We start from the raw sequence: 288,358 nt of genomic DNA, 5'->3' as shown, positions 1-288,358 counted from the left end.
ATGTTTACACTTCAGGCCACTGTCCAGTAATATCTTTTTCCCTCCAGGACAATTCTTAATGCTCATTTTATTCATCCTATTTTTACCTACAGAGACTATTCCTGGGAGAAAGTGGGATGCACAACTTGGAATTAATCCTATGGCCTAAACTGCCAAGGATGATCTTGTCTCCAGCTTGCAGTTCACAAGGCAAAAAATAGCAATGTTCAGTTTTCAAAAGAGGGAAGTCTATTTTTCTAATTAAAATTCATATGCCTGAGCAACAGCTAGCACATAGATTGCCCCGTTTGTTTGTTTCCCCACCAGGCATAACTCACTCTAGTGTGTAGAAAGTAAGAATCATATAAAGTAGCTTTTCCCTTTTTTTCTCTAAAACAAATTTGACAAGAGGTTCATGCATGATAATGAAGTGAATGGGGATACAATTCAGTAACTGTAAAATATAATTTTTTTCTTAGTAAGAGAGTCAATTTTAATTGCATAAGATTGTTTTCCCTTAGGATAGAGGAGTCCTGTTTTACATTTTCAAAACCCATGCTAACTTATGAATTTCATAAGAAACTATATTACTAAATATATGTCTTTAAGAATATTTGTACACAAAATAAGGAAATAAAAGAATCTTTGTACCATCACCAACGATATAATGTGAGCAAATCCCAGAAAGAATAGCATCCAGCATTGACTCTGTTAATATTTCAGCAGCAAAGAGGCAGTGTCAAGGCATCTGCAAGGTTCCTATCTTTCAAACTCTTCTTAGAAACTTAGTTTATTAAGGATGATGAGTCAAGATAGAGAAATGCAAGGCATGGAAAGTAAAATTCCTCTTCTTGAAGATTCATAATGGGAAAGTCTGTAGTTTCAGAGAAAGAGGAGACCACGGAGGTAGGCAACATCAGTTTCAGCTGCTTTGCAAGGAGTGGAGAGGTGGCTTAGCTTTGCTCTGTTCATTTTCTATTAAAACAGCAACAGATGGCTTCTGAATCTGTTGTGGGCCATGAACTGTGCTAACATCATCTCTTGTGCTGTCTCCCCTTCTCGGACAAACCTGAGAGAATAGAAATTATTGACCTATTTGTGTCAGGAGGGAAGAGAGGCCGAGCCTGATTAGATACAATATTTTTTTTCTGTCTCTTGATGCCCAAGTCTGCTGTAAGATATTACTTGATAAGATATGGAGATAAGGTGTACCCAAAGGAAAGTAAGTCAACTCAATGGAAAATAATATATTCTGAATGATAGAGTTAAAAACAAAGAATGATAAGAAATTGAATGCTGGAAATAGACTTGATAGCTTAAAAATACATGATCCAGCAATGTGCTTGTGTCCTTTTTTGTGTTGTTTTGGTTTTTTGTTTGCTTGTTTGTTTTGTTTGTTTGTTTGTTTGTTTTTCTCTGTGTAGTCCTGGCTGTCCTGGATCTCACTATGTAGACCAGGGTGGTCTTGAACTCAGGGATTCACCTGCCTCTGCCTCTGGAAAGCTGGAATGAAGGCATATACTACCACCACCTGCCTTTGTTGTATCCTCCATAGCAGACAGAAATTCCTGTGGTAGACTAACTTCATATCCCATTCCTTTTGCATCCAATTTATTTCATCAGTGAACACTGTTTTCACAAGTCTTCTGTGCCCAGCACGTCCTCTTGGAACTCAACAGATCCCCTGAGCAGAGAGTGATAGGCAAATCCCATGGCAAGAAAAGCACAATCCTGCTAGACTTCCTACCTCTTCAAAGGCACACCTTGTCAAACAATTTTCCAAATTATCTTTCCACTTGCTCTTGATTACAAATAACAAAAGACATTCCCATGTTAAATATTTAACTTCCAATAGTTATGAATGAATAGACATGATTTTGGAATTTGGCAAAAATATGGTGTTTACTTTTTTTTTTTTTTTACAAAAATGCTTCTTTTACTTTTTAATTTTTATCTTTTTGAGACAGTGTCTCATGTGTCCCAGGATAACTTCAGACACATGATATAGCCAAAGCTTGCCTTGATGTTGTTCCTCCTCCCATCAGACCCTAACTGATGGAATTGCAGGAGTGTGCCAATGTGCATGGCATCACAAAAGGTCTTCGGATGCCTGCTTTGAAATAAAAAAAAGATAAATTTTAGATTGGATATCTCTTTTGAAAATATTAAATATCCATAACAAAGATAACTAATTTGGAAAGCATTTCTTTCCAGTATCCCCAGGTAATGGGACAAAGACAGAATGAGCTCACGTCTGGTACCCATTTTCCACGGTAGAATTTCATGAAATGTCTTGGCTGGCATTGCAGACAGAATATGAAGCAACTTGCCAGTGGGAGCGAGTGCTGAGGAAGTTTTAAAATTCTTAACTCTTATCTTTGTGTTCCAAACATGAGATCACCCAATAACGTTCTTCTTTGCGGCAGCGGACTAGCGGCCAACCTGCCTGTGTTCTCCCTCAGACAAACAACAAAGACTGCCTTGTTTCCTCCATGATTCGCAAGGGCCACATCACCAGAAGATCTTCCGGAGCCTTGGGCTGAGATGCCTAACACTCCAAACCTAAACGCAGCATCAGACACGTGTGAACAAGCTTCAAAGGCAACTTCCAACTTCGCTGTCCTTGGAGGATTACAGCTCAGGGAGCCTCGGGGGACACTGTGACTGTTCTTGAGAAGATCTGGGCCGCTCTCTAAATGTGAGTGATGTACCGAGGAGACACTTAAGAAGACAGATGTTTGAGGTTGCAACTGAGCTTGTCCGTGACCGGTTCAGACCGTTCCCGGTAAAACCCATCTTGTTTAATGCTGTCGGTGGGTCATGATGAAAAGTCGTGTGTTGGAGTGACAACGACATTATTTATTTCCTGCTACTCGTGCACGTTGTATGATGCGGGAGAATTGTCTGTATTCTGTCAATCCTATTTTAATAAAATGCTGATTGGCCAGGCAGGCAGTATAGGCGGGAAAACCAGACAGGAAGTAGAGGTGATGCAATGAGAACAGGAGAATTCTGGGAAGCAGGGAGCTTCCTCAGCCACTCCTGCGCAGACCACCAGAGAGGAAACATGTAAGCTGCCCAGCTGGAAAAGGTACTGAGCCGTGTGGCTAACATAGATGATGATAATGGATTAATATAAGTTACAAGGACTAATAATAAGCCTGACCTATTGGGCCAATCAGTTTATAATCTTATGGAGTCTTGTGTGTGACTTTCTTTGGGGTTTGCCGGCTGTGGAGTACTGGGCGGGACAGATACTCCAACAAGCCGGCCCTCATGTTACAGTTGTGAAACACCAGCAGAGTTTTGTCAATAGGATATTCGGACACCAAGAGTGAGTGGACATGCTGTAAACAGCAGGACAGGTCGGGACCGTGGTCACACCCACTGGGCTCTTAACTACCCAGACTTAAGCTTGTCCTGCCATTTTCTCACCACAATGGAAAGGACTCTTAGCTGCTTAAAGGTTCAGTGCCCTTGCCGGGATCAGGGATGATTTTATTTGTAGTTATCCGGGGGACAAATGTGATACGGATAATATGCGCGTTTGGATACCTACGTGTAATTAATATGCTAATATAACTTGTATGCATTAGTACTCCACTCTATGTTCATGTTCTAAAGCACATAGTATGGAGAACAGTGGTCTGACTTTTCCCGAGGATGCATGAACAAATATCTAGTTACCTAGAAAGAACACTGAAGAGTGATGAAAGAAACGAGTCTGTGCAAGCCACACTTGGTGAACCAGTGAGTGTCTTGGGTTTGTATACAGGAGTCTGTGTATACAGGTTTTTTTTTTTTTTGGGCCACCAGGCACCTCCCAAATCATGACACAGATACGAGTTTTGAATGCTCAGCCTTGGTTAGGTTCATTTCTGGCTAGCTCTTTTAACTTAAATTAACCTGTTTCTCTTTATCAACCTTTTGCCTCCGGGCTTTTTACTTTGTTTTGTGTATTTTACTTTCACAGCTTCTCCTGTCTAGATGGCTGGTGTCTGCCTGGCTTCTGGTCTGAGCATCTCCCTTGTTCTCTTCTTTTTTCTTCTCTTTTTTTCTTCTCTCTTTCTTTCTTTCTTTTCCTATTTATTCTCTCTCATTGCCAGCCCTCCCTATCCCCTCTGTGCCTGTCTATTGATTATTCAGCTCTTTGTTAGACCAATCAAATGCCTTCGGCAGGCAAGGTGAAACAAAAGCAACACATCTTTGCATAATTAAACACACATCTTTATGTCATTAAGCAAATGCAGCATAAACAAAAACAACACACTTTTACATAGTTCAAGTAATATTCTGCAGCATAAACAAATGTAACACATCTTTGCCCAGTGAAGATAATAGTACACAACAGGAACATGGGTGAGGGGTTACTTCCAAAACACTAGTGAATCAAAGGAAACTCTGTCACCAAAATCCCCACACCAGCCTGTGTGATGAAGTGTGGAGCTCCCTGTATCACTTATAGGCAGCATGGGCCAGTGTAGAGTCCCCAGTCACCCACCAGTATTACTGTTTATATAACATTGGGAAAGGGCTTAGTGAATCCTGTAAGTTTCAAGATCTTGAGACTTGTGTGTTGTTTATATTTGGAGCCTCGCTACTGTTGTTTTCTGAAGAAACCTTCATCTAGAATGGAAGGTTTTGTTTGGAAGAAATCACTATGTCACAATAGTCATCTGGGAATACTTTTCTCTTAGAAAGGCCAAGAAAACATACACACATACACACACACACACACATAGACACATAGACACAAGGTGGTCGTGGTGTGGAGAACTGTATTGTATATCATGGAAGCATGATCTTGGCATAACTTACTAAGAAAGAAATGGAACTTTGAGTGTAACAACATTGCCATGCACATCTCTGACACATTATTCTTCATCAGAAAAACTCAGAAGGTGAAACTAAATGCTCCTTTAGGACCATGTCAAAATCAAACTGATATTTAGGTCTGGAAAGTTTTATGAGACTATTTCCCTAATCCTCTGTTAGGTTCATCACATTTCTTTTATTTTCAGAGATGATACTCAGTACACTTGGATGAGGCTAGAGAAGAAGATTTTTTTTACTCATCAATGTAAATAAATATGAGATTTTTGGAAGCATAAGCCAAATGATGAAGTCCTTCCATTTGGTTATCTATTATGGGGAATTTCTATCATTCCCCATGATAACTAGCCAGAGGTACTACCTGAAATGGAACTTTGCAGAGACAGGCCCTCTTGCAAGGAAGGTAGGTCACTGAGGGTGTGGCCTTGCAAGGGATAGTGAGCCTCTGTTCCTACCTTTATCTCATTTACTTCCTGCCCGCTACAATGTGAGCGATTCCCCCACCACATGCTCCATGCCATGGTGAACAGACTCAAAAGCAATGAGACGTTTAAACCAGGCACTGAAACCTCTAAAATCGGAGCCAAGCAACCCTTTCCTGTTTTAAAGGTAATGATGCTTTATTACAGTGGCGAAAAGTTGCCTCATGCTGAAAACTATTCCTGATATCATACTCTATGAGGGAGATCCAAGCGAGCACACCTCACGGCAGGACTCTGATTAAGCCAGCTCCTTTTCTGTACTCTATTTTTTCCCCACCCTCCTTTCCTATGTGTTTCTTCTTATTAATTCTTTCTCCATCTGGGGAAGAAAGTCATGGGAAAGCATCCACTGGCTTCAAGACTGCGAATGGAAATCAAAGGCACCAATATCAAATGCTGTTAACAATGAATTACATTTAGCTTAATTATGTCAGCATGAAGCGTGAAAGATAATGAGGGTTATTTTACAAAGTACAATGGTTTGTCTGATCTGGTTCTGTCTTCTTGTGACTGTTTCCCTTTACAGACCTGAAATGATATCTCTGTTCTCCTGTAAGTATTTGGCTCTCTCTCGCTCCATCTTATTTCCTACTGTAAGCTATCATTATGAGCCCTGTACCGGTGAAACAGATCCTCTTGCTGTGGGCATATAATCTCTACTCCAGGAGATAATTATCAGATCTCACAGGAATTTTTGCTTTTAAATTCAACTCAAAACAATGGCTCTTTTCTCTGAAGATGCTTCATCACATTTAACAGAATGCAATCACAAACCGTAGTGTAATTCAGAGTCATTTAAAATCTAACTCCTATGAGAAAAAAAAATAAGGGGAGTTTATTATATCTAATGATCCTTGATCTCCCTAGAGGATGGCCCTTCCCAGTTGACAGCAAATAGTGGTTATAGATGCGAGGGGATCTGATGAAAAGACTAAGTGTTTTACAGAAACTGAGTGGACACTTGGTTGATCATTCCGAGCTGCCGTCTCAGTGAGAAGCATGGAGAATTACATTGCCTTGAATCTGGCAAGCAGAGTAGGGGGGTCAAAAGCTCACACCATAAAATAAATGAGGAAAAAAAATCCTTTAGAATTTCAAATCGTGTAGCACACTGCATATAAACCTTTCTTATTTGATCATGAAAACTCTCCTGAAGGTTTTACATACTGGCAAATATAGCAAAATACTAGATGTATTTTATTCGTACTAGATGTAAAGCATAATCGTAAATCTCTCATGGAGAAGCAGCCTGCATATGGTACCAAGTTGTGCTCAGGGGATTTTGTCTTGCTAAGTATCAGAGTACTGACAACCTTTCCTAAGACAGCTTTTCTCTTTGTTTCTGAAAAGAAAAGGTGAATTGGGCCTAGATCGTAGTGGTTATTTTGGCTTCTGCTGAGATGGACTGGGCTGTGCAGCTATTTCCTCTGAACAGAAAAATTCCCTCTTAGAGGGAAGAATAAGCATCGTACGCCTCAGTAAGCTGATGAAACTTACATGACTAAAGGAATCCAGAAAGCTTCAAGACCCATGGAGCTCCCCTAAGAGATTATTTAGGGGGATACAGTATTGTGAGCGCTCATCCCTGCTGGGTTGGGCTTTGTGGTGATCTATGCTCTTCTAAATGCCCCTCGTCTTTTGTCCACAACAATTCAGCAAACTTGCAAGTTGAACAGTCTATGGTTGAATGGAAGCATATCTTCATATTGGTTCTGAATGTTTCACCTATGGTGAATAGAGGTTATTCTTCTCCTCCCAGGAAAAGACGTCTAACAGACTGCATTATTTCCAGTACAGCAGCCCTTCTTACACTATGGATATGGTGCACATCAGTCAGCCACAATGAGGAGAAATGCTGGAGTGAGCTGACAAAGAGAAGTGCATTATCTCTGGAACCTAGATCTCATTTGAACATGCCTGTCTACTGAACAAACATCCACAGTGTATTCATTTGCTATCTATCGGACGTACTGTCACACAATGTGGGAAGTAAAGGATGAATTTGACATGGTTTAATTACTAGGGAGAAATAAACAAGCTAATTACTTTCACACCAAAAGGCAATCAGCCCTAGCATAACTATATATGCATAGTGCTTGGGAAGAAGGATACAGAGCGTTTACTTCATGAAGAAAGCTTTACTCGAATCCAAGTAGACAGTAGTTTGATAATTCAAATGGCATGTGGAGGTGAGGTCTGCATAATTCACTGGGCGGGGGTGGGCGGCTCAGAGTATAAGAGACTGTCTGCGGTAGGAATTGAAACTGTTGAAAGTACTCGGTATGCGTTTAGACAAATAGAGTTTTCTCAATTCGTGAGGAGACCTTGGTGCCTGTCAAAAGACTGCATTTTGTAAAGGTGTCTTTTAGAACCAGTGAAGGAAATTAAAATAGAAGGTTGATATAGCCAAATATGTGCTTTAAATAGAGTCCTGGCTGCTCAATGGAAGAAACAGGACAGAATTGGATGAAATACATGTTCCTCAAAGCAAAACTAACAAGAAAACATAAAACAGGAAAGGATTGCAACATGCATAATAATCACTGGTGTTTCTCGAAAACACCCATCACAGATTAACAGTGTCAGTCATGTGCTAAGTATTTTTAAAATACGATTCCATTTAACCCTGTTGAGTAGGTGTATGAACTCATTTAGAAGATAAAGGAACTGAAGATTCTGAAATTTCCCTTATTTTAATTAAGACTTTGAAGGTGTTGTTAAACCAGACTGTAGATTAAGTATAGATTAAAGTCAGAATCATGTACCAGCCACCACCTGGCACTTTTCCACGGTCATTGGGAAGCAGCCTCAACTGCCTATAGATACTTGCATACAGAGACTGAGTTTGGGAGAAAGGGCAATGAGATCTATTTTTTATCAATGCCAAATCGGAGCTGCCGAAAAAATTCAATAATATATCTGAAGGAATGGAGTCCAAGTTGTTAGATCAAAACCTATAACATAATTCAAAGGAAAGCACACGTATGGATTCGATCACATGATGTCAGAAGCCTCACAACTCACAACATTCAGTCAAAACTAGAACTTTACATTCTCAAAAACTATAGTACTATCAGAAAACCTTTTGTTGTAAGAAGTATTTTTAAATACATCAACAGACAATAATCCCCACCTGTAGCAATTCATGGGGTTATTTTTCATGGATGTGAACACACAGACCCAGGGTGAAAACTTCATGGGCTCTTATTTTTGGTTTATTATTGTTGTTATTATTATTATTTATTATAATTGGTTTTATATGCTTTTGTCAAAACTCTTTTTTGTTATTTTTATTTAGTTTCAAAGCAGAATATTATTTATGTTTAACCTTATTTCAAAGGGAATTTTGAGAGTTTAAAGAAAATACATAAAAGAAATGAATTAAAGAATAAATATGATTGAGTGGTGAAGAAACGGCTCAGAGGATAAGAGCACTGACTGTTCTCCCAAAGGACCCAGTTTCAATTTCCAGCACCCACATGGCATCTAACAACTATCTGTAACAACAGTTCCAAGGGACCCAACACTCTTACACAGGTAAAACACCAATGCACAATAAATAATATTTTTTTTTAAAAAAGTCAGGCATTGGTAGCACACACCTTTAATACCAGCACTTGTGAGGTAGAGGCAGGCAGATATTTGTGAGTTCGAGGCCAGTCTGGTCTACAAATTGAGTTCCAGGACAGCTAGAATGCTTCACAGAGAAACCCTGTCTTGAAAAAAAAAATAGAACAAATATGGCTTAATATTTTGAGGAGACATTGCACATCCTGGGAAATGTGACATTCTTCCTGTTTCTCTTCTTGACAGGTGTCACTGAGTGCTGAAAAGTTTGGCCCGACTTGATTAGGTCAGTAGTGTTATACTCACGGTGGTAAAGAGAGTAAGTTTCAATAAATGCAGAAGGAAATGTCATGCTTTTCACTGAATGCTCATAGTGGTATACGGAAAGATGAAGTGGAGTGAGGGCCACAGTGAGCTCTCTGTAGGCAGTAAAGAGAAAAGGTTCATGGTGGACACAAATGTTAGTACAAAGAACCATCCACCACAAAGACACCAGCCAAGGTCTGAGACTAGTGGTAACACTGGAGGGGCTAGTGACAGCAAATGAGCCAGTTGACCTTAACAACTATGAATCCAAGACAGAAAGGGAGGTTTCATCATGCCACCCACTCCTCCTTAAAATGCAAAGGCTCTGCAAGCAGCAAAGTACCAACGAATGATCACACATTATCATCCTGTAGCTGGAGCACAGACAACTGCTAATCATCATTAAGAGGAATACAGGAATAGGGGAGATGCTTGGCAGTGACTCAGCTGATAACTGGCGTGGTTGTCCCAGTTAAACACTGCTCTGGCCAGCTCTTTCGGGTCTGCTTATTGCACAGTTCTACGTTGATATAACCATCTCTCTTATAATCTGTGCAATTTCCTTACAATAAATTCACAGACTTCATTTCATCATTCCATAAGCCCAATATACTCTAAGCAGATAGTTAAGTACATTAAAGGATTTTGTGGTGAAAAATGAGACTCAGTTATTAAAATGATATGTGGACCCTGGAACAAGGCCACATGGAGAAAGTTGTTTACTACTAATGCTCTTAAGTTACATCCCCCCCAACACACACTTGGCCTTCAAAAGACGGGATAATCTGATGTCTGTCTCCCTTGTTTACTAACAAGATATCTGAAAACAAAAGTGTGGAAATATCCATATATGTGTATCAGAAGCAGGAACTATGTTCCTACTGAGTTCGCCAAAAAAAAAAAAAAGCATCTCTTTATGAGTGGTCTTCACTTTTATGCAAGGTGCTTAGATTGTATAAAAGCTGGCTTCCAACTTATTAAAGTCTAAGCTAAAAGAGAAGTTGGAGAGTTAGTGGAGAAATTGAAACCTAGTAGGAATGTCCTTACAAATGGATTAATATATTTAGATATTAAAACAGTCTTTAAATGAGTATTTGAGGTAGGAACTTCTTACATTTCTACTCCCCCCACACACCTTGTGGTGCTAAGGAGCATATATACGGAGTCTAGCATGCTAAACAAGGACTCCGCGACTAGTGGTAGGGCAGTCAAACAAAGCAAAGAATAGCACTTTTATTGGGATGAAGACGATTCATGCTCAACTACATTGGATTAGCTTTCCTCGGCTATTTTTCCTCATACATAAAATAACCATAGTCATGCCAACCTCGCTGTAGTTTGGAGAACAGTAAAATCCTTAAAACTCCAATTCATTCTAATTCTCATCAATGATGAGGAGCTATTTAACAATGACTGACCCATTCATTGTTAAATAGCTGTGCTCAGATAGAGAGAGCTCACAAATCACACAACTAGCAAACATAAGGGGCATGTTTCAGCTCCTTTTTGTATATGCAGAGTTGTGCCAACATCGTTAATAATTTTAGAACATTGTTTTTTACTCCCAGTTAAAACCCTTATACATCACTCCTTAAAGTCTATTCCCTTGCTTCCTTTATAGTTTTTTAGTTCATTTCTTTCTATCAAGTTTTCCTGTTTTGGACGCAATATAGACTAAACAATAGAATAGTAACACTTGTGAATTTTTATATAAAGAATGATCTCAAGATTTAATGATGCTCTAACATTTACAAGTGCTTTTCTCCTTTTTATTGATAAATAATATTCCATAGATGCAGTTACTTCATTTTTTTTTTTACAAAAATGAGTCAAATGAATATTTGAGTCATCTCTTTTGGTTTACAAATGAAAAGTCAGGCTACCAAGAATATTTGTGTTGATTTTTGTTGAATATATACTAATGAGTAAAAGGAACTACCAGACAATAATTAGATAATTTAATTTCTTGCTTGAAATAGTGTGTTTTAAAAGATGTAGAAAGGATTTTTAATATGATTACCATAAAGAAGTGATAAATTTGAAGAGACAGACATGATCAATCAGATTTAAACATAAACAATATGCATGTGTATCAAAACTGCATATGCCATCTTTTAATATGTGCATATTGATATCTCATGTGTTTATTTCAATGAATTTTTAAAATTAGATAACTGAGCTCAGTTTATGGACCTATGCAAAGATCATTGTGTTTTCCACTAGGTGATATAGCTATTATTTTGTTTTCCTAAAAACATACATATTTTTATCTGTATGTGGTTTCCATTTATTATTTTATTAAGAATCACTAATAAGCTTTGATCGTTCTCCATTAAAGAAGGAGTACTAGATACCCCAATTAAGAAAACTGCTGCCTCTAGTAGGAAAAAAATGATGACATTTACACTGGAACAGAATAATTTAGAAGCTACATAAAAGAAAGACACACTATAAAACATTTGTTAAAGATTTTCAATTTTGTATTTAGAATGAGATGAGAATCACTAAAGCACACTTTGAAAATATCATGGTATCTAGCACTTTAATATGCTAATTTAAAGTATAAGCTGAAAAATTATTAGAAATGTGGATCTTCATTGCTAATATTTGTTGGAAAAGAACAGATTATCTCCAATATATGGCAATGGCTACATAATGTTAAATAAATACAAGGTGGCCAGCAACAAATGCCAGAGAGGTTACAGAGAAACTTAAAGCACCTTGTAGAGGAAATCTTTACAACTTAGTGCTCTCACAGAAAACTGGGTTCTACTCCCAGTACCCACATGGTGGCTTCAAACCATCTATAATTCCAGAGAATTGGAGAACCTCTTCTGGCGTCTGTGGTCACCAATGACACACATGATGCACACACATATTACGAACAGAACACTTGTGTATGTAAAATAAAATAAAACTTCAAAAATGGCATTTAATCAAGGAGATAACAAATTTCAATACAATTGACACTTTGAGAGAGACTGAAGGGCTGAGTAGTAAATTTGTTTTCAGTTGTACAACCTATATACATATACCCTAGGTCTTGAGGGATTTGCTGAAAATCTTGTTTTTAAATCATTAAAAGTGAAAACTTCTTGGAACACACAAGCACACACACACATGCCTAATTTTTTTTTCTTCAAAGAGCCACAGATGAGATGTGAGGTGACTGAAACAGGAATTTCATCAACAAACTTAGGGATGTTTCACCTGGCTTCTGGAAGTATAAAATTTTGCCTGGACAAATGTTCTAAGAATGGATTTCTGAATTAAAAAAAAAAACCCTCTGTTCCAATTGCATCAAGTGCAAAACTGTTTTAAATCAGGTCTTATCTCTTGACTTCTGGAGAAGAGACAGAAGACATGATTAGAGTGACAGGTTAGAAATAAACCTGAAAAGAGACAGACTAAGACTCTCATCAATAATGTTAGGGAGTTGTTCCTCAGTGTTGTGAATGTCATCATTTCACTAAAGTCCAAATGCATAATTAACAGCTAGGATGCTGACTTCATAAGTTCTTGAGTAAGAAAAAAATGAAACCTAAATTCACAAGAGCTGAATGGAGAAGATAAAAGTTGTCTCCTGTAGACTCAGTGTTTCATTTGGGTCCTACTTACATACCTACCTATTCCCTAACACTGCTTGGAGAAAGGATGTCAGCAGAACTGGCCTCTCTATCATGACACTGCTGTCCTAGCATGTTCTCTTACCTGTATGATGTTGCGACACTGACTGCTTTCTCAGACCCTGACTTTCTTCCTACGCATGATGACAACTGCTCCGTCACAGGATAGTTGTGTGGCTCTATTGCAGCAGTTCTCAACCTGTGTGTCGCAATCGCTTGGGGACATCAAACGATCCCTTTACAGGATTTACATATCAGACATCCTGCACAGCAGATATTTACATTGCGATTCATAACAGTAGCAAAATTACAGTTATAAAATAGCAACAAACTAATTTTATGCTTGAGGGTCACTGCAACATGAGGAACCGTATTAAAGGGTCACAGCATTAGGAAGGTTAAGAACCACTGCTCTATTGGAATAATAAATATATGTGCCACTATTCATGAGCAGTCTTCTCGTTGCCTCTGATATATAATAGACATTAAAATAATAGTGATTTGAGTACTTCAGCTCTGCCAAGTGCTTTTAAAAAGTCTTATGTCTATTGACTCAGAGGCCCTGATGTTGTCTAGGAGTGCAGGAACTGGTCCATTTTCTCTGCCAATCAAAGAATTAAAAGACAAAAAAGAAGTCTTACCAGAAATCCCAGGGAATTCCAACAGAGCCATCAAAAGATATCACCAATTGGGGGTCCCCTCTTCTGAATTTTACGGTTCATTAATTAATAAAGTCAAGAATGGACACAAACAGAAACTTCCAGACGATTTATTAGAATTTTAAAACAAAGTCCCAGACAGGAGAGCTGTAAATTTCAAAACTGACTAGATGGGATGGAGAGAATGGAAAAGAAACAAAACAAAAACAAAAACATGTTTCTTGCCATAAGGAGGCATGGAGGTCAGTCACCAGGCTTCAGGCAGCCACATGGTGGGAGGAGTGCTTCAGGGAGAAAAAGTTAAGAAGCTTGAATAATTACTTAGGGAGTTTAAAGAAACACAGGCTCTGGACAGCATCTGAAAGAAAACGAAGAAACATAGGTACTCGTTTGTGAGTTAAACCTCAGAAAGGCAGGCAGACCCCGCTGACCTTCTTGTTACTTAGGCTCCCAGGAATTTCACTTAGAGGTAGGAATTCTGAAAGAATAAGTAAGCTATCTTAAAGGGAAACCCTACTTCCTAAATGTCCCCTTGTCAGGTCTCTGACCTATCCCACTGATGAAACCTTAAGGGAGCAGACAAAGACATGTCTCCACCTAGAGGTAGACTCCATTCTTTACAGGTCATTTGCTAAATGTCACAAACTTTACATTAGTGAGGAGCCTCGGGTACAAAGATAGGCATTAGTTTTGAACACTGTATCATTGCTACTCAAATATTTTCCAGTAAAAAATAGGGCTTAGAGTCATAACATAAAACCTAGTGGATTTTTTTAATATTTGTTCAGCGTTATATATTTTTTAAAGCAAGTGTTTTGTAATTAACAGCAAATCATAGACACAGACTTTAAATGTGCAAGAATTTGTGGACGTCCCATGGAAACTTACCCATGGATGAAAGAATGGATGAAAGGTGGATTGTAGGGGAGGTGGGGGGCAGTAGGAGGGGTGGGGGAGAACTGTAGATGGAATGTAAAAAAAACTTAAAAAAATTAAAAAAATCTAGTTTATTCCATGAGTTTTTGTAAGCATCTAGAAATAACAATGTAGGGGACATAACTTGCCTTCCACATCTCTATTATTCTCATAGGTCCCATCACAAAATCTGCATAGTGTTTGATGTTGTCATGGGAATTATTGAGGTCTAACTGTCCGCTATTGCAAAGACCAGTAACTTCATGACTCACAACAAAAGGCAAGGAGAGTCAAGATCCATTTATACTATGACTGAGTCCTCGATGGATCACTAGACCTCTCATTTCTCCTCAAATGTGTTAGCCACCATGTCACCACAACTCAGTCTCTGAAATGGGGGTCTTCTGAGGGACTCCACATCATAGGGACTCAGTCTCTGAAATGGGGGTCTTCTGAGGGACTCCACATCATAGGGACTCTGGAGTGCTTCAGAGAGTTTGAGGGCGGATGAAGTGAGGTAGCCTGGAATGAGAACTCGTGGACACAGTCAGGTCTGCTACAGTTCCTCCCTGGAGACCCTCAATTCACATCTATTATACTACCTAAGTCAGAACTTGGTACTCCTTTGGGTACTCTGGGGGCAAAGTTGCTACTCTTATGGTGTAGTTAGTCTCAAGAGTAATTTTCAGTGTTTCTTTCTACTGTTTATTCTAAATTGCCACCTCCCTCAGTTATCACCTTTGAGGTTTTTTTTTTTTTTTTTTTTTGTCAGTTCAGACTCTTTGGGCCCATATGAGCCCTTGTTTATTTTATTTTTTTTAAAAGTAAATTTTATTAAATTATAAAAGTTTCCATTTCCGCCCCTCTTCCCAACACCCTCCCACTCCCCCCACTCCCTCTCCTCCTCCCTCTTCGTCCCTTAGGGCAGTCAGGGTTTCCTGCCCTGTGGGAAGTTCAAGTTTTTCCCCCCTCCCTCCAGGTCCAGGAAGGTGAGTGTCCAAACAGACTGGATCCCCAAAATCCAGTATATGCAGAGGAAACAGGTCCCAGTATCATAGTCAATGGCTTTTCAGAAAGACTTCGGGCCAGCCACATTCAGAGAATCCGGCCAAATTCCGAGAATCTGGTTAGATCACGTCCTCGTTCAGTCACAGTCCAACTGGCCTTGGTAAACTCTCATTAGATCCGTTCCCTTGTATCAGTGGGTGATAGCATCCCTCAAAGTACTGATTTCGTTTTTCATGTTCTTCCTCCTTCTGTTCCTCATTTGGACCTCAGGGGGCTCAGTCCAGTGCTCCAATGTGGGTCTCCGACTGTATCGCCATCCTTCGCCAGATGAAGGATCTATGGTGATAAGCAAAATATACATCAGTATGGTTATGGGCCACGGCCGATTCAGGCACCCTCTCCTCTGTCCAGAGAACAATCTGGGGGATCTCTCCTTGGACCTGGGATCTCATATATAATCAAGTCTCCTGTAAACCCTAAAATGACTCCCTTAGTTGAAATATATTCTTCCCTAATCCCATATTCATCCTTCCTCCCTCCCCCCCCCATCCCAGGCCACCGAGCTTTCCCCATTCCTCCCCTACTCCCTTCTCTCTAACCCTCTCCCCTTCCATCAACCCTCCCACCCCCCCATGCACCCGAGGTTACCTGGGACTCTTGTCTATTTCCTACCTCCTGGCGGATAGCTAAATAATCTTCATCAGGTTCATCTTCTTATTTAGCTTCTCTAGGATCACGAATAATAGGCTCAAAGACCTTTAATTATGGTTAGAATCCACTTATGAGTGAATACATACCGTGTTCCTCTTTTTGGGTCTGGCTTACCTCACTCAGTAAAGCGTTTTCTATTTCCATCCATTTGCATGCAAAATTCAAGATGGCATTGTTTTTTACCGCTGAGTAAAACTCTAATGTGTATATGTTCCACACCTTTTTTAACCATTCTTCTATTGAGGGGCACCTAGGCTGTTTCCAGGTTCTGGCTATTACAAATAGTGCTGCTATGAACATAGTAGAACAAATGCTTTTGTAGTATGTTAAGGAATCTTTAGGGTATATTCCCAAGAGTGGAATTGCTGGGTCCTGAGGGAGGTTGACTCCCAGTTTCCTGAGAAACCGCCACACTGATTTCCACAGTGGCTGCACGAGTTTGCATTCCCACCAACAATGGATGAGTGTTCCCCTCACCCCACATCCTCTCCAGCATAGGCTATCATTGGTGTTTTTGACTTTAGCTATTCTGACAGGTGTAAGATGGTATCTCAAAGTGGTTTTGATTTGCATTTCCCTGATCGCTAAGGAGGTTGAGCATGACCTTAAGTGTCTTCTGGCCATTCGAAGTTCATCTGTTGTGAATTCTCTGTTAAGTTCAGTACCCCATTTTTTAATTGGGATAATTAGAGTTTTAGTGCCTAGTTTCTTGAGTTCTTTGTATATTTTGGAGATCAGACCTTTGTCTGATGAAGGGTTGGTGAAGATCTTCTCCCAGTCAGAAGGCAGCCTTTTTGTCCTACTGACAGTGTCCTTTGCTTTACAGAAGCTTCTCAGTTTCAGTAGATCCCATTTATTCATTGTTTCTCTTATTGTCTGTGCTACTGGGGTCCTACTTAGAAAGAGGCCTCCTGTGCCTATATCTTGTAGACTACTTCCCACTTTCTCTTCTATCAGGTTCAAAGTGGACGGAGTAATGTTGATGTCTTTAATCCATTTGGACTTGATTTTTGTGCATGGTGATAGATATGGATCTACTTTCATTTTTTTACAGGTTGACATCCAGTTCTGCCAGCACCATTTGTTAAAGATGCTTTCCTTCTTCCATTGTATACCTTTAGCTCCCTTGTCGAAAATTAGGTGTTCATAAGTTTGTGGGTTAATATCTGGGTCTTCTATTCCATATCATAGGTCGACTTCTCTGTTCTTATGCCAATACCAAGCTGTTTTCAATACTGTAGCTCTATAATAGAGTTTGAAGTCAGGGATGGTAATGCCTCCAGAAGTTCTTTTATTGTATAAGATTGTTTTGGCTATCCTGGGTTTTTTGTTTTGCCATATAAACTTGATTATTGTTCTCTCAAGGTCTGTGAAGAAGTTTGATGGGATTTTGATGGGGATTGCATTGAATCTATAGATTGCTTTTGGTAGAATTGCTATTTTTACTATGTTGTTTCTCCCAATCCAAGAGCAGGGGAGGTCTTTCCATTTTCTGGTATCCTCCTCAATTTCTTTCTTCAAAGACTTAAAGTTTTTGTCAAATAGGTCTTTCACTTCCTTGGTTAGAGTTACCCCAAGATATTTTATGCTATTTGTGGTTATCATGAAAGGTGATGTTTCTCTGATTTCCCTCTCTGCTTCTTTATCCTTTGTGTATAGGAGGGCCACTGATTTTTTGGAGTTGATCTTGTATCCTGCCATGTTACTAGAGGTGTTTATCAGCTCTAGGAGTTCTTTGGTAGAGTTTTTGGGGTCACTTATGTAAACTATCATATCGTCAGCAAATAACAAAAGTTTAACTTCATCCTTTCTAATACGAATCCCCTTGATCTCCTTATGTTGTCTTATTGCTATTGCTAGAACTTCAAGCACTATATTGAAGAGGTATGAAGAGAGTGGACAGCCTTGTCGTGTTCCTGATTTTAGTGGAAAGGCTTTGAGTTTCTCTCCATTCAGTTTGATGTTAGCTGTCGGCTTGCTGTATATTGCTTTTATTATATTTAGGTATGATCCTTGTATCCCCAGTCTCTCCAACACCTTTATCATAAATGGGTGTTGAATTTTGTCAAATGCTTTTTCAGCATCTCGTGAGATGATCATATGGTTTTTTCTTTCTGTTTATTTATATGATGGATTACATTGATAGATTTGCGTATGTTGAACCAGCCCTGCATCTCTGGGATGAAGCCTACTTGATCATAATGGATAATTTTTCTAATGTGCTCTTGGATTCGGTTTGCCAGTATTTTATTGAGAATTTTCGCGTCGATGTTCATGAGTGAGATTGGCCTGTAATTCTCTTTCTTGGTTGTGTCTTTGTGTGGTTTTGGTATTAGGGTAACTGTAGCTTCATAAAAGGAGTTAGGCAATGACTCTTCTGTTTCTATATTGTGGAATACATTAAGGAGTATAGGTATTAGCTCTTCCTGGAAGTTCTGGTAGAATTCTGCATTGAAACCATCTGGTCCTGGGCTTTTTTTGGTAGGCAGATTTTTGATAACAGCTTCTAATTCTTTGCGACTAACAGGTCTATTTAGATTGTTCACCTGTTCTTGGTTAAACTTTGGTATATGGTACTTATCTAAAAAAAATGTCAATTTCTTTTACATTTTTCAACTTTGTTGCATATAAACTTTCATAGTAAGATCTAATGATTCTCTGAATTTCCTCTGTGTCTGTGGTTATGTCCCCCTTTTCATTTCTGATCTTATTAATTTGCATGTTCTCTCTCTGCCGTTTGATTAATTTGGATAGGGGTTTGTCAATCTTGTTGATTTTCTCCAAGAATCAGCTTTTTGATTCATTGATTCTTTGGATTGTTTTCTGTGTTTCTATTTTGTTGATTTCAGCCCTCAGTTTGATTATTTCCAGTCTTCTAGACCTCCTGGGTGAATCAGCTTCTTTTTTTTCTAGATCTTTCAAGTGTGCTGTTAAGTCTCCAATGTGTGCTTTCTCTGCTTTCTTTAATTGGGCACTTAGTGCTATGAACTTTCCTCTTAGCACTGCTTTCATAGTGTCCCATAGGTTTGAGTATGTTGTGTCTTTGTTTTCATTAAATTCAAGGAAGAGTTTAATTTCTTTCTTTATTTCTTCCTTGACCCAGGGGTGATTTAGTAGTTGACTGTTCAGTTTCCATGAGTTTGTTGGCTTCCTGGGGGGAGCATTGTTGTTGAATTCTAATTTTAGTCCATGGTGATCTGACAAGACACAGGTAGTTACTAATATTTTTTTGTATCTGTGGAAGTTTGCTTTGTTACCCAGTATGTGGTCAATTTTCGAGAAGGTTCCATGAGCTGCAGAGAAGAAGGTATATTCTTTCCTATTTGGGTGGAGTGTTCTATAGATGTCTGTTAAGTCCATTTGATTCAATACCTCCAATAGATCTCTCAATTCTCTGTTTGGTTTCTGTCTGATTGACCTGTCCATTGGTGAGAGAGGAGTGTTGAAGTCTCCTACTATTAGTGTGTGTGGTTTGATGACAGCCTTGAGTTCTAGAAGAGTTTCTTTTACATATGTGGGTGCCTTTATATTAGGAGCATAGATATTCAGGATTGAGACTTCCTCCTGATGAATTGTTCCAGTTATGAGTATGAAATGTCCATCTCCATTTCTTCTGATTGATTTTAGTTTGAAGTCGATTTTGTTAGATATTAGAATGGCCATGCCCGCTTGTTTCTTAGGTCCATTTGCTTGGAAAACCTTTTCCCAACCCTTTACTCTGAGTAGGTGTCTGTCTTTGTGGTTGAGGTGTGTTTCTTGTAAACAGCAGAATGTTGGATCCTGTTTTCGTATCCAATCTCTAAGTATGTGCCTCTTTATAGGTGAATTGAGTCCATTGATATTAAGTGATATTAATGACCAGTGGTTGTTGACTCCGGTCATTTTTTTTTTAGGTAGTAGAGTGTATGTGCTTTTCTTCTTTGAGTTGTGCTTGTGAATGGTCGCCTGATGTTCGAGTTATTGTAGGCCGTGTTGGGAATGTTGGATTCCTTCGGTAGTGATTTTCCTTCTAATATTCTCTGCAAGGCTGGATTAGTAGCTACGTATTGTTTAAATTTGTTTTTATCCTGGAATATTTTGTTTTCTCCGTTGATAGTGAACAATAGCTTGGATGGGTATAGTAGTCTGGGTTTGCATCCATGGTCTCTTAGTTTCTGCAGTACCTCTATCCAGGATCTTCTGGCTTTCATGCTTTCCATAGAGAAATCCGGTGTAAGCCTGATAGGTTTACCTTTATAAGTTACTTGACCTTTTTCCTTTGTAGCTCTTAAAATTTTTTCTTCAATATTTATGTTTTGTGTTTTGATTATTATATGGCGAGGGGATGTTTTTTTCTGATCCAGTCTATTCGGTGTTCTGTATGCTTCTTGAACCTTCATAGGAATATCGTTCTTTAGGTTGGGAAAGTTTTCTTCTATAATTTTGTTGAATATATTTTCTGGGCCTTTGATCTGCAATTCTTCTCCTTCTTCAATCCCTATTATTCTTAGATTTGGTTTTTTTATTGTGTCCCAGATTTCCTGAATGTTTTGGGAAGAGAATTTGTTGGATTTGCCGTTTTCTTTGACCAGAGCATTTATTTTCTCTATGGTATCTTCAGATTCTGAGATTCGTTCTTCTATCTCTTGTATTCTATTGGTTATGCTTGATTCTGTAGTCTCCGTTCGTTTACCTAGGTTTTCCATATCCAGCCGGTTCTCCGTTTGTGTTTTCTTCATTGCCTCCATTTCAGTTTTCAATTCTTGCACTGTTTCCTTTACTTGTTTGATTGTTTTTTCTTGGTTTCTCAGGGTCTCATTCACGGATTTACTTATTTCTTCAAACTTTTTGTTATATTTCTCATCTATTTCTATACTCATTTCTTCAAACTTTTTGTTATATTTCTCATCCAATTCTTTAAGGGAGTTATTCATATCCTGTTTAAGGGACTCTATTGCTTTCATAATGGCACTTTTTTCCACTTCTTCTGGGTTAAGGTGTTCAAGCCCTTCTGTTGTAGGGTCCTTGGGATCTGGTGTTTTCATGTTGTTTTTCAGATTGTTGGATGAGGTCTTGCCTTGGCGTCTGCCCATCTCTTACTTCAAATATTCTCTATTGGAACTTCTGTTACCGGGTCAGGTTCCCTTCTTGGGCAGGGACTTCATTGACAGAATGCCCACCTTTCCTCAGGCAGGCTATTGAAGCACAGGCACTCCCTCTTTCCTGGATGCGCTTACAATGCAGGCTCAGCTTGCAAGGCAGCTGAGCTGGGGAAAATTTTATGGCCCCAGGGGGAAGGGAGAAATATAGGAATTCGTACCTGGATGGGAGCTGGGATGGCAGGCGGGAGGGGGTAGCCAGCACTGCAGGGCGACCTGGTCGTCTATGGGGTCAGGGAACACCCAAGCTCCTCCTCACCGGGACCCTGCCATGGCCCGAAGCAAACTCACCCCACCGATGGTCCTCTGCTAGAAGTCAGGGCCCCTGCTGGATGGGAGCCGGGATGTCAGGCGGGAGGGGGTAGCCAGCACTGCAGGGCGACCTGGGCGTCTATGGGGTCGGGGAACGCCCAAGCTCCTCCTCGCCGGGACCCTGCCATGGCCCGAAGCAAGCTCACCCCACAGAAGGCCCTCTGCTAGAAGTCAGGGCCCCTGCTGGTCAGGAATGTGGCTGAGCTGGCACCTGGACCACCTGTCCTCAGGGAGACCTTTAGGACCCAGGAACTGCCTCGAGCTGAGCTGCGCCTACAGCCAAGGCCCAGCTTGCAAGGCAGCTGAGCTGGGGAAATTTTATGGCCCCAGGGGGAAGGGAGAAATATAGGAATTCGTACCTGGATGGGAGCTAGGATGGCAGGCGGGAGGGGGTAGCCAGTACTGCAGGGCGACCTGGGCGTCTATGGGATCGGGGAACACCCAAGCTCCTCCTCACCGGGACCCTGCCACGGCCGGAAGCAAACTCACCCCACTGATGGTCCTCTGCTAGAAGTCAGGGCCCCTGCTGGATGGGAGCCGGGATGTCAGGCGGGAGGGGGTAGCCAGCACTGCAGGGCGACCTGGGCGTCTATGGGGTAGGGGAACGCCCAAGCTCCTCCTCGCCGGGACCCTGCCACGGCCCGAAGCAAGCTCACCCCACAGAAGGCCCTCTGCTCTCACCTTTGAGCTTTTGTAGGTCATTTAGTGGTGTGAAATTGTAGGCAACTTTCTCAGGCTGTGGCAGCTGCACATACCCATTTACTAATAAAAATGGTCAGTGATGTTTCAGAAGTAGATTGCATGAGGGATGTCTCTTCCCAGTGGTAGCTCCTAAAGTAGAGGATCAAGGACCATCTGGGCCCACAAACTCTGTCAAAATACGAATTCTTTTTCCTTTGCTATGGGTCCCCTGCAACAAGAAATTTGGTGACCAGATAGCTACCATCACTGAACATTCAATGGGACTGGTGAGGTGCACACAGCAGTGTTCTTCCTTTGGGAACAAGAATCTTTAAACTCCCAGTTTGAGAGTTGCAGGAGCAAGAATAATATGTCTGTGTGAGTCACTTGGAACTCTGATGCAGGCCTCTCTTGCTTCTGAGTTTCCCATTAGTGCCATCTATTTCCTGGTATCCCAGAGCTGGTGATGTCGCTGAAGGAGTGCTCTGGTGTGTCCAGAAGAGCACCACTGTACTCTTGCAGGAAGCACATCTGAATTTCGGCCTCTACTCTCTCTTCACCAACTGTTGCTTCACTCTGCCAGATTAACATGATCTGAACAGCTGGAATACAGTCACCCCTGTGAATATCATGGCCATGTTGCTGCAGTGTCCTCCCTTGATCTAGCATAGGGATAAGTAAAAAAAAAAAATCCAAATATGTTTGCAAATGGTACTCAGAAAGTTGTGTTGACTGAGTCCATGTGGCCATGAAATGCAAAGCCATTTTAAAAATAAATGACTCTTACTCTCAGAAGAAATCATTATCCGTTCCAAGATGGAAGGAGTGTACTATTGTCCACTTGCCACCAAGCCCCTGGTCTCTGTGGAGGCGCAGTTGCTGTCGTGTTTTCACTGGGGCTGCCAGCGCCTAGAGCTACACAGTTTTGATGAGTGGGAGCACATGCTCCTGAACCTTCACCCGGAAGTTCAAAGCTCCCTAATTCACGTGTTCACTGTGTTGTCAGCCAGTGAATGGCTAATGACAGACGCTGGCTCCCATCAACTAGCTCAACCATTCTGTCTACTTGGTTGTCAAGACCTCCTTTCCAATAGATGCTTCCAATGTGAAAGCACATTTTAATGTCTCCCCACAGTGTGCTTACTTCCACACTTCTATCTATACGCCATCACCCCAGATGACCCCGTCAATGATCATGCAGTATCTTTTCTTCTGGGTTTCCGTCTGTCCCAGCTATTAGTGATCACAGCTGTGTGCAAGTACATGCGAATGTATTCTTTCTACACATAAATAAGATGACCAATTGCACCACTGTATGCTCTGCGCATTGAGATGTTCTTTCTTGGTTATCTTTGACAGCCTTGGCTGAGTGAGATAATCAGCCAGATTACATCATCTGTGATTGGAAGAGGGGCGCCTATAGGATAACATTAAGACACAGGCAAGAGATGATATCTTTACGTACCAAGGTTTATTATGGCTGAGGACAGACAGAGGGCCTCCTTGAGCAGCTCAGGAAATGTGTGGTTCTATATTGAAGGCAGACTTGGACTGGTGCAGCAACCAGTATGGAAAAATAATTTAAGTATGGGAATTGCACAATACTTCCATATTAAAAGCTCAAGAAATAGGTGAATCGACGGCCTCTACTGTGATGGGAAACGGGGAAGCTGGAGAACACAGTATATGGTGAGTTGGAACCACCTCTTCTCATTTTCTCATCATTTTTACTTAATGACATTTGAGTATATTTTTGTCTTCTCTGAATGTGTCAGACAGAGGTGATTGCTTGGCACCAAAATCTACAAAGAAGCTAAAAGAAATGTGCTTGAGAACAGAAGGAAGTGACACAGAATTGCAGACAAGGGACACTGTGGTATACTTGGGGCCTGCATCCTTGATGGAATCAAGGATGATACAGTCTCTAGACATTGTATCACATGTTCTGCTTTATCTATGCTGTGACTGCCTATAGATTTACGACATGTCTCTTTCTCCTGAGTTGCCATTACCTAATGCTGCCTTAGGAGAATTCAGTGTCCTTCCATCAGCCTGAAGACATTACGGCCACTACAGAAAACTTTCTGCTCTTTATACCATGTGTGATCTGTCTCACATCTCTAAAAAGACCTCTGTAATGGATCCTTATTTGTTGCCTGACTTCTATGGGTACACCAGTTTAAACACATGTACCTAATGATTCAAAAATAATATCTACATATGAATGAAAACATACAATCTTTGAATTAAATATTTATGTACTTTGACATTGTGTGTGTGGCAGGCCCCCACATATGTGTATATTTTACGTTAGTATAGAATACCATCCAAAAGCTGAAAATACTCAAAAAGCAAATTTTATCTATACTGAATATGAGTGTACTGTTTCTATTATTCCCAAGCAAAACAAACCTCTATCTAGTTCTCATTTAGTACCTTGGATGGAGATCATTCTCTACCCTCCACCTCATACAGTGCTTTTGTCTTTGGTAATGATTTATCTAGTCTAAATTTCTGCAAAATCAACTTGTTTTACATGTGAATGGGGTGATGGGTTTCCTTTCCTTACTCAAGTCACTTAACACAATGAGAATGCTTTCATATTACAGGTGGCAAAATTTCACTTTTTTGTGCCTGAATAGTATTGAGAGAAAGAGAGAGACAGAGAAAGAGAGAGAGAGAGAGAGAGAGAGAGAGAGAGAGAGAATATGATCTATTTTTTGGCTCTATTGAAGAGTACTACAATAGTGTTGAATTTCCTAGATTTACTCATGATGGTTTCATAGTTTTAAATACTAAATTTGTCTTAAATATATTTTGAGTTGTCTTTTATGTGTATTAAGGAATAGATACATGTTTTTCAATTCTGAGTGCATATTTAGTTTTACTATCACCATTTATAAGAGAGACTGAGTCTGGACATAAGATGCTTATGAGCTCTACAATGAAGCACTTGGACAGATAAATAAACCTTTAGTTTTGAAAACAGAGGTGAGTGTAAACATAGATTGATATGCTGGAACTAAATAAGAATCAATAAAGTATATAGTTACTCAGATAGAAATTTTAATAATTAAAGTTTAGATTTCTATAAAATACAATTGAGCTGGAATATTGGTGTAGAAAATATGGAGATGTAATTATCAAATAAATAAAAAATAAAACAATGCAAAATTGAAAAATCCAGATAAGCTAAGTCAAGGAGGAATCTTGCTAAAATCATTTAATAGAATGCAAACAAAACTGCTATAAAACTTTTTTTAACTAGTGCATGATCCATTGAATTACTAATATCCAAGATAAAACTGCTCTTAAATTGTTAACCCCAACTAACTCATTCAGATATAAGAGAACAATGAAAATAACAGCAACTCATGAAACATTTGTGATTTTTGAATTTAAAATACAATTCTCCAAAGGAGAAGAGACAGCTAGTGAGAGGCAGCTAATTCATATCAAGTCATTCATATACACAGGCCAGTTCCATGAGGGTGAAGATGATTTGAATCAAAAGCAGTTAAAAAAAACCCATAAAACAAAATTAGGCCACAAATAGTAAATCAACTTGGCATATGGCAACTCTTAATTTAAGGGAGGAATCATTGTCTATTTGTATTAATACAGCAATGTTACTACTCTGTAATTCTGTGTCACAGGAAAGCGCTAGATGGATTTTATCCTGATGCTAGAATGTTCAGTCAAGTGCTCAGGATCATTTGCTGAGAATATAAATCAAATGACTGGGAACAAATTCACTTGTAAGCAGGACTCTCTGGGAAGAGTCTGACCCTTCGCTACTAGACTAGTTGCAGGCACAAAGTCTCTAGTTGGCTGCATCTGGTTGCATTCTCTGTACCACTCTCACTCCAAGTTTGGGTAGAATTAGTTGATTCCTCTTTTTATTAATATTCCTGATTCTCTTGCTTTAGGAAATGCTAAAGCAAGATGGCTTCAATTCAAATGCTGAAGCAGTGATGGCTGACAATTGCAAATTATCCTAGTCTGATATTTTTACTCTCTGTGAACAATGCTGTTGAAATATTATATATACTTGCCTTGGAAAAAAATCAGTGATATGGATGTCTATAGTGCTTTAATTTGGTCTGATGAATATGCTTACCATATAATTGGTACATGCACAAAACATAAAGAAAAATAAGTAAAAGATTACTAAAAGATTTTCTTCTTCTCTACCTATTGGCCAAGAGTTATAGACATCAAAGATCATTCAGCTAAATTTCGTACCAAATTTTCCTACACTACTTATCTTTAAAGAATCATTAATTGACTGCTTCATCTAATATTCACCAAATTCCTTGTCTATTTCAAAGTTGACTTGAAAGAATCTAATTTCCAGTGTTCCTTAGCACCAAAAGACCCCATGACACTTATTCACATATTTTATAGTCTGCTATATGTTATTGTTTTTATTATGCATTTTTCTGCTTTCTTTTTGAGAGGCTGTATTGTTTGGTTTTTATCATTGCTGTGACTGAGTGCCCAACAGAAACACCTTATGGAAGATTTATTTGCTCATGGCCTTAATCCATCATGTCAGAGAAGTTGTGGTGGAAAAGCTCCTATTATGGTGGACAGTAGTTGAGTAGAGCAGAAATACAAAGTGACAAAGGGAAGATAAAATTCCCAATAACACACCTCCGGTGATCTACGTCCTCTCACAGGGCCCAAACTTCCATAGTGATGTTACCTCCCAAGTGCCTACTAAAATCTCGCGTTCATAAGTGTATTAAACCATTGATTGTTTCATACTCTAATTGACGCTTGAAATATATCACAGAGATAACAATAAATGTGTTTACCTATTTCTTAGGCATCTTTCAATGCAATTAAGTTGGTAATAAGGATTAATTAACTTAGAAGTCATCGTTTTTTTGCATCATATATTTCAAATAAGTAAGTAAATTATCAATTCACTGTCAGGTATGTACTTTGAGCACACATATGTGTTTCACTTTACGTAGGGTTACATTTTGATAAATTCAGTTCAAGTCTAGAATATCTTGTATAAAACTGTGTTAGTAAAGTTGACATCCTAAACATTCTAACTTAGTCTTCTGTTTTAATTGCTATATAAAATGTGATGGCCAAAAGCAAGTTATGGAGAAAGAGCTTCATTTGGCATGTGGTTCTAGACAGAAAATTTATATTGATAGTGGACATATGGTAGCAGGTGGCCTGAGCAAGAAACTGGCTGGTCACATTTCTATAAGCATGCAGGAAGCAGAGCTAGGAAGGTGGAAGTGGGGCAATCTATATATTCTCACAGTCCTTACCCAGTGATATACTTGTTCCAGTAAGGTTCATGACTCAAAAATTCTATGAACCAGTCTAAACAATGCTACCAACTGGAGACATAGTGTTCAGATTCCAAAGCTTATGGGGGGCATTTCTCATTTAAACTACCATAACTAAGAAAAGCTAAACAAATACCACATTCAAACAACCATCCAGGAATAAAAAATTACCATGACCACACTTTCAAAAACCACCAGGACACTCTCGAGAGGCCAAATGTCTCAGTTTAATCTTTATTGCTATAGTGAAACACCATGACCAAAAGCAACTTGGTGAAAAAGAGTGCATTTCATCTTATAACTCTTAAGATCATACTCCACTTCATCATTGAGGGAAGGCAGGGCAGGAACTTACGGCCAGAATCAGAGCCCAAGAAGTGAGGCAGAAGTGATGGAATAATAGTGCTTACTGAACTGTTCCCCATGCCTTTTCCTGTCTGCTTTCTTCTACAATATAAGACCACTTTCCCAAGATTGTTACCTGCCACAGTGAACTGAGCCATCCTATATCAATCATTAATCAGAAAAAGCCCCACAGACATGTCTAAAAGGGGTCTGATGAATGCATTTTTCTCAACTGAGAGTTCTCTTTTCAGAGATGTCTGGGTTTATGTCAAGTTGACAGAAACACCTACCAGGAAAATAGGTCTCTTGTCCACTTGACACGTGAATGCAACATATTAAGCAATAACCTTTCCTTCCTTGCATAGTCTGAGGATTTCATACTAATGCCAATATCACAAAATAAAATATTCAAACTTTTAGAGCTCTAAGTCTTTAAATTTTCAAACATTGAAAAAATTCAATCTGTTTAAAAATTCAAAGTCTCTCAACTCTGGGCTTCTGAAAATCAAAACAAACTATGTGCTATTTTGCTCCAAAGGAAGAGTAACAGTGCAGCTACATTCAAATCTATGCAAAACCTAAGTCAAATAGTGTAAAGCTCACTGCAGAGGTCTGAGACCCATGATCCTTCAGGCTCCATGGGGTTTGTTCAGCTCCACCTCTATGACTCTGCCATCTAGGGTACACATTGTACCCTAGACTGTCTGACCTGAGTGGTCATCCCATGGTACTAGTACCTTTAAAATGCTATGGTATCTGCTGAAACTGGGCTGAACCTTCTACAAAAGGCCCTCCTGGACTCTCTTAAGGAACACTGGCCCTGCTACATGGTGCCAAGCCTCAGTTTCTCTTCCTTATCGCCTTAAACCTGGGGCTTCTACTGCAATTGAGGCTGCCCCTGCACCAGCAGACTCTCCTGTCCTCTTAAATTTCAGTTTAAGTTCTCTATGATCACGTCACGCTTTCAAAACAAGTACCACCTCAGAAAGTCTTAATAGCATCAAGATCAGGCACCAGCAAAAGGCATAGCCTTGGTCTCTCTGGATCACAGCTTCTTTGTACTTACCCTGAGGAAACATTTCCCAGGAGGTTTTACCTCAGAGATGCTGGTCTCTTATCACAGTTGGGTCTTCAGCTCCAGCTAACCAGAAGTGGTTATCCCAGGAAAGCAACAGTCGCTCTTTAGTGGTTCTGATCTCTTGAAAATCACTGTGGAATATTCCGTCACAGGTGACCAGGATCACAGAGTCTCAATTCAAAATATTAAAGAAGTCAAAGAGAAAGTTTAAGGAACTCTCAAACACCCCTCGGAAACTTCATAGCACAGGCCTCCACATCTGTATTACTTACTCTCAAATCTCTTCTTTTTTTTTTTGGCAATATAATTTTTTTTACTTATTTATTTATTTTTAAAAATTTCCTCTTTCTCCCCTCCTCCCAATACCCTCCCATTCCACCCCCCTCCCTCTCCTCCTCCCTCTCCAGTCCTAAGAGCAGTCAGGATTTCCTTGAACTGCCCTGTGGGAAGTTCAAGTTCCTCCCCCCTCCCTCCAGGTCTAGGAAGGTGAGCATCCAAATAGACTAGGATCCCAAAAAGCCAGTACATGCAGACAAAACAAGACCCAGTGCCATTGCCAATGGCTTCTTAGTCAGCCCCCATGTCAGCCACATTCAGAGAATCCGGTTTGATCACATGCTCGTTCAGTCCCAGTCCAGCTGGCCTTGGTGAACTCTCATTCGATCAGGCCCCTTGTATCAGTGGGTGAACACACTCCTCGCGGTCCTGACATCCTTTTTCATGTTTTTCCTGCTTCTGCTCCTCATTTGGAACTTGGGGGCTCAGTCCAGTGCTCCAATGTGGGTCTCCGTCTCTATCTCCATCCATCGTCGAATGAAGGTTCCCTCTGATCCTGCCTTCCTTGCTCACGTTCTCCCTCCATCTGCTTCTCATTTGGACCTAGGGAGTTAAGTCCAGTGTTCCAATGTGTGTCTCTGTCTCTATCTCCATCCATCGCCAGATGAAGGTTCTATGGTGATATGCAAAATAATCATCATTATCGTTATGGACCAAGGCCAGTTCAGGCACCCTCTCCTCTGCTGCCCGGGGAACAATCTGGGGACCTCTCCTTGGGTCTGGGAACCCCTCCAAAATCAAGTCTCATGCAAACCGTAAAATGGCTCCCTTAGTTAAGATATATACCTCCCTGCTCCCATAACCATCCTTCCTCCCTCCCTCCCCCCCCCCCCCGCATTCCATTCCCCCAAGCTATCCACAATCCTCCCCCTCTCCCTTCTCTGTAGCCCTCTCCCCTTAATTCCACCCCCCCCCCCAAGTGCACCCAAGTTTGCCTGGCAATCTTGTCTACTTCCAATATCCAGGAGGATAACTATGCTGCAAAGAGTGTCACTCAAGTTGGTTTAATAAAATGACGATTGGCCAGTAGCTCGGCAGTATAGGCGGGTTGACCAAACTAAGGATGATGGGAAGAAGAAGAACATAGTCAGGAGTTGCCTGCCAATGCAGAGCAAGCAGGAGATGAATGTGCCATGCTAATAAAGGTATGGCCACATGGCAGAGGTAAATAAGGAATATGGATTATCTTAAAAATGTAAGAGTTTGCTAGCAACAAGTCGGAGCTATCTGCTGAGCATTTATAAGTAATATTAAGTCTCTGAGTCAATATCTGGGAAGTGGCTGCTGGCTATTTGTGAGCATGTGGATGGGCTAGAAACATTCCATTACAGTCAACCACTTTCTTTGTATCTTACTATCTTTCTGCTGACTTTTCTGCAATTGTCTCTGACCTTTAGGACCAGTAGATGGGATATTCAGATCTGAAATTGTTCCAATTTTTTTTAAAGTAATTTTATTAAATTATAAAAGTTTCCATTTACGCCCCTCTTCCCAACACCCTGCCACTCCCCCCAATCCCTCTCTTCCTCCCTCTTTGTCCCTAAGGACAGTCAGGGTTTCCTGACCTGTGGGAAGTTCAAGTTCCTCCCCCCTCCCTCCAGGTCCAGGAAGGTGAGTATCCAAACAGACTGGATCCCCAAAATCCAGTATATGCAGAGGAAACAAGTCCCAGTGTCATTGTCAATGGCTTTTCAGAAAGACTCCGGGCCAGCCACATTCAGAGAATCCGGCCACATTCAGAGAATCTGGTTGGATCACTTCCTCCTTCAGTCGCAGTCCAACTGGCCTTGGTAAACTCTCATTAGATCCGTCCCCTTGTATCAGTGGGTGATAGCATCCCTCGCAGTCCTTCATCATTTTCTTCGTCCTTCTGCTCCTCATTTGGACCTTGGGGGGCTCAGTCCTGTGCTCCAATGTGGGTCTCCCCACATTGCCAGATGAAGGATCTATGGTGATAAGCAAAATATTCATCAGTATGGTTATGGGCCAAGGCCGGTTCAGGCACCCTCTCCTCTGTCCAGAGAACAATCTGGGGATCTCTCCTTGGACCTGGGATCCCATATATAATCAAGTCTCCTGTAAACCCTAAAATGACTCCCTTAGTTGAAATATATTCTTCCCTGATCCCATATTCATCCTTCCTCCATCCCCCCCATCCCGGTAAACCAAGCTTTCCCCATTCCTCCCCTGCTCCCTTCTCTCTAACCCTCTCCCCTTCCAACAACTCTCCCACCCCCCCCCCCCATGCACCTGAGGTTACCTGGGACTCCTGACTATTTCCTACCTCCTGGCGGATAGCTAAATAATCTTCATCAGGTTCATCTTCTTATTTAGCTTCTCTAGGATCACGAATAATAGGCTCAAAGACCTTTAATTATGGTTAGAATCCACTTATGAGTGAATACATACCGTGTTCCTCTTTTTGGGTCTGGTTTACCTCACTCAGTAAAGCGTTTTCTATGTCCATCCATTTGCATGCAAAATTCAAGATGTCATTGTTTTTTACCGCTGAGTAAAACTCTAATGTGTATATGTTCCACACCTTTTTTAACCATTCTTCTATTGAGGGGCACCTAGGCTGTTTCCAGGTTCTGGCTATTACAAATAGTGCTGCCATGAACATAGTTGAACAAATGCTTTTGTAGTATGTTAGGGAATCTCTAGGGTATATTCCCAAGAGTGGAATTGCTGGGTCCTGAGGGAGGTTGACTCCCAGTTTCCTGAGAAACCGCCACACTGATTTCCACAGTGGCTGTACAAGTTTGCAGTCCCACCAACAATGGATAAGTGTTCCCCTCACCCCACATCCTCTCCAGCATAGGCTATCGTTGGTGTTTTTGACTTTAGCTATTCTGACAGGTGAAAGATGGTATCTCAAAGTGGTTTTGATTTGCATTTCCCTGATCGCTAAGGAAGTTGAGCAGGACCTTAAGTGTCATCTGGCCATTCGAAGTTCATCTGTTGTGAATTCTCTGTTCAGATCAGTACCCCCATTTTTTAATTGGGTTAATTAGAGTTTTAGTGTCTAGTTTCTTGAGTTCTTTGTATATTTTGGAGATCAGACCTTTGTCTGATGAGGGGTTGGTGAAGATCTTTTCCCAGTCAGAAGGCAGCCTTTTTGTCTTACTGACAGTGTCCTTTGCTTTACAGAAGCTTCTCAGTTTCAGTAGATCCCATTTATTCATTGTTTCTCTTATTGTCTGTGCTACTGGGGTCCTACTTAGGAAGAGGCCTCCTGTGCCTATGTCTTGTAGATTACTTCCCACTTTCTCTTCTGCCAGGTTCAAAGTGGATGGATTAATGTTGATGTCCTTAATCCATTTGGACCTGAGTTTTGTACATGGTGATAGATATGGATCTACTTTCATCCTTCTACAGGTTGACATCCAGTTATGCCAGCACCATTTGTTAAAGATGCTTTCCTTCTTCCATTGTGTACCTTTAGATCCCTTGTCAAAAATTAGGTGCTCATAGGTTTGTGGGTTAATATCTGGGTCTTCTATTCGATTCCAAAGGTCGATTTCTCTGTTGTTATGCCAATACCAAGCTGTTTTCAATACTGTAGCTCTGTAATAGAGTTTGAAGTCGGGGATGGTAATGCCTCCTGAAGTTCCTTTATTGTATAAGATTGTTTTGGCTATCCAGGGTTTTTTGTTTGCCATATAAACTTGATTATTGTTCTCTCAAGGTCTGTGAAGAAGTTTGATGGGATTTTGATGGGGATTGCATTGAATCTATAGATTGCTTTTGGTAGAATTGCCATTTTTACTATGTTGATTCTCCCAATCCAAGTGCAGGGGAGGTCTTTCCATTTTCTGGTATCCTCCTCAATTTCTTTCTTCAAAGACTTAAAGTTCTTGTCAAATAGGTCTTTCACTTCCTTGGTTAGAGTAACCCCAAGATATTTTATGCTATTTGTGGCTATCGTGAAAGGTGATGTTTCTCTGATTTCCCTCTCTGCTTCTTTATCCTTTGTGTATAGGAGGGCCACTGATTTTTTGGAGTTGATCTTGTATCCTGCCACGTTACTAAAGGTGTTTATCAGCTGTAGGAGTTCTTTGGTAGAGTTTTTGGGGTCACTTATGTACACTATCATATCGTCAGCAAATAACGAAAGTTTAACTTCATCCTTTCCAATTCGAATCCCCTTGATCTCCTTATGTTGTCTTATTGCTATTGCTAGAACATCAAGCACTATATTGAAGAGGTATGGAGAGAGTGGACAGCCTTGTCGTGTTCCTGATTTTAGTGGAAAGGCTTTGAGTTCCTCTCCATTCAATTTGATGTTAGCTGTCAGCTTGCTGTATATTGCTTTTATTATATTTAGGTATGATCCTTGTATCCCCAGTCTCTCCAACACCTTTATCATAAATGGGTGTTGAATCTTGTCAAATGCTTTTTCAGCATCCAATGAAATGATCATATGGTTTTTTTCTTTCAGTTTATTTATATGATGGATTACATTGATTTGCGTATGTTGAACCAGCCCTGCATCTCTGGGATGAAGCCTACTTGATCATAATGGATAATTTTTCTAATGTGTTCCTGGATTCGGTTTGCCAGGATTTTATTGAGAATTTTCGCGTCAATGTTCATGAGTGAGATTGGCCTGTAATTCTCTTTCTTGGTTTTGTCTTTGTGTGGTTTTGGTATTAAGGTAACTGTAGCTTCATAAAAAGAGTTAGGCAATGACTCCTCTGTTTCTATATTGTGGAATACATTAAGGAGTATAGGTATTAGCTCTTCCTGGAAGTTCTGGTAGAATTCTGCATTGAAACCATCTGGTCCTGGGCTTTTTTTGATAGGAGATTTCTGATAACAGCTTCTAATTCTTCACGGACTAACAGGTCTATTTAGATTGTTCACCTGTTCTTGGTTAAACTTTGGTATATGGTACTTATCTAAAAAAATTTCCATTTCTTTTACATTTTCCAACTTTGTGGCATATAAACTTTCGTAGTAAGATCTAATGATTCTCTGAATTTCCTCTGTGTCTGTGGTTATGTCCCCCTTTTCATTTCTGATCCTATTAATTTGCATGTTCTCTCTCTGCCATTTGATTAGTTTGGATAGGGGATTGTCAATCTTGTTGATTTTCTCCAAGAACCAGCTTTTTGATTCATTGATTCTTTGGATTGTTTTCTGTGTTTTTATTTTGTTGATTTCAGCCCTCAGTTTGATTATTTCCAGTCTTCTACTCCTCCTGGGTGAATCAGCTTCTTTTTTTTCTAGAGCTTTCAAGTGTGCTGTTAAGTCTCCCATGTGTGCTTTCTCCGTTTTCTTTATTTGGGCATCTATTGCTATGAACTTTCCTCTTAGCACTGCTTTCATAGTGTCCCATAGGTTTGAGTATGTTGTGTCTTTGTTTTCATTAAATTCAAGGAAGAGTTTAATTTCTTTCTTTATTTCTTCCTTGACCCAGGGGTGATTTAGTAGTTGACTGTTCAACTTCCATGAGTTTGTTGACTTCCTGGGGTTAGCACTGTTGTTGAATTCTAATTTTAATCCATGGTGATCTGACAAGACACAGGTGGTAACTAAAATTTTTTTGTATCTGTGGAAGTTTGCTTTGTTACCAAGTATGTGGTCAATCTTCGAGAAGGTTCCATGAACTACAGAGAAGAAGGTATATTCTTTCCTATTTGGGTGGAGTGTTCTATAGTTGTCTGTTAAGTCCATTTGATTCAATACCTCCAATAAATCTCTTAATTCTCTGTTTGGTTTCTGTCTGATTGACCTGTCCATTGGTGAGAGAGGAGTGTTGAAGTCTCCTACTATTAGCGTGTGTGGTTTGATGACTGTCTTGAGTTCTAGAAGAGTTTCTTTTACATATGTGAGTGCCTTTATATTAGGGGCATAGATATTCACGATTGAGACTTCTTCCTGATGGATTGTTCCTGTTATGAGTATAAAATGTCCATCTCCATCTCTTCTGATTGATTTTAGTTTGAAGTCGATTTTGTTAGATATTAGAATGGCCACACCCACTTGTTTCTTAGGTCCATTTGCTTGGAAAACCTTTTCCCAACCCTTTCCTCTGAGTAGGTGTCTGTCTTTGTGGTTGAGGTATGTTTCTTGTAAACAGCAGAATGTTGGATCCTGTTTTCGTATCCAATCTCTAAGTCTGTGCCTCTTTATAGGTGAATTGAGTCCATTGATATTAAGAGATATTAATGACCAGTGGTTGTTGACTCCGGTCATTTTTTTTTTTTGGGTAGTAGAGTGTATGTGTTTTCCTTCTTTGGGTTGTGTTAGTGAAGAGTCGCTAGATGTTTGAGTTATTGTAGGCAGTGTTGGGAATGTTGGATTCCTTGGGATGTAATTTTCCTTCTAATATTCTCTGTAAGGCTGGATTAGTAGTTATGTATTGTTTAAATTTGTTTTTATCCTGGAATATTTTGTTTCCTCCGTTGATAGTGAATGAAAGCTTGGCTGGGTATAGTAGTCGGGGCTTGCATCCATGGTCTCTTAGTTTCTGCAATACCTCTATCCAGGACCTTCTGGCTTTCATGGTTTCCATAGAGAAGTCTGGTGTAAGTCTGATAGGTTTACCATTATAGGTTACTTGACCTTTTTCCTTTGCAGCTCTTAATATCCTTTCTTTAATCTGAATGCTTTGTGTTTTGATTATTATATGGCAAGGGGATGCTTTTTTCTGATCCAGTCTATTCGGTGTTCTGTATGCTTCTTGCACCTTCATAGGAATATCACTCTTTAGGATGGGAAAGTTTTCTTCTATAATTTTGTTGAATATATTTTCTGGGCCTTTGATCTGCAATTCTTCTCCTTCTTCTACTCCTATTATTCTTAGATTTGGTTTTTTTATTATGTCCCAGATTTCCTGAATGTTTTGTGAAGAGAATTTGTTGGATTTGCCGTTTTCTTTGACCAGAGCATTTATTTTCTCTATGGTATCTTCAGATTCTGAGATTCGTTCTTCTATCTCTTGTATTCTATTGGTTATGCTTGATTCTGTAGTCTCCGTTCGTTTACCTAGGTTTTCCATATCCAGCCGGTTCTCCGTTTGTGTTTTCTTCATTGCCTCCATTTCAGTTTTCAATTCTTGCACTGTTTCCTTTACTTGTTTGATTGTTTTTTCTTGGTTTCTCAGGGTCTCATTCACGGATTTACTTATTTCTTCAAACTTTTTGTTATATTTCTCATCTATTTCTATACTCATTTCTTCAAACTTTTTGTTATATTTCTCTTCTATTTCTTTAAGTGAGTTATTCATACCCTGTTTAAGGGACTCTATTGCTTTCATAATGACACTGTTTTCCACTTCTTCCGGAATAGGGTGTTCAAGTCCTTCTGTCATAAGATTGCTGGGATCTGGTGTTTTCATGTTGTTTTTCAGATTATTGGAGGAATTCTTGCCTTGGAGCCTGCCCATCTCTTCCTTCAGATGCTCTCCAATGGCTCTTCCCTATACTGGGTCTTCTTCTACTGGATTAGTGCCCCTTGCTATCCAGGAATCACTTTGCCTGCAGCCTTAGCTTGCTGCAGGCAGGCTATTAGAACAAAGGGACTCCCGTCCCTTCCAACTCACCACCTGTCCGGCCTGCGGTGCCCACCCCGGCTGAGATGGAGGAATTTAAGCCCCGAAAAAGGGAGAGGGGAAGGGTAGAGGTTCCAGGCAGAAAGCTGGGATGGCATAGCAGGAGAGAGGGTTTAGCTGGGGGAAGCTGCCCCTTTGGAGTAGCCAGGGAGATAAGGATGGCGGGAATATTGTGTGTTCCCTATCCGGACTTGTGTGGCGGTCAGGAACAACACACTTACCCCTCCATTGTATCTTCTGGTACAGGATCAGAGCCCCTCGCTGGTCAGAAGTCTCCCTGCCTGCAGTCTTAGCTTGCTGCAGGCCAGCTATTAGAACAAAGGGACTCCCGTCCCTTTGCACTCACCGCCTGTCCCAGCCCGTGGCGCCCACCCCGGCTGAGATGGAGGAATTTAAGCCCCGAAAAAGGGAGAGGGGAAGGGTAGAGGTTCCAGGCAGAAAGCTGGGATGGCATAGCAGGAGAGAGGATTTAGCTGGGGGAAGCTGCCCCTTTGGAGTAGCCAGGGAGATAAGGATGGCGGGAATATTGTGTGTTCCCTAACCGGACTTGTGTGGTGGTCAGGAACAACACACTTACCCCTCCATTGTATTTTCTGGTACAGGATCAGAGCCACTCGCTGGTCAGAAGTCTACCTGCCCGCAGTCTTAGCTTGCTGCAGGCCAGCTATTAGAACAAAGGGACTCCCGTCCCTTTGCACTCACCACCTGTCCCCTCTTGTTCCTATTTTTAAAAGCAAAATTCAACCAAAAAAATTATGTAAGAAATAGACTAAAATACTTGCCCCAAATAAAATCATCATTCAATCCAAAACCTTAGCAGTGAGTTTCTTGTGGTATTAGGAAAGCAATTTAACTCATGTGTATAGAAGAAAAACTCAAAAATTGGGAAATGCAGTACTGCCTAAAATATCTGGGACGTATACCTGTCCCAGAATATATATGAATATATATGTATATTTATATATAACATATACATATATTAACATATATGTATATGTTTATATATATTCAAAATGATCTAACAAAAATGTTTCATCAGTCCTATAGATGTTAACACTGTATTTTCCAATTGACTACATATGGTCCAGTAATTAAAGAGAATTTATCATGAGACCTATAAAAGTTTCTTGTTTACCACAAGAGTCATTCATGTAATATGGCTTTGAATGTCATATAAACCATCCTTAGTATGAATTTAATAATATATCCCATGATGTCATAGCCCTTGCCATATAAATATCAGAACCAATAATATCATGTCATTAGGTAACTAAAATGTTAAGGTTTAAATAACAAACACTTTTCTAGAGAGAAAAAAATTATGCTTAGAACTATTTTGTCATGGAGTCAGAAGATGGTGTCTATTACCATGTTGGCTCTGAGGAATTTCTGAGTATTGATGCTTTTTAATAGTTTCAAAAGTCATTGCTATATTTATACCTCTGAAGCTATTAATGCCTGTCAATCAAAGCTTTGTCATTAATACTTTATTATTCCAAGTTTCATCTTGTACATTTAAAATTTCATATTTCTATGTTTAATAATTCAAGTACAAAGTCTATTTATTTCATATAAATTAATTTTTAAATGTAACTTTGTATTGATATTTGTTAAAGGTTTAGTCATTTGAAAACATAAAAATTATTGGTAGGGAATTTTATTAAATTGCATTTTATTAAATATTACCTTAAAAAATAGACCATAAAAGTAATTACTAATGAAATTTAAGCAAAATGCTTTGGAAATCAAAGTAATGAATAGTCATATTTCATAGTAAAGAAATTTAACCAGAAAATTAGAAATTTATACAAAATAGAAGAACTTCCATACCCAGAAGATATCTGTTGTGGTTAGTTTTGTTTTTTCACCAGCTTGACACAAACTGGTTATCTGGGAAGAGGAAATCTCATCTGAGAAAATGCCTCCATCAGATTGGTCTAGTTGCAAATCTGTGAAGCTTTTCCTTGATTAATCCTTTATATGGGAGGGTCACAGCCCACTATGGGCCATGCCACTTCCCAGCAGGTAGTTTCAGGGGCACGTAAGAAAGCAGTCTAAGTAAGCCAAGAGGAGTTAAGTCAGTAAGAAGCCTTCCTCCATGGCCTCTGCTTCAGTTCCTGCTTCAAATTTTTGCCCTGACTGAAAGGTTTCTGCATTCAGATATTAAGTCTCTCTGCTGATGCAATAAATCAGATCAAGCCAAATTAATACTCCAGGTTTTAATCTGAGCAATGTATTTCTGGGTGGTCCCAAGGAAGAGGAGGAATCATGATGGAGAACTACCCAGGGAATTCTGTGGGCCACACCTTAAATATCCTCCAGGGCTGGAGCTGCTATTTGGAGGGCTTCCTTTGTACATGATCTGAAGGGAGCTGCTCCAGGGGAGGGGCTGCCTCTTAGAGTACTGTGAGCACAGTCTGACGGGACAGCTTCAGGGGAGACCCCCAACACTAACTTCTTTTCACAATGCACTATAAGTTGTAAGTTGAAATAGCATCTCCCCAACCCGGGTTGCTTTTGGTCACAATGTTCTATCAAGACATGTTAGCACAGTGTCTGAGTCTAAATTTCACTGGGTTTCACTGGTACCAAGAAACAAGTTAAGAACTTATCCAATGTCATAGAGGATTCAAGTTTGAGAATTTTTTGTGGGGGCAGAAGTAGACATGTTTAAATTATGTGCTTGTGTAAAAAAGCACCAATATAAATCTAAAGCTGACTTGAGTTCATTTACAATCTTTAAGTTAAAATTATTTCAAACTATAAAATGAAGATTACTTTTCTAGAATATTAATTAGGTACTGAGATATGCAAAGTTAGGAGTGTTCAAGCATCCCAGACATCAAAAATCTTTAGATTTATAGAAAGAAATCAAAGTTCTAGGATTCCAATAAACTTGTCTCAAGTGGTTTTCTAGTTCCAAGGGAGAAATGAAAGAAAATTGCCCATTGCAACTTTTTTTCTTATTCCACATGTATCGAGAAACTAAAGATCAGAGGAGTTTTAGATTTCATCCCTTCAGTGACTGTAGCCACACACTCTTCCTTGAATACTCAATGAGAAAGAAGCTGTAGATGTCAACCTTTCCCTAGTATTCCCCTCCAGAAACACTCACCCACTAGATACAACTGTGCTTCTACAAACATTTAGGTGACTTTAAGTGAGAATCTACTTCCACCGCTCTGTCTGAGTTGGCATTTGCTGTCAGAATTAGATTAAATATACTTACTTCTGCAGCCCGGAATATTCAAATGATAGTTTAGAAAATAGCATCAGTTGGAGCTTTAAGGCAAAAACCACAGCTTCTCAGTGTCTCTTTTCAGTACCATTCTTATTTTTGCTTTGTTAGTTCTCTCTACTCAGGACAGAGAGACACCCAGTATAATGTTCTTCCTACAAGCTAAGGTGCCAACACTGGCAGGACAAGGGTCTGAAGGCAATTATCTGAGCTGACTGAAGGAGGGGGCACAGCTGTCCAGAGTGATGGTGACTGTATTTAACAAGAGCAATGTGCTGGCTGAAGAGTAGGGCTCATGATCAGGTTTGTTTCTCAGTCTTTGAGTCTTATCTCCGTCAGGCAAGTTGCTTAATGTGACAGAGGGTGAGCAATCTGTGATTCATAGCCCTGCAGACAAGAGAGGATGTAATTTTCTGGTCTTCATTACTGAGATCAATAAGCAAATTATATAGGAGGCCATGCGTGTCTAAAATAATGAAGCCAAGTTGCCAGAACCTGCTTTGTCTGTTCCTCTTCCTTCCTTCACAAAGGGCACAGAGAAAGCTGGAATCTGAAAATAAATAAAAACAAGTCAGCCCCTGCTAGTTATTTATCTTACTGAAGGGTGCTACATTCTGCTTCACTCGTGTGAAAGAAAAGTGCAGAATAGGGAACCACTGATTTGAAAGGGTGGGAAGCAATGAATAATGAAAGGAGAGATGGTGTGTGAGAGATGCGGGGGCTGGGGGGGTCAATGCTGGGATGGCAGTAGGCAAAGAAAAGATACATATTTTGCTCAAATACAGCATCAGCTAAAGGCTAGACTATTAAACCTAAACCTTCTCTTCCAAATCAAGTTTCCTTATGTGGACTGTATTCCACACTTTGTCTCATAAATTATGCAATAAAATACTTTGTACATAAATCATATTTTGCTGTACTCAACTCTGAGTGGGTTAGGCAGTATATTTGAAGTCCATTCTCAAGTTTTGTTTATTTGTTTTTGGTCATTTCCTCCCTCAGTATGGATTTTTCTCTTACTACAATCTGTTCCTTCCTGTTTTAATTTTATTGTGTCATTTCTAGTTTCCTAAAGTTTTCATGAAATAATTCTTGTAGAAACAGAAATTATTCTGTATTTAATGTGTATTAAACAACCAGTATTCAAAGAAGAGAACATCTTGAAAGTAGATGATATTTCTTTCAAACAATGTGTTTATGTGGAGGGAGTGGATATAGATTTTTTTAAAGTGATTATCACTGCCACTCATTTTAATCACAGTTTTAGTCTAACTTTACAGTATTTGTGAACAAAATGAAATGTGACTTTAATGCTTCTGTGCTGGGTCTGGGTTTACTTCTAGTACAACAATGTAGAAGCAAGTGGCTGATAAGCTTGCAGCTGTTTTCAATGTTGTTTGTTTGTGCATTGTCTTGATTTCAAAAGAAAGAAAACCACAGAGGCTAAAAAGCAGGAGGAGACTTCTAAAATTTTCTTTAATTTGGAAAATATTTAGTCATAAGCACAAGATAGACATGTTGCAAACCCAGCCCTGTATGCCATACCTACATTTGAAACTCAATAAGATGGTTGTCCTGACAGCCTGGACACACTTTGTAATGTTCAGAAACAGAGATCTAGAAGGACAGTTGACTCTGGTTCCCAGGGTTGCTCTAAAGCCCAGGCTTCCTACATGACTCCTGTTTATGGAAATGGAAGAGCATTAGGAAGCAAACACAGCTGGATGTGGCTGCTGCAGGTGTCACATGAGACAGCATCATCTTAGCCTGTCTACCTCCACCAGTGATAAAACAGCTCCAGGAGAGAAGACACTTTGGTTCAGGTTTAATGTGAGGGTGAGAGATGAGCTAACAATGCCCTGCAGGGAAGTGGGAGACAGGCTGGGTTTAAGATGAAAGCTTCATTAGGGGAAAAAATATTCCCTGACTATCAGTCTGACATTTTTTCTTAGCGATTTGTTTAAACTACTAAGGGTGGCCATTATGGGTCTCTCTTTACAGACAGGCACAATGGATAAATTAAAGGACATTTACTTTTTAATGCTTGAGACACTGACTTAGCTTAACCTACTTTCATCTGAGGACACCCAGCAAGACAGGGGATGGAGTTAGGAATAGGGAAAGGAATACCTGTTTGGGAAGAAAACAAAACAAAACCCAAACAAACAAAAAATGAACGCTTGTTTGTGGATATGTGTTAAAGCACAAACTTCTACCTGGGAGAACTTTTGACAAAAGAGAAGTAACCATTGGGGGCAGGGGGAGCAATTTCATAATTGCCCAAATTATCTCTCTAGACCCGTAGGGCATTTAGAAACAATTTACTTAGTGAAAGAAATTCTGTCAAAGTCATCAGGCTAGCACTAGAAAAACTAGCTGATTCTAACGCCTTTTGAATTTGTTTAAAAAATTTCTTATGTGCTTTAGAGTTTTGTCTTCATGTATGTATGTGCATCACATGCTGACAGTGCCCATGGAGACCAGAGAACAAAGTCTGATCCCCTGGAACTGAAGTGATAGGCAATAAGGAGCCACCATGTGTGATTCTGTGTGTTGAACTGGACCCAGGTCCTCTGCAAGAACAACAAGTAATTGTAACTGCTGAGCCTTCTCTTCAGCATACCTCTTTAGTTTTAAAATTTATATTACTATTAATTTCTTAATTTTATTTAAAGCAGTGCCATTTTCCTCAATCTTGCATTGTATATTGTAATAAAAGCCTTCATAAATAGCAATAAAATATTACAAATGACAATCAAAGTTAATTCACGTACTTGATGATATTATGTACAAAATTATCACAGCTTTGTCTTCTCAGCCATTAGGTAAAATGTGTTTGCTTTGCTTTTATTCAGATGCCATTCATTTAAAAACATCTATTAATTCTTCCTTGTGTTTCACCAGTGGATCTAATTTAGCTCATTTCAAACTTGCCTGCAACTCTGAAAGTGTTATGATTATCTAGCTCTAATTCTTAAAAATCTTAAAATTGTGAAATAGGAATGATATTGCATACTTGTGAGGACAAAATTTGGGATGAGGCAGAAGAATCATGAGTTTGAGACCAACCACAGTTATATAACAAGATCCTTGATTACTTAATTAAATTTAAAAATGGCTTATTCCAAATTAAAGTTATTATATTACTCAATATGACTAAACTAACTATAATAAAGAACATTTTTGGTCTAGCAAGATGACTTAAGAGCTAAAGGTAAATGCTACCAAACCTGAAGCGCTGAGTTCAATCTCTGGAACTCACTTGGTAGAAGAGAATTAACTACATACAACAAGTTGTTTCTGAGTACCATTTCTTTACCAGGGCATGCATGCATGTGATCAGGAATCTGGTGCAGATGTCACCGAATGAAAACTCTATGTCAGTGCACTGTGGCCCTTTCCAGAGGCTCTTGAAGACAGCCTAACTCAGATGTTCAGAGATGGAGTGCGTGTAAGTTCTCATTGGCATCAGCAGAGGCCGTTGGCAGCTTGTAGACAGCACATTGTGTGACTTCTGGATCCTTTTGCCATTTTGAACGATGGAAATAGAATATTAAATTCTAAGGTTGAAACTTCCAGATCTACCTTTCTGTCTTTGCCTTCTATTTGGGGGGGGGTGTTCATTTAATAAAATAAGATGCACCAAGACAAACTGGGGGAGACTCATCATGCAATGTCTGTATTCTTAACCACATTTGCAAACATCTTTTGCAGATATTTCATGAGGTTTAGTGAATGGCCTCGCTCATGTCTTAGGAAGAGTGGTTAACATGCCTATAGCTCATTATGAGTATAGCTCATGTACTGTAAGTATATAAACTTGTTCACACATCAATCAAAAAATTTTAGAATATATTTTACAACCTCTCAAAATTTGCATTGTGCTATTTTATAGTACAGCTTCCTTATTTTTTTTTTTAATTTTGGGGTCTTACTATGTAGCTCTGGCTGTCCTGGAACTCACTATATAGACAAGACTGGACTCAATCACGTAGCTATCTACCTGCCTCTACCTCCTGAGAGATAGGGTTAAAGGTGTGTCCTTTCTTGTAAGTAACTTCTTGATATCTAGTCATCCATTGATTTGTTTTTGATATTTATAGATTTTCTTTGTCAGGAAACGTAGTACTAATAGAAATCATATAGTCTTTTGCATTTTGATATTAATTTAGCATAATGATTTTGGAGCTCATCTATGTTTGGTATAACATGAATTACCAGTTTTTTTTTCTGCTGCCATTCTTCCTGTCTTTCATTTCTTCTTTTCTTTCTTTCCACTGGTTTTTTTTTCCATTGCCTCCTTCTTCCTTTCCTTCTGTCTTTATCTTATTTGAGAACTGTAATCCTGATTGGCCTGGAATTCACTATGTAGACCACCTTAGCCTAATACTGTAGTGATCCCTCTTTTTCTGCCTCCTTGTAGACAGACACTGCACTTTGTTTCCAGGTCACCTAGACTTAAATAATCACACAAATACTATATTAATTACAGCACTATTTTGCCAATGGCTCAGGCATATTCCTTGCTAGCTTTTATATTTTAAACTAACCTATTTCTATTAATCTGTGTATCACCACAATGCTATGGTTTACTGCTAAGTTTCTGGGATCTTTCTCCGTCAGCAGCTACATGGCACCCCCCTGACTCCACCTTCTTGCTCCCTGCATTAAGTTTGTTCTTACCCACTTACCTATGTTCTGCCCTGCCATAGGCCAAATTAGTTTCTTTATTAATTAAAGATTATAAAACATATTAAAGCACACAGAAGGAAATCCCACATTATCTCCTGAACTCTGAATCTGGGTCACGTGCCCACTTTTTACCACTATATTTCTGTCCACCAGTCAACAGATAGATACATGTGTGTGCAGTATTGCAAGCAGCGAAGGGGAAGGAAGACTGAGGAAAGAAGAGATGAGAAATCAACACTCCACTTGGCCCATAAAACACGAACATATCCTTCCCACAAAGAATTCCCAATTGACCTTTGACCTTCTGAAGACTGCCAAGGATACCACAGGGTCTGGATCATATACCCATTGCTCCAAATGTGCAAAAGCACCTTCAGCCACAGCAGAAACTCTGCTACATAACAATTTACCCCAATATGTGAGATATGATTAAAACTGAAGTCATAATGACCTCGATTTTAACTCTTCCTAGAAATTCTTACATTGAAAAAAAATGCTTTTTGAGTTTTTCTAAAGTCTGGGTCAATTTTAAGAGCACTGTAACAAATGATTTTGTCCATTTTTCCTAATTGGTGCTTTTTAAGTGTTCTGCTCTCTCTTAGTAATATCCAAATACCTCAACTCCATTTTTAACTTTTTAAAAAAGTAAATGAAATATAATACTACAAGGGGCTTTAAAATAAAACTCTAATTAATCATGACAATACCTACTTCACTAAATACGTCTAAGCCATTAGATGTGTTTGACACATAGAAATTTGGGGATTAAAGAACTGACAAGGCACAGATGTTGCAACTTCATTAATTTTCGGGATCTATAATAATAGATGTTCATGAGGTTGCTGGGGTGTCAGGTGGCTGCCAGGGGCAGAAGCACATTCTACAAGTTTGGACAGATTATTCGACTGATAAATAGAAATCAAAGAATAAGCAATTGGTGGCAAAACTTTGAAGAGATCATGTTTCTTATAAATGTGAAACTTGCAGTCAAGGCATCTTTTCTGGTAGGGAATAAATAAGTGCGCCAGGAATTCTGAATTTTTTAGCGTTACAGTTGCAAAGATGAATACAGCCCTGGTATGGTTCATTATCTATGCTGTAGCCACAACTGAATTTCCTCAGTTAATATGACTGCCGCTCTCTTCTGACAACTGCCATAGGAGCGGCAAACAGGAGAGCTATGGCTTCTTCAAGCCTGCAAAGTGTGGGCGTGATCTCCACAGTTCATCTTCCATCACCATATTTTTTCTTGCCTCATTTTGTAAACTACTTGTAAATTAGCAGTGCTACACTAACCTGCCCGTACATTTCTTCTGAAAAGGGAATGGCATTATCTTCTTATCGTGGCCTCTCCTATTTGAACAAAGCAGTCTTCTCTGTTGATTGTCCTAATCCAATAGTCTTTAAATCATCCCAAGTGGCTCCTATCCTTCAAATCTAAAATACTGATATTCTTCTCTGCAGGAATAAACTGAACCCATCAATAGAGTTCAGGTGCTTTGTAGAGCTATCAAGAGGCTGGTTCTTTGCAATGCCCCAGGTTTCCTTAAGAGAATGTAAACAAGGGGTCTGGTAGAGTATTTCCTTCTAATCTACTTGCTTTCATTTCCTGTTATTAATAAAATCTGTATATATTTGACATGTTTGGTATCAAAGACAAAGCTTGATTATTTGTGCATGTCTGGTTTTGTAATATTCTTTCTTCATGAATTTCTTTAAGAAAACTTGCAGGGAAAATGACTCCCTCCAGGATCCAATCAAATTTTCATGTCAATTAAGAAAACTTCGACAGCAGTTTTAATAGATTTCCCACTTGTGAATGCAAGAACTTTGTTAGAACAACTCCTTCCTGCTTCCTCCAGGCCTTTAAAATGTCTTCCCGTGGGAAACAGTGAATAGAAACACAACCGGCAGTTCAGTGCTTCAGACTTTATGCCATACGATGCTTCTTTTTAATTAAAACAAAATCTTTTTGAAAGAAGAGCTCAATTATGTACTTCATGCTGGACTCAAACTGGCTATTTAGTCAAGGCTCATCTTAAGCTCCTGATAACAATGCCTCCACCTCCTAGATGTTAGTATTTAGTACACTCCTACTCACAGTTTATGTAATTCTGGGGCACTTACCTAACTTAGGGCCTCTACCAACTGAGAGCTATCCTAACCTCACTACAGATTTTTAAATTTAAAAGTAAAGCTATAAACTTTGTAAGAAATAGCCAATCTTCCATCCAAAACAACAAAAATAATCAAAGGAAGCTTTTTGCATAAGATACAAGGAAGACGTAAGATTTATATAGGATGCAAAAGGAAAGTTTTCTTTGCAAGTGATGTCAATATAGTGATTAGTAAATTTCTACTTGTTGCAGTAGAAATTAATTAATTAGTAATTAATTAATAATCTCCCCTATAAGCTACAATAAATATATTTTCCCCTCACCAGATGTAACTTTTTTTTTTAATGAAGGCATGAGATAAAGTCAGGGGGTAAATTGTTACAACTTTAAATTGTATAATTTTATTATGTGTTTGCAGTAAATGTAAAGTATATAGTGGTGTAGGAGGTCCTTCTGTCTATGTGTTGCTTTTATAGGTTAATGAATAAAGAAACTGCCTTAGCCTGTAATAGGGCAGAGTAGAGCTAGGCGAGGAAAACTAAACTGAATGCTTGGAGAAAGAAGGTGGAATCAAGGAGAAGCCATGTAACCCCACCATAGACAGATGCCTGATGCTGGGCAGAACTTTCCCCGGTAAGCCATAGCCTTGTGGCAATACACAGATTAATAGAAATGGGTTAACTGAAGATATAATCTAATGTACATGGGAAGTAGAAAACGACAAGATCACCTGCATAAATTGAGAGCATGGGGACCATGGGAGATGGTTGAAGGGGAGGAGAGGGAAAGGGGGAGGACAGAAAAAAAATATAGCTCAATAAAATCAATAAAAAATAACAACAGCAACAAAAGAGCTAGCTAGCAATACATATAAGTGATGGCCAAGCCATGATGAAAATAATATAGTTTCTTAGTGTTTATTTCGTGGTCTGGGCAGCCGGGAACAAACAAGCCGGCTCCTACTACAATGCAGTGGTCAGTTTTTCATGTTTTTATATTTTGTTAGCTTTAAAGCTTAGTTCAAATTATTAAAAACACAAGATTTAGCAGTGGTATACTTGATAAATGAGAACTGAAACCTGAGGCAGATGATTCACATTTCAAGTGTTTGAATAAAGCATGACATTTTTGGTAAAATAAATTTCTAACAGAAGATTACTTCTTTAATGAGTAGTTGAGTTTTGTTAGAGGAAAAAAATTTAAGTCCAAATTAAGATTCGTATTTTTAGAATCGTATTTAAATCCACACATTACTTTCCCAAAGCAACTTTCTTTCCCTTCTCATTTGCCAGATAAACAGTATCACCTAATTATTTGACTTCTTTACTCCCTCCCCCGATGCAAATTGTAAGCATTTGTTATGACTGCTCTTCTAGCCAAGAGGGAAGGCGAGCAGCTGCTTTTGTGGAAGATCTTAATGTCACAGCCAACGAGAACGTTAAAACCCAAAGCAAAAGCCATTCTTCCACTCCACCACCTGTCATTCCCACTTTCTTCCATAACTGGTACGTCTTGCCACCTGCCCTGGTAAAAATACAGCCAAATTCTAACTTCCTTAATCACGTTCTGCCTTTGGCTGTCTTGGGTCTTCACCTCATTTACAATAACTAAGAGCCAACTGCTAAGAGAACATGCTCCTTTCACTGAATCCAGATTGAATCATTATAAATATTCATTGACTTTCAAGAATTTCAAGGTGTGCACATAATTTTAGATTTTCACTTTCTTTTTTCCACTTCAAGCTGTTAGACTAGAAGTCTTGAAACATTGGATGAGTCTACCCAGAAATTGTAGCTTAGATTATCGTAATGCAGAAACATAGTTTTTCTAGTAATGTATAAGCCTTTGCAAAAGGACTCACCAGATGTCCTTGGACAAACTGCTTAAACGTTCTTGCATGATTCCCCAAATGAAGAATAGAAATGGCATAGCATATATGAAAACATAGAGTGATCAGGGGCCTCATTAGCATCACCCCTCATACATAAACAAATGAGAAAGGAAACTTGTCATTGCAAGAAAAGCTTTCTTGCTGGGCGGTGGTGGTGCACGCCTTTAATTCCAGCACCTGACCTAATAGCGTATATATTTAAATGATTACTTATCCTGCACAATTTGACCATATAATGCCATTGAGATGACTGGTTGTTGAGAGACAAGAGTGGCAGGCTCTAGTCTGAAGAGGAAAGAGCCAACTAGAGGAACTTAAAACCAATTGTTTTTCTGTCTATTGTTGATATCACAGCAGAGTTGACAGAGAAAGAAGGACCATTGGAAAAGAGAAGGGCAATCCTTGATCCTCCCCGTTGAGATATTAAACCTAAATTTTCCTTGCCAATAACCAGTCTCTCTCCAGCAAGGAGAGCACAATTTAGTGGTAGTGGAAGAAGCAGCTGGACATGCAGATCTGTGTTATCAGGTGCAGCAGCTTGACATGGTCTTTTCAGAGATCTTTACTCAAGTGAAGTTGGCGTTCCGGGATGTACTATAGAAATATATTTTGGGATGAACCAGCATGGTGCAGAGGTGCAATTTATTGGGTTGAGATTTTGACATACATTTAGACATGAGATTAACAGAAATAGAGGTGCTCAGGAAAAGGGTGCAACATGTCCAACCAATGGTGTGAACGTCTCAGGAAAGTGGTGTCTATAGAGTATTCATATATATGAACTGGGTGCCTTCTGAAATAACATCTTGCAGAAGAGTTCCTTTCTTTTAAAAAATGAGAATATGGGGGATTCTTGAGATACTTTGAATCATGTACAGGTAAAAAGGCAATACTATAGCCACACGGGTTACCCAAGAGAGATCAAGTATATTCTTACTGTAAATGTACTTCATAGTCTTATCTGTGTGATGTGGGATTCCCCTTTGTGTACTGTGAATGTATTTTGTTACCATTGGTCAATAAAGACGCTGTTTGGGCCTATGACAGTGCAGAATTGAGCAAGGCAGGAATTCCAAGCGGAGATAGAGGAGAAAAGAAGGCAGGGTCAGGGAGATGCCATGCAGCTACTGAAGGAGAAAGAGAACACGTAACTGCAGAAGTTTTATGTCTGCAATGATAGTACAAGAGCCCACGCCCAAGTGGGATGGTATTTTAAAGGCTATTGGCTTAAGGAGTTCCCACAGCATTTTTGAAATTTCCAGAAAATGGAAGTTGATAGATGGAAAAGGAGGAAGGCCATCTGTGCTGAGGCTTTAAGCATGGTTCACTGCTATTTTAAGATTCTTCCTTGAAATATGTCTGTGTGGAAGAAAAACTGTCTTCCCTGTGTGAAGAACTATGAGCTGTAAGGTAAAAGGAAACCTTTTCTACCCAAGTCATTTTTTGGTAGAGTTCTTTAACATAGTGTCTTAGGGGTTTTATTGCTGTGCGGAGATACCACAACCACAGCAACTCTTATAAATGAAAGCGTTTAATTGAGGGGATAGTTTACAGTTTGGAGGTTCAATCCATTATCATCATGGTGGGGAGCATGGTGGCCTACAGGAATGCATGGTGCTGGAGTAGTAGCTGAGAGACCTACATTTTGAGGCAACAAACAGGAAATCAACTGACACTGAACAGAATTCTGATGATAGGAAACCCCAGAGCCCATTTCTATAGTGACACCCTTCCTTCAACAAGGCCCTATTCACTCCAGCAGGGTCACACTTCCTAATAGTACCACTCTCTATCAGACTATGGTGCCCAATTGCATTCAGACTACCACAAATAGTAACAGAAACTCTAAAGAAGGCAATGAGAGACCCCAACTAGAATTTAGAATAAGAACCCATTGTTTCTATGCCCTCTTCATTCCCATCTTTCTATCATTTCCAAAATTTATTATAATTTTAAGATGTTAGTACCAAACTTCTGTCATTAGTGATAATGCGAGGATGTAACACAGCATCTCAGCAAGTTTTAAACCCGAGACTGTAGTAGAAGGGCAGTATACATAAAGTTTAAGAGACCAGTTAAAACTTACAATCTGAGAGTAGGACACAAAATACACTCTCTCAGCAAATGTTATTTTTCTTTTAACATTGTCCTTTGACGTTATCAAGTATACTTTTCTTCAGTCATTTTGAATTGATTGACGTTTTTCTTTTCTGCTCACAGAAATCACTCTTGGCTAGGTGTGTTCCTGGGTCCTCAGGGGCGTATTGCCAAAGGAACCTTTTTTTGCTGAATAGGTCCTCCAGGTGGGTAGCACTACCTCCTACTGACATTCATATCAAATTACAGTTTCCTCATCATTAGCTAGGGATTTAAAAGAGCAGGTTGAGTGTACCAGAGTGAGAATTTGGACTGATTTGTAGAGAGATACAATAGATGGCACCTGACTCATAATCAACAGCTCACAAAAGAATAATGGGAATAACAGAGCTCTACTTACTTTTCAGAAAAATAGCACCTGAACTCTAGCTCTGATCTCAGGAGGAGACACGAGAGTCTGAACTACTCAGACAGTCCTTTAATGGCTAACTATCTAACCCTGGTCCCCGAACCCTTACACCTCACAAAATGAACACGAGCAGGAGACATATTGTAACATTGTCCTGTCCACAAGAGTCAATAGGCCTGTCAATCACCTGTATAGGAAGAGTCCTGAGAAAATCTTTCTGCTCCAGAGCGTAGAAAGGCCACCTAACTAACAAATGGCACAATGGTCTCTTCAACAACTGTCCCCTTTTGCCCTTTAACTCTGAAACAATCTCTGCTGATATATATTTATCCAAATTCTGGTTTTGGAAACTGTAAGAACCAAAGAGTTTCAGGGAGTCCAGAGATAGATTCCTAGTGACAAAATTCTTGGTTTAGTCTTCTGATTTTATTGCCTGTAAATAAAATAAGTAAATAAAAGAAGGAATGCTGTATTGGTGAGACACACAATGCATATTTTCAAAAATAACCAAAGATGAATAGTTATTATGGAAACAACTGATTTGAACGGGTACTTGACTGTTGCAAGGGTCCAAAGATCCAAGGCGAACTGAATTCAACTGACTTTTTACAAAGATGAGTGGGATTTTAAATGGACCAAATATATGAGAAAGACTCAAAAGGACTAAGAGAATAAAAATTTCAAAAAAAAAATACCAAGAAAAAGATGATGATGGTCCACTTGAGACTATCTGGGGACTGCTAACCGGTACTTGTTGAAGGACAACCCTACTTCCCATAGGGGTTGGGTGATAGGAGCTGGCTAAAATGAAAACAGAGCAGCATTTACAAACAGAAATTTCTTGTGGTCGCCTTGAGGTTTCTCAGGTAGGCCTTTGCAGAGGAACAGCATTGAGTTGAGCTGCTAACACTATGATTGCTGTTGTGTTAGTCTCTGTAGACAAAATGTGGAGCCTGGTAGGGAAAGAGCTCATAAGAGACAGACTAAATTTTCCTAAGGAGAAAGTCTTTGTAAACACTTATTAAATTAGATGTGTACATCTTACATTCTGGGAAATGAACTGTATGCTTTATACAATCGTTTAAAAGTGTTTTGATCTGGCCTATAGTAATCTGTAATTGTGGAAAACAAACTTCACAGGAAGATATGTTGGTGTACTGACACCTACATTAATTCTAAAAGCATGAATTTCTTCAAAAGGTTTACTGAAGCATCTGAATTTCAGCTCAGGTAAAGACTACAATGGAGATGAACAACTGCATCTGGCAGCAGTAGGCAGGAAGTTTGGCAGTTGCATTCACAAGTTGAACAGAGATAGGATGGCTAGTACAGTCATAGAAAAGGAAAAAGAGTGAATGGAATAGTTTAGACTATATTCATCAGAAGAAATACAAAAAGTGGCAGAAATTAAAAGTGGCAGAAATGCTTGTTTTAGTAGTGATGATGAGTTCCACAGTGTGGTTATCATATTAGAAAAGTCGGTGTGTGTGTGTGTGTGTGTGTGTGTGTGTGTGTGTGTCCAGGAACCAACCCCACTGTTGAACTACATTAAGTCTGTCATGTGTTAAGATCATAGTGTGAATCTTGTGCACACTGCTGAAAAAATATTCATTTTTATTTTTGTTTTGAAAAATATCTCAGAGGAAAATATAAAAAATTTATACTTTAGATAACTAAATTGACCTTAATCATGAAGAACTTTATGGGAAATTATAATGAAAGTTTATCCTATCAAAGTGGAACATAAATTACTCGAGTAGATCAAGAGAGTGGCCTTAAAAATATCCACAAAATCACATAAATGGCCAGGGCAGATGTGTGCAAAGTGAATGGAGCAGTATAAAAGAGTCAGAAAAAAAAAGATAAGAAAACATTTATGGATGGTGTCAATGAGCAAAGGGGACTACTAAGTCAAACCTGGTAATTTCTCTGCTTCTGAAAGAGCAGTCCCAAAGTCTTTGCTGTCATTATTATACACTAAAGGGTAGTAACTTAAGAATATATAAGGTACCATTAAATGGGCTTTATTCCTTCATAAGAATTATAATCCACAAGGCATCATGATGAATATCTTCAGATTTGATGATTTGATACAGAGGCAACATTCTGTTTTATGTGTGAAACAGCCAGCTTGTAAGAAGGGAGGCCATCACCTGCCAACAAGGACAAGGCAAGGCAACAAGAAAAGCTAAGAAATAACAGTTTCAGGCTTTGGAGATGCCATTCCAGACAATCACTATCTCAAGAAGTAAAACAATATCTAAATATCACAGATTTTGTTGGAAGTAAAGGAATGACATTACCACAATTACAACAGCATCACCATATAAAATTTATTAAGTTAAAAATCATCACACATTCTGGAGAGATTTCTCAGTGGTTAGAGACATGTACCTCTCTTAAACAGAGCCTGAGTTCAGTTTTCAGCACCCATGTCTGGTGGCTCTCAGCCACCTGTAACTCCCGTTCCAGAGGATCGTATTTGTCTGGCCTCTTCAGGCATGCATGTGCACACACACATACACACACACACACACACACACACACACACACACACACACACACAAATAAATTCTTCTAAAAATTAACAAAAACCATTGTATTTGCAATAATGATTATCTTTACTTTTTTCAATAATCCAAGCAGTCTGGTGGTTGTTATTCTGTTTCATTCCTTTCGAGAGTAGCAGATCATCAAAAGTACAGACGTCCTTAACCCACAGTCATAAATTGTACACTACACAGTTCTACAAGGGAGAATGCATTATACATAATGAAACCCAAATTCACGCAGAAGCTTTTAAACAACACAGTATTTTGCTTAAAGATGATGCAGGTCAGAAAATTTCTAATTACAGAAAACAGTGTACAAAACTAGCAGGTGCATTGTGGTACCCAGCATTTGGGTTCAGGGCCATGTGCATTCTAGCTAGGAAAGTTCTACCACTGAGCTACAAACCCAGGAAGAGCAGGAGCAGCAGTCTGAATTGCTTTGTACTGTTTCATATGTCACGTTTGATGCCGTTGCTATTGGTCACTAAAATCATTTCCCGGGAGATAGTTTACATATGCCCTAAGACATACTTCGATCCTCAATTATAATTTTTCTTTGTTGTCCAAACGATAAACTACAAAATTTTTGATGTTTTGTGCTTTCTTTTAAACTTCCAAATTGAACTTTATGGTACGCAAAAGACTGAACATCTAGCAACCCAAAATAATGCACTTGCTCTTAAAATTTTTAGTATGCCTGCGTATGAGACCTGAGTTTATCCCAGGTCACATCAAAGGCGCTCATTTTCAAACTAGCAAGTTGTCATTAAGGTTATATTCGACTCCTCGCCACACCAGCGCTCTGTGCTAAAGGTTTCCACAAATAGAAACAACATAAACCATTTTAAGAAAGAATTTTGGACCATTTAAATGCAATGGCATGCCGCAGAGTTTTGTGGATTCCTGTGGGAACCCACTTTTCAGCAACAACGTTTGTGGGTTCTGCTAATTCTAGAAAGAAGGTTTTTTTTCCACCTTTGGTATTTTTAGGCACCCCATCCCACTCAATGAGAGCAGTTGAAATGTTACTTAACCAGTGTGAAGGATCCAGACCAGCCAATAATCCTTTTGACTAAAAGTGTCTAGGAAAAGTAAGTTTTATATCTTTGAATTTATAGCTCATTGGAATCAACACGTGTCATCATGCAAGCTTTGAGAACTTCAAAGTCAACTTTTTCATCCTCAACTGCTTTACAAAGTTTGGCTACAAATGCACAGCATGATCTGCTGGCACACATACCAAAGACAGCAAGATTGTCATTTTCTGGATGAAACTGCTTTGTGACTGAGGAGCAGGCAAGTTGGTTTATTCTACAGGGGAGCAGGTTCCTACTCCTCAGGATGGCAGAGGAAGGCTGTCCCAGCACCAGAGGAGCGTCAAGCTTTTCACAGCTGAGTGAATCATGTGCGAAAAACAGGCAAAAATGGAAAGTGTACCATTGTGTTGGCTTAGATCCTACTACCTACAGTGCACTTAGCAGAGATATATAGCTTTCTCTCAAAAGGATAAACAACTGTCAACTCAACTCTTTCCTTCTCTCAACCTCCCTCCTTTGTTTCCTGCAGGAGGAACTAGGGATGTGCTGGTACCCAATACCCAGGCACGGCTAAGTGAAAGAGTTGGACTGTTTCCTTTATCGTGCATTGCTTACCATTAGCTGTTAGAAGTTTCTTCAACATAACATTATTTCCCTCTTTGACATCATAAGAAAACCTCAACTGAAGGGAAGTGACCTACTTTCCCTTCTTTTACCTGTGAGTGCTTCTAAGCAAACAAACAAACAAAAAGATTATGGCCAAACCTTGAAGAACAAATTAAACTGAGTGAATAAACTTTTGTTTGAGCTGGATTAAATGTAGATTTATTCACAAATATTAGAAGAATCAAGTCACCGTTTACATTCAGATTTAAGTTTTATCACATGCAAGCAACAGGTTTTCTTTCAGTAACTGACACAGGCTGTGCCTGAAACTTGCAGAGACCTGCCTGTCTGCCTCCAGAATGCTGGGATTAAAGGCATATGTTACCATCGTCTGACTGAAATGATATAGTTTTAAATGGTCATTACACAATTATCAAATTACATTTTCCCATAAGTTACAAAATTTTCTTCTTTTCTTATAGTCCACACTAGGTTCTAACAATATGTGGCACAGAGTTCCAAGTATTAAAACTACTTCATTGTGACAGTCGGTCATGAATGCCAACTCGATGGGATTTACAGTCACCATACACATAAATCTCTGAGCATGTCTTTGAGGAATTTTCTAGACTACATTGATTGAAGTGGGAAGATTAGCACTCACAGAGAGTGGCACCATGCCATGGGCTCAGGTCTCAGACTAAATAAAAACCAGAAGGCTATTGAACACTGACCGTCTTGTCTCTCTGCTTCCTGGCTGTGGAGACACCTTGACCAGCTACCTCAAGCTCCTGTGTCTTTACCCTTCCCACCTTAAAGGCCTGCACTCTCCAACTGTGAGCCAGTTCTTTAAGCTGCTTTAGCATTTTAACACAGGATCAAGAAAAGTAATTAGTATACACGTGGTGGTGCTTATGGACGGAATTACAATTTGATAGTTAAAGAATTAAAAGTGAACCCCAGTGTCCCTGGTGATTTACTTAAATTAGCCTAGTTTTCAACCAAGAGAAACGTTGAAAGTAAAACAGCTCATTCTTTCTAAAAAAAAAATCAGAAATTTTAAAAATGTTTTCATAGTAGAAGATTCTTTTCTCTTAGCAGTATTATTTATTATTGCCATAGACTAAACAAATGCATTCCTACTAAATACTGAAACTACAGAATAAAATAGTGTTGGTATGACATGACTATATTATTAAGGTATTCCATCCATCTTTTTGTTGATAATATATATTTTCATTTTTAACAAAGAATTCCACACTGCTTTCTTTGTTTGTTATGAAAAATTTTTGGCTGCTGTTTTTCTTAATCAATAAATTTTCTAATCAGCAAATCTAATATTGACAAGTATATTGTTTTGGTAGACAAATTAACTTTTTTCCTTTTTTATTTCTAACATGTTTGAAAATTTAAAAATGTAAGTATCTAATTCTCCTTTAATACTATACTTAAACTATTATAATACAAAACAATGACGAAAATACTTTGTATTTAAGGAGACTTTGTCAGTGTGCATTTGTACTTACCACTCCTTGAGACAATTGTGAATTATTAAGTACATTTTATAGTCCCCATTGATTTAAGGAAGTAAATTATAAATAATATAGAATATAAGTAGACCTACGTTCTTCCAAGAAAGAAGCAGCATTAAGTGAATAATCTTTTACAAGTCCAGATTAATTTATTCTTTCATTCTGTTGTAAAATTATTGAATATTGAATATTCTATCCCAGGCTAGATTAAATGAACAAATGTGGTTATTTCTTTCTTGGAGCCTATCATCCATGAAATTCATAGATTTTAATTGATTAGCAAAACAGGTAGTATAAAATACAGTGTGTCTTACCAAAAAAGAGGTAAAGGAAGTTACGAAGGTAATGGCTTTGATTTGAAAACAGCAAGATAAGTATCTCTGAAGCGTTTGATTTAAGGTGAGATCTAGTGTTTAATGATCATTATGATTAAAGCAGTTGGGGATGAGAAAGATGAACAGAATGATCAGTATTCCAGGAAGAGGACAAATATGTGAAGTTCAGAGAAGAGCAGAATTTCAAAGATGAGCCTAGAGTTTGGGGAGATGATACACATATTATCAGAGTTAGGTTGATATAATATAACTCTGCAATTGATGATCAAATAGCATGCATTTAAAACATTTATTTTAATTTTGCGTGTATGAATGGTTTGTCCGCGTCTTTATCTCTGAGTTGTGCGTGGAATACCAACAAGAGCCAGAAGAGGGCATCAAATCCCCAGGTCCTCTAACACAGAGCAGCAAGTACTCTTGCTGTACCACTGAAGTAGTCCACCTGACCCTACCCAGTCCATGGTATTCCAAATATGTGAGATGTGGACATTAAAGTCACGTTAAATAAATTCATAGTTTGTTCAAACTGCCTTCATTTTTATGTAAAGTCAATTGACTGCTTCGGAATCCTACCCACCTCCCCAACCGACCAGGAACTCAGGTTATATTTTATATTTTATTATTTTGTGATAGGGTCAAGGGTAACACAGGGTGGACTTTCCTGTTTTTCAATGTACATATATAAGAACTCATTTTTTGTGCTAAAAAAAGCTTTGAATATTTAACCAAACACACATCGTATGAGTTTTCCTTTATGCTATTGCTCAGAACGGTTTCGCCTCCGCTGCACTTGCGCTTGTCTTCCACCCTTTTCCAGGCACACAGCTTGTTGCTGTCGGTGTACATTTCCCTGTTACAAACACTGCAGACTAAGAATCAAATCGTACGCAGCTTGCCAGACTGTCTTCCTTCATTTAGCAACTTTCATTTATTCAGTCAGTTTTACACAACTCTAAAATAAGGGCCTGAAATAAATAAAGTCGTATGGAGGAAGGATGTGTTTTTGCTTGCGGTTGCAGAGGTTTGTTGTGTGTTGATGCCTGTTTTTGAGGATGTGCCAAGGCAACACACTGTTATATGGTGTGGGAGGACATGATTCTGCCTTCTGGCGCAGGTAACCACAGAAGCAGTAGCTCGGCGTCTCATTAGTCCCTGCAAGGTGATGCCCTCAGGATGTAAACTTCCTCCACTAACCTATACCATTTAGAGATTTCTTTTAATAGCATCCTAAGCTGGTAATGAAGCCTGCTACCAACAGAAACTTTGGGGGGCAGTTATCCAAACTGAGGCAGCATGTGTTTCCTTTGTCGTTGGAATGTGATACCCACATTTCTATTTGTAACCGAACAACATCCCACTGCCCCGATCTACCATAGTTTGTTTATCTGTTCACCAATGGGAGGATTTCTTGTTTGCGTCTAGTTTTGACAGTTATGAATGAAGCTCTTATAAATATTTGCACTTACTATTTTTGTATTGATGTATGTTTTCTAATCAAATGGTTGCATCCCTGAGAGCATGACAACACATTGAAGCTGGAGTTAATTTTTAATGAGTTTTCTAGCTGCCTGCTAAGGTTACTATGCTTTCACAGAGGGCATGAATGGAAGCCGTTTGTTCTTAGTCTCACAAGACTTTGGTAGTATGTGTTGCTCACTGACATTTTCTGCTGATGGCATCTTATTGAACATCCCTTCAAGTGATTCTTTCATGCTTTATAATTGTTTGGAGCACTTGTCTGTTTAGGGGTCTCTATCTGTCTCTATCAGTCCATGTTTGTAATTTTTGCTTTTTTTTTTAAGTTTAAATGCCCTTAGAGTTCTTTGTAGATTGTGTAGGTTGTGGATATGTGACCTCTACTAGATACATTTTTTTTTCAACTATTTTCTCCCATCCTGTTGGTTTATTGTTTTCATTCTCTTGAAAATGTTCTCTGGAATATCTTAAATATCACTATAGAACGAAACTGATGGAAACAGAGGCAGAGACCCACATCAGGGCACTGAACTGAGCACCCAAAGTCCACTTGAAAAGTGAGAGAAGTGAGAAGATGAGCAAAGAGGTCAAGCCCATGATGTGGATATTCACTGAAACAGTTTACCTGAGCCAATGGGAGCTCACCAACTCCCATTATCAGGGAAGCAACCAGCATAGGACCAAACTAGAACCTCTGAATATGGTTGACAGTTGCATGGCTGGGACAGACTGCCGGGCCACTGGCAGTGGCACCAGGATTTATCCCTACTGCTTCTATTGGCTTTTTGGGAACCCATTCTCTTTGGATGGATACCTTCCTCAGCCTAGATATAGAAGGGAGGGACTTGGACCTTCCCCAAAGCAATGTCCCTTATCCTCTGTGAGGAGTGGATGGCGGGTGAGGTAGGGGAGTAGTTGGAGGGAGTGAAAGAAGGGGAGGAAGTGGGAACTGGAATTGGTATGTAAAATGAAAAAGGATTGCTTATTTTCATTTCTAAAAAGTAAAATAGCTTATATAAAAAAGAAAATGTCCTTTGAAGGCAAGGATTCTGAAACTTTAACATAACTAGCATCAAGTTTTTTTTTTTGATTTTACACTTAAAACTTTGCTGATGTACTCAGTCTTATCAATTTTTGTTTTATATTTTAAAATAAAGTTTTATGACAGTTTTATTTACTTTTAATTAGAAAACTTGTTCAAAGTTACATTTAGAGATGGAGGATGCATTTATAATTTATAAAGTTCTTACTGTAACTTGATATTTTATTATTAATATAAACTGATATGGACATAAAACTTAAGCAATTTCTCAATAATAATATTCTATGTTTTCTTCAGTATCTCATATCCATGGTTTATAATTTACTATACCAAAAAAGTAATATTTTCTTACTCAACAATGCCTCCATATTGCTTAAGTATTTTAACAAATGTGTTTATTCATCATAGAAAGAAAAATAAAACTAATAGAACATAGCATCTAAATTACTGAATTAAAATATTTAGAGAGAATATACTAAACGAGTATGAAATAGAAATAGCTACTTATTAAGGATAGTCACTTTTCTGAGAATAAAAACCCATCAGTTCAAATTTAAAATAAATTATAACTACAAGGTGAGAACTCCAAACAGAATATATAATATTGTTTTAAAATGTTCTAATTTAATTGCTGGGTATACTGCCAAAGCTGCAGAAATGATTCAGTGGTTCATGACAAAAGAGAAATAGTGAATTACCATTCAAATTAAATAGTTTGTTTCCTTTCTAAGGGCACTCTAATTTTGCAAATAAAATCCAAGTGGCATAATCTACTTACATATGCAGAAATGCTTCACCAAGCTCTTGCCATAAATTTAAACCTTTGTACACTCTTGTATCAACCTCTCTCCCTGATAGACAAGACTGCTTGTACCCCAATTTCCTTTGAGTACGTGACCTATGATTAAATTATAGTACAAAGAAGAGCTGCAGGACACCCTTCTGCCCCCATTGACCCTTATGCCATATTGAAATGTCTTCCAGGTTAGCTAGACTCACCCCCTCCTTTCAGAAATCCTTCCTCTGTGGTCTCTGACAGAGTCATCCAAGTCTTGATGATGTTTTCTGTCACTAATTTCCACAGTTTCTTATTATTTTATTGTTCCTTAATTTAATAAGTGCTGATTTCCTATCTGCTGTTTGCATGTCAACATATTTAATTGAATCCACAAAAATGAACAAATACGGGCACGGATGAATGCTCTCCTGGTGTTTGAGTTTTTGTATCTCATTTGCCGTTCTTTCCTGATTCTAAACGTAGTGCCTGGGAGAATAATCATATGATTTCTTTGATAAACATGCATTAAAATAAGGAATGGTGATAATCTAGCTTCTTAGCACAGGCCCGAAATGCCTGCTACACTGGAAACTGAGACCTGAAGATCACGAGTTCAAAGGCAGCCTGGGATGCAGAGTGAATTCAGGCTAGCATGCTCTACTATGTAAGACTTCCTCTCAGAATTAAAGAACTAAAGTGCTAGAGATTCTGCCTATGAACCTGAGTTCATCTTCCTGTCACAAAAAGGGAAGATAAAAATACAAAGCAAGATTTTTGAAGAGACAATCTGGCAAGCATTGATATAGTTAGCCATGACTCCTTTTATTTTCTATTCCAATCAAAGTCACAAGTATCTTCTCCAAAAGCATATTCACAAAATCTGGGAAGTCAGCCTTTCTCACGTGTGATAAAGGACCTGTGAGAATAATTAAAGGAAGGAGAGGTGCATCTTGGCTCACAGAACCAGAGGTTGCAGACCTCGGCAGCTTCTTCTTTGCTGTGGATCTGTATCAGGATGGAGACAAAGACACTCAGATCATTGCTAGTGACCCACTCCTACCTTTCAGCTGTGAACTCACTGCTGGGCTAGTCTGTGCAGACGTTCACATGTTTATGATCCAATTACCTGTCAGCAGTACTGCCAGTTCAGGACTAAAGCCTCGCTCTTAGACCTTCTAGGAGATATTTCATATCTAAACTACACAAACACACATACCTTACACGTCCCAGCTTAAGAGAAAGAACAGTTTCTTTCTGTGACATATTCTTAGAATTTCCAAGCTTGAATCAACCCACTCTTGACAATATTTATATAACGCTTTTAAATGTGGCCACCGTATTTTCAGATGGAGAGAAAATCCCTGTAAACAAGTGGATGTTGTTTTGAATACTCATAGATGAAATCACAATCTTTTTTAATTTGTAAGAAAGAAGCAGCTAATCACTCCATTATAGTGTGGGTAAAGAAAGCAGTGTTTTGTACATAGGAACTACTGAAAATGTGCTAGGATGTTTTGTCCCTGCTGGCAACCCTTTAAGTCAGTGGTTCTCACAGGGGTTGCCTAAGACAATTGAAAACGACATTTATTTACATTACGATTCATAACAGTAGCAAAACTACAGTTACAAGGTAGCAATGGAAATAATTTTGTGTTCGGGTTCACCACAACAAGAGGAGCTGTATTCAGTAGTCCCAGCCTTAGCAAGAATGACACTATTGTCTTAAGCTATCCCTCCTACATTTTAATTGGCTGGATCTTTTTTAAAAGTTAGATTTATTTATTTTATTTTACATGTATAAGTGTTTTGCCTGCATGTACGTATATGTACTGTGTGTGTAATGCACACAGAGTTCAGAAGATTTGCACTGGATGCCCCCAAACTGGAGTCTCAGACAGTTGGGAGTGGCCTTGTGGGTGCTGAGAACTTGATGTGGGATTCCCCTCTGTATGCTGTGAATATCACTGGCTAATAAAGGAAGTGCTTTTGGCCTATAGCAGAGCTGTAGGGGAACAGAGCTAGGTGGGAAAAACTAAACAGAATTTTGGGAGATAGGAGGCAGAGTCAGAGAGAAGTCATATAGCCCTTGCCAGAGACACATGTCAGATGGAACTTTACCTGATAAGCCACAGCCATGTAGCAATACACAGATTAATAAAAATGGGTTAAATTAAGATGTAAGAGTTAACGAATACGAAGCTAGAGCTAATGAATTAAGCAGTGATTTAAATAATATTGTTTCTGGTTTCTGTGTGATTATTTTGGGGCTGAGCAGCCAGGATGAACAAGCAGCCTTCTTTCAACAGAAACTGAACCAGGTCCTGTGGAAGAACAGCCAACTCTGAAACCATCTCTCCAACACCCTGGCTGGGCTGTGATAGTGTCATAATTTAAGGGTGTCACATTTGCTTTGTCACTCCCTGTACTCTCCAAGATTCTGAAAGTGAGGAATCTGTAAGCTTCATGCTCTGTATCCTGAAACTATTAACTAAAAAATAATGAGTAAGGGTCATGGACAAAGAGTTTCGAAGAAAACATAGAGAACTAGTAATTAATCTTTACCACCCCACAAACCTCAATTCAACCTTACTGTTTACGTGTTCAATCTTTCTCATTAGAAACACCTTTAGTTATGTTAGTGACTCAAAGGAATGCATTATTAATATTTGTTTTGTATTTTCAGTGTGTGTATGGTATTTTATAAATGTGTGGTGTGTGGATGTGAGTTCAGAGGTACTCATGCATGTGTACTTTGAGACAAAGTGTCTCAATGGAACTGAATCACGTAGATTCAGCTCATTGGAAAACAGGCTTTAGTGATCTGATTGACTCCACCTACAACCTCCCAAGGCTGGAGTTTCAGGTGTACATTGGCATGTCTGACTTTCTATGTGAGTTCAAAGGTCTTCGAGCTCAGGGCTCCTGTCCATACTTAACTTCTTTACCAAGTTTGGTCTAACAAGCTGTTTAAATTGAAATCATTATTTTATAAAATTTCTCATACAGCTCATAGTAATTATTATTATCATTATTTATTTTTATTTGTCAAATGCTCATGGATTATATGGGTGATCTATTCTGAAATTTCATCAGAGTGATGTTTATACCTTATATTTCCTTTTACTATTAATATGTCACCATTGCAGGATTATTTGGAATGATTTCTATAGGATGTCATATATTTAGATTTTCTTCCATTGTAACTGGAAGACAGGATTAAATGATCTAATCAGATCTCACTTTTAAAATAAAAAAATGAGGCAGAGAGAGAGATACATTTATGTCACTGTAAATCTAATTATGAATTTCATTTAGTGAGGTCCTTTACTATTTGCCAAGGACAGTCCTAATTTACTTCAAGAAGTTAACTTCCAAGTTGAATACACCCTCGGAGTTTTTCAGATATGACTTTCTATCATTATGAGGTTGAGTATATTTCATAACTACAGTCAAGGGAGTTTATGATTGGCCTGAGTCCATCTATTCCACATAACTTACATTAATAAGAATTATCATTAGATGAGAAAGGCATCAATTGAATACAACCATTACATTAAGTATAATATGCCAAACTGTTGACCTTACAACCAATTACTGAAGGACAGATCACAAAAAAGCCTGAGGTGTCTATGATATGAGCTCAAGAGCAGACCCAGAATTACTGATGTTTTTGAGGTATATTACTTTTAATAGAATATTTAACATTTAACTGAGAAATAATTTGGATTTTGAGAGCCTTCAAGCTTGCAGAGACTTCAAGTTAGCATTAACCATATCTTTAAAACAACAAAAGTAATAATCTATGACAATATGTTTTTGCTTTTCTCAAATAAATTACATTTATGGCAGCCACATAGATATTAACATGATTCATTAAAAGTAATAGCAAAGCATGGATAAATAAAAGAGACACAACCCTTAAAATGTTAATTTCTGTCTTGCCCTTTTGTGTTGGAATATATATTGCCCTTTGCAAATACCAAGTTCGATGTTACTTGGCACAAATGTATCCAAGTAGAGTGAAGTGGAAGTTTGGCTGTTTTTCTCATTTCATTGAAATCCAGAGAGTTATTTCTGGTCTCTAGGAAGGTGTTCCAAGCTTCTCTTTAGACTCCTGTTAAACTAAACATATTCAATGATCTGTTAAAACATCGGAGTGGAATTATGAATTTCAGAGAAGTAGATGTTTAGTGCCTAAGAGCAAAAAAGTAATACAGAGTTTCAAGATTTGCAATCATTCATCTTTGTAATATTAATAATTATTTATTGAATGGTCCTAGATGACAGGTGATTATTTTATTTAATTAAAATTTTTCACAATAAGTGAATATATTCTCAATATAAATAATTTAGTCTATGAGCATAAAAGTTGACTTTTGTAAATCTCTTTTCCTATAATCCCCTCCTTATAGACCTGTATTCAAGACTTCACCATTGTCTCTATTTCTATATTTTGAATATGTGTGTACATTTTATTTGTTTTATACATATTTTATATGCTATATTTCACATGTAATCAAATATTATATTTTAAGGGAGGAAATTAAAAGTACAAGTGATTAAATACAATGAAATTCATTGACACTATGAGTGAATCTGTCTTGAGCTGTGAAATATTGTGTATTTAGTTGTCTGAGCATCTAGGGAATGACTTCCCTCTTGATTACATGCAAAGATCTTTTACAATTAGAGTATTTTGTTAGGGCAGACTTTACAAAGTGACACTGCTTGGTCAAAGAGTACACATGTTTAATAAAATTATACCAAATATCTCAATAGGAGAAAGTGTTACTTTGTAGTTAACAATATTGGGCATGATTCTTGTTTCCCTTCTGGATCTTCCCTAGCACAGTAGCTATTCTGTAGGAAATAAAAGAATGCAAATTGCTATCTATCTATCTATCTATCTATCTATCTATCTATCTATCTATCTATCTATCTATCTATCTGATTTGAGGCTGTAGCCATAATTGGTCTAGAGCTTCCTGTGTGGACCAGAATGACCTTGAACTCATACAGGTCTGGCTGCCTCAGCCTCCTACATGCTGGCTTTAGAGGCATCCACCACAATGCCTGGCACAAAGTGGTATCTCATTTCTACTTAATTTTCATTCCTGGATTGCTATTTTTGTTGAGATGTTTTAAGCTTGCATTTATTTTTCACATTTCTTTATGTATTAATTGCTTTATTTTTTTCTTGTTTTCAGATGTTATTGTTTATTGCCATGAAGACAAATTTCAGAAGTACCTTATGTACTCAAACTTTGCATATTATTTACCATTGAATATAATAATCACAACAGTAGCTGAGTTTTGAGTTCAGATTCTGCTGTAGGCATTTTTAATGAGGGGGCATCTCTTTCCCTGTTTGATAAAGAGGAAAAGAGAGACGTGGAAAGAAGGCTCACTGTAAGATTTTTCTTTTGTTGGTTTCTTTCTAGTTGGTCTGGATAGGTCTTTCTGGGGAGTGGCTAGGAACTCTGGATCTATCTTAATGGGGCTCAGGAGATTTGGGTCATGTGTGTTTACAATGGGCTTTTGTGGGCTACTTTATTTTGGTAGATGACCTAATTCTGCTTAAATATCTAGTCTGTAAGGTGGTATCATTTTCACAAGAAACATGTTTATACTGGCACACACCCTGGTAACTCTTGTCTGACCAGTGACTTCTGTTTTCTAGCTGTGGATTATACAGTGAGAATACAACTTATTCTTACCTAAAGGGGCACACTGAAGGACATCATAGATGTGGAAGGAAATTAAAGTCAAATGCGTTGATCAGCGGGTCATAGAAGAAACAGCAGAAGAGAACACACTAAGTGACAGAGCATTATTTTCAGTTCTTACAGATTGCAACAGACAAGCCAATATGATGTGCAGGGAACACAGGAAGGCCAATGCTATCAGGGAAACAACAGAAAATGTGAGAGGGGAAGAAACCTCCAAAGGCACTGAGCCTTTATCGAGGTCCAGGGGTGTTGGCCTGGCTTGTGACATTGACTATTTTTGAGACAACATCTGTGAAGGGCAGATCTTGTTTACATGACTCTCCAGCTGACATGCTGTCCAGTAGCTGGGAGGTGTGTTTGGTGCCCATGAAATAAGAAATAAGTAGGCAGTATCACAAAGACACACACAAAAAAAGGAAGTTTGAACGAGCCAACAAAGGTCACCACATGACAAAGCTCTAAAAACATGAAGTTAGTTCTAAAAATAGATAGCAAAGCTGCAGCTCTAATAAACAAAATTGTGAGAGGACCCTGGTGGAGGTCAAAGTCAGAGGAAGAATGCAGTACTAACGTTCTCAATCACACTGCACACTGCAGTAACAGCAAGCATCCTAGAAGATACTTGTGATCCCAGCACTGAAGAACTGGGAGGGTAGGGAGGGAGTTTAAGACCAGCCTCTGCTACACAGAGGCTATGAGACCAATCTGTACCCATTTGAGACTCTTGTCTTTCAAAACAGCAAAACAAAATGATAGCTATCCTTTATATTTCTTAAGGTAGAAATCCCTTGTCCATTTTTCTTCCCTCTATAGAATTCTTTATTATTATGCAAAAGCTTCTATTTGTTAGAGACAGACTTGTTTTGCCGTTTTAAAAATTAATTAATTCATTTGTTTTACATCCAGATTACAATTCCCCCTCTCTCCTCTTCCTCTCCCCAATTCACCCTCCTTCATAATCACTCAGAAAGGGGCAGGTTTCCCATGGTCATCAAGATGTCATAAGACCAAACACCTACCCCTGTATCCAGGCTTAGCAAGGCAATCCAGCATGAGGAATAGTCAGTGCACCAGGGGCAGCCCAGCTCCCATTGCCAAGAGTCCCACATATAGACCAAACTATACAGCCGTCACATTTATGCAGAGGGCCTAGGCAGGTCCCATGCAGGGTCTCTGATTGTTGATTCAGATTGAGTTTCCACGAGCCAGACTAGTCATCTTGTGGATTTTTCTCCGATGATGTCCCTGACCCTTCTGGCTCCTACAATCCCTCCTCCCTCTCCTCAACTGTCCTTTCCCAAGCACAGCCCAAATGTTTGACCATGGGTCTCTGAATCTTCTCCATCAGTCGCTGGATGAAGGCGCTCTGCGGACATTGGGGTAGTCACTAATCCAGTCCCATCACTGTGATTGGCCTGTTCAGGCTATGCTTCCACTGCTGCCTGGAGTCTCAGCTGAGGCCATCCTCGTAGACCCCTTTCACTTGTATTAGGTTTCTACCAGACTCCCATAAAGCCCCCTTTCCAGCCATCTTTCTCAGCACTCTTCCCTATCCTTCCCCCTGACCCCGACCCCAGCCCACCCAACAACCCAAATACTCAAGTTCCAATGCTCACCTGTCCTCAGTCCAACCAGGAGATCGGATCTCCCAAGGAAGGGGAAATAGAGGAGATTTCCTTTTTTTTTAACCTTTTATTGCTTAAAAATCTTTCTATATTCATAATTTAATAAACTTTGAAAAAAATAAAAAAATCTTTCTATAGTAAGATGTTATTTAGATTTTATATAATCTTTATCCTCAGTAATATTATTTTTTTATCATGGTACGTGAGAAACAGATTCATAACTGTGTTTGGAAATTAACCCAGTTTCTCTTGTTTTCCTTTCTTGTTATTAGAAATCATACCCTTTGTTATCCTGAAGGTGGGTTACACATATGGACATTTATCTTTGTCTATCTTCTGCTTCACTGGTTGTTCTTCTCTTTTCCCAAATTCACACTTTTAGAAAATATTAAAAAGAATTAATTGCTGTAATTTTAAGAGATGCTTTTGGAGCATCAGTCTTTTCTATATTTTAAATTTCATTCTTTCAGATAAAGCTCAGAATTTCTCCTGGAGCAGTGTTAATTTAAATAAAGTATCACTGAATTGATGAGTTTCAGAATTATGGGCATTTTTATTGCCCTAAACTCAGCTTCAAAGGGCATATAGAGTATTTCATTTGCATCTTCTCTTAAGTTTTTAAATGGAACGTTATAATTTGTTTTATGAAGATCCATGCTTTTATAACTAGACTTGTTCCTATTTTAATATGTGCATTGTTAGTATAATTTGAAATACTTCAGTTACATTTCCAATTTGGCTATTGTTGGCTACCAGTATTTATCAGTTGGTCCAAAGAATTTTTTTTTGATTTTTAATTATTTTAGGTAGACCTTGTCTTTGTTTTCTAGTAACCATAATCGCATGTTTATATTTTATTTCTCAAGACTTCTAATACATTGTCCAAGAATCTGGGAAGCAGAGAACATGCATGTCTTGTTTCTGAAATACAGAATAATAGTGTTTCTAGTATTTTCTGCCATGCAAGATGACATAGATTAAACATTGATGGTGGTGACAGTGTTAACAGGGTGCCCTTCTAGAAAGATTTGTCAGGTTTTTTAGTTGCTGCTGTACTTAGCAAAGGGGGTAGGAATTTTTTTTAACACATATTATCTGGAATTGATTTTATTTCTAAAACTCAAATGACTGTGTAAAGCCAAGGAGAGTCGAAAGAATTAAGCAAGGTGCTAAACCTACTCGACGAGTCCTAATAATGATTAAACTCTTGGAGACAGCTCTCATCCCTTCCTCTTGTCTTTCTTAGAGACCAGGAGGAAAAGTCAGTTCTCCATCTCAGCAGACAAGCCCCAGGCTAGGTACAGTCACGGTTGCATCCTAATCCAGAGTTCAGAACCATGAGCGGGTCTAGGAATGAAAACTACAGTCCATCTGAATTGCTCATTGCAAATAAGACACGTTCAGGAACTGCTGTTTCTGGTCTTCGTTATTTACTGAAACTAAATAAATGAACTGCTGCAAGTCACAGAAGCTCAATTTCACCCTAGGCCACTTTGGCAGCTGCCATGTAGATACAACTGCAAGAGTCATTTGGTTAAAAACCTATCATTATCGAAGAGTGAAATGGTTGGTAAATATCACGAGTTTTGATTACATGTTTCTTGTTGTGTGATCTCTATAACAACTAAATGTTTATTCTGCTTGGCTGTCATCACGATGAGCCATACTAATCACTTCTGACTCATTCTCTCTTCACTTTCCAGTGTTCCTCAGGGTTTTTATCTCTCAGATCCCGAACAACACATTTTTAATATTTCCAAAGCTCCCCTCAGTTATCTCCATTGGATAGAAAGTAGGTTTTCTTCTTTTAGAAACCAATGTAAGATTGCTTAATACTATAAAATAAATATTTTCCATTCAATGAAATTTTGTATCTTTGCAAGATTTATTGATTCAAATTTTCTCCCTCCTTGTTTGCTATTTATTTATTTATTTAAAACTGTATTAGTCTTTGGGAAGAAGAATTTGTTGTTTCTCATAAAAGTTTTACTTTTAGTTTTAAAATTTAAAAATGTCATAGTAAGTCGGGGCAGGGGGTAAAACCTGGGCTCACTTCTGGTTTGTGAGCCTCCTGTCTCAGCATCCCAGAGGGTAGGAATGCAGTCATCAAATTGACCACTGCTAATTCTGAATGACATTCTGACTACTTTCCCTTCATGTTTTCTTTCTTTCTTTCTTTTTTTTTTTTTGTTTTTTTTTTTTTGTTTGTTTTTGTTTTTGTTTTTGTTTTTCGAGACAGGGTTTCTCTGTAGCTTTGGTGCCTGTCCTGGAACTAGCTCTTGTAGACCAGGCTGGCCTCAAACTCACAAAGATCTGCCCGCCTCTGCCTCCCGAGTGCTGGGATTAAAGGCATGCGCCACCACCGCCCGGCTCCTTCGTGTTTTCTTAATAGCAACATTTTATACTAATTCAGAAACTATTCACCATTATACTTGAATTCTTTATGAATTGAAAATAGATTCTGTTTCTGACAATGATGAAATTTATTAGATGTGCTTTGTTGAAAATATGCAAAATTTCTTTCTTGAATTTTTCTTTGTCCCTGTAGTAATTAAAGTTTATATATCTAGCTTTTTGAGGGAATCCTTGCATTTAGAATTAATTTTTAGCTTAGAATAAAAGTAATGATTTTCCTCCAGGAAGATTAAATTAGCAATGCATATTTTACAAAAGAAAATAGATGAATTTATTTCCCAAGAAGAAGGTCTTCCTAAGATATTCTTTGTCTTTGTTACGGAATATTTTTAGTATCCTGAGCAGCAAGGAACATAGAGAACAGCACCCCAGCAAATGTTCCCTACTCTCTTTCCCTCTCACCACCGCTTTCCTTTCCTTTGCATTGCATGGAGCAATACAAGAATAAATACCCTGTGATAATTTAAAATCAAAACAAAACTGGGTGGTTGTGGCCCATGCTGTAGGCACTAGCATTCAGAAGGCAAAGGCAGGCAGATATCTGCACTCCAGGCTAACCTAGTCTACACATCTAGCTCCAGAACATCCAGGGCCACAAAGAGAAACCCTGTCTTGGGGAAAAACAAACAAGCAAAAATGAAACACACTATGACAAATCAGCAAAACTAATAAAACATTCCATGAAGAGTAAACACACCTGAGAATAATTTGCAATAACAAGACTCGACTTAAAATTTAGGCATCATCTTGTCTTTGAAGTTTGCGTTTTCACTAATACTAAATAACTCTAGTGCCACATAAATGCTGATGATGCTCCTAATAAAAACAGAGGTAGTAAAATGTCCTAAAACAAATTTGATAATGGACATTAAGGGCAAAAGTAATTAACACAATTGACCCTTGCATTCTAGGGACACTTAGGTTATTTGTTCACTTAAATGATCTTAAAATATGAAAGATCCACTATGTAAAATAATATTCATTTCAGTATCAATTTTTATGAAGATACAGTGATAGAAAATCTTTGGAATACTAATAAATAGTTTTTTTGTTTGTGGTTTGCTTGTTTTTGTTGTTGTTGTCTGGTGTAGGAGTTCCTTCTGTTTGTGTATTGCTTTCATTGGTTAATGAATAAAGAAACTGCCTTGGCCTAGTTGATAGGGTAGAACTTAGGTAGGCGGAGAAAACAGAACTGAATGCTGGGAGGAAGAAGGGCAGAGTGAGAAAAACCATGGATCCTCTGCCTGAGATGGACTCTGGTTAGAGTCTTTGGTAAGCCACTGCCGTGTGGCGATACACAGATTAATGGAGATGGGTTAAACTAATATGTAAGAGTTAGCCAACATGAAGTTAGAGCTAATGGCCAAACAGTGTTTTAATTAATACAGTTTCTGTGTGGTTATTTCGGGTGTAAGCTAGCTGGGCAGCCGGGTCAAACACCCCTTACAACAGTTATCTGTAAAGATGACACCTCCTTGAAAGCCTCTGTCATCTTCCTTCCACAAATCTACTCAAAAGAAATACAATAGAAGAATGCAAGGGATCTGCTGCACAGCCTGCTGTACTAGAAAAACAAGAGGCACAGTGTGCAAGCAGGGAACACACTGTCTTCTCATTTCTTGTTGACACATTCTGTGAAGTTTATGCCTCTCACCTTGGATGACAGTCGGTTCATGTCTCACAATTCTCCTCTTCTTTCTTACATAATAGAAAACCCAAGCCAGGCCTGGTGGTGCACAACTATAGTGCCAGCATGTGGGGGTACTGAGGCCAGAAGTTCTGAAGTGTTAGGTTAGCTTGAGCCAGATAAAGAGATTCTGTTTCAAGAGGAAGAGAGAAAATAAACATGAATTAAATTCTATGAATGTTTGTGCTTATAATACCAATAAAATTGTAATTTCTGCTTCATATTTATCTTGTTATTCCTTACTCCTCAACCCTAACCCTGATATTTTCCTTCTCTCTCCCTCTTGTGTGTTCTGTCCACTGCTTCACATGTTACTCTTTTTCTCCAAAGAGGACAGAAAGCTGTACTTGTGTGCCAGTGTTACGAGAAAGTTTAGTGATTTCTTAGCCTTGGTAAGTATTTAAGCTAAACCATGCATCATTGAGTGACCATCTTTGAAGACCCTCTTACATCTATGTGCTTTCATGAATCCACCACCTGTTATCCACAGAGCATCATTTACTGGGTGTTAGTAATTTTGCTGGCCTTTGGGACATCTTTGTTGATATCCACTAGATAGAATTTACAACATTCCCCATACGTCTTCTGTCCAAAATGCGGTGTCCTTTCCTGGCTGGCCCACAGGCCTTCATGTTTTAGATTTTTCATGCCTTAGTCACAATAGGATGTTGAACCCCAAGCTGCCTGAGCCCTGTCACTTGCTCTTTGAAGTTTCTTTTATCGTTTGAGATGAGGAAAAGAATCTATGGATGCAGAAACATGTCCTGCTTTTTGACAACTTTTTCCAAAAATCAGCTTCTCCATTCAATCCTTCAGAACATTCAGCTTCAGTGATCTCATACTTTCTTTGGAATATAGCAACTAATGTTAGAAAACTGATGAAAGTAAACCAAAAATACTATCAGTTAAATTGTTTATTATAATTACAAGGAAAATAATTAAAATAGTCAACAATCAGAAAGTGCTTGGGTAACTGCTTAAATAATATACAGTATAGCTACTTAACATACAAAGGACAATCACTTAGGGAAGTGTTTAAAAAGTAATGATAGATATTTACCAAGAGGCACAAAATTGCTTATGTTCTATGAATATAATTATGTAAAATATTGTCTTAGCAATATTGAGACTCTTAAGTAATATCTTAATTTTTATTCCAGGAAAAGGAATTGTTAACCATTAAAAATAGTTTTTGAAAGAATTATTTATGGCAAGAAGTCTCAGCTCCTGGTATTTGAAAATTTACATGACAGCTATAGAAATGGTCTCTAGTAGGATTTGATGCTAAAAATGTATGGTTTGGATACTTTTTCAAATAAGGCTGTTTTTTTATTTTATGTGTATGAGTGTTTGCCTGCGTGTATGTATATGGCCTTGTGTATGGCTAGTGCTCAAGAAGCCCAGAATAGGGCACCAGATCTCCTAAAACTGGAGTTATAGGTGGCTGTAACCTGCTATAAGGGTTCTGGGAAATGAATGAAGTTGGGTCCTCTGCAAGTACAGTATGTGTTTTGGCTTCTGAGCTACATCTCACCCCCCCAACACACACACACTTTTTAGGTTCTTCAAATATTTTCAAACTTTACAAGATTTTGGGAATGGTAATGTAATTTTGAAAGCTAGAGTCAGTGGTTTATCAGAAAAAAATTACTTAATGAAATAGGGTAATGCTTTGTCTGCCTAGAGAAATATAGTATTTGATTAGTGATATCGTCTTTTGCTACTTTTTGTATTCCAAAAACCGAACATACTTAGGAATTAAAGATAGATTCAATAAGTATATATAGCACACTGGTGTTTGATAAGTCAATTAGCTAATTATTATGAATCCCAATGTTAAGTTTTTATTTCTATTGGTTCTACAATCTTAGTTCAGACTGTGTGTAAAAAGATATATGTATATAATTTATGGTACTAAGAAGCTTATGTGCCTTTCTCTCTAGGCATTTGAGAATATAAAATGGTTATTAAGTAAAGTAATTGTACTTTCGTTTGCTGAGCTATGAAAGTACAATTTTTTCTCCAGTTATTTGTTATAATTCTTTACTGATATCAAAATAAACTTTTTATCCCACTTGTACTTGTTACTGAGCGTGGGACTAACCTCTAGGAAGCACAGCACTCAAAAAAAAAATTGGTAGCATCAGCATGTACTGGACTTTTCTATCTAAGGGTATTAGAGGAAAGAAACTCACACCGTCTTGATAGTTTTTTCTTTATTCTATGTTCTTCCCATGTTCTTTCTGTGTTCTTTCTACTGTATACCTTCTTTCCTACAGTTTATATACCCCCAACAAAGTTGTTCAGGCAATATAGGAATTACAATGTGGTTACATTCTATTTGTCAAGTGAAGAATTAAAATGAATACAGGCAAAAAACATGATTTTCACTCCTTTACATGATTAAACATTTTACAAATTATAAGTGAAAAATTATCCTAAGAACTGCATACATTTATACCCAAGCAATTTGTTATAGATTGACTGTGTGGACAAGCAAGGCTTTGTTCTTAGTCAGGTCTTTTACTGGCAGACTGCATTTTGCAGTTACAAAGAAAGGGCAATTACTTTATTACTTATATTTAAAGGTAATCTTATAAGGAAAATAAAGCACTCACAAACCTAAACTTTTATATATGAAAGGGGTTAAATCAATTCTACGTTGAACCTTTAGGGTACATAACCACTCAGGAGATGGAGAGCAGAACTGAGTATAAGGAATTAATCATCACCTTTGGTCATCAACCAGTCCTCGCAAGGAAGGTACATCAGTCAATGAAAATTGGGCTTCTTTGTTCTTGTTCCCTGACCTTAACGAGTTCCACACTCAACTATGTGCCTTTCTAAAACTTTAGATTGTCTTCTTGGGCTTTGCACCTCAAAGTTATTTAACAAAAACAGACTTTTCCATGAAGCGGGAAATTTCAAAGACAGGTCCGCCTATATTGGTAGTTTGTCACTCACTTCCTTCTGTATTCTTCAGAATGTCTGGCAGACTCTTTCATGAAGCAGGAACCCCAAAGGATCGTCTCACCTTTAGGCAAATTCAGCAGTCATTTCTCTGTGGGTCCTGCATGTCCAGTTCATCAAGCAGTTCAGGTGAGAGCAGTTTCTGGCCCAAATGGCTAACCAACTCCTTAAGGAGTCTCTTTGATGCTCATCTTCCTTTTGAACTAGATTGGTGCTGCCAGAACAGATGTGTCTTATTGACATGAAAAGTCCTAAGTTCTTAAAACATTTTAAATGCCATATTTTGAAGGTCTCTGAAAGGTTTTCTTGGTTTGCTTGTTTTTTCTTCACAGGTTACTAACCAACGTGACTTTAGAGCTGTGTTATTTTCATTATCTTCCAATATATCATGACAAGAAAAAGTTCTGTTAAGTGACAGAGTTTACCACAGTCGGAACACAGCAGGCTTCCCATGTCTTATTTGCCATTTAACCTTGCATCTTATGCTTCCATTTTAAAGGAAACCAAGGACCAATGAAGTAACCCATTCATGTTTCTCCAGTAAGTGAGAACCAAGTGTGAACCCTGTTCGTCTTGACGTGCAAGGTCTAAGAGTTCAATAGAGCTGATTTGGTCCCTGCTTTGACATACGATTGGGCAAAATGGCTTCCTCTCTAGTGTTAATACCGCACGATCTCCTGACTACTGAGTCAGGGGCACGTGTCTCCATGCTGCCACCTTTCTTATTACTTTGTGAAAGAATAGTCAGAATGAGTTTTCTTGTTAGTTTACTATGGTTATGCAAAATGATTTCTGACTTGGACTACCACAAATTAATCCATTGGGTGAGCTGAGTCTTCCAATTGCCTACCCCTTTTCACACCCCACAATCTTGATTTCTACTGATACTAGCCATAACATTTACTAATTTGGGGCTTGCACTTTCCAGGTTAATGAGTTTGTTTTGAGAACCTCTGAACAACACACAGTTCATGAGCTGAACAAAGATCAGCTATGTACTCTGGCCTTCGCTTTAGGGATGGTGCAAGCTGCCCTGCTCCGAATCAGTGCTTCTGGAAGGCTTGTGCAGGTGCTGGAAACAAAACCAAGCACATTGGTAAATGGACAAAGAGGAAGTCTTCACTGGGAATCCAGGGACTTTGGCTCTTAGCCTCCTGTAAGGCACTTCTAACAAGTACCTACAGATAAGTGAGGAGGGCTGATCAAAGTAGTATCCTGAAAGCTGAGTGCTGTATGAGCAATGCAAACTCTTCTTGTGGCAACGTTCAGCCTCAACTTTCCATAACCTTTATTTTAGAACATCTGTGGGCTGAGAAGTCTTAGTAATCTTCACTTTTGAGGAATATTGCAAGCAGCTTAGTGAAAGAAACACAAGTCTATTACAAATTAGGAGACCTTTAAAAGACTTTTCTTTTAATGTAAAGGCATTCCTGTGTTAGGTACAAAATTAACAGCGTAATTAGAGTAAATCAAAATATTCCTTGTCAGTTTTAATTTTAGGAAATGTTAATTGCATATTGCATTACACTCTGTCTACATGATGGACTTCCTCAATTAGATTAGGAGTTGTAGTTAGAAGGTCCAGCTTCAGGGTAATTAAAACACTAGATAATTAGCCATATTCGCTACATCTTAAACTCAGCAAATATTTTCATGGTTGTTTTCCCATGTCTTGCTGTCATTTTTAGTGAAAATATATACTTTTTTATCTTTTCGATTAGTGTTCTTTCTTTTCTTTCCTTTTCTTTTTTCTTTTTCTAAGACTGCCTGTAACTGCCTTCAAACCAGATCCTGATCTTAAACTTCTTGGCCTTCTGCATCTATCTCCGGAGTGCTGAGCTCACAAGCATATGCCACCATCACTGACACATACTTTGGTCTTTAAAAAAATAATAGTCTGCAGGATTGTTGTTGACAGGCTGCTATTACAAGGCAAAGGTGGATTTTGATTACCATCATGTTCCTGTCCCATCAAAGGACGGACTGGCAGTGGCTGTTTTAAATCCATACTCTATCTGCCACTCTAAGCTTGAACAATGGGAGCCTTTACTTATGCCAAGAAGTAAGAGACTGCCTAGTGACTGACCTATTTCTGATAATATTGTCAAAACCTGCACAAGTTCTAAATTAATATCTTAGACCCACTAAACTTCGAGTCCTGTGAATTACAGTCAAGATTTATTTGTTTGGGGGAAAGAAATAGATTGGGAAGAGAAACATTCAGCAGGTAACCGTATTTTTTTTTTATAAACAGTAGAAATCTCTACAGTCTATCAAGGTATGAATGAGTAAGTAAGATGACCAACACTGGCAGAATCAAACACAAACACACGGGGTGGGGGGCTGTGGCAGTGCAACCTAAAAGGGAGGAAGGGACAAAAGAGTTTATTTTTTTTTATAGTAAATTTTATTAAATTATAAAAGTTTCCATTTCCGCCCCTCTTCCCAACACCCTCCCACTCCCCCCACTCCCTCTCCTCCTCCCTCTTCGTCCTTAGGGCAGTCAGGGTTTCCTGCCCTGTGGGAAGTTCCAGTTCCCTCCCCCTCCCTCCAGGTCCAGGAAGGTGAGTGTCCAAACAGACTGGATCCCCAAAATCCAGTATATGCAGAGGAAACAGGTCCCAGTATCATAGTCAATGGCTTTTCAGAAAGACTTCGGGCCAGCCACAGTCAGAGAATCCGGCCAAATTCCTAGAATCTGGTTAGATCACCTCCTCGTTCAGTCCCAGTCCAACTGGCCTTGGTAAACTCTCATTAGATCCGTTCCCTTGTATCAGTGGGTGATAGCATCCCTCGCAGTACTGATTTCGTTTTTTCATGTTCTTCCTCCTTCTGCTCCTCATTTGGACCTCGGGGGGCTCAGTCCGATGCTCCAATGTGGGTCTCCGACTGTATCGCCGTCCTTCGCCAGATGAAGGATCTATGGTGATAAGCAAAATATACATCAGTATGGTTATGGGCCACGGCCGATTCAGGCACCCTCTCCTCTGTCCAGAGAACAATCTGGGGGATCTCTCCTTGGACCTGGGATCCCATATATAATCAAGTCTCCTGTAAACCCTAAAATGACTCCCTTAGTTGAAATATAGTCTTCCCTGATCCCATATTCATCCTTCCTCCCTCCCCCCCCCATCCCAGGCCACCGAGCTTTCCCCGTTCCTCCCCTACTCCCTTCTCTCTAACCCTCTCCCCTTCCATCAACCCTCCCACCCCCCCCATGCACCCGAGGTTACTTGGGACTCTTGTCTATTTCCTACCTCCTGGTGGATTGCTAAATAATCTTCATCAGGTTCATCTTCTTATTTAGCTTCTCTAGGATCACGAATAATAGGCTCAAAGACCTTTAATTATGGTTAGAATCCACTTATGAGTGAATACATACCTTGTTCCTCTTTTTGGGTCTGGCTTACCTCACTCAGTAAAGCGTTTTCTATTTCCATCCATTTGCATGCAAAATTCAAGATGTCATTGTTTTTTTACCGCTGAGTAAAACTCTAATGTGTATATGTTCCACACCTTTTTTAACCATTCTTCTATTGAGGGGCACCTAGGCTGTTTCCAGGTTCTGGCTATTACAAATAGTGCTGCTATGAACATAGTAGAACAAATGCTTTTGTAGTATGTTAGGGAATCTTTAGGGTATATTCCCAAGAGTGGAATTGCTGGGTCCTGAGGGAGGTTGACTCCCAGTTTCCTGAGAAACCGCCACACTGATTTCCACAGTGGCTGCACAAGTTTGCATTCCTACCAACAATGGATGAGTGTTCCCCTCATTCCACATCCTCTCCAGCATAGGCTATCGTTGGTGTTTTTGACTTTAGCTATTCTGACAGATGTAAGATGGTATCTCAAAGTGGTTTTGATTTGCATTTCCCTGATCGCTAAGGAGGTTGAGCATGACCTTACGTGTCTTCTGGCCATTCGAAGTTCATCTGTTGTGAATTCTCTGTTAAGTTCAGTACCCCATTTTTTATTGGGTTAATTAGAGTTTTAGTGCCTAGTTTCTTGAGTTCTTTGTATATTTTGGAGATCAGACCTTTGTCTGATGAGGGGTTGGTGAAGATCTTCTCCCAGTCAGAAGGCAGCCTTTTTGTCCTACTGACAGTGTCCTTTGCTTTACAGAAGCTTCTCAGTTTCAGTCGATCCCATTTATTCATTGTTTCTCTTATTGTCTGTGCTGCTGGGGTCCTACTTAGGAAGAGGCCTCCTGTGCCTACATCTTGTAGACTACTTCCCACTTTCTCTTCTATCAGGTTCAAAGTGGACGGATTAATGTTGATGTCTTTAATCCATTTGGACTTGATTTTTGTGCATGGTGATAGATATGGATCTACTTTCATTTTTTTACAGGTTGACATCCAGTTATGCCAGCACCATTTGTTAAAGATGCTTTCCTTCTTCCATTGTATGCCTTTAGCTCCCTTGTCGAAAATTAGGTGTTCATAAGTTTGTGGGTTAATATCTGGGTCTTCTATTCGATTCCATAGGTCGACTTCTCTGTTCTTATGCCAATACCAAGCTGTTTTCAATACTGTAGCTCTATAATAGAGTTTGAAGTCAGGGATGGTAATGCCTCCAGAAGTTCTTTTATTGTATAAGATCGTTTTGGCTATCCTGGGTTTTTTATTTTGCCATATAAACTTGATTATTGTTCTCTCAAGGTCTGTGAAGAAGTTTGATGGGATTTTGATGGGGATTGCATTGAATCTATAGATTGCTTTTGGTAGAATTGCCATTTTTACTATGTTGATTCTCCCAATCCAAGAGCAGGGGAGGTCTTTCCATTTTCTGGTATCCTCCTCAATTTCTTTCTTCAAAGACTTAAAGTTCTTGTCAAATAGGTCTTTCACTTCCTTGGTTAGAGTAACCCCAAGAATTTTATGCTATTTGTGGCTATCATGAAAGGTGATGCTTCTCTGATTTTCCTCTCTGCTTCTTTATACTTTGTGTATAGGAGGGCCACTGATTTTTTGGAGTTGATCTTGTATCCTGCCACGTTACTAAAGGTGTTTATCAGCTGTAGGAGTTCTTTGGTAGAGTTTTTGGGGGTCACTTATGTAAACTATCATATCGTCAGCAAATAACGAAAGTTTAACTTCATCCTTTCCAATACGAATCCCCTTGATCTCCTTATGTTGTCTTATTGCTATTGCTCGAACTTCAAGCACTATATTGAAGAGGTATGGAGAGAGTGGACAGCCTTGTCGCGTTCCTGATTTTAGAGGAAAGGCTTTGAGTTTCTCTCCATTCAGTTTGATGTTAGCTGTCAGCTTGCTGTATATTGCTTTTATTATATTTAGGTATGATCCTTGTATCCCCAGTCTCTCCAACACCTTTATCATAAATGGGTGTTGAATTTTGTCAAATGCTTTTTCAGCATCTAGTGAGATGATCATATGGTTTTTTTCTTTCAGTTTATTTATATGATGGATTACATTGATAGATTTGCGTATGTTGAACCAGCCCTGCATCTCTGGAATGAAGCCTACTTGATCATAATGGATAATATTTCTAATGTGCTCTTGGATTCAGTTTGCCAGTATTTTATTGAGAATTTTTGCATCGATGTTCATGAGTGAGATTGGCCTGTAATTCTCTTTCTTGGTTGTGTCTTTGTGTGGTTTTGGTATTAGGGTAACTGTAGCTTCATAAAAGGAGTTAGGCAATGACTCTTCTGTTTCTATATTGTGGAATACGTTAAGGAGTATAGGTATTAGCTCTTCCTGGAAGTTCTGGTAGAATTCTGCATTGAAACCATCTGGTCCTGGGCTTTTTTTGGTAGGGAGATTTTTGATAACAGCTTCTAATTCTTTGTGACTAACAGGTCTATTTAGATTGTTCACCTGTTCTTGGTTAAACTTTGGTATATGGTACTTATCTAAAAAAATGTCCATTTCTTTTACATTTTCCAACTTTGTGGCATATAAACTTTCATAGTAAGATCTAATGATTCTCTGAATTTCCTCTGTGTCTGTGGTTATGTCCCCCTTTTCATTTCTGATCTTATTAATTTGCATGTTCTCTCTCTGCCGTTTGATTAATTTGGATAGGGGTTTGTCAATCTTGTTGATTTTCTCCAAGAACCAGCTTTTTGATTCATTTATTCTTTGGATTGTTTTCTCTGTTTCTATTTTGTTGATTTCAGCCCTCAGTTTGATTATTTCCAGTCTTCTAGACCTCCTGGGTGAATCAGCTTCTTTTTTTTCTAGATCTTTCAAGTGTGCTGTTAAGTCTCCAATATGTGCTTTCTCCGCTTTCTTTAATTGGGCACTTAGTGCTATGAACTTTCCTCTTAGCACTGCTTTCATAGTGTCCCATAGGTTTGAGTATGTTGTGTCTTTGTTTTCATTAAATTCAAGGAAGACTTTAATTTCTTTCTTTATTTCTTCCTTGACCCAGGGGTGATTTAGTAGTTGACTGTTCAGTTTCCATGAGTTTGTTGGCTTCCTGGGGGGAGCATTGTTGTTGAATTCTAATTTTAGTCCATGGTGATCTGACAAGACACAGGTAGTTACTAATATTTTTTTGTATCTGTGGAAGTTTGCTTTGTTACCAAGTATGTGGTCAATTTTCGAGAAGGTTCCATGAGCTGCAGAGAAAAAGGTGTATTCTTTCCTATTTGGGTGGAGTGTTCTATAGATGTCTGTTAAGTCCATTTGATTCAATACCTCCAATAGATCTCTCAATTCTCTGTTTGGTTTCTGTCTGATTGACCTGTCCATTGGTGAGAGAGGAGTGTTGAAGTCTCCTACTATTAGTGTGTGTGGTTTGATGACCGCCTTGAGTTCTAGAAGAGTTTCTTTTACATATGTGGGTGCCTTTATATTAGGAGCATAGATATTCAGGATTGAGACTTCCTCCTGATGAATTGTTCCAGTTACGAGTATGAAATGTCCATCTCCATTTCTTCTGATTGATTTTAGTTTGAAGTCAATTTTGTTAGATATTAGAATGGCCACGCCCGCTTGTTTCTTAGGTCCATTTGCTTGGAAAACCTTTTCCCAATCCTTTACTCTGAGTAGGTGTCTGTCTTTGTGGTTGAGGTATGTTTCTTGTAAACAGCAGAATGTTGGATCCTGTTTTCGTATCCAATCTCTAAGTCTGTGCCTCTTTATAGGTGAATTGAGTAAATTGATATTAAGTGATATTAATGACCAGTGGTTGTTGACTCCGGTCATTTTTTTTTTTTTTTTAGGTAGTAGAGTGTATGTGTTTTTCTTCTTTGATTTGTGCTTGTGAATGGTCGCTAGATGTTCGAGTTATTGTAGGTCGTGTTGGGAATGTTGGATTCCTTCGGTAGTGATTTTCCTTCTAATATTCTCTGTAAGGCTGGATTAGTAGCTACGTATTGTTTAAATTTGTTTTTATCCTGGAATATTTTGTTTTCTCCGTTGATAGTGAACAATAGCTTGGCTGGGTATAGTAGCCTGGGTTTGCATCCATGGTCTCTTAGTTTCTGCAGTACCTCTATCCAGGATCTTCTGGCTTTCATGGTTTTCATAGAGAAATCCGGTGTAAGCCTGATAGGTTTACCTTTATAAGTTACTTGACCTTTTTCCTTTGCAGCTCTTAAAATTTTTTCTTTAATATGTATGTTTTGTGTTTTGATTATTATATGGCGAGGGGATGTTTTTTTCTGATCCAGTCTATTCGGTATTCTGTATGCTTCTTGAACCTTCATAGGAATATCGTTCTTTAGGTTGGGAAAGTTTTCTTCTATAATTTTGTTGAATATATTTTCTGGGCCTTTGATCTGCAGTTCTTCTCCTTCTTCAATCCCTATTATTCTTAGATTTGGTTTTTTTATTGTGTCCCAGATTTCCTGAATGTTTTGGGAAGAGAATTTGTTGGATTTGCCGTTTTCTTTGACCAGAGCATTTATTTTCTCTATGGTATCTTCAGATTCCGAGATTCGTTCTTCTATCTCTTGTATTCTATTGGTTATGCTTGATTCTGTAGTCTCCGTTCGTTTACCTAGGTTTTCCATATCCAGCCGGTTCTCCGTTTGTGTTTTCTTCATTGCCTCCATTTCAGTTTTCAATTCTTGCACTGTTTCCTTTACTTGTTTGATTGTTTTTTCTTGGTTTCTCAGGGTCTCCTTCACGGATTTACTTATTTCTTCAAACTTTTTGTTATATTTCTCATCAATTTCTATACTCATTTCTTCAAACTTTTTGTTATATTTCTCATCCAATTCTTTAAGGGAGTTATTCATATCCTGTTTAAGGGACTCTATTGCTTTCATAATGGCACTTTTTTCCACTTCTTCTGGGTTAAGGTGTTCAATCCCTTCTGTTGTAGGGTCCTTGGGATCTGGTGTTTTCATGTTGTTTTTCAGATTGTTGGATGAGGTCTTGCCTTGGCGTCTGCCCATCTCTTACTTCAAATGGTCTCTATTGGAACTTCTGTTACCGGGTCAGGTTCCCTTCTTGGGTAGGGACTTCACTGACAGAATGCCCACCTTTCCTCAGGCAGGCTATTGAAGCACAGGCACTCCCTCTTTCCTGGATGCGCTTACAATGCAGGCTCAGCTTGCAAGGCAGCTGAGCTGGGGAAAATTTTATGGCCCCAGGGGGAAGGGAGAAATATAGGAATTCGTACCTGGATGGGAGCTGGGATGGCAGGGGGAGGGGGTAGCCAGCACTGCAGGGCGACCTGGGCGACTGTGGGTTCGGGGAACGCCAAAGCTCTTCCTCACCAGGACCCTGTCAAGGCCTGAAGCAAACTCACCCCTCCGATGGCCCTCTGCTAGAAGTCAGGGCCCCTGCTGGTCAGGAATGTGGCTGAGCTGGCACCTGGTCCACCTGTCCTCAGGGAGGCCTTTAAGACCCAGGAACTGCCTCGAGCCGGGCTGCGCCTACAGCCCAGGCCCAGCTCGCAAGGCAGCTGAGCTGGGGAAATTTTATGGCCCCAGGGGGAAGGGAGAAATATAGGAATTCGTACCTGGATGGGAGCTGGGATGGCAGGCAGGAGGAGGTAGTCAGCACTGCAGGGCGACCTGGGCGTCTATGGGGTCGGGGAACAGCCAAGCTCCTCCTCACCGGGACCCTGCCAAGGCCCGAAGGAAACTCACCCCACCGATGGTCCTCTGCTAGAAGTCAGGGCCCCTGCTGGATGGGAGCCGGGATGGCAGGCGGGAGGGGGTAGCCAGCACTGCAGGGCGACCTGGGCGTCTATGGGGTCGGGGAATGCCCAAGCTCCTCCTCGCCTGGACCCTGCCACGGCCCGAAGCCAGCTCACCCCAAGAGTTTAATTTTTTGCAAGTAAGAATGATTCACCAGTACAGTCTTTAGAGTGTAGAAAATGGAGATTACACCTTACTTTTCAAAGTCTCGCAAGTTCTCAGTTCTCACACCTTTAGTTTAAATTTTCTTGATATCCAGTAGAAGTGGACAACCTTACCTAAATGCCATGATAGTCAAGCAGTGTTGCCAGACTGAGTAAATTTAAAGTCACGTAGGAGATGAAGAGATACTTCTGAGGGTTTGAGATTATTTATAAACTCCATTAACTGAGGAAGGAAAACTCTCTTCAAATGTGAGCTGCAACATCCCAAGACTCTAGCCTAGATAGAATAGAAAGAGAGAGAGAGAGAGATGGGGAAGAAGAGGTGACATTTTCCCTTTTCTCTGTTTCCTGGACTATTGCGATGTGAACAATATCTGCCATACATTTCCACTGCTATGAGCTGAGCCCCTTACCAAAACTTCCCACTCATGATGGGCTAAAAACCTCTTAAATTCTGAGCCAAAGTCAGTCTTTGCCCTCTCTACTTATTCTGGCCAGTGTTTTGTCACAGTAATGCAAACGTAAAAGATGCAACTCCTACCTTATTTGCGTATGATGGACAACACTACTGTTTCCCAATCCATCTGTTGAAGGTCTGATGATGCCACAAATCTTACCAGTCTCTCCTCAACTTTGTGTCAAGACAAGCCAGCATCACTACAGGTCCATGTTCCTAATTATTGAGATGGAAATCATTGTAAGTAACAACAAAATACAGAAGCAGGAACCAGATAATACACTGAGTCTAACTGTCGAGCTAGCTTGTGTAAATACCCTTGATCCTGCTACAGACTGTATTTTCTTAGCATTTGTCTCTCCTTTCAAAAACAATACCTCTCTTCACGCTCTCTATGACCTGGACTTTCACTTCTGACATGAATCCAGTATTGGCTTTACTCACCATTCTCTTATGCCATGATTATGATGTCCTTGAGCATAAAAAAGTACTATCACCCTCTGCTCAATTCAGACCATCAACTCGTTCAGGCTCCTTTCCCCTTCCTACATGCAATGCACACTTTCATTTCTCTCTATACTTTACAGTCTGCAAGACATGATCATACTTTTGATTAACTCATGTGGCTTTAAATTGTTTACATATTTGCCAATCTCGTCTTCATTTCCTTGCTTTATCCTCATCTTTCCAACACACACTTTTCCACCTGTGTGGAAGACATATTCAGTAGAGTTGTCAGTGTTATGCATCTGAACTATTCTTCCACTTGCCTCCATTATATTGAAGATGCCACTGGATATGGATATCTCAGGGGTTTTTGTTGTTGTTTATTTGTTTATTTCTGAGCACTCTGCTCTTTTCTTGCCTCATTCCCATCTGTGAAGAATCCATTTCTAGTCTACTTGCAGCAATCTTAATCCTCTCATACACTGGATACTCCACACTTGCATTAAAATGCATTAATAAATACATTTTCTCTCTTGTGTTAGGATCCTTAGGGCTCAAGTATCTACACATTTGCATTTTCACCATCAGACTTGGAGAACTCCACTATTAGCTTGCAAACATGGCCCTTGTTCCTCTCTCCCATCACAAACCAATCCAGCCTTTATCGTTTACTCACACGGTAGCATCGTCTCCATTTTGTAGTTTATGTTATTTTGTTTATAACAAATGAGATAAACTGGATAACTAAGACAATAGAACTTTATTTCTTGTAGTTCTGGATCCTAGAAATGTTCACGATATGAATATTGAAACTTTTGAACTTTCTGGCTTCTAGGTGGTTGTATTCCAGTTTGGTGTTGGCATATAAATTCACTAATACCATAATAGTGTCCCTACTCTCATGATCTGGGTACCTCAAAATGGCACCGTTTATCACTACTATCACACTGAAAATTAGTGAAGCTAATGCTTCAAAATGTGAATTATAGTAAGGCTTCATTAAACCATAACGCACAGTAACATCAATATTTACTGATGAATATCTTAATTTTACTCAGCATATTAAAACTCATTCCTTCAGCATTTCTTCCTTAGGCCTATTTACTCAATTTAAGGTTTACTTTGATTTTCCTACACTGAATATTTCTGCAGATCTCCATAATTCTTATCATATCTCTGTTTTTCCCTAAATCATCTCTCTTCCTTACTAATTTTGTATTTTGCCACCATTTTCTAATATAGTTCTTTTCTGCATCTGAAACATATATTCTTTAAGAGCTGATCCCCAAACTGTTTATTTTCTTTAACTTCTGAGAGGCAAGGTCATTATAAACCCTATTGCCTGCTGTAAATCAAATAATGATGGCCATTGTTCAACCCCAGTTTTGCCAGTGCTCTACTACACCTGCCCCTTTCATAGGCTCTGAACCCCACTTTGATTACTACCCATCATTTCCTCTTTCTAACTACTTCCAGCCCCATATCCATCTCTTCTCTCTCTTGACAGCATTTCTTTTCAACTTAATTGTGACATATTTTTTATTTGTTTGTTTGGTATATTTTTATTGGACTTTTCTCCAAACAGATGGATTTGTAGGTTAAAGATTCTCATGCTAACAGTTATTTAATCTTTTTATTTTGTAATTGCTCTATATATTTCTTTGTTTATATAGCACAATGCTGAGCATACCTAAACTAGCACTATTATCTCAATTCCCAAACCCATTCCAGTTTTCATCCCAAATATCTGCATGTATCATAATAACACTTTTCTTTCTTAATTGCTCAAGTATGAAGCACCAGAAAAATCATTGACATACATTCTTAGCTTTTCTTTTTTGGTTATTTATTTACTTTTCTGTCGTTACAATTGAATCCAAGTATGTTGTGACTGGGAATTTCAAACTGGTCACTAGTCCAATTATCCCGTTTGCTTAAAGCCATATTAGCGTTAATTCAGCATTGTTTATAAACCCATTCCTTGCTCACCAATGTTATGTAGCTCATAAAGATGTTGTTAAAATGATTTTGCTGAGGCCTATTTTTACTTGTAAATACAAATTCCAGGCACAGCAAAAGAATTGTGTAAGAACAACAACAGAAACACACAAAAGAGCACTCTATTTTTAAATTACATGCTCCAACAGGTGCAACAATACTGTGTAATATTGCTAGTCAGATTTTATCCTCTAATATTCAGCATGGATAGTAACATTCTGAAGACTCTCATGGCCTGTGCACCACACAGTGAGTGGGCTACATTTCCATCATCATGACACTTGCTCTTTACAAAGCTCGACGTGCTGAATCAATAGAGGAGTTCGAAACTATGCAGATGTCCATACCCTATGATATAATGAGTAGAATCTCTGGGAGTGTTGCCAGGTCATGGACATTTCAAAAATGCTGTAAAATTGATTTTGATGCTCAGCCAGGGCTGAGTAGCATTGACTTTGAGTAAAAAGGACAAACTTACGATTCCCTATAACCTAGCTCCAATCTATCTTTGAAATTGTACCGGCACCACTTCTTTCACCTGTCTCATATCTCATTCAGTCCCAACACCGGGAGTTCTTGGGACCTGCTCTTCCTCTCTTTCACTCTTTTTACTTCCTGTCTTCCTTCTAGTCTTAGAAGTCTTATTCAATCTTTCTGTCTACCAATGTCCAGCCTGTTCTTCCAGCACCCTTGGACTGACATAAGGTATTTTTTGAAACCATCCCCAGTTAACAGCAGGAATGATCTTTATCCCACATGAATACATTTATTACTTTGATATTTATGATACCTGTCAAAGTTTACTTAGATTCGAGTGGTAGAATCATTATGCTACTCTTGAGGGGCGAGGAGAAGAATTTTGTTAAAGAAAGCTGCATTTTAATCTAGATTTCACCTTTTCTGGACTTTGCAACATTGGCAAGTCAAACCTTTATGGTGAAAAAGAATTCCCAACCTTCATCCATGATAGATATTATAATCAATGTATTACATATATTAAAACAATATTAATATAAGACATCATATCCCTTGTTTAAATAATTTAAGGGCAATTTTGAGGAAAAAATGTAAGAAATACGAATTCCTAAAGTCTTGAAAACTAGTGAAGTATTTGATACATCAAGAATTCAGTAATGAGAGTCAATTTCTTATATGGTAAGATGTTTAGGATGGTTCCCAACAGGCCATTCAGCTCAAAATGATTTCTAGCAGTTCATCTGCTGTTCATCGCCGAATCTTCAGCTTTGCAGATTTTCTCGTTTGGATTAACATTGTTATAAAAGATATTTCAGAAAGCCCATCTTAATTATACTTTATTTAAATCTCCTAATTATAGTACTTGCTACTCTGACAAGTGAAGCCATCTTACCAAGGCCACAAAGACCCAAAGAGAAGCTACTGTCAAGATGGGGAAATGATTTTGAAACTTTCCCAGTTAACTTTAATCTTTCTTATGATTTTTGTTCATTTGTTTTGTTTTCGACACAGTCCTATTCCTGATCCTTCTGATTTTGCCTCTTCATTGCTGAGTTTACACATGTGCACCCCCATTCTGTCTCCACTTCTGATTTAATGAAAGTAACCTGAGCTCAACTTATAATCCCTAGTTGTTACAAATTATAATGACTCACGTTTTATGGATAAATTACTTTATAACTGTTATCAATAATATATTGATAACTTTCTATATTAGAAAAATGTTTAGCACTCTGTATTAGTTTTTTATTTATATTTTGGCCAGCAAGAATCTTACTGTGTAAGGCTTTGTTCCTATAATCAAAAATCTGAGCTTGGTCTCATATGGTGAAGGGAAAGAACCTATACCTCAAGGCGTCCTTTTCCTCTATGTGAATACACCATCTGTGCGCCCATGTTAACACACACACACACACACACACACACACAAATCACAAAAGTAGGTTTTGCTAAATAGAGTTAGTTCCATTAAAGAACCTTAAAAACAAAACCTTTACTAAAATTTACTATGGTAGTAATTTAACGTTAAGGATTTGAGGAGCAACAGGAACTGAGATTTCACACTAAACCTTAAGTTCTCGATTGAAGTGTTAAAATGTACATTAGAGCACACTTCAGCGAAGTGTAAAGAATGGTTACTTTCAATTAACATTTGTGAAACAACCTAGGGGCAGTATTGGATATGACACTATGCAATATCACATCCTTGGACCAAAAAGACCATATATTTCAGGTGAAGAAAAAGCCTACTAAACATTGCTTTAACATGTCTAGCAAACCACCATACATATCTTATGCAGCACGAGCATGTAAATGATGGGAAAAGGGAAGAACAATGGAATACTGAGAGAGCACCTGCAATCATTCAGATATGATGTTCTGTATTAGTGCAATCATTCAGATATGATGTTCTGTATTAGCTGCCTGCAAATGTATATTGTGTGATTCTAGGTGGAGGATATAAGTGAAAGATGAATGACAGAGATGTAAGCAAGGACCAGGAAAAATATAAGAAAACCTAAATGTTATTTTAGAATTTATTTAGGAAAGCAGGCAATTAAAAGCTAAAATTTATTTAAGACTGGTTTAGTAAAAAAGATGGAATTCCTTTTTATTTTGTGTTAGCATTTCAAAGAGAAAAGCACACACTTCTTATTTGAGAAAATATGATCAAGAACATCTCTTATGTCTCTTTATGTATTCATCTCTACAATTTCTACCACTTAAATCAACCTAATAATATGTATGTTAACATCAAAATCTAGGTCCATAAAGACAAGAAAGTTTCTATAAGTAAGATTCCCAAGATGGGATCAAGAATGGAAACAAGGAAAGAATGGAATAAAGGGAGGGAGGGAATGAAGGAGGGAAGGAATGAGAAAGAAAGGAAGTATGGAAGGAAAGAAGGATGAGAAGAGAAGGGTAGAGAAGAGCAGGGAGGGCAAGAGAGGGGCAGAAGTAGGGAAGGACAGAAGATGAAAGGGAGAAGGGCAGAGGAAGAAGGAAAGGAAGAGGGGAGGAAGGAAACAAAAGGTCAGATTCCCTGTGAGATTCCAGGGCCCTGTTGAATTGATATGGGTTAGGGAAGTATATTATCTTAACATGAATATGACTGGAAGATTCTTCAAGAGAACAAAATAACAGATTGTGATTTCACATATGAGAGAGAATACAGAGGTCCCTGGCTCCCGTGTCTGATTTATTGCCCTTAACATAGTATCTTGTAGTTCAATCCGTTTTACTGCAAATAACAAGATTTTATTCTTATAAATGAAAACTGTAAAAAGTAGCCTGTATGTATAATAAGGATTACATGAATACAGTTTGAGGATGAGGTAAGGGAGGACAAATAATGACTACAAAAATAAATGTGGATAGCAGAACCATATTAGAGAGGCTGAGGGTTCATCATGTGAGCTGTTCAAGAGCTACTGAGTGCATGCATCCTCTCAAAACCAAGAGGATAAATAAACAAAACAAGAGGGAAGAAAAGGAACAAAGTAACCAAGGGAAAATAGGCAAGGCAAGAAACTATACAGAAGAGGATAATTAATGGTATTTTATGATAATTAATATGATCACGGCAGAAAGTATTAAAATATCAGGCTTTACCCTTGCATACCTGTTCTTAAAACATTACATATGAATAACAGGGAATAAGACAATTCAAAATTCTTCTGTGTGACAGAAAAAAAAGCCGAGAGTCTCAAGTGGTGTACTGAAGTTATAGCAAAGTTGGTCAGAAATCTTACTAGATTGAAGGGCTTTTTTTTTTAAGTTGTAAACTTACAGCCTTTCTAAGATATTCACTTATTTAATTTTTTGATCTTTCACCATTCTTTGGGTAGGTTGACTACCTTCTCCAGAAAATATCCACTCTCTATTGAGTTTTGTTATGAGGCTTACATTAAAGCCTGATCTGAGAATGGCCTTGGGAAGTAGTCACTGTACCTTTGAGATTCCATGGCACCAGGGCTCCCCACACTACAATTCACCTGAGATAAATTCCCGTTACATTTCCTTGAGATAAGCACACATCATGTATATAACTATGAGCTTACAAGATGGAAGAGAAGAGACACAAAAACCAATGCTACGTACTCTGTAAATGACAATTATTACAACAGGTAGGTTGAATATTTTTAAAAATGAATGACATCATTAAAATAATAAGAGGATATATGAGCAGTATGAAGCAAGAACAAGCTCCATGAAATAACATGGAAAGTAGGTGCCAAAATGTGCAAAGTCTCAAATGAGAAAATGAAACGGCTGACCTAAATAACATAATAGGTGGTTTAAATATTTTGTTGAGTACAAGTAAAAAGTAAATGAATGAGTGTAAATCTTAAATTAAGGATCTCTTTGAGGAGGACTAAGTAAGGAAAAATAGAAAAGGTAATAAATGTTAGAAGACAGAGAATACTATAAATAGCAATGTCTGAGCAAGGCCCAAGAGTAGAGAAAAACAAAGAGAATGAAGGAAATGTGAAGAATTCATGGACATTTTTCAAAATTAAAGAAGTTGCAAAAGCTTTGAATGAATAGTTCATAAGGAACCAAATGGAAGAATAATGAAAAATTCACATTTGGCAATTTTAATGGGAGCTAAGACTTCAAATGGGGAGGGAAAATTGAAAGTATTTCAGCAGGAACAGCAGGTGTGATGACGCAGACCTGTCATCCAGCAGGAAGGCTGCTGTGAGTTTAATGTCAGCCTGGCTCACTTAGGAAGATCAGACTGCTAAGTAAGACACTACCTCCACAACGAAAAGCAGGGTTTCAACAGGAAGGATGTTCAGCAGTGAATCTGCAAAGAATTATGAATCTCATTAACAGTAGACTTCTTACCATCCTACTAATAAAGAAGGACATTCAGAACTGTCTTTAAGGTTGTAAAATGAACAAGAAATTTAACCTTTTCAAACTGGGCAAGTAATGTATAGAGAGCTATTCTCCATAGTACTAAGGATTGATCCAATGCAAGAATTCTACTGCCATAGCCATATTCCCAGCTTGATGACGATGATGATCAATATTATTGTTAATTTTCAGACTAGGTCTCATTAAATCAACCAAGTTGGCCTTGGACTCACTCCATAGCCTAGATAGGGCTTGAACTTGTTATCCACCATCCCAGAGCCTAAGTATCTGGGATTACAGGTCTTTATCAACAGGCTTAACAAGAAGAAAGCTTAATAAAATTATTTAAACTTAAAAGTCTTTGGAAGTTTTATTATAAAATGGTCCTAATTAAGAAAACCTCTTTAGGATCTAAATAAGAACATGGTATAAGTGAACAAGTGTGTAATACTACTATTATGTTAGACAAATAAAGGTACCTATGAATGAAAAAAGTGTGAATAAGTTGTGTCCTGAGCAATGAAAAAACAAAGATATGAATAGTAAAGCATGGTTGAAGCAAGATAAAAGATTTAGAAATAATCCAGCACTTAACTGTGTGAAAAAAGATCTAAATATTTATAAATCTAGGCAAATAATAAAGACAGAAGAAAAGAATATAGATTCTAAAATAGGTACTGAAGTCATTATAATAAAAGTAAAATATCCCATTATGTATGTATTATCTATTTATCTTTTAAACGGCATTTAGGTTGTTTCCATTTCCTGGATGTGCCTCCTTAAGGCAGTGGACATGGCTGAGCAAGCATCTGTGAAAGAGGGTATCAAGTCCTCTAGGCATATGACGTGACATGGTATAGCCGGGTCATATTTAAATTTAGTTTTAGTTTCTTGAGGATTATGTGCCCTGATTTGGGAAGTATTTGTCCCAGTTTGCATTCCCACCAACAGTGAATGAGTGTTCTTACTTCTTTACAACGTCACCAACATTTGTCAGTCATTTCTAGAACCGATTATACCACAGTGGACTTCCTGGTATCCCAGAGGGAGGAAAGTAATGAGTTCTTTTTTCAATTAAAATCATACTTTTAAAAATGACTTCATAAAGGATAACAAAGCTACTGTCCACAATCCCAGAGAAGCTAGGTAAAAAAGGAACCCAAGAGGGAAACACACGGAGTATCCCAGGAAGGAAAATAGTTAAGATCTCCTGGGTATACTCAGAGAGCGGTGGGTAAAGTAGAAGTGAGGGGATGGGGATTGGACCATGAGGCACCAAGAATACCAAGTTGGGGGGGCCGGAGGGGGAGAGCAATGAAAGAGGTATCGTGATAGAGGGAGCCTTTTGGAGGTTAGGGAGAAACCGGGTGTTAGAGAAGTTCTCAGGAATCTACAGGATGACCCCAACTAAGACTCCTAGCATTAGTGGAGAGGATGTCTAAAAGGACCTTCCCCTTTAATAAGATTAGTGACTACCCTAATTGTCGTCATGGAACCTACATCAGTAACTGATGACAGCAGATGTAGTGACCCACAGGCAAGCACTGGGTTGAGCTTCTGGACCTCAGTTGAAAAGAAGGAAGAGGGATCATATGAACAAGGCAGGTCAAGAATATGATGGGGAAACCCACAGAGAGATAACCTGAGCTAGGGAGAGCTCAGGGACTATGGAATAGGTTGATGGGAGAGTACCTGAAAGGGGTTGGAGGGAGGAAAGGAAGGGGGAATGTGTCAATTCTATTTTAATTAGAAACTTATTTTTAAAAAGTAAAATGAGTAACTTTTAAGCTAGAAAGAGAGAATTTTGTCATATTGAAGAGAGGCTTTGAGAAATTCTAAACAGAGAAAAACAAATGGAAAATATGATGGTGGAAAAGCATATTAATTTCATAGTAATTGTGACTCGACATTTACACTGTAGAATTATGATGATAGGAATAAAGCTGAATTCAATAGTATTTATACCTGTTAAAACTGGGAGAAAACTTCCCGACGATATGTTTATAACATCTGGATCACATGAAGAAGTTTGGCTCTCAGAAAGACACTATAAGCTCTGAAGGACTCAGTGTAAATGGGTGGGAAATACGATAAGCAACTATGAATCCAAGAAAACTTGGCATTTTCTTGCAATATTCACTAGGTGCTTATAGGCAAGAGCCAAGCTTTCACTGCAGCCAGATGGAATCAGAGAAGGTGGCAGGAGAGAAGAACATGGTAGTTGCCAGTGGACATGCACTTGGTCCAAATGGAGAAATCAGGGCAGCTACTATGGCAGGACTGCCCTGTGTGGGAGACCTTGGGCTTGAGACAGCTCTTGTTGGGAGGATCTGTTGCCAGCAGATTTCATCATTGAACAACTCAGAGAAATAAGTACAGGGTGCATTTGTGGTGTGATTATATTTAATTAAAATGGGGCTCTGATCGGCTCCCAGATGATACTGAAAAATATAATACCAGGTGCAACTGGGAAGTAGGGACTAATATATGCAGGTAAATATACATGTTAATATTCATTAATATTATAAATACATATATAATAAAAGAGTATATATCTAGTAGAAGTGGATCACAATGAATTAAATTTAATAGCCCCTATTAATATTTACATATACATTATATATGACTAGTCCTTAATTAAAAAGAAAGCGAAGTGAAAAATGAATGTAGGAATGCTATATCGACAGATAAATAAATATATAAAGAAAGAAGAAAGTATAAAAGAGTAGGAGATGAAAGAGGAGAAAAAAGGTAATAATAGAGAATCAAATATATTTAAAGGACAGATATTTCATTTTCTTAGAATTATACGTTTTCCTTTGCCTATCTCTATGTGTGTTTACATGCTAGCTATGTTGTCTCATATATAATTCTAAAGATTTGCATATCTGAAATGCTACTATTATCTTTATAAAACTGTTTGAGATTATTTATAAATAAAACAAAATTGACGATGTGTTCATTTTAATTAGGCAGGTCAAGCTGCCAGACCTGGGCTTTGGGTCCTTGGTAGATTGACTGATGCAGACACAGCTCCTCACAGCCTTCCTCCTGTCTGCTCTGGTGATCGCAAAGAGGGGTTAGATGGGGTTGGATCTCAGTGTCACTAGAACTGGCTCTAGCCTCCTTTAGCCATGACACCAGTGCCTCACAGGCCAGGGTGGTAAAAATCCATCAAGTCTTTGTTTCCTAACAGCTAGAATGGAGGAAAGCAGATGGAAAGATTGACCCGGCAACACATCCTTCCAAGAAGAGAGTTTACAGTGCGTGGATAATCTTCCCTCATTATGTGAAATTTCCATTTGGACGCAGTAGGCTGATCATTCTGAACTGTAACTTGCAAGGTTAGTCTGGGAAGATAGCCACGTGGAAATAGAGATCTCATTCTGTACCATTTTGCTATTATCTTAATATTGATTTTTAAATAAACCTTTCATTTGGTAAGTGGTAGAGACACAAATTTCTATCTCCTGTTCTCATTTTCCCAACCAACATTAGAGGGGGGGAAAAAGGTCCTACCTTAATCACTTTTTCATCATTGCCTTTATTAATTGAATTTTCTTCTTCACTAGCCCAGGAGTGTTTTCCAACCAACAATTCTGGTGTCAGCTTTTATATTACTGAGGATTACAAATATGTAGTTTGCTATATAATATTTGTGTAATATTGTGTAAAGAGTTAAGGTTCTCATTTAAAGACAATCCTCAAAGTAATTTGTTTCCTAATGGCTTATGTTTTTCATGGTGACATGCACCCGAAGGCTCTCTCAGGCATGGATGCAGATATTAAATGTGGTATTTAATAAAGGCAAATGGACACAGGGAAGGAGGTCTGTCAGTAATGCATTGATGGGCTCTGCCCTTTTAAAAGTGAGTTAATGACTTTTGCTTCATGACCCATTTCTAATGGTAGCTTGGTCTTTTCAGAGGGACACGGCCATCATAGTTCAGAGACATTAAGCAGGCCTACCATCGTGGCACACTCAAAGCAAGCATGTGAGGTTTAAATGGTAAACATCTCCCAGAGAAAAAAAAGGGCACAGACTAGTTAAGTTATGAAGTCATCTACAGATAATAAACGGTAGGAAGAGATTTAGCCAGAAAATGTCCTGATCAAATTTGGTTTTAAAACATTTGAAGTAGCTAGTCTATAATCTCAAAATAAATAAAATAAAAAAGGCAAACCATAGGCTAGAAAATCAATCTAGGCTATGAATTTTGAAGTATGTGGCTTTTCTCTTCCTCTTTTATATTTCTTCCAACAGAACGTATTTTTAACAAGATTTCCTCTATCCAACCTCTTGCAGAACATCCCTACCCACCAAATTTTTTTTCTCCTTTATCCTCCCACTTTCTCTCTCCCTTTCTCTCTCTCTCTCTCTCTCTCTCAAAACCCCACCTGATTGTCATTTTAAACATCATTAGTGTTTGCTTTTAGCACATGGTATTTTGTGTTTAAAATGTACAAGATTTTACCTCTGTAAGGCAACATTTTGCTTTGCTTCATTTTGAACTATTTAAATTTTGGTTGACAACAAGGATAAACTGTAGTTATTTCTCACTGATATCTGTATCCAAATATATGGCAAGCATTCACTAAAATCTAAAAAAAAAATTACTACATTGTGTGAGATAATCTTTTGTGTTTGTGGTCCCAATCTTTCACACAACAAGAAGATTTAAGATTCAGATTTCTGGAAAATCTTGTGTTATTGCTGAGTAGATGTGACTTATTTCCTTTGAAGAACACATGAATGATAAGAGTCATAAGAGAGTTAATGGAATTAGGCTTACTCACTTTGTGTTTTAGTAATTGCACTGCTACCACGTGGGTTGTCATGGAGAAGTGTAGAATTTTTTCAAACCAGGGGGAGCCTTCAATAGAAAGGACCAATGTCTGTACATTCACTAATGAGTAATCCCAGTTTACAATTATACCGAAGTACGATTGTTCATCATGAGGGAATTCCATCAAGAAGACGATATTCAAAGATGAATATCCTTCAAGGATGCTTCTATAAGAGCAGTACATACGTGTGCTTGGAAATGCCATTTATTTCCCATCTCTTACACTTGTTTCTTGAGTACGCATTCACAGCCATTTCAGGTTGTAGAACAGGTCTTTCCAAGAATGTTTGTATATTAAGGGGCCGAGAATGGCTGTATTAGTTCAGATATTACATACATTATATAGTACTATTTAAGTGCCGAATATTGTTGAAAAAGATCTCATGATGTGTTTGATAAATCCCAAAAGATTCCTAATATGCTCAGGTTTTTTTTTTTTTGTAATTTTACAGTGTATATGTTAATCTTGAATTGCCATAGTAAAACACAATGATTTGCTTTTAAAGCCATGGACAGTGTGCTGAACAGAAGTAGAATGAACACCTTCTAATTTTCTCTTTACACAATGCAATTTCACACTTATCTGGCAGTGGAACAAGCCAGGACCTGTTTGCTGTAGCTATATCCCTATGTACGCTCTAAGACTGGATACCCTAGAGATTTGCATTCCCCCTCCAAACACACTATTTAGAGGGCATTTTTTTCCAGAAGGAAAAATTTTGAAATTCGTCCATCAAAACAGATTTAGAAGATAGCTAATGCTAGAACTCAGCACATTTGAGGAACTAGCTTACTCACAAAGAGAAACTTGTGATATTTAAAGTGGTTAGGTCTGGAAATGATAGTAAAGTCCGAGGTGCAAAGATTATAGCCCGGCAGGTATTCTATAATATTTCCTTTGGAGATAAGAATGTTAATGAGGTCAGAGATTACTTCAGTAATAACATAATAAGTCATGCAGGTATTGCAGAGAAGAAAAAAATGAAAAGGAGTTTAGCAAAGGAAATAAGATTTTAACCTTTGGGTTGAAAAAGACAGCACCATTACTCACACTGGGACTACTAGCTTTAGCCTAAATGGCAGGACCAATACATTTGCTGTGCTTTTATATCCCATCAATACTGTTATTAAATTGCCACATTTTAAATTTCAACAATCTCATATAAATATATGCTCTGGGTCACTTTGGTTCAAAAGGTCTCGGGAAATTTATGGCATGCAATGAGAAGAAAGGAAAAGCCTTATTTTGACTTTACCATCCGCAAGTCTAGAGCAGAGTCCTCGTTCAGCAGTAAAGCACTTCTTTGTTGCCGTCAGATGACTATACACATTTACAGCTCTTGTTTTTGGGGATTGTAAGATCAGGACATCAGAATGTATGAAATCCACTAAGCCGTCCATGAGTCGAAACAAGACATTTATATTTGTCACCTGTATGGGCTATCTAGAAGGTCATTTGAAGATATCTGTCTATAATTTGGGACAGAAATTACACCTTGCATTTCAATTATCTAATTATTTCTTATTTACCAACACATACTTTAGACATGGATCATGAATTCAGGAGGTTTTTTTTGAGTGATTAATATGGTATCTGACACTAAGTAGTCAGTTCTAAATTCATATACAGACAAGTAAGATATAGACTGAGCAAGTTGTATTTATATACTTAGGGATATATATATATATATATAATTTTAAAATAGATTAGTATGTATTAGTATGTATACAATTAGGAATGTAAATATTCTTAAACACACACACATATATACATACATACACATATATATACATACACACACACACACACACACACACACATATATATGTATATATACATGTGTAAGAAGAATTAAAGAAAAAGATTCCCTGAATCTGAGAGAGAGCAATGGAGGCATATGAGAGGGGTTAAAGAGAGAAAACTAAGGGGATAAACGATACAATAATTTTATAATTTCAAAAAATATTATAACACTGGTATATGAAGCACTGATATTTTAGAGTAGAAACTAAATGAAGCTCCAACATATTCTAATAAGCTGGCAAAGATGGGGCCTGAGTGATCCAATAAATAAGGCAATGCATTACATTGGCATCATGTAACCCAGATTTTCCTTTCATATTAAAAGATTATGAATTATTGAAATTTAAGTAGTCTTTCATCTTAAACATGATTATGTCAAGAAAATGAAATGGAAGATACATAAGAGGGAAGCAGGACAATGCTTGAAAACTATATAGCAAATATTATTTATTAACAGAAGATTGCTATAGTTTTAATATGGAACATAACCCCCAGGCTTATATGTCTTGGTCTCAGGATGGTGGGAGTTTATGGAGATTGTTCATGGAGGTTGTGGAACCTTTGGAAGCAGGACCTAGCTAAAAGTGAATGATAGTGGGCAGGCTCAGTGGCTCCTAGCTAGGAACTTAAGAGTTTTTTAAGCTTAACTTAAGAGTTTTTCCAGCCCAGCTCTACCTGCCAGTCACACAGGATGCTAGGAAACTATGTCCCATGTCCCTGATGTTATTATAGACAGGAACTTCTCCTTGCCTTCTTCACCGTGAAATTGTGAGCCAAGATGCACCCTTCCTCTTGTCAATAGAGTGCTTCTTGTCAGAAATGGTCACAGGAATGAGAAACATCGCACATACCAAATACAATACAATGAATCACACATAGAAGCATATGCTAAGTGAAGCACACCAGAGGCAGAATGCCACACAGTTTATAATTTCATTTATATGAAATGTTCAGAGCAGATGAATCAATAGAACCACAGTATGGATTAGCAGCTTTCTAGGGCTGTGTGAATGAACTGGGATAATTAAGAGCCCAAGACAGATGGATGGGTTTTCCCCTTTGGGTGCAATGAAAATACTATAAACTTATATTAATAGACGCATAACTCCACAAAGTAAAAACTGTTGAGCTATATGCCCTTAAATGTGTGAATTATGTGATATGTCATATGTCAATAAAGTTATTTAAAATTCCAAAAGCTTAAAAAGTGCCAGAGGACAGACACTGGAAACATCTCAATGCCTCTTACTTACTTAGACAGTGGTCCTTGGTTAACTATTTGATTATTCCTAATAATGAAACTGGCCATGAACACAAGAAATAAGAGAAAGACTTGTTTTGACTGGTATATTCCTGATGCCAGGCAACTTCTTGCTATGCCTTTCCCTGTTATCAGTCTCATCATTTTCAGCAGTTGCCGTGCATCCTGGGTCTGGCATCTCTTGAAGTCTAGCCTATGCCCCTGCCTTCAGCTCCTCGTAGACATCAGGTAGGTAGACTGTCAGGTCCACAACTGTCTTAGCCATAAAAGCTGACCTGGAAGAAAGACAGTTCACAGCGAGGCAAGAGCATGTTCGCCATCTTGTTTACATTTCAATGAAGGGATAAAAGGAGATATCATTAGATCACTCTACAGAAAAGGGATATGAGGACCCAAGAAGTTGCCTGCTTTCCTTCAGCTCCAGTCACTGTCAGTTGAAAAATCCTCATTCAGAGTCTAACACTGTCTGATATCAAAAGCCTTGCTATTTTCTTTCATATCATCCCAACTCCTTCACTAGAATGAAAGCTGCCTTTCTGAACTGCTCTGTGCTTCTGAAATACAGTTGTTATATAAAACCTCACAAAAGAAGTAGTCCAGGAAGTCTGCAAAAAAGCTGAAAAAGTATCTACCTAATATAGGAGATGCTTGAAAGAGCTTTAGTTTGACAGAAAGGTTCAGCTCCGTGTCTTCAGAAAGAGTGATCGCATATGATTTAAAATGGGATACTATTCCAGAACTCATAGACAATTGCTGTACTGAGTATAAATGAAAGAGCCTAAATTAAGTTTTAATTCTTCTGTTGTCCACTCAAGTAAATTACAAAGTTCTGAAGGTGCGTCAATTTCCTCCATATTAAAATGTGCATTTAGAAATTATAGTTTATTGATTCATTCATTGATCAAATACGTGTCCACGTGATCTTTAAGAAGATTTATGAACATGTTTGGGTAAATTATCCCCTTGTTTTCATCCTTTCTTTGAAAAACAATGATGTTTAATAAAAGTATTTGAGTCACATTAGGAAAAGGAGAGTGGTTTTAGTAAATGATGTTCTTACAATTAGCTAGTCATTCACAAACACTAACTCTCACTAGATCAAAAACCCAAATTTAACACCTAAAACTGTGGAAATACTGGAAGAGAACACAAAGGATCTGCTCAGGATATGGGAAGGAGAATTTTCCTTTAGTGGTGCTCGGAATGCAACCCCAGGTCTCATGCAGTCTAAGTAATACTCTATCCCTGAGCTACATTCCTAGTATAGCTCATTGTATAGCAACTCGTCTTGTTGCTCTGATGAGAACGGTAGGACAGTTGATTATTTTGGTTCATAATTCAACAGGACAAACTAAGGAAGATATGGTGGCAAGAATATGAAATGACTGGTCACGTTGCTTCAGCACACAGGAAACAGAGCATGAATACCAAGCGCTCCAGGCTATCTGATGTCTAGGCCCAGCTCCAAAGACTTGCTTCCTCCAGCAAGAATCTACCTCCTTAAGGTACATTTAACTTCTTTTCCTCCTGCTCCTTATTCTTCTCCTCCTTCTCTCCTTCCTCCTCTTCTTATTCCTCCTTCTTTTCCTCCTTTTCTTCCCCTTCTTCCCTTCTTTCTTCTTTTTTAAATTCTTCTCTCATATATTACATTCGGACTGCTGTTTCTGCTCCCTCCACTCTTCCAAGTTCCACTTTCCAAATATTTCCCCTCTCCCACCGACCAACTCCTCTTCTGTTTCCTTCTGAAAAATAGCAGGCGTCCCAAAGATATCAATTGACCTTGGTTTAACAGAAAGATTAAGTACATCACCTCATATCAAGATTGGATGAACTAATACAGTTGGCAAAAAAGAGTCCCAAGAGCAGGCAAAAGAGTCAGAGACAGTAGTCCCTGCTCCCACTGTTGGAAATCCCATAACTAATCCCATAAACACCTAGCTACACAACCATAACATATATAGAGAGGACATAGATCAGACCCATACAGGCTTACTGGTTGTCACTTTAGTCTCCATGAGGCCCTGTAAGCTAAGCCCTGCTTAGTTGATGTCTGTCGTTCCTCTGATACCCTCCACCTTTTTGGCTAATAAATCCTTCCTTCTTCTCTTTTGTGGGGTTCCCAATATTTCAATCAATGCTTGACTATGGGTCTCTGCAACTGTTACCCATCAGTTGCTGGATGAATGAAATCTCTCTGGTGATGATTAGGCTAGGTTCCATCTGTGAATCTATGAGTTTTACCTCAGCAAAGAGCCATTCGGGTTGTTACTTACTTACTAGCTTGCTAGCATGCTTACATGCTTACTAGCATGGTTTAAATTCCAGCTGGAAAAGTGAAAACAGAAGAAATACACTGGTAAATATTGGTTCAATTTCAGGATAGTTTAGTACCTACCTCCTTAAGATCTTCGGACTAAATCAACTCCTCTGCTATCTGCTTCTTCCATTTAGTGTGTGTGTGTGTGTGTTCATGTGTGTTCATGTGTGTAGCCTATGACATCCTACTTACTTGACTGTTTTAATTCTATTCAATTATTTAATTCTATTCTTCATTCATGACCTTGGGATTTCAGTAGTCCTTGGTGCAACTAGGTTGTCAGCACTAGATGACTTAGGTTTTTGGATATGGTTGATGTTTTCATGGCATGTAAGTGCCACATATGGTTGATTCTGGTAGGATGATTTTATGACTGTCAAGTTTCAGTGTTCAGGGTGATGCCCAGTGTAACTTTTGGCTCCTATCAGGCTCATGGTCCAAAGGGTGAGACAGATGCTATGTTTTTGAAGGAGCTTAGTCAGTCAATGCTGCATCACTCAGTCTTTCTTTTGTACCTCTTCCGGAGGTGCATTATTAAGTCTTTTGCTACACATTCAAAAGGCTAATTGTTCATTGATATCTTTAAAACACAAACTACATGTAACTTGCCTACTTTGTCCAAAAATTGGCTAAAGAAAGAATGAGAAAGAAAACCACATTGGAGGAGACATAGATAAAACAATTCACAACTTGATGTCTGTTTTGTTCCATCTATCTTATAAAAAGAAGTATATTAACTTATTAAGAGAATTAATGGGGAAGAAAAGATTGCTCAGTGGTTAAGTGAACTTGCTGCTTTTGCAATGGATCAGAGTTTGATTCCCACCATCCACACTGGGTGGCTCACAACTGCCCAGGACCAGCCCTGTGGCATCCAACATCCTCTTCTGATCTTTTTGGGCACTTACACACACATGTGCATGTGCACACATACATACACATGTACATGTGCATGGCATAATGAGATAAATCTTTTTTAAAATTACTAACTGAAGCTTCTTAAGACTTGATAATTTGCAAAAGATTGTGGGTGGTATTTTTACTGTGTAATACAAACTAATTTTGTACATGAATATATGCCAAATATATTAAATGGAAAGTTGGTATTCAAATATATTTTTCTTAAAGGAAACAATCCAATGGGCAGAGAAATGTAACTAAATATGACATTTGCAAAATCATTTATTTTGTTTCAGAGACTGTGAAAATTGAAAAGCGTCTCCTCTTTCCACTAGTGTGAAGTGGAGCATGAAAATTCTTTCATTCAGCGTTTAACCCATCATTTATGTACTTACTGTGTTTGGAAATTGAGCGTGACTCATTCACATATTTTTGAAAACAGAAGTCCAGCCTAGACTCTATGTTGTAAATACATGAAATTTCCTCATCCGTTCCATAGAAATGGGAAAGCCTTCATTTTAGCTTCTTTTATCAGTTACATTTGGCCATAGAGATCAAAATAGTGCTGTGGAACAAGCACCCAGGCTCTGTGCCCACCAACAGCTATTATTTATTTATTTATTTATTTATTTATTTATGTCTCATAGATTAGCAGAGTGAAATATTCTAGAAAAGACGTGCAAGGGAAGTTCTCATCTTAATTGGACAAACTCTTGTATGAAGCATGCCAAGGGTTGGCTGACTGGGTATGGCTGTGCTCCGTGTGTCTTTGATTTTGCTCTTGGCATCAAAGGACTGACTGTGGCAGAAGCGTGTGGTGGCAAGCAGGAACAATGTGTGGCTCTTATAGCTAGCACACTGCCAGTCTCACCTTCCCCTGTTGGCCAAAGCAAGTCATTTCACTGAGATCAAGGCCATTTGCTGTGAAGTGAATTTACATGTTAAAAAAAAAAAAAAGGATGCGGAGAAGCAGAATTGCACAGATCAATTTCTGCAGTCTGTTCAAGGCCTCACAAGATTCGTTAAGGAAACTGTGCCAGCCCTGATTTCTCCATTGCTTTGAAGGCAGTCTATTTTACAAAGAGCTCTAACTTTGCCCCAGCTGTCCATTCAAGGTCTTTGGCAGACACTTCTTTGATTTTCATGCCACCATTGAAAACATACACTGGTAACTGGATCTGTCACAGGTTACCTACTACACTGAAGCAAGAACAAAAGACATATTGCTGAATAGTATATGTGCCATTAGATAGGGCATTAACGCAAAGCTTGGAAGGAAAATCAGTGTACATGGTTTTGGATAGAACTTGAATATACGTGCTCTTGGATGGCACTTCAGTGTATATGCTAATGGGGATATTATTTGTACACTGCCCTTGGACACCATACTAGCAAAGTGCCTTTTATGTTTCTATGGCTATAATAATTGTATCTCTGTACTACTACAATAAACCTCTCTTCATACTAGTTCTAGCAAGATAATATGGAAAAAATTATCAACAAACATTTTCCTCATCACCACTCTTTCTTCCTCCCCATCTTTCTTGAAAACATCACAAAGAAAAAATAAAATCAAGATTTTGAGATTAGAAGGCAAGTTTGATAAGGATTTTTTCAAATAGGGTTTATGGAATAGAAAAGGCTAGGAAGTGTGGTGAATGAAGAAAGGTTCTCAAATAGCACTTTATTTGTATTTGTATTTTATTTCATTTCTCAGATTTAGCTAATACCGTCCATACTCAGTTTGAGAGGGCTTGCTCCGATCCTGCTGTACCTGCTCCTGGAACAAACAACTCTTAAGGGTTTAACTGCATGGCCTCTGAGCATGGGCTGGATATGCATTGTCTCGGCTCTGCACTCTAGCTGATATCATAAACTGTTGTGATATCCAGCGAAACGTACTCTCTGCTTTACCATATGCCTCATTTCAATTTTTTCCCTAACAAGCAGTAAACAAAATATATATTTTGATATTAATTGCTGCATTTTAGGTTTTGAATAAAGACTTTTCAACTCTGGCGGTTTCTAATAGTTAAAAATAACTTCTGTGACAATTAAACAGTTTTATAATTAATTAATTTTCAAGTAGTGAGAAATGAGTGCTGGCGTTTTTGTTTTTTTTTTTTTAATATAAAATGAAGCAATAGCATGACTGACACATGCTCTCCTCCTCGCCTCCAGTGTGACATCCACCTCAGATGGGGCTGGAGAGATGGCTCAGGTTTTAGGAGCACTAGGTGCTTTTCCAGTTTGATTGCCAGCACCAATATACTGGCTCACAACTGCCTGCATCTCTGGTCCCAGGGAGATCTGAACCCCTCCTATGGTGTCTGGGGCACTACATGCACATAATGTGCAGACAGAGGCAGCACACCCGTACATGTAACACCATGAATTAAATTTAAAAACCTTACAGACATGCCTGCAAACAAAAATACATGTATGCATTGCTTAACCACTCAAAATGCAGTGTTTCTTGTGTAAATATAGGGGTGTTCTGTGATTAATAAGTAAAATTTGAATGGTCTGTTGCAATGGGCACAAAATTCTAATTCCATTTCTCTGTAGTACATGGAGGTGACCATTCATCATTTAGCAGATGTGACAAGGAAAACACACGTCTTCAGTTTTTAAACACCTCTTGTCTAAAATGAAAAAAAAAAACAAGTTTGCAAATTCCGTAATCTATGTAGCGTTTCCACTTCCTCTGTTTTGCTTTAAACGTGTATAAATTCCAGCTCAGCTGTAATCACCACAGCATTTGCTTCAGCTGGTGACTAGTTGGCACGTCCCATCTTTGCAACTAAAGTAGGAACATCATTGAAAGGAAAGCACTTTCAGGTTGGTCGGTTCTCACTTCTCACCCTTGCACCACAAGCTCTTCTTTCTTCAGCTTTGCTGTGCTCAACAACATTTGGGGACAGGGTCTGAAGAAAGATGTATCATTAGGTTCCCCTGTAATGTTTGTTTTTTAGTTTGAACTGAGGTTTTTTTTTTAATTTTTTGCTTTTTTTTTTTTTTTTTTTTTTTTTTGATTTGGTATACAGGACTTGGCAGCGCTTAAGTTGCATCCCCTAAAGCCAGGATCCTGTAACAACTAATGCCAGTGTGCTTGCAAAAATATGGACGAGTTGTTTTAAAGCAACATTTGGAGGACAAGTCTACCAAACCAGATTATCCTTCCAGAGACTTCTTGTCCTGCTCCCGCTCCCCATTCAGGGAAGTCTCTAAATCTCCTTCCTAGAAAATAAATGTATGCTCTCCCATTCTGAACGCTGAAAGGCTTCCAGCTGGTCCCGAAACCACAGCATTTCAACTGCTGGAGTTTCAATGCGCTTTCTTTTCCTTAATAGCTCAGTGAAACTGGAGAATAATTATCTTTTCCGTGAATGTTAAACTGATAGCACTGTTAAACAAGAATCTGAAAGCAAAGAGTGTGTCACGCTGCAGTGCATTGAGGAGTGGTTTGGCCACTTTGCAACTCACCTTTGAAACATCAGACTTCCTTAGTCCTGCCAAATACAGCATTCAGAACTCAAGTGGAGACGGAGGATCTTCTGTCTGTGGGGATAGAGAGGTTCGCCAACTCCAGAAGCCTGACTTTTCCTATTTCTTTCTACCACAGTCTATTTTTAAAAGGTTCACAGTTCTAGCTGATATGTAGCTATAAATAGGCTCATGTTAATAATATTTAATGTTTTAACTTTATTTTCCCTCTGATCTGTTTAAAACTTGGGGCCAATTCAGGCTTTTCCCAACACCTTTAGAAATGACTTAAGCCAGGAAGGTAACATTTTCCAGCAGGGAAGCAAACATCTATGTGTGCTATACTGATAATGAACTGGGCTCTAGCACAGGCAGTCCATTCAGAGACTGAGACATGTTGATTCTTTGGTTTGCCTCCAAAACGCACACTCTTTTTTTAAAAAATTATTATTATTATTATTATTATTAAAAAATTTCCGCCCCTCCCTACCTCCCATTTCCCTCCCCCTCCCCTTACTCCCCTCCCCCTCCCTCTCCATTGCAAAGAGCAGTCAGGTTTCCCTGCTCTGTGGGAAGTCAAAGGTCCTCCCCTCTCCATCCAGGTCCAGGAAGGTGCGCAACCAAACAAACTAGGCTCCCAAAAAGCCAGTACATGCAGTAGAATCAAAACCCAGTGCCATTGTCCTTGTCTTCTCAGTCAGCCCTCGTTGTCGGCCACGTTCAGAGAGTCCGGTTTGATCCCATGCTCTTTCAGTTCCAGTCCAGCTGGCCTTGGTGAGCTCCCATTAGATCAGTCCCACCGTCTCAGTAGATGGACGCACCCCTCGCGGTCCTGAATTCCTTGCTCATGTTCTTCCTCCTTCTGCTCCTCATTTTGGCCTTGGGAGTTCAGTCCAGTGCTCTGATGTGGGTCTCTGTCTCTATTTTCATCCATTGCCAGATGAAGCTTCTGTGGTGATATGCAAGATATTCATCAGTGTGGCTATAGGGTAGGGCCACTTCAGGCTCCCTCTCCTCAGCTGCCCAAGGAAATAGCTGGAGACATCTCCATGGACACCTGGGAACCCTTCTAGAGTCAAGTCTCTTGCCAACCCTAAAATGGCTTCCTTAATTAAGATATCTTCTTCCCATATCCACCCTTCCTCCATCTCAACCATCCCATTCCCCCAGGGTCTCCCCATCCTCCCCTCCTCACTTTTATCTCCCCATGTCCCCTTACCCCCACCCAACCCCCACCCCCAAGATCCCAATTTTTGTCTGGCAATCTAGTCTACTTCCAATATCCATAAGGATAACTATATGTTTTTCTTTGGGTTCACCTTCTTATTTAGCTTCTCTTGGACCACGAATTATAGACTCATTGACCATTATTTATGACTAGAATCCACCTATGAGTGAGTCCATACCATATTCATCTTTTTGGGTCTGGGTTACCTCACTCAGAATAGTGTTTTCTATTTCCATCCATTTGCATGCAAAATTCAAGATGTCATTGTTTTTTACTGCTGAGTAGTATTCTAATGTGTATATATTCCACACTTTTTTTTTATCCATTCTACAATACATGGGCACAGGAGACCACTTCCTACAAATAACCCCAGCAGCACAGACATTGAGGGCAACATTGAATAAATGGGACCTCCAGAAGCTGAGAAGCTTCTGTAAAGCAAAGGACACTGTCATTAAGACAAAAAGTCTACCTACGGACTGGGAGAAGATCTTCACCAACCCCGCAACAGACAAAGGTCTAATCTCCAAAATATATAAAGAACTCAAGAATCTAGACTTTAAAATGCTAATTAACCCAATTAAAAAATGGGGCACTGAACTGAACAGAGAATTCTCAACAGATGAACTTCGAATGGCCAAAAGGCACTTAAGGTCATGATCAACCTCCTTAGAGATCAGGGAAATGCAAATCAAAACAACTCTGAGATACCATCTTACACCTGTTAGAATGGCTAAAATCAAAAACACTAATGATAGCCTTTGCTGGAGAGGATGTGGAGTAAGGGAAACACTCATCCATTGCTGGTGGGAATGCAAACTTGTGCAACCACTTTGGAAATCAGTGTGGCTGTTTCTCAGGAAATTCAGGATCAACCTACCCCAGGATCCAGCAATACCACTCTTGGGAATATACCCAAGAGGTTCCCTATCACACTACAAAAGCATTTGTTCAACTATGTTCAAAGCAGCATTATTTGTAATAGCCAGAACCTGGAAACAACCTAGATGCCCTTCAATGGAAGAATAGATCAACAAAACGCACACTCTTATGTGTTGGGTAATGAGGGCGACTTAGTGAGGTGGAGCAAGTGGCACTATGAAAAATTCTATTGTTCATTCTATTGAGCACATACTGGAAAGTGTTCGATTCTAATGAGCAGATGCACAGATAGAAGGCATTTTGTGTGTAATAAAGTAAGATGACTTCCTCTTTAAAAGGATAACAGAAGATGAGGCAGGGATGGGAGCTGCACCAGGAAGGGATGGCAGCACAGCATACAATGAGGACCAAAGCATGGGTTTCTACCAAAACAGACACACAGGAGATGAGCCATCTAATGTCAATGTCAGAGACGTTGATTCTAATTCTTAAACTAGTATTGTTTAAGCAAGATTAAGTTTGCAGATTTGAGAGTTCAGAGCTGGGAAGATCAGAGTGATAGACGAGAGGATGAGGACCAGAGCAATTTAGAAACAAACAGTGACGGATGCCCAAGGATCTGTGACAAAGACTAAATGGTGCTCTCACAGCAGTGGGTTTGACCTAGGCCTGGACTGTTTCCATTATGGCTAGAAGAATTCCATGTAGAAGATGCTATGTGTACATTCATAGGCCATGCACAGCTTTATTGGCACGGTGGCTTATGTGTTTGTGCGTGTGTGTGTGTGTGTGTGTGTGTGTAAGAGAGAGAAAGAGATATCTGATTTTATTTTCACTGGATTTGCATGGGAAATTATATCATATGATGTCTAGAAGCTTCTAACAAATGAATATGTCTTGAAGAACATGAAATTACTTTAAGTTCTGAATTATTCAAATACCTTTGCTTAGTTTCACCTTCAACTGGGTAAATACAATTTCTGCAGGTATTGGTCCTCCTTATGTACATAATAAAGGCAAAGAAATCATTGGTACATGATGGCCTTGGTGATGATATATTTTTAAAAGCTTATTGTGATGTATTTTGTGCAACATTGAAATTGAATTAGTGTGGGTACACAATTCAATCATTTCTGATTATTTTATTGCATTGTGTGACATCACCATTACTCAGGCTGAGTTCATTTTTCATGTTCTATTCAGGATCCCCAGTGCCTAATTATAAACCATCCTTATTTCTACCCCAAGCCTCAGACAGTCACTAATATAATATCTGTCTACATAAATTTTCCATTTCTAGGCATTTTATGTGGTGGGATCTATAATCTCTTACCTCTTATTTGTAACTTTATTTGGTAAACAAAATACTTTTGAGGTTTTTTTCTTAGCAGGTGTGAACACTTCATTCTTTATTGGTACCTAATACTATTCCATATGACTGATCTACCCCATTTTGCTGCTAGCAAGACATCTGCATTGCTTCTAGACTTGGGTTATTATGACCATTCATGTGTGAATCTTTGTGTGGATGTTTCCCTTCTCATGAGTAAATTCCTAGCAAGAGAACTGTTGAGTGATATGGTTTATATTTAGCAAATTGTATTTGGTTTTTCTTTTTTTCCTTCAGTGACTACAATCATCCTGCTGTCTCAGTAATGATGAAACAAGATTGGCTGATACTTCTATTTGATTTGACACAGGATTAACTAAATGTTATGCCCTCAGGCACACACACACACACACACACACACACACACACACAAAACTCATACACAAACAGAGACACAAAAGCCTTTTACATTTATTTCTCAGAAAAATACTTAGTGGCTAATGCTATTACAGTTATTATTTATTGTAATAAATTTATTGAAAACCTTCACCAGACTCATCATCTGAATTTCTCTAAAAATCAATAGTTTGGTATTTAACAAGTATGTGTAATACATTAAGGGAAAAACTCCATATGACCTAGAAGAGAACATGTGCATGCCAGCATCTGCTATCAGGTAGAAGGTTGATGTGTGAATGTCTATAAAAATTATACGTGAAAAAATGGAATGAGATGAATGAGTAGATGTGCTTAATTCTTGAGTGGCCCATATATGTGAAAAATACATGCATTTTGAAACGTAAAGGTTCAAAATGGTCCCCAAGGAGTCCCTGCAAGCCCTACTTCTGGAAATTACTTCTCTTCAGTCCCGGCTCACATCAGTTCTTCGGAGTTTGTAGAACTGCTGCAGGGCAGACACTGACTCCACTCACAGTTTTGTCACTGGTGAATATGCAGAGTAGGGAACCCTGTTTTTCCTGTTGATCTTCTATGATAACAAATGAAAATCTTTCCAGAGATGGTGTCAGACATACTCTGGTTAGATCATGATGAGTACATCCCAAATAGAGCCCCAGTTATGGCTACTTAAACTGCAGTTCTGACTCTCTATAATTAATACAACTGCATTTATAAATCAATAAGTGACCTTGACATTGTGCTTTCAATGAGCTGTTATGAATTTTCCTCACAAGGGTAAACTAAAGATATGGGAGCAATCTTACTGCATTCACTCACATGGAGTTGGTGCCAGAGGGACACTTAATTTAAAAATGGTTGATAGTCGAACTTAAGGAACTAAAAATTTATATTAAGCAGTGAAATAGTGTCATCTATATAGACTGTGATAAATGAAACAAAATAGTTTCTATATTAACTCATATTTTTCCATATCAATTAAGATTTAGACCTTAATACAGTGGTTCTCAACCTTCCTAATGCTGAGACCATTAAGAACAGTTCCTCATTTTGTGGTAACCCCAACCATAAAATTATTTTTATGGCTACTTCATAACTTTAATTTTGCTACTGTTAAGAATGGTAATGGCAAATATCTAATATACAGGATATTTGATACACAACCCCTGTGAAAGGGTCGTTTGACCCCCAAAGGGGTCACAACCCACATGTTGAGAGCCACTACCTATACATCTAGAAAATCTAACTAACATGGCTACAAGCTTGACTATTATAGATGATTATCTACTAACCTATATTTCTTAATTATAAATTGCATTTTAAAATGAGCTGGACAAATGTGGGGGCAGGTCACCCAAAGGAAGTTCTTTGCTTCCAACCATTATCATTTGGGACTCTGGCCATCAATAAATTTAAATAAGAGGCCTGAGTCTCAGTAGTTTACCCTGAAGCAATACGTGATAGCAGGAAACACCACAAGCTGAGACTCCCTACCCCCCACCCAAGAGCAGACCATTTAAATGAAATGCCTGACATTCCAACTGCTGTAGATAGGATCACCTGCCAGCACACCTCAGAAGGACACCCCTAGACAATGTCAGCCAATCAGGGGTCCTGAACCTCAGAGATCCCTCTCCCCCACCTTTACTACTATAAAAATCTGATTCAAATTCAGCTCAGGGTTCTCCAAGATAATCCAATACATTGGATATGCAGAGAGACCGAGTTTGCAAGCTTGATTAAAATAAAGGCTCTTTGATTTTACATATGGGACTCGATCTCCTTTATTGGCTTTTGTGGGGACCCACAGATTTGGGCATAACACAAACACAATACCTTAATTAAGAGCAGAAATATATATACATGGTATAACAAAATTGTCCTTAAATTTGTATCACTAGACCAAGATCCATAACAATGCAAAGTATTCATATCTATAGCATATCCCTCTTTAAACATAAACAAACATTTATAAACAATAGTTAGGAATTTGGGCGTGGTTCTCTCCAAACTGCTTTCTGCTTTTTGTTGGATGAAATAATTATTTTGGGGGGTGTTCATGGCGACCTTTCAGGGATCTTGGTCCATCAAACCACATTAGTCTGGAATTAATCCACAGGTTCTCATCTTCCATGGAAACAAAAGCAGAACCTCTTTTCCAAAGCAACAAATCCTTAGACCCAAATTTTAGAATCAAGATACCTTTTATATATATATATATATGTTCTGGTTTAGCTTTGCAGCCCATACAATGAAATGTCTGTCTATAATTAGCTCTTTCACAGTCAGAAAATTAAAAAAAAATAAAATAAAATTCAAAAAACACATAATCCAGACTCTCTGTGTATATTCTATCTTTACATGGCTTATTATATTTATACAAGTTTACCCTGTCTCTTTAAAGACTTTGTTTTATTTTTTTAATAAACCATTAACTTCCTATTATAACTCTCTATACTCTTTTTCTTACCTCTCGCAAGCCTACATACATTTTTTTAAATACACTGTGTCTTAATTAGAGGTCTTTATGTCTGAATCTGTCCTATTGTGTATCTGTAATCCCTTTTACTGTTCTTTAAAAAACAGCAGGCGGGTGTGTTCCCTGGCAGGCTCACAGAGCCGCCACTAGTCCTCGTCCGACAAGGATGGCTGTGGGTCCCTGCAAGAAGTGGCTGGGGAGTGGGCGTGGTTAGTCCTTAAAGGCACTGCAAAGGAATAACACTTTTTGTCCTGGATAGCTTTTAAAATTGTAAGCAGCTTGAAAGCAGTGCCCCTGGGTGCTACCTCTGTCTCTCTCCACCTTTCAATATTGCAAAGATACCATTACCACCAGGTTTGGGACCACCAGGTAGCAACCATGCTCACCACTTTAATTCTGAGGAGTGTACAGCACATACTACACCCTTTTTATCTGAGTAATACCTACATCTGCCACACAATGCAGTGCATGGCCTGGGAATATCTGTGTATGGCAGCAGGAATCCACCAAGCTCTCCTGCCTGTGTATGCTGCCTACCTAGCCCTGTGCATAGTCTCAGCTACTTTCCTCCAGACCCCAAGTGGGCACAAAAACATTCAGACCCAAAGTGGGTGGCAGACATCAACCCTCCAAAAGAGCCACAGCTGATCCTGTAACTAGCACAAACCAAGAAGTCTTCCCTTAAAAAAACTGTGCAGTTCTTGTCACTAAAGGTGAGTCAGGAATCCTCTTAAAGAAGCCACTTCCCTGCTTGCCACCAGCAAACAGAGCAAGAAACTGTGTTAAATTCTGTTTTTTTGTTTCTAGAATTCGTTTTCAAGCTTTCTCAGGTTTTATGAGGATGGCTCATGTTGGCACACCAATCTCTGTAAGCTGAGGATAGCTTGTTCATTTCCTGACTGCTCAGACTCCCAAAATAATCACACATAAACTATATTATTGAAATCATTGCTTGGTCAATCACTTAAACGTATTGCCAGTTAGTTCTTACAACCAGAATTAACCCATTTTCATTATTTTATATTTTACCATGAAACTTGTGGCCTGTCGACAAGGTTCCTACTGAAAGCTTGCATCTTTCCCCTCTGGTGGCTCCATGGTATCTCCTTGACTTGGCCTACTCTCTCTCTCTCTCTCTCTCTCTCTCTCTCTCTCTCTCTCTCATCTATCTATCTATCTATCTATCTATCTATCTATCTATCTATCTATCTATCTATCTATCTATCTTCCATCCTGGCTATGTTCTATTAAGCCATTGGCCAAAAATAGCTTTTTATTAACTAATAAAAGCAATACATATACAGAAGGACTTCCCATACCACCAAATAAGGAATTCATCTTAACTATTTTACTGAAGATTAGCTGATGAACTTAATACCTTCAAAAGAGGTCTGGAGAGAAAAACAAATGTGTATCCCTTCTGTAGCTGAATTATGCCTAAGCAGAATTTTCACTTGCTCGACTGAATCTCTTGCTGACAATAGGAGCAATGTGTTAATTTGAGTCCAGATACTACACACCCAGGGTCAGAAAAAGCAAGTTTCTGGCTTGTGTTCTCCTGATTGGTTTACTTTCCTTATTCCACCTATCTCAAGACAGTTATCTTCTTGTTTGACCTCAGAGATCCCTTGGATAGGTTTACTGTGCACAGGCACATGTGACCATATATGGTATTCTTGGGCAGTGCTCCAGGTTCAGGTTCAGAGAGCATACAAGGAAATAAGAGTACTGTCTCCTGCTCAGTGAAGTTGAAAAGAAAGCCCCACTGCTCTCCAGCTGTAATTCCAGGGCATGATGGGGCCTCTCTAGTGGGCTTGCATAGAGTGACTGGCTTGTATTTCTTTTCTTTTTCCGTGAAAGGGTCCTGTGTAAACTGCTGACACAGAACTCCTGGCAGAGCCCTGAATGGGAATCACAATACCAGCCTTTGTCTCAAGGAAGAGACGTTTCCAGGAGTCAATATGTTTAGCCTGGAGATGAGTCACAAACAGCTTTACACTAGAACAGTTGAATCTGATGCCAACAATCTCTTTGTTTGTATTGACTGTTTCCAATCTCAAGCAGGAGTGGGAGGATCCAGCTGGTGACTGTGAAGTGTGGCAGTGTTTATCTGAATTAGATAGTACAAGAGGAAATATTAGTTTGGGCAAAAAACTTTTCATTTGGAGTGTCCACAGTTTCCCTCTCTATGTGGGCTTCGCACTCTCCCTCTTAGAATGGATCTGAGTGATTTTGTTTGGTTTAGCCACCAAAATGAGCACAGGCCATTGACTGCATCACAGGGAAGCTAAGACTGTTTATGGAATTAGAAAGAAAAGGAAACGAAGCCATTTCATTTGCATACGTCTTAGGACAGTTGACAATGGAAACCAAAAACACCGTGGCTTGTCTAGAACTGTGTAATTTAGGTAAATGAAGACAGTAGAAGATGCCTGTGGAACAATTGTCATCAACTGCATTGTAGAAGAATGGGATAAGTGACAAACAAGCATGCCTTTTTGTGGGTGCCCTGCACCCCACTGACCTGCCATAATTTCATGCAATGTTGAAGCTTCTCTGCTACAATCTCCAAATTCATGTTGCTTGCCCTTGCTGTCCCTTAAAGAAGTAATTTGTAACAATTTACCCAGCTATAAATCAACACTCCTACTGTGGTGAAACAAATGGGCTTTAATCACAGAATTTTTGTTGTATCCGTAATGAACATTGATTACCATCATAATTATAACAATTGTTATCTGCTATAATAACTTTTTAAATAAACACTGCTACACCTGCAAGCAGCCACAGCAGATCCGAAATCCATCCACTCCCCAAAGTTCCCTTTCTAACCTTCTGCTTTCTCAACTGCCATTTGTTTTGAAAGGGATTTTAAGTGAACATTAAACGTTTGACTGAAGCTGTTTTTCTGTGTGCAATAATTTATTTCCTGCTAGAACACTCTTTCGGGCTAATTAAGATGAATCATTTGTAATTAGCAGAAACCTGGCATTCATAGATTGGCTTAAAGTCTGAATTCAAAAAGACTAAAAGAATAGGAACCTTAAAATTAGAAAATGATTACTTAGTCTTTAATTTGCAGGCTCAAAGGTAGGTATCCGTGATTTAGGTTGTCACGCATTTCTAGCTTCTGTTATTTCAGACAATATTGGTCTGCTGCTCAAATGACTTAGTGGTAGAGTGCTTGCCTTGCATATACAAGGTCCTGATTTTGATGTTCAGTGCCATAAGTGAGAATAAAATATTCACTTTCAAACAAGCATGGCCTCCAATTAAGGGTTAATGTAAACCTTACAAATAAAATGAAACTGAGCCCATCTTGAATCATTAGACTATTTCTTTGAAATTAATTAGCTGACTCTGAAGGTTTCTTTCTTCCCTTTATGGTCTATGTTTTGAGTCTTCCTACCTCCCCCTTTTTTGTTTCTGGCACTCAAATGGGAAAGAACTGGCCAATGTGGAAATTCTGTTTAAGTAACTTGCTTTCCTTTCTATAAATGCCTCATGCTGAATGACATGGTCCTTCATGATCTTTTTCAGACGTAAAATGTCCTAAAGACAACAGGTCTTCTTTCTTCTGTGTCCTTACCCATTCACACTCTGAACGACTGGGGTGGTGCCTACGGAGACCCCGCCCAGTGCTCTCAGTTGTCCTGGAATCAAGAAGAGCAGGTTGCTGACCCTAATTCGTCCCCCCTTTTCTGTGTACCTGGGTTTAAGAGATTGAGAGGATCACGGGCGGTGGTGGTGCACACCTTTAATCCCAGCACTAGGGTTCCAGCGGCAGGTGATCTCCGTGAGGTACAGTCCATCCTGGTCTACAGAGCTAGTTCTAGTGCGGCCAAGTCTGTTACAGAGAAACTCTGTCTCGAAAAAACAACAAAAACAAACAAACGAAGAGAGACCCGAGGGGATCTTAGCATGTTAAGTAAGCAGAATAGATTTTCTGGTGACAGAAACTCTGGAGGTCTATGGCCTATATACTTACTTACTTACTGGGTCCATTTAGGAAGTGCTCATTTGACTGTTGTTTGTACAAAACCAGCTGGCCTTCCCTCGATCATCATCTCTTTAAACAAATAAAACATAGCTGATGCCAAGAAAGCTAGTGTATAAAGAGTTCTCTTCAACTTAAATGTCTTCCTTAAAGCATTTTTAAAATTAAATTGTGAAAAGGAGAAGATATGAAGAGAAGAAATTAAAATTTAAATTTTATCAGAAAATCACTGAGCAGAGTCTTTGGAGAAATAGGACTAAAGCATTAAAATTCTGTGTGTTCTCACCTAGGTCAATAAAGGGAGCCGCTGGACAGAATGGATGATGATTGGAAGCAATTACAAATAAGCTAGAACATTCTGCTTACGACTCATCCTATGAGGCTCTCAGGTGGAAAAGGCACCTGGAGAGAGACCTCGCAGATAACTGTGTGATGGCCCTCTCCACCACCAGACCCGTAGGGAGCAGCCCATGTGTACTGAGGCATGTCTGGGTGACCCTTGCATGCCGGTCTGTTCTAGATTTAGAAAGTTGCATCTCTTTCACTCTTCTGACTTTCCAGACCTCGGCCCTTCATTATCTTCCCTGTATCTTAGTGATCTTTGTACTTTAGTATTGTTTTTAATCGTTATGTGAGTACATGAGTTAAGCTCATGTGTGTGCATGTGTTTGTCTGTGTATGAGAGCACACGTGTGCGCATGTCACAGTGTATGTGTGGAGGTCAGAGGATCGCCTCAGGCTTGGTTCCTCACTTTTCACCTTGTTTGGGACAGCTCCTGACTCGCTGCTGTGTATACCAGGTTAGCTCATTGAGGACAAGCTTCCAGGGAGTCCTCTCTCTCTGTCTCTCACTTTACGGTAGGAACCCCGGGGTTACAGACGCAGGCTTCAGCGTTTATTGTCACGTGGGCCTAGAGATCCAACCTCAAGTCCTCAGGCTGCGTGGTTAAGTGCTTTACCCACCGAGCCACCCTACCACCTTTGCTTTAGTCTCTAGAGTAAATTTATCTCCTGCCTCAAAAAGAACCGTCTCCCTCACCACAATCTCCAATCCAGTTACAATTTCTAGAGAACTTAGATGTTTTCTATAGGAAACTCCTGTGACTCACCCCCGCCACTCCGCCACCCCGCCACCCTGCACCACACCGTGTCATCTTGGAGCCTCTGCCATATGAAGAAGTATTTCATGTAAAAAATTCAGAAGACTATCTTATTAATTTTTTCATTACAAAATTCTTAAACACTTTAATGGGCTATTAAGTTTTGTGCATCTCCATGGGTGAAGAAGTGAGAAGGAATACACTCTGTTTATGAACCTTGTGGGGGCCTCTACCCCATAAAATCCTTTATACTATCCCATCGTCACAGAATGTTGGTGTCTTGTGGAGCATAGGTCTTGGCAGCTTTTCTCAAGAAAGATGTCCCTGACTTCCTGGTGTCTGATGCCAGGTACTGTGAACGTGGAATGAAGCAGGAGGCACAGCCTAGGATGCTGACTGCAGGAGCATTTACCATGAAGGAAAAGTGTGTGTCCCTATGTGTAGGGGGTATGTGTGTGTGGGGGTATGTGTGAGTGCATGTGAACACAGAAGTGGGAGTCCATGGTGCTCAGAACCAAACTCAGCTCCTCTGGAAGAGCAGCAGGTGCTTTAAAATGGCTGATGTGTTTCTCCAGTGCCCCCCCAATGACCTTTGTTTATTGACCTAGCCCATTATTTGAAAGATTTTGTGGAAGTATTTGTCCAGGGACTTCGCTAACCTACCTCCCTCCTAACTTCAGGTCCTCTCTTTCTAAGTTCATTTTTTATCATTATTTATTTTTATTCTAATTATTATTGTTTGTGTGTGTTTGTGGTGTGTGTGTGTGTGTGTGTGTGTGTGTGTATGAAAGCCAACTTTCAGAAGTCAGTTCTTTCTTTCCGTGAGTTCGGGAATCAAATGGATTATGGATTTTAGTAAGTGAGGCGTGTGTGGGAAGCACTTTTACCAGTTAAATCAACTCACTGGCCCAAAAGTTATATTTTCATAAAATATTTGAGGCCTGGAATTAGAATGTTAACTTTAATATATATATATATTCTGTATAATCTTGATCCTAATAATATCTCTATATTTCTACTTCTCTAGTTTTAAAATGGAGAATATACTTTTATATTCAATAAACTCATGTATGTGTGTGTGCGTGTGTGTGTGTGTGTATTTCTTTTCAGGGGGTCTTAGCACATAGCAAGAACTCAATCTTTATTAGCTCCTATTATTTTTAAAAACACAGGTGACATCTCCACAAGAGTAATTCAGTGTGCACATTTTCAATGCCAATAACCACTGCCTGCAATACTGATTAGCCAATAGTCTCCATCCAATGTAGAACTCACTGGAGCTGACAGGTCTCTGCCCTTAACTGGTTTGATTGGATTCATCACTGAACACTCTATCAGCATCCTCAGATTGCTGGCCAGCTACTTTCAACCTGATTGTAGAAATAGCATATGTTTGCAAGATGCTTAAAATGATGCCCACACAGACCAATTCCTTTTTCTTTTTATTTTATTATATGCAGTCCAAACTGCATAGTGTATTTTTATGGCAAAGAATATGAGATTATCGTGATTTATTTATTTATAGTATCGGTACCGGGGGTAACTTATTGTCAGTGCTGATAGGAACTCAAGGTATTACGAGGTAGGTTTGGAAATGTATTTGTGTGTCCTGATATTGTATAATAAAATGCTTTAAACCCTGCGGTTACTCTATGCTGTGCTATTTTGCCTGAAATTACATCAGTTGAATAAACGTTGACTTTGGTGGTATCAGCTCCATTTCTCCCTTAGGGGAAGATTGAAAACATTATGAGACGGTTAGTGAGCCCCAGATAATCTGATGTCATCTGATGAGCATCCACTAAGCTGGTACAGGGATATGCAGCCCCGTATGTACGTATGCAGGCCACTCAGTTTTGACAAGATTTAGTATACACGTCCTTGCCCCGTTGATCTTTTAAGATTAAAATTAAAATTTAAAAAATGGTGTTTTTAAACCTTGACTGTTACAGGCTAATGTTTTCCTCTGGTTTTAAAAGCACCTTTTTGTTTTGCTAACAATGACATGGGGACTTCTAGCCACAGTTGAGCTCTAACTGTGTATTTGAAGGGGATCAACTGTACAGTGGTTGGGTCTAACAGAAATGCAATCAAAGACAGTATGTAAAGTGAATTTCATTTATGGCAGGTCCTTAGCAACAATGAACACGAGATAAATTGCCATCCTGTGTTTTATTATATTCAGCTAGATTTTACAATAGTAGTGATTGATTGAACATAGGCATGCTAGTAAGAGATCTGTTGCCATCCAATAATGAGCTATGTCCCTAGTCAGGGGTTCTCTCTCTCTCTCTCTCTCTCTCTCTCTCTCTCTCTCTGTCTCTCTCTCTCTCTGTCTCTCTCTCCCTCCCTCTCTCCCTCTCTTTCTCGTTTGCTCTCTCTCTTATTAAATTTTCATGCATAGGGTATTAATTTTGTCTATGAAGTTGATCACAAATGTACATGCATGTGGAGACCAGAGGTGAACACTACATGTCTAGGGGTTGGGCACTTAGCTCAGTTTGCCTAGCAAACACAACACCCCGGGTTCAGTTCTTCATCCTGGGGAGGGGAGAAGTGTGTCTTCTACTATGGCTTCCCAATTTTATTCTTAGAGGCAGGGTCTCTTGTTAAACCTGATGCTCACCAACAGAGTAAGACTAGTTGCCCAGTAGTGTCCAGGGATTCTCTTTTCTCCATGTCCCCAGTTCAGGATTACAGGAGTACCCTACCAAGCTGACTATTTACATGGGTGCTGGGAATCCAAACTCAGAGCCTCCTGCTAGCATGGCAAACAATTATGATAGAGCCATCTCTGCAGACCAATGAGGAAACCAGAATCTTAAAGATTATAGGCCAGATTATTACTTTGTAATGGTCTTATAATTTATGGTAATAACAATAGTAAGTCGTGCAGAAGGAATTTGGAGAAATAGATCATTAAAGAGATTTCAGGTACGTAGGTTGACAGTTGTCATGAACAGCTGTTGGTCATTTCGGGTCCTAAGTGTGACGCAAAACAAATACATCAGGTGAGATGTGTTCACAGCTAAAAAGCAATGAGGTGAGACAATTTTTAAAGGGGAAACAGCTCATGAAAACGTGTCTGAACCATCAAGCAAAGCATTCTGAAATGCTTCTGTCTTGGTTCCGAGAACCCCTGGGGCAGGCTTACCAGGCAAGGTGGATGCGTCTCATTAACAGTGGCTGTGCTGAAAATACTGTAAATCTTTCATTTCCCACTCAAGAATTTAGTTCTGCAAACCGCAAAAAGAGGAAAAGCACTTTCAACTTCCTTCTCTTAAGTTAATTAAGATCTGCTGTACCTCTGCGGTGTTTTTATTCTGGTCAAGAAAAAAGCTGATGGAAGTGTGTTTAAAAATGTAATAGATGCTTCTTCAAAGAAACTTACAGGATGCACTTGGGAGTAATACAACCAAATATGAATTTTTTAACTTTCGCATTTTAAGCTCACATAGCCAGATGAGCATGACTGGAGACCATGAATTTAAATATGTGTTCTAGTAGAACCTGTAGCATTTGTGGACAAATCTGAAGACAGTAATTGAACCATTTAAGAAGAGAATAAAGCATGTTTCTTTACAATTGAACTCTGAATTGTTTAAATATGAAATAGAAGAATTTGATGGTAATATAAGGGAGTGCTATTGGTAAGCAAGGCCATTAACAACAAATGTCTTTTTACAACAAAAATTCTGTAGAACAACGCCTATAAAATATGCTCAGCAAAATGTGATTTGACCTTATAAAATGAGTTAATAGACTCAGTATGTTTACTGATGTGCTTTCCAAGGGTGTATACCAAATGAACAAATTCACAAATAAAATATGAGAACAAGTCCTAGACAATTTGTTTATGTGTGTGCTGTTTTTTTTCCTCAACTACTTTAGAATATCTGCAATTTTGGCAATTAGGTCTGCAAAGGAAATGAACCCATATGTGGTTCAACTGGAGACCTCAGAAATCATGATGATAAAAACATATACCCACAGATTTAAAAGATGGATGAAATTCTTCATCCCAAGCTATTGATTGTTGTTATCATTTTGCCAGAAGATAAATATGAAATTGAAAAATTCGTGTTTGGAAGCTTTCACTGTAACTTAACAGTATAGCTTTATGCTTATTGGGTTGAAAAATAAATGTGTGCTGTATTTTTTATTTTCTTTTTATAGCAGATTGATTTTCGGTTTATTTAATAACATATTGGTTCTACAATAAACTGGGGAAAATCTGCCAGTTGAATCATCAATAGAGGCAAAATCTAAGTTAAGATTCCAGCTACCTGGAGGCAGCTTGTACTTAGCCATTGCCAGCAAATGATTACCCAGGGGCAAGGATTGTCCATCACCTGTTTCTTTTTATGGCCTACAAATGAGTTTGTCAGCACGGATGCACATTTTCAATGGAATTGAGGAGAGGATATACTGACTAGGACCCCAACTAAGTAAAAGTTTATCATTCTTCCTTTCCACATACAAAATAACAAAGTAATAATGATCTCAGCAGATCTGTACAACAAGTATTGTAGCTAACTTCTATACGATGTACGAGTTTGGGCAAATAAAACTTGCCAAAATATTTCTTCCTTTCTATGCATGTACATATGTAAATCTTCAACTTTTCCTCATTACCACTAAAATCTAAAATATTTACCATCTGTTCCGTTACAGAAAGGCATTTTTAATCTACCATAACAAGAAATGAGTTTCAGTTCCTGTGTGTTCTTAGAAACACAAAAATACAATGTTTCCTAAACTCATTCAATAAAAGTTTTACATTTATATTCATAGCTATGTATTCAAGGGAATGTTGCTAATTCTATAAGATCACTTCAGGAAATAAGTATTTTCTAACCCTGTAGGATTATAATTGAGCATTTTGTTCATGTATTTCTGTATATATTTAATCATATTAATACGTGGATTTGTTTTTAAAGTCATAAAGACATGACATGAAAACTAACAGACTTCCTTCAATTATTTGTAAACCAAAACCAATTTTATTGGACTAACATTTAATGATTTATCTTTTAAATTCTTTAGTCATCCTAATCATAATTCTAAATAGTAGGCTTTTCTGAGTGCATGAACTTTAATGTCTAACACTTGACTTCTGTCTATACAAAAGGGCTTACTTGGCCAGACACTAGCTCCTCCCCACTTTCCCTTAAATTAATGAAAATTATTTCAGGATTTCTATTGATAGTATAATTTTATTAAAAGTATAAATAAATCACTAGTTCTTTTCTGAACAATTTTAAAAAAAATCTCCTGAGACCATGATTTGTTAAGATACCTATTCATAGGTATTTCATGCACAACTTTTTGTCATCTTCTGTCTGCTGTGTCCTAGATAGTCGATACTGGTGTCATCTGTTTTAGTGTATGCAAATGTTTGAGTCTTGTCATATCATCACATGAGCATTGATATTTGAAGATGTTCACATAGCTTTTTATTTTTCTTCTATGTCCTTGGTGTGTTAATGTCTCCAGGGATAAGTTTCTATCCTAGGTTCGCTCAGTAAAGCTATGCCCAGGCCTTAGGCATATATTTGACTATAGGAAGAGACATCTTTCAATTATCACAAACTTCTCCCCTCAAAACCTCAATTAAACTTTTATTGATTCACCCCAACCTATACTCCATTGCTCTCAATACTCTCTTCATATAACCTCTTTGCACTTTGATTTCAGAGTCTAAAAACTATCCATTCTGCTAATTAATGTGATCTTTAGTTTAGTGGATGGTTACATTAATTTTATTTTAATTTTTCCAAAGTATAATTTAGTCTGTAGGACTTCTTCCTCATAGCAATCCCTTATCATACGATTACATGCATTTCTATCATTTCAAGACAGAGTGTCCAAAGTTCTTTATTTCTTACTTTATCACTGGGGGGTTTACTAGGGTCAGTGAATCTCTTTGTACTCTTTCCTCCATAACCCTCATGTTCTAGGATGATTTGGTATTCCTGTAACCTGGATTATGAAGTTATACCTGTGGTTCTGTTGACATCTTATTTTCAGACGGAGCAACACAGATAAGATTTTCAAATCTTAGATAAAGTCTATGGTCTAGAGACCATCTGTGCAAATAAATCTTCACTGTTCCTTTACCCATATAATGGCCTCCATTCGGATACATTCCACTGAGAACAGCCGAGGGGCTGTTCCCTATACCTCTCTTCCACAATTATTTCTCTCATTTTCTCAGGTGATCTATAGTGACAATCATGACAGTCTGCCAATCTAGTTTCATGCATTGCTGTGAGCAGGTGACATGTTCAGGCACAGTGGGATAGCAGGACTACACAGATTATGATTATACACAAAGAATGCAGGGACTATCAGTGTCAGCAGTCTCAGTATGCTCAGTTTTAGCAAGTTTTATTGTGTTTTAATGATTCTTCTCAGCATAAAGGAAGCCAGATCATGTCACATACTCCAGAACCCCAAGATTCACCTGCAAATGCTACCCAGGCCATTCTTACTAGGAAGGAGTCTGGATTGTGATAATCAGGAGAGTTCATGGGTCAACTTTTTGCTTTTTTCCTTATAAATATATATAAAGCTTTCCCCCAAGTTTCTGGATGGTAGCAATAACACATATTTATTCAGACCAATGTGCATTTACGCATCAGTGACTGTAAACAAATTATTTCATCTTAGAAATTTATTTCCAAAGTATTACATTTAAGTTTTGAAAACCTAAACTAACCATTTCTACTGTATGCATTTAAAAACATGTATCATTAATTTGACCTTAATAAAGCATTTAATAACAATTCTCATTGCCTTTTCCTTTGTTTGCAATAAAGACTACATTGCAAGAATTTAATAATCCCTCCAATCTCAGTTTTAGTCTTTAATATATGGTCATGCAGCATGTACTATATTAGAAAAGAACAAATTATCTAAAAGAATTATTGAAAAACGTGCAACTAAGTAAATACATTAATAGTCTACTAAAACAATTAAGTTATGGATGAAAAATGCTCAACATGAAAGTCTTTATGGCTGACCTGAAAAAGGTAGCTGGAATCTCTTCCTTGTAGCAGATGACAAGAATTGGTGATATGAGAGGATGCATAGCTGTGAATAAAATGCAATGGATCTTAATTAGCACTGTTATATATATTTATTAATATCCACAATAAAAAGTATCTCACCAGAGAAAACTGAGAAGGAACTGTGGGAGAGAGGCCTAGGGAAGAGGAAGGTAACCTCCATGTCTTGCAGAGGAAAGCATTTGAACATAGGCCCTTTTCTGGGCAAAGTCACAGCAGGGCTTCTTTATTCCAAGGCTCAAGGCTTTTATTTCAGATCTGCAAATCTTATTTTTGATAATGCATACATAAATATGTACACACATAAATACACAGTACACATATATACATATGCAAACCCATGCACATGTTTGTGTATATATATACAACCTACAATGAAGTTTTAGAGGACAAATTGATTAGTGTATTCATGTGTTCTGAACACACCATGTGTTAGCAAATGGATTTGTTTGAAACAGATGTGTGATTTAAAAAATACATTTTGTGCATCTAATTGAGTATGTAAAATCTGATACATTTGTGGTACCCACTTCCCGTTTTCTTTCACATCTCTAGCAGCTGTCCCAATTCTAAAACGTCTCCGATCTTATCATTTTATGATGTTTTGCAATCTCTACAGTCACTTAAAATTATTCTCACAAACCCAATTGTTGTACTTTCCACACTAATTAGACCAAGCCAGGCAGTACAGCCTATTATTTGAAATTACACATGCACACCGTCTTCCGGGACTGAATCACTTACTTCTATGGCATCAAAATTATTCTAATCTGAGTTTTAAAAGGAATGGAACATCATAATGACTGTTTTCTTTCCTTTTTGACAGATTGTCAAAATCATTAGGGGCCAATATGATGTCTATAAGTATATAGCAATCAAGTACTATATGAATGGTTCTAACCATATAATTTTCTTGGTTATAAAGTTTATTTAGCCAATTAAAGAAAAAAATAAAATCAATACAATTTCATGCATTTTGAAACTTTTTATATTGAATATATTTATTTTAAGTTACTTGAAACCCAATGAAATTTATAGATAATATGCTCATTGTATGACATTATCTTATTTTTTTACTAAAGTTACATGATAACACTTTATATAATACTTTGTTTTCAGTGTGTATTTTAAAATATTTAATCATTTACAAAATAATAGAAAAGAAAGGAAACATGTGGTAAGGTGAGCATTTATTTCCAAAGAAAGATTAACTATCAATAAAAACAGTTATTCTTCAAGGAGGTTTCAATTTTAATCTTTATTTTTACTTTTAATGTACTACATCTCCAACAGTTTTATTTTTAAAGGAATTGCAGAAGGGAGAAAATGTGGGGTACAGAAGAATATACTGGAAAATAAGCCAAATGTATGTTGTTTTAATAAATAATTTATAATCACACACCTCACAGAGAGAGGATGATACCCTGTACCAATCGTAATGGATTCAAAATGATGTGTTCCTTTAGCAAGTCTGACAGGTCAGTGTCTGGCATTTGAAATTTAGGAATCAGTCCTTATTTTCAGACGTATTACAGAATATTTGGCACAATCCATGTTTTAACTAGATTTGAATAGAAAATGGTCACCTGATGTAGATTGAAGAAGATGAATTGTTTGGCTTCACATGTCATACAACTATGAAAGTTCCATACCACAATGCAGTGCCAGGTGGTGTGGGTAATACTTCTTGTCCAACTCCTTCTTGATATAGGTCACAATATCCTTGACTATGTCATACTACTCCAATGCCTGAATAGTGCACTTTCCAGAGTCTTCTGAATCTCATTTGACTTAACTGAATTTTTGATCACTGCCTTCCAGTTGCACATACTTTTAATGTAGCATGGGCCAGCCTACTGCTGAGAATTCCTGGGGAAGGTGTTAGTATGTCTCAGGACACAGGCTTTAGAGGAGGGCAAACTGATATTGAAGTCACAGAAAATCTAATGATATTTTAATTTAATTCAAAATTAAAGAGATATCCAATAATATACCTAAAATCATTTTATGTATTAAATCAAGATTCCCACAATATTTTCTGAATAAAGTATGACTTTAAAGGAGTGCTTACGAACAAAATGGGGTTGTTTGGCAATAGTGCAAACAATTAGTCTATTTGCATAGCATTAAAGGATAGTATATTAAATTGGAATGTAAAGAACTACAGTTGATCAGCTTACTTTTTCCAGTTTATGCTTTATAAATAGAATTGTGGCTTTATAAAGAACAAATTTCACAGTCGAATACCCTTTGGAGGACATTTCACTAGCAAACGCTAAGGGGGAAAGTTGGATCAGACTAGGACAATGAGTCATAGAGTAATAGGACAACTGTCACTCAAACAGCCAGCTTTACAAAGAGATGACTAAATTTTAGAGGAATTATTTAAATACCAACCATAGTTTATAATGCACACTTATGTGTATGTAAGTATACTTATGTGTATGTGTACTCATGTATATTTATGTGAAAGTATATACATATGTGTATATAGTATATGTATGTGACAGCAGCAGAAATTTGCTTTTATTACTTATGCAGAGATAAATGAAAAGTTCAGAGTCTTCATTGATTCCTTCTTGCTACAAGAGAGTATTTGGAGCTGGGTAGTATCTCAATATTAGGACATTTACCTCACATGTATGGGATCTTGAGGCTGACCCCCTAGGTTCTGTATCCCAAAGTGTTTAATTCTTTTATTTATTTATTTTGTTTTTATTGAGCTATATATTTTTCTCTGCTTCCCTCCCTTCCTCCTCCCTTCTCTTCTACCCTCTTCCATGGTCCCCATGTTCCAAATTTACTCAGGAAATCTTGTCTTTTTCTACTTCCCATGTAGATTAGATCAATGTATGACTCTCTTAGGGTCCTTTTTGTTGCCTAGGTTCTCTGGGAATGTGAATTGTAGGCTGGCTTTTCTTTGCTTTATGTCTAAAAGCCACTTATGAGCGAGTACATATTATATTTGTTTTCTGGTTCTGGTTTACCAGAACATCATCAAAATGATGGTTTCTAGACCCATCCATTTGCCTGCAAATTTCAAGGTGTTAATATTTTTTTCTGCTGTGTAGTACTCCATTGTGTAAATGTACCACATTTCCCTTACCCATCCTTCAGCCAATGGGCATGTTGTTTCCAGCTTCTGGCTATGACAAGCAATGCTACTATGAACAAAGTTAAGCACATGTCCTCGTGGCATGATCAAGCATCCTAGGGTATATACCCAAAAGTAGTATTGCTGGGCCTTAAAGAATGTTGTACTCTGGTTTTCTGAGATATCGCCATACTGATTTCCAAAGTGGCTGTATCAGTTTGCACTCCCACCAACAATGAAGGAATGTTCCTTTTACCCCTCATTCTCTCCAGCATAAGTTTTCATCAGTGATTTTAATCTTGGCCATTCTTACAGGTGTAAGGAGGAATTGTTTTGATTTGCATTTCTCTCATGGCTAAGGATGTTAAGCATTTCCTTAAGTGTCTTTCAGCCATTTTAGATTCATCTGTTGAGAGTTTTCCGTTAAGGTCTGTACCACATTTTAAAATTGGTTTATTTGTTATTTTGAAGACTAATTTCTTAATATTGAACATCTGTACCACAAATACAAGGGCACCCTCATATGTAAAAGAAACACTACTAAAGTTTAAATGACATATTAAGCACTACACACTAATAGTGGGAGAGTTCAACATCCCACTCTCACCACTGGACAGGTCTGCCAGATAGAAACTTAACAGAGAAATAAGTGAACTAACAGAAGTTTTGACTCAAATTTACTTAACAGACATTTATAGAACATTCCGTCCAAACATAAAAAAATATACTTTCTTCTCAGCACCTCATGGAACCTTCTTAAAAACTGATCACATACTATGTACCAAAATAAACCTTAACATATACAAAAAAAATTGGAATAACCCCATATATCTTATTGAATCGCCATGGCTTAAAATTAGAATTCAACAGCAACACTAATTCCAGGAAGCCCATAAACACATGGAAATTAAACAATGCTCATCTGAATCACCAATGGAGCAAGGAAGAAATAAAGGAAGAAATTAAAGACTTCCTAAAATTCAATGAAAATGACCACACAACATACAAAATTTATGGGACAAAACAAAATCAGTGGTAAGGGGAGAGTTAATAGCACTAATTCTTTTAACATTACAATTGGACTAATTAATCACAAGAAGTATTTAAATTACTGGGTATTGTAAAATTGGCAAATACTCTTGTATATTGTTGAAAGATGTTAAAAGTTGAAACAGACATGCTTTAACATAAATAAATTTCGTAGGTGAGTTTCAGTTCAGCATTTCTTTTTTATCAAAATCATAAAAAAATGAAGAGACATGTGCATTAACTATATACTTAACTTGTAGAAAAATACCCAAAGTCATATTACTGGACTTGGGTAGTCTGTCTTTTATATATTTCTTGAATTCCATTCAAAAGACTGGAAGGAATACAAATTATATTAAAATAATTTTATTGATTTGAAAAGCCATGTTGTGAGCATCATCACTGTTTGAATTGTGTTCCTTTTACAGGCCTGTGGTGTAAGTGACAAAGGTAAGAATTCAGTGAGGAAAAGGCATAAGAAGCCACAAAAGGAAAGAAATGAAGTTGACTTTAAAGAAATTGTATTTCTTAGCTGTAAGCAGATAAGCTGACTATCCCCTTTTATTTCAGGTAGACCAGTTGCTCATGACCCAAAAAGCAGAATATTTTTTATTCTTTTTATTTATTTATTTATATTAAAATTTTCCACCTCCTCCCATTTTCCTTCCCTTTGCCCCACTCCCTCTTCCCCTCCCTCTCCAGTCCAAAGAGCAGTCAGGGTTCTCTGCCCTGTGGGAAGTCCAAGGTCCTCCCTCCTCCATCTAGGCCTAGTAAGGTGAGCATCCAAACAGACTAGGCTCCCACAAAGCCAGTACTTGCAATCAAAACCCAGTGCCATTGTCCTTGGCTTCTCAGTCAACCCTCATTGTCAGCCACATTCAGAGAGTCCGGTTTGATCATATGCTCCATCACTCCCAGTCCAGCTGACCTTGGTGAGCTCCCATTAGATCAGCCCTACCGTCTCAGTGGGTGGATGCACCCCTCATGGTCCTGACTTCCTTATTCATGTTCTCCCTCCTTCTGCTCCTCATTTGGACCTTGGGAGCTCAGTCCAGTGCTCCAATGTGGGTCTCTCTCTCTATCTCCATCCATCGCCAGATGAGGATTCTATGGTGATATGCAAGCTATTCTATTCTTAAGGACTTTACAGAGACGGCAGAAAATTCCAAGACAGTTTCTACCACCTGCTACAAAATCAAACCTGCCACTTAAACATATGTGACAATGAGACTACTCAGGATATATTATTCTTTTATTTTAAATACACTGCAATTAAATTTATACTCTTGTCTATGATGCAAGTCTGCTTTGTAGAAGCTGCCAACTGCCTTCCCCCACTACCACTGGAACCCTAACACGATTTTGGCTAAGGTAAATTGTAGAATGATTTTTTTCTCTGTACTTGTTGCAAAGAAGTTGGATTATTTTACCATGAATTCTGCTGGGGAAAAAAACAAGAAGCTTTCTTTCTACTAGGTATAGCTATATAAGTGTTTATTTATTGCCAGAAGTTGACCTCCTTCTTATTACCTTTAAGAAAGCTTTCTATTAAAGTTAAGGCTTGTTTTGGATTGAAGAATTACTTTAGAATATCAAGAAAAGAGATCAAAGAAATCTGTATTGAATGATATCACTGAGCTGTTTGGCCATGTCTTTGCTAAATTTAAGTCTGAGTTAGCAGCTTTTCTTCATTGTTTAAGACAATAAAATTTAATTTGTCATTGCATGCAGAAGAGTCACAACTAGTTTACCATTATAGAATGACATCCTCTATTCATTTTCTTACTGAAAACAATTGTTGATAAAGAATCATTGTTTCCCTTTTATCGTTTTAAAGAAAAAAATCATAATTTCAAATCACTACTCTTTGCCTATTCAAGTTCAAGACAGACAATTTTTCTCATCAAGCATTAAAATTTCATTTCTCTCAAGAAAACATGTTATATAAGAGTTTTACTTGCACATCTTGTTCATGATATTTTTCTCAATTAGCTGGGTATTTCTTATTTACATTGTTCAATTTGCTCCCTCTCTTGCTAACTTAGCTCTATCTCATAATTTTTCCTTATTACTATTTTCATCTAATCCAGGTCTGAGAAGATGGCTCAGTCAGTAAAGTGCCTACTACACAAGCGTAACAACTTGGTTTTTCACCATGTAAAGGCTATCATGGTGAGATCTGTAACCCCTGAGCAGGTTAGAGCATAGATAGATAGTTCCATAGAGCTCATTGACCAGCCAATCAAGCCAATTCATTATCTCCCAATTCAATTAGAGCCTCTATTTCAAAAAATATATCTAGAAATCAAGGAAGATAATTGAAAATTGACCTCTTGACTAAATATGTATATATGCACATTCCCATGTACACACACCTACATGAACACATACTTGTGTATAAACACATACAAAAATCAATTAATTAAAAAGAAATAAGGTTTTAGAGAAATGTCTCAGTGATGTGGGATTCCTCTCTGTGTGCTGTGAATATCATTGGTAAATAAAGAAACTGTCTTGGCCTGTAATAGGGCAAAAGAGTAGAGCTGGGTGGGGAATACTGGACTGAATGCTGGGAAAAAGAAGGCAGAGTCAGAGAGAAGTCATGTAGTCCCGCTGGAGACAGACACCAGAATTTTAGCCAGTAAGCCATAGTCTCATGGTGATACACAGATTAATGGAGATGGGTTAATTTAAGATATGAGTTAGCCAGAAATATGCTTAAGCTATTGGCTAAACAGTATTGCAAAGAATATGGTTTCTGTGTGATTGTTTCGGGGCTGAGCAGCTGGGAACAAACAAGTGGCCTCTTACACCCGCTCAGTGTCTATGAGCATTTGTTGCTCTGACTGAGGACCCAGATATGGTTCCCAGCATCCACATGGTGACTCACAAGCATCTGTAACTCCAATTCCAGAGGATCCTACCTTTACCTCTTCTGTCCTCTGTGTGCTTTTGCATGCAAAGAGTGCACATAAATACACTTGTCAAACACTCATACACATAAAGTAAAATAAATAGCAAAAGTAAATAAATATATACTACCGGAATGGAATCAGACAGTCCTCCTTGTCTAGAAATAAAAAGACACCCAAGGTACAGCAAAAATAAATCTATATGGTGAAAAAGACTAAGATTACAGAACAAGAATGTAAGAACTTCTGCTACATAGGAAATAAGTCACCATTTAAACAAGTACTGCTTTTAAAAAGTTGCATTCCCTTTGGTCACCTATGAAACAAAACATTATTACTTAGAAATCGACTCTGCTTCACCAACTACTTTAAAGACATTTCAAATAAAGGTCTCATTCTCTCAATATCTAAAATTTGAGAATATAGTCAGAATGCAAAATTTCTTACTTTGTACTTTGAATGACAGTGGTGGTAGTATAGTTGAAATTTTCAGCCTGAGGGGAAAAAATAGAACCAATGACAAATTAGCAGTGAACAGCATTTCCAGCAATTGCATCCTTCATGCAATGTCAGTGGGTCCTTTGAGGTCCCGAAGAGTCTTGAAGGTCCTAAGAGCTTATCACTTACTTTGTTAATAGTATAATACATTAACGTACATTTCTGTCCCAAATGCTTAATGTGTAATATTTAGAGAGATTATTATATTTCATTAAGGGTAATTTTCTATCATGTCAAAAGGGGCTCCATTATTCTCACAATTCAGAATTTTTCTTTCCTCAATGGAATCAGGGCTAGTAGGATAAGTGGTCTGGAATTTGTCCTTTACAGTAAGATACAGCATGAGTAAGAGAGGGACGATGTTCCTCTGTTTGAAAAGGTCTCATGCTTATTCTCATAAACCCAATAGTGAAAAAAATTGAACTCACATTGTAGCATGTTTGCAAAATTGTATATTTGGATTTTGTGTAACTCACTTCTGATAAAGTGATTGTTTTGAAATTGCTTCTAGACTCAGACAACTGAGGAAATAAATAACTGCTCTTTACACACCCATACTTTATTACCTTATTGCTTCCTCATCATTGCAAAGATTTTTTGAAAATACTAGAATATTTCACATAGAAAGCATGTTTTGCATATAGCATTAGACATTTGTGTGATAAGTATAGAATTGTTTTACTATGGTAGATTATAAACAATTCAAATTTAACTGAGGGGTGTATGCCAAGAGTCTTATTTTCCTAGCCATTTGTGTGTATCTGTGTTAAATACCTATAGTTACTTATTTTTGGTCTCTAGTCACTATGTGATAAGTTTTTAGAGCAGGTAATAAAACAGGAGGACTCTAAAACTGAGTGATTATAAAAATGCTGGAAGTCCAGTTTGGGCACCCTCTCCACTATTGATTAGTGTCTTAACTGGGGTCATTTTTGTAGATTCCTGGGAATTTCTCTAGTGCCAGGTTCCTTGCTAGCCCCGTAATGGCTCCCTCAATCAAGATACCTCTTTTTTTTCTCTCTGTCTCTGTTCTTCCCCCAACTCGACTATCTTGTTCCCTCAAGTTCTCCTTCCCTCTGTCCTTTTTCCCTCCTTCTCCTCTTATGCCTTCCCATCTATTGCTCCCAATTTCTCAGGAGATCTTGTTTATTTCCCTTTCCCAGGGGGAATCTATGCATGTTTCTCTTAGGGTTCTCTTTGTTACTTAGCTTCTCTGGGGTCCTGAACTATATCCTTTACTTTACAGCTAGTATTCACCTAAGACTGACTACATACCATGATCATATTTCTGGGTCTGGGTTATCTCACTCAGGATGATTTTTTTTCTAGTTCTATCCATGTGCATGCAAATTTCAAGATTTCATTGTTTTTTTCCCACTGAGTAGTATTCCATTGTGTAAATGTACCAGATTATTTTATACACTAGTTGGTTGAGAGGCATCTAGATTGTTTATGGGATCTGGCTATTACAAATAATGCTGCTATGAACGTAGTTGAACAGATGCCCTTGTAGTATAAACGAGCATTCTTTGGGTATATGCCCAAGAGTAATATTGTTGGGTCTTGCTGTAGGTTGATTCCCAATTTTCTAAGGAGCTACCATACTGATTTCCAGAGTGGTTTTACAAGTTTTCATTCCCACCAGCAATGGAGGAGTGTTCCCTTTACTCTGTATCCTCTCCAGTATAAGCTATTATTGGTGTTTTTGATCTTAGTTATTCTGACTGGTGTAAGATGGTATTTCATAGTTGTTTTGACTTGCATTTCTCTGATGGCTGAGAGTGTTGAACATTTACTGAAGTGTCTTTTGGCCATTTGAGATTCTTCTGTTGAGAATTCTCTGTTTAGACCTCTACTCCATTTTAAATTGGGTTATTTGATATTATAATGTCCAATTTCTTGATTTCTTTTTATATTTTGGAGATCAGTCCTCTGTCTGATGTGGGTTAATAAAGATATTTTCCTATTCAGTAGAATATCTTTTTGTCTTATTGACTGTGTTTTTTGCTTCACAGAAGCTTCTCAGTTTCAGGAGGTTCCATTTATTTATTGTTTCTCTCAGTGTCTGTGCTGTTGGAGTTATATTTAGGAAGTGGTCTTTTGTGCTCACACATTGAAGGCTACTTCCCACTTTCTCTTTGATCAAGTCATTATGATTGAATTTATATTGATGTCTTTAAATTTGGGCTTGAGTTTTGTGTATGGGAATAGATAAGGATCTACTTTCATTCTTCTGCGTGCTCACATCCACTTATGCCAGCACCATTTGTTGAAGATATTTTCTTATTTCCATTGTACAATTTTAGCTTTTTGTCAAAAATTGGGTGTCACAGGTGTGCGGATTAATATCCAGGTCTTTGATTTGATTCCATTGGTCAACCTGTCTGTTTTTAAGTCAATACCAGGGTTTTTATTGCTGTATCTATAATAAAGCTTGATATCAGCAATGGTGAAGCTTTTGAAAGTTTTTGTAGTATGACCCGATTCTCTGGATTTCCTCAGTGTCTGTTGTTATGTCACCCTGTTCATTTTTGATTTTGTTAATTTGGATGTTCTCTCTCTGCCTTTTGGTTAGTTTGGATAAAGGTTCGTCTATCTTGTTGATTTTCTCAAAGAAACAGCACTTTGTTTCATTGATTCTTTGTACTGTTTTCTTGGTTTCTATTTTATTGATTTCAGCCCTCAATTTGATTATTCCCTATCATCTACTCCTCCTGGTTGAGTCTGCTTCTTTTCGCTCTAGAGCTTTCAGGTGAGCTGTTAAGTCACTAGTGTGAGCTTTCTTCACTTTCTTTATGTAGGCACTTAGTGCCATGGACTTTCCTCTTAGCACTGCTTTCAGAGTGTCTCTTAGGTTTGGGTACGTTGTGCTTTCATTTTTGTTGAATTTTAGGGAAACATTACTTTCTTTCCTTATTTCTTCCTTGACACAGGGGTAATTCAATTGAACATTGTTCAATTTCCATGAGTATGTAGGCTTTCTGAGGGTAGTACTGTTGTTACATTCTAACTTTAAACCACGGTGATTTGATAAAATACAGGAAGTTATTCCAATTTTTTTTGTATCCGTTGAGGTTTCCTTTGCTATTGAATATGTAGTCAAGTTTTAAAGAAGGTTCCTTGAGGTGGTGAGAAGATGGTATATTCTTTTGTGTTTGAATGGAATGTTCTATAGATGTCTGTTAAGGTCATTTGAGTCATGACATCTGTTAGTTCTCTTATTTCTTTGTTAAGTTTCTCTCTGGTTGACCTGTCCATTGGGGAGAGAGGAGTGATGAAGTCTTCTACTATTAGTCTGTGGGGTTTGATGTATGATTTAAGCTTTAGTAATGTTTCCTTTATGTATGTGGGTGCTTTTATATCTGGGGCATAGATGTTCAGGATTGAGATTTCATCTTGATGGATTTTTCCTGTGATGAATATGAAGTGTCCTTCTCCATCCCTTTGATTGATTTTATTTTGAAATCTATTTTGTTAGATATTAGAATAGCTACATCCACTTGTTTTTTGGGTCCATTTGATTGGAAAATCTTTTCCCATCCTTTTACTCTCAGGAATTGTCTGTCTTTGAGGTTTAGGTGTGTTTCTTGTATACAGCAAAAGGATGGATCCTGCTTTTATATCCATTCTCTTACTATGTGTCGTTTTATAAGTGAATTCAGTCCATTGATATTAAGATATATTAATGACCAAAGATTGTAAATTCCTGTTATTTTTTGGTGGTAGTGTTTGTGTGTTTCCCTTCTTTGGAGTTTGTTTGTGTGAGGTTATCTGCTTCCTGTGTTTTGGGGGGCAGTTTGCTTCCTTGGGTTGGAGTTTTCCTTCTAGTACTTTCTGTAAGGTTGGGTTTGTGAATAGGTATTTTTTAAATCTGGTTTTGTCATGGAATATCTTTTCTCCATCAATGGTGATTGAAAGCTTTGATGGGGCTTGCATCCATGGTCTCTTAGTGTATGAAGCACATTTGTCCAGGACCTTCTGGCTTTTATGCTTTCCATTGAGAAGTCAGGTGTAATTCTGATGGGTCTGCCTTTGTATGTTACTTGGCCATTTTCTTTTGCAGCTCTTAATATTCTTTCTTTATTCTGTATGTTTTATGTTGACTATTAAATGGCAAGGAGACTTTTTTTGGTCCAATCTATTTGGTGTTCTGTAAGCTTCTTGTTCCTTCATAAGCATATCCTTTTTGGTTGAAAAAGTTTTTTTCTATGATTTTGTTGAATATATTTTCTGTTGTTGAATATATTTCCAGTTCTGCCTTTGAACTGGAGTTCTTCTCCTTCTTCTATCCCTATTATTTTTTGGTTTGGTCTTTTCATGGTATCCCAGATTTGCTGGATGCTTTGTGTAAAAAATTTGTTGTATTTAACATTTTCTTTGACCAGTGAATCTATTTTTTCTATAGTGTCTTCAACACCTGAGATTCTCTCTTCCATCTCTTATATTCTGTTGGTTATGCTTGCATCTGCAGTTCTTGTACATTTACCCAGGCTTTCCATTTCCAGAATTCCTCCTGTTTGTGTTTTTTTTATTGCCTCTATTTTAGTTTTCGGTTCTTGAACTGTCTGAACTATTTGCTTCATGTGTTTGATTGCTTTTTTTTTTGTTTTCTTTAAGAGATTTATTGAATTATTCCAATTTTTGTTAGCCTTTTCTTCTATTTCTTTAAGGGATTATTTTATTTCCCCTTTTAGGGTCTCTATCATCTTCGTAAAGTTATATTTAAGATTGTTATCTTCTGCTTCTTCTGGGTTAGGATGATCAGGTCTTCCTGTTGTATGACCACTGAGTTCTGTTGTTACCATGTTTCTTTTTAGGTTAACAAATTCTTGCATTGATACCTAGATACCTACTTATCTCTTCCCCCAACTGGAGACAACAGGTTTTTTTTTGTTTTTTGTTTTTTTGTTTTTTTGCCTCTTGATCCAATCCTTGCAATTGCTGTCTATGTCTTAGGGAGTTTCTCTTGTTCTGTAGTATGCAGTCATTGTCTGTGTCTCGGGGAGCCAGCTAAGGTCTCTCTTGGCCTACTGTCTTGGTTGACTATGTATAGTTCCATTCTTTTGGTTTGTTTTCTATGTCTGCTCTGTGCAGTTCCTCTGAGGTTATGGGGGCTGGGTGGGTTTGGGGGCAGAGTGGGCTTGTAGTTTACAGGACCTGATCGATGGGGTGGGATGTTGGAGCAGCCTACCTGCAGGAAGTTTGCCTTCTGGCTTACTCTATATGAGGAATTTTTTTTTCTTTTTTCAAGACAGTGTTTCTCTGTATATGAGGAATTTCTAGTGCTGTCTTTACCATGAGTGTCTGAAGAAGACAGTAGAGTTGAACTAGTCAGAAAATGGTCATCAAAGCTTTCATAAGGACAAGGAGTTACTGAGATGAGAAGGCTGAAAATAAGAAAACAGAAAGGCAAGTAAGGAAATGATAGGGGTGGATTTTTCAGAATCTGTTAGCAAAAACAAATCATTAGGTGCCCCGTGTGAAGACAGAGTAATCAGATAAATGCTGCTATATAGCTTATGGAAATATCTTTTTCCTTCAGAAGCATGCTATGCTCCTAAATATACTGACATTTGTCTTGTGAGAATTTCCATAGCAACCAATTTCCTATTAAACCTAATTTAAAGATACAAAAAGTTCGAATTTTGATTTCACCAGGACAAAATTAGTATAATTCATAATTATTCATCCCATTCCTAATACAGTGTGTAGCATACAGGGCATATTCAATATGCATTCAGTAAGCAATACATGTGTAAGATAATTGCATTTAAATAAATGTTTAAAATTGAAATCGTAATTATATTTAAACTTAAAAATCAAGAAATTTTCTTAAATTCTACTTTTCCCTAGTCTTGGCTAATTTGTTCAATATTGATTTATTATACTTTGAAACTATTTATCAATGATAATTATAATTCAAATTAACTTTACAGAAGGGAACTATTTTTCAGTAATTATTTTTAACTTCAATTGTCTTATGCTATCATGGCACAAAGGGATTGAGTTTGGATTCATATTTCTAGGTTTTTATTTGTGACTCTCACTACTTACTATGTCATCTCAAGCAAGTTGTTTAACTTTTTAGAGGCTTGACTAAATATAAAAAATAACTTAGAGTTAGTATTTTTAGATAATACGGTACATAAGATGATATGTAAATGCCAATTCCTTCCTTTCTTACTGATATCAGAAAGAGAAAGTGTTGCCTTCCCAATAATATCTTGAACAGGAATTTTGCTTGTGGCTTAATGTGGTATAACATTTTTTATTTTTTCACTTCATATATGTATAAAATGAAATATGACTACGCCTATGCATACCTTCCTACTCCAACAATTCCCCATAACATATCTTTCCCTGCCTCATTTTTTTAAAAAAAAACTCATTAAGTACTGCTAGGGCTACCCATGTGAACACCGTTGTGAGAACATTCACTGAAGCATGAAAAACAGTTCACTAAGTAGTAATTCTCCTCCTCCAGCAACTACCTCATTGTCAATAGTTCCCCAGTATTGGGTGGAACCTTGAAATCATCTATTCAGGCCATCTTTCTTTGATGTGACATTCCCCTCTGTATGCTGCGATCACCATTAATGAATAAAGAAACTCCTTTGGACCTATAGTAGGGCAGAACTCAGTTAGGTGGGGAAAACTAAACTGAATGCTGGTAGAAAGGAGGTGGAGTCAGGGAGAAGCCATGTAGCCCGCCAGAGAGAGATGTTGGGAACTTTAGCCAGTAAGCCACAGCCACATGGTAATACACAGATTAATGGCTATTAATTAATTATACCCACGGGTTAAATTAATATGTAAGAGTTAACCAATAAGAAGCTAGAGCTAATAGACCAAGCATTGGTTTAATTAATATAGTTTCTGTGTGATTATTTCAGTTCTGGGCAGCGTGAACCAACACGAGTTCTCTCCTGAAACATTTCTTGAGATTTTGATTGGCTTGGTCTTGTACAGGTCTTATGCAGGTAGTAATAGCTGCTGTGAGTTTATGATTGCCATAGCCATGTCATGTCTAGCAAGTGGTATTTCAGAGTACTCCTTCCTTTGCTCTATCATTCTATTCCACACTCTGCTCTTTCTTTTTTTTTCCTTCTCTTCTCCCATGATGTTTCCTAAAACTTTCAGTAGATGGGTTAATATAAATATTCAATTAAAGGATGGGCATTGTAAAAATTTGCTTATATTTAGTTCACATTTAATGAATTTCCCTCTTCTTTCTTTGAGGATGTATCAGAAACATATTATTAACTCACTTCTTTTTAATTTCTCAGATTCTATTGTAAATTCAGGTCCCTGTCTATGCACACACACTTGGAGGATGGAGGAGGACCATGTGTGCCTTTCTCTGTCCTTCTTCACCTTAGTGCCACCAGATAAAGTTACTCAGCAAACTCAAGGTCACTGCTTTGGCTAGGTTAGTGGGCTTTCTGGACAGCAAGATCCCGACACTGCCTGCTTCTTCTTCTCAATGCTGGAGCTACAGGCAAATATAACCGCATCTGTCATTTATATGTATATGGGTGCTCTAGGGATTTAAATTGAAGTTCTTGTGGTTGCATAAGAAACATTCTTCCTCAACCCATTTTTACTGAACTTTTAGAGTTACTATTTCCTTACATTTTGTCAGAGGGGGTGACTTCTTTTTTTAATTGACAATTAAATATTAAAAAGTCAATAACCAATGGATATAACTTAATGCATGAGCTTCTTTGGTATACACAAGTCTCTGGGTTCCATTGAAGCATTACCACTGCCAAAAAGAAAGAAGCTGATAATGAGTCAGGTTTGCATACAGTGATAAATAGGATAGAGCAGATGCAAGTGTAATTATCACAGAGTTTGATATTCATGATTAAGACATGCTTACTTTACATACATTCTAATAATTAGAACACCTTATATTATCAAATTTTGGAAAATCTTTGCACTCTCTGTATAATTTTTCCATCATACATGGTAATGAGAAACTCTCAATAATTAAATTTCAAATGCTTTAAATGATAATTCTTAGAATCATTCTAATAGTCTAATACTAATTTTCTTTCTGAGTCAGATTTGTTTGCAGTCAGCTAGATATACAGAACAGGGACTAAATTTTTCACTAATTGTGTTAAACTCTAATCTCACTAAGGTGAAAACTAAAGTTTTAGAAAGCTGTCATATGATGATTACCTTCATTTTTCATTTATATGTCATTATGATGCTGTTAATCATTCTTCATGTTGGTACAAAATTGAAGTTCATCACTTTAATGTGTTGAAGTACATTTTTCTTTGACTTCCTTGTTAGGAATTAGTATTGGAAATCTCTATCACTTCCTAGAAATTGCCCTCCTCTTGATTCTAGATTGCCTCTCAACATATTTACATTATATTCTTCATTAAAATGTAGGTATTCTGGACATGTGCTTTCAGGCTCCACCACAACCACTCACTGGGTTCTGTTCCCCCAAGACCTACTCAGACTCCCAACCCCATCCATCTCATCATCCTCCCATCATCATCTTGGCCATCTCTTCCCCACAGCTCCAGCTGGCTTCATGGAAACAGATACAGCTCTGGTGTGGGAGGTCCTTCTTTCTATGTGTTGCTTGTATTGGTTGATTAAGAGGGAAACTGCCTTGGCCTGATAGGGCAGAACTTAGGGAGGCAGGGAAGACAAAACTAAATTCTGAGAGGAAGAAAGCAGAGTCAGAGAGACGCCACGGATCCACCAGAGACAGAAGCTGGGATTTTATCCGTTAAGCCACTGCCACATGGTGATACACAGATTAATAGAAATGGGATAAATTAAGATGTAAGAATTAGCCAACAAGAAACTAGAGCTAATGGGCCAAGCATTGATGTAATTAATACAGGTTCTGTGTGATTATTTTGGGACTAAGCTAGCCAGGCAACATGGATGAACAAGCAGCTCATCTTTTTACCACATACCAGTTGGAAGAACAGGTGAGTGACTGACCTCCCAGCTGAACTTTTCCAACCTCCACACCCTAAGCCCTAGGACACATCCCATGACCCCTCTCCTCTCATGTCAGCACTATTGAGGGAGCTGAGCACTACCATCAACTCTAGTGGAACTCTACTGCTCTGGTACAGTCCTCAATAGCCAGTCAGCAGGTAAGAGATCTGTCTGAAGGCTGCACCACCAATGCTTACTGGATTCTGATCCCCCAAAACTAATTCCATTGCCCAATCCCACCCACCTCATCTTACTCTCTTGGCCAGCCCTTTCCACAACTCAAGCAGATTTTAAAGACACAGTACAGCCAATACGAGTTAGAAGAACAGACTTCATAGGCACAGGTAAAGCCCACACCAATCTGAGGGATAGGAGGATATGTTGGATCTAGGTACCCAAACATTCACAAACCTCAGCTGAGTGATCCTATTAGACCTGAATATGTGCCAATCACCAGATCCCTTTTCCCTTCAACCCAAAGATGATAAAAAAAAGATAATAAAGGAACAAAACAACCATCCAACTAAGATAACACAAGATTCAGTACTCAGACTATAATCATCCCAAACCTGGATGCGCAAATAACAGCAAAAGGGCAATTCAATAACAGAAAGGGCAATATGGTACCACTAGAATCCAGCGACCCTACAATAGCAAGACCTGAACATTCCAATGCAGCTGAAGCACAAGAAAATGACCTTAAAATAACTTTATTAAGATGACAGAGGCCCTTAAAAAGGAAATAAAAAATTACCTTAAAGAAATTGAGGGCCCAGCTTCCAGCCAGAGGGCCATCGGAGGGGTGAGTTTGCTTTGGGCCCACGGCAGGGGCCCGGAGAGGAGGAGCTCAGACTTTCCCCGACCCCATAGACTCCCAGGTCACCCTACTCTGCCTGCTCCACCCTGCTAGCTCCCCCACCAGCCATCCCAGCTTCCATCCAGAGGGCCATCGGAGGGATGAGTTTGCTTCAGACCCGCGGCAGGGGCCCGGCGAGGGGGAGCTCGGACTTTCCCCGACCCCATAGACTCCCAGGTCACCCTGCAGTGCTGGCTCCACCCTGCTAAGCTCTCCCGCCTGCCATCCCAGCTTCCATCCAGGTACAAATTCCTATATTTCTCCCTTCCCCCTGGGACCATAAAATTTCCCCAGCTCAGCTGCCTTGCACGCTGGGCCTGCTCTGTAGGCGCATCCCGGAAAGAGGGAGTGCCTGTGCTTCAGTAGCCTGCCTGAGGAAAGGTAGGCATTCTATCAGTGAATTCCCTGCCCAACAAGGGAACCTGACCCGCTACCAGAAGTTCCAATAGAGAGCGTTTGAACAAAGAGATGGGCAGACGCCAAGGCAAGACCTCCTCCAACAAACTGAAAAACAACATGAAAACACCAGATCCCAATGACCCTACAACAGAAGGACTTGAGCACTCTAACCCAGAAGAAGTGGGAAAAAGTGCCATTATGAAAGCAATAGAGTCCCTTAAACAGGATATGAATAACTCCCTTAAAGAATTGGATGAGAAGTATAACAAAAAGTTTGAAGAAATGAGTATAGAAATGGATGAGAAATATAACAAAAAGTTTGAAGAAATAAGTAAATCTGTGAATCATACCCTGAGAAACCAAGAAAAAAACAATCAAACAAGTAAAGGAAACAGTCCAAGAATTGAAAACTGAAATGGAGGCAATGAAGAAAACACAAAACAAAAACCGGCTGGATATGGAAAACCTAGGTAAACGAACAGAGACTACAGAATCAAGCATAACCAATAGAATACAAGAGATAGAAGAACGAATCTCAGATTCTGAAGATACCATAGAGAAAATAAATGCTCTGGTCAAAGAAAAAGGCAAATCCAACAAATTCTCTTCACAAAACATTCAGGAAATCTGGGACACAATAAAAAAACCAAATCTAAGAATAATAGGGATTGAAGAAGGAGAAGAACTGCAGATCAAAGGCCCAGAAAATATATTTAACAAAATTATAGAAGAAAACTTTCCCAATCTAAAGAATGATATTCCTATGAAGGTTCAAGAAGCATACAGAACGTCGAATAGACTGGATCAAAAAAAAAGTCCCCTTGCCATATAATAATCGAAACACAAAACCTTCAGATTAAAGAAAGAATATTAAGAGCTGCAAAGGAAAAAGGTCAAGTGACTTATAAAGGTAAACCTATCAGGCTTACACCAGACTTCTCTATGGAAACCATGAAAGCCAGAAGATCCTGGATAGAGGTACTTCAGAAACTAAGAGACCATGGATGCAAACCTAGACTACTATACCCAGCCAAGCTATCGTTCGCTATCAATGGAGAAAACAAAATATTCCAGGATAAAAATAAATTTAAACAATTCGTAGCCACAAATCCAGCCGTACAGAAAGTAATAGAAGGAAAATCGCAACCCAAGGAATCCAACATTGCCAATACTGCCTACAATAACCCAGACATCTAGCGACCCTTCATGACCACAACTCAAAGAAGAGAAACACACAAACTCTACTACACACACACACACACACACACACACACACACACAAAATAATAAACGGAAACAACAACCACTGGTCATTAATATCACTTAATATTAATGGACTCAACTCACCTATAAAAAGGCACAGACTTAGAGACTGGATAAGAAAACAGGATCCAACATTCTTCTGTTTATAAGAAACACACCTCAACCACAAAGATAGACACCTACTCAGAGTAAAGGGGTGGGAAAAGGTTTTCCAAGCAAACGGACCTAAGAAACAAGCTGGTGTGGCCATTCTAATATCTAACAAAATTGACTTCAAACTAAAATCAATCAGAAGAGATGGAGATGGACATTTCATACTCATAACAGGAACAATTCATCAGGAGGAAGTCTCAATCTTGAATATCTACGCCCCTAATATAAAAGCACCCACTTATGTAAAAGAAAAACTTTTAGAACTCAAGGCAGTCATCAAACCACACACACTAATAGTAGGAGACTTCAACACACCTCTCTCACCAATGGACAGATCAATCAAACAGAAACTCAACAGAGAAATAAGAAAATTGCTAGAGGTAATGAATCAAATGGACTTAACAGATATCTATAGAACATTCTACCCAAAAAGGAAAGAATATACCTACTTCTCTGTAGCTCATGGAACCTTCTCGAAAATTGACCACATACTCGGTAACAAAGCAAACTTACACAGATACAAAAAAATATTAGTAATCACTTGTGTCTTGTCGGATCACCACGGAATAAAGTTAGAATTCAATAACAATTCGAATACCAGAAAGCCTACAAACGCGTGGAAGTTGAACAGTCAACTACTGAATCATCCCTGGGTCAAGAAAGAAATAAAGAAAGAAATTAAAGTCTTCCTTGAATTTAATGAAAATAAAGACACAACATACTCAAACCTATGGGACACAATGAAAGCAGTTCTAAGAGGAAAGTTCATAGCACTAAGTGCCCAATTAAAGAAAACGGAGAAAGCATATATTGGAGACTTAACAGCACACCTAGAAGCTCTGGAAAAAAAAAGAAGCAGACACTCCCAGGAGGAGTAGAAGATTGGAAATAATCAAACTGAGGGTTGAAATCAACAAAATAGAAATACAGAAAACAATCCAAAAAATCAACGAAACAAAAAGTTGGTTCTTGGAGAAAATCAACAAGTTTGACAAACCCCTAGCCAAACTAATCAAACGGCAGAGAGAGAACACTCAAATTAATAAGATCAGAAATGAAAAGGGGGACATAACAACAGACACATTGGAAATTCAGAGAATCATTAGATCTTACTACGAGAGTTTATATGCCACAAGGTTGGAAAATGTACAAGAAATGGATTGGTTTTTAGATAAATACCATTTACCAAAGTTAAATCAAGACCAAGTGAACAATCTAAATAGACCTGTTAGTCACGAAGAATTAGAAGCTGTTATCAAAAATCTCCCGACCAAAAAGGCCAGGACTAGATGGTTTCAATGCAGAATTCTACCAGAACTTCCAGGAAGAGCTAATACCTATACTCCTTAATGTATTTCACAATATAGAAACAGAAGAATCATTGCCAAACTCTTTTCATGAAGCTACAGTTACCTTGATACCAAAACCACACAAAGACACAACCAAGAAAGAGAATTACAGACCAATCTCACTCATGAACATTGACGCTAAAATATTCAAGAAAATACTGACAAACCGAATCCAAGAATACATTAGAAAAAGTATCCATTATGATCAAGTGGGCTTCATGCCAGAGATGCAGGGCTGGTTCAACATACGCAAATCTATCAATGTAATCCATCATATAAATAAACTGAAAGAAAAAAACCACATGATCATTTCATTGGATGCTGAAAAAGCATTTGACAAAATTCAACACCCATTTATGATAAAGGTGTTGGAGAGATTGGGTATACGAGGATCATACCTAAATATAATAAAAGCAATATATAGTAAGCCGACAGCTAACATCAAATTGAACAGAGAGAAACTCAAAGCCAATCCACTAAAATCAGGAACACGACAAGGCTGTCCACTCTCTCCATACCTCTTCAATATAGTGCTTGAAGTTCTAGCAATAGCAATAAGACAACATAAGGGGATCAAGGGGATTCGAATTGGAAAGGATGAAGTTAAACTTTCGTTATTTGCAGACGATATGATAGTGTACATAAGCGACCCCAAAAACTCGACCAAAGAACTTCTACAATTGATAAACACCTTTAGTAATGTGGCAGGATACAAGATCAACTCCAAAATATCGGTTGCCCTCCTATACACAAAGGATAAAGAAGCAGAGAGGGAAATCAGAGAAACATCACCTTTCATGATAGCCACAAATAGCATAAAATATCTTGGGGTAACTCTAACCAAGGAAGTGAAAGACCTATTTGACAAGAACTTTAAGTCTTTGAAGAAAGAATTTGAGGAGGATACCAGAAAATGGAAAGACCTCCCCTGTTCTTGGATTGGGAGAATCAACATAGTAAAAATGGCAATTCTACCAAAAGCAATCTATAGATTCAATGCAATTCCCATCAAAATTTCATCAAACTTCTTCAAAGACCTTGAGAGAACAATAATCAAGTTTATATGGAAAAACAAAAAACCCAGGATAGCCAAAACAATCTTATACAATAAAGGAACTTCTGGAGGCATTACCATCCCTGATTTCAAACTCTATTACAGAGCAACAGTATTGAAAACAGCTTGGTATTGGCATAACAACAGAGAAGTCGACCTATGGAATCGAATAGAAGACCCGGGTATTAACCCACAAACGTATGAACACCTGATATTTGACAAGGGAGCTAAAGGTATACAATGGAAGAAGGAAAGCATCTTTAACAAATGGAGCTGGCATAACTGGATGTCAACCTGTAGAAGAATGAAAACAGATTCATATCTATCACCATGCACAAAACTCAGGTCCAAATGGATTAAAGACATCAACATTAATCCTCCCACTTTGAACCTGATAAAAGAGAAAGTGGGAAGTAGTCTACAAGATATAGGCACAGGAGACCAGTTCCTAAGCAGAACCCCAGGAGCGCAGACAATAAGAAAAGCAATGAATAAATGGGACCTACTGAAACTGAGAAGCTTCTGTAAAGCAAAGGACACTGTCAGTAAGACCAAAAGGCTACCTTCTGACTGGGAGAAGATCTTCACAAACCCCTCATCAGACAAAGGTCTGATCTCCAAAATATACAAAGAACTCAAGAAACTAGACACTAAAACTCTAATTAACCCAATTAAAAAATGGGGTACTGAACTGAACAGAGAATTCACAACAGATGAACTTCGAATGACCAGAAGACACTTAAGGTCATGCTCAACCTCCTTAGCGATCAGGGAAATGCAAATCAAAACCACCTTGAGATATCATCTTACACCTGTCAGAATAGCCAAACTCAAAAACACCAATGATAGCCTATGCTGGAGAGGATTTGGAATGAGGGGAACACTCATCCATTGTTGGTGGGAATGCAAACTTGTGCAGCCACTGTTGAAATCAGTGTGGCGGTTTCTCAGGAAACTGGGAGTCAACCTCCCTCAGGACCCAGCAATTCCACTCTTGGGAATATACCCAAGAGATGCCCTATCATACTACAAAAGCATTTGTTCAACTTTGTTCATAGCAGCACTATTTGTAATAGCCAGAACCTGGAAACAACCTAGGTGCCCCTCAATAGAAGAATGGTTAATAAAGGTGTGGAACATATACACATTAGACATCTTGAATTTTGCATGCAAATGGATGGAAATAGAAAACGCTTTACTGAGTGAGGTAAGCCAGACCCAAAAAGAGGAATATGTTATGTATTCACTCATATGTGTATTCTAACCATAATTAAAGGTCTTTGAGCCTATTATTCGTGATCCTAGAGAAGCTAAATAAGAAGGTGAACCTGATGAAAATCATGTAGCTATCTGCCTGGAGATTGGAAATAGACAAGAGTCCCAGGTAACCTCAGGTTCATGGGGGGGGTGGGAGGGTTGTTGGAAGGGGAGAGGGTTAGAGAGAAGGGAGTAGGGGAGGAATGGGGAAAGCTAGGTGGATTGGGATGGGGGGAGGGAGGAAGGATGGATATGGGATCAGGGAAGAATATATTTCAACTAAGGGAGTCATTTTAGGGTTTACAGGAGACTTGATTATAAATGGGATCCCAGGTCCAAGGAGAGATCCCCAGATTGTTCTCTGGACAGAAGAGAGGGTGCCTGAAACGGCCTATGCCCATAACCATACTGATGAATATTTTGCATATCACCATAGAACCTTCATCTGGCGATGGATGGAGATAGAGACAGAGACCCACATTGGAACACTGGAGTTAACTCCCTAGGTCCAAACGAGAAGCAGAAGGAAAGAGAACGTGAGCAAAGAAGGCAAGATCAGAGAGAATCTTCATCCGACGATGGATGGCGATACAGACGGAGACCCACATTGGAGCACCGGACTGAGCCCCCCAAGGTCCAAATGAGGAGCAGAAGGAGGAAGAAAATGAAAAAGGAATAAGGACTGCGAGGGTTGCGATCACCCACTGATACAAGGGGACGGATCTAATGAGAGTTTACCAAGCTCAGTTGGACTGGGACTGAACGAGGACGCAATCCAACCAGATTCTCTGAATGTGGCTGGATTCTCTGAATGTGGCTGGTCCGGAGTCTTTCTGAAAAGCCATTGACAATGACACTGGGACTTGTTTCCTCTGTATATACTGGATTTTGCGGATCCAGTCCGTCTGGACACTCACCTTCCTGGAATTGGAGGGAGGTGGGAAGAACTTGAACTTCCCACTGGGCAGGAAACCCTGACTGCTCTTAGGGATGGAGAGGGAGGAGGAGAGGGAGGGGGGGAAGTGGGGGGGTGGTGGGAGGAGGGGCAGAAATAGAAACTTTTATAATTTAATAAAATTACTTAAAAAATAAAATAAAATGCTAATTTACAAAAAAAAAGAAATTGAGGGAAAGGCCAACAAAATATTTGAAGAAATCAATATATTCACTAAAGAAAGTAAAGAAAACAAACAAACAGGTGAAGGAAACAGTTCAAGACTTGTAAAGCAAAATAGAAGCAATAAAGATAACACAAACTGAGAGAATTCTGGAAATGGAAAATCTGAGTAAGCAAGCAGGAACTAAAGATGTAAGCAAAACCGACAGAATGCAAGAGATGAATGACAGAATTTGAGACGTTGAAGACATGATAGAGGAAATAGATTAATTGGCCAAATAAAAGGTTAAATCCCAAAAACTGCTGGCACAAAACATCGAAGAAATCTGAAATACCATGAAAAGACTAAACCTAAGAACAACAGGAATTGAAGAGAAAGAATCCCAGCTCAAAGGAAGAGAAAATACAGTCAACAAAATTATAGAAAAAAACTTTTCCAATAAAATAAGGATATGCCTATGAAGGAAGAAAAGCTTATAGAACTACAAATAGACTGGACAAAAAATGTCCTCTTTCCACATAATAATCAATACACTAAAAATACAGAGTAAAGAGAGATTATTAAGAGCTGCAAAGGAAAAAAATCAAAGGCAGACCTATCAGAATTACACCTGACTTATCATGGAGATTCTAAATGCCAGAAGGTACTGGACAGATGTTTTGCAGACACTAAGAAACCACAGAGGCCAGACTACTATAACCAGCAAGGTTCTCAGTTATCATAGGCAAAGAAAACAAGATATTTCACGACAAAACCTATCCATAAACCCAGCCCTACAGAAAGTACTAGAAGGAAAACTCCAAACCAAGAAAGTTAGCTGCAACCAGAAAAATACAGGCAATAGAAAATCTCACACCAGCCAAACCCAAAGAAGAAAACACACACACACACACACACACACACACACACAGAAAGAGAGAGAAAGAGAGAGAGAGAGAGAGAACCAACACCATAAAAACAAGAAATAAAGGGAATTAACAATTACTAGTCATTAATATCTTAATAACAGTGGACTCAGTTTGCCAACATAAAGACACAGGTTAAAAGAATGGATATAAAAATGTGATCCAACAATGCTTCATGATAAAAGTCTAGGAGAGATCAGGGATATAATGGATATACCTAAAGATAGTAAAAGCAACATACAGCAAGCCAATAGCCAACAGCAAATTAAATGGAAAGAAACTCAAAGCAATTCCACTAAAATCAGGAATGAGATAGGGCTGTTCACTCTCTCTATCTATTCAATATAGTATTTAAAGTTCTAGATAGAGCAATAAGAAATAAAAGGAGATCAAGAGAATATAAATTGGGAAGTCAAACTTTCACTATTTGTAGATGATATAATAGTATACATAAGTGACATCAAAAATTCTACCAGGGAACTCCTAGAGCTGATAAACACCTTTAGTGATATGGCTACACTAATCTTGGGAGGCAAGACTAACTTTAAAAAAGTGACATTCTTATATACAAATGATAAATACGCTGAGAAATGTATTAAGGAAACAACATCTTTTATAATTGCCACAAATAACATAAAATATTTTGGGGGTTACTCTAAACAAGCAAGTAAAAACCTGTATGACAAGAACTTTAAGTCTATGAAGAAAGAAACCAGTGAAGATATCAGAAGATGAAAAGATCTCTTATTCTCATGAATCAGTAAGAATAACATAGAAAAAATGGCAAATCTTATCAAAATCAAGCTACAGATTCAATGCAATTCCCATCAAAATGTCAACACAATTCTTTACAGACCTCAAAAGAACAATACTCAACTTTGTATAGAAAAACATAACCCAAGATAACTAAAACAACGCTGTACAATAAAGAAACTACCAGAGGTATCAACATCCCTAATTTCAAGCTCTATGATATAGTCATAGTAATAAAATAGCATGGTGTTAACATAAAAACAGACAGGTGAATCAACGGAACCAAATAAAAGATGTTGACATAAATTCATACACCTATGAACACCCTATTTTTTGACAAAGAAGCCAAAATTACATAACTAAAAAAAGTTGTGTAATTTTGGCTTCAGCTGCAAATGGTACTGGCATAATTGGATGGTGGCATGTAGGAGAATGCAAATAGACCCATATCTATCCCCACAAACAAAACTCAAATCCAACACAAATCTAGTTACAACAAACCTGATAGTAGTGAAAGTGGTAAGTCGTCTTGAATGCATTAGCATATGAAACAACTTCTTGAATAGAACACCAGTAGCACAGACACTGAGACTGACAATCAATGGAACCTCCTGAAACTGAGAAACTTCTATAAGACAAAGGACACAGTCAATAAGACAAAACTGTTGCCTACTGAATGAGAAAAAGATCTTCACCAACCCTACATCTGACAGAGGGATGATCTCCAAAATTATAAGAACCTAAAAAAACCAGACATCAAAATATCAAATAATCCAATTTTAAAAATTGAATACTAATACAAACAGAATTTTCAGCAAAAGAATCCCAAATGGCTGAGATACACTTAAAAAACTGTTCAACTTTCTTAGCTATCAGGAAATTGCAAATCAAAATGACACTGAGATACCATCTTAAACCTGTTAGAATGGCTAAGATTAAAAACACTAACGACAGCTTAAGTTGGATAGGATGCGGAGTAAGGAGAACACTTCTCTACTGCTGGTGGGAGTGCAAACTTGGATAACCACTTTGGAAATCAATATGGTGGTTTCTTAGAAAATGGGGAATCAATTTGCCTCAAGACCCAGTTTATACCAATTTGGGGAATATACTACTAAAGGATGCTCAATCAAACCACAAGGACACTTGCTCAACTATATTCATAGCAGTGTTATTCATAATAGTCAGAACCTGGAAACAACCCAGATGCCCCTTAACTGAAGAATGAATAAAGAAAATGTGGTATATCTATCCACACAATGGAGTATTACTCAGCTGTAAAAACAAAACCAATGACATCATGAGATTTGCAGGCAAATGTATGGAACTAGAAAAAATATCATCCTGAGTGAGGTAACCCAGACCAACCAAGAAAGACATACGTGGTATGTACTCACTCATAAGTGAATATTATCTGTAAAGAATAACAAGGCTACAACCCACAACTCCAGGGAGATTAGGGAGAAACCTGGTGCCAGGAAACTCCCAGAATTCCACAAGGATGACCCAAGCTAAGATTCCTACCAATAGTGGAGCAGATGCCTGAGCTGGCAATCTCCTGTAATAAGATTGGTGACTGCTCTAACTGTCATCAGAGTGTTTTTATCAAGTAAATGATGGATATAAATGCAGAGATCCAAAGCCAAGTACTGGGTCAAGCTCTGGGAATCCTGTTGCAGTAAGGGAGGAAGAATTGTACGAGCCAGGAAGGTCCAAACAAGGAAACACACAGAAATAGGTAACCTGGTCTCAAAGTAGCTCACAGACTCTGGATCTACAGCTAGAGAGTCTGCGTGGGACGGGCTTTGCCCTCTACATATCTGATACAGTTGTGTAACTTGGTCTATCTGTGGGACTCCTAGCAGTGTGATTAGGGCTGGTCCCTAAGGCTTGAGTTTGAGCTGGCTTTTGCAAACCTATTCCTCATACTGGATTTTCTTACCCAGCACAAAGGGAGGAGCTTAGTCCTACCATGCCTTTGTTGACACCCATGGGAAGCCTGCCCCTTTCTGAAAGGAAGCAGAGGAGAAGTGGATGGGTTTGTGGAGTGGGATAAGAGAGGCAGGGCAGAGGGGACAGCAGCAGAGGTGGGAAGGGAAACTTAGGTTGGGATGTAAAATTAACACAAAAATTTAATTAAAAAACAAACAAAAATTAATTAAAAAGCAAGGTAGGTATTCCTGGGAAAGTTATTCTCCATTTATAACTGTGCTGATTGTCCTCCGCAGAATGGGCCTCTCCAGTACCTCTGCAGTTTTTAATCAGTACATTGTAACTATTTGTTATGTTGGTAATGAAAATGCTGTTAGTTCCTTGATGTTGCCTTTCAGCTGTACTTAATTTACAATAACCTGCCACTTCAATATGGCAATAACTTTATTCTGTGCACCCTTTCATCCGTTTTAAAAATATGTCATTTTAACTCTTTATATCCAAGTTCTGACTGTTCTAATAACAAAAAAACCCACAAGTGATCATTAGATTCTTCTCTGGAATACGAACCGAGAATTAATGCTTTTTATTTTTAAATAATGTAATTTGTAATTATATACACATAGCACATAATTTGCATATTAAATTCATGGTAGAATCCTGATAACTAAAATAATTTTGTTGAGATAAAGTGATTTATCTCACTTCACTATTTGAGATGAAGAAATAAAGAGGCTGGGATATAGGGGAAAAAATTAAAAACAGAACTTAAATGGTTACTCATGAATTTTCTTTCTATCTTGGGAAGCAATTTTTTCTAATGCTAAAAGCAATGTACTCATCTTAGCATCCCCTTGGCTAAAGTTTACCTGGGAAGTTTTTGAAGCACACCGTCTTTCAAATGAACAAAATAGAAATGTGACTTATGGATTAAATACTGTCCTTACTGTCTGGTTACTAGCTTTGCCAGGTCACAGTTGAAGCTGCAACATTTAACATTGTGTAAATATGTCCAGCATTGACTAAATCAAGAGCTAAAGTGGAAGCTAAGTGCATTTAAAGATAAATAATCAACATTTTTTTAAATGTAGAATGTCTTATAATCTAGTTATGAAATAATCTTCGAAAATGTTGTATGTGCATTTGTCCATAGTATTTTGATAAAATTTGCTTTTGACAGGACTTGGTAGATATGTTGGCACTCGAACTCAATCTGTCAATGGAAAAATCTGTACAGCTTTATTTTAGTGAAATATATTAATAATATTAACATAATTGTGATTGTTTTGGTCAAAACCCAAAGATTGTCATTAGGAAAATAACCATATATGTATGTCTGGCATGCAGCTCTTTTATGCATGGATTAGGTCCACCTTGACCAAAGGTCAGAGAATACAGGCCTACTCCTGCTCTTTCAAGGATGTGAAAGCAGGTTTAACCCAGGGAGTGGCTGCCTACAGGGTGCATAGCCCAAGGTGTGGTCACTGCAGGTCCTAACTAAACAACAGAATGCTTTACTCAGGACAGAGTTGTTTGATGCTTCAGGTATTGAAGAGCTAATTGCTCTATTTGTTCTTTGTATCTTGTTAAAGCAGTCTTTTGCCTTCTTTCCACCTTTTTGGGGTGGGGTGTATATGCATATGGAAAATAAATGTGGACAAATTCACGATTCACTGGACTGCCCTCCTGATTTTATCCTATGTCTCTGCATTTCTTTTGTATTTCTCTTCTGTCTGCCTAGCATTTCTAATCCAAACACCCCTACCCTGAAAGTGCGAACCCCGTGGAGGCTTGACCTCGATACCTTACCTCTTTGTCACTAGAATTCACAGGCATCTTGTAGCACGATATGCATCATACTGGTTTTCAGGTTTCCTGTGTGCTTCACTTCATTTCATGCTGCTATGTTCTTTTAATTTTGAGTTATTTTATTTCACTAGTACTGGCCTCAGCAGAGTCTGGGAAATTCCTACAGTAGTGGTTCATCTATTACAGTGGGCCAAGAAAGAGAGTAAACAAGCCTCTACTCCAAGAAACAAGGGAGAAAACTATTCAGCAAGGGAAAACCAGCTCTGGTGTAGGAGATTCGGCACTTGTCCTTTCAAACGGTGTACAAGCAAACTCTCAGCAGCATTATCATCTCCCATGACTAATTATACCTTTCTCTTGCAGCAGTAACTAGAAGAGAAATGACCTCAACCAAAAAGCTTTAATTGCTTCTCTGTCCCAGGAAAGGTCTGAGCCAGAAGCCTAGAGATAAGGAAATTCTGCTCTGGGCTCTTGTTTCTCATCAGCATGTTAAGTGATGCTTTTTGTTTTCAAAGGTGAATGGTGGAGAAGGTTAGAGTGCTGTCTAGAAGGCCAGTCTGAAGCCAGGTGTTCTGCCCACTCCTGGCAAACTTCTCTCATGTTTGCTTTCATCATTTAGGTTGGATGGCCAAATATCAGTCATGCATGCTCTCAAATATAAATACTAGAGCATATTCCAAAGTAAAATATAAAATGGATTTGGACCCTTTCAGTGGCTCAAATTATCTGCTCTAGTGCTTCCATCCATTAGTGTGGATAATAGAGAAGGGACTGAGAAAATGCCTTCTATTCAGGAATGATGAGTTAGGCGTTCTGTCCACAGAAGGGACTGTCGCAGTCATTGGATGTGTTGAATGCTACCATAAATCCTTGCTGAATGCAGGTAGAAATAAATAATAACTTTGTGAGGTACTGAATGACTTGGGAAAGGAGAATTAAGTAGGGCAATTATTCAAAATTGAAATTTTAAGGAAAGAGCATCGATCCACAGGCTCGCATCATTAAGCAAGCATAAGAATTTTCTAAGCAAACAGTAGTTGAGCCACTGCGACTGAACTTGACTTCTAAATATTTATGAAACATTCTCCAGGAAAGCACAATATGTAGTCTTCACACATAAAAATTAAAAACAGATACTGCTCGAGAGAACATTTATAGTATTTCTCAAAAGGCATCTTTCTAGTGAGAGCTACAAACTGAATTTCGAGATTCTGCGCCTGAAAGGCACAACAAATGAGTACTTCCTAGGGTCACAGGCTGTGTGACTGAAGCCTATGCTCTGTCCATATGTGTAGCGTATTTCAGTATTAACATCTGAAGGAAGAAAAATGCTAGTAGAATAAAATGGTAGATTAACTATAGTTTCAATTAAGCCTTTCCCATCTCTCTCTTTCCCTCTCATTTCTGCTTCTCAAATGGAAACACTGCAAACACTAAAACATGGTGAGAATATAGTACCAACACAATTTAGTAACAATCACAATGAGACAGTAGTTTCACATCTCCTGGGTTGAGATTTGAAAGTTAATGAACGTATGAAATGAGTATGCTGTAAAAATAAAAACCATCTGGAGATGGCAGACTGATGTCTGCCTTCGTGAGAGACGGAGAAGAAGAGAGTCAGGACAAAGAAGCGGTTTTTATCGCAAAGTGAGAAATGGCATCAGAGTTATAGAAAATTGTGAAAAGTGAGAAGACAATGGAAGAGCAGAAACGAAGACAGAGGAAGCCAAGAAGCAACCCGAGCCTACCTTGGTAGGGAGAAGAGACTCAGAGGCAGCTTCCAATAAGGAAGGCAACGGAGAGCCTTCACTCTCAACCTTAGTGCACCTCACAGCCTTCACAACCTAAAATTCAACTCAAGGTTCTCAGGAGACAAAATTCCTCTGAGGATTAGTCAATGGTAGAGAAAATCCATTTTGTCACAAGAGGACTTGGTGGGACGCAATGGTTGGCGTCATCTTGAGAGACTCTCTTGATAAAACTGAGCTACTGTAAAGGGCCAACATCAAGAAACATTCATAGTTCATGCAGCCTCAAATGGTTAGATAGTAGGAGGGCCAAGCTAGAATGCAAGTCCAAGCTTGGCCAATACAATTATTTTGGAGTAATATAAATATTAAATGCATAAATCATTTGATGAAACCTACATTTCCTAGAATTGTTGGACATATTTATAAGTAATGTCCTTTTTGCTAGCTTGCATGTATCATGGATTGTGTATTTATACATTTTCTATATCTGCCTGAATTTCCATTGCATTCTCTATTTCTTGAGATAACTTTTGGTAAAGAACAGTACACTTTCCAATTCACTAATTCTCTGAATATCTATTGGTACTGTGACATTCCAAAGGTCAGGGTGGAATTTTATTCACATATGCCAAAATCACTATCCGAAGGTAGCTATGTAAGCTCATGTTTGTAATGCAACAGCTAAATTATATTTCAAGAGCTCAAAGTTGGAAGTAGCTCCAAAGCTCATATGGAACTGCTGGTTACTATTTGAGATAACAGACAGGGATCTTCATCAGCACTGTTTCACATTTGATGACGCATGGCGATCGGTAATGAAAAGTCCCCAGATTATCTTACAAAAGATACAGCTTTAATAAAAATAGAAGGGAAAACTTACACAGAATCTCACCCTTCTGGAACGCTGGATCCAAACCAGGTCGAGAGGGAGAGAGAGGGTGGGGGCTTTCACTGGCCAGGTTTATAGGTAAACTTTTGCCTCAGGGCAACACTCCCCACGAACAGAATGTGATTGGCTGAACTCCCCTATCATCTCCCCCCTTTTTCTAAAATAAGACAGAACAAAACCAAATACAACTATATACAATATAAGCAAATAATAAATATAAAGTCACAAACAATATTAAGCAAGAAACATACAACAAAAGTTTTACTAAACATTCTATTTCAGGGAGTCTAGATAATGTAGATGGTAACTACAACTATCTAATCTTTAACTCCATCAAAGATCTGAGAAGGGAAATAATTTTACTCAAGCAGCCCGGAAGTACAAGCGGGAAACTTCCGAAATGTGTAACAAATGGAAGAGGCAACTGAATACCTGGGCAATCACCCAAAGTCTCATATGCAATGTTGAGTCAACCAACTTTGGCTAAGGCCTGATGGAACTGACATGCCATTTTTTAAAGGCAAGAAACCTTTTAGGACTCTCTCACCCTGTCTTGGCAAGATAAGACAATCCTGCTTTTATCCATTTACGAATATGTCTCAACCACTGACAGAGATATGGACTTTTTTTCTGCCCAAAGGCCAGTTCTGCCAGGAAGAAGACAAGCTCCAAGTGGAGTGTCTTTGGTGCTCAATGTTCTCTCGGGAATAGAGCGGTGATGTCAGGAGCAATTGTGTCTCACTACTATAGAACTATGAGTTAGATTAAAGGCCCTTTTCCACAGCTCTTCGAAGAGGTTGAAGATTATACTATCTGAACTAAGTATGATCTCTATGCACCTAAATAACCTGATTAGCCTAAATATAAATATAACAAATATATATGACTATTGATTTCTATCTATCTAACTTGAAGACTAAGAGAATGAACAACTGTGCAATGAGTGAGGACAATGACCTCCAAATGTAAACAATGTATATCATTACATAAATATCTTAATCAGTGGTAGGAATGTAAATATATGTATATATATATCAATACAAATAGAAGTCGAAGCATACTTACATACAATATTTAATATATCAGTGTACAAAAAATCAATATCAATACAATTTTCTAAAAACAATAACTCACAAATACCAATATATTATTATCCAATCAATCCTTTTTTTTTTTTTTTTTTTTACAAAAGACACAGCTTTAATAAAAATAGCAGGGAAAACTTACACAGAATCTCACCCTTCTGAAATGCTGGATCCAAGCCAGGTCAAGAGGGAGAGAGAGGGCAGGGGCTTTCACTGGCCAGGTTTATAGGTAAACTTTGCCTCAGGACAACACGCCCAATGAACAGAATGTGATTGGCTGAACTCCCCTATCATACATTCATGAGACAATGTTACTACAGGTGAATGACAAAAACGAGAATTTTATATTAGAGCATGCTAGAGGGAAAGAGAGAGGAAGAAACAGGATGGACAGATAATAGAATAAGAGAGAGGGAAGAAAGGAAGACAGGGGAAGTAGAGTGGGAGAAAGAAAAGGAGGAATAAGGGAAGAGAGAGAGGGAGGAAGGACAGAAGGAAGGAAGTAAGAATGGAGGACAGATAACTGTCTGGCATCCTGTTTCACGTTTACTCTTGTGCTTTGCAATTGTGTAAGGAGCTGGCTCAGCAATGCTTTTCTAAGTCTTATGAAATGTAAGTCTAGACATGCCATCAATTCACACTGCAGCGGACCCGTGGCTGGCTCACTACAGGCAGGTCCTCACTGCTGTGCACGTACCACACCCTCCACAAGGCAGTACTTTAAAGAGTCATGCATGGTGGATTTCTCATGCTGAGAAGAGGTAGTAAAGAGTAATAATTTATGATGTGGAGCCTCAGACACTAATAGTGGTAGAAAACCCATACAAAAATGAAGTAAAAAGTCTCTACATCTGTTTTAAATACATAAAACCCATATTAAAACTTTCCCCTATAGACTGTATAGTGCATTCACATTATTTTTCTTGTCTTTCTGCACTTTTTAAAAAGTCATATTATGAGCACTGTTAATTTTACTGTCTTATAAGCCGCTTTCCAGAACTTGTTATTAAGTATCCAATATTACCAATAATAAGGATTATTATTCCTGTCTAATGGCAAGATGCAGGGATTTCTATTTCTTAGAAGCAAATGAAATTAAATTTTGAGGAGTGAATTGGCTTGGTTGTAGAATGCTTTCTCTGAGATGACTACTTCTCCCTCTGAATTATCTTAGGGATTTCCACCAGCCCCTACTGGAATGGCCCCACAGTGCATCTGCAGCCTGCTCTTCAGGAAGCTACACTTTCTGGAATTTGAGCTAGGAATTGAAGCTTGCATCCCTGTGGTATCTGAATGGGTGTTCTCCATCATATGATAAAAAAGAACATTAGCTACCTGGAAGCCATAACACATAAAGAAGCTTTCATTAAATAGTCTACTAAATCTATATTGGCTTTTTGCTTTGATCTTATAAATTTTTATTGTTATACAGAGAATAAATCATTCGAATTGGAAGACATAGTATCTTTTCTTCAGGAATATTGGTACTCACAAGGAAATATGGCCAATTTCAGAAAGAAAACTTCCATTTAGGTATGTCAGAGTATTGAAATATTTTCAAAACTCTGTTCTATGATTTAGAAGGCAAATTATAACTATATTTACTGACTACTCACAAAGCTCAAAATCCATTTACTTTAAAGCTAAAGATGCTCTTGCTACAAAGGCAACTTCCAATGAATCTTTCAGTATAAAACCAAATTTATTTCAGATCAACCATATATACCCCTTTTTTTCCTGAGTTATATGTTGGAATTTTATGCAGTACCCAATTAATATAAACTAATTATGCAAGTGTGACAGTGAGTAAGAAACTCTTTCTGCTGGCTGATGCCTGTAATTTCAGGGCACAAGTGGACAAAGCAGGAAAACCATGGGATTTGAAACTGACTTGGGCTATTATAAAAAGTTTTAGGCTGACCTAGCCAATATGCTGAGACCCTAGTTCAAAAATAGTGTCTCTGATTCTTATGAAACTTGGAGGTTTTGAGTGGGCATAAAGATGCAACAGATGTGTAATTATATATGCATGAAGGATAGTTGGTGACTCTGAACCCAGGAGGCTGAAGAATCAACAGCTGCCTCCTGAGTAAGTGGTATTAAGGTTTAGGGGATATTTCAATGGTGTAATGGTGTCTCTTAACATTTTGGGGGAGACCACCAGTTGTCTAATTGGACATAAGACTCACTCAGTAGGAGAGAATTCATGAATTCATGTCTAATATTTTAAACCTATGGCTGGTGATATCTCAAACCCTAGAACAGAACCTGTTACTACTATTTCCATGTTGCTAAGCCAGTAGATTTTCTACATGTATTATAAATAGTCATCCTTCTTATCTCTCATCAAAGAAGTTATTTATGCAACAATCAGAGACAATTACAGAAATCTACAACTGGTCAAATACAGAGTGTGAGGTGCCTAACCACAACTAACACATTTACAACACAACTCCCACACCTAAGGCTCAGAGAACATTGCAGAAGAGGGAGCAGAGAGATTTTAAGATTCAGAAGAGTAGACAGACAATCCGCTGTCAGATAGTGACCGATATACATGATAGAGAAGCTACAGCCATGAAATCTCAACAATGTGCTCCCTTAAACAAGACTTGCATAATGACAACACCAACTACTTGCAGATGGGGATAGGGGATGTCTCGTAAGGGCTGTCCCCTAGAAAAAGTGCTAAAGGTGATTAATGGCTCTGAGAGAGGAATAATCAGTCTTCTCCAGGATGACAAACTCCTGATATATTATCCCATACCAAGTGGTCAGCCTAAACACATAAATATGCAAGCAACACCAAATGAACTCAACAAGGTGTGTGTGTGTGTGTGTGTGTGTGTGTGTGTGTGTGTGTGTATGTGTAACAATAGTTAAACGGGAGTTCAATAATTTATTTGAGGAGGAATGTGTATGGAGGAAACATAAGAGTTATAGAGGAGAGGAAAGAGTGAAAATGGTTTACATAGTGTACTCATATATAAAATTCTCAAATAAATACTTAAATTGAGAAAAACAAAAGATAGACTGTACTACCATGAGGAAAAAGCAGAGCACAACATTCTGTAAGGGCAGCAGCAAGCAGTCAAAAGATTCTAGATTATTGTAAAAACTGAAAGGGCCCAGTCTCTGGCAGGAAAGGAGAGGCTGGGGAAGGACGTGAAGGATGGTCTAAGAGATAATGCATGAGAAATTGTCCTGTGGTATATACAATCAGGAAGAGAAGGGCTCTTATGTGTATTGGAAGACAGCAACCACCAGTTGCCATGTCATAGAAGAATGAGGAGAGACTGTACTGAAAATTGTAGCCAATAGAAAGCAGAGAATTCATTTTCTTTTCGAAAGCTGGCATGGGGAAGCAAAGACAAAACAGCAGCAGAAGGCAGATTTAGAGTGGTGTGGCATCTGGGAATCAAAGACCTGACTGGGAAACAACGTCAAAGACCTCAGATTGAGCATTCAGAGAGACCTCAGCAGAGGTTTCTTCCTGTGTAATGATAACATATGTTTCCATAGAAGAATCATGCCAATCCCCTAAGCCTAATTCTTTTCTCAGTATACCTATGAGACAGCTGCTATTGTGTCCATTTTAGGGTGAAAAGCTGAGACACAAAGAGTGTCAATAATTTTTCAAATGAATTTAACAGCTAAGTGGTACAACTAGACTTCAAATTCATCTGTCTTAGACCAAGGTCCACATTCTCAGCTTCCTACTCCTACTTCTACTTACTCTAGACTTGAAATATGTTCCCACTGGATACTGTACAAAAACAAAATGTTAATAAAAATTGTCCTTGAAAGAGAAATTGACAGTTTGATGCATATTCACACAGGATAATACTGCATAATATCAAAAATGAATAAACAGTTTGTTCATGATGATCTATATCAAGTGAATAGAAGAGGTTCCATAGTAATATATATAGTGAATCTTTGCATGCTGGTTTGAATTTTATAAAAATGTGAAACGCTTTGATTTATTACAAAGATATAGAAGACACACACTGAAGATATCAAGTGAGATAACAAGTCCCAAATGAGGGAGATGGCTAGGGTCTGTAGAGAAGAATGTAATTATAGGAGGTCAATCAGGAAGAGAGACCTAGCATATGGGTAATGTTTTATGTTTAATTTAGATAATGTGGGTACATGGGAATGAAGACTACTTATAGACAGAAGAAGTTTATGCTCCACCTGGTCTTGCAGCTCTTCAGCTCCAAAGAAACTCACAGAGACTTATATTAATTATAAACTGTTTGGCCTATTGCTCAGGCTTATGTCTTATCTATGTCTTACAACTTAAATTAACTCATAATTCTCATCTTGGTACCTTTTCTCCGTAAGGCATTCTCATCTTCTTTCCTTCTTGTTACTGCTCTTGCTGAGGACCTGTGTTCATTTTCCAGCACCTGAATGATGACACATATCATCTTCAACACTAGTTCCTAGGGAGCTGCTTTGTCCTCCTGGCATCTTTGAGCTACTACATGCATGTGGTACACTCATGAAATCATACACACACGCACACATATAAAATGCAAGACAAGGAAAGTATACCTACCGTAACACAATAAGAATCTTTCAAAGAGCAATATAAGAATAAAGAAATTTATATAAGCATTTGTGGAGACCATTTTTTAATAGACAATTTACATTTTCAAAATTTATACAGAAATATGTGACCCTATGTAAACAATATCAATTTATGCCTTATATTTTAATTATAGAGACATGAAATAGAGATGACTATTTTTAATAGCAATTACTTCAAGAAGGTAAAATTCCAAAACAATTTATTTGCTTTTTATAGTTTTGTGCAGTTATCTAATGTTTTGCATTATGTTCATGTGTAATGAAAACAGCATAGAACACTGTACTGTAGATAAACAAAAATGAAGAGTAGAACCCCAGAAAAATCAGAGAGTATGAGTTAAATTTTAAATTATTGCAAACAGAGTTACTTCTTCTGTTTGGGATAAAGGGATCAGTATCTTTCATGAAGATCATATATTAAGTTTGAGTTCTCAGTCTAATGGGTCACTTTAATTAACTAACGAGGTCTCCAGGCATGGCTGGGCTTGCCAGGTTATTTTCTCCTTCCTGATCTCCCTTCATCTTTGACACACAAGAAGCCATGACTTTTAAACTGGATGCCAAGGAAAAAGAAGGGCAATATTGAAGGCCGAGAGCAAAAGGTCAAATTGTTCTAGTTCTAACCTGTAAATTAACTTTTAGAGGTAAATAACACAGAGGATGAACTGAAGAAGAATAATGCAGAGGGTAGTTCAAAGTTCTAGGAGGGGATAGAATTTAGGAAAATGTCATGAGGCTCTATCCCCCAAGAGAGGAAATTTCTTTCATGCACGAACCTGAGTGGATAATGAGCCCATAGTTTGCCCAAATTCAGACCAAACCTACCAGTGACCTCTCTTATGAAAAGCTTAAATAGTCATGAGTGTTCAATTGGGATAAGGAAGGCTGTGTTAGAAAAGAGGCCATTCTCCCCACTTCTTGTAACATGAGGGTGTCCTGGTTGTTTGTTGGGTTTTTTTGTCCCTCCCAGGTTCCCCACAGCTGACAAGCCCCAAAGACAATCACACAGAGATCTCCATAAGTTATAAAACTGATTGGCCCATCAGCAACCATCTTTAGCATGTTACAACTTCTAACTCTCTCACCACAAGAATAAAGGTTTGTCAGCATCTGAGATTAGCATCTTGACTGATCAGTGACCTGTCCATAAAGGACAAATGAGAGCAAAACCTGTAAGGTGTCTTTTTGAGGAGACAAAGGAGCAGCAGGACAAAGTACAAGTCAATGGGAGGTCTGTTGACGGAGAGGTTGGGAGAAATTGTGTTAATAACTAAGAAAAACTCTAGCACTAATTGGATTCAATTGGTAAAAGAAAAGAAGAAAGAAAGGGAGGGAGGAAAGAAGGAAGAATGCATTAAGGGAGATGTGTAGGATATAGACCCAGGTGAATATTAGGATGTAGTTGATAAATGGATGTGATCAAAATACATTGTATGCATATATAATATTTTCAAAAAATAAATAAAATATTTGGTTTTAATTTTCTCATAACTTTAGAGACTCTATTTTGGATACAGAGAAGATTGATCAGTTGTTCATTATGAGACCTGTCATGCACACCTCTAATCCCAGACTTTGGGAGGCAGAGGCAGGTAGATCTCTGATGTGGAATTCCCCTCTGTATGCTGTGAATATGTTTTATTGCTATTGGTTGATAAAAAAGCTGCTTTCAGCTAATGACTTAACAGAGTAAAACCAAGTGGAAAATCCAAACAGAAACACAGAGAGAGTAGGTGGAATCAAAGTGATGCCATGTATCTCCTGAAGGTAAATGACACCAACCATCTACCTGGGAAACTTACTGGTAAACAATGAGACTTGTGGTAAAATATAAAATAATAGAAATGTGTTAATTTAAGATGTAAGAGTTAGTTAATAAGAAGCCAAAGAATATAGGCCAAGCAGTGTTGTAATTAATACAGTTTCTGTGTGATTATTTTGGGTCTGGGTGACTGAGAAACAAATAAGCAGCCTCTGTCTATAGAATGGTGCCCAGCCTGGGGCTTACTATATCCACATAAAACCTGACAGAGCTTGAAAAGAAATTCTAGACACCTCCCCCCCCCACACACACATGCCAGAGTTTAGTGCAGCTTCTTGGTAGCCGCATTTTTTTGGGGGGGGCGGATAGGTTCTGTTTGCTAGAAGCAAGCAGAAGCATGATTCCTTTAAGAGAATGCTTCCTGACTCAGCAGTGGCAGCAAAACATGTTTAACTCCTTTTTGAGAAGGTTTCCTGGTTTGTGCTAGTTGCACAAACAGCTCTGCCTTTTTCAGGAGACCTAACACTTGAATGGGGTCTGTGAGCCTTGTGCTACATATTGTTTAATGGTGGCACAGATCCGCTGCACCCTGGAGCTGGGGCAATGTGCATGGACCTCAGAGACAGTGAACAGACCTCTGCCATGTTGAACTGGTCAGAGCAAAAGGCAAATTAAACTGAGTACTAGCCATGATGCTTAGCATTTTAAAAAATGAGGTTCTGGTCATAAAGAAATGCAATAATGACAGATTCAGATGAAAAGATCTCTAAGTGGGTCACAGTATTAGATAAATGTATGGAGGCTTGGAAGAGAGAAGAAAAAGAATATAGACAGTTATAAAAAGAAGTAAATGATTTTTTTAAAAAAATAAAACAAAGACTTTAGTAAGACAGAGTATAGACAGTCATAGATTAAAGGAGTAAAGAAAAATAAGCCATGTTAAAATGGAAAACACACAGAGAGTCTGGATTATGTATATTATTGTGTTGTATTTGAATTTTTGACTGTGAATAAGCAAAGTACACAGATAAATTTCAATGTACAGGTTTCTAAGCTAAACCAACATATATATTTTAAAGGTATCTTGACTTCGAAATTTGGATATATTGCTTTGGAAAAGAGGTTCTGCTTTTGTTTCCACAGTTGAAAAGCTGTGGATTCTTTCCAGGATAATGTGGTTTGATGAACTAAAACCCCCTAAAAGATCTTCCTGAAGCTCAAAATTACTTTGCCCAACAAAAGCATAAAGCAGATTGGAGAGAACTATGACTAAATTGCCAAATATTGTTTATAAATGTTTTCCTTTGAAGGTGGATATGCAATAAATATGAATTACTTGCTATGAATCTTGGTCTACTGATACAAATTTAAGATTGATTTTATTGTACTGTGCATATGTATTTCTGTTCTTGATTAAGGCATTATTTTTCTGCAGCTCATTTAACAATGTAATATATAATTAAGAAATACAAGTTAATAGATAGTAGTTTATAATAATCAAGCTTATAGTCTTGTCAGTTAAGTTTTGTAGATGTACATATATGTATTTCAGATAGATAGATATTCTTCAGATCTTTCGATCTGAACTTAGTACTTTTCCTGGCAATGAGACACATCTGTTCCTGGAATCACCAATCTACTTCAAAAGGATGATAGGCATAGAAAAGTTTCCACATGGAGTTGGTTAGCCATTTGTAGAAGAAACTGCTCTTGCCTGAACTGCTTTATAGTATTTTATATAAAATGAATATGTAGGACTAACAGAAAAATGACTGCTGATCTTGCCAAAAAAAAAAAAAAAAAAGATGTGATGGTCCTTTGGTGTTCCTGCTTCATAAGAAAACTGCCAGACATTTTGCAGGATATAGAAGAAAGCAACTGATGATCTTTGCCAGTACATGGCATGAGAGATCTTAAGATTTCCTGCTTCATGGAAAAATCTGGCAGATACTATGGGCCCATAGGCTGAAGATGGTTGCTTCAATGTTATAGAAAGACTTTAGGTGACTGTCCAGGTAGTGAGATGTCTCTGTCAATTCTAGAGTTTTGGAAGTTGGTTATAATGTACTTCCTGTATACTTAGGTAGTATTATATCCTTTTGAAGTCTTTGATGGAGGCGAAGAAAGATAGTTATAATTATAAAAGAGAGATTAGATATAAAGCTTTAGACAAAAAATAGGAAAGATGCTAGAGTATTTTTCTTAATTTGTCAAATGTAAATGGACTAAATATTGTAACTATAATTCTTCATAACTGTTTTGTTATATGTAATTCTACTTTGCTAAAGTTAAAACCTTCCTTTTTACTGAGACAGAAAAGAGGAGGTGATGCGGGACTCCCCTATGTATGCAGTAAATATGTTTTATTGCCATTGGTTAATAAAGTATCTGCTTTTGGCTTAACATAGTAAAGCCCGGTAGAAAATCTGAAAAATGATGGAGAGAGAGGGAGAGAGAGAGAGAGAGAGATAGAGAGAGAGAGAGAGAGAGAGAGTAGCTGGAATCAAAGATATGCCATGTAGCTGCCAAAAGAGAAAGACTCCAACCGCCTACCTGGGAACCTTATTTGTAAACTATAGAATAAAAGAAAGGGTTAATTTAAGATGTAAGAGTTAACTAATATGAAGCCTAAGCTAATAGTCCAAGCAGTGTTGCAATTAATACAGTTTCTGTGTGATTATTTCGGGTCTGGGTGGTTGAAAAACAAATGAGCAGCCTTTGTCTGCAGCTCTCCAATGAGTTTGAGGACAGCCTGGTCAACAAAGAAAGTTCCAGGACATCCAGTGCTACATAGGAACACCTTGGCTCAAAATAAAACAAACCCCACAACCCAAAAGCCAAAATAATTCATCACAAATAAGAGTCTTCTAGTGCACCTTGGTAGAAGTAGTGTTATAAGTTGCTATATTTTATTAATATTTAGATAGGTGTCATAAAAATTCTATCTGTGGCTTTTCAGTAGTCTTCAGAATTATATTTTATAAAGTTTGGAGATTTAATCTGAGTAGTTTTTGTAAATTCTGTAGGGAACATGACAGCGAGCAATATAGTTTTAGAGGATCAGAAGAGGGAAGAAGAGAAAGATGAGTAGGGGGAAGAGCTTCCCTTAAACACAGAGAGAAGGACAGACAAAAGAGCGGGGGCCTCATAACAGCTATCCAATGTGTTCTTACAGAAGTAAACAATTCTTTGCTGTGAAAACACGGAGATGTAACCTTAGACCTGCAAAGAGCAGGAGAGTTCACGAGTTCTGAAAAGCTTATTACACTGATGAGGAAAAAGCCTGGAAGACTCCTGAGAAGCTAAGTACCAGGGTGCCAGACTCTGTTGAATGTCATGCACTCATGGAAGACTTACCGTATGTGTTGTTTGCATTTTCTGATTTGAGTTTTCAGCAAATTAGTAGCAAGTGAACCATCCATCATCACCTGTGCGGATTAAAGGAGTGTTTTCCTACTTTAAAGCTAGGCTAGGGTCAATTTTATGCAGCGTTATTTCTGTATATCCTCGCAGACATCTGGGAGTCTGAAATTTCCACTGCCTTTTCCATCCTTTTATGCTTTCACGAGTTTGTACAAGTTGAACAGGAACGTCTCCTTGCTGCTAAATCCATTAGAAACCGATATAAGCATGAGAAGAAAGGAAGAAATAGAAAGGCGAGGAATTGGAATTTGAAAGATAGTAGAAAAACAGACCAGACTGTGGAAAATACAGCTGAAAAGAATTATTCTCATCCTAAGAAAAAGTGAAGGCATGAGGGTCTCAGTTGCATGCATGTGCTGTGTCACTTAATGCATGTGTTCTATAACTTCATTTGTACATCTGAATTTCTCTGATTTCTAATGAGCTAGCATTTTTTTTCAGATAATGTCCACTTTATCCTTAGCTATCTTCTGATAAATTCTGATCCAATCTTTTGCTACTTGTCTACTGTCTGTTACTTTTTAATTCACTTATTTAATTTAATTCATGTCAGAGATTTATATAAATCTTTGTTGATTTTTGCATTGAGCAAATACACCCTTCCTATTGGAGGTTTTTCCATTAACATTTTAATAAGCCCCTTGGATGATCAGAACTTCTTCATCAGAATGTAAAAGTTTCATCTGCCTTTTGATGTCTTTTATGGTTGGTTCTTTTATGTCACCTTTTCAAAATGTCCTACCTTGAGGTAATTAAAATATTCCTCATGTTGTCTTCTACGAGTTTAGAACTGCACCTGAAAATGCCAGCCTTTAATCTGCCTTAAATTGAGATTTGTCAGCATGCAACCTGGCAATCCCAGTTCCATTATTTGGAATCTGTAATTAAATGTGCCAGCACCATTGATAAACAGCCCCTTTCTTCATTGCAGAGCTCCAAGCCCTGATTCATTAATTACTGATTTCTATACATGTCAGTGAGTTTCTCTAGGTTTCCCCACTTTGTTGGCCTAGTTGTGTCTCTGCGGACATACCCTGTTCCATCTTAATTACTTTTGCTTCACAACAAGGTCTGATATCTCCAGTGATAAGGTCCCATTTTGCTTGCCCTTTCCTCTTCCAAATACACTTTAGAATTAACTTGTCAAATAATACAGAAAAACTTTGCTTTTATTATTATCATTTTTGAGTGGATACATTGAATCCGTGAAGAAATTTATGGGGAATGGATTTTTTTCTGATATTGTGTTATTGAAAATCTGCTTATTATCTCTCATTTGAAAGGAATTTCCTTGGGTCAACAAACATGTTTTGTTTAATTTTAAATTAAATGTAATTTATGTCTGAAACAGAAGTTAAAGGCGTGGCAAGGTAGCACTTGTAAAAACATGAAGCTATTGTCTAATGCTCGAGGCTAAGAAGTTTCTAAATCACATTTTACAAGACACTTATTATGCTGAACAATTATTTCATAAAACTCATTGAATTATGAGATAAGATAATTAGTTTGATAGTTTTGGAGAAGTTACTAGCTTTTCTTTGAATAGTAAAAAAATTTTTTTGTACATTGTTAGATACTTGCTATATTTATTGTTTTGTTTGTTGTTTGTTTTCAGACAAGGTCTCATTTTCTAGTCCAATCTGGTCCTGAAGTCACAGAAATCCTCTGACTTGGGTCCCGAGAGCTGTGATGACAGTCATGAGTCATCATATATGGCTTGTGGGTTTAATATTCTTTGAGTTTGGTAATTATTTTTGTATATAATTAGTTTGCTCTTAAAAAAAGTTTTGTCTGCAAACAAACGGTTTAAATAATAATCTCTTCAGGACTTTCTTATTTATTTCTGATCTTACTCAGTCTTTATACAGTGAAGGTAGTGGTTATGGGTCCTGAATGGGCCCACATTTAAGCAGGTTCTTTCTTATTCTTGAGGGACTCAAAAGAGTGACCCAAACTAGTTTTGCCCTTTCTTGTCTACACAGTTGAAGTTTGCTATTTTCTGTCTGAGGAAAGTTGTTAGTAATTCCTACAGTGTGCCTTCTCTAGTAAATTGCACATTCTCTGAGGGTATGATTTTGCCATATACCTATTTTTTCCCCATCCAGCACACAAACTCCTTGTATACATTGTCATAAATCATGGTCATATGCCAAACTAGTCTCAAGGGGCTATTCACAAAGAGACCCACACACAGGTCTGCTCATCTTCTGTGAACTAATGCATCCTTGGGGATATATAGTTACTGTAAACAAAAATGTGGTTCAAAATAATATTACCTTTCCAAAAGGGAAAGGACGGTTTAATGTAACTTTAGATTTCTCCTGTAACCGAGTGGACTTGTTGTAACAGAGAGAGAACTACAGACATAAAAAATATAACTGAAGCAAAGCAAACAACACTGAAGTCTGCTTATCCACACACACACACAAAAATGTTTGTTGCAGAAAGGGTTCAAGGCTGTGTCTGTCCTATGGAATATCTGGCTCCAATTAAAGATACTAAAAAATACAATTTGACCTTCGTATTATGATCCAGGCTGTTTTAGTGGCTCAGGTTCAATGTTCTCAAGAGAATCACATGCATTATTGTGCCCATAATATGAGTAATTTTGGGGTATCACATGACAGATATCATGTGATATCATGTGAGACAGATATCAGATCCATCACCAAATGCAGGCAGCAGCCAATTTCAAGATATTCTTGTATCCTTTGGCGTACACACTGCCTTACTCGTTAGAAAACAAAACAAAACAACAAAACTAAGACAGATTACTGCCATTTAACTTAAATATGATTTCTTTTAGCTTGGGAAATTTTGAAAAAGACTGAGATGCCAAGGCCAGAGATCCCAGAACACTTTAAAAAAGACTGGAGGTCTGAAGGAAAATGCCTCCCCTAGACTCACAAATTTTAATATTTGGTTCCTAGTTGGTGGTGGTTTAGGAAGGATTAGGAAGAGGTTTGTCACCTGGGTCCCACCCCCACAAACCCCCACCCCACCTCTGATTATGGATCCAATGGTAATTGGATGCAAATGCTAAACTTAGCTATTGCTTCAGCACCATCCTTGTCTGCCAGCCACCACACTACCCACCATAATGATCAGGTATTAGCTCTCAGAAAATATATTAATTAATTAAAGTTAATTAAGATCAATTAAATGAATTCTGCTATAAGTTACCTTGGACTTGGTTTCTTTCCCCAGCAACAGAACATTAACTAAAAACAGAGACAAAATGAACAACTAGATCTTAGTGGTACTTGGTGCTTGAGGAGGCTTATTTTCCTTGCATGGAACAGATGCACATACCTGCTGGACTGTGGTCAGACTTCCATTTTTCAATTTTGTTAGAAAGCCAATTCAGAAATCACAGAAATACAATAAGACAATAGAAATAGTCAATCTAAGAAAATCTTTCTTTCTTTTTTTTCTTCACAGCTTAACAAAGTAGCTTTTATTTTATTTATCTACATATCTGAAATTGTTAAGAAACAGTGGGGTGAGTATGAAAACGATATTTTAAACCCTGTATTTGTATGTGGGGATTTTTTCCTTTTTTTTTAAATTTTTTTTTTCCACTGAGTCAGTGTGCCTGTACTAATGGGAGCTCACCAAATCCAGCTGGACTGGGACTGACTGGAGCATATGACCAAACTGGAATCTCTGAATGGGGCTGACAATGGGGACTGACTGAGAAGCCAATGATAAAGGCACTGGGACTTGTTTCTACTGCATGTACTGGCTTTTTGCCAAGCTTTCTAGGCCTGGATGTGGGGGAGAAGGCCTTGGACTTCCCACAGGGCAGGGTTCCCTTAAGGAGGGAGGGGGAGGGAGTAGTGTGAGTGGGGGAGAGGGAGGGGAATGGGAGGAGGGGAGGAAGTGTAAAGACAATTATTTCTTAAAGCACATTTTCTTTATGTTTTTTTCTATATTAATTTTGCATTTTTGATTAGATGTGTGAAAGTGATGGAGATTCATTTCCCCCCTCTTTAATAACTAACTAGGATTTGTCCTATAAAAATAAGCCTAAAGTTACAGCTATGCAAACCCATTGAGTGGATTTCTTCTGAATAACGACACAGCTAGACTTGAAAGGGTTTTATATCAGATTCACTTATTTTTTTCTATTAAATGTCATTATTTACTGAAATTTTAAGTATAAAACAATAATGAACGTCACCTACCATAAGCAAATAATATAAAATAAAATTATGCCAGTGTCTGGCGATGAGTTCCTTGTAGATTCTGAAGCTCATTGGTAGTATCTATTGCTAGTTGGTTGATAGTATCTTCTTGGAGTTTCTTGGTTTTTCCATCAGTGTTTAATCTAACCATGAGTCAAAGAAAATAAAATCCAGCATTCTCCTCTCTCTTCAGGCATCAAAAGTTTTAGACACCTGGTCCATTGTATATTTCATGAGGGCTTCATGGGCGTTTTAATGACATTTAATAATGTTCTTAGCTTTTTCTGAAAGATGATTTTACTTTCCCAACTGGAACCTCCAAACTATTTTATTTACAGCATTCCAAGCAGAAAAAAAAGAGAATGAAACAAACAAACAAAATGAAACAAAACAAAACAAATACCCACTCCATTTTATTTAGATAAAAATTAAGGAAACACCATGATGTTTTTATTTTGTGTCCACTATTCAGGAATGTGTCTAAGGAAGTCTTTGTGGACTTTTTGTTTCTACTACAGTCATTTTTTTCTTGGTACCAAAACGATGACAGTATTTGCTCTAACTAAATGCTTAGGCCCTTCATATTCTGTATCGCAGTAATTCAGATTACACCGCAAGCCTGAGGTAGTCACAATACTGACTTAAATATGCTCCCTACTAGGGCTTTACACCTTCTTCTTTCTCTCGATATTATAATACTCAGGCAAACACAGACAGTAGATAACTTAATTCTATTGTTTTAAAGTTTTTGGTGTTATGCCTATGTACTTTTTACGCTTATATATATTAATTCTACACTTAGTAGAAAGAAGAGCCAGCTTCTGGGACTTCAGAAGATATGTATGACATTTCATATGGTTTAAATGTAAAATATTGCGGGCTGGAGCAATGGCTCAGTGCTTAAGTGCAATTCCCAGCACCCACTTGGCAGCTCACATCTGTTTGTAACTCCAGTTCCAGGAGATCCAACACCCTCACATAGACATACATGAAAGCAAAGCACCAATGCACATAAAATAGAAGTGGATTTTTTTCTATGAGATGTACCAGACAGGTTCATATGTTTCAACACTTTAAGGGCACCATTTTGTGAAGCTGTGGAACATGTTGCTCATGACACCTTTTTCGCAGTCCTGAACGTGGGGACTGTATATTGAGTGCTAGCCCAAGCCTGCTCTCTTTGCTTTTCTGGTCCATCAGAATGTGAGCCAGCAGTCCCACACTCATTCTCTGCAGCTCCATGCTTTAGGAAATTCCTCCATGCCCTCTCTACCATGACGGCCTGCATCTTAAACTGTGAGTCTGTGCTGGAGATTTTTATATCACTGTGACATACACTAGAGTTTCTATAGAAAAGATTTCTCAATTGAGAAAATACCTATACCTAATGGCCTGTGGCCAAGTTAGTGTATTTTATTGAGTGATTGATAATATGAACTCAACTCTCTGTGGGCTGTGCCATTCCTGGGTAGATGGTTCTAGTATTATAAGAAATCAGGATTAGAAAACCATGAGGAGCAAGTCAGTAAGCAATATTCTTCCATGACCACGGCATCAGCCACTACTTATAGTTTCCTGCCCTGATTGAGTTTCTGCCATGACTTTCTTTGCTGATGGAGTATGACCCAAGTGTTACAAGCTTAAATAAATCATTTATTCCCCCAAGATGCATTCAGTCATGATATTTTATAGAAATAGAAACCCTAAGACAAAACCAAAATACAACATTTCTCCCTTAAGTTATATATTCCCGTCAGTTAATTTGTAATAGCAATAAGAAAAACAATATATCAGTTTTTGAAGGTTTTGTTTTTATTAGCCATGTAGAAGTATATTACAAGTAGGTAGTATAAATGATTCAACTAAATAGAAACTTTGGTTTCAAAGTACATGAATTGATAATCTTGAGAACAATGATTTTTAGGGCGGCAGGATGCTTCAATACATAAAGATGCTTGCTTCCAAATTTGAAGACTTGAGTTTGATCACTGGGACCCACACAATAGAAGGAAAGAATTGACAACTAGAAGTTATCCTCTGACAGACAGAAAGAAACACACACAGTATAGCAGGTATGCTCACACATGCACACATCCACAAAAGATAAATGAATGAGTGGATAATAAATAAATATGTAAGTAAAACAGTATTTTGAAGATAATATAACTTGGGGATTAGAAGAAAAAGTAGCTGCCTATGTATGTATTACTTCTTAACAAATATTCTTTATCACAAGCTAAAAGCATGAAGACAGCATTTGGCAGTTTTACCAGTATTTATCAAATGTACTTTTTCAGAGCCTTAAGATCATATAATGTGGGACGGCTTCCTCCTTTAGACAGTGAAGTGGCTCTCAGCCCCATTAAGATAGCTTCTTCAGATGTTTTGTTACTTTAGAAGTGCTTCAAGACATCAATATTGTCAACATAAAATGATCTGGCATTTGAAAACTGCAAACTGGAAGAACAAACATCTTGATGGTCAACTTAAGAAAAATAAAACTTTAGGATCAGGGCACTGTAGAACAAACCCTCCTAAGATGCAGTCAGTATTTCTTCATACATATAGCACATTAAAACTAATGCCAAGATATATTTCAATTTTTAAAAACAATATTAGCATCCAGGTGTTCATCTTTCCCACAAGAGAAGCTTTTTGAAAAATAAACAGAAATGTTCATGATTTCAGTCTGGCATTTATCTAAGCCTTCACTCAGCCTCAGACATCAAGAGCTCTTTAACATTACAGTTTAGATGTTCTTATTTGTTTTTCTACATAGATTTAGAGATAAAAGTGTGAAATGAATTCAAAATATCTTTCCCACTCTTTCATAACTACACATATTTTCCAATTTCACAATATATGAAATTCAGGGGTTATCACTCAATACCATCAATTTTCTACTCTAGGATAGCTCTTGAGAGCAGTTGAGGTTAAAGAGTGTCTCTATACTTTGAATTTTATGTAGGGGGAGGGTACTTGTTGGTTTCCGGATGCCTGACTAGCTTAGACTTGAAAGAATCACACAGAAACTACATTAATTAAATCACTTTTTGGCACATTAGCTCTAGCTTCTTATTGGCTAACTCCCATATTATTTTAACCCATTTCTATTAATCTGTATATCACCACATGGCAGTGGCTTACTGGCAAAGTTTCAGCATGTGTGAGTCTGGTGGCTCCACGGAGTCTCTCTGTGACTCTGTCTTTCTTCCTTCCAGTGTTCGGTTTAGTCGCCCCCCCCACACACACACTGCCTACCTAAATTCTGCCCTATCAACAGGCCAAGGCAGTTTCTTTGATCATTAACCAATAAAACAACAAATAGACAGAAGAACCTCCCACATCAATTATATCTGCTGAACAGCTTTAGTATAGATCCTATGCTTCTGCCTGCATCCCCACATCCCTCCTTCCTTCATCTACTTGAAACTTCCTCAGGGAAACTGCCATCACAGAACACACACAATCCTGAGGGAATCATTTAACTACTGCTGTTTTGAAAGGATTATGCCCTTGATTTCATTGTCAAGTATTACTCATGTTAGTGGCCCTATTTTTCTCATGGCCCTAGAACTTACCTACGCTAGCGCAATTTCAAGACCTGACATATTCCTAACTCTGGAGATAAGAATTTTGCACAGTTCTGGGAAAGAGCATCATAACTAATAGTGCCCTTTCTACAAGAAAATGTTCTTATGTAGGTAGGTAGCTAGATGGTCTCCATAGCTATAGACCCCCATTTGCCTTCAGTATCTACGAACAAACTTAGAAGGCAAGCTGAGGCTAGAAGACAGAGCCCTGAATCCAGACACTGGCTCTTCTGCCTATTCTTAAGAAAGCTGCTTAACTAGAGGTGTTGGAGCTTAAACTGGAATGGGATGAGGTGAAATATGAATGAATGGAAAAAAGGACAATGGTGTAAGCGGGAAGGAGGGCTTTTCACAGGCAATCAAGGCATCTCAAAATCAATCTGTCCATTTCCAAGACATTCTGTCTCAACATCGAATCAGAACTTGGTACTGACTGTTGAATCTCCCCTTCACTCCAACAATGCCATCAATATCTGCCCAGGCTCTTCAATGGCCTCTACAGAATTCATTTCCATTTTTCTCCATAAGCAATTAGTTCTCTATTGTTCTCTGTTCTAATAATATCATGATATCTGAATCAAAGATTCTTACTCGCTCAGTTTGGCTTGGATTATCATTACAGTCCTTTTTTTCTTATTTATTTATTGATTTGTTTATTTATTTATTCATTTATTTTTCCTTTACAGTGCTAAAGATAGGATTCAGGATCTCCTGAATACTGGATAAGAACCCACTTCTAACCTTCATCCCCAGACCTATTATTACAACTTCCTGTCTTCTGCCTACACATGTGTACACCTTCCCCCCACACACGTGCACACACACACACACACACACACACACACACACATAAATAAAGAGATGTATTTTTACATTTCAAATTGAATGCTCTGTTGATAACTACTTGAGAGCTCTCAAAGTCTAGCTAGACTTGTAGAAAGGGACCCTGGGGAGCAGTATTGAAGGTATAGTGGCACTTTAGGAGCTGGACCTAGTGGGGGTACTTTGGTTTGGGGAGTTTTGCCTTGGAAGAGCAGTACTGGGTCCCAGACTGTCTCTTTTCTGTGTATTTTGACCAATGATGTGAACTATTTTCTCCTCCCCTCGTTCCATCTTTCCCAGTTATTATCCCATCAAAGCAACCAAGCAAAGAGACTTCCTATGTCCAGTCACAGGCCCTCCAGCGGCTGCCTTCTTTCTCAGGCTGCTTCCTACTGGACCTCTCCCCAGAGAGTCAAGAAGAAAGCATGCTATGGTGCTACAGCGCTCAGGGAGCTGAGTTCTCTCTCTCACAGCCTGCACAGTCTCCACCTGCTGCCCAGACCCGAGGCAACTTTGCCTTATAACTGTCGTCTCTGCTTGGCTCATGGTTACATGATATGGAACTATCTAGCCCTGTCACAAACCTATAAGAACAAGAACACCCAGGTGTTCCTCTGGAACTAAAGGGTCAACGGCTCCCTTCTTGACCTATGACCTCACTGTGTTATCTGCAGATGCTATAACATTCCTGATCCTTCACAACTGAAGGGAACTGAAGGTTCTTACCTGAAATAACCGCCATCTGGCTACTGATGACCATCTCTTTGCTAATGAAGCTCTTCCTCGGACCTGAGGGCTTGCTCTCTGTCCTCAGGCTGCGACTCTGTAAACTCACATACTATCCAGTGAGGAGCAATTTAAATTCATAATGTAGTATTTAAATTTTGTCTCTGCCTGAAATAAAATGTTCTAAATCTTTCCATCTTCGTAACTTCACGGTCACGGGCATTTGGGTATAGTAACCTGAACTTGAATGAACTTGAATACCTTTATATTCCATCAACTATATGTAAAGAAGAAGTATCTTACTTTCCATTGCCAAAACATTGAGGACAATTTATGTCAATATTAATAAAACTAGGCAAATGTCAAGACATAACTCATACTCAGGGTAGTTTGTTGACTAAGACAGAATCTCTTGTTTTCAGTGCCGCCATGGAGAACTCATGTAACCAGTTCCACAACCCCATGGGAAAGTGTGAATTCAATTGAACTTTATTTCATATAAATTCTACTTCTCACCAGTGTTTTATTCTTTGTGTTCCTCAACCTACATATTTACAGACTACCAAGAGAACAATAGGATTCTTCTAATCTCAGTTCAGAAATTACATTACAAATCAGCATTACAAATTGAATTTGACTTTTTTTGCTGAGTTCCTAGCAACACAATAAAAATACATGCACATTCATAATGTAGTATTTAAATTTTGCCTGTTGAAAATTTAAATGCCAAATAATGTTTTATTGTTGTTTTTGTTTGTTTGTTTTTGCCTTTGTAAATTAGTCTGTTCCAATTAAAAATTAACCTGCTGGTTTAAGGATCATTTGAGTTCAAATTTTAAAGATGGACACCCTGACAAACATTGTGTTTAATAAATTTGCTATTATGCCTAGTCAATTATCTTTTCAATAAAGTCTTTGGTTAAGAAGAATTTTGCGTTGACGATTGACTGATGCATGAATACCATGTCCGAGGAAACAAATTATAAGTGCACATCTTACTCAATGTGAACACAGTCAGTTCAATCAAAACAAATTTTCATTTATTAAACTCAAAATTATGGGCCTTGGGCTAGCAGGTGAGGAAGGACAAATCTTTACAATTAAGAAATGTGTGACAATGCTCCTTGAGTGTGGAAAGAAACTTATCTATAAAAGCAGCCCACTAGAAATAGCTTCTCAGAGGCACCATTCCCATTCTCAAGGCTCTGGTCTACAGGCACCTGAGGCTTTTCACTTAACAATAGGTCCCTTCTACTCTTCCTGCTTGGAGACTAGAACAATATTTACTGATCTGTTTTTGGTAGGACTGACCATAAACAGTTCTCTAGTCTTTACTAGTCTTTACACTTTGTCCACTTGGAAACCTTTTCCCAAGAAACAATTATCCTCAAAGCATTGTTACATATCCTTTAGACAACAGTGAGAAAGACAGAAATGGCTCTCCCTCGAATTTTCCCAGCATACCCTGCCTAGCGTGTGCTTTGGTGGGCTACAGCTAAGTGGAAAACCATCTGCTATAAATCACCAAAGTTATTTATTCCAATCTGCAGCGGCAAGGTGGCACACCTCCACTGATTGATTGTGCAGGGTCCCTGCTTGCCGCTCAAGTTCCTGTGGTGTCTCATTAGGACCTTCCTACTAAAAATATCTGATCCAGCTAAATTTTGGAAAAGGAAATTATTATTCGAGGAATTCATTTTCAGCAGCTGAATGCCTCAGGAAGTTAGCAATGCCCTGTGGAGCTTTATGCCTCTGGTCCTCTCATTTGAAACCAGCAAAGGTTGGAACAGTTCTTAGTTATTAACATCTAATGGCTGTTCTGTGACTTCTGAAGTGCTCTGGACTCCTCCTCCGAAGTCCCAAGAAATGGAAAGATACTTATTTGAATTTAATTAACTCAGAGGAGATTTGGCCCAAAGGATAACAAGTGAACGCACTTGGTACTGAATGTTCCTACATCTCCCCTAAAACTTTATGATATATTTGTTGGACTAATAATTACCGAGAGTGTATGGAAAAAGTCCCTTCTAAGAAGTGGGACCCAGAGCAGGAAATATCCGTCGCCACTGCTCTCCTTCTGTGCTCTGGTCATGTTCTCACCTTTTTCTGTATTTCTCTTTTGCAGTAATCCCCACACAGAAAAAGCCTCTGGCCCAGATAAAGGCCCCATTAAACACAGAGAACAGGAAATGTCAACAAAGGAAATCTCCAGTCAATTCTTCCCCTTTGGGTCAACCTCGCATCTATCTTTCCTCCCTAACAGCGTGAGTACAACTCTGCAATTTAAAAAGCTATTCCCAAGCTAGGAGCCTTTTTCTTCCTTTTCCCAGACAAGGTCTGGCTATATATCTCTGACAATCCTGGAACTCATTGTGTAGCCCAAGCTGACCCTAAAACCACGGTAAATCACACACTTTGGCCTCCTAATGCTAGGATTGAGGGTAAGTACCACAAAGCCTGCTTTCTTGAATAAAGTCTCCCTGTCACTCCCTTGTTGCCACCCAAATTCAAATCTAAACTAGACAGCAACACAGTGTGCACACACTGAGACTGTGGCGATGCTACAGATTCTGTACAAGATTCCACATTTGTTCATTCATGAATATTTCTGATATGTTGTGTCAGATGTTGTATGGGGTCAGTCAAGGCAGCTATGACCTGTGTTCTTAATACTGTTTTTGGATCAATACAAAAGGCATTTATTCACCTACCCGACTAGCACACATCGTATTGTACATAACATATTAGGAAGGAATCGTGGGAGGTTCTAAAATAAATAAGGAAGCATACTAAGAAAAAGAATGCAGATGGCTTTGACTAGAACAATAACCCTTGGACCACAGGAGAGAGGGTGTGTCCTTACAGAGAATTTGGAGGCAGAATCCGCAGTGGATGGTTTATGGAGCAATTGCAGTTATTTCCACATTGGTCTGTTCTTAGGAAGAAAGCTTCTTCTACTGAATGGAGTCTGAAGATGGAGAAGTGAAATAGGTGGAAGGAAGGTCTAAGGTAAAACAAGAACAATAAGAGGGAGATGAAAGGATGGCAAAAGCATTCCGTTTGCTTAGGGACACATTGGCTTTAAGGTGACATAACCATGTGTATTTCAAATTCAAATGAATCCGAGAGCGTCTCTAACTGGTAAGGAAGAATAAACCCACTGTCAAGCCTTCCTGGGTGCACATGTGAGATATTTGCATTTTATTCAAACCCTTATTCCCTAAGAACCTTGGCAGTTTACAAGGCCATAGAGAAAAAAAACCACGGTGAAGCAGAAATGAAGACGACAGGTGGACATGTCCTGCTTATGGACACTCGCGGCGAATGTGGTGGCTATTAGCTTCTGCTACACATATTCCTAGAATTTCTGCTTCTCATTCTCTCAAAAGTTTGTATATTTGACTCTTCTGAGCTAATTTAGACTCTGAAAAAAATTATTTTCCTCTTCAAATAGGGTGGGTCTCTCCCCAGCCCTCTGTTTTCAAACAAAGAATCCTAGTTCGAGTTTTTTAAGTTCCTTGGTGGTGAGGTGTTGCAAAACAGTGAAGCTCAATCTATCACCAGGGAAGCTTAAGAAGTAAATGTGAGACACAATCTGAGCCTGTTCACTGGCTACCCTGTGGAAATTTCTGCGCTGTGTCACAGAGATGCTCATTAACTGGCTGACTCCTGACTTGGCTGGAACTGACTGGAGTCTCGAAATATATAAAGTTAGGTTCTGAGGGCTGAAACTACAATATTGTTCCCAAAATATAAAGACAGAAAGAAGAGAGTATATGTGTATGTGTGTGTGGGGGCGGTTCAAGGTGCAACCTCAGGGAAGACAGATATGACAAATCTCCCTCTGCACACTTCCTGTTTGTGATAACACCCTTCATATTTATTTTTTGATACAGAATCTAACTTTGTAGCCCTAGTTGGCCCTGGAGCTGTCAAAGATCCACCAACTGCTGCCTCCTGAATTGTGGGATTAAGGGCATGTGCCAGGAAGCCCAGCTCTAGTTAAAGACTTTACTGAAAACAATCCAAGACTAGGAGAAGCCTATGGGTATGAAACAAGTAACTTTGAACTGTTCACTTGAGGATTATATAAAGCTGACTGAGGGGCAGGTGGAATCCAGCATTAGTTGGAAGAGGGCAATTTCAGATGAAGAAGCCTATCCAACTCTGTCTCAGATGTGACAATGGGGATAGAAAAGCAAACAAGAAAAACAAACACAGAGGTACATTCAGAGAACACGAAGTCCCTCACCATGCTGGAAAAAAAAAATACTTATTTGCCATGAACCTTCCAAAAAGAAGAAAGTAAAAATTCCTTCTATTGGTTTCATCATGTCTTCTCTCTTTTTTAAAATCACTTATGTTCCTTGTATGAGAAGTGATTAAATATATCATTTAAACATATTTGAATATATAATTTAACCATAGTTTGTTTCACCAGTAGACCTCAATAGGTCCTTTACCCAGAGCAACTGTCATCAAAACATCTGAACTTGAACGTGGCAGCTGTAAATGGCTAGGAGGACACAAATGGACAGCGGTTTACGCTTCCTTTCCTTAGGAAGGAAGTTAGCACACTTTAAACGTGTAATTAAAGCAGTATCAAGTGTGGTGGAGACAGCTTTGAAACTGTTTTGGTAGAAAACAAGAGTAGATATGCATTGGGAAGAGATAAATAGACTATTGTGAACATCTGTTGTTTTCCCTCATTTTGTCAGTCTATTTAAACTGAGAATTACTTTAGTAACAAACGCTGTAGTCAATGGTTTACAACAGCAAAACTTTGCTTCTTATACTATTTGGTTTTGTTTTCTGATCTTGTCTCAGAAGGCATGGCAATGCATGACCAGCTTCTTAAGAAATGACACCCGTGTCTTCTCTAACATGTCTCTTTTAAAGCAAAGCTCAGGCCAATTTAATCCTGGGAGGGAAGGAATCCCAGGCAAAGATGTGCACTTTTTTTTCTGGATAATAGTCATAAGATTTCCCCTTTAAGAGCAATCCCTAGCCAGCTTCCAGGCAAAATTAATTTGACAGAGTTGGCAAGGATTCAGAGAAATCAGGAGCACTCGGATTAGCTAACTAGAACCTTCTATACTGCTGGGCTGAGCAAGAGCGGTAACATTAAGCTCCTGGAAAGAAAAAAAAATTGCTTATCTGTTGAACTGGCTAAAAGACTATCCACCAATCTCGAAGTTCCAAGCACAACCTGCCTAAATATGAGACCATAAGAGAGATAAAGGAGAGAGTTTGCCTAAAGATGAGACCATGAGAGAGATAAACAAGAGACGGAGCAAGTCACATGAGGCTTGATGTCATCATGAGTCCTTGTATCTCTTTATACTGACAAAAGATTTAAACCTGGATTTAGAATCTCTTTGTGTTTGTATTTTTCTTTTAGCAAATCAGTCTCAGCTATTACTTGTTTACAGAGTCTTTACTTGTAAAGGAGGCAAAGCTGATCCCTAAGGTAACCATGTCAATAACTGAACATACTTGGCTAAAGTTGGACAACATGTATATTTGCAAGACCCATAGTTATCAACTCAATCAACTTCAACCAAAAAAATATAATTACAATATTATTGCTACAGATCACATCAAAATAGAAACACATACACACACACACACACACGAAAATCATGAAAACTTTGTAATTTCATATGACTCAACTAACATAATCTGTAGTTCTAAAGTAAAATGAAAAGAGGCTGCTTGCTCAGAAATGACGTGATTTCTAAGAATAAACTTCTACCATGTGATATCTAAGCTCCTACGAATATGTGACTTAGACTAGCAACACTGACATCATTATGGATGAGTGACAGGTGACAGTCTTAGGTCTCACTCAAAACAACTAAACCAGAAAGTGTTCTTTACTATCAGCAAGGTCCCCAAGTGCTTTGTCTTCATTACTTTCAATTAAAACTAAAGTTATCTATGTATCTATGTACTATAATATCATTAAGACTACCTTTGCAACAGGTGTATTAAATATTTATAAGAATGTACAAAAGTTCTTATTATAAATTAATGGCAATGTCCATTATCCAAGGGTTGCAAAAGCTCCTGAGAGATTTTGTGAAACAGTTCAAATTATGTGATCCAAGAATATACGACACAATCTGGTGTGATATCTCCCAACCATACAGCAATGCCTACCAGTGGGTTAAGGGCTCAGAGATAAACCACTCCGAAGACAGTTTCATGGAAGGACATCTGCTTTATTGCACAGAAACAACCACTTAACTAGTGGAAGCCTACTGACTATGAATGGTTAGCTCTTTACCTTGGATTGAACAGTGAACACTCATATCACCAGGGTCTCTGTGCAGAAAAAGCACATTAAGGAAGACATAGAGAGTACAGACTCGTCCACAAGCTAGCTACTCATGCTACCTCAGAATTCAGTGTTCTGACTTCAAGAGCACGTTGTGCCATGCTTCGTATTTAGAAGCACAGTGTGCTAGGCAGGCTGGCCACTAAGTCACACCTGGATTTTCTTCTACAAAAAATAAAATTTATCCATTGGGCTCGTATGAGCTGGGGTTGTCTAAAAAGAAGGAATCTTAATCAAGAAAATGCCTCCATAGGATTGGCCTGTAAACAAGTCTGTGGGGGGTTCCTGGCAGACGATTGAGGGGGAAGTGTCCAGTTCACTGTAGGGAGTGCCATCCCTAGGCAGGTCATATTTAATGTTATAAGAAAGCAGGCTGAGCAAATCATGTGGAGCGAGCCAGTAAGCAACACACCTCCATGGATGTCTCCAGGTTTCTGTCTCCAGGTTCCTGTCTTGAGTTCCTGGCCTGATTTTGCTCAGTATTGATGGACTGTTGCTGGAATGTAGAAATAAACCCTTTATTTCCCATGTTGCTTTTGGTTATGATGATGTTTGTTCACAGCAGTAGAAACCCTAAGATGTCTTTCTTACCCTCTGTTATCTGGAGGGCTACATTACAAAATCCCCATTATATACCCCCAGGCAAATATAGTAATAAATTCTATATATCTTGCCTTTCCCTATACACACACAAACAAAGTTTAATTATAAATTGTAACATGAGGGCTGGCTTGTTGGGGTTTCTGTCCTGCCCAGTTCCCTACAGTTGGCAAGCCCCCCCCCAAAAAATCACACAGCATCTACATTATATATAAACTGATTGGCCCATTAGCTCAATCTTCTTGCTAACTCTTATAACTTATATCAAACCATTAATCTTATCTACTTAGCCACACAGCTTGGTACCTTTCTCAGTGGGGCAGGTCACATCCTGCTTCTTCGGTGATCTGGGAAAGAGTGGAGGAATAAAGGAATGGACTCCCTCCTTCCCAGAATTCTCCTGTTCTTATCGCCCCCACCTCTACTTCTTGTATGGCTGACCCACCTATTCTTCCTACTTCCTGCCTGGCCAATCAGCATTTATTTAAAACATAATTGACAGAATACAGACAATTCTCCTGCACTACTTCTGCCTCTTTTTTTTTAAACAAAGGAAAATATCATTAGTCCATTTTTTGGGAAAGTGGGAGTAGTTTTCCAGGCTACTTACTGCTGGTTAGGGGCGATGATAATATTATGGGGACCTAAAGAAAATTTAGAGTTATGATCAAGTTGTGGCTGGAGTATCCTGTGAGTTTTGATCATCTGAGGCAGCATCTTGAATTCATTCTGGATGTAGACATCCAGACATCCGGGCCATCTGTTCCTGTCGGAGATTTCTCAGGTGATCTTCCCTGATCAAACCTTATTTTACTTAACTCAGAGTGAACCCACAATCTCTCTTTTCCTGTGGAAACAAAATCTCTTCTCCAAAGTATCATATCTTTTGACTTCAATTTTGAAGTCAAGGTATTTTCAAAATACCTATTTTAGACTAATTCAGCAGCATTTATAAACAAATATCTTTTAACAGCTATTGTTCCTTCCTCAGCGTTCAAAAAATTCAAAGAGAGCATAATAGCATACAGTATCAAGATTCTCTGTGTATTTCCTTCTTTATGCAGCCTTATTGTAACCTCTATTTCTTTTATTTTTACTTTTACTTTTTGAGACAGGCTGCCCTTGAATTTACAGAGATCCATTTGCCTCTGCCTCCCCAGTGCTGGGATTAAAGGTGTGTGCTGCAACATCTTGAACTCACAAAGATCTGTCTGTCTCTGCCTCCCAGGCATTGGGATTAAAGGTGTGTACTACAACACCTTGAACTCACAAAGATCTGTCTGTCTCTGCCTCCCAGGCATTGGGATTAAAGGTGTGTGCTAGAACACCTTGAAGTCATAGAGGTCAATCTACTTCTGCCCCTTGAAGTCACAGAGGTCAATCTACCCTCTGCCTCCCAAGTTTTGGGATTAAAGGTGTATACCACCACACCAACTACTCTCTTTCTTTCTTTTTCACTTTAAGAACTTTAACCTTTAGTCTGCATATATTTTTAACACACTGTAAACCATTTAAAGGATTGAATCTCTCTTAACTGTATATCTCTCTTTTTCTGATCACACAAGTCTATAATTTGCTAAGCAGTATGGAGAGGATTAAAGCCATGGCTTTGATGGCTGGATTCAGCCCATTTCTTAGCTTTCTGAGATTTTAGCCTCATGACTGAGGTACTGGCTGTAGCCATGTTTATTGCCACAACTCTATGACATTTCAAGGTCCTTGCCAGCAAGCAAGCTGCAACAGTGTGTCCACAAACAACACTCAAACACTGTCTCTGTAGTTGGACCTCCTGCCTCAAAGAGTCAGAGTTTGCATTGGCAGGACGGCCCAGAAACCTGGCATTTTAAAATGGTGCAGCTTTTTTTCCTTCTATGGCTGAAAACCAAAAAGCACGCAGTCAGCTTTTATCAACACTATCTAAGTGTTTCATGGCAGGACCTATTAAAGAACTGCAGGGTTTTGCAGCTAAAGCTGAGTCAGGAAGCCTCTCTTAGATGAAAGCACTTGCTTGCCTCTAGCAAGCAGAGCAGATCCAAGAATCTGCTGCTACCAAGAAGCCATGCTTAATGTTGTTATTTTGTTCTAGAATTACTTCCCATGCTGTCTCAAGCTTTATGTGGATGGCAGTTATCCATGTGGGTGCCATTCTGTAACATTGGGCACCATTCTGTAACATTTGGGCCTGTTTTGTTGGGGATGATCTCAGGTAAGAATTATTGTAATTATCATAATAACAGTGCAGTTAAGGTTTAGACTGGGCAGGAAACAGGCAGTACCATATTACCCCTACATGGCACAACTTAAGTTTTTAAGAAGTGCTTAGCATTTTGAGGAGTGATTCTGGATAGTAAAGAATTACAGATTCACAATAGGACAGATTCAGACATAAAAGACCTCTAAATGGTCATAGTGTTAGATAGACATATGTAGGCTTGGGAGAGAGAAGAAAAAGAGTATAAAGAGTCATAAAAAGTTAATGTTTAAAAACAGGGTAAAGTCTTTAAAGAGACAGAGTACAGATAGTCATAGACTAAAAGAAGTAAAGAAAAATAAGTCACATAAAATGGAAAATTCACAGAGAGCCTGGATTCTGTGTATTATTGTGTTTTCTTTGAATTCTTTTGACTGTGAAAGAGCTAAATACAGAGAGACATTTCATTGTGTGGTCTGCTAAGCTAAAGCAGCATATATGTTCTAAATATGTTCTAAATATCATGACTTCCAAATTTGGGTCTAAGGATATGGTGCTTTGGAAAAGGTTCTTCTTTTGTTTTCACGGAGGATGAGATCCTGTGGATTGCTTCTATACCAGTATGGTATGATAAACCATGTCCTTCTGAAAGGTTGCTGGGAATACATTCAGAAAATTACTTCACTCAACTGGTGACTGAGATGAACCTAGCACATAGGATACATCATGAAAGAGCTGGTTAACAGTGCCCCCATACAGCATGAAGCAGTTTGTAGAGAAATAACTGTGCCCATATTCCTAAATATTGTTTACAAATGTTCTTTTACATTTAAAGGGTGATATGATATAGATATGAATAATTTACATTGGTATAAATTTTACTTTATTGATACATGTTCAAGGTCAATTTTGTTATATGTATCTGTATTTCTGATCGTGATTAAGGTATTGTGATTGTGTAGTTCATTTAAAAATGCAATGTATACTTAAGAAATATAGGTTAATAGTCATCTATAGTAGTCAAGTTTGTAGTCATGTTAGTTAGATTTTCTAGATATATAAAGATATATTTCAGTTAGGTAGGCATTCTTCATATCTTTCAAAGACTACAGAATATGGTATTTAATGTTAGAGCTTTTCATGACAATGAGACACATCTGCTCCTGGCAGCACCAATCTACTTCAAGAGGAAGATGGGCATTGAAGAGGCTCCTTATTGAGATGGTTAGCCATTTGAGCAAGAAACTGCTCTTACCTGGACTGTTGCATAAACTGGACATGAAGAACCTGCAGAGAAAGGACTGCTGAACTTGCTTAAAGGTGAGATGACTCTTCGGGGTTCATGAAAGAGTCTGCAAGACATTTCTGTAGGATAAAAAAGAAAGTGACTGAACTGTCTTTGAAATTTCCTGCTTCATAGAAATATCTGCTAGATACTATTGGCCTGTAGGCTGAAGATGGATGCCCCAACGGTACAAAAGAACTTTGAGTGACTATTCAGGAAGCAAGATGTCTCTGTCATTTCTAAAGTTTTGCAAGTTGCTTACTTCTTGTTTACTTAGGTAATATTATATCATTCTGAAGTCTTTGATGGAGTTGAAGAATAGATATAGTTATAGTTACAGTTTTCCTTTGTTGAATATTGTAACTGTAATTCTTGCTTGATAACTGTTTTGTTATATATAATTTTACTATGTTAAAGTTAAAGCCTTTCTTTTTTGTTTAAACAGAAAAAAAGGAACTTATGTAGTAGGACCTTCCTATGTGTTGCTTTCATTGGTTGAATAAAGAGACTGCCTTGGCCTTTTAATGGGGCAGCCCTTAGGTAGGTGGAGTAGACAGAACTGAATGCTGGGAGAAAAAAGGCAGAGTCAGAGAGAACCGCTGCCATGAAGCTGCCAGTTCAGACATGCTGAATCTTTCCCAGTAAGCCACGACCTTGTGGTTCTACACAGATTATTAGAAATGGATTGAATTAAGATGTGAGTGTTGGCCAAGAAGAGACTAGATATAATGGGCCAGGCAGTAATTTAATTAATACAATTTCCGTGTGGTTATTTTGGGAGCTAAGCTAGCCAAGCAGTCAGGAGCCGGGTGGGACACAGTCCATCCCTCCTCATACAACAATAAATTAGGTGCTTACTACCACAAAAGCAACTAATAAATAGCACATAAAACACTTTAGTAAAAATGCATAGCCGGGCGGTGGTGGCGCACGCCTTTAATCCCAGCACTAGGGAGGCAGAGGCGGGTGGATCTTTGTGAGTTCGAGGCCAGCCTGGTCTACAAGAGCTAGCTCCAGGACAGGCAACAAAACTACAGAGAAACCCTGTCTCGAAAAACCAAAAAAAAAAAAAATGCATAACACGCATTCTGTGTCTCTCTGTTTCTGTGTGTGTCCCTCTGGGTGCCCCTTCTTTTTCTCTGTTTCTCTCTCTGTGTTAAAATAAATTTATGTACTTTTACTTTTTCAACTAAAGACACTACTTTACAACTTCTCTTAGGATTCAGAATTACCAGCATCCCTGACCTTGACCTCTGGGGCCATTATGAAGTGAAAGAAGATTTGCTTGAAAACAAACACTGATATGTTGACAGTTGATCCAAAGTATCCAATGGATACAAAGACATGATTCATATCCTGGGTGGGATAGCAGCAATTTAGCCACACTGCTCAGAATGAATCATTGTTTAATGGTTACAAATTCTTTGATTCTTGTTAGATTTTTATTGCTCTAATAAACCCCATGACCAAAAGCAACCAGGGGGAAGAAATAAATGTATTTGTTTGATATGTTACAGTCCATTTCGGGGGGCTTAAGGGGAACTTATTCAGGAACCTGAGGCAAGAATTGAAGCAGAAAAAGGAAGCCTGCTTTACTGCCTTTCTTCCTCTAACTGATTCACAGTTCAGGTGCTCCTGCCCAGGGACCACATTGCTTACAATTGACTGAGCCTTCTTACCTCAGTCAGCAATGAAGACAATGCCTCAGAGAAATGACCAGAGACCAACCCAATAGAATCAGTTCCTCAGCTGATTTTCTCTTTCCCCAGGTATTTAAATTTAACAACTAAATCTAAGTTTAACAGTTTTTTTTAAATTCTGGAATTTTCCAGTTACTGGTTTTGAATCATAATTTACCACGATTAAATTCACTAAAAGGAAAACCTATGATAGGGGAAAATTAATGTATAATTATGTTTTCAAAGATCAAGACACTAATGAAACCAACCAAATAATATTTATATTCGAAACATAAAATATGATATAAATATTTCAAAGTTTCATACATTCAAATAAAATGGGAGTACATATGGCCTAGTCTACCCTTTAGTTCAAATCTACTGAAATTTCTGCTGTGATTGGCTTCACCTGGAGTTGGTTGTCAATTTTTTTTTTAAAAGGAATGGATTCTCTTATCATGAAGATCTTTGTATCAAGAGAACCAAAGGTTATCATTCAAGGCACAGTTCATGTTTTAGACTCAGTATGGTAAGACTGGGTATAGGAAGGACTAACCTGGGCTCTACTTGGTACTTCATGCTCCCCCAGAGCAGACTTCTCAGCCTCGCACAGCCCAGCTTCTGCCCTTCCACCTCCTTCATTTTTCTTTCGCGTCATCACCACCACCTTTCCCCAAATAAGAACTTTCTCCCATTAAGTTCAAGAATGATACCTGGGTAGCAGACATAACCAGTTTCAGATCCTTCTCCAATTCATTTGCCAGTGGGATAAATATACCTTTCTTTTAATGTCAAGTAAACTTGTTTCACGAGGATGTAAACTTGCTAAGAGAGGGACAGTTGACTTAATGAGAGATGAGTACTTAATGCGCAAGGTGCATATTAGTCATTCTCGTGAGCATCAGTGTCCCAGATTATATGACACAAATGTCACTTCTTACCGTTAATTAGAAGGTGGGTTTTGCAGCTAACCCACAGAGAGCGAGGAGCTCAGCTAACCTGCTTTCACATGGAGTGCTAAGGCACCAGGCACCAAATAGAAGTGTGAAACATCTGGTGAGAATCATTTAAAAATAATTAGATTTTTAAAGTCTCCCTGCTTCAGCTCCTGGGATATCTTTGCAGTTGCTGAGATCTTTAAATACAGGCTTAAGCTCCTTATTAGCGAAGGTTATGTTTAGGTATATTTTATCCAGTATAAGTAAACATGCTGAGCTCTTTCATTCAGACCCAGAGAAACAACTAATATTTCTTTGCTGCCGCTGTTGCTTCTGACTTTTGTTAGAGAATTAGCCTGAAATGCACTGTCACTGGGAGAGAAGACGGCACCAGAAAAATATTTTCTTTTCATTAGAATGTATTTCATTACTTTACTGAAAGCAAAAGACAGAATAAATAGAATATGTCATTCTATTTTTTTCTCAACATTAGTATGAATATTTGGATGTAGATTTAGACTTTTCTAACAAATCAAAGCCAGGACCAGGTATCAAGTGAGTGAGTCCATTTGTATCCCTGCTCTTTGTGCACTTCTAGACTAGGTCAGCTTATGTGGTGATGCTGGGGTGAAGGCACCCCAAGGGCAGATGTAGACAGCATGGTTTCAAAGATGAACCATGTGTGTTATTAATTTCATGTCTTTAAAATTCATAAGGTCCGACTTCGTCTTTCCTTGTAATAGTGCAAACATTTTCTGTCTGATTAGTGCTAGCCAACCGTTTCTCTAGACACTACAAAATTATATATTTAAGGAGGGACCTACAAAGCTCTATTTATAGCTTTTATTATTACTAATTAAACCTGTTCTTTGACATTTCCAAACATGTATGAGATGCATTCTGATTGCTCTCACCCTTTACCCATGCCTTCTCCGGCTCTTCCTTAGAAATAAATTTGTTCTGTAACTCCCTGAGTTTAACCAAGGTAGGCTGCATTGCCACAGTGTTTAAGCTATCCATTGGCATCTGGTGAAACCATAAGTAGGATCAAAACCATAGACAATGAATCCCTCTCTTCCAGAATCTTTCAATAGCTGAGAGTTTAGCAGGAAGAGCCCGTAAGTTTCCTCCTCTATTCACAACTAACTGCTGACAAGGCCAGACTGGCAAAGGCTCGGTGCAGGTAACTGCAGCTGCCATGAGTTCAAAATGACAATGATTGTGTCATCCTTAAAAGGGAGAGTGTTTCACAGTCTTTTCCCCATCTTTTGGTTCCTGCATTCTTTCCCTGTCCCCTTCCACGCTATGCCCTGAGTCTCCAAGGGGGTGTACAATCATATTTAGGTAGGCACTCAACCATTTATTCCTTATTCTCAGCAGCCATGGGTCTCTGCATTCACCTCTGTCCATCTGGGTCAACACTGACCTTGTCTTCACTCGTGCACCTGGGTTAACTACTTTTATTTTACCTAAATTAAAAAATTAAAATTGTCATTTTATAAGGTCACTAGGAAAAGTAAAAGACTTGTGATGACTAAAGAGAAGAAAGAACATACTGGATAGGAGAGAAATATGTAAGAAATACTCATTATATTTGACAAACTACAATAAGCATATTTTAGACATCAAATATATATGTATATATATATATTGATTTTAGTAATATTAACATGTTCTTCCTTCTTCCTTATCTGAGAGATTTGTTTATTTCTTTTCACAATCTGATAGACGATTGACAAAGCAATCTAAAATTAACAATTGGAATTGTTAAAATCAAGGTTTTCATCCTACAATTAAGAACTATCTTAGAATTTAAGGATATTATTTTGATAGGATCAGTATAGACAAAAAGTAAACATTTAGTTCTCTAGTCATCAAATTTACATGTCAACAAAGAAGACCCTAAGGGAGACATAGAAAAATAAAAAAGACAAGATCTCCTGAGTCCATTGGGAATGTGGGGGTTATGGAGAAGGGGAGATGAGGAGAGGAAAGGAAGGGAGGGAAGCAAAGAAAAATGTATAACTCAGTAAAGACAATAAAGCAAATTATGCTCTCACTATCTGCTCAGCAGTTTTTAAGCACTCACTCAGTCTCAGCTCTGGTATGAACATTTTGTGTCTTCTTTTTGGCATGTAAAAAGTAAACTGAGCTATGTTACAACTTTTAACAAGATTATTTGAGTAATCTAAATTTTATATTTAGAAACTCCAAATTAGAAGTTGAACTTCTCTGAAGGCTAGGGAGGGAAGATTTTTATGAGATGTGGAAGCCAAGCAAGAAAATATTTGATCGATTACACAATTTGAAACACTAGATCTCCATAATTATAACCCAGTCGATTCCCACCAGCAATTCAGGAGTGTTCCCTTTACCCCACATCCTGTCCAACATAAATTGTCAGCAGTGATTTTGATATTGGCCATTCATACAGGTGTAAGAAGGAATCTGAGAGTTATTTTGATTTTCATTTCTCTGGTGAATAAAAAGACATTGAACATTTCCTTAAATGTTTCTCCGCCATTTTAGATGCTTTTGTTGAGAGTTCCTTGTTTAGGCCTTTGGATATCAGTATGATGATTTCTCAGAAAATTAGGAAACAACCTTCCTCAAGACCCAGAAATGCCATCTTTGGGTATATATCCAAAGGATGTTCAATTGTAACACAAGGACATGTGCTCAACTATGTTCATAGCAGAACTTATATGTCATAGACAGAACCTGGAAACAATGCCTCTCGACTGAAGAATCGATAAGGAAAATGTGGTACATTTACACAATGGAGTACTACACAGCAGAAAAAATAATGACATCTTGAAATTTCCAGGCAAATAGAAGAGCTAGAAAACATTACACTGAGTGAGGTAACCCAGAACCAGAAAGACAATTATCATATATACTCACTCATAAGTGGTTTTTTAAACATAAAGCAAAGAAAACCAGCCTACAAATCACAATCCCAGAGAACTTAGACAACAATGAAGCCCCTAAGAGAGTCATACATGGATCTAATCTATATGGGAAGTAGAGAAAGATAAGATCTCCTGAGTAAAATGGGAGCATGGGGACCATGGGAGAGGACTGGAGGGGAGGGAAGAGGAAGAGAGGGGAGCAGAGAAAAATGTATAGCTCAATAAAATCAATAAAAAAAACAATTTACTTATGTTTTCAACTTAAACAACATTAAGATTTCTTATAAGGCCTTACCAGCTACACAAGGGTTCAGGCCTGGTCAATATTTTAATTTAGCTTAACAGGTATTTAATTTCATCTAAAGGAAGACAGTCCTGGGGAGAAAGGTTGTTCTGGGAAGGCAATTACAACAATATTTCATGAGTTTTCCAGATGGAATCTCTCAAAACTTTATCAAAGTTATAGGTAAAGGAAACTGGAACATAAAATGTCACCAAGGCAGCAAGTAGAGGTTTGAACATAGGACAATTGTAGTGGTGTATCTCTATCGAGAACTGTTCCAAAGCAGAGAATTATTGCAGACCAATCCCACTTCCTCAGTATAACACAGGCTCTGGAAACTCACAATGAATTCTGTGAATTTAACCATCAAATCCCTGTTTATTGATACCTCTGTGACAATACCCCTCCAGGACAATATTCCTATCCTCGTTGCAAAATGACCTTTAGTACCCAAATATAATATGCCATTCTTATTCCTCAAGATCCATTTCAAGCTATACTTTGTGGAATCATTTTGAATTTACTCAGAATGAGCAGCTTTATTCTATTAGCTACTTTAGTATCTTGAACAAATTATGTGAAGTGGATATCACAGTGTGTTGTAATTATCTGCACCTAAACTTGTGTCTTCTACTAAGCTGGCAGCTCATGGAGGGTTGGACATCTTAGTTGGCATTATATGCTTAGACTTAAGCTCAATAAATATGAGCAAATGAATTTTTGTTGAAGAAATGTGTGGCTAATCTATGCTTGAATAGTAAGACACTGACAGATGCCAAAACATTATTTTCTCTGCTAGAGGTTATGATCTGTGACAAAGAAGCTTCTCTGTGGACAGGAGTTGAATTCACAGAACCCTGACTCATTTAGCATGCTTGGATAGCAGTGTGACAGGAAATGGCTAGAGAAATTTGAGCAGGATGGCACAGTAGCCTCTCTTATACCACCTAAAATTGTTGACAGCTCACCATAACATTTCCTAAAATCAGCATCAAAATCCAAGTATGAACATCACTCAGTGGAATGTTTTTGTTAGGTCAAGAGAGCAGTTTTTGGATGGGAAACATCCAAAAATAATGGTTTGAGAAGTGATTCTTCTCCTTAAAATAAAATTGTTCCCAGAGGCTGCGGCTTACACAGCAGCAGAATCAGCTGATCAAGACTGGTTAGAACATTAGAACCCCCATTTCCCATGAGAACTTTCCACCTATGACAGGGTTCCAACAAGGACAATGATCTGGATTTGACTTGACCACTTCTGGTGAAGAGAATCTTAATTTTGGAGGCAGAACAGTGCACTTCAGATTCTTTTCGTCAAGGTGAAATCTTCCTTGATCCCCTGACTGTGCTTCTTCTTCCTAGAGCTACATAGAATATATCTAATTGTGTTCTGTATGAAAGCTTCCCGTGTATTTCAATGTGGCTATCATTTTTCCCAAAGCTTCTTTTCTCCAAGATTAGAAGCGTTCTCTTTTGCAGAATAATTCCTTGTGGGCTGTTGGCTTAAAACCATTCTGTTCTTCTTGGTCCCAGTCCAATGGATACACTCCAGTGCAATGCCCAAATGTGAAAGTCCTTTGTAAATGTACCTCTAAGCACTGCAGCCTATAAGGAAGCATATATTTAACTTTATGTGTACAAAATACTTGGTTATTACAATGAAATATTATGCTTCGTGCAGTGAATGAACAGATCTATTGATTGTGTGCTACAAATGCGGGCTAGGATACAAAGAGAGGTAAAAACTGTCTTTGCACCAAGAAGGAAACAACCTAACACTAACTTAGAATCCTCTCAATAAATAACCTTATAATTCTATAATTGACATAAAAGCAAAGTATGATCATTAAGTAATGATATTTTGAGCTCTTAGGCAATTGGGAATCTGCCTGGGGATTAATAACAGATGACTCTGTATTGATCAAACACATCTTTAAAAACCTATGCTGTCGGTTTTTAAAGTCTAAATGCTGGACTGTGTACAAATCCTCCCTATTTTCACTGTGTTTATCTTGTTGTTATGCCAGCATAGCAAGTTCTTGTCAGTTCTTATCCTGTGATCGAGCCTGTTAGTTTTACTCTTCAAGCTTTGGTTCAGCTCTAAGTCCAAGTGAAACAGTTAACACTGACTTTCCACGGACAGAACGGTTTCCGTTCCGTTTTCCCAGAAGAAATATGTGCTGTGGAATTTGGGTAATGGGAAGTGGTGAGGTTTATGTTTAGAAAAGACAGTTTATTCCACCACGGACAAATATAGACACTTGGAACTTTATCCCCCATGACTCACAGCCTTTCTGAGGTTTCCCATCCCCTACTGGCCCCATGGTGCTAGCTGTTGGTATGTGGAGAAACTGGGAAACAAAAATAATGGCAGCAGATTATTTTTCACACCAATTTCTGATCATCATATTTTGCAAATAGTAAGATGGCTGTACTCCAGCCCTATTGAGGTTCACCAGGTAGTTATAGTAGTCATATTTTCTCTTATCTTTGCCCTGCTTCACTGGTTTCAGTGGCCTTTATCATAGGACCAGAATGGAAGCTCCCTGCAGGTACAGGCTTGTATATATTAATTACATTGTCTTTGGTGTTACAAATAGTGCCTGCCACTAACATACACTCCATTGATATGTGCTTCATAAATATTTGTTAAGTAAATAAATGGATTTGAATCAAAATGGTTATAAATTATTCATATACTTAGTTCACAAAGGTTTTTTTTCTTTTTCTTAAAGAACTGAAAGAAGTTGTTGTGAGAGTCAAGTTTGTTTGATCCTTCTTACAATGATAAAATTAATTATGCAAAGAATGTTGAGCTTCTCTAAATAAAAGAACTTCATATGCACATTTAGTATATGCTGATGCTATTTAGTGATGTGAGAAATGAGTTTATGAAATAATAATGACAACTACTTCTTGCTATCAAAGACTTAGAAATGGGATAAGTTCTCGTGATGTATCTTGTAATCGGGCATCACAGTGTTCATGTAAAGGTTTATATTGTGTGTTTCTTTGCATAAAAATTGGCTTAGAGAACATCAGTAGTTTTTCAAAGGGCAATGCCCCAAAGAAATAGAGTTCTAAGTAGTGTACCCTAACACTCTTCTTACTTTATAATATCAACCATTCATGTTAGAAAATGGCATATGTATCCCTTTCACTTGTGAAACATTAGAACTGTCATCAGACAGGGAATTGTAACCCAGGTGGGAATTTTGTTATTCTCCTCCTGAGAGCCCTATCTGGGCACAGCTGGTGACTCAAGATAGTTTTGCTTATAACAGTGTCCACCAAAATAAACCTGGATATTTTTTCCTACTCCCAGCTTTCCTTCCAATAGCCAAGAAGAGCAAATAAAGTCATTTTTTTTTTTTAGCCATCAACATTATTTATGTCTTAAACAAGTTCCTTTTTCCTGCCTCATTCTTCATCTCATTGGCATAGATTTTATAACCCAAACAGAGCTATGGTGTAGGGAAGGGCAATGGTGATTTTGCTAGAGAAGATAATGTAAAACGTTTACTCCTCTGATTTCATCTGGATTCTGAACCACTACAGAAACAGTTTCCACCCAGATATAGCCAAGAAGGAAAATGAAGGCGTAAGTCACAAACAATCCCTCACCAGTTTGGAATTATGATTAATAGAATGGTTATTTATTCAAAGGGGAAAAAACTTACAGATTACCATCCCAGACAACAGCCCCTCTGCGCAAACAGGAAAGGAGTCTAGGAGCGGGAAGCAGAGCCGGAAGCCAGAGAGAGAGTGGAGGACAGCCGCTGCTTTTGTAAAAGAGACAAATGTTAGTAGGAAAGACAGAAGTCAAGGGAGTCTGAGACGTGAGCTTTTTGCTTAGCTGTCCTTGAGACTTTATTGGTGCTGACTGCCACTGTCAGCCCAGACTGTGGATTCCCAAGCTCTTGGAAGCCATGATAGCTCCTCTGGACCTTCCACCTCTAGTGCAATGCAGGAATGTCCACCTCATTCTCTTCCGAGCTGTTGAAAGGTGTTCCGTCCACACTTTTGCTGAGGCTAAACTTTTCTGATCTGGAAAACTTTTTCCAGCTCACACATTCAGTCATGGTGTGTGTCCTTTCAACACCACTTATGAGCCGGAAAAAAATGGATGAGAAGGAAGCAGAAAAACACCAGCCACTCAGCAAAGACCGCAGCAAGGAACAGTTGCTAACATGAAGTCAGCAGTATAGTTCTGGGAAGTCTCTCTGTCAGCAGCTCTAGAAGAATGAGGGGATTTTCAGAGCAGTGGAAGAATAATAATGATATTAACGAATTTGGTGAACTGGTTGCTTTTAGTATAATAATTCTAAAGCCCTTTATTTAAAAGAATGGAAACGTTATTAAATATCTTCCCCGAGTAGGCCTCTGAGTATAACTTCTAGAAGTTATACGAATGTAGGACTAACAGAGCTATTTTCTCTCAGATGCCTCGGTCTGAGCATTTTGTTTCCCATCAACACATTGGTGAAAGTTGTTTCTCTATGCAGTTTCTTCTGGGACAAATGAAGCTTTGTATGCAAATCAGATTGCCCAAGCCTCAGCTCCCCTGCTTCTTCCATTATTTCTTTCTTTGCTTATTCAATGCTTCAATGACAGACATTGCCATGATCCTTCATCCTGGCACCATGATTTCCTCTCTCTAGTTCCTTATTTCCTTTATCTTCACCACTTAATCACATTTGAAAGACTCAACTTCATTATACTCTAGAAGTCTTTTCTGTGCTTCTCCCAAATTCCCATTTAGTTGTTCTTTCTACTAGAGATTTGCTATATTATTGTGTTTTAATTATTTATTGGAGATGAGGGTCTCACTATGGAACCTTGGCTGACATGGATATCAAGAGATATATCAGACTGGCCTTGAACTCACAGAGATCCATGAGATCCATTAGTCTTTGCCTCCTGAGATTAATGACTACTTTTTGTGCATCTCAATGCCTTTTATCCTATCGTCCTTAACAATTTTATGAAATAAGGTAGGAAGTGAGATAATAAAGACAAAACATTTAATAAAACAGAAAAAATAATCCTCAACACAAATTTTGTTGGAGAGAAGGACAAGTTCACAGTGTGTCAGTCATTGTTGTAGAGTTGGGCTGAGTTGGAGAGCTGGATCTCAGTAGAGCTTGGAAGTTTGGATCAGAATCAGAAGTAACGTCTTTCAAGATAAGCATCTTACAAGAAATGGTGGTATCTGGCATGTTCAATTGAATAAAGCCCTTCAAAGTTAAAACCCAAAATACAAAGCGAAGCTGTGTGTATGGAGAATTAAAATTTCCATGAAGAACTCAGGTCTTTAGAAGACAATGGGAAGCCACTGGCAGTTCATAAGAAAGAGAACTTGGTGATATAACATGTTTCAGGAAGGTCATTATTCAGCGATGTGTAAGATGATTCAAATACAGTGTCTTCAGAGTTCAAGGAAAGGAATCATTTTAAAAGAAGATTGTGACTATGAAATTGAAAAAGACTGAAAATCGAGCCATTTATGAGCACAGGTGAAGTAGGAGGGTAAAGATAAGGAAAGAAAACATTTCCGGGACTAGAGAACTCAGTTTAATATTAGAACCAATGTAGAAATACTTTAGTGATTGGTATAGAGTTTTTCCACTAAGAAACAAAAGAGGAAAAAGAAAGAGAAAAATCTGTGAAGACTTCCCTAGGTTTTATTAAGAAGGTTCAGCCATTAAGAGCACTGCTTGCTCTTCCAAAGACTGTGAGTTCAATTCCCAGCAAGTACATGGTGGCTCACAACCATCTGTAATGCGATCTGGTGGCCTCTTGAGGAAGAGACCTGGTCAGTCTTCATTAACTTAGACCATGAAACCAAATATGGACAAGTTCAACAGAACCACCATATATGGACTGCCCAGGCAGGCAAAAAACAACAAAGAAAATGGAGAAGATTTGATATTTTGTCATTGAGAAATTAATTCATATCTTTAGACATTTTCCTATTAGGCCAGGCAAGTTGTATTGTTTATTAGGGAAGTGAGAGCCACAATTTGGCTGTGAACAATGAGGAGGAGGTCAAGAATAGTGCTGTAAGGTACTGGATACCACATAATGACAAATAAGGAGATTAAATGAAAGAAAATGAACTTCAGTCTCATGAGTGAATGTAGGCAGCTGCTGTTATTTTAGTTATCTACAATCAACTAGAATGCCATTGCAAGATAGGTGGTTTAAAACAGCAGTCATTTGATTATGCCCTTGATCAGCAGGCCAGGAACTAGGACATGGCACATACTGATGTTTTTCTCTCTCTCCATGTGACATTGACTAGGGCCACTTGGTCACAGTTCAGCACAGCTGAGTATATTTGGATACTATTAAAGGCTCATTCTAATTACTAAAAATATATGGGGGATAGTTGGATGCATCACAGGCCCATGAACAAGTGTTAGTCTGCTTTCAGCCACTGCGACAAAATATCTGAGGTCATCACCTTTGAGGGAGGAAAGGTTTATCTGGGTCTCATGACTAAAAAGATTTCGATGTAAGTGTCTTAGCTCTGTTGACTTTGATCTGTGTTAAAGTAGTATATTACGGTGTGATCAAATTTGGAAGTCACAGCCAGAGCCCTAGCAGACCAAGTTCATCTGCCCTTCCTCCATGAGTCAATTAAAACAGTCAAATTAATGTGAAAAATCAAACAAAAGAAGATTTCACCCACCTGACCTCTTTGGGTAGAGTAACAAAGAGGTCCAGTGCTCCCTTTCCCCTAAATCCATAGTTCAGTCCTGAAGGAAGATTGAGGCTTTAGTAGAGGATCAGAGATCTACACACTTAAGCAGCCCTGGTCATTTGTGGTCATACCCATTTCTTTCCTTTTGTTGTTTTGGTTCAAATCTCCTGTGAGGTGGTCTGACAAGTGGAAAATCTTCTCTTCTTTCAGTATGAAGTTCCTGGGGTACATTGTTTCAAAATTCTGGCAGTCTAAGATAGGGGCACAGTGTCTCTAGAATATCTTCATCCCTTCCAGAACACATAAGATGACAGAGAGGCAATGCTAGAGGCAGCATCTCATGTCACAATGATTAGCAAACAGAAAAGAAATGGCTTGGGTCCAATATTTCTTCCACAGATGTGGTGTCAATATTTCATTTTATGCCCACTGTTTCCACCCTCCTATAGGTTTCACTTCCTCCAAGTAGTAAAAGATGGAGACCACGCCTTGAATCTGTGCCTCTAGAGGTATTTACGATCCAAACAGGAGCAGTCAAATGTTTATTCATGGGTATGTTTGTGCCACGTGTGTCTGCAGAGACCAGTAGATGGATTTATTAGATCCCCTGGAGCTGAGCCTGCACCTGGTTGTGTGCTGCTTGACGTAAGTGCTAGGGATGAAACTCTGGCCCTCCGGAAGAGCTGCAAATGCTCCTAACCTACTGAGTCATCTCTTGACCCCAAATACTTCTGAAACGTTTCTCATGGACTTTTTTTTTTTTTTGGCAAGTATCAAGACTTTTAACCAGACATCTCAGGGACAAAACCAGCAAACTTAATTGTCCTGGCACCAGAAACCAATAAAGACTCACTCATTCATTAAAATCAGAAGCCCACGTAGTAGGTTCTACCTAGTTTCAAAGGAAAAATCTTTGCTCCATTTTTTAATTTTTATAAAGATTTATTTTTACTACTTTGAAATTATGTATATTCCTGTGTCACTGTGTGGACATGTGTTGTGTACAGACACCGGAATATGTCAGTGGTGTCATATTTCTGCGCAGCTGGGGATACAGGTAGTTGTGAGTCAACCACCATGAGTGTTAAGAACAGAATTCAGATCCTCTGCAAGAGCAGGATATGTTCTTAAGCACTGAGCCATCTTTTCAACTCCCACTTCATAATTTTAAAAACAATTTTTAGCTTCACTGAAACATACTTTGTTGCTGGAAATTTTAGGAATTCCTATGAGAGATGGTATGTTTTACTGGGAAAACTGGAGTCCCTTTTGGTGCCTCTTAGTTTCAAGAATAAGAAAAATTAAGAATGGACTCAAAATGAAACTCAAGGTCAATTTCATTTGAGTTTAAAAGAAAAATTCCAAACCAGGCTTCCCAGTCATTGTTGTCTTGGTGTGAAGAGGCACTATGACTAAGGCAAATCTTACAAATAAAGCATTTAATTGGGGCCTTGCTTACTGTTTCAGAGAGTTAGTCTGTTATCAGCATGCTAGGCAGCATGATGGCACACAGGCATAGAGAAGCAACTTAGTGCTACTTCTTGATCCTTATGAAGATAAGAGAGAGAGAGAAGAAGAAGAAGAAGAAGAAGAAGAAGGAGGAGGAGAAGGAGAAGAAGGAGACGAAGAAGAAGAAGAAGAAGAAGAAGAAGAAGAAGAAGAAGAAGAAGAAGAAGAAGAAGAAGAAGAAGAAGAAGAAGAAGAAGAAGAAGAGGAGGGGAGGGAGAGAAAGAAAGAGAATCACATTCCCCCAAACCCTTATCTATCTCCCATCCCCTCCCATGCCCCCACCTCCAGTGCAGGGATTACAGTTTTGCCTTCTGCACACCTGTCAAGTGCCTGTTACCGAAGGGAAGGAATGTTCCATTATTTTTGGTTAACAGTTAATACTCACAATGTCAATCAATTTGTAAACATGTTTATGCTATATCCTGTTATTAACACTAGAACATGATTTCCACAACTCGGAGAGAATTTTTGTTTTGGTCTGGTATGATTTGCTCAAGTACTCGATCTATAGCAGATAATATTTCTCATGTGAGTGATAAGAGAGTATGGAATGAGCAGTGGACACCCTGGTTATAAAAGGCCTGTGGTTGCCATCAATCCGGTAAATGGGAAAAGAGAGAGTGGATACAAGGTAAGGATTTTCTGCATGCAGTGTGTGGTCCAGTACAGGCCCTTCAGTACCAGTGGCTCAGGATGGCTGCAGTCAAGGCTATAGTTTTCTCCTTCCAGAAGATGTGTCAGCACTTCAGAACAGATGCTTTGGAGTCTGGGGCATATTCTTACCTTTACTTCATTTAGAAGCCTTCTTTAGCTAAAACTATGGCACCTGAGTATCTGCAATACTGTTGTTAATTAATCATAAACTTTGGAGCTTTCTTCACTTCATCAGTGACTTTAGGGACATTTGAAATAAATTGTATTTTTACTTTAACTTTTGAATGTGAAAGCTGAGCTTTTCAATACTCCTGAAGGAAAAAAAAATCACATAAACGGAGGGAAAGACACTTCTAACATTAACTTTGGCTACATATAGAGTAAGCAAATTGATGCAATAATCTTTAGTGAGTCTCTGAAAGCTATTACATTTGATTTGACAAGTGATCCATAAACTCTTGGGAATTTCCAGTTAACGTCATTTTAACTACAAAGATAGAAGTCATAGCATCATGATATTAAAAAACCCAGAAATAGAAAAAAGAGAAATAATTTTTAAGATTTAGACCATTAAAAGCTACGCATACCAATTAGTTCTTTAAAGCGTCGAATTATGATGTTGTACTGGATTTGGGAAAGATATTAATTAAAAATACTCTAGGCATATGCTAACTGTTGAACTTATGCTAAAAATATAAACCAGTTATTTAAAATACATTCATAAACCTTTCCTTACTCATCTATTAAATTGTTTACTAAAATGAGAGGTAAAGTTTATCATTGTTGTACAAATCAATATAATACAGTCAAGTGTGCCATTTTTAAAATTAGTTTCTAAATGGAACAGGCTGTGGAAATCGCAGACAGATTACATCTGTAAGTAGAAATTTTAAAGGTAGGCAAACTCAGATTCACAGGCAAATTTAAGCTATGCTAGAGTATTAAAATTCAGAGGTCCTTAGATGAAGTATTGTCTGTCTAGTTTCCTAATTTTGGCATGATGACCTAAGGCATATCTTCACCGGAATATCTTGCCATGCTGAACATTTCAAGCAATCTAAAGTGTCAAAGGCTTCATTTCAGTTTACCCAGAGTCCTCATTCAGTGCCTGCATTAATGCCAAATGAACAGCCAGTTGGATTTTGAGTGTTTCCCAAAGGGCTAACTGTTATCCTTTGATTTCTCTGGCAGCAGTATTAAAAGATGATAGTCACTTTAAGAGGTGAGTCTTGATGGTCCTTAGGCTTCTGGGGTGTGACTCAAGTGGGAATATGAGACCCTGGTATCTTCTTGTTTCTCTCTCTCTCTCTGTCTCTCTCTGTGTCTCTCTCTCTTTCTCTTTTTCTTTCTTTCTGCTTTCGAAGGGAGTAGTTTCACTCTGCCATAGGCTCTCACCTTGATGGCTACAGCCACTAAAGTATCCAGGCCAATCGGCCAGAGTTGGAACTAAAAAAATAGTGACCCCACCCCAAATCAGCCTTTTCTGTGAAGTTGTCTCAGGTAACTGTTACAGTGAAGGAAAGCTAAGACAGAGGGTTACTCTCAATCCCCTTCCGATTTCATTGATCTTGTACCTTATTTTCTAGGATGGAATCTCAGATTCCAGACTCTTCCTGAGCATAGTGCCCAGATGAAAAATACAAGAGAAGTACACATCAAAAACAAATGCTAAATGTCATGACTGGTTCTTATTCCCAATCAATAGCTCAAATCCTATCACTTTCCCCCTCCACTCAAATGTGCATTGCCTGAACTTAAGTTCACAAAATTTATAATCCAAGTCAAAACACACAGCATTTTATCTCATCTGGCAGATATCAAGCAATTTCCTCTTTTTGAAATCTTCCAAGGAAGAAAAAAACATGTGAACCAATACCCTTTATCTTCAAGCACCAACTCAACTACTGCATTCCTTGATGAACTGGTATCACAGCTCTCTCACCAAAATTCACAGAAGACGTGATCAGTTAGGGCTACAGAGAGTGAGCTCAGATTCTATGATAGCTTAGTACTTAGCAATTTGAAAAATAATACATAGAGCAGATTTGAACATATTTTGATAGGTGATCCAGATTGGGAACCAGAGATCAGGATTTATATGTCATAATGTATATTAAAAATATCCACAAAGTCAATCTGAGTTTGATACTGGTCACATATAGTAAAGGTTATTTTAAAATTTCCAAATCACAGAAACTTGTGTCTAGCATTGATTACGAATATTTGCACTCAGGGTACAATAGTAAAGCATTTAAAAGTAGAGTGGTATCACTACCTTCGGAGCTATACATTTGGGTAAGATTTAAAATTTTCAGTGTTTAGAGCTAGCTTAGTTGGAGAATGCTCACCCAGGATTATCAAAGATCTGGCTTCTATCACAAATTTTTAACATAAGAGCTGAATTAATTCCATCTTTAGAGTTGTTGGAAAGCCTTGTCTTTATTAGTCACCAGGACATGGTTCTCTCTAAGTGGGACAGATACCTCCTTGGCTAGCAAAAGGCAAATTATGCTTAAGAATCTGTATTTATACCAGTACTATAGCTTTTCACTTGAGATAGTTTTCATATATTCTTCAACTATATTCAACTAATAGAATTCTTTTATTCTACTTCATTCTTATTTCCACATATTTCACAACTGAGTTTTAATTAAATCTTTTTTTGAGAAGTCACCTTCCACTCCTTTTGACATACTAACCATCTCTTCTGCACCAGTAGTGACTAACAGCCACAACATATGTATTTAAGTTCACAAGTGGAGAGAAGGGGACATATTTTTAATTGGTTTTCCTTTTTATGTGTGTCCTAGCATATAGCTAAGGGCAATAAAGAACCTTTGAATGACTATCTTAACAAAAGTGCATTTTCCCAATATATTATTCTGCTTCTAGAGATATCAAACTGATTTTTAAAAGATATAAATTTGATAATAATGAAACCACTTAGTTGAAGACCTTTGAGCTATTAAGTATCATCATATCACCCCTTCACTTTGAACACAAGAAAGAAATGATAGGCACAATAATGAGCTGATTTTCTCTCTTCTAAGCAGGAAACTGGTTACACATACAAAAGTAAAACTCTGGAGGACAATACTATATCCTATTACTCGTTGTGATATTGAACGACAGTAAAAAAGTCCTACCATGAAATGTAAAATTAAATAAAATATTTTAGTTATGCTTATCATTTGATGCCTGGTTTCTTATACATTACAAAAATAACACGTTAGAATAGGAATGTGAGTGATATATACATTGTAACACACACCACACACACACACACACACACACACACACACACACACACACACCCTATAGTCATGTCTCAATAAAAACCTAAAACTGCCAAGAAAAGAAAAAAATGTTTCCACTTCCTAATGAAATAGGATCAAAGTTTGATGGAAAATGGTTACTTTTCTCTTCCAAGGAAGAAGGAAAAGAAGAAGAAGAAAAAGGAGAGGGAGAGGGAGAAGGAAAAGAAGAAAAAAGTAGTAGAATAAGAAACCTCCTCTTTGAAGAAAATTTTTTAAAATCTTGAAACCTTTGTCTTCTTATTTCCCTGGGATAGAGCTATAATAAGGCTGTCTAGTACCTAAGGGAATCATGAGGAAGAAAGCTCAAACCCAAGATGAGAATGGATAATGGGCAGAGTGTGGGTCCTTCCTTAACAGCATTCTTAAATAGCCTACTCATTCTCCACACACAACAAACTCCTTGCTTTTTATTTCAAATGACTTTTCTCTCTTTTATTGAAAATATATTTTTTTAATAAAGCAATATATTCTAATCACTGTTTGCCTCTCCCGTCTCCCCTGAGATCCTGCCCACCCACACCCCTCTTGTTTAGAGCCACACTCTTTCTGCCTCACCTTAGAAGACAAATTGGCACCTAATGAACAAAAATAAGATAAAACGAAAACAACGAAACTGAAATAGGACAAAACAAACGAGCAAACAGAAGAAAAGGAGCCAAAGAAAAGCATGAGAAACATATGTAGACACAGAGCCACACATGGTCGTAAGCACAGGACTCCCCTAAAAACAAAACCAGAAGCCATGATGCATATGCATAAGATGTGCAAGGTGTAAACAAAACAAAACACAACAAGCACTGTCAAATCTTTAGAAGACAAAGAAGCTTCAAGAATATTGTTCCTTTGGGGGTGGAGTAGGAATTCTAGCTTTCAGGGTGTAATGGGTGGGATGGGGATACTGGAGCAGCCTACCTGCAGAAAACTCTCCTGCTCTCTGCCTAGAGAAGCCAAGTCATTAAGAGCCATTTGTATCCCCAATGAGACTCTGTGGACAATAACTAATTTTTTATTTCAGCGATATTCTTTGATGGGACACTCATGGAATGACTCAGTAAAGTGGGACATTTCAATACATTAAAAATACCACTTTTAAATGGCTTTCGTAAACTATCACTAGTACATATTAATCAAACATTGCTATTTCATTAAAGCAACAATTTAATAGGGGAGATTACTGGTGTCATCGTGGACAATCATACTCAAAATAGTTTAGATAGGTTAATTATCCTGTTATGGTGACAGGATGAGTAGCAGTTAGCCCTGGGACACCAGTGTTCTTGATTTGTTCATCTGTCACCCACATAATAACCTAGGAGATGTGTGAACATCTTTGTGAGGCGATGTGTACATTTATAATAGGATAGTTGGCAAGTAACTTTGTGTGGTTCTTTACAAACAAAGCCTAAAGTTACAGTGAAAACAAATGGCACATCTGTCTATGTATAATCCACACAGAGAGAAAGTCAAAGTTGTAAATTCTGAAATTGCTAGTTGAATCACTTCACAGAAAATTATATCAATTCTATTTTCATTCTGGCTCTTGAATTTAGTGTTATGTTATTAGGGTAACTATTCCATGAATAACTGCCACAAAATTACCAAAAATGTTATATCCCAAAATTTTCAAGACTCAATATCAACACCATTTAAATTTTCCAGAATACCTTTTCTCCTAAAAAGATATCATCTATGTTCCAGTTTCAAATATTTACCAATGTCTATGTCTTCCAGGCAATTTGTGATGCACTATCTTTTATTTGCTTAGGATTATTTGCTTTGTTTTGTCACCAGCAAATAAAAGTTAGTATGAAATAATTGAATATTTTTGGATTCAAAGGTTAATTATAAGTGATAAAAAACAAAATACTTAGCTATATGATTTAAATTTCCACTATTACAGCAATTTAAAAAATTATCTACTTTTATCTGTTCAATTAAATAAAGCAAATTAAAACAAATTTTTAATATATTTCATGGTTAAAAATTCCTTTGTCATCAATATAATAATAGCTATAAAATGTTTTTCTGTCCTAAACTTTTGTATATTTGCCCCCAATACAGTAGAGAAACTTTACTACAAATATTAGATAAGTTTAGGTTCTTTATTCAAAAATTTAATGATTTTGGAAAAGGTTAAAAATAAAGTCCTCCCAAAATTGTAGTTTTAGAAAAAAGTATGTTTGCTATATTCACTGAAATTTTGTTTCTCATAGTGAATTAATTTACCTGAACATGAATTCTGTTTTGGAGAGCCATGAATGGTTATTGTAGTTGATTGACAGCAGGTTCTCTGTGAAAGCAAATGCTGACCTTTTAGGAGTCCTCATCTATGTAGAGCTGCATTCTGTTCACCTAGAACAGTGTGAGCTGCAGGACGCCGGTGATTTAATAATTGATACCCTATATCAGTTTGACTGGACTAGTATTGTATAGTAAGACTATTGCTAGGGAGACACAATACATGTCTACTTAACCTACATAGGGCAGCCACAACAAAACAAAGTATAGATAACACCAAATTTCAGCTTGCTGAACCAGTGAGCTTTATAGGGATTGCTGACAGGAATATGAGGGAGGGGTTATTTGTAGGAGCAAAAATGACTCAAAGACAACCGCATCACCAAAGCCCAACCCAGTATGAGTGACAACTCACAAAATCCGAGAACCTGTAGCACACTGCACAGCCTACAAGTAGCTCAACAGGTTGATGAGTGTTCTTTCCAGGTGGCTCAGGTGGTCTAAACCTCTTCCCGGCAGCTGGTCTTGTCTCTGTCTTCTTTGCAGCTTGGCTTGTCTGAGACTGACTGTCAGTGATCTTTATTGTTTACTCTGGCAGGGAGGGTTTTAATGAGCTTGATCAGTTTCAGAGACTTCCTGAAGATATTTTGTGTTGTTTACCTTCAGGCTTAAGGAGCTTCCTTGTGGGATAAATTGCAGGACGAATTGCTTCAATCTTGGGGAGACTGCTACACAACATCTAGGGATGTCCACATGGCTGATGGAAGACAAGTTTCTGAGTGTGCCTCTGAAAGTGCTTTCATGTAGAAGTACCAGATAGGCATCATCTAATCCATTGCAGGCCTACCAAGTGCATGGCAGAGGAGATGTTAATTTTTTTTTCTCTTTGTTGTTAGAGCTTATATCAAAATGTTATAGGAAGTGTTTGGCTTTCGGGCTTTCCTGGCTGATTAAGTCAGCAGAGTACAGAGGGCATCTCAAGGAACTTACTCTCCAGGACCAGGATGTGATTCACTTCCCAATCTGGACTTCATCTTATTTGTCCCCATATATGGTGTTGGTTCTGTTTTTCTGAAGACTGCTAATACTGGAGTTTCACGGCTCAGTGAACAGTCAAATTTACAGAAAAGTAAAAAGTGAAAGGAAAATCAAAGCAGTCTATGCCAAACATGCCAGTGAGAAATACGCTCTACCATTTACAGGGAAGGAAGTTCTTGATGGCCGTAAAGCCTGTGATAGCATCTGCTGCTCATGAATTCATTCGTTCATTCTTCCAGTGCATACTGGGTAATTACTTACCCTAATCATTATACCAGATTCTAAGAATGCAAAAATTAGCATAGCTTGAGCTTTAACCTCAAGGATCTTGCAAAGCAGCAACTTAAAATGAACAATTTCAATGCAGTGTGAGCAAGGCAATGTTAGAGAATGAAAATAGAGGAGGCTACGGGACTAGAATATTAAATTGGGGTCATATAATTTAGGTCTCGTTAATGAATGAGATAGATATGAAGTCCATGGAAATGAATAACGTCTTCAAGGAATAAAGTCTGCCTTAAAAACAGAAGAACAAAGAATGGAGAAAGAGTCATCCACTTCCTCCCGTAAATTAACCCAGGAAGTCTGGGAAGACTTGTCTACATTAAGTGCTAATTTTACTAGTCTTCACCTATGACACAAAGATTATTGATGCACCATTAGGAGGCTCCAGGTTGAGTGGATTTCCCAGCAGTGGGATGAGTTTGTACTAAATGTCAACACAGCCTTGTTATTGCCTTCTCAACAAAGTTGAAAGCATTTAAGAGTGGTAGACTGGGCTTGGGCACAGACAAAATTACAAAGTAGTCAAGGTTGCTCTTTGGTCCCTACAGAATCTATTAAAGGGTGTTCAGAGAGAGGGAACTCTCATAACTGCATACAAAAGAAATATTTTTATTTAGGATTCAAAAGCTATGTGTATTGTAATAAAATGTCACACACACAAAAGCAACAACTTTGATGTGACAAAATTATTAGTTTTAATTCCTTAGGATTTCTCTTTTAGACCTTCATCAGACTCTTTCATTTGAGGATGAATTTAATAATTTCCAGTTCTCAATGAAGTTTAAAGTATGAGTGATGTGAATTTTGTTCTTGATATTGAAATATTAAAACACTTTCTGTTCATTCTAATTATGAGAGTGAGGTTGATCTTGTGAAATCAGTCAAGGAAAAAGGCAATTATTCATGAACGGCAATTTCTGAGAACACAGCTGTATACCTGGGAGTCAGTTCATTCTTCTGAGATGCACATGAGATGAAAACACAGACCAAGTAAACAGTTTGCTAAAATTATCATGAGCTAAGTCTTTTAAAATGGCTACTTTAATTTTCCACTCATGGCTAGGGAGTGACCTTGGGCAGTTTCAGGAGAAAGAAAATGAGATTCAAGCCAGAAGAGAGGGATGAGACGGGGAAATAATTTTACGTTTTCAGCCTGAACTGTGAACACTCTTAAGAGACAAAAAGACAAACTACATTTATTTGTGCTGAATTTTAATATACAGACATGCCACAAGTGTCCGTAACATTATACATTTTCCAGAAACAGTTTTAGTAATGAAAGGTTATTTGCATCCACATTAACATAAATGAAAATCTCTTGATTCTAAGAATTGACATACAAATATTTCACCCCTGCTCATGCTTAGATAAATTTATTAAAACTTTTAATTTGACTTTTTGAAGTCTTCTCAGAGAATTCATTTAGGGAAGTCAGGATGGCAAGAACACATGCATCAAAGATTCTATGCACGACAAGTCTTTTGAAGAAGATTTCATTGCAGTGTGGTTCTTAAAACATTTACCAGCATGTGACTGCAATTCTCTCACAGTTGGGAAAAAAAGAATTTGCATTTGCTTAAGTTAAACTAAAGTTGAAATCTTTTACTTTTCTAGACTTTAGTCAGTAATATGGAGTCTGTAGAAAGAAGGAAAAACTATTTTAAAATACAATGTTTATCTTGTTTCTTAAAAAAGCATATCCAATTTAACAGAAATGGAAACCTCTGTGTTGTGAAGAGAGTGCTGAGCACGTCCATTTTCTGTTCCGTAGCAGGAAAAGTATCACGATGTGCGCGGGTGGGAGACTGAGCTCTCAGCAGATTTGCAGTCCCATTGCATCTTCACAAATATTAATGAGCAGTTGTGTTGCTTACTTTGAAGTTTTAAATCGATTCATTATAAATAACGCAATGGCGTGTAAGATCCATATTGTATTTGGTGCATTCTCCCTTCATACTGTTATTTTCTAAAGACCACAGTCTTTTCAGTCCTTTGGTTTTGTCTAGACTCTATTCACCAAACCGGCAATTCCTCAGTTTCTCCTCTTCTGTGTATAGTTAGTTGAAGTGTGTTTTTCCACAAAGATGCTGAAGTTCTAACCTCTTAACCGATGGCGGCATGTCCTTGCTTAGAAATGAGGAATGTCTTAGTTCATTCTTGCTGCTAAAGCAAAATATCTTATCTTAGGTAATTTATATATGACACAAATATGCTGTTTATTGTTCTGAGAGCTAGCAAGTCCAAATTCAAGGCACCAGGAGATTCAATGTCTAGTTAGGTTATGTTTCTCATGGATGGTCACTTCTATGTTTATCACATTATGGAAGGATGAGATTTTAGACTATGTCTGCATTCAATAAGGCTATTGTAAAAGGGGCACTAAGACATACCCAGATGCACATACACTCATAGGATACAGGGTGAAGTTAAGAGTCAGTGCCATGAGCCAAAGAACTATAAGAAGCCAGAGAATGGCTATGCAAAACCATCCTTAAACTACAATTCTGACAGTAAATTTCAGTTATTTATAAGCTTTGACTGTCTTGTCACAGTAGCGACAGCAGACTAATATAGTCTTCCAAATATGCTACCTTACTGTCTGCATTAGCTCTCAAATGCTCTGTGCGGTTTTCCTGCTTCCCTTGTGAAGATTTGATACTTAACTCTTCAAGCAATGAGACTGCTTAGACACAGCTCCAGGCTTCTCATTGCACTATCCCTGGTCTCAATTTGTACAAGAGAGCTATAGTAATAAAAAGAACATGGTATTTCCATAAAACAGACACATGCATCAATGGAATTTAATTGAAGACCCTGACATAATTCAGCACACCTACATAACGTGTGATAATTAAGCCAGAAATACACACTGCAGAAAGACATCATCTTCAACAAATGTTGCTGCTTAAACTGGACAGCTGCATGTAGAAGAATCAAAATAGAGTCATACTTATGACCCTTTATAGAACTTAACTCCCAAATATATTAAGCACCTCAGAATAAAGTTATATACACTGAGTCAGACAGAAGAGACAGTGAGGAAAGTCTTGAACTCACTGACACATAAAAAGAATTTTTCAACAGGGAACCAATAGCACAGGCACTAAAAGTAACAATACTTGAGCTGAAAAAGAAAAAGTGGGATGTACTGCTTATGAGATGTGCTAGGAAAGGCTGGCCTAGAGATTGAGGGGGTGGCCAACCAAGGACCAGTACAGCGAAAAATCAAGAGAGTAAGCCCACCCCTGAAATGCCTGGAGCAACAGAACCCACAGACTGGATGATCCGGAGACCTAGGATGGAAACCAAACACGACTTTAGGAAAAAAAAATATCAATATAATGGTGCCTAATGATATTCTGCTATTCTCATAGATTGGTGTCTAGCCCAATAGTCATTAAGAGAGGCTCCATCTAGAAACTAATGGAAACAGAAGCAGACCAACAGTCAAATATTAGGCAGAGTTCTGGGAATCCTGCAGAAGAGGAGGAGAAAAAAATTGTAAGGGTTAAAGGGGTCAAGAAAACCAACATAATCAACTAACCTGGGTTCATAGAGGCTCACAGAGACTGAATTGGCAACCAGGGAACCTGCATGGGACTGACTTAGACACTCCGCATATATGTTAGAGTTGTGTAGCTTGGTCCTTTTATGGGACTCCTTTGTAGCAGCAGGGGCTGTTGCTAACTTTTTTTAACTAGATTTTGGGATCCTACTCCTCATATTGGGTCACTTTGCCCAGCGTTATACATTGGGAAGTGCTTAGTTTCACTGCAACTTGATATGTTGATATCCATGGGAGATCGGCCCTTTCGTGAACTGAAATGGAGGAGTGAATTGGTGGTTGGGAATAGAACAGGGTTGGGGATGGGAGACTTGGAGAAGAGGAGGGAGGGTAAACTGTGGCCAGGATGTAAAATAAATAAGTAAAATTTATAAAAAGAAGGGTGGTGCATTTGTACAATGCAATTTTACTCAGTTATTTAAAAAATGAAAGTATAAAATCAACAAGTAAGTGATGTGGGAAGTCCTTCTGTATATGTGTTGCTTTTATTGGTTAATGAATAAAGAAACTGTTTTGAGCCTATAGCAGGGCAGAACAGAGCTAGGTAGGAAAAACTAAACTGAATGCTGAAAGAAAGACAACAGAGATGGGGAGAAGCTATCTAGTCCAGCCAGAGACAGATGCCAGACAGATCCTTGCCAGTAAGCCACATCCATGTGGGGATACACAGATTAATAGAAATGGATTAAATTAAGATGTAAGAGCTAGCCTATAAGAAGCTAGAGCTAATAGGCCAAACAGTGGTTTAATTAATACAATTTCTGTGTGGTTATTTCGAGGCTGAGCATCTAGGAACAAACAAGCAGCCTCCTATGACAGGTAAGTGAATAGAGCTAGAAAAAAAGTCACCTCATAAGAGAACTCAGTCTCAAAATAACAAATATGGTATGCATTTGCTTAAATATAGCTTTAAAGCCCTCGATTAGCAGGTTACAATCTATATAGCCACAGACGTTAGCTTAGAGTAAGGAATTGAAGTGGAGGAAAGAATCTCCCAAGGAAAGAAAATATATAGGTATGGATGACCAAAGATGGCAGGAGGGGACTGGAACAGAACAGAAGGATTAAATGGAGAAGGGGAGGGAAGAGGGAGTAAAGGAAGGAATATCAGGAGGGACAACTAAAACGAAGGACCATTTTAGGGTTCTTGTGGAAACTGACTGTACAGAGTAAACTTCTAAAAATACTTTTATGAAAGAAATCTAAATGGAAACACCAAAGAATGGAAGAGACAAAACCTCACCTAGACATCTCTCACCACCAAATGAAACCTTCAGTGCCAGCAAGGGCTTACAATAAATTCAACTGTTGGCCAAAGGGGCCCCATGGGAACTCTCACACAACTCATGATATTGAAAGGCTACTGTTTTCTCTCCACAAATGGATTGTAAGGCTCTACTGCTGAAGACAACATCTATATAGCTCACTAAACATGGAGAAGATGAGCTGGTGCCTGGAACTGGTGTTTATGGCACTGGATGGTATTCTGAACATGAGGACTCAAGTAAACACTGATCCACCCAGTTACAAACCCTTTGATGTACAATGATGACCTGCCTGCATGATACAGTGGTCAGTAGTGGTTGCGGTAATAATCCACCAATATCTGATTGGGTTGAAGGTCCACTTCATGAGATGAAACCCATCCCAGTACCGTTTGGGTGACCAAGAACTTGAGACTTGATAGGCCATGGATCTAGAGGAAAACAAAATACAATCACTTTACTAAAGGAATGTCAGTCCTAATGACATCCTGATGTACCCATAGGCCAGTTTTCTGTTCAACCATCACTGGAGAAGTTTCCTCCTATAGTAACTTGGAGCAAACACAGAGATACACAACTGGTCAATGAGCAGAGAGATAGATACCTTGCAACACTAAGTCCTGAATGGGATGTTTTCATCAAACTCCCCTTCTCAAGACACAGAAGAAAGGTCTGCAGAAGAGGAAGAAAAAAGGTTCTAATAACCAGTGGGGAGGGTAGACAACAAGGAAATAAGGTCTCCTAGACAGAATTAGAAGGATGCACCTATGAACTCACAGAGACTATGGCAACATTGAAAGGACCCTCACAAGTCTATGTCAGATTGGGTCTCAGCACTGAGACAAAATGACTAAAAACCCCCAACCCTAACCTGGAACTATCACCAATTCATAATCACTCTCAAATGAAAAATTATTTTTGTCCAGTGAAGTCTCACTGGGTGTGTAAACCACACTTAAGTACAGGCTCATGCCTAACAGGAGATGGCCCATACAAAAGGAACTCAATAGGCTTCTTGGAGGCTTTTCCCCTCAGAATTATTTGTCTTGGCTTTGTTTTCTTGTTTTAACCTTACAAATCTTTCAATTATATATTTTTTTTTCAGAAGTTATATTATAAAATAGGATAGAGAAAGTAAAATATATGCTATTTTGTTTAAAGATTTATATCTAGAAAGAATATTTAATTTCATTCTGCTGTGTTATTATCCTTTAGCTATAAGAAAGAAGATAATTAAAATGACCACCTATCATGTTTTAACAAATTAAATTATACAAAAATTTAACAAATAAATATCAGCTAGCATCAATCTGCTTTTTCAGCCTTATTAATTTGCATCTCTTATATATATATATATATATGATATTTATATACTACTTTCTAACAAATTTGTCTTTAGCTGTGCTTCAAAAACCATTTACATGGATTTAAACATTATGTATTTATGGATCATCTTGTACCATTTTTATTGTCGTGGGCTTGTCTTCATTTCTGTTTTTATTTTTACATCTTTGATCCCATTAGCTTTCAACTAGTCCCAAACCTGCAAATTCTTAAAGCTCCATCAAGCCAACCCTGTAGACTTTTGTGATCTATTTCAGACTGTTTATATTCTTCTCTGAAATGTACATTGCTGGAGCTAGTTTCACATCTAAATTTTAATAATTAGTTATTTTTTTTTACTGCAGTTGTGTTTTGAGCAGATAAGCTCCTCACATGGTATGGATGGATGCAATATGCAGACTAGACGTTAAGAAAATAGTCATATTAAAATAAAAATACTGTCTAGCTAGTAAGACATATTCAAATATCATTCTTCCAAAATTCTTGCCAATTTTAAAATAAAAAAGGGAGGGGGATTCTGAGGACAAAAATAGACATTTGTGTGATAAAGGCAACAGCTTCAGAAACCTGTAGCAGCATCAGGAAAAAAGATTATCTCCTAGAGATTCCAGGAGAAGTCGACTTGCCAACACTGAATTTCGTTCCATGAAACTGGTTGTGAAGTGTGGTCTCCAGAATTATATGAAAGCTAATTCATATTAACATAAAGCATACAGATTCTTGATGATTCATGACATTCCCAGACAGAAACTAACACTAATGCAGAAATAGTAGGCTGATTCAAAAGGAATTCTTGTTTTGGATTTTGAAATTTGAAACATCGTAACTAGAGTCAAACACATCTTTATCAATCAAAATAGCAGTTCTTACAGTCAGTACATTTTTGCCAATGGGAAATAAATTTGCTTATTCCTGTAGTATAAAACCCATGCTTCAGCCTTTAGCAAACCCATGGAATGTTTCTTTTCTCTATTTTTCTGGCTGTGCAAAGGGTTTCCCTGCAGACTTGCTGAGGTGATCAAAGAAGCCATAGTGACCACAGTGTGCATAGTAGGTAAGGGAAATATGGTAGATGAGGCAAAATTTCATAGCCCAATACATCCATTTGGGTGTGAACCATGTGGTGTCTTAATCGATGTTCTATTGTGGTGTGCTGTGAGCACAGCAACTATTATAAAGGAAAACATTTAATTAGGGCTGACTTACAGTTCAGAGTTTAGTCCATTCTCATCAGAGAGGAGAATGGCAACATGAAGACTGGCATGGTACTAGAGAGGTAGCTGAGAGTTCAACATCTGGATTAGCATGCAGCGGGGTGAGAGAGCAACCCAGGGCCTGGCATGAGCATTTGCAAACCCCAAACCCACCCTCAACAACACACTTCCTCCAACAAGACCACACCTACTCCAACAAGGCCGAATCATTCCCCAATCTTTTGAATCTATGAGGTCATGGGGGCCAATCTTATTCGAATCATCAGACATGGTCAAGTTGATGTGGAGAGAACTGGGTACTTTCTGCTCAGCAGTGAGGGCTGCAAAGATTACAGTTCTCAGTGCATCACATGGAACATCTGCCATGCTAAGCAGGTGTTATGGTTTTGTCATAATTCAGAAGGATATAATGGAGCAGGGCAGAAGACCAGCAGTTACCCGGACTGTCTTTTGATGCAAATTAGACTTGGAAAATGCTGTGGAACATCTTCTGTGTCCTGCTACTGAACTGATCAATACCAGCTGTAGTATGGGACTCCATTTTTGTTGCCTATCAAAATCTGACTAAGAAATGGTATGCTATTGTGCAGAATCAAAGAACAATAGTCCAATACGACAAGTTGTTATAAAAAATATTTACTTTATATGTATAAGTGTTTTGCCTTCATGTATATAAGAGCACTTTGAGTGGTCCTTGTACCTGTGGGGGCTAGAAGAGGGTCCCAGGTGCCCTGGAAAGACAGTTTCGGATGGATCTGAGTTACGATGTAGATCCTTGGAAGAGCAGTCATTCTTCCAATTGTTGAGCCATCTCTCTGGCCACTCTGGTCTTTGGTTTTTGTTCAGCCCATAAAGCCCCCATGAACATGTTGTAACACCTTTGAAATTTGTCTCAAGTGCTGAGTGACCTTTGAATGGGCTTTGCTGAGATTTTTGGTAATTTCTTCGGTAACTTCCTATGGAGTTGGAAGAGGATCAGCGTGGGCAATTGTTCTGTTGGTTATCATTGACTTCTAGCCTGCCACTATGTCCCTCTTCTAAAGGCTCTTGTCAGCCTTGAAAATTTTATTGAATCATCACAGCCCTGTACATTCATTAATAGTTCAAATCGGTCAATTGAGTCGTTGACCTTGCAATTCTTTCTCTGCTACTTTATGACTCCTTCTGAACTTGGATAAGAACCCTTGAATTTGCTTTTTCTTCTAAAATCATTTCCATACGAAAAATGAATATAAAACAAACAAGAAACAACGAGCCATTCTCTAAAAGCATAAAACAGAAAAATGCCCATTAAAATGACATATAGCACATTTTCTAACAATTATTGTACTTCGAAACCAAATAGCAAAATTCAAGAGTACAAAAGAGCAAATATTTTAGCCCCAATTCCATAAAATTATTACTGGTAGATAGGCCAGGATGTTCAACATTACCTCAGATTGAGGAATCTTACAAAATGCTATGGCACAAGCAGTAAGATAGCCAAACATTGCTGGGAAATGTGGCCTGTCCACCTTAGACAACCAAAATTCAAACCATGGTACAAAAGATATGGCTTGGATTTTAAGAGTGTGCCCTGCTCTTGCAGAGGACCTGAGTTCGTTTCTCAATACCAATGTCAGGTGACTCACCATTGCCCTTAACTACAACCCAACGAAATCTGATGCCCTCTTCTGTAGTCTGTGGGCACCTATACTCACGGGTGCACACAAACCCCTATACTCAGGGTGAAACAACAATACACACACACACATTATCTTTATCGTCATCATTAATAATATCAACATTGAATTAGGATCAGAGGAGGTTTAAAGAATACAACCTCTTTGATTCCTCATTCAGAAAAATATACATATCACTGTAAGTCTTTGCTATACCCTACACCATACTACACACACACACACACACACACACACACACACACACACACACACACACGCACACCATTTATTGACATACCATAAACCATAAAATTCAAATGTAAGCTCATTAGATCCAGGCAAATGTTGTTCCCTGTTGCTAAGTTATTTCCTTACAATGCCTTTAAATTATCCAAAGTAAAAAAGAAATTCCTAGCTGTCAAATATGAGCTCATCTAAGATTAATGTCACATTCATTATGAACATACTCAGCAAAGGGTAATAAGCAGTATGTGACATTCAAAATAATAAAAGTATTCTGACCTTTGAAACCTCAGTGCTTTTCAGTGCTGGGAAAATATGAGAAGTCAAATTTCTCATTGTCTATTCTAGTGACATCATCAAGAATTCTTCATTGCATCGGCTTCTTATAAGGCATCTTAGATGCCCAGAGAATGGTTTCCTTCATATTACCCTTTCATGTATCAGTGTCAAAACTGCATTAAAATATACACAACGTAAATTTACCTCTTAGTCATTTGTAAATGACATTAAATAAGTCCACAATCCTTGTGGCTATCACCACCATTTATTTCCAGAACTTTCTTCATTTTGTAAAACCAAAATTCTATGTCCTTATATAAGTCACTCACCTTATCGCTGTGGCACTCTGCCTTGAAAAAAGGTTGGGCCTATTCTCAAACACAGTTCCAAGAAATAACCTTTATTGTGGAGAAATCATAGGGGCAGGAGCATGGGGAATCTGTTCATGTGGCATCTATGCCGGGAAGCAGGATTTGGAAGCCGGTGCTCAGTTCCCTTTCTATTTCATAGTCATCTAAGACCCCGGCCCACAGATGAAGTACCCACATTAAGGGTGCGCCTTTCCTCTTCAGTTAAGATAGTGTAGAAAAGTCCTCACAAACATGTCCAGAGATTTGCTCTAAACCCTGTCTAGTTGACATTCAGGAATAACTGTCACATTGGTTAAGAGCACTTTTTGCTGTTTCTGGTCCCCTAGAATAGGAGTTAGTGATGATTGTAAACCACCATTGCGTAGGTGCTGAAAATCAAACCCAAGACTTCTGCAAGGGCAGTCAGTGCTCTTAACCACTGAACCATCTCTTCAGGTACCAGGGCATTTTATACATGGGATCTGTGGTTGGAAAGAGGTTTATTGACTGTGCCATCTCCCTAGCCCTAACTGAGAATTTTTAAGTATATGGTTGATAAGCAGTGTAGTAGACAGGATGACGAGAAGGGACCACTTGAAATGTGCATTGATCGGACATGGGGAGGATTACACCATCTGTGATTCTAGTTTAAAGGTCTGGATAAAGAAACATTGTAGGAATTCTGGAGATGTATTTACTAACTGTATTATAATACGAGAAGCTGACTTAACACCCGCCACTACAGATGACAGGGAACAAACTATATAGTGAATATGTACAGAAGTAGTTCTTTCACTTTGTTTCTAAGAGGTAAGTTTGGTGATATTCTAGGTTAAGATGAGAGATTATTAATAACTACTGATTAGTTTTTTGCTGCATTCCTGTAATAACAATCAGAATTCATTTAACCTAAATAATATCTCATTATAAAGTTGCCATAAATGAAAATGATTTTACTTGAAAACTTAAGTCATTTATTCTAAGACTCCAAGCAGCAGTTACAAAATCATGCAATGTTGAAATACTTTTACTCATTATTTTTTAGTACATATATATATATATATGCACATATACATTGGCAAAACACAAGTAAGGTAAATCTATGTATTACTTTAGTGTACATAGATAGATTAGTGTTTTGTTTTGGGTGTCAAAATAGATTTTTGCAAGACCTATTACTTGGATGAATATGAATATAAGTTGACAAGTACATATAAAATAAATTATTGTTCAAAAGTAAACTACTTATAAGTAGTGAACAAAGATTAAACATCATGTTTATTAACCTATAACTCATGCCTGCTTCTCCCACACCTGGCAGTGTTTTGATTTTGTAGTGTGCAGAATGCAAAGAACAATGGGAATTGGCTGGAAAGACATAGGATCCTCAGGCAGGGACACACCTCTGGCTACTGTGACAGAAATTGTTCTTTTTTTTGAAGCTGAGTCTCCTGATTTTAATTTGTCTCAAATACAAGGCAGAATTCTTCATAGCATCATCAAGGTTGTTACCCTAGTTTTCATTTAAACCGGTTAGTGGGAAATGCCCAATCTGAAGTGCATGGTTCTTATACTATAGGAACATTGTTCAATTCATTCATTCTAATCAATGATATTTTTCTATTAACTGTTTGCCAGTTTCTGGAGGATAGCAATGAAGAAGGCAAAGATAAAAGTACCTCCTGTGTACTCAGAAACCTTTGAGTGTAATACAGTGGTGAGTTAAAAGACACTAATATCAAAATTAAAGGATTCATCTGTTGGAAAATCCAGGAACAAACTACCTTCAGTCACGTGGTTTTAACAGCATTCATTTGAATATTAGCCTGTCTCTAAGATTACACATGTAGTCAAACACAAATATTTTTTTGGCATGGAGAACAATATGCATACTCATTTTTCTGAGGCATAAAATCCTACTCAGGTTTTATACATATAGGATTGGCGCACATGTTTTTCCCATTGGGTTTGAGAATGATCCTTCTCAATGGATGCGTGAAAGAGACAAACATCCCAAAACACACAGTAAAATCCTGTGTAATTGTCAGAAAGCAAAATCTAGGACACTGATAATAATGACCTGGGCAGAGGTGTTGAGGAGTGAGGAATTCACAACTGTGGTACTCAAGAGGACTGATATCGCAGTCTTCTATTTTTTCCAAATAGAAAGACTGCAGAAAACCCAGTAGGATAAAATAGTAGTATTTTAGACCCAAACAACCATATTATCACATTCACTTGCTTTGTTGGATGCTCCAGCCTGGCTCAGCGAAGCACTGTCATTAATTTCAGAAGAGCAGGTGTGCTAGCCTTTATCTGTGTGTCCAACCTGATTCAGACTCCATGCTCTCCAACTCCTTCCTTGATCTGAGAGGTTAAATTGTAGGGACGTCTATTAATGGGCTCTTGTTCTAGGACTTTGGGATTGGGCTCAGCCAATAGGAAATGTAGGCAAATTGTTGAAAGACACAGGAATGATCAGCAGAATAATGATCTGTAGGCTTTTTGTCTCCAACGCCATGGAAAGGACACGGATGTAGTCCCCTACTTACCACCACAGCACCTTTTCAACCTCTCCCTCCTTTAGCTATTAATTCCTTCCTGTGCACCTCTAAACCTAGAAGTGGTGATAGCTTTCTGTCATGGTCACAATGCTTCAGCATTCCTCCTTGCTTTCTCTATATATATCCCTGTCCTCAAATCCACAAATAGATTCTTTATTAAACTGTCCTCAAATATCTCTTTTGAATAGGTCAAATACTCCCTGATGAGTAACAATAGTCTTGGACCAAAGTCCAAACCACCACTAATGCAGTTCTCTACATCTTGTGATTAAGAGCTTAGTTTAATTGATCTGTCCCCAAAGCATTGCTTGTGTATGATCCCTGAAGTGCTGGCCTGCCTTCACAGCTTATGCCACCGCCTAATTCTGGCAACTTGGCTATTCTGTTTTAATGTCCGCTGAATCTAGATAAGTTGAAAAAGTTTGGGGCTGATGAGGTTGCTCGGTTGGTAAAGTGCTTGTCACACAAGCATGAAGACCTGAGTTCAAATCCACAGCACCCAAGGAAAAAGGTAGGCATGGTCGCTATCTACTGCAACCCAAGTGCATTGGAGGGAGAAAAGGATGGATTCATGGTACTCTCTGGCCAACCAGCCTATCCAGATTGCTAAGTTCTGGGTTCAGTGAGAGACCTTGTCTCAAGTAATGAGATTGGAGGGGAGCAATCAAGGAAGATAGCTGGTGTTGAGTTCTGGTTTCCCTCTTCTCAACACACATATTTGCAATGCACCCACATTGACATGCACTACCTACAACACACACACACACACACACACACAAATGCACACGTGTGAATAACTTGACAAAGACATAATCTGTATGTGGCATTTATGTGTTTTCTTTTCTGTAGTTCATTCATTCAACCAACCTGTCTGTAGCAATGGAGCTGAGGGCAGGCCTGCTTTTCATCCCACCTGGCTCCCGCACAGCTAGCTTAGCCCCGGAAATAACAACACACAAATTGTATTCATTTAAGCACTGCCTGACCCATTATTTCTAGAGAGTTAGTTACTGACTAACTCTCATATCTTGATATTAACCCATTTCTAATAATCTGTGTAGCACCACGAGGTGGTGGCTTACCGGAAAAGATTCAGCATGTCTGATCTGGTGGCTGGCTCCATGGCGTCTACCTCATAGCCCACTTCCCAGCATTCTGTTCTGTTTACTCCGCCTACCTAATTTTCTGTCCTATCAAAGGGCCAAGGCAGTCTCTTTATTGACCAATGAAAATAACATAATAGACAGATAACCCTCCTCCATCACCTGTCCCTTAATTTGTAGCAAACTTGAATACATATCTTTTTCTTTACTGAGTTTGGCTTAGGCAATCAAACTTTAAGTTGACATTAGAGCAGACATAGACTGGGTTCGTATCAGAAGAATTATTCAAATGACTGCATCAGGACTTTACATATGCAAATCATATTGTCATATCCATTCCAAGTAAAATAATACCGAGAGTAGCTTTTATGGACTAAACAGAGAATTCTTCTAACACATGGTTCTCCTGGGGATCGTAAACTGTGATTAACCTAACTTATTCCCACTTCTGCATATGTAGTGATAACTCACGTATTATTGCACTAATGTTTCCTGGTTCCTAATTTTAGTTGATGCTAATTTTGTTTCACCTTTTCAAGTATGGATTTTAATTGCAATACTACATCATAAGAACTCTGTATCATTTAACAACGGATGAGCTTAGGGAGTAATAGAAGGTAGGTATTCAGATATAGACAGATAAGATGCAGAGATTTTCCAAAACTAGAAAAAAATTAAAAATCTATAATTATTTATTATGATAAGCACTAATTCTTATATATAAATTTAGTTTTTCAAGGCAATGTTTATTGTAAAAACAATGAAATTTCATCAGGCAAATTCAGCTTATAAAAGGATACAAAATTTCCTGATTTACTCAAAAGAACAATTTTTTTAAAAAATGGCAATTAGTATGAAATCTGTAGTGTCCTAATATAGACACCTGCTGCACTCCATGTAGTCATATCCAGACCCATGTCTAAATCTTAGAATTCAGGTCACAGTATATTTATATTTACATTTCATGGAGAAAAAACAGTAGAAATATAATTTTTTTTATTGAACTCTTTTCTTTGTAACCTTAGTTTTGTTCAAATGAAAAGTTTTTGCTTATTTGTAACAAAGTATCAAAACATAGCCCAACCTGGACTCTAAACTCTCTATGTAGCTAGACAGGTCTCAAAAGTGCGATTTTCTTCCATTAGCTTCCGGAATGCTGAAGTGCAGTCATACACAACACGCTGCTTTTGTTTTTATCTCTTTCTTTACTTTTAACTGTTGGGAATTTCAGAACTCGAGGAAAGATGCGGATATTGACATCACTTCCTATGAACTTTATAAAATCGAATGTTCTGGATCCGAATTTAACTCTCATATCTCTTTTATTGTTGAAGATTTGCAAGTTACATCCATATTGAGTTAGAATGCTAAACTTTCAGGGGATATTCTACCAGGGGCAACCAGATGGTTCAGCAGGTTAAAGCTCTTGCCCACAAGCCAGACAATGATTAGAAGTCCTGACGGAAGGAGAGAATCAGTTCCTGAAAGTTGCCCTCTGATCCTTCCCACTTCACACCACACACACACACACACACACACACACACACATGCATGCTAATGCACCATGGCTTTTATCTACTCCAGATATCTCTGACTGTCTTTACTGGAAGATTTCAAACAGGATGCACACATGTCATAGAGTGTACCTGTAGTAGAGACTCATTCCTTCACTGACAACGCATTTCAAAGGTAAATTAGAGCACTCACTAATTTAATGAAGAAAATTAAAAAGAGTATTTGTGTAATCAATTTCCCTAGCCAAGGAAGAGCAAACTATAGTGAACATAACATAGCAAGGATATTAAGTGATTTGGTGAGCTCGTGACCTAACATACATATTAATTTAACATCTAGTCCATAGGAACAGGAGGGTTCCATTGTGGGGGAGTGTTCTATATTACGATTTGATTGTTTGAGGTTCTTCTATGCAGTCTTCTACACATCCATCCTTTCACTTAAGCAAGTGCTGTCTATTGAGAGTTGCTAATGTGTAGGTATGTTTATCATGTTGCTTTTCAGTCCTTTCTGATCATGTTGTGAGTAACGCGTTTCCATTGAAAAGTTATGTAAAATGTAATGATCGGTGCTCGTGTGAATACTGTACGCACACTCTGGAGGCAGGTGATCTAGATTTGCAATCTTGTTGTATCATCTGTTTGCCTTGCAGTTGAGCAAGTAACTAGGCACCACCAAGTTTTGCTTTTGTTAACTGTAAGTAGAAAGTAGTGACAATGGGACAGGCTCCATCTGGCAATGGATGGAGATAGGGACGGGGACCCACGTTGGAACACTGGACTTAACTCCCTAGGTCCAAGCGAGAAGCAGAAGGAAGAAGAACGTGAGCAGGGAGGGCAAGATCAGAGGGAACCTTCATCCGGCGATGGATGGCTATGCAGACGGAGACCCACATTGGAGCACCGGACTGAGCCCCCCAAGGTCCAAAGGAGGAGCAGAAGGAGGCAGAACATGAAAATGAAAATCAGAACCGCAAGGGGAGCGATCACCCACTGATACAAGGGGACTGATCTAATGAGAGTTCACCAAGGCCAGTTGACTGGGACTGAAGGAGCGCTTGATCCAACCAGATCCTCTGGAGGAGGCTGGATTCCCTGAATGTGGCTGGCCCGAAGTCTTTCTAAAAAGCCATTGACAATGACTCTGGGACTTGTTTCCTCTGCATATTCTGGATTTTTGGAGATCCAGTCTGTTTGGATACTCACCTTCCTGGACCTGGAGGGAGCGGGGAGGAACTTGAACTACCCACAGGGCAGGAAACCCTGACTGCTCTTAGGGATGGAGAGGGAAGAGGAGAGGGAGTGGGGGGAGTGGGAGGGTGTTGGGAGGAGGGGCGAAAATGGAAACTTTTATATTTTAATAAAAAAATAAAAATAAAATAAAAAAATAAAAATGAAAAGACAAGAACTCCTGAGTAAATTGGGAGCATGGGGACCATGGGAGAAGGTAGAAGGGAGGGGAGAGAGGAAGGGAGGGGAGCAGAGAAAAATATATAGCTCAATAAAATCAATAAAAAAAATCAAAAAAGCAGACCACATACTTCCAACATAAAAAAACAAAAACAAAGTAAAACCACCAAGTAGCCTGGCAATATCTTAGTGCTCCAGAAGATATCTGAATAACTTCATTGTTTCTCCCCATTTCCCCTTTGCTTTTCATCAACTTCTCACTCTTTTCATTTTCTGTTCTCGTCTGTGTCTTGTAGTCCATAAAAGTATAAAAAGTTCCCAATATTTTCAATATTTTCCCTTTCTATATTCCACTTTTTTTTTTTGGCTCCCAACAGTCTTTATGTGCGTTTCCATCTAGGTCCATTAAACTTTGTACAATCTAACTTACCGAGAATTTTCCTGAATTCATGTCTTTCTTCAGGCTCCCGTGTTGTATGATGACACCAATTAAAACTCCAGAACTACACTAAAGATTCACATCCTCTTTGCACTGTTAATAGAGGTGGAACTTTTTGTCTCGACCGCATGATCCCAAATTATAGCACAGAGTCTTACTATTAATTACAAATGGTTTGGCCTATTGCTCAGGCTTATTGGTAACTAGCTCCTACTTTTAAATCCACACATTTCTTTTAATCTATGAATTGCCATGTTGCTCATGGTTCTGCCTGTGGTCTAATATATCTTGCTGCTTCTACGGCTGGATGGCTTCTCCCTTGACTTCACCTCTCTTCATCTGAATCTTCACTTTGATTATTTCTACTGACCTTATCTTACCTTGCCATTGGTCAAACAGCTATTATGACTAACCAATAGGAACAATACATATCCACAGTATGCAGAAAGATCCTCCCACAGCATTGTACACTGTGTCTTCCTATGGATTCTAATTAACCCCTATAGCACTGATTCTCATGCATTGTAATTACTGCCTTTTGGCCTTCTGCTCCCACCAGATAGCAATGAATGGGGAACATAGACGAGCATCTCTAGAACATTCTGTGCAGAGACAAGAGGATCCTGGTCCAGTAGACACCAACAGTCTTAAATGATCATGTCAATGGACAATTACCATATAATGTATAGGGAAAGGGGGCTTTTAGGAGAGCCTGGAGATGAACCATTTATTTTTTATATGAAAAATTATAAAAGAGCCCTTCTAAAAGAATGTGTCTGGGAAATACATCCTTAGAACATTATTAATATGTGTTTTTTTTTGTAAATTTTTGAAACAAAAATTTCAAATGTATAATAAATTACAGTGTCGGTGAACATATTATTCTTGTTAACATATATTACTATGCATAGCATATTATTAGTTTTATGTAATAATTTAACATAACTCCTATTAATATCCTTCTTTGCACTAAAATTAAATTGAGCAGAACTGTGTCTTTGATCACTCAGAAAGCACTTTGGAATGCTTCAGTGACTGAAGGTCAGTGTGAAATTAAGCCATTAATACATAACTAACACAGTTACAAGAACATTCTCCTTTTGAATTAATTGTTAGTAAGCATATGGAAGGCATACATAAGTGATACTACAAAGGCCACTAACTGTTATAAATGTTATATCATACCTACTCTCGTCCACTTTGTCTTGATTTTTTAAAACTTTAAGATAACAATTACATATGAATAAAGTCATGTAAAAGTATAATCCCTGCAAAATTATATTGATGTTAAATTTAATATTAATTATCAATTATCAATTTTAACAATTACTACAATATTCGAGATATTAAATTTTAACATACTTAAACTATTCATTGTGTTAAGAATGAGAATATGAAACCATTTCAATTAAACACTCAGCAGGCAGAACTGCAATAAGCATCCATTATGATTGTACCTCAGTCATTACATTTGCACGAGGACTGTGATTGTGTGTGAGCACTTTCATGCTGAAAAGTCACCATACTTGGAGAAGACCTAGTTTCTAACATTTATTCCAGACAACCTAATCTATTTGACACATTTTTAAAGTTTTTCCTATCTGGGAAAGCACAGTTTTTTCTTTAAATGTCTTGAAGCAAATAATATATGGAATGGTTAACTTCAAGCACATATTCTTGCCTATAACTTTTCAAATGATACCCATTATGCATTCGTCTGTTCTTTTTCAGTATATGGGAATATCTGAAAGTCAGGTACAGGGGCACACTCCTATTATCATGACACTCAATGGAGTCTCACTGGGTATCTTAACCACACTTTATTAATGGCCCCCTTTCCAACAGCAGGCAGCCAAATAGTCTCAATGGTATTTAAGAAGATTTTTATCTCATATGGTATTGTCATATTTTTTTTGCTTCTCTATATGGTATCCAATTTAGTTTCTGTTGATTAGTGTGTGTGTGTGTGTGTGTGTGTGTGTGTGTGTGTGTCTGGGTTTCTTTTTAATTTTTGTTTGTTTATTTGTTTGCCTGTTTATTTTCTAAAGAGAGACAAAGAAAGAAGGGTATACAATTGAGTGGATAGAACAATAAGGGGAATCTGGAAGGAGTTGGCTAAGGGAATGTGATCAAGATATACTGCATGAAAAAATAATTTTTCAATACAACTAAAAGACATTAAGGCTGGAAAATCAGGAGTTTGAAGCCAGTCTGGACTACATACCTTGTTTTAAAAGACAAAACAAAGCAACAAAACAGAAATTGAGAATCAGAGGCACTCTACTGATGAAGAAACATATTTAGTCTATAATTTTGGAGGTTAAAGATACACATGACATAGCAAACTTGGTAAAGACCAACCCTTTACTATAGCACCTTATGATATGGAGAGCCATGGTACAAACTAATTATTGCATCCTGAACCAGAAGCAGAGGCACCAGGGAAGGACATGCCCTGACTTCTGTAACCATCTTTTTAAGCACTGCCTATGACCACGTGCTTAAAGCACACCCCTAATGAGCACACAGCCTCACACGAGACTCACCCTCTATAGGTCCCACCACTTCCCAGCATCAACACCCTGGGGATCAAGCCTCTGACCACAGGAGACATCTGGTATACAAGTTCTACTCAAACCACAGCAGAAAGCAATATTTGTATTCAAGAAGTCATGAGCCAGTAACTTGAAGCAGCAATTGCAATAGCTTTCAAACTTTTCACGTATGTAATATGGATTATCTGTATCTTGTTAATAAACACAAATACACATACACACACACACATGTGTCATAGAGAAACTGAGAAATTTATCTTACCTAAATGAAAATAAAGTATGTGAAAAACATGAAATTACAGATTATGATACATAACACGTTTCTTTCTGTCTCCTGTTTTAGAACTCATACTGTTCTGTCTTCCTCTATAGCAAATGTAGATGTCCCTAGGAGCGTGTTTCATGATTCATCAGCAATGGGGAATGCAGGTATATAATTACCATTATACATAATTACACACAAATGGAAATATTTAGTGTCATGAAGAATTGATTCATTACACTGCATTAATGTCACCCTTTCTGAAACCAACAAACATTTTTAAAAGCACAAATAGAAATGGGCAGAAGCCAGCAGCTCGAGCAGCTTCTGCCAGACACTCGGTCATCTGTAGCTCCTGATGATAACGGCACAAAACTTCCAAAAGCAGCTGTGCATGGAAAGCATGTTTGATCCTGAAGGAAGACAAAGGAGCTCTTCTAAAAGCACCCACTTTATTACATATAGTACCCTGGCAAAAATAGTGTTCTTGTTTTTTATACTGTGATTCCCATAAAGATGAATACAATGACTGGAAAATCGAAAATAATTAGCCTTGGCTCTCAGTTTCAATCTTACTCTCTCAAGAGAAGAGAAGTTAAAGCTCATTTTCCTTTGTGCCTATGTTATTTTCTTTTAAAATGAGATTCAAGTTTGCTTTCTATGTGACAATCTTGTATTTATGTAGTGGGGTCTTATTGCTTTTTGCAGTGTTAGAATTAATACATGCACAAAATGACTGATTCAGTGACAGTTTATGCCTTACTTTTAACATAAAAGTCTCTAAATGTCATGAGACTATTTCAGAACAAAGGTGGAAAGGGTGATCACTTTTGGTGTCCTAAGGCCATCCATAGATGGTACAGCCACAAACAAAGACATTTTATTTCACATTCTTGTCTCTGTCTCTGCAAAAAGGGCACAAGTAGTTAAGAATAAGTGTGAAAAAATCATCTTGATGAAACTCTGTCAATTACTGGCCACAAAACAATTATTAAAGGTTTACTGAAATTATATGCTGCCAGTAATACTATATTACTCCTGTGAGTTATTAATAGTTATTCTGGTTTTTTAAATTAATAAAGTACTTCTCTCCTATGTCTATTGCCTTGATGGGGCAGAATAGCTGGTGTTAGGGTTTGTTAGGGGACTTAGTCTATTTTAGCAATCAATACGGGTTTGAGATTGGAGGGATAACATTTCTAATATATGTTATTTTCTAGGGAATTCATTGGTTTGTATGAAGTATTTCCTCTAAATGTAGACTAACTAATTAAAATAATTTAAAGTAAAGATGTCATTATAATTCTGGAGGAGACTTTGAAATAAACATCCATAATCAGAGAAACGCAATTGAAAAATATATCTTAGGATGTTGCTTATTTTAAAGATAATTCAAAGGAATATGGAAAAGTTAATAAAAAAATTCGATAGTTCTACAGTTGAACCAGAAGTTGATTTTAGGGCATACGTTGCTGAGTGGTGTCCTTGGTCCTACTTGACTTCTACCTTGGAAATATAACAGGAAGTGTGTCCATAGGACACCACTTTATGAAAATATTAACAGTAATTTGAAATGTTAAAATGTGTTTTAAAGGATACTTTAATGTCAACTCATTTTTACATTTTCAAAGATTGTCATTATAATCGTTGTTCTATATTCGGCTTGTTCCCAGAACTAAATTAAATTTTTAAAAATATTTTTTATTGATTTTTATTGTGCTCTACATTTTCCTTTGCTCTGCTCCATATATCCCTCCCCTTCAATCCTCTCTCAAAGTCTCCATGCTCCCAATTTACTCAGAAGATCTTGTTTTTCTACTTCCCATGTAGATTAGATCTTTGTATCTCTTTCTTAGGGTCTGCATTGTTGTCTAGATTCTCTGGGATTGTGTTTTGTAGGCTGATTTTCTTTATTTTATGTCTAAACACCACCTATGAGTGAGTACATGTGATAATTGTCTTTCTGTGTCTGGGATACCTCATTTAAAATGATGTTTTCTAGTACCATCCATTTGCCAGCAAAATTCAAGATGTCGTTATTTTTTTCGGGTGTGTAGTACTCCATTGTGTAAATGTATCACATTTTTGTTACCCATTCTTTGGTCGAGGGACATTTAGGGTGTTTCCAGGTTCTGGCTATGACAAGAAATGTTGCTATAAATATAGTTGAGCACATGTCCTTGTGTCATGATTAAATATCCTTTGGTTATATACACAAAAGTGGTATTACTGGGTCCTGAGAAAGGTTGTTTCCTAATTTTCTGCAAAATTGCCACACTGACATCCAAAGAGAATGTACCAGTTTGTATTCGACCAGCAATGCAGGATTGTTGCCTTTACCCCATAACCTCTCCAGTATAAGTTGTCATCAGTGTTTTTATCTTGGCCATTCTTATAGGTATAAGATGGAATCTCAGAGTTATTTTGATTTGCATTTCTCTGATGATTAAGGATGTTGAACATTTCCTTAAACTTCATATTGAAAAGCAAAAAACACAGGATAGCCAAAACAATCCTATATAATAAAAAGAACTTCTGGAAGCATCATAGTCCCTGACTTCAAACTCTACTACAGAGCTACAGTCCTGAAAACAGACTGGTATTGGCATAAGAACAGACAGGAGGACCAATGGAACTGAATCAAAGACCTGGATATTAATCCACACATCTTCAAATACCTGATTTTTGATAAAGAAGCAAAAAAAAATCAAACGGGAAAAAGAAAGCATATTTAACAAATGGTGCTGGCATGACTGGATATCAACCTGTAGAAGAATGAAAATAGATCCACATCTATCACCATGTACAAAACTCAAGTCAAAATGGATCAAAGACCTCAACATAAAGCCAGCCACACTGAACCTTATAGAAGAATAAGTGGGAAGTACAATTGAACACATCGGTACAGGAGACCACATCCTAAATATAACCCCCGTAGCACAGACACTGAGAAAAACAATAAATGGAACCTCCTGAAACTGAAAACCTTCTGTAAAGCAAAGGACACAGTCAACAAGACAAAATGAAAGCCTACAGAGTGGGAAAAGATCTTCACCAACCCTACATCAGGCAGAGGTCTGATCTCCAAAATATACAAAGAACTCAAGAAACTGGTCTTCAAAAGAACAAATAACCAATAAAAAAATTGGAGTACAGGCCTAAACAGAGAACTCTCAACAGAGGAATCTAAAATGGATGAAAGATCAAATTTTATATGAATATTATAAAGATAGAAAAAAAGAAATCCCAGATTTGGAGAGATGAACCTATTCAAGGAATAACTATCAATCACATCCAAATATTATCTGGGGATATAGCAGTAATACCTTCTTGAGAAGAATGAAAGAATAAATAAATACTATATTGTTTAAGAGAAGAGAATTAATTTGAGAAGTAGGAATAGTTGGTGGAGGTACTTTAGGATGAATTATATTTTCTCACATTGATGTTTAAATCCTGATGACTGAGTTTCAAATGTGCTCTTCCTTGAAGGTAAGATCTTTATAAAAAAAAATAACCAGTAAAATGGGAATATGAGGATGCATCCTAGCTCTATATGATGTATTTTTATTTATTCAGAGAGACAACCCAGATGTTTAAAAGAAGATAATGTGGAGAACATAAACATGGCCCTCTGTAAGCCAAGAGGGGAAGCCTAGAACAGACCTGGTTCTCTAGAATTGTGAGTGAGAACCTTTCTGTTGCATAATACATCCAGTGTGTGGAATTCCGTAACAGTGATGTAGTTACTAATGCCGAGAGGCTGACTGTGGACACAGCATTTGAATGTCGCAGGAGCACTGATGTTTGAAGGAGTTTTTGTTTGTTTGTTTGCTTTTGTGGGAAGTGGTGCCACAAGCAAAAAGCTGTGCCAAAGAGTCTCAGGCACAAGGCAAGTTCGGTTTGTTCTTTGAAGAACAGGTTCATTAGTGTGGTTGGAGTGAGACGTTACAAACAGAACTCGACATCAAAGTGATGAGTGGTGTGGAGATAAAGACTAATCTTGCAAGGCCTGTGCACTACTGTTCATATTTTGGCTTTGACTTGAGTGAGGCAAGAGGTTTGCAGAAAGTCTTAAGCAGAGCAGTGAAAGGGTTACAGATCAGCAAGATGAATGGCCTGCTAACATCACAACCTTAAATATATAAATATTCATATATTTAATAAATATATAAACCAATTTAACTGAGACTAGAGAATGGGAGTCGGGGCTCCATTCAGCAGCTGTAGTGCTTCTCCAGAGAGGAGGGGATGATAGTTTCCATCGGGTTCACACAGCAGAGAAATGAATGTATTGCGGAAAGATTTTTGGAAGACCAAGTAAATAGAGTGCCTGATACTGTGGGTTTGGAATGTGCGAAGAAGATATGGATTCTTAATAACCTTCTTACTTTGGTCGTGAGAAATCAAAAGACTGGAATTCTCATTATGATGGATGAGGAAATTGGGAATTGGATTATACTTAAAGGTTCCAGAGTGCTATGAAGTAAAGCATTCCAAGATCGAGTGACTAGAAGAGGAAAAAAAAAACACATATTCTTTCTTGCTTGACTGAATGTGTGTTCAGCTGATGGAGCCAAGCTCGATGGGGTGGGCTGCAACCTTTGGATCATTTTCAGTTGTTAGATGTCCATGCTGCATGCTGTGCACTTGTAACCCTAGGGCTGGGGTCTCAAGGTCAGGTAGTTTCCTAAGTCTTACTGATCAATCAGTTTATCCTATTCGTGAGATTCTGGTGAACAAGAGACTGTCTCAAAGGGATAGTCACCAAAGATGACAGCTGAGAGGTTGTTCTTTGGCATTCACACACAAGTAACCTTCCCCCCTGACTTCCATGTTCACATTTTAAAAATGAAAGAAATCTCTAAGCATATTAAATACAATCCTTCTGGAAAGAAAGTCAGTAAACAAGTAAATAAATCTTCCAGGAATGAGGTTACAAAGTTAATAAAGTAGCTTGACTACAGTTCAGATTAGTAGTAAGTCATTTGATGATAATAGATTCCAATTCAGGAGGTGTTAGGGGAGTTGGAGAGAAAGGCATTGGGAAATGTCTGAAGGAGCAAGGAGTCCCCACTGTAAATTAAGTGACATTTGAGGCACAAATCCAGGCACCGCTTAAGAAGCTGAAGGGAGCATCAACATTAAACAAAACCACAGAGAAGTTCACTCATCTGTCAACTCTACTAAGATAAGGTTTTTGCATTAGCCTAGCTTGGGCCACACATCTATTCCTGGTCAATTTTTATGTCCATGGGAGCAAGGTCTCAAAATTGACAGTGTTTACAAGCTCCATATTTATCTTGCTAGAATTAAATGTTAACGTTGTTAAAGTAAAAGGGAAAGTAGCAGTGTTAGATCAAGCCAAAGTAATGGGACCACAAAGGAATGCAGCTTTTAAGAAAAGATTTTAAGTGATACACGTAGCACTGGAATAAATGTAAAAAGTATGGGAACCAACTGTTAATGTTGCATCAATGTGTTGTTTAAGAGATGAGAGACAGAGAAAGAAAGAAGTAAGCCAAATTAAACAGCAGTGAAAATTCTCAATCTCATATCCATAAGATTGAGGTTTCTTTCAATTCTTTCAAATTGAAAGGTTGCCTTTTAGTTGTAAGAGATCATTACTGTTGATGCATCCTACAAGTCAGTTACTTTTACTATGAAGTCAAAAAGTTGGAAGAAATATTCTTATAAAGTAGCGAGGTAGCTGTCACTTACAGCATATCTACATCTCTTAAGTGAAGTAGATTCAACACCATTTCTCGGGTAAAATTTAATAAAGAAACTGGTTGGCCAAGTAAAATTGCTATTACTTTCAGAAAAGAAATGAAATTCTAATTCTTTTTGCACAAAATTTCTGCCCGATTTTATTGATTACAAATGCTTAGTTTTTTAATTTATAAAAGTTTATTAATTTATAAAAGTTTCCATTTCCGCCCCTCCTCCCAACACCCTCCCACTCCCCCCACTCCCTCTCCTCCTCCCTCTCCATCCCTAAGAGCAGTCAGGGTTTCCTGCCCTGTGGGAAGTTCAAGTTCCTCCCCCCTCCCTCCAGGTCCAGGAAGGTAAGCATCCAAACAGACTGGATCCCCAAAATCCAGTATATGCAGAGGAAACAAGTCCCAGTGTCATTGTCAATGTCTTTTCAGAAAGACCCCATGCCAGTCACATTCAGAGAATCCGGCCACATTCAGAGGATCTGGTTGGATCACGTGCTCGTTCAGTCCCAGTCCAACTGGCCTTGGTGAACTCTCATTAGATCAGTCCCCTTGTATCAGTGTGTGAATGCACTCCTCACGGTCCTGCCTTTCTTGTTCATGTTCTTCCTCCTTCTGCTCCTCATTTAGACCTTGGGGGCTCAGTCCAGTGCTCCAATGTGGGTCTCTGTCTCAATCTCCATCCATCAACGGGTGAAGGTTCCCTCTGATCTTGCCTTCTTTGCTCACGTTCTCTTTCTTTCTGCTTCTCGTTTGGACCCAGGGAGTTAAGTCCAGTGTTCCAATGTGGGTCTCTGTCTCTATCTCCATCCATCGTCAGATGAAGGTTCTATGGTGATATGCAAAATATTCATCAGTATGGTTATGGGCCAAGGCGGTTCAGGCACCCTCTCCTCTGTCCAGAGAACAATCTGGGGATCTCTCCTTGGACCTGGGATCCCCTTTATAATCAAGTCTCTTGTAAACCCTAAACTGATGCCCTTAGTTGAGATATATTCTTCCCTGATCCCATATCCATCCTTCCTCCCCCCATCCCAATCCCCCGAGCTTTCCCCATTCCTCCCCTACTCCCTTTTCTCTAACCCTCTCCCCTTCTAACAACCCCCCCACCCCCCATGCACCCGAGGTTGCCTGGCACTCTTGTCTACTTCCAATCTTCAGGAGGATAACTACATGATTTCCTTCAGGTTCACCTTCTTATTTAGCTTCTCTAGGATCATGAATAATAGGCTCAAAGAGCTTTAATTATGGCTAGAATCCACTTATGAGTGAATACATAGCATATTCCTCTTTTGGGGTCTGGGATACCTCACTCAGTAAAGCATTTTCTATGTCCATCCATTTGCATTCAAAATTCAAGATGTCGTTGTTTTTTACCGCTGAGTAAAACTCTTTCATGATAGCCACAAATAATCTAAAATATCTTGGGATAACTCTGACCAAGGAAGCGAAAGACTTATTTGACAAGAACTTTAAGTCTTTGAAGAAAGAAATTGAGGAGGATATCAGAAAATGGAAAGATCTCCCCTGCTCTTGGATTGGGAGGATCAACATAGTAAAAATGGTAATTCTACCAAAAGCAATCTATAGATTCAATGCAATCCCCATCAAAATCCCATCAAACTTCTTCACAGACCTTGAGAGAATAATAATTAATTTTATATGGAAAAACAAAAAACCCAGGATAGCCAAAACAATATTATATAATAAAGGAACTTCTGGAGGTATAACCATCCCTGACTTCAAACTCTATTACACAGCTACAGTATTGAAAACAGCTTGGTACTGGCATAAGAACAAAAAATTCGACCTATGGAATCAAATAGAAGACCCAGACATTAACCCACAAATTTATGAACACTTGATTTTCGACAAGGGAGCTAAAGGTATGCAATGGAAGAAGGAAAGCATCTTTAACAAATGGTGCTGGCATAACTGGATGTCAACCTGTAGAAGAATGAAAGTAGATCCATATCTATCACCATGCACCAAAATCAAGTCCAAATGGATTAAAGACCTCAACATTAATCTGACCTCTTTGAACCAGATAGAAGAGAAAGTGGGAAGTAGTCTACAAGACATAGGCACAGGAGACCACTTCCTAGGTAGAACCCCAGTAGCACAGACAATAAGAGAATCAATTAATAAATTGGACCTCCTGAAACTGAGAAGCTTCTGTAAAGCAAAGGACACTGTCAGTAAGACAAAAAGGCTGCCTTCTGACTGGGAGAAGATCTTCACCAACCTCTCATCAGACAAAGGCCTGATCTCCAAAATATACAAAGAACTCAAGAAACTAGACACTAAAACCCTAATTAACTCAATTAAAAAATGGGGTGCTGATCTGAACAGAGAATTCTCAACAGAAGAACTTCGAATGGCCAAAAGACACTTAAGGTCATGCTCAACATCCTTAGCGATCAGGGAAATGCAAATCAAAACAACTATGATTTACCATTTTACACCGGTCAGATTAGCTAAAGTCAAAAACACCAATGATAGCCTATGCTGGAGAGGATGTGGAGAGAGGGGAACACTCATCCATTGTTGGTGGGAATGCAAACTTGTGGAGCCACTGTGGAAATCAGTGTGGCGGTTTCTCAGGAAACTGGGAGTCAATCTTCCTCAAGACCCAGCAATTTCACTCTTGGGAATATACCCAAGAGATGCCCTATCATACCACAAAAGCATTTGTTCAACTATGTTCATAGCAGCACTATTTGTAATAGCTAGAATCTGGAAACAACCTAGGTGCCCCTCAATAGAAGAATAGTTAAAAAAGGTGTGGAACAAATGCTTAGTTTTTGTTTGTTTTGAGATACAATATAGACCATTATGGTCCCCACACCACAAAGATGACAAAGATATGAGCTACAATGCCCAGCTCAGCATGTCTACTTGATTTTTAGTGATCTACTTCTGAATAGGAGACAAGGAAGTTGTACCAGACAGGTAAATAAAATGGGTGTCTTAAACAGAATTCAAAGTTCAAACCCATGGGGGAAAATGACAGAATCAAAAGAGGAGAAAGTTTGCAAAAGGTTTTAGCTCATTATCTGGAACAAGAATCTCAGCATTTATCAATAGTTATGTTTCAACTTACGAATTCCTCCATGTATTTACATGTTTTTTCACTATAATGTTTAAATTCATGTATAATTTGTGTTCTAATTAATTAGCTAGTTTGATAGAGAGCTCTAACACCTCTGAATTTTCATGAATATGCTTTCTAAATTATAAACTGACATGCAGCATTAACTATGACTTTTATTATGAACTATTACATTTGAACTATTACACATGGCAAAACACCTGCCACTTGTAAGTATGGAAAACTAGGAATTCTAATACACCAATTAGGGGTCAAAGTTGACAATTTTGTGAAGAATGTTAATCATGCAAGTCTTTCATTTTTCATGTTCTGTTTTAAGGCGTCAGGACAGAGATGGCATACATGCTCAATAGGGACCTTTTCTTCACTAAATCTGCTGTTGTGAACAGTGGAGGCAAGGCAGGCTTGAACTGATTGGGAAAGGTATGATGCAGGCACAGATGAAACTATCATAGGCCCATCAGACGAGTGTTTACACTTCTTTTAAGAATACTTTGCTAAATAGTAACGTGTGTGTCCTTGTAAATATTAACACAAGGTTTCCTAAGTAGATCAGAATTTCCAGTTTACTCTAAAAGAATAAATCTTTAACATCATTTGGAGCAGAAAATCTACAATTATTCTCCTCCTATAATTCCACCAAAACTCTTTATATTGGCAGAAATGCAGGCTTTAGACTGATAAACAACTAGCAGGCACATGAATGTGTGTGTATTCATATATATGAATTTGCATACACAAAGCAGCATTAGTAAAACTGTTATAATTCATTTTCCTTATTCATGGGGAATGTTTTTAAACATGCCAAATTGGTGCCCGAATCTAAAGAGAATACTAAACTCCCCACATGCTATCTTTGGATACACGCAGACATATGTATGTTGAAGTTCAGTTTATTGGGTCATCACCATAAAATATGAAAAACTGTAATAATGTTAGAAGTCTAGCAATATATTATAGTAGAGTTTATTTTAAAACTATTAAATATTTATTTCTGAAATTTCATTTAATATTTCAGTCTAGAGTGAGCCATGAGTAACTGAAAACTTAAAAGTGAAATAGCAGATAAGGAGGACAGCTGTGCAGTTTAAATAGACATAGTAACTGCTACATGTAAGTAATGTGGTCTGATATGCTTCATGTGTATCATGTTTTTAAATTCAAATCTGACAATCTCTGCATTTTTGCACATTTTGGCATTTTCATTATTTTATAGACATACAGGAAAACTAATCATGTGAAGTTTAAAATATGGTCTTAGTAACTTCACTGGTTTGTTAAAGCATTATCAAAGTTTAAAAAACTCTAATTTTAAATAAACCCCCACATCCTAACCCTTTACTCCATCACCTTCCTCCCCATCACTCACAGTCTTGTTCTCTAAATATTGTCTATTTTAAATATCCTCTATGTAAGTGGAGCTGTGTAATCTGCAGGCATTTGTGAATGGCTCCTTTAGATTAACATACTATCTTCAAGATTCATCCACATCACAGCACTTCCTCCTTTTATTTGTCAAGTAATAATCTAGTCAATATATAGTCTATATCTTATATATCTATGTATGTGTTAAGGGATGCTTGTGCAGTTTGTACATTATACAGCCTTAGATAATGCTGCTATAAACATTTATCTAAGAAACATTTGTATATACATGCTTTATCTCTCATGGGACTCCTTGAAGCCAAGTGCATTTTATCTTAGAATTTTGATAGTGAATTAACAGTTAAGTTCATATAAACATGACATACCATGCTAAGAGAAATAATCATGAGATTATATGATATTATGCTAGCAGTTAAAACAGATTTAATCAAGTTCACTGCTCACTTAGTTTAACTATCGATAAGACTTAATCAGTTATGAGTCAAAGGGAACTTCTTTATCCCATGCTCCCACATTCCCACAGTTAATTCATTATGTAATTTTCCAATCATAGTAATTTTGTGATGCTAAACAAAATACTTGAAAATGAGTTCTTAAAATTCAGAAATATATTTTCCATAGTTCTGGGGACTGGGAAGGCCAAGTTCAGTGTGTGGGTAGTGCAATCCCTGCTTTCAGAATGGATCCTGTACAATGTATCAGACCACTCAGTCCCTTTTAAAATCTGTTATTACTCATGCATGTTACTTGTACATACAAATGAGCTCTAACTGTGACATTTCTGTAATCCATATAACATGCTTTGGCTATGTCCCCTCTTCTCTTCTCTTTCCTTTCCTTCTTGTCCCTCCTTCCCTCTCCTCAATCATCTTATCCTTCCTTTATAGTTTTAGATTTGTTTTGCAATTTTATCTTATTCTGGTGGCACAGAGCATGTGATACCTGCCTTCCTGTATTCAACTTAGTGTGTTCATTCTATTACCTTTCAAATGGAATTACTGAATAATTTAGTTTACTAGGACTTCATTGTGTGGGGGGGTAGTATTTTCTCTAACCACTCATCTATTGATGGGCACCTACACCGATTCCATAGCTTGCCTATATAGAATACCTCTAGCCCCTTTAAAGACATTTGAGAAACACATTCATGGGAAAACCATTTTCAGGATTTACTCTTCTAAAGACCAATCTTTTAAATGTTATAGAAATTGTGATGTTTCAATGCCTGGATGGTGTCAGCAACTTTAGACTATGTGGCTTGCCAATTTTAATTTCACAATATATTTCAAACATCACAGCTTTTCTCTGCTGCCACTCTCTCTAGTCAAGCCCCATCACTATTTCTGTCTCCCATAGGAAGGCTTTTTGCGATCGTCTAAATTAATTTCTGTCTTTTTTCTATATCCACAATGATATCCTCAAAAGGTAAATTGATCTTTGCCACTATTCTTTCTAATAATCCCTAAATAATGTTGTCTCCTGAAAAAGCAATGAGTGAAAGTTTGAATTGCCCCTCTTCTATATTCATCTCATCTGTTGACTCCATGCTTTGCTCTGCAACCTGCTTCCATTTGAACTCTTTGGACACTTGCTTGGTTAGAGAAAGAAAATTTCCCAGAGCTCTCTTAATTCTGAGAATCATAGATAGTAGACTCTGCTATCTTGTTTTTTATAATACAGTTTCTTGAATTTGAAGTAGACTAGATTCATAATCTACAAAATAACTATTATAGTAAATATGGTAGTTAATTTTTCTTCATTTATAAAACTTATATGTAGTGATTAAAGGTAAGTAAGTATATAATGGAAAAAAAGAGGGGGAAAACCTGTATCTACTTTCCTAAAAGAAAAAAATCGGAATTTTTATCATAACTGAAGGCATCATAATTCTTTTATACTGCACCATATCTATGGCCCTAATCCTATGGCAATCTATCTATCATTAAGATATGTCATAATTATTTCATATTTCATTTAAATTCGATTTTTTTCTGTAATAAATAATGCTCAGATAATGTCCTCATCTGTTATTTCCTAGTTGTATATATTCAAATTCAAAACTGTACAGTTTTGGAGTAAATTCTATGTAACATCAGATCTTTAAATCAAGCTTGACACCACTGAACACTTTTAGAAAAGAACCTGATACTTTTCATCACTATGTGGTTTCCTACGACTGGATTTCCTAAATTTTAAAAATATTGTCTTTCTGTGTAATAGAAACCATGTTTCAATTTAAGCATACAAAAACTCTATTTTTGTCATTCCAAGCAAATTCTATAAAGTTTTATACCTGGGCTTTACTTATTTTTGTGTTTATGTTTCATTATTATAAAAAAACTAGCTGTGGTGGTTTTAGATTCCTGATCTCAACCAGTTGTTGAATCCAGAGGCAGAAGGCAACAGACAGTGAGAAAAGGCTCTCAAGAAAAAGAGAGCAGGACATCATGGACATCACTTCTCTACAAAACGTTCTTGAAATGACCCAAAACATCTTCACGGTGCAATTTTTGGAAATACCTGATTCCTTAATTTTAAATCTTTTGCTACCCATCTCAAGGTAGCATAAAATAGTAGGCAAACTTTAAGTCATAAAATTCATAAGGCATGATGTCTGTTCTGCACTGGAGAAAGGTTGCTGATAAAATCATTAATTAGCAGCTTATCAAGATATCCATGTCACTGTGTTTTGCAAAATGCCCATGGGCTGAACTTAAATTATTCATAAGTGAACAGTGGAAAAGCAAAGCAAGATCAGCAAGTTGAAGGTCGCATTTACCTGATAGAGAAAAATGCTAATCAGTGTATAATTATTAAGCATGAATATAAATACAAATAACAGTTTCAGAACAAAGAGTAGGCATTAAAATGTAAGATTGATAGAACTATTAAAGGTGAATCACGCTCTTTTTCTAATTCATCCAAAAATTATTAAGACCAACCTACAGAGAAGACAATCAAGAGAAGCAAATACTCGTGTTCTATGTCTCTAATTTCTATTAACATTTTCTAATTCTGTTGCGTTTGTAATCTTTTAAATGTAATTTGAGCATTAAAGATTATCAGAGGTCTTGGAAAATGGTTGTCAGTCATGCACCTGCAACACCTGTTGGTAAAGTGCCTACCACACAAGCAAGAGGACCTTAGCTCAACTCCCAGAAACCTCCCAAGCCAAACATAATACAAAGGGCTTTGTGTCAAGTCCTGGAGAGAGGTGAAGACAGGTAGATCTTTGGATTCCTGACCAGTCTTCTTACTTAAGAAGCAAACTCCATGTTAACTAGAGATCCTGTCTTAAAAACAAGGTGAGCACTGTTCCTGAAAAACAATACGTAAGGTTGTCCTCTGACTTGCACATGATTTTTTCAATATCGCATCATTACTTTTGAAAAATAAAGTCCACATTTTTAATCTATGATCAAATATCTGGGGAGATGGTGAAGTGGATGATTCATTTGCCACATAAATATGAAGATCCAGGTTTGGATTCTCAGAATCCGTAAAAAGTCAGCTGTGATACTGGCTGTTTCTAATTCCAGTGTTTTTATGGTGGTATGAGAGCGAGAGACAAGAGAAATCCAAGAAGCCCACGGAGCAGATAACTTGTTATTCAAGTAGCAAATAACAAGAGATCCTGCCTCAAACAAGTGAAAAAGCAAGGTTGTCCTCTGACCTCCACAACATACTTGTTTGGCAAAGAACAGCACATATCTGCCAACCATACCCACCTGTTACTCTTGGCTGCTTTCAGACTTTATTTAGACTTATTTCTTTCCTTTCACGCTAAGATAGAACACTCCCTGTAAGCAGAAACTGAGCCTGGGTATTCTCTTTTGTCAAGCTTGCTTCAGGGTACTAGGTCATCTCATTAGTACATAATCTGCCCCACTTCTAACTCCTTCTTGATGCTTGCATTGTTCCAATGAAGTCATTCCATGACATCAGTAACGGATACATTGGCTGATTGAATTGTGGCAGCATTAGTTCAAAGGTTCTCTTCCTTAACAGTCACCAGCACTAGAATTGACAGCTCAGACCTACTCCAGGGAGCCAACAAAAACATCTATGTAAGAACAGAAGAAACTAAAAAACATCCAAATAAAGAAAAAAAAAACCTACATTTTTGATAGAGAACAGAAACGCCATAGTAAAGAACAATTAGAATACAGTTATTGGGACAATTTAGAGATTCAACACAAAACGGCAATCTATGAAAATGAACTCTATGGTCTCACAAAAGTGGGAAAAGTTCTTACAGGTCTACCTTCACCAGGCTTGGACTCATTGGTGAGCTTTATTTCCTTTGGTGCTAGCTGAAACTAAGTTTTCTAGTAAGAAAGGCAGTTAGGGTCAGCCAGTTCAGTCTTTGTGGGAAAGACTGTCATACAGAAAGTTGCCAAAGGTCACCATAAAGCTTAATGACAATAAAATTTGACTCAGGTCAAAAGTTCCACTGTGGCCAAGCCTGAGATCTGATTAACAGAGTCTTCAAATTGCATTTTATGTGCCTCAAATGGTATTTTATTTTGAGATTTTACATGTTTCCTTGATATATTTCTTGGGTGTATTTCATGTTCTGTATCTAATAGGAAATAAATAAATGTGTATATGTAGGTATAGAATACACTTATTTGGGCTGGATAAATGGCTCAGCAAAGAGCACCTGCTACTCTTACAGAACATCTAAGTTTAGTACCCAACATGTGCGTCAGGCAGCTCATTACCGCCTGGAACTCGAGTCCCACAGAATCTTGCACCCTCTTCTGAGCTTCAGAGGTACCTGTACTTACACTTACACTATTTCTGCACATATACACACATAAATAATGAAATACATCTCTATTTCCCCCCTATAATGCAAATATATGTGATTTTCAGGAAACCTACTTACAGAGGAGAAATTTGGGCTCTGGAGCTGGCCAGTTCCCTAACTAGTTTTCCTAACTAGCAAGCAGTGGTGCTTAGCTAGCTCTCAGATCCCCAGCCTGAGGACTTTTGCCATCATGTCTGTTCTATGGTGTTCTTCAAGGCCAATTCAGTGATTTCAGTGCTGCTTCATGTCTATGTTCAGAATGTAAAAGGTTTTTTGTTTTTGTTTTTGTTTTTGTAAATACCTCTATATGAGGGGAATAAAAAAATCTCACAGGCTCCCACTGAGCTCTTAAATTACCCTGCAGACATGCAGAGCTGTGGAAGTTTTCTTTGCACTCTATTTCCTTTTTATTGCACATCAGCTTTGGTCAAATGTCCATAAGAAAAAGAGGGGAAGACTCTGTGAAATAAATTTTAATGTGGTGTGAAATAAAATTATCCAAGCTGTGGGAAAGTGAAATCCACTGTAACAATGTCAATATAACACGTCTACACACAGTGAATATTCAATATTCACAGATTTGACCAAAGCATATTTCTAAGGGGGAAGACTAGACTCTTGAGTGTTTTCCGACTTTCAGTAGGAAATCATCACACTAAAATGTTTGGTTATTTCTTTTTTATTTTTACTGAGTTGGCCTAATTCAGCCGACAGAACATGTGTTTAGTCTTGTGATACCTAAGATGTACGAGCACTTCTGAGAAAAACGGTGGCTGTTTACAGAAAATGCTGAGGAGGATGTGATCACGGACACTAAGACTATTGCAAAGGAAGCAAATCTAGTAGCCAAGAAACACAAAGAGAGTGGGTGGTGAGAGGCACCAGGCTTTCTAGAAGGTGCGCTTGCCCAGAATCATCAGGAGGGTCAGATAAGGAGACAAACTGCTTCTAAGGCCTCCTGAAGTTTACAAATGCTCTCTTTTCTAAAAGTGCCGACCTGTGCATTCCTAATTGCTTTAAATAGACCAGCTCTAACTGGATACTTCACAGGTAAGTCAATAAAGCTTTATGGCCAATTATATGTCTTCAGGTGGGTACTGCCAAGCTAATTACTGCCACCTGGGAAGACCTGGGTACAGGCAGAATCCACTCCCTGAGTTCCAGCTTCCAGTATCTTCATGGGGACCCTGCTTCCTCCATTACTATCATCAAACAAAGCAAGTACTAGAATGGTTAGGAGTGAAATTTATTTCTATATTTCATAAAAATGTAGTGACGATTCTTTTGCAACACACTGTAAAGTCAGTTATTTTTACAGTTTTAGAAATATGCAAATTATTATGCAAAAATATTACTTCTGCTGCTGCTGTTGATTGGAAAGCATTACTGCGTCTCACACCCAGTCCAGTAAAGGAGCAGCAATTGGTATGTTCTCAAAAAGGTTTCTTTAGCTTTTTTGTTAAAACAAAGCATTTGCTGATATTTTAAAATATTGTTAAACTTATGTTCCCATCATTTCCATGGTTTCTTGTTGAATATCAAAAATGTTTCTATGAAAAGATGAACAGCTGATACTTTCCATAGTGATGGGCTACTGAGTTTCTCATGAGGTAACAGGAAAAAAAAATCTCTGCAAAGTTTGATGTATTCTGCAAAATTAAGAAATAGTTTTGATTAATAATATTAAAAGGAATAACAATCGAGAATCATTTGCATTTTAATTTAATTGAAACAGATGTGCGGGACTTTGATTGGGGCATACCCAGAATGAAGAACAGAGAGCGTCTTGTCCTTGCCTGCTAGCTGATAAAAAATATCAAGTCCTGTTGAAGTTTCTTGCAGGTGCAAAATAAATCATGTTCCTCTTCCACATCTTTTCTACCATACGTGGAAAGTCCAAAACATAAGCATTTAATCGAAGCATTCTTTTCTTTATTCTCAGCCCAGCTATCATTTGAGAATGTGAATTCATGATTTGTGAGCTCAGTGTGCGAATGATGCTTTCTCCTTGCTTTTCTCACACACAAGAGACAGAAACTCTTAGCCAACCAAAGTACTATAGATGTAACAATGGGCCAAGGCATAAGTGAACATGAGCGTGGACATGAGTCTGACCTTGTTCAGACTATTCTTCTGAACCCTGATATATCATCTTCCATATTTGTACTAAGACCTTGAGTCAAAGAAACCTGGACGCAAGTGTGGGGATATATTGATATAAAGATTCTTAGTTGAGTTGGCGGTGGTGGTGCACACCTTTAATCCCAGCACCCAGGAGGCAGAGACGGTCAGATCTCTGAGAGTTCAAGGCCAGCCTGGCCTACAGAGTGAGTTCCAGGACAGGCTCCAATACTACAGAAAGATCCTGTCTCAAACAAAGAAACAAAAAGATTCCTTAATGATAGTTGGGGGATTCACGGGTCTCAGTGGTCTGTAGATTCATTTACCTCTCTCTCAATCATAAATTCACAGTATTTTATGATTATAAAGTCTGAAGTGTTCTCTCATATATATATATGTGTGTGTGTGTGTGTTTGTGTGTGTGTGCACGTATGTTTATATATATATATATATATATATATATATATATGAAATGCATGTTTATAGACAAAAGAACAAATAGTATGACTGAAAAAAATAAATCTATAAAATCCTATCCCTAAATAACCAACTATCCAGGGTCAATAATGTTATATTATAGCCAACTAGTTATGTGTCTCAAGTAGTCAAGCCAAAGCACAACTAATCCATCAAAGTGCCTGGATGTGCACTTGTCCTTGTTAGCTTTTATTTTAAAAATTTCAAAGAGACTGAAAAAATGTGAATGAATGGGTACTGTTGGTGGTGTGAATGAGATGTCACACATAATATCATGCATTTGAACACTTGGCCCCCAGCTGATGAATCCAGTTAAGGGGGTTACGGGGTGACATTGTTGAAGGAAGTATGTATGGGAGGCAGATTTTGAGAGTTCAATGAATCACACCATGTGCTGGGTAGTTTTATGCTGGGTAGTTGACACATACTCACGTCATCTGAGAGGAGGGAATCTAAAATCAAGATCAGACTCTAGGCAAGCTTGTAGGGCATTTTCTTTATTAATGATTTATGGGGAAAAGCCTAACCCATTACGGGTGGTATTTGGGCTTGTGGTCCTGGGCTCTGCAGTCCTGGGCTCTATAAGAAAGTAGTCTGATCAAATTGTGGAGAAACAAGCCAGTATACAGCATTCCTTTTTGGTGTTTGCATCAGTTCCTGCTTCAGGTTTCTGCCCTGCTAGAGTTCTTGTCCTGACTTCTGCAGAAGAAGAGACATAAACCTCTTACTTGCTGGATTGCTTTGGTCATGCAGTTAGTTCATCACAGCCATAAATGCTCTAACTAAATCACAGCATTACCAGTCTACTTTCCCTGCTTCGTACTTGCTTTTCAAGATGTGACCTCTCGGTTTGTTAGTCTAAATGCCATGCCTACTTCATCTTGCCATGAGGAAATCTTAGTCATAGCCCAAATAGTCCCTTCCTGCTGTAAAGTGTCTTGGTCATGGTGTTTATCACAACAAAAAAGTAATATAGGTACTTTTGATAACTTTCTCCTCTCCTTGACAATATTGAAGATGCTTTATTCTCTTACAACAGATAGTTTGATAGGGGTTGGAGAGAAACTGTCTAGAGGAATAGAGAGGGCTAACAGGAGGGTAAAACAAATGTACGATTTGTTCAATATATAGTATACACTCAAATGAATACCTCCCTTTGAACCACAGTGCCAAGAACAATGACTATATACAATGTTTTATAGTTTAGCATTTTATTTCATTTATTGCTTTTATTAAGTAAATTATTAAATATTGGATTACTTACCCCTAAAATGAGTTATGGTCCAGGGAAGATGTGTGGTTTTTAGTATTAATAAATGTAATTCACAATAATTAAAATATTGCCATAGAACTTTAAATTAAACAAAACATTATGGAGAAGAAGGAGTGCATCGGTGAAGTATATTTCAGAAGTTCATACTTAATTGTTAAGAGAAATATGCTCCGCACAACACAGTAGTAGTGTCTTACAGGAATTCCTCCCCCCACTTCAATGAATTCAGAAACTGAATGTAGCAAAAACCGTCATAAATAGTAATTGTACCAAAAGGATTAGTAGGGGACTTTGCTTCACAAAACTGATGAAGGCTACCAAGTTTTGGGAAACTCAAGACATTGTGGAATTTGAAAAAATGCAGCATTAAAAGACAAAGTAGCCAGGGGCTTTAATTAGTAATAGGAGGGGCATGGGTATGATCTGAAATCTCACCACTAACCGGGGTAAAATTAACTCATGACTCAGGATATCCTGTGTTAACAAAACTCAACCTGAATCCTGAGAAGCACCCTTCAGAGCAAATAGCAGTGGTGTCCTCTGCAACTAATCCTCACGGTGTCAATTTGTGCAAGGGCTTTGAAGTCCCAAGAGCTGAGTTTCTGTTCTAGCCCTACTTCCCCATAATTATGTGCCTCTAAACATCAATTAACATGTCCAAGCCTTCATTACATCTGTAATGGGGGAGTAATTATAGTAACTACCTCACCCATAAGTGTGTGTGTAATAACAGCACCTACCTCACAGGGATGTTTTCGGGTTAGGGACAATGAGTACAAAGCGTTTTAGACCATTATACAGTGATCAGGGTCTGGATAGTATTAGACGTTAGATTTTCAATGTTCTGACTTTGCAAATAAGCAAGTCAAGGATGAGAACAAGTATACAGAAGAGCTACAAAATAGATAACTAAAAAGTAGCAGGGTGAGGATTAAAATCTGAATACACCTGATTACAAAGCACTTGCTTTTCTCACATCACCTTATTTCAACACTATCCATGGATCAAAACAAAAGGTTAAAAAAAATTCCACCAGCCCATTGTTCTGCCGAGGTAAATGAGGAAAGGGGTGCGGGCGGGGGAGCTGATTAACTGTAAGATGGTGAGTCTAAGGCTTCTCTCTGTGTAGTTATTTGAGCCTATGACTTGATTTAGGATATGATTGTGAAAATGAATGAGTTAAAGTCTAATCGAAGTGGCTACATCTTAAAAGCTATTCCAAAATCTCACTCTATCTTTGAGTCTGCAATATTGGATTTCATATAAATCTCTTCACACTCTATGTCTTAACATTCTTGTTAACTAAAGGCAGATCAAATTATCTTTTCTCATTGGAATCTTTGATTCAGTTATTCACAATTGGTATTAGGTTTCTGTTTCTCCCCAACTTCTCTCACATTTTAAATAAACCCTTGATAGCTTATTTAAGAACACATTTTTGTAGTCTTTCATAAGAATATAAGCTAGAACATTAAAACATTTTAAAAGAAACCTAAGTTACCACTAACTTTACTCTGTAAACTTCCATATTCTAGGAGAACAAGGCAAGTACACAAATGTTCAACATGAAACATTTGTCTCTTTTTTGAAGATACAAGTGACATTAAATTCTTCCTTCTGACTTTGGAATTAGGAGGGTTTTTCAGATACACTGTTCAAATAAATTACAGAATTAAAATTGCAGAAATAGAGAAGAACAGAAATATTGTGATCAAGTTTTGAGAACATGAGATATACAAACTGTAAAAGAGTTGTTCGAGCTTAGAGGTTATGAAAAGGGTAGAAAACAGGATCCAGTGTCTCTGTAGGGGATTTGGGATCAGGCTAAACACCGAAGAGTGCCATAAGGTCAAATGGGTAAGTTAATGAAAGTTTTATACAGAATAAAACCACTCAGAACTACAAATTTTCACAAAAATGAGCTATATGGTTTGGCAGGATGAAAGCCAGTGTCAGACAGTTACAAATTGCTATAATTTCTAAATAAGACATTACATTGACATTCAATGCCATTGCTTAATTTAAATATAAAGTGCCAATTAAATGCATATATACAAGCTTAATGTTAGTAAACAATAGGAAAAGATTGATCTACCAGCCCATAGTAAAATCCAATGTACTTAAGTTGACAAGAAATTATAGCATTCCTGACAAAATATATAATGGAATTACAGAAACTAAGTTAAAAAAAACAAGAATGTGTTTCCCCATAATATAAGAAATATAATCTAATGCATTAAAATGTCCATTTTATTTGCAGAACATCCTTGTTTGATATTTTATTTTAGCCTATTTCCATATATGCAATCAAGACTCTAGTATATTTAACATCTAAACTTGTGCTATGAAATACGATAGTTTGGTCAAACAATGCTGCAATTACATGGGCTTGAAATATTTACACTAAATCAAAGAAAAAGTTTCCTCCTTAATTTGTTGCAAAATTAATTGGTTATTCTTTCTGCAAAATTTCTCCCCTGCTTCAGTTGAATGTGTACATAAAGGAAATAAATTACGATACGAGATGAAGTAAGTCATTTAAACACTAATTAACACAAGTCCTCATTAGGGTACCCTGTAAATAAAGGCTCTACAAAGCAAAATTCTTAAGAGCTATTCTCTCCTTAAGTGACATTTCTGGTATTAGAGTAAAACGCTCTTTTTTATTTGGCCTGGGAGTCAGTTTTCACTACAGCTCACAAAATTATCAGCTCTTGTGTCATCAGTTGCTAGGCAACTTTCTTTTCCTCCTGTGGTTTCTGGGTAGATTTTCATGACTTTTGTTAAATGATCAACTTTCTAAGAAAGAAGGGGAGTTTTGTTCCCCAGAAGGGCCCTTGGAATCAAAGAGACATTGCTTCTAGAATTTTTCATCCATTCCATTTTCATATCTACCTTTCTATCTAGAGGGGTAAAGGACAGAAAACTCTACTTTTGAACAGTTTGCTAATTTTGCTTCTGTATGATATTGGCACCAAGTCAGCGGCCCAGGACAACCCTAATAAAATAGAGGGACTTTTTGTTCTCCTGCCTGGTTCAGTCAACTCTTCCCGTTGACTTGTTATTCAACAATTTTACTTCAGTGAAAAGTTATTAGAATTGACACTTGCATATCTTAATATCATACTATGCATTAATCTATTTAATTGTTATGTTTGTTGAAGTTCAGGTCCATTACTCAATGGGTATCCATTTTTTTCATAAATCACATCAGAGTTCTGCAGTATTTTGGAATTGTGGTCTAGAATAAATTACAACTTAGTCACTTACATTTGGGGGTAAAATACAATGATCTCTTCCATCAACACTAATCTGCTTTTCTTTCTTATAAACAGCAGTTGAATTTAGCAGTTTACATTGGTATATTTTCCAAAGAAGATCTGAGGGAGAAACAATTCATTTTCATAGCCCTATCTCATCACTGCATCAAGCTTTTAATTAAAATATAAGATTGTTATTAAACAAAACTAGAATATATTGGCTTGGGTAAAAAAATGCAAATGAAACTTGACACACATGGAAATCAAGCAAGTACTTCTGAAGCTAGAGGACAAGACATTCAGACCTCATATTTAAAACATAGAAATACTTCATAGGATATAATAGTATTTGATCTTGGTGATTTTAAAATGTTGTGTACTCATATAAAGTACTTTAAATGTTTTGCTGTCAACTGATGAGATAAAGGCGTATGTATGAGTATATGTTCTTATAGATTAATTGTATGTATATGCATTTTACTCAGACGTTTATGTATCTGTGCACACACACAGATAAGCACCTCTTTGTGAGAATCTTGAACATTTATCTCATTTTTCCTTCAGCCACATAATGTCATCCAGTCCATCAGCAGTTTTATGGTCTACCAAACCAGCTTCACCCAAGTCTGTTTTAATTAAGGGACAAAAACCAGCTACGAATGAACAGTATCAAGTACTTCTTCACTTGACTGAGGAAAATTACATCAACTTCTAAAGGGCTTGAGAGACTGGCAAGTTCAGGTTGATTAAATTACACAGCTGAAAGAAACATTTTCAGCTCACAATCACTGTGTAGACCTTTATGAGAATTGCAGGCACTAAAAATAAACAAAGTCTTGAATTAGTAAGGAACACAATTTCACATGTCTGCTGATTTAGTTGACATGGAAATATTTTACCCATTGTGCACATTTAGAAGAAATAAGCTGGCATATATACATCAAACAAGATTATTTTTAATAAGGAAGAGTAACTGATACTCACTTGACAAAACAGACACATCAAGTGTAATTTTGAGATTAATATTAACAGAAAACACTTTCATTCACAGAGCAATCAAACTGTATCCATACCTGCAATGACCATCCATACAAGGGTTTGATTTTGTATGGCTTATATTACAAACACTTGCAGAACACACAATGTATTCAAAATCACATGGAACTTGAGGATTAAACCATGTATTATATTTCTGGTTGATAATATTTGATGAAATTTAGTTCTTGTACAACACGATATTTAGATATTTAACAATATCAACTGTTATAAAAGACCTCTTGTCTCAGCAGCTCAGACCAGAAATAATCACACAGAAACTGTATTAATTAAATTATTGCTTGGCCTATTAGCTCTAGACTCTTATTGTCTAACTGTAACATGAAGAGGCCTGCTTGTTTGGGTTTCTGTCCTGCCCAGTTCCCCACAGCTGGCAAGCCCCAAAGAAAATCACACAGAGATCTCCATAAGTTATAAAACTGATTGGTTCATTAGCTCAGGCTACTTATTAGCTCTTATAGCGTATATTAACCCATTATTCTTGTCTATGTTAGCTACATGGCTCAGTACCTTTTCCAAAGGGGCAGGTCACATCCTGCTTCTTTGAGGTCTGGGCAGGAGTGGGAGCAATGGGCTTCCTTCTTCCTAACATTCTCCTATTCTCATTGCCCCATCTATCCTTCCTGTCTGGTTGACCCACCTATACTTTCTGCCTGGCCAATCAGCATTTATTCAAAATAAGCAGTTTGACAGAATACAGACAATTCTCTCGCACCAGCTAACTCTTACATTTTAATTTAACCCATTACTAATAATCTGTGGCTGTGGCTTACTGGGTAAAGTTCCCCTCTGACTCAGGTAGGGCTACATGGTTTTTCTCTGACCCCTCCTCCTTTCTCTCAGCATTCAGTTTAGTTTTCCCCACCTAGCTAATTTCTGCCCTGCTATAGGTCTACAGAAGTTTATTTATTAATGGTAATCACAGCATACAGAGGGGAATCCCACATCACCTCTCCTTTTCTGTTTAAATAAAAAAGAAGGTCTTAACTTTAACATAAAATTACATATAACAAAAGAGGAATCAAGTAAAAATTACAGTTACAATATTTATATCTACTTTATCTTTTATCTTAACTAAAGAAAATTGTAACTATAACTATAATTCTTCAATTCCTTCAAAGAGTCCAAAAGGATAGAATATTACCTAAGTAAGCAGGAAGTACATTGAGAACAACTTCCCAAACTCTAGAATTAACAGAGACATCTCACTGCCTGGACAATCACCCAAAGTTCTTCTGTACCATTGGGGTATCCATCTTCAGCCTACAGGCCCATAGTATCCATCAGACTTTCCCATAAAGCAGGAAATTTCAAAGACAGTTCCCCCTATATTGGCATTTTGTCAGTCACATTTTTCTGTGTCCTGCAGAATGTCTAGTAGAGTCTTTCATGAAGCAGGAACCCCAATAGATGATCTCACCTTTAGGCAAATCCAGCAGTGATTTCTCTTTGGATCCTATATATCCAGTTCATCAAACAGTCCAGGCATAAGTAGCTTCTTACCCAAATGGCTAACAAACTCCATAAGGAGCCGCTTCAGTACCCACATTCTTTTGAAGTAGCTTGGTGCTGCCAGGAGCAGATGTCTCCCACTGTGATGAAAAGTCCTAAGTTCTTAAAAATTTTAAATCTTTATTTCTTTAGTCTTTGAAAGGTTTGAAGAATGCTTAACCATCTGAAATACATCACTGTACATCTATAAAATCTAACTAACATAACTACAAGTTTGACTGTTATAGATGACTGTCTATTAATTTATATTTCTTAATTATACATTACATTTTTAAATGAGTTGGACACACATAATACCTTAATCAAGATCAAAAATACATATACACAGTATAGCAAAATTGACCTTGAATTTGTATCAATAAACCAATATCCATACCCATGTAAATCTCTATGGCATATCGTCCTTTAAATGTAAACAAATATTCATAAACAATATTTGGGAATTTGGACATAGTTCTCTCTAAACTGCTTTTGGTCTTTATTGGGCAAAGAAATTTTTTTTAAAGGGTGTTCAAGCCAACTTTTCAGGGTGACTTGGTCCATCAAACCATGTTAGTCTGAAATTGATCCATAGGTTCTCATCTTCTGTGGAAACAAAAGCAGAATCTCTTTTCCAAAGCAACAAATCCTTAGACCCTAATTCTGAAGTCAAGATACATTTAAAATTTATATGATGGTTAACTTAGCAGACCTTACAATGAAATGTCTGTCTGTACTTAGCTCCTTCACAGTCAAACAATTCAAAGAAAACACAATAATATACATAATCCAGACTCTCTGTGAATTTTCTATCTTTACATGGCTTATTTTTCTTTACTCCTTTTAATCTATGACTATCTATACTCTGTCTCCTTAAAGACTTTTTTTTATAAACCATTTACTTCTTTTTATGACTCTATACTCTTTTCTTCTCTCTCCCAAGCCTATGTACATTTTTTGAACACACTGTGTCTCATTTAGAGGTCTTTTGTTTATCTGAATTTGTCTTTATTGCTTAGCTGTAATTATTTTCTGACCAGAAGTGCTTCTAAAAAGGTTAAGCCCTTCTTATGAACTTAAGAGGCACCATTGCTAGGAGACATACAACACTGCCTGTTTGCCTCACCCAGCTCAGCTTGGTGGAGCTGTTTGCTGCCTCTGAGAGTTATGCTCACATCCCTCATTTTTAGCCACTCAGTCTACCTATATTGTCATTAAGCAAGATGTAACCCTTTTAAATGATCGGTCTCCTGAAAGAATCAGAGCTTGTGTTAGCAGCATGACCCAAGAAGCCACACTTTCAAAATAGCAGTTTCAAAACAGTGTGCCTTTTTTTCCCTGCTACTGCTGAATCGGGAAAACCTCCCTTAAAGGAGCCATGCCTTTGATTCCTTCTCACAAACAGAGCCCACCCAAGAAAATGCCACTACCAAATAATCTTAACTCTGGTTTTTTTTTTTTTGGTGTGTGTGTGTGTCTAGGATTCCATTTTAAGGTGTATCAGGTTTTTCATGGATTTTAGTTGGCCACATGGGTGCCAATTTGTTGTAGGAGGTTGCTTGTTTGTTTCCTGGCTGCCCAGTAGCACATAGATGAAATAATTACACAGAAACTGTATTAATTAATCACTGCTTGGCCTATTAGCTCTAGTTTCTTATTAGCTAGCTCTTACATTTTAATTTAACCAATTTCTAGTAATCTGTGTATCACTATGTGGCTATAGCTTACTGGATATAGTTCCATTTGGCTCTGGCAGGGCTACATGGCTTCTTTCTGACCCCACCTCTTTTCTCCCAGCAACCAACTATGTCAGATTCCCAATTTACTAGATTACATTCAGTAACCTAGATACTGACCCTTCTTATATATAATTTTTCTAGTCAGGCACATATACAAATAAATCCTTGGAATAAATCTCTAGAAGGTTTAAAATGTGAACAAGATTACACAGAGCAATATCAACTAAAAAACAAACAAATCAAACAAAACCAACCAACCAAATAAAAAAACCACTTTGCTTCTTCAATCCACTCCCCTTATCTCCTTGGTTATTCTTATGCTTTGAAATTCCAAGCAATTGTGAAACTTATAGTTTCCCTTCTCAGAGTCTAGGAAGTCTCAGTTATCCTTGGAGTTCTGTTGCCTATGCTGTTAGTAAGCATAAACGCAAATTAGCTTCTCAATCTCCAATCAAGCAAAGAGGATGTGGTTTTTCTTAGGAATGTGGAGGGTAAAGTATGAAGGATGGAGAGAGTACTCCTCAAGTTTAGTTTGGAATGCACTCAAATTTGCTGTTGTTCTATTTGCGAGCTCCTTAAAGACACATCTGGAGATTTACATTACCAAAATTATTCTTTGCTGATATCTTTCAAATCAGGTAAGATTTCATAACCGCTTTATTACTCTAACCAAATATTTGCTCAAATTACCAAATATTTTTTACATATAAGTACTGAACTTCCCTGTTTGTCAGGTTACATCAAGAAGAAAGACTTTGCTTTCATGGTTAGAAATTTATATTTGGAATTTGTGAATTAGACTGCAACTCACCTTTGCCATCATCCAGTTCAGTGGCTTCATTGTAGTGCTGAGTAATCGGAATCATTTTACAGCTGCCCATTACCATCTAACATAACATCCCCAGCGAATATGCTTCTATGCTTGTTGGATGAATGTAGTTCATCTGCTCATTGAGCTGCATGCACTATCTCTCTGTGGTTCATGACATTTATTAAGAAGCCACCAGCATGTATTAAAGATGCATGAAACAGTGCTAGATGCTAAACTGATGGAATGGAAATGAAGCAAACACAATATGAATCAGATCACAATGAAATATGCAACTATATTAAAGACAAAACAAGGTAAAGGGTGAAGATTGGAGTACAGGATCTGGTTCTACAGGCCAGCAATGCAGTAATAAGATGGTCACTCAATGCCAGCAATGCAGTAGTAAGACGGTCACTCAACAGGATATCTTTGGGAAGTGAGGGCTCTAATGTCATGAAATCTGCTGATTCCTTACAAGTGAGTAAAGGCCAATTTTGTTTAAACTGTGCAGTTTTAGAAGTTCAGGGAGGCATCTACATAGTCTGAGTACCCACTAATTAGTTGTGTACTATGTTAGTGACTGCTTAAGTGTAGAACCTACTTCTTTAGGAAAATGTCTTCTAAATTAGGTTTACATTTCTAATTTGTTCTCTTCTTATGTGCAGCAATTTTTACTAAGTTTCACATATTCAGCATGGATTCATGATTGCCAAAGAAAAACATCTTTACCTGAAGTTATGGCTCCCACTTAGAAATATTTGATTTAGGTACTTAATTAAAACATTTTACGTGAAATGGGATCAAAATATCAACCAACTTTGAAAAACTTTGAAGATGTTGCATTCTCTAGTATCTAATATTTATCCAAAATATAAATTTTATGTGAGTATAAACAGGCATACTCATTCCAAAAAAATAATCTCTAGTCTCTTTCCTGATAGGAAAAATTCTTTAAATGATGCTCAGGAGATGGTTACGGATGGCCATGTCATTTGTTTTTCTTCTGGAAGAGAAAAATTGTAAAGTTTAAAAAGTAAAGTCAGGCAGCACTTGAAGTGGGAGGATGCTGCAGACAGGACAGTGCGCAACAGCAGATGTTCGCTATTAGTAGAGAGTGATCGACAGTAAAACTTACTGTCTAGGGATGAGACAGGGAGAACACTTGTGATGGAAAGTAAATACACTGCCATCGTCAATAATGATAAAGATTTAAATATGTACATCAATAAAATTTCAAACATTGTATAAAAGGAAAAGAGAAGCTAAATTTCTCATAGCGTACCTACAGTCTCTAGAAATGACATGAGCTATTAATGTTTTTCTCTTCAAAACATTTCTTTCCCCAGGGTAGTCTCCTCCTCTACTTCCATAATATGTGTTCATGCAGCCATCAATCCATCTATTCATCTGTCTAACACCTAACTTTTTTTTTTGTAATTTTATTAAATTATAAAAAGTTTCCATTTACGCCCCTCCTCCCAACGCCCTCCCACTCCCCCCCTCCCTCTCCTCCTCCCCCTTTGTCCCCTAGGGAAGTCAGGGTCTCCTGCCCTGTGGGAAGTCCAAGTTCCTCCCCCCTCACTCCAGGTCCAGGAAGGTGAGCATCCAAACAGACTGGATCCCAAAAATCCAGTATATGCAGAGGAAACCAGTCCCAGTGTCATTGTCAATGGCTTCTCGGAAAGACTGCAGGCCAGCCACATTCAGAAAATCCGGCCACATTCAGAGAATCTGGTTGGATCACATGCTCGTTCAGTCACGGTCCATCTGGCCTTGGTAAACTCTCATTAGATCCGACCCCTTGTATCAGTGGGTGATAGTATCCCTCGCAGTCCTTCGTCATTTTCTTCCTCCTTTTGCTCCTCGTTTGGATCTTGGGGGGCTCAGTTTGGTGCTCCAACGCGGGCCTCCATCTGTATCGTCATCCAACGCCAGATGAGGGATCTGGGACTCTTGACTATTTCCTACCTCCTGGCGGATAGGTAAATAATCTTCATCAGGTTCGTCTTCTTATTTAGCTTCTCTAGGATCACGAATAATAGGCTCAAAGACCTTTAATTATGGTTAGAATCCACTTATGAGTGAATACATACCGTGTTCCTCTTTTTGGGTCTGGCTTACCTCACTCAGTAAAGCGTTTTCTATGTCCATCCATTTGCATGCAAAATTCAAGATGTCATTGTTTTTTACCGCTGAGTAGAACTCTAATGTGTATATGTTCCACACCTTTATTCACCATTCTTCTATTGAGGGGCACCTAGGCTGTTTCCAGGTTCTGGCTATTACAAATAGTGCTGATATGAACATAGTTGAACAAATGCTTTTGTAGTATGATAGGGCCTCTCTTGGGTATATTCCCAAGAGTGGAATTGATGGGTCCTGAGGGAGGTTGACTCCCAGTTTCCGGAGAAACTGCCACACTGATTTCCACAGTGGCTGCACAAGTTTGCATTCCCACCAACAATGGATGAGTGTTCCCCTCATTCCACATCCTCTCCAGCATAGGCTATCATTGGTGTTTTTAAGTTTTCTTTCTCTGTGCTCCTCCTAGTTCCTTTCCACCTTCACTCCCTCCCAGATTTCTTTCTCTCCTTTCTGTCTCTCCCTAAAAAACAAACAGGATTCTAAGGGATAAAAATCAAATTTAAAAACAATAAATAATGGATAAAGCAGAAACTAATACATTGGAATAAGACAACCCAAACAGAAGAGTCTAAGAAAAGGCAAAAGTAACAGATATAGAGTCAGCTATAGACCTGCGTGTGTACTCAGGTATGTCATAAAATCACTAACCTTTGAAGCCATACTATACCTGCAAAGAACACTTTTTCTTTCTCATCTTTTCAGTCTACTCTCTGGGCGTCGAGGGAAGTAATTTGCTGGAGATATCCTGTTTAGGACTGAGCGTCCCCAGGTCCTTTCACTCTCCATGTGATGTCTGGCTGTCAGGTGTATGTCTCCGAGTGTCTTCCCATGCATGACGAAATTTCTCTGATGATAGCTGAGAAAGGCATTGATTTAGAAGTATAGCAGAATGTGATTAGGAGTCATTTTATTGGGACAGTGTTTGTTTGCTTGCCTGTTTTAGAACAATAGTATTTAGTCTTACCCTAGTTCCCTGCCATATTTTGTCACAAGTTATTCGTCACCTAAGCAGTGTGGGCTATGAGTTCCATTGCATAGAGAGGGTCCAAAGGCAAATCAAGTTGGTTTTTCCCTTAATCTGTGTTCCACCATTGTGCTTGCATATTTGGCAGGCAAGATGCCTCTGTAGATCTATCAAAGGGTCCATGGCTAGTCTGGTATTTAGCTTCTCCTTTGGAGACATGCAGCATACCTTCCTGTACTTAAGATTCTAGGACTTAGGGGTGAAGGCTCTAGATAGACACCAGCAAACTTCTCAGTGTTCACTAAGTTGTGTAGATGCTGTCTTCAGCAAAGTATCCTTGCTGTCAGTTTGTGGAGAGCAACATTTAACAGCCTTAGCAGCAGTCTGGGCTGTTTGGGAATTTCCAGCAGACCCCTATGGCCAAAACGCAATTAGGTATAACTCCAATCCTGGTTCTGGAAGCTTCATCTGGTTACAAGAAATGTTCAATTCGGACTCTGCCCTCCCATTATTTGTTGATTTTATTTAGATTCCTTTAATATATTTATAAATTTTATGATGTTTCTACTGTATTCTGTTTTTATACAGTCCTTCAAATGGTCCTTAATTTTAGTCATATTGTTCCATATTCCCTTTCTTATCCCCATCGTTCTTCCTATTCCCACTTCATCCTCCAAATTGAATTCCACTTGTTTATCCATCCATCCTTAACTACCTATTTTCCTTTCCTAGTGAGTTCTAGCTGCTTCCACCTAGTTCCTCACTCTGTTCTTAACCTCTGTGGGTCTACAGCTTGGATATCATTGAGTCAACAGCTAATATCCATAAATAATTGAATATGTGTTATATTTGTCTTGATGGGTCTGGTTTACCTCACACAGGATTATTTTTTTCTATTTCCATCCATTTACCTGCAAATTTCATGATTTCGTTTTTTAAATGGCTAAACAATATTCCATGGTGTAAACATGTCATGTTTCCTGTAGAGTGACACATTCTTCTGAGAGGAACATTTGGGTTATTTCTAATTTCTAACTATTATGAATAGAAGAACAATGAACAAGTCTGGGCAAATTTTAGGATGAAGCACCCTTTTGGTTTGTGTACAAGAGTAGTATAACTGTACCTTGAGGTAGTTTTATTCCTAGTTTTCTGATGAACCACCATATTATTTTCCATAGTGGTTGGACAAGTTTGCATTTCCACCAGCAAATGATGAGTGTTTCCTTTAATGACATCCTCCCCATCACAAAGTGTCATTTGCTTTATTGATCTTGGCCATTCTGACAGGTATAAGATGAAGACTCAAAGTAGTTTTGATTTTCACTTTCCTGGTAGCTAAGAATATTGAACATTTTTTTAAGTGTTTCTCAGTCATTTGCGTTTCCTCTTTTCAGAATCCTCTGTTTAGATCTCTTATAGCATTTTTAAATTGGGTTATTTGAATTTTTGATACCTAATTTTCTTTTAGGCCTATATAATTTTTATACTAGCACTTTACTAGATGTATAGTTGATATATTTTAGTTTTGTGAGCTAACAATTTATCCAAACGATGTTGTCCTTTGACGTGTAGAATCTTCTCATTTTCATGAGGTTTCATTTTTAATTGTTAACCCTACTGCCTGTGCTAACAAGGCTTTGTCCAGAAAGTCCTTTGCTGTGCCATTGAGTTCACGGCTGTTTTCTATCAAGTTCAGTATATCTGGTTTTATATTGAGGTATTGGATTCATGTGGAGTTGAATTTCTGTGTGGGTGATAAGTGTGGATCTATTTGGATTCTTCTACATGTATCTAACCAGTTTGGCCAACATCATTTATTGAAGATGCTGTCTTTTTATAATGTGTGCTTCTGACTTCTTTATTTAAAAAAAATTATGTATCCTAGGTATGTGTAGACTTAGGTCTGGTTCTTCCATTCAATTCCACTGATGAATGTATCTGTCTTTGTGTCAATTCCATACTCTTTTTATTAGTGTGGCTCTGTTGTTATATTTGAGGAATGGTATGATGACACCCCCAGCAGTTCTTTAACTATTCAGAAATGTACCTATCCTGGTATCTTTCATATATTTCCACATAAAGCTTAAAGTTGTCTGTGTAAACTATGTAAAGAATGGTTTTAAAATTTCTATGGGGTTTGCATTCAATCTGTAGGTTGCTTTTGATAAGATGGCCATTTTTGCTAAATTAATCCTACCAGTCCACAAGAATGAGTGTTTTTGCTATCTTCTAATACTTTCAATTTCTTTTTTCAATGCCTTATTTTATCACACAAGACTTTATCACACAAAATCTTATTTTATCACACAAGATTTTCACTTGCTTATTTAGAGTTACCCCAAGATATTTTTACATTATTTGAGGCTATTGTGAAAGGTGTTATTTCTTAATTTTTTTTCTCTGTCTGCTTGTCATTTGTACATAGGAGGACTACTGATTTATCTGAGTTAATTTTGCATCCAGCGACTTTACTGAAAATAGTTATTTAGCTATAGGCATTACCAGTGGAATTTTTAGGGTCGCTTATTTATACTATCATATAATCTGCAAATAAAGATACTTTGACTTCTTTCTTTCTGATTTGTAACACCCTTGTCTCCTACAGTTTTCTTATTGTGCTAGATAACACCTTAAACACCATATTGAATAGGAATGGAGAGAGTAGACAACATTGTGTTGTTCCTGATTTTAGGAAAAATTACTTTGTTTCTATATTTTTAAGTAGGTTTAAGCTATGGGATTGCTGGAATCTCCCTTGTGTTTAGGAATGCTTCTTGTATCCCTAATTTATGTAGAACTTTGATCATGAAGGGGTGTTGGATTTTGTCAAAAACATTTCCTTAATCTAATGAAAAGATTTTGTGGCTTTTGTTTTTCACTTTGTTTATATGGTATATAAAATTTATTGATTTTTGTATATTTAACCATTCCTGCATCTCAGAAACAAAGTCTACTTGATCATGGTTTCGTATGTTCTTAGATTTGGTTTACAAATTGAGTGTCTTTCTATCTAGGTTCATAAAGAAAATTAACCTATAATTCTTTCTTTGTTGGGTCTTGATATGGCTTAGATATTAGGGTAAGTGTACCCTCATAGAATGAATTGGACAATGTTATTTCTCTTTCTTTTTTGTGGAATAACCCCAAGGAGTATTGGTGTTAACTCTTCTTTAAAAGTATGGTAGCATACTGTACTAAAACTATCCAGTACTGGGCTTCTTTTTTTTTTCTGACCTGGAGATTTCAATGACTGGTTTTATTTCACTTGGGGTTATGGGTCTGTTTAAATTACTTATTTGGTCAAAATTCAACTTTGGTAAGTGATATGTATCAAGAAAATGATTAATTTCTTTAGATTTTCAAATTTGCATGAGCATAGATTTTTAAAATATGTACTTAATAATTCTCTGGATTTCCTTAGTGTGTGTGTTTTGATCTCCCCCTGTTCATATCTAATTTTGTGATTTGGGCTCTCTCTCTCTCTCTCTCTCTCTCTCTCTCTCTCTCTCTCTCTTTTTGTTAATTTATTTAAGGGTTTGTCAAACCTATTGATTTTCTCAGAGAACCAACTATTTGTTTGCTTGCTTCTTTGTATCACATTTTTAAAAATATCTATTTTATGTATTTTGGATTTCAGGCTAGAGTTTAATTATATTTTGCTTTATATTCCTTTTGGGTATGATTTCTTATTTTTGTTCTAGAGATTTTAAGTATACTTTTGAGTAATTAATCCACTTATTGCTGTGAACTTGTTTCTTAGAACCATTTTCATTATGTCCTATACATTTGTGCATTCATTTTCATCCAAGTCTAAGATGTCATTAATTTCTTTTTTAATATATTTATTGACACACTACTGAATTTTATTTAACAGTAAGTTGCACAGTTTCCATGAGTTTGTAATTTGTATGATCTCTCTGATGTGCAGCTTTCATCTGTGGTGGTCAGATAGAATGAAGGGTGTTATTTCAGTATCAGTGGAGACTTGTTTTGTGTCCTTGTCTTTGATCAGTTTTGAAGGATGCTCCAAATGCTAAGAAGAAATTATTTGTGTGTGTGTGTGTGTGTGTGTGTGTGTGTGTGTGTGTGTGTGTGTTTGGATGAAATTTTTGTAAATATCTTGTTAGGCCCCTTCGGTTTATAACTTTATTTAGTTATTGTATTTCTCTGTTTAGATTTTGTCTGGATGATGATCCATCTATTGGTAAGAGTAAGGTAGTGAAGTCTCCGACTATAAGTGTGTGTGGTAGTTTGAAAGAAAATGCCTCCCCCAAAGAAAATGGCACCATTAGAAGGTGTGGTCCTTTTGGAGTAGGTGTTGTCTTTTTGGAGTTAATGTGTCACTGCAGAGGCAGGATCTGCACTGAGGGTACCTGCTTCCCTGGCCAGAGTGGCCACTTTACAGATCTTAAAGTGATTATTAAAAAAAATATATTATTTCTTTGAGTGGGCACATGGAACTGAATTGAGTATATCTTTGTGATTATGGAGTATCTAACTGGTTTCTTCACCTTGCCCTGACAAAGGTGAATTAAGAACTAAGAAAAATAATTGAAAAGGTGTGAAAGAGGTCGTTCAGAAACAGTCAGGCCTGACCTACACACGCTTAGAAACAGAGCCGAAGGTTAATAATAGCTTTTCTTTATGTTTGATGGTGGGTAGTTCTAGATCACTGCCTCTCAACTTTTTAATTTATCTAGGGTTCAGTTTTGGATATTTTTGAAATACAGATTCCAGTGAACAGCTCTGCATTTCTAACTTCTGATGCTGCTACATGCTTAGTAGCAAGAAAGTACATTAACGGGATGTCAGCTGTAGATATGGGTAGCATTCATGATAGAGACTGTCAATTCACAGAGAGTGTGTACTATTTCATGAGAGGCTAAGGAGTGTCACCTCTGAAGACTACAAAATAAATTTTAGAATAGCAAAATAGCAATAACTATTACTCTTGGGAAATTAGTGTCAGATGCTGAAGAATACATGTTTGGGAAACTTTTTGTAAGAAAATAAAGCATGTATGGGTATCCTTTTTCAGAATTCTGTTTGGGCCTAGAATTGTAATATATATTATAAGTCTCCTAAGTGTGGGTGAAAAGAGAATTGAACATAAGAGGGAAGAACCAGGTGACAGAAGAGACAAGAAAGAAATCAACAGCATAGTGTTTAATCATAACTGATATATAGTAACTCCTAATGCAAAGATGGATAACTTATTAAGAAATAGACATCTGATACATTTGCATAAACAAATTTGGGAGAAATGATTATAATTCATATATTTATTTCTAAACATGATGCCATGTTACTGATTTAATACATTCCATCAGTTTCGAAGGTTTCTAGGTCCAGTTTGTTTTAAACAAGCATATGGTATATATCATAGAGAACTATAATTCCTCTGCATTTTATCATGCATTCTGTTAAAGCTATGACTAAATATATCCTTTATGCCATCTCTAAATATTCATTAAGGTCTGGCATTTTGCAGCTGCTGAGCAAGCATTTTTATTAGCTAAATACGGCTCTAAGAATTTGAAATGATTGCATTTTGAAAGAAACATTCTAATTTCAAGACATATTGACTTCAAAATGTTCTATTTGAAAGCTTTTGTATTTTATTTATTTTATTCATGTGTATTTTCAGGCTAATTTTCTTGTTTTGATCAAAATTTGATGTGTTGTCTGCCTAACCTTACTTTTATCAGGAATGGCCATCCTGGCGATTTTTGTTTGTAAAAAGATTTTGAAAGCTTGAAATTTTGAAAAGATTTTTAAAGTTTTAAATGTTAGACAAGATGTCAGGAGAGAAGTGTCAGATAATTTAAGAAAAAAAACAGGCTCCCTTGCATTTTTCAATATTTCAAAGTACTTCCATCATCTTAGAATATCCTGGCAACATATTGAAATGTCTTACACTGTTTTCCCCTACATTTAGCCCCTTCAAGAAGTTAAAATATTGATGCTTAGGAATATACCAAAAGTATCCTCAAGCTTTCCCACTTGAGTTGGAAGGAAATTGTCAATCAACAACATTTATTGTGCTTTTCGGGTGTTGGGATAGATTATATGGGAAAGTGCTGAAAAACCCTGGGACATGGTAGCAGTCAGGAATAGCTGGGTTACTGATTCTTTCACAAAGGGCAGAGTCCTTTAGGTACCAGTGAAAGCTCAGACAAGAAGAGGGGTGAGAAATTTATACAATAGCCATAGCTAATGCAAAAGTGTAAACAGATACTGCCTAGCTTAATTATCATGGTGTTGATTAGAAAAAAGTAAAGCTAAAAAATAAACTTTTTTCTCTACATCTAAAAATCTAAGTCACATGCAGAAACGAGAGAAATTGGTTATGAGAAAAATCATATATGATTGGGGAGGGGTTCGATCTGCATATACACAGAATTTAAATAGAGCGTTATTTTTTTGAACCTTATAACTTAGGAGAACTGTCTCAATATGATAAGCTATAATATTCTGGGAATATGTTCTAGGAGTGGGGAGAAGTCTCAGTGGATAAAATGATTGCTGCACATCATAATGACTGGAGTTTGGATAATCAGAACGCATGGTTGGTAATCCACATATGACCACAACTCTAGAGAGACAGACACATGAAATACCTAGGATAAGTAGGTTAGCTATACTAGCAAAAATTAGTGTTCTCTGTGTTCAGTAGGAGACTCTGCCTCAATATGCAAGTGGCACTTGATTAATGAAGACATGAGACATCGACTTTAAGCATCCATAGAGATGCCCACCAAAATATACACAACTTTGTCCCCCTCCCCAACAAATACAGACATTCTAGTCTTCAGTAACAGGGACAGAGAAATAGTGTAAGGCTATGCCATAACACTACATACACTTAGTATCTATACCAACAGTAGGTTTCTGTTGGAGAGTCATCATGTTCAACATTGCTTCATTAAAAACGAAGTATTTTTGTTCTTTGACAAATTACTCAATGTAGATTTCCTATAGTTATAGTTCTACTATTTAATTCTAGACATTTTTAAATCAATGAATATAATCTAAAGTGCAATACAACTCTATTTGTATGTATATTATCCAGTCATACCAGAAATGAACAGGAAATAGCACAATACTGTATCAGGACTCTATGTATCTTTGTAAAGAACGCCCCATCTTTTTTTTTGACTCATTGGTACATTTGGCTTCTTTTAACCACAGCAGCGCAGTGGTTAAAAAAGCAGAGGTCAACAAATCAGAGGTAACATGCATGATCTTCCATCTAACTACTTCTAAGTTTGCCTTCACATTCCCATCCAACCGTTATCATTAGAAAATGATTAAAGCAATAGCACATGGAGTTGATGCTGATAGTATTAACAACTAAAATGATCTATAGTCTTAAGACAAATGCAGGCTAAGTAGCATTACTATGTTTCTCTTTTGCAATAAATGGTGTCCGCATAGGCCTGGTGTTTACATAATAAGAAACAAATATTGTTTTCTTTCTCTGAGGTATAAAGGGCTCATCATAGAGAAATGTTATTGTTGAAATCCCTGGAAATATATTGTCAACATTAAAGATATAGATAATTTCAAGACCTGCTGTGTTTGGCTCAGGTTTGTCTTCATTTGCTTAAGGCATAATCTATATATACTTCAAAATTTGAGGAATTGTTGTCAAGATTTTGATTCTATATTTATTACATTCTTGAATTTTGATATCAGTGGAAAGGAGAAAAATAAAAATTTAATATAAATTCCTTTAATGAATGTCTCAAGTGAAGAACTCTACTTACAGGATTCTTATAAAATTCTCATTTCTTTTTCTTTCTTTTTGTTTTCATGCATATTTACAGAGAAAAGATTTTCTCTTTCCCCCAAGAAATGAGCAAAGCCTAAAATGAAAATTACAAGAATAAAATTGCTATATTCATTTACCTCTTTAATAGTTTTGTCAAGGAATGGGAGGACAACCTATGTTGATGAACAGATTTTGTTTTTTCTTTCTTTAAACATGATAAAGGAAGCCATTTTGATTTATTATATTTCTTTTAAAGGACAAGTAACATTTCCTACTTGTTGAGATGTTGAGATGAGTTTATAATCCCCTCCTAGCAAGCCAAAGAGAATTACAATGGGGAAACTGTTCACAGGAGGATGATTCCAGGGATGAATGCTACAGAACATTTCACTTCAGCCAAACCAGTAAAATCCTTCCATTTCCAATTTTTCTTTTATATTTCAAATTGGGTCTCTCAACGTGGATTTAATTCACATCATTTAAAAATAAATCTAGTGTCTGCAAAGAAGAAAACTTTGGCTGTACTGTGAAAGTATCAGAGCGTTGATTTATGAGTCCAAAGACAGCTTAGACTCCAAAGATAGCCAAAGTTCCTGATTTTATGGTAAAATTTCTTATAGAATTTATGAATCTTATTTTAAACATGCACAAATGTTACACTTGACAAAGAAAAAGTCACTGCATATATTACATAGCATATTAAAATTTTTTAGCTACATGTGAAGTATATATATGTAAATTAGGAGGTGACACTCTATTTCAGTAGTAACTTTTGCACTGCATACCTGAAGTAAGAATTTGAATTTAATGTAGGCATGTCCTTTTATTGTCATTAGACATTAAGGATTTTACCACAGCATTTGCAAAATTAAATGAGCTAATTGTGATCATTTCCAGGCACTTTTTCTCAACTCTCAAGATTACTGAAAACTATTTAAAAACTGTATATTCTACATTGTTTATTTAGAAGTCTTGACTCATCAAGAGTGACCTCAAGTTTTTCTTTACAAGACTGAGTATGTGGCTGAGTGGAACTAGAGGAAGGGCTGTCACCAAGCCTTCCATTGAAGTTCTCTTTCCTAATTGGAAATATATATAAATATAAATAAAAATAAATATAAAGAAGGAAGGTTCTCCTTCTTTCCTTGGATCTTATATAATACATCCAAACTGTTATAGGCACACATGTTGAAAAGAGAGAAAGAAAAAGAGAGGAAAGAGAGAGAACATATGGTTCAGCCCTGGAGAAAAATATTTCACTTAAAAACCAAAACCACAACAGTGACTGACAATAGGAGTCAAATGGCATGTGATACATACATAAAAGGAGCTTTAAAAACCAGAAAGGAGATTCAGAAACAAACTGAAAATTTGATAAGATAAAGACTTCTCTGAATAGTAATTAATATACACTGATTCACTAATAATAACATTTATGCAACACTAATATATAAAGTTATTAGTAGGAGATACTACATATGAAACGTATAAATTATGCTTTCTTTATGGAAAGCGAAACTACTGTAAAATATGTCAATACCCAGACCAATGTTCTCAGATACTCACTGGAAGGTGCAGAAGTGGAGATCAAAGGAGAATTTATCCAGGGCATGCCATTCAGTACAGAGAGCTACAAAGACGACAATTGTCAACTCAAGCTATTATGTCAAGCCAATTTATCAATTATAATTGAAAAAGAAATAAAAACATTTTATGATAAAAATAGAATAAGGGAATCAATGACCACTTAACCAGGTCTACAGAGTATACTGTAAGGAAAAATTCAGAATGAAGAAAAGGATAAGAACATTTAGGAGATCACAGTGAATACAAACTACCCAGGTCATTAATCAGAATAGGCTCAAAAAACACTACAAAATCAACAAAATGACAGGAACTAACACACATCGTCCAATGAAAACTGGATTAGACAACAGGATCTGTGTTTCCTCTTTCTCAAAGCAACGCATCTCACCATCAAAGACATACACCGCCTTAGGTAGAAAGATAGAAAAGACATATTCCAAATAGGTAGAGATACTCTCAGTTTAGCATAGCCCAGAATCAAATGGCTTCTCTGCAAAATTCTACTGACACGTCAAACAAGGATGACCACCAATATTACTCAAATTATTCCTTGTGACATAAAAGGAACATAACAAAATAAGTTTGAAAAAAGGTAGTCATAACTAGAAATCAAAACTAGATAAAACACAACAGAAAAGAAACTTATAGACCCATCACAGAGTTGAACAAAGATGAAAAATTCTCAATATAATGTTTTTCAAAGAGAATTTAAGACCACATCAAGAGAATTGTTCATCATGACTAAGTTGGCTTCATTCCAATGGTGCAGATGGCTCAACATATGTATATAAATAATGTAATTTCTCACATAAGGGACTCAAAAGCAGAAATAATTTTATCTTCTCAGAGGCAGAAAAGATCTTTGACAATACCTAACATCGCCTCACTAGAACCAAGGAATTACACTTCAGCATATTAAAGGGCATATACAACAAGGGCATATACAACAAGCCTACAGTAAACATCCAACCAAATGAGGAAAAGCTACAGCTGTGCCCACTGAGATCAGATACACGACAAGGGTTCCATTCTTTCCAGTTCTGCTCAGTGTAGTGCTTGACATCTTAAAGTTCTTACAATGAGAAAGAAATAAAAGAATACCAAAAAGAAATGAACCAAAGTATTGGTATACATAGATCTATGGGATTCTATATATGAGAAATAACTGACTCCATCAAAACTTAGACCTAAGAGGTACTTTCAGCAAAATGAAAGAATACAAAATTAAAAATCAGTAAGTATCTTACAAACCAATGATGAACACATTGAAAAAGCAATCAGGCAAACAAAATCATGCATAACAGGTAAACGCATACAGTCACTCAAACACACACACGCGCACGCACACACACACACACACACACACACACACAGACACTACACACACACACTATTAAAGAGAAACCTAATCAAAGAAAGAAATCTACAATGAAAACTTTAAAATATTGAAAAAGAAATTGAGGAATCAGTAGAATATAGAAATATCTCTAATATTCATAAGTGGATAGGAATAAAATTGTAAAATGTATGTCCTGACTAAAGCAATCTGTAGATTCAATGTAATATCAGGCTAGACACAATGCTATTTCTTTACAGATGTAGAAACAGAACAATCTCAAAATTTATATGGAAGTCCAAGGATATTCAAAGCAATACTGAACAAAAAAAATACCAAGAAATTACTATTATACCTAATTTCAAGTTATATTCCAAAGCCGTAGTAATAAAATCAGCATGGTACTGAAACAAAAACACATTTGCAGATCAACAGAACTGAGAACCTAGATATTAATATGTACAATTACAGTTGCTCATTTTTGAAAAGGCACCAAATAGATTAAAAACACCATATGCTTGAGAATTGGAAGCTTCTCCAATAAGTTGTGCGAAAATGATTGGATGTCTACATTCAGAAGCATGAAATGGGATCTGTCTCTTCCATCCTGTGCAAATAGCTGGCACTTACGTGACAGTGGAAAAAAAATGTTGTCTAATTGGAAGTAAGGCTCATTCAACAGGCAGAATATGATACCTAGTAATAGAATGCTAGACAGCTTCCAAGGGATAATGATGTCATTGATCTTAGTAAAGAATCTACCACTGCTAATTTGCTAGAGCTGCATCATTTCTTACTGCATTCTAAATCACATGTCTACATCCACAGATAACTGTACCTGTTATCCCTCATCAAAGAAGCCCTTCCTTAATGCAAATGGGGACCATCACAGAGAACCACAACAGGACACAAAGCAGAGATCAACAGGTCATGGCAATCCCCAGTGGATGCACTTATATCACATACCTTATGTTTATGGCTCTGGAACATGAGAGAAAAGGGACAGGAATTATTTTAAGGGCCAGAATATCAGGAAGTCTCCTAAAAGGGGCTGCACAAACAAGAACAGAACAACGGCAATATCAATTAACATACTAATGTGGACGGGGAAATTAAGCAGGTTTCAATACCTACAAAGAGTTACTGGCAACTTTAATGGCTGCTGGGAGAAGGAGAATTAATCTTTCCCAGAGATGAGCCTCCTTATTGGTTGTCCATACATTTTTATATATATATTCACAAATATCTATATGCATATATTCACAAAAACACACGAGTAACAATAATGAATAAAAAGGTTCTCTTAACTTGAGAGTAAGGAGACGTGGCTGGGGTTTGAGGGAGGGTGTCTGGAATGGTAGGAAAGGAAGCATGGAAAGTGATGCAATTGTATTTCAATTAAAGACATAATTTAAAGAAAGAACTCCAAACAGATTAAAGATAAGTTCTGAGACCTTAAAACTATCAAAAAAAAGGAACACTAGGCATTATTTTATTAGATATAGGATTATATGAGGGCTTTTAAAATAGGACTGTGTTGGTTTGAATTAGAAATGCTTCCCACAGGCTCAGATATTTGGACTTATCCCCTCTTTGGTGGGACTGTTTGAGAATGCTATGGAATTTTAGAGGTGGAGCCTTGCTGGAGAAAGTGAATTACTGGGCAGGGTCTTTGAGCATTTATAGCTCCATGCCTTTTCCATTCTTCTCTGTCCCGCTCATTTTCTGGTAGAAGTAATCACTCAGCACCCACTCCTGCCACGTGCCTTGACCACTGTGTCTACCTGCTGGCCTTCTTCCCTCACCATTTTGTCTCTCCCATTGAAAGAGTAAGTGAAAATGAACTTCTTATTCCATAAGTTTCTTTTGGACATGGAACTTTATCACAAAAACAAAAAGTAAATAATATCTAATACAAGAACTCTAGTTGCCCAGGGCTTAAGGTCAGCAGTTGACAAATAGGATCCCATGAATCTAAAAAGTGTCTGTAAAGCAAAGGAAACCATCAATTGAGTGGACAGGCTACTCACAGAATAGGAACAAATTTTTGCCAGCTATACATCTAACAGAGGATAAGCATTTAGAATATATAAATAACTTAAAAGTACTAATTATCAGTAAATCAAACAACCCAATTAAATAAAAAAACAGATTATGGAACTAAACAGTTTTTAAAATAAGAAATAAAAGAGCTAGTAAACACTGTTTTAAAAATGTGCCACATGTTCTTAGCCATCAGAAAAGCACAGATTGAAACTTCTTTAAGATTCTACATCAGCCAAATCAGAATAGTGATCATCAAGAATACAAACACATGCTGACATGAATGTGGGATAAGGGGAACTTTTATCTAGCTCGGGGAGAAGGATAATCTAGCACAACCATGCTAGAAAGCTGTTTGGAGGCATCTCAGAAAACTAGAAATAGAGCTAAAATATGATCTAGAATGTACCATTCCCTGGCATATACCACCACACTTGATATTCTACTACAGAGACATTTGGACAAATGTACTGTACTCATTACTGCTTTATTTCAAATTGGTAGAAAATGGTCTCAGTTTAGACAGCCATCAAAAGATCAATAGATAGAAATGAGTACCTAAGCACAACAGAATTTTATTCAGCTGTTAAAATAGATTGAATCATAGAATTCACAGACACATGGATAAATCTAGGCAAAGCTACACCGAGTGAGGCAACCTAGACCCAGAAAACAAATGTCACATGTTCTTTCCCATAAGTGGATCCTAGTTTACTTTATTTTGTCTCCTATGCTTAATTTAGAATACACTTAAAAGCTAAAAACTACAGATTGGGTATTGGAGCAAAGACCTCAAGGCAGAGGAGGCAGTAGAAGGCATGGAGAAGAAAAGCAAGGAATTAAGATACCAGGTACTCAAAAGTTTAATTAGGAATGGGGGTGACATAGGGGAAACCATGGGTGGGAGCAGGTGGAGTTAATCAAAACTTAGTGTATATGAAAGCTTCCCTTCTCATAATCCAATTAAGGTAAATTGATAGTAAAAGAGATGTGATATGTCAGAGGAGGGAGAGAATGTTGATGGTTACAGGTTTAAGGACAGGAGGGATGAGAGACAGAAGGAAGAGTGTGTTTAAGTTAATAAATACTAGAGATATATGAAGAAACTTTGTAGAATCTAGCTTGTGAGTGACTTAAAATCTAATTCAAAAATAAAAAATTGAAATGTAGGTACCTGAATAGGAAGATAATGTTGGACCTCAAAGATATGTTATTAAATATGGAGTAAATCCTTATGAGTCATTTCTCAGGGAGACCCCAGAGCTCCACTTATAACTTAGGCTATTACTTTTGGTCTTGGTTGTCCACCATAACAATGTAATAAGGCTTGTTGCTCAAGATACCACATAGGGTTATAGAATATTGAGAAATGAATTGGACTGTGAGGGAATTTTCCTCCCTTATGGCTAGCTCTCAGAGTACAAGGTACTTCTCAGGATGTTGAGGGAAAAGACATCAATGATTTTCCATGCACAAGTCTCTGAACACTACAATATTAAGCAACATAACACTTATGGGCACAAGCAACTGATTTCTGATTAAATTTGAGGCCTGTTATGCAGGAAGAAACTCTTGTCAAGTTTAGTAAACCTGATCCAAAACTTAATGCTTGGGAGATCACAGGCCACAGAGGCTTGAGTTTTCTTGCTGAATGGTCATGATGTCAATTTGTCTCCTAAATATTGTGCTTCTACCCATAGATCTAAGATGTCCTCTACTTGGATAGAGAAGATTATATCTGTAGTGAGTAGCAGTTAATGTAGAAGCTAATAAATGATCAAAGTGCCAAGAATAAGTGAATGAGTGAATGGACTCATCTCTAAAGGAAGCATTTATCAACACTCTTAATGCTCTTGGAAGATCAAAAAGAAGTCATTTTAAACAAAATATAAAGCCAGAAGGTGGGATGCAAGCTATGAAGCATTGTTTACTGGATGCATGTTTACGTATATGCATTACCATTGCACATATGAGTTCATAGTGTTGCTTATGATCAGTGGATAGCACTATACCCATGTACATGCAGACATCATGGATTAGATTCAGTGGGTTCTTAAAAGAAAAGAAAAGACATGAAAATTGAGAGGGGAATATGTTGAGTGGGGGTTAAGGGTAGTTAGAGGGAGTAAATATGAAGAAAAATAATAAAAATGTATACATATAAAACCCTCAAGTCTATTCAGGAAGAAGCCGAGGAGGAACAGAAGAAAGAGGGAAGGCATAGAGGGGAAAATATGGAGAAGGGAAAGTTTTATGTAGAAGGTTCTTTTGTCTATGTGCTGCGTTTATTGATTAATGAATAAAGAAACTGGCTTGTTCTAGTAGGGCAGAGTAGAGCTAGGCAGAAAAACTATGCTGAATGCTGGAATAAAGAAGGCAGAGTCAGTGAGAAGCCATGTAGCGCACAAGAGACAGACACTGGAATTTTACCTGGTAAGCCACAGCCTTGTGGCAATACACAGATTAATAGAGATGGGTTAATTTAAAACACGAGTTAGCCAGAAATACGCTTAAGCTATTGGCCAAACAGGATTGCAAATAATATGGTTTCTGTGTGATTATTTCTGGGCTGAACAGCCGGGAACAAACAAGCAGCTTTCCTACTACAAAAAGTTAGAGAGGGATGGAGGAAATACTGGAAAAGAATGAAGAGTGGGTCATGGAACCGCAGCAGAAACAGCCTCTTGCCTGGAACTCATTCCGTGAAGACCTTCATAGAAGCAGCACAGGAGCATTAAAGGAGCAGAGTCTAGGGAAGCAGCTATTGCTACCCTTGCTTCTCACTTATACGGCTTCTGATAAAGCCAACCGCATGCTGTTTGACTGTGATAGAATCTATGACATTTGATTATTTTAAAAAGGAAGTCATCAGATCTTTACTGGATGGAGCAGACATCAGAAGAGGCTGTTTCCCAATAGTGAGACTCCTTTCACTTAACAGTTTCTAGGGGCAGAAAGCTAGGTTCATAGTTCGGGGTTTTTCATCCAGTGTCATTCTGTCCTAATTTATTTCTCTTTTTAGAACACAGAATGCCCCTTTCATTGTCAAACATGTGACTTTGTTTCTATCTCAGATATGCTGGTGACTTAGAGAGATAATGTTTGTAGTGACTTGTCCAGTTTTAAGACAGCTAACTCCTTAGCAGATGGAAAAAATAGCCCACACCTTGAACCTTGTATCTTCACGGCCAAAGAGATTGAACATGTGACCTGTTTTTATTTTTCAGTTAATTCAGACATACATCGAGTCATGCCAAAGACATGTCTGAACAAATACTGAATTCTCATATCTTGGATAGCTAGTCCATGTCAAATGTTATATTACTTTGTATCTCCATAACTACTATCTAAGACGGATGCTATAACTGTTCTTCCAATGAAAGCTGTACTCAAGGTTTCCTCTATGATGAAGCAGCAAGTAATCCAGGCTGTTTAACTGAAAAGCTCATGCTTTCAAATAAGCCGTTCGTTATTTCTTTTGCTTGTTTGATTTTGTCTTCTTGTTCCTATTAACTGTGCTCTGTTTTTCAACATTGTTTGGCTTTTCCTTTGGAAATTTTAGGGCTACCTCGAGCTATGCTAAAGGAAGTACTTCTTAAATTTATGTTACAACGTTAGCACTTCACCAGACCTTAAAATTGTTTTCTGCGTGTGAAATCAAGAACATATTAGCTAGTCTAATCCAGCCACATTTTAATTGACACACACGCACACACATACACACACACACACACACACACACACACACACACACACACACATTGAAATCCCTTCAGAAAAGAAAAGATGGAAATAAAAGCGTAGTTTACTTTAGGCAAACTAGAAAGTAAATACTCAGGGAGTAGAAGGATTTATTTTTGTAGTTAAAGAACATTTTCTACAGCTAAAGGCCAAGAGTTAAAAAAAATTAGAAAGGAGCTTACAATTCTGAAATGACAGAATGGAAAACTAAAATTAGGCTGTGATCAAGGGTAGGCAGATGATAGTGATAGAGACAAGAAAAGAAAAAAAAAAACAGGATGGGAGAGGCCTGCTAATATTGGCAATTTAATAAAGAATTCTGTCTCAGACAACAAGCCACGGCAGTATAAATAACATCTGATCATAGTCTCTTAAGATTACTTACAGAAGCAATTTCTGAATAAAGATTTTTGAATAAAATAACATTATTTTTTAAAGAATAAAATTTATCATCAGTATCTGCCACCAGAGGCTCAAGTTTATCACAATGGGAGCTGTTTCTCTTCAGTTTCGGGGAGTGGTTTGCTCTGTCCATGATATTCCCATTTCATCCATAGCTTCACTGTAGGAGCAAACTCAGAGCAGGTAAAGGGCAATAGGGTGAATAAATCAGCTTCAAAGCATGAGGAAGAGAATTTCTTTTGTGAATGCTAGCTTTTTATTCATGAGAAAGGGAAGGTGTATCATTCTTGCAATTAAACATTCAACATTAAATTTTTCCTTCTGGTATCACCATATAGTCCTTATTTCATGGCTGTTATTTGTTACTTATGTGAATACCTGTTTATATAAAATTGATTGAGATTTGTGTAAAGAAAGAACTAGTGTCTACAGAAGATGTCTTTGCTCCATCTTGGAACAGATACGTAAGTAGAGTCGGTCACATTAGAAGGAATTTGTAGATGTGGTTATGGCTGTGGACCCCAGACAGGGAAAGGATCCTGGATTCTCCCCGTGGAGTACAATGGATCATGTCTCTGGTGATGGAGGAAAGGATAAAGGGATAAGAAAAGAGAGGGAACGGTGACTTTTATCTGAGTATGAGTTACACTGCTTAACATAACACTTTCCTAATCTATACATTTTATTGCAAGCTTAATGATTTCATTATTTGTTAGAGTTGAATAAAATTTCCTGGAGTATACACAATGACAATGTCATTATGAACTCATTTGCTGATGCACATCTAGTCTGGTTCGGTTAGTGGGGGGGGGAATTCAGTTAGAGGTTATCTCACTAGAAAGGACAACACAAGAGGGGGAAAAGGATTGAGAAAGGATGGCAAGGACAGTAACAGTTGATATGAACGAGAAAAGAAGGCTGTGATGGATGAGTAGAAGGATACAAAGGACTCAGGAAGATGGGTAAGAGAGGAGGTGGAAATCAACAAAATAAAATTTTAGCTTAAAATGTGATAATGAAATATAGTGCTGTGTAAATCAATTCATTTTTAGGTTATAAAAATATAAAGCAAGCAATGTGGCAACCTTTTAAGGTGAAGAATGGCCTTAAGTCTGAAATTGCTACAAAAAGCAGGTAATTGTGTCTTACAATCAAAAGGATACAAGTAAAACAGCAAACAAACAACAAACCAGAATGGTTCTGTGATAGATCCTCCCAATAAGAGCTTGACCATTGGGACCTTGGCTTAAGCCCTGAGAAAATAAACAATAGCTGTCTTAGCTTACATGAAAGTAAGGTTACAAAGCAATATTGTTTGGGGTTACAAAACACTTAGCAGTCTGTAATATTGATAACAGAGGCTATTCACTGCCTAATTATCAGTCCTTGTCTAGCCTGTATTTTAAAGATCTTGGAAGTGACATAAATATTTGCAATACTGGTATAGTAATAAGGTTTATTCATAACCCATCTCATCATCTTAGGAACAAACACCCAAAGGATGACCAGTGTTTTCTTCATACGACAGGGAAAGCACTCACACTTAGGACGTTCTTCCTGTGTTATTTACTTAGGCATTTCTATTTCTAGCTTAGATTTTCAACACTACAGAAATCACTTTTTAATGTGTCCATAATGTTGCATCTAATTCCAAGACCTTTTATAGAGTACTGCAGCATGCCACCACATCTATGCTGACTATATATTCACGAATTCTAAGTATGTGAGCATGGAACGAAATATTCTTATCAGTGCTAAATTTAACCAATTGATGTAATTTACTTTAAAAGCTAAAAGCATTGCTGTGGGTACTCAAGATTAAGCTTAATGAATTAGTCACATTTTATAACATTCACACAGAAGAGATCTTATTTATTATGCCAAGCTATTCCCTATCCCGTCAACATTTTACTTTAAACCAAAATGAGGTTTAACAGAGTTATGCTACAATGTAGGTGGGGCAAAATATTCCAATTAAACATCTCATGGTCAGTAATAAAACCACGGTACCAGGAATGGGTTGCCTCTTTTTGAATTGTTGGATTACATAGATCCCCTAAGATTATAGGCTGTTGTCAATGTCCTTTTTAAATTGTTGGATTACATAGATCCCCTAATATTATAGGCTGTTTTCAATGTTCAGAACAGAAAAGCAACTATCACTCTTATCCATCTGTGAATCTTGCAAAAGTCACATAAATGTTCTAGGGAAAACCAATCACATTCTCTTTGTACCTAGGGCCTGCTCCACGAGATGAGACCCATTCCTGGTACTGTTAAAGGTGCTAAGAACCTGGGACTGGGTATTTATTATTACTATTATCATTATAATATTATTATTATTGACATGGTAGTAAAATGACTCCTAATGACTTGCTGGATTATTCATATAACAGAGCATCTTAAAACTCTCATCACTGAAGTTTCTTGCAGCAGAAGTAAATTAACAGAGATTACTGACCAACGTGCTGGGAATAAGAGATGGTCAAATTCTCCCTAAATATGACACACATACCACATCCCTTTCCCCAATGTTTAGGGATCTTCCTAGAAGAGAGAACAAAAAAAATGAAGAGTCATAACTAGTAAAACTTTTCAAAGAAAGAGTGTTTTCCAGATAGACTAGGACAGTCACACGTAGGAACTCATAGTGATTGTGGTAGCCTGCACAGCACCTGAGCAAACTAAAGCCACAAGATGCCAGAACAAAAGAGTTACTGATATTTGATAGTTGCTGAGAGAGAGAGAGAGAGAGAGAGAGAGAGAGAGAGAGAGAGAGAGAGAGAGAGAGAAAGCACCTGCTTTCCTTCATGCTTTCATGCTGTGACTCCTGGTAGGTCTATCACATGGTAGGACACGTCCACTCCCAACACAGAAAGGATTCAAGGTAGGAGGCAGTAGAAAACTCACATTTGAGTGGGAAAGAATGGATGGATGGATAAATGGGGTGTTTATGGAAGGATTTATAGTAGAGGGCACATATGTTCAAAATATGTATAAAATTCTCAACTAATAAAAATATTAATTCTAAATTATATCCAATTTGAGTAAATGTACTTTAATAACCTCAAATGTTTCACTCGTGCTCACATCTTCTCTTGAATTGAGAATGTTATGAAAGTATTGTTTCAGTAAAAATGGAAAGCATGCAGACTAATTATTGAGCAAACACAAGACAGGATCTGTTAGAGATTCTACATCAGGGGAGGTGTTTACACATAGCAACAGATATCATGAATGAAGAAAAAAATACAGTTTTATCTAGTGAAGGGCTGTGACTTGTCCATCTAGAAGAGTAAGAATTTGACTTGGCAACATCAGCTTGCAGCTTCTCAGAATCAGAACAATGTAAATGAGACAACCATGGTGTATCCCAAAAAACACTGTGTAATGATGTTCCTTTTTAAATTTCCCATGAAATACAAGTATAGATCTCCAGTAACGTTTTATGAGTCAAAATCCCGACATTGTAATGTTGTGTTTCTCATATACTGGCATAGATAAAACACAAACTTAGCTGTCCAAATTTACCGAGCATTGAGTCTGAGGTATCACAGCTGTGAAGAGTGTTTGTTACTCTTGCAAAGAGTTGGATTATCTGCACCAATGGGGATGAGACTCACATCTACCTGCAGCTCCAGTTCCAGGATATCAGGTCTCTCTTCTGGCCTGCATAGGTACCTACATGCACACCAAACAACACAACACAACACAACACACACAAACACACATTTAAAATAATAAATATTTAAAATGCATTCAACCATCTCCGTGTATTTCAGAGTTTTACGGTGCCTCCCACTCTTTAAGATTCTTCGTGAAATTACTTGAAGTCTATCCATTAGGGGAAAAAAAAGCTAATTAGCTCAGTTAGTAAATGACTAAAGCATACTTTCTGTTGCTTAGAAATAAATAACATTGCTATGCCACTTAAATAAATTATGTCCTTAGAAATATAATTTCACAATTGCTTTTAGTGAAGTTCTCCATGTACTGGTTAGGATCGTTTCTACAAAATAGTGAACTTGTCACAAAATAAAACACCAGCTATCTTATTTCTGAGTTAAAATAATCATTAACATACATTTTAAATCAAAGCTGATGTGCATATGTACATATGTGAATTGGTATAGAGTACGTGAAGTGCGTATCTGAAAAACAAGTCTGTAAGAGATTGGAAATTATTCACCTAAACTATTTTTATCAGGATTGTAGATGTATTTATATTTTGAAAATACAAATAATTACATGCATTCATAAATATGCACATGTATGAAAAATGATATATGGTTTATTTGAGTTTCTCATTATTATTTCTCATTCTCATTAAATTTTAAAATAGTTTATATTCAATATTTAGGAATCTGACCATGAAATGATATGGAGAAAAATTCCATGTCTAGTGATTCCCAGATATTTTATCTAAGACAATTATTTAGTACCATAGAGACTTTGGCTCCAGGATCTCTAATGAACAATAGCTATTAATAGTTTTTTATTTTCCATCATCATATGCGATTAATTTTTTTCAACAATTTTGTTCTGAGACAAATGTATTTTAAACTATCAGTACACTACCCTAGCAAGAATAGCCTTATTAGAAAACAAAAACTGAGCAGCAAATTACATCCCTAACAACTTAGTTGTCAAGAATTACATGGTTGGGACTTGGAGAAAGGGCCTTGCACTAAGGGCAAGAAGGCACTGCTCTGGCAAAGGATTCCAGTGTGTTTTCCATCAACATGTTGGGAAGTGCACAACCCTATAACTCCAGCTCCAAGTCATTCTATGCTCCCTTATGAACTCTGCAAGCATCTGTACTGAAATGCATAGGCCACACTCAGAATCATACAAAAATTAATAACCAACTTTAAAAAAATAAGGAGGGCCAGGTAGTAGTGGCATACAACTTTAATCCCAGCATTCAGGAAACAGAGATCAAGGCCAGCCTGGTCTACACATTGAGTCCAGGACAGCCAGGCCTATCCATTGAAACCCTGTTCTGGAAAAGAAATAAGTAACAATGGTTACATTGGAAAAAAAAGGAATGAGATGATTTGGGAAAATAATCAAGCTCCATTAAGTGAATAAAATACATATTCCAAGAAGCCAAGTATTATCTTCTTTTTCAATCATAGACCCTTCATCCAGTAACTGATGGACCAGATGCAGAGATCCATAATGAAGCACTAGGCTGAGCTGTTCAACCTCCATGAAAGCAAACTAGGCCCTCCATATCTGGGAGACAGTGATGAAGCTTGGACTATGTGAGGGGCCCATTGCAGTAGGTCCAGGATCTATCCCTGGTGTATGAGCTGGCATGTTGGAGCCTATTTCCCATGATGACATGCCATGCTCAGCCATAATGCAGGAGAGAGGGGCTTAGTTCTGGCCCAACTTAATGTTCCGGATTTTGTTGACTCCCCATGGGAGCCCTTACCCATTGGGAGGAGTTGATGGGGGATGGGCTTGGCAGGGAGGCAAAGGGGAGCAAGAGGAGTGATGGGACGGAGAAATATAGTTGGAATGTAAAACAAAATTTAAAAAAATATATACGCAAATAAAAAAATAGAGACTGCAGAGCAAAAAATCTTTTAACTGTTTACAAGTAAAATATAATAGACAGAATAAGCTAATTCTCTCCTAATGTATATAAATATAAATATTCTAGAACTTTGATAAAATAAATAGAGTCAAACTGATATTTATAATATTCTTTTTTAGTAGGCTACAATACAATAAATGTTTTACCCAACTTTTATACATTGTAATACAGTAAGAACTAAGTGTGAGAATTTAATTTTTATCCCACTCATAGAATTAATTTTGACTATTAAAACATATTGATAGAATACCCATGTGCCAGAAATCATGTTGTCAGTGATATGATGCTTTACTAAGATGTCCCGGCATTCCATGGAGATGATTCATTCTCTTTGTAGCTGGGAGTAGTGACCTCGCCCATGGGGTTAGCTTCCTAGGCTAGCCTAACAGGGTAGCATAGACTTAGTGTTTCAGAGCAACAGAAATGCATTCTCTCACAGCTCAGCAGTCCAGAAGTTAGAAACAAAATTGCCAGGTGAGTCAGTTCCTTCTAAAGACAAATGCTGCATGCCTCTCTTCTGGTGTTGTATGCACATATAGTCTTCAGATTCGCTTGGCTTGCTGACACTTCATTCCTTTCTGGGCCTCCATTTCTGCATCACCTTTTCTAGAACACTGTATTCTGTCCTCTATTTAGAACACCTGAAATTGGGTCATGTCTCTCTTCAAATATAGGGCACTCTCCTCTTGATATTGTTAATTCAGTCTTTAAAGTCTTGCTTTCAAATGTCACCTTCATAGGTTCTGGAGGTTGTACATAAAAATAATTTTTTCAAGAATTATTCATTAAGCAAATCTCTACAGTAATCATCAAAATTCTACAGAATCATTTTTTTCTTACCAAGCACCCAGTTATAGGCCATTGGTTTTATGTATTGTGCCTAAAGAAAGCAATATAATATTGTGAATAAAAAGCATAGTGGCAAACAGCTTGTTCAAATTTTAGTTTTGCTGTTTTACCAACTATAGAACAATAGATGAATTCTTTGTCTTAGATTCCTTCTATTTGCTACTATGCATAACTACTATACTTCTCCCATGGAATTTTATATTAATTTATTTTATATCAATGAATGCATTTGCAAGAGTGGTGGTGATAGTTACCATTAGGAAACAAAGTTCAAGAACTGTTAACTTTAGCAAAAGAATATTCTGACGTGACTTCTTTTAACTGAGAGAGATGAAGTCCAGGGGCAAAGATAATGCCTGTGAATCATGAGGGTCAATGAAAGTTTGGACCAGGAATATGGGATACTCACTGAATAGTCTTATTAGAGGAGAAATGAAGAAGATTTAAAAGATAAAGACAGCCTGAGATAACACCAAGATCTTAAATGACACACAAGTGTCATTTAAGGAAAATTATCCATCAAGAAAATAAAAATAGTCTTTCAAGTATAAAGTTCATAAGACAGAGTCACTCAAACTCATAGAAATTAGAGAGGAATATTTGCTGGCTAACACAAATGTACGCATGCTTGAGCAAAATCAAGATCTTTAAAAAAAAAAAAAGCACTGGCTGTTTCTCTGTTTCCATATAGAAAACCATTATTGAGAGTCAGGAAGTGGTGGTGTATGCCCTTCCTTAATCCCAGCACTGGGGAGGCAGAGACAAGTGAATCTCTGTGAGTTCAAGGTCAGCCTGCTCTACAAGAGCTAGTTCCAGCACAGCATCCAAAGTTGCAGAGAAAACCATTTTGAAAAAAACAAGAAAAGAAAAAAAAAACATTATTAAGTTTTATGAGAGCTGTAATTGTTGAGACTTGGTAACGCCACTAAGCTACAAAACACTACTCATTGCACATCTTAAAGAGTGTTATTAGTAATTATTCTGTACTTAACAATTAGAGAAATTTAAAAAATATTTGTAGCAGGATTTATTCTTTCTCTCTTTATTATTGAAAATAGAGTCTTCTCTCAGACAACACCTCTCAATTACAGTTTCTCCTCCTCCCACTCCTCTCAGCATCCCCCACCTACTAGACTCCCTCTCTCCTGGATCCCCACCCCCTCTATCCCATTTCAGAAAAGAACAAGACTTAAGAGACAGTAACCAAACATAGCAAAATAAAATATAATAAGAGAAGCCAAAATTCCTAACATCGAAGCTGGACAAGGCAACCCAACAGGAGCACAAGTCTTGAAGAAGGCTAAAGAGTCAGGGGCACAGCTGCTCCTGCTGTTTGGAGACCCACCAAAAAACTGCATTAACAGTTACAGCAAGCATGAGACCTACAGGATTTATTCTCAAAAACTCGCATATTTGTAGATTCTGAAGATTAAGTTAGGGGGTATATTAGCGATAAAATAGAAAGGTATATTGTCTTGTGTACTTGGAGGATACAGAAGCCAAAAGATTGCAAGGGAGAGACATAGAGCTTGCAATGATTAAGAGGATTACTTTGGACAAAATCTAAAGTGTTATGTTGACCCAATGAAGCATATGTTCACACCTCTCATTGCTTCAGAGAATTCTCATTGAGCACAGTGGGACCAAAAATATTCTTCCTGGAACTAAGCTTCTAGCTCCCTTCAGAGTACTTACAGTCCAGTGCTCCAATGTGGGTCTCTGTCACTATCTCCATCCATCACCAGATGAAAGTTCTATGGTGATATGCAAGATATTCATCAGTGTGGCTATAGGATAGGGCCAGATCAGGCGCCCTCTCCTCAGCAGTCCAAGGAACAAGCTGGGGACATCTTCTTGAACACCTGGGAACCCCTCTAGAATCAGGTCTCTTGCCAACCCTAAAATAGCTCTCTTCATTAAGGTATATACTTCCCTGCTCCCATATCCACTCTTCCTCCATCCCAACCATCCCATTCGCCCAAGCTCTTCCCATCCTTCCCTTCTCTTCCCTCTCCCCTTACCCCCCCACCCCCAATCTCCCAATTTTTGCCTGGCAATCTTATCTACTTCCAATATCTAAGAGGATAACTATATGTTTTTCTTTGAATTCACCTTCTTATTTAGCTTCTCTAGGATCATGAATTATAGGCTCAATATCCTCTAATTATGGCTAGAATCCACTTATGAGTGAGTACATACCATATTGATCTTTTTGGGTCTGGGTTACCTCACTCAAGGTCCAAATAAGGAGCAGAAGGAGGGAGAACATGAGCAAGGAAGTCAGGACTTGAGGGATGTGCCCACCCACTGAGACAGCAGGGCTGATCTAATGGGAGTTCACCAAGGCCAGTTGGACTGGGACTGATGGAGCATGTGATCAAACCAAACTCTCTGAACCTGGCTGACAATGAGAGCTGACTCAGAAGTCAAGGACAATGGCACTGGGTTTTAATTCTACTGCATGGACTGGCTATGTGGGATCCTAGTCTGTTTGGAAGCTCACCTTTCTAGACCTGGATGGAGGTGGGAGGACCTTGGACTTCCCACAGGGCAGGGAATCCTGACTGATCTTTGGACTGGAGAGGGAGGGGAAGGAGTGTGGGGGGGGCGATGGGAGGAGGTGGGAATTTTTAATAAAAAATAAAAATTTGCTGAAAAAAAAAGAGTACTTACAAAATGACTAGAGAAAGGAAACTGACAGGCGTGTCACCTAGAGGTGAAGATTTAGTTATTCAGAAAGTTCAGAGACCTTAAGATGTTAAACTTGAGTTCTCACTATAATGGGGTTTCTTGATCTCAGCACTGTTGGCTTTTAGTGTTGGATAACATGAGGCTAGTTTGGGTGCCTTTTATTCTCAGCATTATTTTTGTATCATCCCTCACTAAGTAGTGACAAACCAAAGTGTTTCCAAGAATTGTCTCCAAATTGTCTCAAGTTCAAAAGGAAAGAGATGGTATGGATGCTACTGGAACCCAGAAAGCTGTGAAGTTACAGAGGGACGAGAATGGTCGAAACTGTATGGAAACTGAAAAATAAATTAAAAAACAAACAAACAAGAAAAAGCAGGCCATAATGATGTCGTGCTCACAGGACTGGGACATAAGAGACATGGAAAAATAATACTGTCCACAGCACCAGGAAGAGTGTAGAATCAGAGGGCCTGTGTTTGAAGGTGCATTTCATAATGTTTTGAGTAAAACTTTTGTTCACGGAGTCAACTTCCACTACAAAACATAGTTCGTTTTGTTTTAAAGTTATATTTAAACACTGCAAATTGCATTATTTTGTACAATGCAGAGTACTATGAAAAAAACATGTTACTCTAATTAAAGCTGAGAATAAGAGAGGATGACAATGAGTAAGGTAAGGGATGTTGGCCATGTCTCCTGGGTGGCTTAGAACACATGCAATGATTCAAAGAGGGAGGGCTTATAAAACCGTGGTGTCCTTGGATTTGGTCATCTGTTTCTAAAACTTTCTAATGCTTTCAATGCGCAGCATCCTTATGACAGAAGACAGGTTTGGACAAAATAATTGAGGGTTGGACAGTCGTCTAAAGATTTGTACTCTTTCCATAGCCTGTGAATTTTGAAATAGTTAGGCCAGTCCTGGTTTACTTTAACTTGTTGAAATGTGTGTAACACAGTGCTATATTTAGGTCTGAGTGTTATGTGTTCTAACATCCCTGAAGTCTACATAGGCTGAAACTGCTCCTGCTCTTTCAAAAGGATGTCAGTACCTACCTCTTACCAGAATTTCAGAGTCTACTTATAAAGTGCAGATTATATAGGTGTAGGATGGGAAAGGTGACAGGCTCTCGGGTCCATCAGCTCTAACATTCTGGTGCTGCTTTGTTCTCTGTGTGAAGTGGCTGTTAAAGGTTCTTCATCATGACCTTTCAAAAAGAAAGGCTTTGCGAATTTGAGTTTGGGTGCATTCACATCACCCAAACAGTATGTTTTGACATTTAAATTAGTTTAATACAGTCCTCTTTTGATCCTAACTCAGAGTAAATGTCAGCCTGCTACTGGCTCGAAATAAGTCACATTCTCCAAGCCAGTGTGAAGAAATGTTTTAAAACCCTTCAAAAAATGTTCATAAAATGTTGCTCTTATTGCGCAAATTGACGCCGAACTCCTGCGTGTGTCTCTTCTTGGTGCTCTGCTAGAGTCAGATTTGTCATATAACTCTCCTGGTGTGTTATGCTTGCATTTCAAAGCAGAGAAAGCTCCATTCTGGCTTACACATAGGAATACAGTCCATTCTTCTTTGTGCATCCTTGTCCTGAACAGGCATCTGTGCCTCAACAAAACCACCAAAGTAACAGAAGGACCGGGAGCAGGCAAAATTAACCTCATGAGTATATTGGACAAACGTAATGTTGCTTTCTTGACTAGTTTCTCTAAAACATTATTGGCGAATCAATCCCACACCAGTTATGTTTTAAGGGGTTATTTATTTTGGGGACTAAAACTTACATACACCATAAATCGTCAGGAAGGGAGCCTAGTCACTGGAGCAGGAGCCGGGAGCAGGAGCTGGGACCAAGCACCGGAACCAATAGAGCCTGATCCGGAACTGTGGCTCTTTTTAAAAGAGAAATATACCACGCCCCAGTGGGCTGGTATTTCAGCGGCTATTGGCTGATGGAGCGGAAGTCGCTCCCCGCTGCACTGTGGGCTCGTGCTTCAGCGACTATTGGCTGAGGCAGCGGAAGATACTCACACAACAAAACTTAAAACTCATTATGAGGACATGCTGAAGCTTTACAAGTAAATACAATAAATCCTCAGTTTCACATCATTACCATTAATGCAAAAATTTATATGCTATTTAAACTTCAGAGTAGGCATCAAACTACAGTAGCTACCCCTTTTAATCTTTTGTGGCATGGCGTGCACGGCAGAAATGAGCGGTGGGAGATAATAAATCAATATGAAATGGCTTGTAATACAATTTTCCAAACCACTCATTAAGATCTCTTTTATAAAATACCAAAGACATAATTTCTATAGAGCCATAAATGATGCTCTAATCATGTTTGCTAGTTTGTCTTTCTCTCTTGTAAAGTTGGAAAGTAATCCACTTATTTGCCCATGAAACGACAGCAAAATCTTTACTCCTGTACAGACCACAGCTGAAAAAAAAGATTGCATACTAAAATCAACCAGAACCACTGAAATAATTTTCTGTTCCACGTCTCTGCCCCCCCCCAAAGATGGACCCATGAGAGGAAAAAAGGTATTGGATGTATTTGGTGAGATATTCTCTCTATTCAGAAGCCTCATCTTCTGTACGCTATATTTCCCCTTATCAAATGAAATTTGCTGGTACCTCAATACAGAGATTTCTTTTCAGTTACTTTGCCGAGGTCCTTATGCTACTATTTGGCATTCTGTACACAATAGTCTTTTTATAGACTCCATTCCTTTTTTGAGTCTGCTGTATTATTCTGAACACTGCCTATATAGCCCATTGTTTGTTG

The sequence above is a fragment of the Myodes glareolus genome, chromosome 23 (genome assembly GCF_982192425.1).
Source record: "Myodes glareolus chromosome 23, mMyoGla1.1, whole genome shotgun sequence".
Classification (NCBI taxonomy): domain Eukaryota; kingdom Metazoa; phylum Chordata; class Mammalia; order Rodentia; family Cricetidae; genus Myodes; species Myodes glareolus.
This window is presented reverse-complemented; position numbering follows the sequence as displayed.